This window comes from Alligator mississippiensis, chromosome 3 (genome assembly GCF_030867095.1).
Source record: "Alligator mississippiensis isolate rAllMis1 chromosome 3, rAllMis1, whole genome shotgun sequence".
Classification (NCBI taxonomy): Eukaryota; Metazoa; Chordata; order Crocodylia; family Alligatoridae; genus Alligator; species Alligator mississippiensis.
In genome coordinates, this window is record NC_081826.1 from 171252862 (window position 1) to 171502223 (window position 249362).

At 44.6% G+C, this 249362-nt stretch overlaps 2 protein-coding genes across 4 annotated transcripts; one reads left to right on the forward strand and one right to left on the reverse strand.

The window, feature by feature from the left end:
- Nucleotides 1–18432: 18432 nt before the first annotated feature.
- Nucleotides 18433–199316, forward strand: MOB3B (MOB kinase activator 3B). Of its 3 annotated transcripts, XM_059724643.1 has the most exons (6): nucleotides 18433–18564; nucleotides 71306–71366; nucleotides 71457–71611; nucleotides 93184–93794; nucleotides 168524–168726; nucleotides 192676–199316. In XM_059724643.1, exons 4-6 carry the CDS (start codon nucleotides 93377–93379, stop codon nucleotides 192703–192705), a joined length of 651 nt encoding a protein of 216 aa, XP_059580626.1. In that variant the 5' UTR covers nucleotides 18433–18564; nucleotides 71306–71366; nucleotides 71457–71611; nucleotides 93184–93376; the 3' UTR covers nucleotides 192706–199316. The 3 variants fall into 3 exon arrangements, with proteins under 3 accessions (XP_059580626.1, XP_006271455.2, XP_059580627.1); XM_006271393.4 differs by lacking the exons at nucleotides 71306–71366; nucleotides 71457–71611; XM_059724644.1 differs by lacking the exons at nucleotides 18433–18564; nucleotides 71306–71366; nucleotides 71457–71611 and adding an exon at nucleotides 72903–72996.
- Nucleotides 23600–24359, reverse strand: LOC102570269 (interferon alpha-7-like). The gene has a single exon (XM_006271394.3). It carries the CDS (start codon nucleotides 24304–24306, stop codon nucleotides 23632–23634), a length of 675 nt encoding a protein of 224 aa, XP_006271456.1. The 5' UTR covers nucleotides 24307–24359; the 3' UTR covers nucleotides 23600–23631.
- Nucleotides 199317–249362: the final 50046 nt, after the last annotated feature.

Sequence of the window (249362 nt, forward strand, 5' to 3'; positions counted from 1 at the left end):
ATCCATACATTGGGGCCAAGGCCATGTCATCTGGCTGGGCTCTAGAAATTAGGTGGTGAGGGAGGGTGGCAGTGTTAATTGCTGTGGCTCGCGGCAAACGCTGCCATGACTCTCCTGTCACAGATTTTCGGAGCCATGGGAAGTCCCATGGATGGACAAGCCAGCTCTATATTTATCTTGTATAATGCACACTCAAGTTCCCACTAAGTGGTTTTTGGGCAAAAAGTGCATGCCACATGTGAGAAAATATGATATGTGCTGCCTTTCCTCAGGGCAGCTTACAATAAAAGACTGAAAGAAATTATAGAAACAGAATAAACTATTATCCTAAGGTTTAACAAAACACCCCTCCAAAAACCTCCATCTTCAAAAATCAATCCACCCCACTACTTCTTCCTGCTTCCCTGCCACTGACCAAGAAGAGCATCCCTTCCAGCACACACACAACAAACCCAACCTCACTTCCCAGCCTTCATTCAGTGCCTCTGCAGAAGAAAACACATAGATTCCCTCCCATCCCTACCTCATATACAGGGGAGTCCTCCCCCTTACTGTTCCTTCCAAGCCTGTGTCTCCCTTACTCAAATATCCATCCATTGTTCATTTTCCACCAAGGAAACACTGTGTTCATTTAAAAGAAAAAAACAAAACAGCTCGCTCGCGCTCTCTCGCTCTTAGCTGAAGGGCAACATGAAAGGTAATGCTCAACCTTTGAGCATTACCCTTCAGCAGCATCCTTATCAAGGTCATTTGCATTCCCTTTTAAAGCCCACAGGATCTGTGAGCCCTTCCAGCTCAGGGGGTCATTTTGTTTGCTGATTCATTGCCCCTAGAATGAGGTTGTGTTGATTGTTAACAGCTGCTGCCAAGCAGAATCAAGCCCTTTCTTTGATTTTTCTTTGCAGAGCTTCCAGGTTCTGAGCTGTTACTTTGTAAGGGAGATAGATGGTGCTGCTCTGTGTGTTCCTACCAGTGTACTTTGTGAAATGGGGATGGCTTGCCAGAAGGGCTTCCTGCCTTGATTTCTGATTTAATGGGTCTTAGGGAGCACTTGTCAAAACCTGGAACATCTGAGCTCCTGCTGCTTGAGACTGTGGGCTCAATTTTATGTGCATCAGAGAATTACCAAGAGAGGACACCAAGTTGTGCGGAGTAGTAGATATGCTGGAGGGTAGGGCTAGAGTTCAGAGTAACCTAGACGAATTGGAGGATTGGGCCAAAAGGAATTTCATGAGGTTCAGCAAGGACAAGTGCAAAGTCCTTCACTTAGGTCGGAGCAATCCCATACACCAGTACAGGCTGGGGGCTGACTGGCTGGGCAGCAGCTCTGCAGCAAAGGACCTGGCAGGGGCAGTGGACAATAAACTAAATATGAGTCAGCAGTGTGCCCTAGTTGCCAAGAAGGCTAATGGCATACTGGGCTGCATTGGTATGTGTGTTGCCAGTAGGTCAAGGGAAGTTCTTATTCCCCCATATCCAGGACTGGTGAGGCCACATCTGGAGTACTCTGTTCAGTTTTGGGCCCGCCATTACAAAAGGATGTGGACAAATTGGAGAGAGTCCAGTGGAAGGTGACAAAAATGTTGAGGGAGCTGGGGGACATGACTTATGAGGAAAAACTGGGGGAATTGGGCTTATTTAGTCTAGAGAAGAGACGGAGAGGAGACTTAATAGCAGTCTTCAACTACCTGAAGGAGGGTTTGAAAAAGGATGGAGCTAGGCTATTCTCAGTGGTGGCAGATGACAGAACAAAGAGCAATGGTCTCAAGTTGCCTTAAGAAAAGTTTAGATTAGATATTAGGAAGAAATTTCTTACTAGGAGGGTAGTAAAACACTGGAACAGGTTACCCAGAGAGATTGTGGAAGCTCCATCCTTGGGACTTTTAAAAAACTCAGCTAGACAAAACTTTGGCTGGGATGATATAGTTGGGGCTGGTCCTGATTTGAGCAGGGGGTTGGACTAGATGACCTCCTGAGGTCCCTTCCGACCCTAACTTTATATGATTCTGTCTCCAGTAATGCACTAAGTACATTCAGTTTTCAACAGAGTAGGTAAGAATCCATAGCTCTTTGAAGAACTCTGTCTTGGTTTAAAACATCAGTTTGCCTATGGCTGCAAAGTGCTCAGGGAAGCATGGGCACCTCCTACTACTGCTCCCATGCAGCATTTTCAGTTTAGTTTCCCACACGTGTTATAAGAGAGTTGTTGCTCTGGGACGAAAGTGCATTTAGTTAAACATTTTCTTCTAAATGAGAGGAAAAAAGGCAGAGCAACCACTGGTGCTCAGTTCTGTGTTCTGCCATGTGTGAGCTAGGCCACTTTAAAGATTTTACACGGGTTTTTTCTGGATTTCTTCAGCTATAGAAACAACAGAGAAAAATATAATTACTTAGTTATCCTCTGTGTATTTTAGTTTCCCAGACTATAAATAATAGAGATGTAATTTCCAAGGTCTGACTACCTTCTTCCAAGAGCTGAAGCTCACAACAGTCATTTTAAAAACTGTTACAAATGCGCCACTTAAATCTGCTACCAGCTGCCCAGACAATCATAATCTGTTCTAATGCACTACATAGACTCTATCCTTTGGCCTGTTTTTCTCCCAAAATCAGTTTTAAGAGCAACTTAAAAAAAAAAAAAAAACTTAGGGGGAAATGCATTTCAGACTCAAGGACCCCTGCCAGCAGCATCTGTTTTTCTGCTGAGACTTTCCTAACTCAAGTATCATTGCTGGTGATAAAATAACCCAGATTTCTAGATCCAAATCACTTAGGGCTTTAAAAGCCTTAAATTCTGCCCAGAACCCCATAGGCACTGGCAGTCAATGCAGGTGTCTGAGCATCAAAGTGATGGTAATGTACTTTCTATGTAAACTTATACTTAATGAGTAGGCTGCTTGAGTCCACGTTAGCTTCAAGTTCTGAATGCTCTCAAGATGTAGCCCCAAGCATATCAAATGATAGCCATCTAGTTTTGCTGCGACTTTACTTGATTAAGCATAGCTTAGCCTGCATCTGAAACAATGGGAATACATAGTTATATCCGTATTATAAAATTGCATGCAGGCTGTTTGTATTAACAGGCTACTAAGACACAGACGTACAATACAAAAGGATCTGGGTCTCCAAGAGCTTCTCTTTTTGCATGTGCAAAAATAATCTTCATGAGAAAAAAAATCATTAAATATAGTTGAAATATTTTTGAGTGCAGGAATTCATACTAAAAATCTGGATCCCGCTCCCTCCCTCACTAAAACCAGAATATATTTTGTAGAGCTTGAAACAGGCTGCCAGGATAATAAGTCAGAGATTTTGGGGTTTTCAGGTCTTCCACTTTATGAAAACCTACTCTTAATGTTTTCTTGATCATCACTAAGGTTGGGAAGTTGTTAGTAATGATCTTTATTCAAGACAGCTTTTATTAGCAATTGTTACCAAGTATATGGGGTGGTGAGAGGACGGTGGGGAGCAGGGAGGCAAAGGGGTGTTTTTAAGACCTTGCAAAAAAATTCAAGGCTCTTCTGCTGCTGGATGCAAGTAGCAAGTAAACTTTGCATAGGGTGCAGAATAATTAATGCTAACTCAGGATGGTGAGAGCATCTTGTTTCCTTCAAACAGGACTTGGGGAGACACTGGAGTATAAATATGAAGCAATATGTACATGTATGTTAGTTTCAGATGAGCATAGAAAAATAGCAAAGGCTTGTTTTGGGCAGCATGTGCGAGACACAAAAGCTAGTTGTCATCAACCAGGGTTCTTCGGTGAGCCTTAAACTGAAAAGAGTAAGTCTACCAATGTGAGTATGGTTTGCTGGAGTAAACAGGATTCTAGTGCAGTTTTTCAAAAGTGGATGGGAACTTTTCCCTTGTATAGTTGTCATTTATAGAGACTTGTTAGCAGTTTGTGCCTACATTAAGAGTATGGACATGCATTTTTAGCACTTCAAACAACTTTAAAGCACTATAAAAATTGAGTGGTGGGGTGACACACAGTGATCTAACACTACAAATCCACACCAACCATATAAAAACCCTAGATAAAAGGGACAGCCCTCAAGCACTTCACAGTGTCCCTTCAGCAGGAAGGCAGTTGTATGCTTGTAGGCTACGGAAGCTGTTCAAGGAAGAAAAAAAGGCAGAATTTGTAGTTTCATATGTATGTTTCTCCTTAGCCTTAAAATAATCATTTGGGATTTATAGCAGGAGCTATATATTTCTCCTTTCCTCCCCTCTGAACCAGATCAGAAAAAAATGGTTGTGGGACAGGATCAGGTGAATTCAATACTTGTAGTAATAACCATGCTAACATGCAAGAGTCACTCATGCTTGGTTTAAAATGGTGGGTAGCATGGGTCACTCATTCAGCTTACATGGTCTGGATAATGGAGGACAGTACCTGCTGAGGCATAGCAGGCAGGCAGCATGGATTGACACCTGTTCTACATGAAAAATGTGAAGCCATAGCATTGACTGTCCTGGCTGGGCACTTCACATTCTCCATGATGTGGCTCAAATTGATTAAAAAAAATAAATGCCAAAATATTATATAAAACTGCTTTTAAATGAGCAATAGACTGGCTCTATGTGCACTCTGCAGGCCTGCCAAACCGTTCTACATGTTGGATTAATTTATTTGCAAGCCTGAAGAATGAGGCATGAAGAGTGAAGAATTTTTCCACTTGTTCCGAAAAGGTTGATTAAATCCCACTGTCAATTGATTGTGCATAATCTCACTCATTTAAACTATCACATGGCTGAAGAACCCCAGTTGCTGACAACTAGCTTTTGTGTCTTGCACATGCTGCCCAAAACAAGCCTTTGCTATTTGTCTATGCTCATCTGAAGCTAAATTGGCTCTTGAGGTAGCACAAAAACAAGGAAGGGAGGCTCTGCTCTATTTAACAGAAATGCAATAAAGGTCTGATGCCTTTTGGCCCACACATTGGTGGGAAATTGCTTTAGAGATATCTATGGTTAGGAGAGAAGGCATAGGCTTAGTGTTACAAAAGGCAATTTGAATGCGAGCATTGCTGTGGCTTGAGAGAGGCAACCTTGAAGTGCTTGATTTACAGGAAATGTAGTGATTTCACTGTTTGCTTTTTTCACTCGGTTGGGAAACTACACTGTATTGTAAACCCAAATTGACAAAGGGCACTGACACATGCTCTCATTTGCTCTGATAACAATCTGTTGTCACCCCACTGATAGTGGGTGAGTCTACATTTGTATTAGTATAACAGGGAAGCAAAATTTGACCCAGTGTGTTTGACTGGGATTTTGGTACCCCTTTATATTATCTAGGGTTGCCAACCCTCCAGGATTGCCCTGGAGTCTCCAGAAATTAGAGATAAATCTCCAAGAGACTGCTGAGAGTCACCTGGAAGATAAATGATAGGGCATTTAGAGCAGAGATCTGCACCGGGATCTCCTCCCCACCACTGTCCGCCCTGTGCAGGCCCAGATCTCTGCTCCTTGTGGAGCCAGGTCATGCAGCAGGGACCAGCACTGCTCTTCTGCATGACCTGGCTATGCAAAGAGCAGAGATCCATGCCAGGGTCTTCTCGCAACCACTTCCTGTCCTGAATCTCTGCTCCCCGTGGAGCCAGGTCACACAGCAGGGACCAGCACTGCCCTGCCACGTGACCTGGCTCCACAGGGAGCAGAGATCCTTGCCAGGGTCTCCTCACCACCACTGCCTACCCTGTGCAGCCCTGCATCTCCAGGGAAGTAGGGGGGCGGGCAGCAGTGGCAAGGAAACGCCCAGTGCGGATCTCTGCTCCCTGCAGAGCCAAATCGCGCATCAGTGTGGTAGCGTACATCTGTTTCCCTGCAAGCCCGGCTCTGAAACGCCAAAATTTTCCAAAACTTCTCCGAAACATTTCTGAAACATTTTGGATGCTTCGTTTCATTTTGGAAATGTTTCTGAGCCTTCTGTTTTGATTCAGATTTGGTGTTTCAGGCACTGAAATGGCCTGACACCTCCAAAATGAAACAGCTTCCAAAATTTCGCACAGCCCTACTGCTTACTCCCTGGTAGCCACTATGTGCTTTCCACAATGTCCACAATATATAATTTTCTGTCATAATCCCTTAACGCCCCACAGGGTCCTGTTCTGGTAGGCATCACATACTGCTGTCCTTGCCCCAAAGAGCTTCCAGCAGAAAACCATGACAGGACACAACAGGTAGTTAGGACAAGCAGATGTTGAGGAAGGTAAGGTACATGAGGTGATTGGATTTGTTATGGTCCATGGTTAGGGGTTTTTTCAACTTCTTTTTTGTGAATTCATTTTTATAGAAGATCTGTGAAAAAAGAAGCCCTTAGATGATAACAGATACATTCAGTATGCGGCTTTGTGTCTGTGATGGGTTTTGACTTCAGTGGAGGTGCTTGTGATTTAGAATAGGGTAAGAGCGGAGGTAGTCTGCTCAAATTCAGTTGCTTCCTTACCTGACACAGTACACAGGCCAGAAAGCTTGGCTCTTGCTGCTGCTATATAAACCAGAAGTTGACCAGAGTAGCTGAACAGCAAATTGGCATTGACATTTAATAACAAATACATTTGGGTTATTTCTCTCACTTACCTAGTTTGCAGCCCAAGCACTGTTGAATTGCGACAATCATTAGAACATTAGCATAAAGACAGGCTATTTTGTGACAAGAGTGAAGTAAAACACTCTCAGATCTCATTGCACCCCATGCAAGGGCCACTAAATGCTCTTGCTAAATACTGCTTAGCTGATAGAAATGAAGTGCTCTGCAGGCAACTGTAATTATCTGGAGAATCAATGGAGAGGAAAACTGTCTTTCTGACTCACTGAACCAGAAAATAGGATCATCATAATCTCTGGCCAAAAACAACAAAAAAGACTTCAGCTCTAATGAAGCTACAGCAAGGTAGCTCAATTATGAATAAGCTTTTTCATAATTCTTTTATCCTCCTTTCCCTTCTTCTCTCCTGCCTCCCACCAGATCTGTCTGGTGAGCAGTGACTGGAGAGGCCGCCAGGGTGGGAGAGCAGGTCAAGGTTTTACCGCTCCATCTTGTGTCCCCTGGGAAGCTGTGATTAGAATGGCAATGTCAGTAATATGAACTATGCTCCCTATCAGCATCAGCAGTACTTGGGTTGCCACTGCAGCACACACAATGGAGCTGTTTCAAATTTCATTTAAATTAAAAACTTTAATCAAGATACAAATGACAGAGCCAGATTCTGTTTATGGTCACAGTTCCGGACATATGGATCCGTAGTGCCATCTTTGACTGGTGAGACATGATTGATTTTTAGGGAGTGACATTTAATTTTCACCAGGATGAAGGAAGAATCAGGCGCACACATTAATTTCTTGAGTATAATTGGGGGAAAATTTTACAGCTACAATGTTTCTGGCTAATGCCAGCAGTTGAAAAGTTTGGTCTATAAAGAATACAATAAAAAGAGTTATGCCTTTTTTTAGAGGATTGAAGCAGTCTAGTAATAATTTTTTGCAGCACTGAAAACCATGCCAGTCACTTTTCAATGCAAAATTAAAAATAGAGGGTTAACTTCATGCCAGCAGAGAAGTCTTTTTTATTTTTAATCCAAAAGGTAATTCAGGTCCCAATTAGACATCCAGAAGAGAGGAGAGAGGTTTTATTTTGTTTTTGTAAAGCACAGCTAGATAGTAGATAGCTAGATTCCTTTTTAGAGGTTTATTTGTGATATCAAATATGTTAATATGACTCTCTGTTAAATCAAAGTATGGAAGAAATCCTTTGTTTGATAATATTTGTGCCTTAAAGAACATAACGTGCATTATTTGTTTAATCTGCAAGCCTACGCTGCTTTAGGAATGCTGGAAGTTATAGTGTTTACCAAAGGTAAAATAGATCTACTTGTGGCTACAAGAATTTAAGTGACTGTCAGACTCATAAAATCATAGAAAAGCAGGGATCAAGGGCACCTCAGGAAGTCATCCAGTCCAACACCCTTCCTCCCAAGGCTCATCTCATCATCCCATCTAAGTGTTCATCTGACCTGCTCTTGACAACATCCAGGGATGGAGATTCCAAAACCTCTCTAGGTAAATCTGTCAGTGCTATTGTGTTACAAACTGCTTTGTGCCCCTATTTAAATTCAGTGCAAAGGAAAAAAAAGACAGCTCTCACTGGAATGTTTTACAGGCATCATGAGAACTTGAGATCACCATAATTTCTGACTTCTTGGAGGCTATTACTTTTCCCATAGTTCTAGAGGTGTTCTAATGGCTTTCTGTTGGAGATGGGATTATCATTTTACCTTAAATTAAATGTTGTAACAGTTTCATTGTGTGTGCTGCAGTAGTAGTAATTTATCATGCAAGATCCCAACTTCGCATCAGAATCTGCTATGATGTACTACTGTGTTGATTACATTGTCTTTAGTAGCACTCATTGCATAAGTGCAGAGCTCTACTTAAGAAGTCTCCAAAAAACCTTGGGATCTAAATAAGACCAAACACAGCAAAGGTTAAAAATCATAGGCAGTCCCTTGCAGTTGAGGATGATTGTCTTCCATGATTGCTTTATCTGAGGACCTGAAGATGGCTGATGAGGTTGACCTGGGATTGACAGGTTCTATTACAACTCAGTCACATGTTTCTGTGCAGGGTGGGTGGCTCTGAATTCTTGATTTGTTCCATGACACTGTTTCTGCTACTCCTGCTTTTCCATCTCCTCTTGTCCTTCATTTGGGGCGGTCATGGGTAATAGTTTCCATGAGTTGATGTGGATGATACATTTTTTAAAGTTGACCTCGAGGACATCCTTGAAGTGCTTTCTCTGCCCTCCTCTTGAGCAAACACCTTGACTGAGCTGGGAGAATAAAACTTGCTTTGGAAGTCTGGAGTCAGACATCCAGATGGCATGGCCAGCCCAGCAAAGTTGATGTCAAATGATCATTGCCTTGATGCTTGTAGTGTTTGCTTGTGAGAGGACACTAATGTTGGTGCACCTCTTGTCCCACTGGATTCAAAGGATCTTCCTCAGGCAGCATTGATGTTATTTCTGCAGTGACTTGAGGTGTCTCATGTATGTTGTCCACATCACAGCTCTGTACAGTAAGGTGGGGATCACAACTGCTTGATGAACCATGAGCTTGATTTCAGATCTGATGTCACAAACTTCAAACACCCATTTCCTCAGACATCCAAAGGCCGCAGTGAACATTTGAGGCAATGCTGGGTTTCTTCTTCTATGTCAGCCTTCTGCAAGAGATGGCTTCTGAGGTATGGGAAATACTCAACATTTTCCAGAGTCTCACTTCAATTCTGAATTACCGGAACTGGGGATTACTCATTAAGAGCTTGTTGATAAAGAACCTTAGTCTTCTGAATGTTTTCCTGTATGCCTCAGTAAAGACACTGAGGATTACCTGAAGGTCTATTTCCAAATAAGCACACACTACAGCATCATCAGTGTACTGGAGCTTGATCATTGAGGTTGGGGTGGTCTTGGTTTTGGCTCAGAGTCAGCTGAGATTAAACAGTTTACCAGATGACCTCAGTTATAGCAGAGAGAATAGGCAGGTCATCAGACCTGGAGGAGAAACACCTGTGGAATCACATGGCCAGATGGGGCATGGTTTAGGAGACTCTTAAAGCTAGTGCCGGAAAACAGGCAGTCAGCCTGACCCTGCTAGCTACAGTGAAGAGTTCTGACCCTGAAAAGCTGCAGAGGGAGGCTCTGCTGATTTCTGAAATACCTGACAATGCCAGCAAGACACTGAATGCTTGCTGCAAGAGGGATAGAACACAGGACAGGGGGAAGCTTGTCAGATTTTTTGTTGGCTTGGAGTTTGGTTAGAACCTGAGTGCTTATGAATTTTGTTTGAATTCTAACCAGTGGTTTGGGTTTGAGATTGTAGCTGTAGTTAGGAGGTCCCATTATGGCCCAAGGGGCACATGACTGCCTTGAGCTCTGCCAGGGGTCAGTCTCAAGGCACTGACCAGGCCAGAGGGCTAAGAGCTTTAGCAGGGTAGAGATAGAGACCAGGTAGCCCAGGGCCAAGGGCCTGAAGACCATGAGGGGCAGAGACAGGGCTGGACAGCCCATAGTCCAAAGCAGGGCTGAGACTAGGGCCAGTGGCCCATAGCCCAAGAGGGGAAGGGATACCTGTGAGAGGTGAAGCAAAAAGTGGGACCCACAGCCCAAGAGAGGCAGAAATAGGGCTAGAGAGTCCACATCCCAGAGAAGGGCTGAGATAAGGGCCCAAAGCTCAGGAGGGACACAGCTCATAATCCAGTGGTTTTCAACCTCTTTTCATTTGCAAACCCCTTTGGAAATTTTGCATGGAAGTGTGGACCCCTTTGAATTGTAATTTCATAGTCATCTTTTGCGGATCCCTTAGACATAGTCTGCAGACCCCAGGGGTCTGAAGACCACAGGTTTGAAACCATTGCTATAATCTGTTGTTTGGTCCAGTCATGATGTTCTCTATGTTGATGAGGGGGCACAGCTGGCATTTAAATCTATTGCAAGGCCTGGTGCCCTGATGAGAATAGTTGGGTAGACATCATTTGATGATCATTTGAGAGACATCATTTGAGGTTGAGGGGCTGCCTGTAAGGAAGCACAGACTTGTTTCCCCAAAGTTTATCCTTTACAGTGGGGTAAAAGAGAAATGTGTGCATTACCCAAAGCAAAGATGAAGCAAATAGTGGCTCTGGGCAGGAATTTACTTCCACTGGCAAAGCAGCACCTGTTGATTTATATTGAACTGGCTGGCATGAGAACAGATTCTGGCTCACAGCAATTAGTTCCAGGATCAGAAGCCTAGCTGGTGGCATAAGGTTGTTAGGCCAACAGCTGTGAAGTGCAATTCTAAAACAGATCAAACCAAGTGAGATTATTTGCACATCCTGTTTAATATCTTGGCCTACCTTGTTTGAGGTGGGTGCTGTTTTGTTTTTTTTAAACAGACTGTTTTTAATTAATAGTATTAGGAGATAATTGAAGAAGAAACCCCGCCTCTGATGTGACTTCTGCATTATTTTTTTTTAATTTTGTGAAAAGCATTTGAGTATGGGTGAATACACCACAGGACTTTTCCATAGGTCTGGAAAATTAAGCCATCTCATGGGGGTTATGAAGGTGAAAACTGTTTTTAAAAAAATCTGCTAACCACTTTTTATGCTATATCAGTTTGATGAGTACAAAGAGTTCTCTTTCTTCTTTTAAGAAACTCCACCCCACAAAAGCATACAAATCAGTGAGCCAAAAATGATGAAAGGCTAGGTATTTTTATTCTGTTATGCTATATCGCTCTCTGATCTCTCACCCCACCAAAAAGGACTCTTTGTACCCTTGGATAAAATTATATTTAATGCTTGCAAAACCAGACCTTCTCTTAAAAATGAAATTTTCATTGGAGTTATCTCATCAGACAACATTCAAACCCATGTCATCTGATACCAGTTTGGTTGTTCTGAATGGGCCAGATTCTCAACTCATGCTAGTTGGCCTAGCTCCATTGGTTTCAATGGTGAGTTACACTGGCTGAGAACACTCCCAATATATTCAAACATGAAAGCCTAGAGTTAGGGCTGTGCTAAACTGAAGTTGCCTTGATTTAACTAAAATTGGCTTTTAAATTACTTAAGTTAAACCAATCCAAGCTCCTATGGGCGTGTTCAAACAAGTGTGCATGTGCAGTTTGCGGCGCCACAAACACAGGTGTTTCTCACGGTGCTAATTTGCAGCACAGAAGGTTTTTTTGACACCAGGAGATCCTGGTGCCAAAAAAACTTACACTAAAAAAAAGCGGCTTGGTGCAGGTGGCAGCAACGTGTGCTGCCAAAAACCGGAGCCTGGCTAGCCAGAGCTATGCTCAAGCTGCCAATGAGACCCTGCACACTTGGATCACTGTTGCTGGAGCCCTGGGAGCCCCTGAGGACCACAGGTAAGGCTGCTGGGGCCAGCTCAGGTAGCTGGCCCCAGCCTCCCTACCCTATCTGGAGCATTTTTCCCCATGCTAACTCCACATGCAGGGTGTGTGCTGGGGCAAAAAGCAGCAACACAAATGCTTTTTTCCCCATGACAACTGCATACCCCTGCCCATGGGGATGTGGTCAATGTGTGCACTTAATTCAGTTTTAAGATGTCATTTTATCCTGCTTTTCCACTGATCTAATCTAATGTTAAGTTGATATGTCAAATTCACACAAAATTAAGGGTGTTCCCTTAAGTGTAGCTTTCGGGAGAAAAGGCCTAAATGCATACTTAGACACCTACAGAAAGGGTCTGAGCTTTTAAGAACACATAAGCATGACTGTGTAGGATCCTAAGTTTTGAAATGATGACTGTTGCTTATGTAAGCTTTAAACTCCTTTATGGTAAAAGCAAGATGTTAGTGCTAGGGGCATGAGAACAATGTTTATAAGCTTCACCCTAACCCTAAGTCCCTGTTGTCTTAACATGGTTGGGTCCTGTCCACAAAACTGGACAAACCCCATTAGAATGCAAATTACCTACAGCTGAACTTAAAATGTGCATGAACCTGGTTTCTCAGCTCTGTATTTCAGCCTGTTGTTGATTGTCATGTTGTCACCAGCTTAAGTCAACTACTGGTAAAAGACCATTCCTTTCACAGCATAATTATTTAATTGCTCACCATGCCCAGGATGTTGAATTATATTTTTTGTTCTTCAGATGTTTCCTTATAGTCACCGTACTTAATGAAACATGAATATATATAACAATATCACACAATGAAGCTGAGTTGCAAATGCTATCATGAAATGTCCTTTTGCTTAATATAGTAGGTAGACTGTCTAACCTAAGTGCTGTCATTAAAATAAAACAAATGTCAATGATTTTTTTCTACCATGTAACTAGACTTTGTTCTGTTAACATAATTTCATTCTGAAAATTTTATTATATTTCTGTGGAAACACTGTATCTTCCCTGCCCCAAACTTTTACTAGTAAGCACAGTATCAAACAAAACTATGTTAGGACCTGATCCAAAGTGTACAGAAGTCAATAGGAACTTTTCTGCTGACTTCAATGGCTTTGGAGTAATGCCCATGGTGTGATCAGATTTCCTCTTGAAACTGTCTCTCAGAATAGTCTCATCAGAGGTTTGGTTTCTTGGCTTTCCCAGGGCTGTTGAGTACAGTAAACAGGTTTTCTTTACTGCTCCAGTATGGGCATAAATGAAGATCCAGACTTTAAAAGAATGTACTGTTTTAGCAGAAATACTCTGGACCCTGAAGTTGGGTGCTAGATAGGCAGTTAACCTGTATGTGACTGCTCTTGTAAATGGTGATGCTGACTTTACAGATCCGTATGTGAGCAAATGTCATCAGCTTTTAATCATTATTGACAAAACATGAATGTGAAGTTCTGATCAAACATGACTTGTGTTCTGCTTTTTTACAGTGCAGTTTTAAGATGGAGAGAAACTGACCTTTGACTCCAGGCATCACTTCTAATACTACCCTCCCCCCCCCCCCTTATAAATCCACATATGCACCTAGTGCTTCATAAATTCATAGAAAATTAGGGTTGGAAGTGAACTCAGGAGGCCATCTAGTCCAACCCTTTGCTCAAAGCAGGACCATCCCCAAGTAGTTCATCCCAGTCAAAGCTTTATCTAGCTGGATTTTGAAAACTTCCAAGAATGGCACTTCCAACACCTCTCTGGGTAACCTGTTCCAGTGTTTTACTACCCTCCAAGTGAGAAAATTCTTCCTAATATCTAACCTAAACTTCTCTTGCTGCAACTTGAGACCATTGCTCCTTGCTCTGTCATCTGCCACCACTGCGAACAGTTTAGCTCCATCCTCTTTTGAACCGCTCTTCAGGTAGTCGAAGGCTGCTATTAAGTCCCCTCTCAGTCTTCTCTTCTCTAAACTAAATAAGCCCAGTTCCCTCAGTCTTTCCTCATAAGTGACATGACTTATGAGGAAAGACTGAGGGAACTGCTGTGGTAAAGGATATGATTTCCAACCCTCCCCCCGCCCCAGCACTGAAATACTTAAAGGAGTATAACCCAATTATATTGGTGAAAAGGGGACTTGTATCAGTATATCAATTTAGTCCTGAAAATTTAGGGGAATAAACTAAACCAGTATAAGCACCTTTAACGAACAGAACTCTCCCTGTGGGATAATTATTTGTATTAGTGCATCTGTCACCTACAAGTGTGGGATTATACTCCTTTGTCTATCGGGGTATACTTAAAATAGTACAATTTCTGCACATAAATCAACTCAAAATTTTATCTTCGGCCCCTGTTAAAAGTTTTCATGGTTAAAGATTTTCTGCTGCTTGTTTCATTGCTAATTACAGCTTCAAAGAAGTCAGATGCTTGTGACTTAAGTTGGTTTATATAGATAAGTTTTTCATTAAGATTTGTTAATGATTGTAGAGGTATATGAGGTGGGGTTTGATAAACTTTCCTGTTATCAAACTTGCTGCAACTCTTCAGAGATGAGATTCTGCAATTGGCAGAGTTTGTCCTGTTGTCACTTAGTGAGGCCTAGAAAGCCTATATCCAGATTGGGAGCAGGACTTGTCTTTCTCCAGCAATACAAGTCCTTTTCTTTCACCAGCATACACTTTTCCATGTGCTATCCAGAAGGAAAGTAAAAAAAATCACTATCTTTAAAAGAAAGGCTATAGGAGATGCCACTTCCCAGTAGAAATTAATGGCATTGGATTTTGGGAAGGAAAGAGGTGTATTTGGCTAAAACTTGAGGATTGGTAGTGTTGGACTGATGTTATAGCTGTGGTAGTCCAGGAAATATGCAACAGGCAAGGTGGGTGATATAGTTCATTGTACCAACTACATGGTTGGGATAGGCTTAAACAAGCTTTTGAATGAAGAGCAGTGCATTGTATTTGAAAGCTTGTCTGTCCCAGCCTCTCCAATACTACTAATTATCACGTGTCAGCCAACAGCACAAAATTCCCCTGCCACATGAGAACTGAAAGCATGCAAAGAATTTGAGAGCAGTAGCCCTTTTGTATTAGTCCCACTAAGTCTCCCAACCAGCCTCATCAGGCCCTTTTGAATATCCCACCCTAGAAGCCCCACTCCAGTCAATCATAACAACTGAAATCTGTATTGCCAGTGCATCCTTTTTGTTACCACACTCCTTTCTGAGGTGACCTGTCAAATCCAGTCTTTACTGTATTTATAATATACACATCACCCTGGTATCTAAATATCATCTGAATAGTACTTATGTAGTACTTAGTACACCAGTTCTGTTCTCTTATGTTTTAATGTGGGTTTTCGGGCTGAATTTCAAAAGGGAGATTAGCACTTCACAAAGTGGTTTGATGCTTATGTGTACGTGGTTTCACAGACCTTTTTTGTTCTTGGAGTACCATCTTACAGTGCTTAGCATCTCTGCAAGAGAAATAAAAATAGCAAATATTAGGTAACCATTCTTCATTTTCTACACTTGAGTTAAATTATGTACATGTTTGTATTGTAAATTAATCTTGCTTATACAAGATTTTTTAGCCACAGGATTTTATTTCTGGTTATTCCCTTTCAAGGCAAAAGGTATTTTCACCAATACCTAGCTGCTGTCTAGCAGAAGGTACAGGCGTTTATAGCCTGTCTAGGCAGGAGAATCTGGCTGGATTATGAGATGAAAGGCAGCCAGGAAGACTCTTCAATGAAATGTTATTCTGATTTCAAAGCTGGCTTTTTTGTGGGGCCACTCTTACATTCAGTGACCAGCACAGCTAAGGCTTTGGATAAACACCCTGTGGTAATTCACACTCACTTTTTACACTGATGTAAACTATACTAGGCTCAGGAATAGACATATGTTCAGTTATCCCAGGGGTAACATAATAGGCAGCTAATACTGTGCCTTGCTACTTGACAGCAGTGAGAGGGTAATAAACTTTTGGCCTTTAGCAAATGGCCACCTCAACATGGATGTGGACAATTAAAACCTAAACTGGTATGAATTAATGCCAGCAGTTTTTTAACCCTTATTCTTCACAAGACTGGGCAACTTTACCCTAGTGAAGATGAACTGTGTTGTCTGCCATCCACTTCTTTACAGTGCTGCAATGCTGATAGCTTTGATGATGGACACATTTGTTTTGTAGCTTTCTGGGCACAAAACTAACAATTTGGTCTTTGTTCTTCTACTTTGTGTTACCAGTGACCTGAGAGAATCATCCACATTTATACTGTACCCAGTCCAAATTTATTTTCTAAGGTAGTAACAAAAACCTAGTAGGACAATGCAGCTTTGTAAAATTTCTTCTATAGGTTTTTGACATTCAATGTTTCATTAATCAAAATGACTAAGTGTTGTCAGAGAGAACCTGTTAATGTAGAAGCAGGCTTGCTACTAATTCTTGAAGGAAAGGTGCATCCATAGCTATTGAATTTGGGAGTGGAGTGAGGGGCACAGCCTCTGAATCGGATCTTCCTAGATCTTATGTACTAGTGATTGCAAGTGGGAGAAGAACAGGAGAAAACCCTGTTCATTCTTCCTTTCAGCATCCACTTTCTGCCACTGTGCGACAGGATATGGAGTAACATGGACTGACCCAGTAAATGGCAGTTCTTATGTATTTCTAGGCTGCGTCCACATGAGCGTGGATGTTTGGTTCCCCAGGGACAACTAGCACCTTGTGCCACCGCTAGTTGTCCCTGGGGGATGCATGTGCCCTCTGGCATGTGACAAGTTACCGGGTGGGGTAGGGGAGGCTGAGGCCAGCACTGGGCTGGCCCCAGCAGCCTTACCTGGGGTTCTGGGGGCCTCCTGGGGCTGCAGTAGTGGTGATCCTGCCACTCGGAGCCTGGCTGGCAGCTGGAGCATGACTCCAGCCAGCCATGCTCTAGTTTTGAGTGGCACGTGCTGCCCCCGGTGCACCTCTCTGCTTTTTTTTTGCGTGGGTTTTTTTGATCACTGGATATCCAAGGGTAAACCCCCACCCCCAGCGCTGCTCCTTTGCAGCATGGAGAACACCTGAATGTGCAATACATGGCACAACAGATGTGTCTGTGGCACCACATAGCACATGGCTGCATTCAGCTGGACGTGGCCCTAGAGGCCTTGTGGGGGAAGTTCTTATGAAGGGCAGGACAAGCAAGTTTGTTGCTGGAAAAAATTGCTATGCTTTTCATTCTGCAGACATACACACCCACCTTAATAAGGATCCTAGGCAGTGTATGCACATCTTGACGTAAGGAGTATGATAAATATAGACTGAGAGCTTCTAAAACACTAAGAGCTGAGGTTAGCCCAAGTTTATGCTTAAGGAAGTCTGAGGTAACTCAGTTGTGTCCCTGCACTGTTCACATCACTTGGTCTAAGACCTGAGGTTTGGCCGGGATGCATATAGGAAGGCACTAAGAGGGTTCAGTCCTCAGAGGTTGGGTTGAGGGATAGTTGCAAGTCAGATTTCAGATGTGAATTTTGACAACATAAGGGCTGTTTGGATTTATAGCACGCAGGGTAGATGTGCACCTTATAGACTAACTAGAGGAGATAATATATAATTATATATGTAATTATATATTACATATATAATTGTGTGTGCGTGCGTGTATAAATCTCCTTTGGGTTGTCTATAAAGTGCACATCTACCCTGCCTTTTACAAATCTATGTAATCTATATAGCTATATAAATGTGTGTATGTGTATATATATAAAATCTGCTTTGTGTATTTATGTGATTATAGATTAGATATACACACATAGTAGATTATATATACAAAGTAGATTATATATACACACTCATATATATAATCTATATAATAATAGTAATATATACATAAATAATCTATCATGTATATAGATTAAGTAATACATATTTATATATATGTATAACTATGTTGAAGAAAGTGTATGTGTATGCATATACAGCTGCATAACATGCATAGCCAAGCGTAGGTGGGTTGGAGTGTGTGTGTATGTGTGCATGCATGTGTGTGTGTGAACATGTTTGTGTGCATGTCAGTGTGCAAATGTGTGAACATGTGCACCCGTATGTGTTAATGTGTGCATGAATCTGTGAATGTATGTGTGAACGTGTGCATGAGAGTGTGAATGTGTGCATGTGTGTGCACAGGGGTGTGTCTATGTATGTGTATATCACAGTGTGTAAATGTGTGTTTGCGCGCGCATGTGCGTGTGTGTAATGTGTGAACGTGTGCATGAATGTGCGCACGTGTGTGTGTGTGTGTGTAGGTGTGCGCCTAGCCAAGCTTTGGCGGGCTGAAGTTCACTTCACGCCGTGCTGCGTCCCCTCCCTGCTCCACTTGGGAGGAGCGCAGGCGGGGCGGGGCGGGGCGGCCCGTACTCCCCGCTTGCGGACGTGCGGGGCTGGGGCGCCGCCTCCCCCCCAGTCCAGGCAGTCCCGCGGCCCCGGGCCGGCCGGTGGGGGCGGGGCGGGGCGGGGCGGGGCAGGGCTGCAGGTCTGGGCCTTGCCCGGCAGGGGGCGGCGCAGCGGGTGGCGGAGGAGCGGCGGTCGCATGCAACAGTGCCAGGCACCGGCGGGGGGAGCCGCGGCTGGGGCTAGAGACTCCCCCCGGCGCGCAGGAGGGAGCCCTCGGCGGGAGAGGTGAGTGCCCCGCTCTGCGGCCGCTGCGCGTCCCCAACTCCATCCCGGGGGCTCCAGCTGCGCTCCAACAGCTGTCAAACATGTGGAACAACCCCCGCGACCCCTCCGCGCAGAACAGACGCCCCCCCTCGCCTCGCTCTTCCCCTCTCCCCCTGCACTGGGGGCCTGCCCCGGCCAGTGGGTTTGTGCTCCCCTTTCCTTCCCCTCGGGCTGAGCAGGGGCTGGGAGCGGGGCGCGGGGGTTGCTGCTGGCTGTCCCCTGCCACGGGACAGTCCCAAGGAGCATCGGGGTCTCAGCGGTGGCAGGTGACAGAACAAGGAGCGATGGGTTCAAGCTGCAGCAAAGGAAGCATAGATTGGACCTTAGGAAAAGAATGTCTCACTAGGAGGCTGGTGAAGCACTGGGGCAGGTTACTCAGAGGTTGGGGAATCTCCATCCTTGGAGGCTTTAAAGACAAATGGCTGGGGTCCTGGTTTGAGCAGGGGGTTGAAGTCCGTACCTCCTGAGGTCCCTTCCAACCCTCATTTTCTATGATCCTATGTGCCTGCCCTGGAATATACTGCCACAGCCATGGGCAAGTGCCAAGGATGGGATGGATGGCTGGTTCCCTGCTGGGCTGGGGGAAGGCTATGAGGCAGCCATGGATGAGGGGAGCCATAAGGAAGGGCTGAGGGATCAGGTAGTGCCTCCCCCCTGCTACCGCTGCTGCCACCTTGGCAGTGTTCTGAGCAATGGGAAGTGCTGAAGTAGTTCTTGGAAGTACATTGAAATTCTGGGATGGAAAGGGTAATAGAAATGGGAAGTATTTTTGTTTCCTTCTAATTTTGTCCCAGATTCAGATTTTTTGACTGTCATAGAAAGAACTGAGTCTTGATAGCTTTGTCCATATCAGAAGTTTAGAGATGCGTGGTGGCATAAAGGGGACCACAATTAAATGCAGAGCAACAGGACTGTAGGAGGTAATATTACAGTTTTCTGACATTAACTGCCATACAATTGATGATGTTTCCAGGGAAATCATTTCATATTTAGGGTTAAAAGCTTTGTTTCTTGTATGGATAAGGAGTTCATCATTAGACTGAACAAACTAAACATTGCTAATCATTCCTGTAACTCTATTTTGGAAGTCTCAGAAAACTGCCTTGCATTAAGCACATCTAAGAGAAGGTTAAAGATTGACTTGATCAGTCTACAAAAAACTATGGGGAGAAAAAGACCTCTGATAGCAGAGGGCTTTTAACAAGGCAGAGGCATAACAGGATACAGGAGTTGGTTGCTGAGGCTATGCAAATTCAGATTTCAAAGTAGAGCACACATTTTTAACTGTACAGGTAACTGCCCATTAAAACAATCTGCCTCTACATGTAGTAGCTTGTCTGTCTTCTGGAGTTTTAAATAAAGACTGAGTACTCTTCTAAAAGAGATGCTATAGTTTAGCCACGAATTCTTGGTTTTGATACAGGAATCACATGTTGCAATTTTATGTCCATCGTTGTCCAAGGAGTCAGACTAGCCAGTCACTTTTGGGGCTTAAAATCTACTGATCTTTGTCCACAATGGTGGGTTTAAAAAAAATAATAAATATATTGATTATTTTGCATTTACAAATGAGTGACATACTTATAGTCATGATATCTTTGAACTAGCAGAAAATACAAGCAAATATAAAGATTGCAAAAACTCAGAATCTTGAGAAAGTTACAGTTTCTGTTCCAGCTCACATAATCCTGACTCACTTTGAAATAATAAAATAATTAAATGAACAGCTATCAGAACTGACCTAAGCCAGCATGGTACAAAAGCTAACAGTGAATACTTCACATATATAACTTCCTTTCAAAAAATAGGAAGGCAATTATTTTGCCTGATAGCCCAACAAAATATGAAAGAAAGAAAGACTGTTATCTGGAAATATAGTTAGTTTTTATAAAGTTAGTTATGTGTGACCTTGATTTCCCCCTGCCAATTTTTGTGGTTTACAATTTATAATTGCATTTTCCTGTGGTTTTAAAATGTCTTTGTTGCTGAGTGGAAAAACCCACACAAGTGATAAGGGAAAATGATTGATAGGGGAATCATTGAAATAATCTACACGTACTATCAAATCAAGGCAGCAAAAATATTTTTGTTTTTCTGATTCCTCAGTTACTTAGGCGTTACTTGTAACAACAGGTCTTAAATATTTTTCATAGAAAATGTGTTTTGTAAGTTGAAAGTAGTCTTTTTTTAAATGAAAATTAAGAGTTAATATTATGTACTCTGAAATGACCACAAGTCAGATTTTTCAGGCAATAAAATTCTCTCCATGGAAATGGGAAGTATCCATGTATCCCTCACTGAGGATGAACACTGAATTCCAAACAGGAAATGCAAACATAGGTCTTGTCTATACTATCTATTTTTTTTGCTTATTATTAATTGTGACTCAAGATAACCAGAGTGTTTGTAGAAGTTCATGTGAATATTTCTCTAAATGCCAGTTAAAGGGTGCATTAGCCTTTACAAATCCTTAGCTACCTTGAGACGATCGATAAGTCATTAACTCAACATTAACTTTGCCAGAACTAGTAGGCAAAAATACTTTACTTTTCATAGAAGTATTTCTCCAATGTAGCAAATCAGGAAAGGTGAAACTTCCCTAGTGTCCTCTTACCCCAGTGGTGCAGCTCAGACACCAAAAGACTTCTGGATAAGGGAAGGTCTGCTTCATTAATGTATGCAGGATTATACCTTGTTATTTTTGCCAAACCTTTGGCAGACACTGCTTTTTGGAGTTAAAAGTACAGCTGCAGTTCTGCATAGTTTAAGCAGAAGTCTAGTCCAGTGAAGATATAAGGACCACATCCTACTCTGCCTACTGGGTGCCTAAGTGGACTTAAGTACCCAGATGTGATCCTGTTCCACCCTGCTTGAATCCCTGAACAAGCAGTAATTCAAAAGGAAGGCGAGTCCTCCTCCTCTTTGCTGTTTATTTGAGACTCTAGCTTTTAGACTAAGATGACTATGTGGTAGAAAAGTAGATATGTTAATAGATTTCCAGGGACTTGAACAGGGTGGAATTCAGTTGTACATAAGCGTCTAATGGGTGGAGTACACTCTGGCCCTAGCTGGAGTCTAGCTAGAACCAGCATGTATATTGCCTGATGCATTATACATGAGGAAACATCAACATCATAAGCTGCATTTCAGCAAGGTACTTAAACATCTGCCTTATATTAAGAACAGGAATAGTTGAAATAATGAGACCACCCATGTGCCTGAAGTTAGTTTAGGTACTTTGCTAAACTGAGGCTAGACACCTACTTAACATTTTTTAAAACTTTAAATTGCTTTACTTAGGAAGAAATATTTGTCTAGGAAAATATTAATCTGAAGCATATTTACACATTTACTTCTGAATTTCCATTTTGTTGTTGTTGCTTTTCATATGTGGTCCTGGTTATTGCAGCCTCGTGCCTGGGTAGGTATTAGGATTAGGAAAAGCAGCATGCTTCTTAATGGATATTCTCCACGAAGAGTTAAGGTACTTTTCACCATTTTACTTTAAATGAATGGGAGCTGTGAGAGTGGAGTCCTTGTCTGCTTAGAGGATCTTAACCAAAATATCTAGGTACTGCACAGGTCTGAAATGACCAAAAAATCTTTTAAATCTGACTTCAAGGCTGCTTTGTCATATTTTTCCTCCAGATTCTGTTTGTGGTAAAGTTTAACTCTCTCCTGATTTTTTTTTTTCTGACAAAAAGGATAGAATCTGTTTGTCACAGATGCAATTTCCTTCAGAACCATGCACGTTTAGAGATCTGGATACCTTTTGTTAAGAAAGCAAAGATGGGGGGAATGAAAAGCAGAATCAAATATCACGTGGTTGTTCCTTGAGTGCAACAAATGGGCTCTGAGATCCAACATCCAAGGTGCTTGAGGTCTCTGAAATAGAAAATAACAGGTATTTGGGAAACTGATTTGTCTTACCTACTTAAGAGGAGGGGGGAAAGGAGGTAAGGAGGATAGGAAAGATTTTGTTACATTAGATATTACCTGTTTAAGACTCTTTTTCTGTTCATATAAAACATGACCACAAACATAAACACACTGTAAAAAAGGGGAAAAAACCAAAACAACCATACTTTCTACTGATTAGGTGGTTATAAACCAGTGCCTCCAAAAATCTTTACCTGTTGTTGAATAAATATGTCCAAAGGAAGAATGGACATTGCAACAATAGATGCATTTGTTAAGTAGATTATCAGAGTTGAAGACTAGGTCAGAAACTATAAACCATGATTCTTCAGGATATTTGTTGTCTGTGCACATGTTTGTGTAATGCCCTTGCATTATTTAATCAAGCAATTTAAGGAGATTCTGGTTGTTTGTTAAATCGTAGGTGATATAACTATGATCTTTTTAATCCATGCAAGAACCGTAGAAGGGTGTGATATCCACCTGACTTGGACATCTGTCAGTTCTTATTAAAGAAGTAATCTCCAGCTCTCTAAAAGAATACAATCAATGTCCAGATAAAATGCAACAAGAAATACCTTAGAGCCAGAAAACAACTGACAGACTAGCTTTAAGAACAGCAGGACAATGCAGCAAGTTGCTTGGGAAATTAGTGAAATCTCCCCATTGGAGATTTCCATGAAGGGCTCAGATAGGCACCTGCCTGGAATGGTCCTGTTTCTGGGCAGGGGGTTGATCTAACTGACCCCTCAAAGTCTCTTTCAATCTTATGATTCTATGACCTTATGAAATGACCTGAAATACTTTTATAGCACAATGTGAGACTATACAAGTATAAATATGCAGGACCACTATTTTTAAGAACTGTTGACCTGTTTTTAGGATAATGTATAAAAGCAGCCAAACTTTCCAGAGATCTGATCTCTTTGAAAGTAGTGGGAACAGTGAGATGTTGAGTACTTTTTAAAGTCATTCTACTTCAGTTAGCTGCCCAAAGCATAGATGAATGCTTTGGAGAAGCTGGCATTAGTGGTAGAGACAGAACTTTTTTGATACTTTAAGAGAGAAACTGCCAGTTTCTAGCTACAGAAAAAAATCTATTTACCTTTTTTAGTTTCGAAGGTTTTTTAAGAGATGGTCAAGAAACAGAAAGCATCTTCTCATTTCCATGCGAGCTGTTTCCCAGGAACAGCGGCTGTAGTTTTTCTCATTGAGGAAGTGGCTGATTCTTTGGAAATATTTCTTCGCTTTCAGGATGTTGTTCTGTAAAAGCCCATTTTTCCAGTTCCTTGTTGCCTGCTGCATCTCCCCACCAAAACATTTCTCCAGCTGCTCAATTTGCCAGTGCAATCCATTTTGGAATTTCTCAATGCAACTTGGGTTCCAGGCACCTTGCGGAAGATTCTTGCTAAAAAGCTGGAAGATGTGGTGGAGGAGCTCATGGATTATCATCAGGGCATTCTCCTTCTTTCTGATTATGAAAATCTCTCTGGGGATCCTGAAGTCTGTCCTGTCATTTAGACATGATAAAGGAAATTGTCCACCCATCCTGCACAGGAGGTATAGGCTGTGGTTCACTTTGATTCGCTGCAGTCTGGAGCAGTCTGGAGATGAGATTTTGGTGGAGGAGAAGGATTTGATGGAGAACACCAGCACAAGGCAAACATGCAGGAAACTTCTTTGAGATAAGGTGTTCATAATGATCAAGTAGGTAGTCCTGATGTCTTTGTCTTTGGGAAGAAGCTGAAAACCCAGAGCTTGTGCGTCTTTTGTGGGCTCTTCCATTGCTCTGAATTTATTTCTTCAGTGTGAGCCATGTCCATTAGTCATGAATCCCTTTGAGGCTTTGTTTGTTTCACTTTCTGCTTAATGAATGAATAGTATGATACTTCTTTGTTTTAAAGATAATGATCAGCAGAAATATATTTGATAGAGAATGGTCTCTTCCTTATTGGAGTCTGGCCACAAACATGTCCCATCTTCTCCTTCACATGTCCCATCCTCTCTTATAAAACTTTAAGGCTTAGTTTATACTTAAAGGTTTTGCTGGCATCACTATGTAGATTAGGAGAGTGAAAAATGGTAGAAACCGAATTGGGAGTTGTTCTGGCAAAAACCTTAATGTAGATGAAGTTTACTAGTAAAACTGTAAAAGTTTTACTAGTAAAAGCTTGTTCCATTTGTAAACTTGTTTAAGCTACACCAGCCAAAGGATATGAGCTGTATCTCTAGTAGGTGGATTTGCTGGAATGGCAATATTGGCAGACTGATAAAAACAGACAAGCCTGAAGAGGAAAGGTTTTTGCCTTTTGTGTTGTGTTCCAGCCTTCAGAGGCTCTCTCTTCTGTTTTGCCCTCCCAACATATACTTAGCCCTGCTTCCAAACAGTAGTTAAATGTATTGTTGCTTTCTTCTCCTCTCCCTCTTCCCCCTCCCTCGCCCCGCCTGCACTGTACTTGCTTTCCTTTTGTCAGGCTAGGCAAAACTCCATTGACTTATACTGGAGCAGGACCAACCTATTGACATCTTTTAGACTGCTTAGGGAGGGATTTTAAATTGGTAGTTGAGAGCCGCTGTCCCAGTTTCCTTGAGTCTCACAATCTGGCTTCAATGACTGTTTGGGTTGGGATCCAGTTCCTCAGGGACTTAAAACACCTGAGGCTTTGGGGCATTCAGGAATGGTTGGACTGGATCCATAGATCTCACATTGTTTTACTCATGCTTTTTGAGAGTGGAAAGCTTTCACTTCCAGATGTGGCTGGTATTTTATATATATAGCGTCAGGCTGAACTCTGTTTTTTCCCAAGTATGTTTAAATGTCTTGGATGAAATTAGGCAGACAAGGTTCCTTGAGTGAATCTGATATCTTTTATTAGACCAACCCAAATAGTTGGAGAATAGTTATTAAGCAAGCTTTCGGGTTCAAAAACCCTTCATCAGGCTAAGGACATTTCAGCAGTTGCTGTGTGCTCTTCCTGGATGGAATTAGTATTTATTGATACAGAAATTCACTGGCCAGGTAGGTGAAACTTCAGTAGAATGTGAATAGTTAACCAGGTATGATCTTACAGCTTTTACTCTTCATGAGAAACAACTTTCATGAGAGATGCATTAAAAATTGAATTCAGTGGACAATGTGCTTCAGCCTGAGCTGCTATCATGATGATTTTATATGATGCTAGAAAGAAAACACGAAACGATATTGGAGTGAGACAATCTATCCTATTGTCATCTCATTATAAACTTGTGGTATCAGTTCAAACCAGCTGAGAGTCTGTCCTTTTCTTAGTTTGGGATGAATGGGTCAGTCTTTCAGGCTTGTTCCAGTGTGGAATGTAGTGGCACAGGTCACCTAGTAATTTGGCTTGAGACATTGTCCCAACTTTTAGTCAAGCACATTGAAAATACCACCAGTGGCAAGAGAGCTGCTTGGTTGGTTGGTTGGTGTGGGAGTTCTGTTCTGAAGCCAGGAGATGCTTTTGGTTGTCCTTGGGCCTCACAGCAGACCAGGTTGTGGTTGAACTTCCATCTCTGAAGCCTGTGGCCCCAGTAGCTTGTAAGACCTGAGACACCTGTTTGCAGCTTCATTTGCACTCTTTGTAGCACCTGTTTAAACACTTGGAATCTTAGGAGAAAGATGAGGGAAACCAATTGTCTTGGCTGCTCAAGATGCTCTTAACAAATAAAGCTCAAAGTTATGCCCTTTCTTTGGTACTTTCAGAGATGCTGACTACCAAGGCTGAATATGGCTGAGGAGAGTTGGTATCTTGGCTTGTCATTTCCAATGTGGCTCTGCAATGCTTACTCAGGAAAAAGTCCGAAAAATCTGAGCAAAACTTTCCTCTGAGTAAGGAGTGCAGGCCTGGACCCTAAGGATCTGATTTTCTTTAAAAATATTTTAGTCAGCATGCTGTTGATTGAATGACAAATGTTTCCTTGAACCATTTATTTCAAGGAATGTCTAAGCGTCTAGCATCGTTCTTAATTTTGTTTCTTAAAACTAATTTGCAACTGTAGCTATCTCTTAACACACTTTAATAAATATTCAAATATAGAAATTTGAGCATATTGTTTTTAAAAGGAAACAACTAAATTTGAAAAACTACAGACTTTTGTAATAGCAGATTTTCAATAAAGAATGCAAAAGCACGACAAAATCAGAATAGCTAGCTGGTATTAACATTGCTGACTTCTTTCAACGTCTCTACATTTATTCAGAAGTGTATATGCATGTGTAACTTATTGTGGTATCATTTAGCTTTCTATATGGGATCCAAGCAAGTCTTCCCAGTTATTGAACACAGTGGTGGGACAAAAACAGCTGCCTCCAGTTTCACCAGAATTGCTTTCACATTGCAGACCTAGCTCTAGGAAATGAGTTATGCAGCATCCAGCTTTCTGAAAGTCTTTTGCAGTTACTTTTTTAAAGTCTAGATTGTTGTATACATTTAATGAACCAAAATGTACCCATTAATACTTTTCATTTAATAGGTTTTCACTTACTTGTTTTAAAAACTTTTCTTTTTTTGTATATAGACTGTAAATGCAAAATTGGATTTTAGTCATGAGTGAAATCATCTCTTTTCCTCAAGATGACTCTGTTAATCATATCTCATAGTTTTGCAAGACACAAGACATTCTCAGCGAGCAAAGAATAAGATACAGATGGGACAGCTACACAAAACAATGCAGTGTTGACTCAGTAATTTGCTTGTAGAATTGTGGAGTAAAAAAAAGATTACTGTCTAAAGAAGACAGAATTTCCCATTAGATTAATAGTAAGATGGCTATCATCTGTATTACTCAGGACAGACAGCCTTCTCCTCATTACTCTGAACAGACAGGGCTGCATGTTTTCTCATACTGTCCTGCCATTGTACATCACACAGCTTCTGCCAAGACCACTTCCAGGAGCAAGGGCATACTTAACTCTGAGACTATCCAATGCTTAGCTAGTTCTCCAGAACTTCCAAAAAGTGAGTCACACAGCTGGGTACCAATTTCAAGATGTTGGTGTTTGTCTGCTAGGATGTGAGATGAAATTGCCACTCGCTCACTCCATGATAATTGTTGAGCAGTCATCAGCAAGGTGTCATACAGATGTTATAGTAACTTTCAGTTGCTGTGCTGGGTCAAATTTGAGCTGACAGCTTAGTGGTTAATGGAAGCTCTGTAGCCCATTACCAATCCCTTTTCCCATCTGTTTCCTCCAGTAATGGATATCGTAACTAGAGCTAGTTGGTGTTCTTAGAACAGCAGGAGAAGATTTGCACAAAGATGCTTTTTTTAAAGTAATTGTTATGGGTCACCTCACAGGCAGACAGTCCCTAAAGGCATTTTTAGCCATGTGCTAAATCTGTTCTCAAACTGAATGGCACGACTGAACTAAAATAACACTTTGGCACTGGAGGGTTCCTTACATAGGATGTAACGTTATTTTCACTGCTGTGTGTGATTTAAATTCTGTGATGAATCAAGTCATGAAACAAAGCTAAAGCCCTCTTATTGTTGCACTGGAAAAGGTACTTGCAATAACCATAAAAAGTGAATATCTTGGCAGTGATGACAGAATAGAGAAGTAAGGTGTGTATACAGTGTGGAGATGCAAAGTGCTGCCACTGTGCATGTGGTGCGAGTCCTGGAAGCTCCTAGTCATGCATTAGCATGAAGGCGGCAGTTACAAGAAGGTTGTCTAGCACTTGGACGAGGCAGGAGTGAGATTTGACAGCTGTAACTGTGACTGAGCAGCCCTCTTCAGGATCTACTGTGCTCACCTCACATAGGGAGAAGGTTAGAAAAGGTGCCCTAAACATAGTCTGTCTACCTTTTTCCTGACTGGATAACTGCGTCCAATGGGGTCACCTTTACTGTGGTCAGAATCCACAAAGACATAGTTGTGGGGCCTGAAACATCAGAGCCATCATGGACAATCTTAATAGTGAACACCCAGAGCACCACGCTGCAGTCATGGCTCAAGAATTCAGGTGACACAGCATTGACATCGCTGCACTTAGTGGGACCCAGTGAGCAGGAGATGGGCAGCTCAAAGAACAAGGAGATGGCTATATCCTTTTCTGGAAGGATAAACAGGAAGGAGAAAACTGACTTCACAGAGTTGGCTTTGTCATTAAGAATGAACTTATAAACCAAATTAATGAGTTCCTTATTGGAATTAATGAGTGCTTCATGACTCTGTCTCAAATTGGCACAGCTAATATGATTCTGTTATCAGCAAAGATGCTTGACTCTTGATACCTCTGATGAAACCAGGGAGGAATTCTATGCTAACCTTGACCAAGTCGTTTCTGACGTTCTAGAGGGAGACGGGCTTATTTTGCTTGTTTATTTCAATGCCTGATGGAAGAGACATGAACCTCTCGAACAGAACCCTCAGCAACGAAGGACTGGGAAAGGTTTACTCCAGTGGCATCCTCCTCTTGACCAGATGCACAGAACATGGACTCATAGATTCATAGATTGTAAGACTGGAAGGGACCTTGAAAGATCATTGGGTCCAGTCCCCACCATCACCAACACCCTGTTCTGCCAGAAGAACAAGCAACGCCCACGATCTAAGCATTGGCACTTGATTGACTATGTCATGGTTCATGATAGGGATTGGAACAATGTCTGCATTACTTGAGCTATGGTAAGATCTGATGATTGCTGGACTGATCCACTTGGTTATGTCACTCAAACTGGCTCCCAAACAACAACTGCAGTAGATGTTATGCCAATGGAAGGTCCACAGACTCAAGGAACCAATCAAGTGAGACCTCATCCACCAGCAACTTAACAATAACTGGTGAATTGCAATCAACGACAATGGGAGATTGTCAGCAGTTCTCGGGGAGCCTTCAAGTCTACCGTCATCAGTGCCTGTGTATAAACACTTGGAGTCTCTGCTAGGAAACACTAAAACTATTTTGATGGGAATGACTGGGAGATCCTGGTGCTTGCAGCTGATCAACTCTTGGACTTTCATGCATGGCAGAATGACACTAACTCCAAGCAAAATGAATTGAATCGCTTAGGAAGACAAGTCAATGAGATGCTGAATCTCCTATGTCATTGACGATATGCATAATTTTTTCAATGCCATCGGAGCCATCTACAATCTGAGCACTTGGGGACCAAGTGGCTTGGAGGAGACCTGATCAAGGGAATGGGAGTAATGTATGGCTTTGGCCCCTTCTTGGTTGGCACCTTCCTTCCTAGCGACGTCAGGATGAGACCACAGTCTAGGGCCACCTAGATGGTTCTGAGCGCTGCCTCTACTTGCCTGCCACAACTTTGATGTTGATAGCTGGGGGAGGCAATTCCCTGTTGATGGTCCTAGTGCGGTCGCAGCCCTGGGTCCTTCTTTGTGGGGCTCCAAACCTCCCCTTTCCCCCACCCTTACCACATCCATGGCCTGGGAGAGCTCAGCCTCCTTGTACCTTTCCCCGGGGTGATCTCTCCTCACCCATGAGGCCCACCCTGAGCGGGGTAGGGTGTCCAACTGTCAATCTCCATGGGACTGATCCTTAATCTTCAGGCCAGCCCATGGACAAACTAAACATGCCCCAACCTGGGGTAACGATAACTCAAAAAGTCCTTCAGTCCCTGTGAAGGCATTAGTCATCTACTGACAGAGTACAGGGGACTCCAGTTCCCCGGACCCTTTTGCCTCCCTGGGGCGAGAAAGAGACTCAACATTGATCCCTCCTCTTACTTTTTCCAGGGGGGCCCGCAGGTTGGGAGCTAATCACTCCTGTTCCCACCAACAGGTGGGAGTCCCCACTGGGGTACCTGGCTGCTCCCGCAGAGCCCACTCTTTGCCCACCACTGTGGGGACCACCTTTCTCTCCCTGCCATGACTCTCTGGCCAACTCCGGCTCCTTGAGCTCCACCCCGGGGTTTTTCCTACCGGGCAGCCCTGTCGGCCGCTGGGGCTTCTTGCCCTGAGCTCTGCCCCCTGGGATTGCCGATCCACAGGCTCAGGCAGCTGCGGAGCCGCCAAACCTGCGTCGGCATCTTCCCCCAGCTGCTGCTCGTTCTGGCACCTGTGGTAAGTATTGGGGCTTGTCGGGCTGGGTCCCAAGACATGCTGGGAGGGGGGCTTCTGTTTCCCCTCCCACATAAGTTTTATTCTCCCAGCTCAGTCAAAGCTTATGCTCAAGAGGAGAGCAGAGAGAGTGCTTCAAGGATGTCCTCAAAGGCAACTTGAAAACATGCAATATCGATATCTACTCATGGGAGCCTACTGCCCCAAATGGAGGAAGAGTCTGCTGCAAGGCTGTCAGTACTTTGAAACCTTATGATGACTGCAGGAGATGGAAAACTGAGACCAGCAGAAACAATGTGTCGTGGACTGAACCAAGAACTCAGCACCACCCACCCCCCATGAACACATGTACCTGGGTTGCAGTAGAACCTGTCAATCCCCTACTGGCTTTGTCAGCCATCTTCAGACCCACTGATAAGGCAACCGTGGAAGACAATCATATCCTCAACTGTGAGGGATTGCTGCTGATGATGGTGGAAGAATGGGCTTGTGGGATTGGAGTGTATTTTTGAAAGGAATCTCAAGATCTGTGTTAACAAACCATTTGCATAATGTGGGAACAAGGAGGAAAAACATCTAGGTCAATTTCAGAGAGGGCCTTGTCCCTCCCCTTTTCTTGTTAAGACTTGGAAGGAAAGCAAGATCAGCAGTTTTAGGGCAATAACATGATGTTGTGATGCTAACGCAGTAAAGCTCCCATGGTCAGTTTACCTTAGCATTCTTGCTGCTTGGTTTTGGTAATGACAGTGGTACAGCAGCATCAAGCTTTCAGAAAGACTGGGGTTTGGACAAGACTTTGAGGAAGTAAATGGGGCATCTTCCATTGTGAGCTGGTACATATAACAGCATACAACCAATGTCTTGTAGTTGGGGACGGTCTTTGTCATTAGTTCACCTCAGTCGCTCTCTTTTTTAGACCTCCTGTTGTGAGCTATGGGGTCATGTAAAACTGGAATAATCAAAATGCCATCAGGAATTTGGAGGGAAAAGAAAAATGAAAACTTTTGTTTCGGCAGCGAATCAAATAACCAGGAAAATAACCAGAACAATTGTAGCTTATTACAGCAGCTAATCCTAACCAGTAGGTCAGGGATGACTGAGGGCTACAAAGCTCTTGTGTTGATGGGGTTTGTACAAGAGTTGGCCCTCTTGTCTAAAGAGAATCTAAAGGTAGTAACCACCATTTAAAACCGGCTTACTAATCAAATATTGTCCTTTAGCATCTGTGAAGTCAGTCATACTTGTTGCAAAGTTTCCTTCCCTCTTATAGACGTGAATCATACATAGGCATTAACATACCACACAGTGTCAATGTTGTGTGGCACCCTGCAGCACACTTTAAAGGATCTGACAGCATCCCAGGGATCACTGAGATCACAGGGATACAGCAGCTAGTAAACAGATTTCTTTCAGTGTGCATTATTAGATCCCTTTGGATTGACATGCACTAGAGTGTCTGCAAATCTAGAACACTAGACTTTCTTAAAGAACAGATATATATTTCTCTGTCTGGTATTGTAAAGGTCCTCTGTGCCTGCTTGATGGTAGCAAAGGCCACAAAATTATTTATGTTTATTCTGTATTTTACTATTATGAGGAGTAGTAGCATTTGTATGGGTATAATGTCTTGGGGTCCCACTCCTGGCCCGGAACCCCACTGAGCTCAGAAGAAACCCAGGTCTCATGGAAATCTCATCATATCCACAGATCTTCAAAAATGGAAATTTATAAATGGAAGTATAAGGTGGGGGGATGTTGTTGTTGAGGCACTGAGCTGAGACTCAGAATGTCTGAGGTCAGTGTTGGGATTTGCCAAGAAGTCCTGTGTGAGTTTGGCCAAGGGACTGAATTGCTCTAGGCCTCAATTTCCCATCTATAAACAAGGAAAAATAATAACTCTTCAGCTGCCTTTGTTTGGCCTATATAAACTCTCAGAGTACAGATTTTATAGTCCCAACACATTAGGCCTGAGTATGTATTGGAGCATTTGTGAGCAGCTCCTCTAATACAAATAATCTCGCTACTAACTGTATTATGATTTGATTTCTTTTTTTTATTTGTGCCTGTTTCCCAATTGCTTCATACTGAGAGAGAACTTCAAACGATAGCAGTACATACTAACTAGGATGGGAATGTCTGCCTGAAAGTCTGTCTCTTGAAAAGTAACTGGAGTTTTGCTAGGACAACATGTAACTTCATTAACGTACTGTATTTACTTAAATATAAGATGATCCCCCAACAATTAGATTCTATATATGGAAAATATATATAAATTTGTTACAGTTTTCCAGCTATAGAATCTAATTATTGGAGTGTTGTCTTGAATTTGTCCCCCTCCCACTGCAACAGCAGGGAAAATGGTGTGGGTGGGGATGGGGTGGGGGTGTCAGGTGGCTCTCTTGCCCTCTTTCCTGCCCACTTCTTCCCCCTGCAGCCTTCCTATTTCCACCCTCCCCTTCCACTGGCAACCCTCACTCCCCATAATCTCTGCCCCCTCCCTCCCCCAGCTTTCTGCAATATCTGCCTCTTTCCCCCCACTCCTTTACCGTCAGACCCTGCTTAGCTTCTGAGACAGTAGAGCTGGGGAGGAGCCAGGGGATGCAGGGAGAAGCTGCAGGGGAAGTAAAGAGATTCAGAGTCAGAATTGCAGCAACTTCATGCCCCCTCCTACCCAACCCTTCCCACTGCTTTATATAGGAAACCTTGTTAATTTGAAACACAGACCAAAAAATGCTATTTTTCAAATACACATACCCATATCAATTTGCATATCTACAAATTACCACAGGTGCCTACTGATTTAATTGATCCAGAATTAGTAATTTGAACTTGTTGCAAATTGCTGCAAGTTTTAGTATAGGTACTCCATAAAACACACTTGAGCAACACCGTTGTATCATTGTATAAACCGTGCATGATATTAGTTCAGAACCAAGAATCTGTGTCATTCAAACCATGTTGACCCCTCAGTATGCCTGTATGAAGCAGCAAGTATTTGATTCGGATTTGGATTGGGGCAATTTGGAGGGACAGTGATTTGACTGGGTGATTTGAGTCACTGTCCCGATTTGATTTGGCTGAATCGGATTCGGAGATTTAGCCGCCAAATAAGCCGATTCTGTGATTCGGCCATAGAGTATAATGGAGAATCACTAAAATACCTATAACTTTGTCATTTTTTTGTTGATTTGGATGAAAGCAGCAGGGATGGTAGCACCTGGAGAGGTACCTGGTGAGTCAGATGTCAGGCAGGTGTCATAAATCCAATGTCTATATTGAGTCCATGAGTTTTTATATCAAGGAGGTTGATGAAGGGAGGTTCATAGGCTCGTCTGTGAAAAGTGTTTTGTAAATTCCCTTTGAGGATCAGGACTGAGAGATTGGAGAGAGAATGGTTTTCTTGTGAGAAATGTGCCCCCACTGGTAATTGATTCTTCTTGTCTTTAATCAATGTCCAGTGTGCATTCATTCTGGTGCACAGTTGTTTTTTGGTCTCTCCTGCATATTTTCCATCAGGGCATTTGGTGCACTGGATAAGTTGTATAACATTTCTGGAGGTGCATTTGTAAGATCCAGGAATGATGATGGCTCCATACCTTCCCTACACTATGGCCCATGCCTTGCACATTGAATCCTTTGTCCCTTTAGCTGTGGTTCCCTGTCTGGGACCTTTGGCTCCCCCTTAGGCCCTGGCCCTGCCTTCAGGCCAGTTGGAATCCTGAGCCTCTTGCTCTGGGCATTCCTCATAGTAGGCCCCTGGTCCTTCAACCTCTCTATGGGTTCTGTCTGCAGCACAGATCAGTCAAGGGTACTTCGGGTCAGATTTGAGCCGCCTGCCTATTCTCACCCTCACAACTCCACTTCAAACACTAAGCCTCAGGCCTCTCAAAGATCTTACAGGTCTGGGCTTTCCCTAGCCAGGACTGTGTGTGCGTGCAGTGGCTGGAGATTATCAGGTGCCCCTACCTGCTTTTCACCAGGGAGGTTAGTGGTCCTGGCATTTCCTAGGGCTTTTGTGCAATTGGCAGTCCCACCAGGCCTCCCAACCCTGGCAGGGTGTAGTTTTAGGTCATGCCGAGGACCTGGGGCCTCCTCCTTCGCCACAGACCCAGCCCATACCTCCAGGTTTGTCCTGGTACAGGAGCTCAGCAGGGAGATGTTCTTCCCCTGCTGGCTGGTGAAAAACTAAACTGCTGCCTCCAGCTCTGAAACCGGGGCATTAAATGGTTGTGAAAGCAACTAAAGAAAGGAAATAGATGCGAAGTGAGGAGGGTGGCAGTCACTCTATCTGCATGTGGAGCTTGGGGAACTCTATGAGCGGGAGGTTCACTTTCAGGAACACCAGTTGCTCCACCAAACCAGGATCCAAGGAGGTGTGGTGGGGTGTCGCAACATCCACAGTAATGCTGAAGACTCTCTTGCTTGGAACACTGGTTGGTGGACAGGACAGGTGTTCCTGGGCAACATCTGGCTGCAGGTTACCCAATAGGCCAAGGCGTTGCATTGCAGCAGCTCCACATCCTCAGCGAGATAGCCTCCATGCTACCTGCTGGATGGTGGGGCCTGGTGCCTCTGGACCCCAACATTGAAGCCATGCCCTTGGCCTGCATTGGCAGCGGTGTGGTGGAGGAGATTGGCTTGTGGCTGGAGTGCTGGTACAGGAAAGTGGATCCCCCTTTTCCACATCCCCCTGCCTCTCCCCTTCTGCCTCCCTGACTCTTCACCAGCACCTCCATCCAGTGATCGAGCGTTTTGCTGCTACGGATGCTGCCCTTCACCCTTGGGTCACACCTGCCCATCAGCATGTGGACTGTACTGGACTACAATGGATCCAGCCATTTTTTTGATGCCCTCCTTCAGCCACTTCACCAGTGCCTGCACCTCTGGTGAAAGCGGCTTGCCCCAGCCAGGCACATGGATCCCCTGGAACTTGTCCAATTGATTCTCAAGCTCCTTCAGTATGGGGATCACCTAGTGAAGGGGGGGCATTGCCAGTGCTGAGGCTCTCGGTGGCCTCGAGGAACAGCTTGAGGACCACCAAGATCTGGGAGATGGTATCCCACTCAGCTCTGTTAAGGGGATCCCAATCTCCCTGAGCAAGGCTATCTCATGGATGGCCTTCTGTTGCTCCACCAGCCTTTCCAGCATCAGGTATGTGGAGTTCCACCGAGTCTCCACATCCTGCATGATTTTGTGCTGTGGGATGCTTGGCTCTTCCTGTTTGTCCCATAGCATCTTGTCCCCCTTGATGCTCCAGTAGAAGTAACCCACCACCTTCCTGCATTCTGAAATGAGCTGGCTGGTAGTGGTAGTAATGACGCCATCACTGGGAGCCCTGTCCCCCTCCAAGGCATCCCAAACTGTGAAGTGGAACTTGTGTTCCACATAGCGGATGCCAACAAAGTTGGCATCACTCACTGCCTTGACCATATTGACCCTGTTGTCGGTGACCATGAACTCATGGGTGACCTCACCCAGCCCAACGAACCACCTCTGCAACATGTGGATCTTGGCTACCATGATCTCCCTTGCTGTGTGGGACTCATCCATCACCTCCACTTGAAGGAGAGCCCACTGATGCCATGACCGATCGCATCAGTGCCCTGTGAGCAAGAGGTAGGCATGATCTCCACTCCAGCTGCTCCAGACATCTGAGGTGAAGTATAAAGCTGCCTGCGGCCCTGCTTTCCACAGCTCCTTCCTCAAGTACTCTCTGTATGCCTCATGCAGGGAGGGCACCACTGTCCTGCTAAAGGTGATGCATGCAGGCACTTACTAGGATGGGGCCATAAGCACCATGAACCGCCTGAACCCTGGCTGCTCAACAAAGGAGAAGGGCTGGTCATCTAGAGCAACCATCTCCCTAATGCTCTGGGTGACCTTGCTCACCTTGGGAACACTTCCCCCCTTTGTCCCTGCCTTTCCCCCACTGGTCCAGGGTGGCCTGCTTCTGCTTCTTGGGGACAGGGGCTTTGGAGTGAGAGGGGGACTTATTTTTGGGCATGCTCCCACTGGTGTCAGGCTGAGGAGGAACAAGGGTAAGGTGGTGATGCCTCCTGAGATGCAGCAGCATTGCTGTGGTGCTGAAATGTTTCTTGTCCTTGCTGATCTGCTTTCGGTAGTGCTGGCAGGTAGCATACCTGGGATCATCTGCCGCCTCAAAATTATCCCACGCTACGCTACCCACCCACTTCTTGGTTGCAGTTAGGGATCTTGCCTTATCCCCTTCCTCACCAGGCAGAGGCACAACAACAGGAGGAGCTGAGCCACCTGCCCCCACAACCTCCTCTGAGGACCCTTCTGGAGAAGGAGACCTGCCTCTAGGGGGACTTTGAGGGGTGTGGAGCACAAACTCCTTCCCCAGAATTTCCTTGGCTATAAGACTCGGGTCCCCTGCTTCCAGATCTAGCTCCTCCTCTGGCACTGGAAGGCTCACACTGGGAACTGAAATTGGAGTGGAGAATGTCATGCTGCTGCTAGTTGTAGTTACTGGTGTTGCTGGTGGTGCTGCAGGTGCAGACACAGCTCTCTCCTCCTTGCTCCCACTAGCAGCAGAAAACTCCTCACTGCCAGGAAAGAGTCTGTTTGCGGGGTGCGGGGGGACGACTTGCAGTTTTCCTTCTGCCCCTTTCCTCCTGCTGCCAGAATAACTGGCACCTGCCTTTCCAGCACACTTCATGTTGTTTGGTATGCTGCAACATGTGTATCTGTGTGTAATGTATGTAATATATGTTGTGCTTTCCTGCACAGTAATAACACACTGTCAGGAAAACACAGATTTCTTTTTGTGGAAGGAAAAAAAAGGCTAACAAGAACAAATAAGAGGATTTTTGGGGAAGGATAAGTTGAAAGGAATGGATAACAATAGGGATTGTAGGCAAAAGTAAATAGGAAAGGATTGGCTAGAACTTGATGGCAAGAGACTACATACTACCAAACCAGAGCCCTTCAGATGCTGCTGCTGCAGCAGAGAGACAGGCAGACAGCTCACAAAAAGCACACAGATGAGTTCACACACAGCCTTATATGTTGTTTTTACATCCCTCCCCCAGAGCACTGTGATTGGAAGGGAACTCAGAGAAAGATCACAGTCACTGGGCAGCTACAGATGTCAGTATCAGAGTAGTCTTTCCACCTCCTCCTCCCCCTCCCTCTTCTCAGTTTCAGTTTCTTGCATGTCTACCTTCCAAGTTGCCAAATCTTTTCCGAATCAATTCAGAGGCTTTGATTCTATTTGGAGCTGTTAATGGGTCTCTTAATTCCATTTGGATTTGGAGATTTGGCTGCCTAACCTCCTCCAAATCGAATTGGCTACCGAAGCTTTGCACAGCCCTACCCCACAGTTCAGCACTACTCAGTATGTGTGTGTACTCCAGATACCACCCCCGCTCCTCCAAAGGATCCACGTGCTAATTAGCCCCCCATTTGTAATTGGAACTGGCCTGTTCCAGTCCTGGGATAAGTTCCAAGACCCTCCAAAAATATATATGCAGATGAGGGATGGGACTGCCTGCTCTGGCTCCTGCATAGAGGGTAGGGCCACACTGATCATGTGATGGGCTGAGAGAGGGGGCAACAGAAGTCTCTTGTCTCCATAGAAGTTTGGTGATGTTTGCCAGACATTTAAGGCTGCTGAAGAAACGGGTAAGAAAGGCGTTGCTCAGCTGGGGGAGTGAAGAGGAAATCAAGATGTATTCAGTGCAATGGTTCACTGTGACCTGAAAAAGAGTTGGAGCCGAGAGAGACTGAGAAGCAACAGGTACTATATCTTCTTCAGATGGGCTGCACTAACCTGTCCTTGTGGTAGGTTGCCATCAGTATCTCTCCATTTTGGCTAAGATCAAGCATTTTTGGCACCAAGGAGAGGGTGTCAAGGATGGCTCTGGTCCTCCTCATGGCAGCCTGGTATTTCAGTACCTCCAGGCCCAATGCCAGTCCCTCCAGACGGATCACCTGCCTGTTTTTTTGGGACACAGACACACAAACCGTCTCTCTCTCTCTCTCTCTCTCTCTCTCTCTCTCTCTCTCTCTCTCTCTCTCTCTCTCTCTCTCCCCCCATCAGCATTTTTGGTACGGGAGAGGGTATTGGAACTTCCTGAAGCTGGCCTCCAGGCCAGCACTTGTTCTCTCTTCGAGAAGCAACCGCCCATTTTTTTAAAGGGCCACACATAAAAAGAAGAAAAAAGGTTCCTATCAATCTGTTTGCTTAATCTAGGCTATGTGTTTTATGGGCATGCTCAGTGTGGGCTGCATTCGGTTAATTTTTGTTTCCATACTTCAGCAATACTGCTTCTGGTAGCAGGTCAGTGATAGTCAGTGTATTTAATGGGGTTTTCTGGTATGTGAACGTAAGATAAGGAGCATTTTTTCCGTTGCTGATGGGGTGGGGAAACCCTCAGATCATATTCAAGTAAATACAGTGTCACCTCTCGCAAAAGAGTCACAGAGCACATTGTGATTAAACATTGAACATTCATCAGTGGTTAGACAGAAGTCAGAAAAGCAGTAAGCATACATTTCTTTAACTTCATTTTTAAATATCAACATAAAGTGAGTAGTCTGAGTGGCAGAAGGGAATTTTTAGTATGACTGAGAGGGTGTGGTGGCACAAAATTCTGTTTTTTGTTGATCCAGAAATATAAAAGTGACAAATTAAGTAACCAACTGATTCAGATCTTAATGCATGACTAGGAGCATATGTTGAGACAGATTAGTAAAGAAAATTAGGCTGAATCTGTTTGTTCAAGGCATCAAAAGTAAGTAAAATAGGTCAGCTTTGGATCTGGTTTACTTCCTTTGTATAGGAAGGGGAAATAGGGTGGCTTTTCACCAGTGCAGTAGAGATCAGAATCTGACACAAGAGCTTTAGCACCCAGGGGCAACAAACGCAGTATAAGTACCAGTCACAGTATATAAAGCCGCGGTTCAGCCCTGGCATAAATAGTTGGAGCACAGTTCAGTGAAGTGCCTACTAATATATAGATTTGGTCCAGTCACTGTAATAGTATTCTTTGGGCTCAACCTCCACTTGGGCTAAGGATAGACATTACACATAAACCGGTTTAAGTGATCAGAAACTGGTTTAAACCTGTAACAGAACAGATGTTCAGTGCACATAAACCAGTTTGAAAATGGCTGAAACGAACCTGGTTGAATGTAGTATCAGACTTGATTGATTTGGGTCTGTTGCAGGGCACCTTAGTGCCCGCTCCTAGAGAGGAGAAACTGCCAGGGAGAGAGCCCTGGCAGAGCCAATTGAGCACAGCTGCTGGTTGCTGGAGCAACTAAGGGGAGCCAGCTGCCTGTAGGGGGCAGGGCCTGGCCCTTATAAAGCCCAGGGCTGAAGCCAGGCTATCAGTTCTCTGCCAGCAGCCAGAGAGGCAGGAGCTCCCGAGGCTAACAGCAAGTACCGCTCGAGCGAAGGTTAAGCCATGATGTTAAGTTATAGCCAGGCGGCTTTGGGTTGTGTTTGGAGTTATAGCCGGGAGGCTTGAAGTTGTGTTTGTGTTATTACACCCGGAGGCTTGGGTGAGGCTGTAGGGGTTGGAGGAGGCCTCAATCATAGGTGCCTCATAGGTGCCTCATAGGGACCCCATAGGGGTGGGGTGCTCTAGCGCCAGGAGGGCGCAGTGTCCTCATCGGGGGCTCACAAGGGAGTGTGAGGCCCCAGCATCAGCGAGGGCGCGCTAGGCCCTGAGAGTTGCAGGGCAGAGTCGTGGGCTCAGTTGAACTCAGAGAGGAGCGGCTGAACCTCATATAGGGACCCCAGAGAGTGTGGGGAGCCCTAGAGCAGGAGGGCGCATTGCCCTCATAAGAGGGTGCAGTGTCATATAGGGACCCCAGAGAGTGTGGGGAGCCCTAGCGCCAGTGAGGGTGCAGACTAGCGCCAAGAGGGCGCATTATTTTCACAGCGCCAGTGAAGGCGCAGCTTGCACGCCAGTGCGGGAGCAGCTGGTGGCGAGCGCGGCCAGTGGGTCGCGGGTGCAACCAGTAGGTTGCAGACGGGGGACATAGGCCCCGGATCACGTGCGGGGTACATAGACCACAGCCCCAGAGCGAGGGGCGATTTCATTGAGAAGCCCCGTGGGGGCACGGTGAGCCCCAAAGAGGGGGAGCGCCACATCATATTATTGAGAAGCCCTGTGTGGGCACGATGAGCCCCAAAGAGGGGGAGCGCCATATTAGGGAGCCCAGGACAGGCGCAGCAGATGCCAGCAAGGGCATCACTTGCGGGGTGCATAGACCCCAGCCCTAGAGCGGGGCCGTGTTGAGGAGCCCTAGAGCGGGGCCGTGTTGAGGAGCCCGAGACGGGCATAGTGAGCCCGGCCGCAGGCTAGTGCAGCAACACTCCTCAGACAGAGGCAAGGTTGCCCCCGAGATGACAGGGAGTAGCAGCGCGGTGAGCCCGTATCAGAGAGGGTACCCGTGCGGTTGGCCTGGAGGACCGGACGCCCGCTAGAGAGTTCCTGAGCAGGACCACACCGTCAGGGAAGGCCCAGAGTGGGCTGGACGAGAGTCCCAGTGAGAGGCTGGGCACTAGAGAGAGCCCAGAGCGGGCTAGACTATAGAGGAGGCCCGGGAAGCGGGCGTGCAGACATACCAACGTCTATTACATCTGCGAGGCTTGGGGCGTGGTATTAGGGGCTGGTAGGAGCCACGCATAGCCCATAAGGCTGGGGTGCCTAGGAAGCACCCATTGTATCGGGAGACCCCAAGGGGTCTGGGAGAACCGCGGGGACAGAGGTCCCGAGTAGCCGTGCCCAGGGAGTCATAGGCAGCCTCCCAACCTTATATTTACCAACAAGATGTGGCGGGCGAGAACAAGAGGGTACCTTGGGCTGGCCTGACACGGAGCAAGGGACCTCGAGGAGATCACGGCCCTCCTGAAGGACCCCGCCGTGACAGGGTCAAACCAGTTTATGCAATGTCTGTCCCAGACCCCCTTCTCGTTCAAGTTAAATCAGAGTCCTCCAGCATCCAAGGTGCTTTGAAATCATGGGCTGGGCTCTGCTCCAGCCCAGCAGAGACTGCAGACACACTGAGGTCTGCCTGGCTTCCTCCTGCTCCTTCCCTCCCTTTACCACTCCATACTTAAGCAGCGCTCCCTCTCATCTCTGCCTTGCACAGACACCTCTCAGCATTAGCTAGCATACCACATGCTGACTATGGTCCGTGCTGTGGGAGACAGGATAAAGGCAGGCAGGACAGTGTTGGCTCAGGGATTTTTGGAGCTAATCAACTGGTAGCTTGTAATGTCCCTCCGTTCCTTCCTTGGAAAAAGTTGTTTAAGAGCTTGAAGGCTGTTGTTTCATTTGATGAGCCGATAAATACTAACAACTCCCTTCTGTGTAACTCAGTGCTCTATTATGAACAGCAAGGGGGGGAGAGGAACCCCTCCCTAATCAAAGGATCCTGCCTGGGCCTGGCCACACCTCCTCCCCCCTCCCCTGCTCAGTACTGTGATAGAGGATGGAGGCCTGCTCTAGCACCCGCTGACTTCTAGCCTGAGCCACTGCAGGCACGTGCCGGTATTTCCTCAGTCCAGAGGTGATATCTTAGTTTCATGGTTGGTAGGGTCAGAAGGGACCTGAGCAGATCATCAAGTACGACCCCCTGCCGTGGCAGGAAATAGTACTGGGGTCAAATGACCCCGGCCAGGCATTCATCCAGCCTCCTTTTAAAGACCCCAGGGTAGGAGCCAGCACCACTTGTCTTGGAAGTTGGTTGCAGATCCTAGCCGCCCTGACAGTGAAGTAGTGCCTCCTGATATTTAGCCTGAATCTACCCTCTGCTAGCTTGTGACCGTTATTTCTTGTCTCTCCTGGGAGTGCTTGGGGGAACAGGGACTCTCCCAATTCCTGCTGGTCCCCCCTGAGTAGTTTGTAAATGGCCACTAGATCCCCCCTCAGCCTTCTTTTGTGGAGGCTGAACAGGTTCAGGTCCCTTAGCTTCTCCCAGTAGGGCCTGCCCTGCTGACCCCTGATCATGCGGGTGGCCCTCCTGTGGACCCTTTCGATGCTGACCACATCCCTCCTGAAGTGCAGTGCCCAGAACTGGACACAGTACTCCAACTGCGGCCTGACTATGTTGCATAGAAGGGGAGGATCACCTCCTTGGAACTGCTCGTGATGGATCTGTGGATGCATGACAAGGTACAGTTAACCTTCCTGACCGTGTCCTCACAATGGCGGCCCATGTTCATCTTGGAATCAGTAGTGATTCCAAGATCCTTCTCTGCCTCTGCACTGACGAGAAGGTAGTTCCCCAGCCTGTAGGAATGCTGCTGGTTCTTCCTTCCCAGGTGCAGTACCCTGCACTTTTCAGTGTTGAAACCCATCCTGTTCTCGTCCACCCACCCCTGTAACCTGTCTAGGTCTGATTCCAACCTGTTCCTCCCTTCTAGCATGCCCACTTCTCCCCACATCTTAGTGTCATCTGCAAATTTGAACAGGGTGCATTTTACCCCTTTGTCCAAATCACTGATGAAGATGTTGAACAGTGCAGGCCCAAGGACCGGGCCCTGCGGAACCCCACTGCCCACATCCTTCCAGGTCAAATAAGACCCGTCCACTACCACTCTCTGGGTGTGACCCATCTGACTGTGTAGGCATTGACACCACAGTCTCCTAGTTTTTTAATGAGAATGGGGTGAGAGACCATGTCAAAGGCCTTCCTAAAGTCCAGAAAGACTATATCCACCGCGACACCTGCATCCAGGGTTTTGGTGACCTGGTCATAGAAGGCCACCAGGTTGGTCTGACAGGACCTGCCTCTAATGAACCCATGTTGGTTGCCCCTAAGCATAGTTTCCCCTGCTGGCCCCTTGGGGACATGCGCCAGGATAATTTTCTCAAAATGCTTCCCCAGGACCAAGGTAAGGCTAACAGGCCTATAGTTTCCTGGGTCCTCCTTCCTCCCTTTTTTGAAAATGGGAACCACATTGGCCCTTTTCCAGTCCTCCGGCACATCGCCAGAGCACCAGGAGTGCTCATAAAGCTGTGCCAGAGGTCCCACAATAACCTCTGCTAATTCCCTCAGCACTCTGGGGTGGAGATTGTCAGGACCTGCAGATTTAAATATGTCCAGTCCCTCCAGAAGTTCCTTGAGTAGGTGCTCGCTGACCCTAGGCCTGGGTGTACCTCCGGTGGGGCCTACGGGGGTCCCAGTGGGGGGGATGGCCAGGTCCCTACTCAGAAAAATGGAGGCAAAATAATTGTTAAATAGTTTAGCTTTACTGTCTGGTGCGATGACCAGATTTCCTAGCACGTCCTGCAGAGGCCCCACGTTACCCAGTACCTTCTTTTTACCCCCTATGTATTAAAAAAAGGACTTCTTGTTGTCCTTGTTCCGGGTAGCTAGTCCCAGTTCCATCTCTGCCTTGGCCTTCCTGACCGCCCCCCTACAGTCCCGAGCAACGGAGGTATAGTCCTCTCTGGTGATGGCCCCTCCCTTCCAATGGGTGCACACCTCCTTTTTTCGCTTGGAGACGTTTCCAGAAGCTTTTGCTTGAGCCATGGGGGCCTTTGCGTCCTCTTGCCCCCTTTGATCTGTGTATTGATTACCTCCCTTTGGGCTTGGAGGATCGTCCCCTCAAGGAACAACCACTCCTCTTGGACACCCAACTCCCCCCGCTCCGGGACCTCAGTGTCTCCCCCAATAATCTTACCTCAATAAACCAATTTAACCTAAATCAGTTCAGTTTGATACTACATCCATCCAGGTTTCAGCCATTTTTAAAGTGCTTTATGTACACTGAACTTCTTTTGTGTTACAGATTTGAACCAGTTTCCTATCACTTGCATCGGCTTATGTATAATGTCTTTCGCTAGCCCTGGAGTGAGAGCCCTGTTGTGCCAATTGCTGGAGCTAGCCACAGAGAAGTAACAACCATTGCAGGAGAGAAGAATTGTCTGTAAAGAAAACATTTTCCAGGGGGGTGATGTACTCTCTCTGGTTTGCTTTGTTATATTTAACAATCTAATTCACCTTGGAGATTTCTGAATTGTCTTTGAATTGAAGTTGCCCATCCTGTGAAAAAACAGAAACGGAAGAGAATTTCCAGTGGTGCCCTGTGGTCTAGATGAGTGGCACAGGGCCACTCTGGGTGCCTAGATTGACCGTGCAATGCCAGGCTCCATATGCCCTATATGCCCCCTGCCTGCTCAATCTAATGTGCAAGGTTGAGCTGTCTGGCTTGTTGGGCTCCCCACGGGTCCAGTAATTTGGCAACAAAGGAGCAGACACTGCTGTCAATTTTTTTGACCCTGTGGGGGCCTTGTGGGCCAGATGACATGGCTCTGGTGGCCAGATCTGGCCTGTGGCCTGGGGCTTGAAGACCCCCTGTGTAAGAGGATTCAGAAGTGTTCTCTTTTCTGAATCAAAGCCTTTACTCGGCCACTCTTGTGCACTCTGACACTTTCATAGCCCTTTCTTAACCTTGGCCGCCCCTTTGCTGTAAGTGCAGTTATGTAATACTTGCATCACGAGACTGAGGGAAATAACTCCACTGAACATGCTAGAAACCGTGAATATGTGATTTTGCCTTATTAGCAACTTTTATAAAACCTAACATTGATTTTTAGTTCTTAAACAGCACTCTCAAATTTGCCAGGTGACCCAGGTCCTGTCTGAGAGCAAGAGACTTTTTTTTTTTTTTTTTTCAAAAGAGAATCTACCTTATATCAGATGTCTCTTTATTCACAAAACACGGGCAGTAGCAGGAGCTTTTGCACCAAAAGTAATGGACTTTTGCACAAAAAGGGGAATGCATGTTCTCCTTCTGGCAATTTTTGCAGTCTGTGCTTCAGTGCAGGATATTTAGGAACTAGTTTTGGACCTACAGTTTCTCTATGAAAACAAGAATCTCTTGCACTTCAAGTGCTCAGCCTCAAGCATTGAGAAACAGAATATCAGGAATAAAAACTGGGGAAAAAGAGGAGTTAATTTAGGGCACTAGGAACCAGGAAGTCTGTGTTCTATTAGGGATGTGCCATTTGCTCTTTCTGCACCTTAGACACAACTCTGTAAAAGGGGTATAATCATACTTTCACAACGTATATGCTTGGTGAGAATGTTATAAAACATAATCAATGGCTCACTTGCAATACCTGCATCTGACAGTATCCACTTTAGTTACATTCGTCAAGGGGCTGAATTTATTTGTAATCAACCCTGGACCAGTGCTTTGGAAAAAAACAATCATTGCTAGTTTGAGGAGCAAGCAAAGATTTTTAAGGCATGAAATGTTGCTAATTCTCAGGATTACAAATAAATGTTTTATGCTGTACCTTTGGGCACATGAGTGCTGCTTCTCACATTACTTTGTAGCACTGACAGATTGTAATATATTGAAACTTAAATTTGCATTGTCATCATTTTGTTCCCTTTCCCCTACTTCTACTGTGATATGAATTTGGTGGCTGCTATCTCAAGAGCACTAGAGCTTGATACACAGGTTTGCCTTTTGAAGCTTGAGATCCTGTTTTCCCAAACACCTACTCCATTGAAGAAAGTGGTGCTTTATTTCTTAAGATAGAGCCTGGTAATCCGAAAGGCATGGTTTTGGATGAAGTATATTGTAGTCTGGTAGATGGCCTAGTATAAATGCTTGCAGACTAGTAAACTTGACCACTAGTTCTTGTCTAGACTGTTCCACAAAAGGAATCTTGTTTCCTGAAATGGGGTGTGCCATTCAGCCTTCAGTCTTATGTCTACTTAAAAGGTGACACTCATAGACTGAATGGAGTTAATTTTCTCAGTAACAGCAGATAATGTTTGCAGACTACAACATTTCTATCCTAATGCAGAGCTCTCCTATCTGGTGGCCTGTGGGCCACATGTGGCCCCTGCACTCCTGGTGTGGATGCATCTACCCCACACCATCCCATCCTGAATGGTGGCTCAGGTAGGGAGTGTAAGTTTCAAAATATTTTCCCATTTGCACTAATTAGTGGTGTCTGCACTTAAGACTAATTTCTTTTATAGGAGGCAGGTAGGTAGCCTTGTTGACATGTGCCTGTTTGATAAAATTATGACTTATCAGGTTCTGCAAGAGAAAAATAATTCTTTGTAACTGCTTTATATATATATAACAAGTAATGTTTCCTTGCCATAAGTAACCAGCATCCTAGTATGTATTTCTTCTTTCACAGGTAAATGACCCTTGGGCTTGAATCACAGAATTAAATAAGCTAGAGAAAGAAAGCTCAATTTAGTAAGTTATCTGTCTATCCCTCACCAGTGTAGATGTGTTTTTTGAAAGTATACCATATTTTCTTGGATACAACACATCCTGGAATATTACACTCATCTTGTTTTTGAAAACCATAATGAAGAAGTAACATTTTTTTCACAGTTATGGCTGCAATGAGCAGGGACAGAGCCCAGTGTTCAGCTGACTTACTCTCCCTTTCCTGCTTAAATAAAGGGGAAAACCCTAACAGCTGCTGAAGTCTAGTCTCTATTGGTGGACCTCTGTGATTCTGAAAAGAGCTAAAGAGTCTCCAGAATTGTGTAACAGAGGTGAGAAGCCAGGAGTAGCTAGCAGACAGCAAAATTGCCCTCAGAAAGGTTTGCTTGATTAGTGGAACACCAAGACCATTAAAAAGAGAGATGATTGTTAATACCTGTGAAGAACAATGAGTCATTAACTCAGCTGCTTGAATAGTAATGCTACACCTGCTGCATTGTGGAGGAGGAATCAAAGCAGGGTGCTTCTATTCTGGAAGAACATCAGCTTACCTGCTTAATACATGCATGCCAGTTTTGGGGGTCTGATTTTGAGGGACAAAGGTACATCTTGTATGTGAGAAAATACAGTGCGTTTTACATTTGCCCAGTAAAATAACTTGAAGAATAATGATTCCATTGCTTCCCTTGGAAAAACAGTCTAGTCATTAACAGCACATCTGTAACTTATGTAGATTAGGTGTTGGAAGTGTAATAGTCCAGGTTTCAAACCCTGATCAGGTCCTATAAATAGGAGGAGAATGTGAGCTACTGATTAGAGCTAGGAGTTGAGACTCCTGTGGGTTCTTTTCTTGGTTCCTTCAGTGTTTCTGAGATCTTAGACAACACCCTGCCCTTTTTCCTTTGTTAAAGGGAGCCACCAAAGTTGAAGTTGGAGGCCAGACTAAATGGTTGTAATGGTCCCATCTGGTCTTCAAGGATGGGATGAAGTGATTTTAAGGAGCTTTGCTAGCAGTATTGAAGTGGTAAAGGTTCATTCTGTTCTGCAGTGCTTAATTCCCAGAAAGTTGTGCTTCGAGAATGTAGCAGCAAGCACAACTGTTTAAAACCAATACAATAACAAAGCGAAAAATGCTTCTCATCAGTTTTGTAAAGGGTGATTGTTCCTAACACTGGGCCTGAGGTTAAACCTGCTGAAAGCCTGTTAAACTTGTTCTCTCTTACAGAGCTGTGAGCCCATTAAGCACAAACAGAACAATATTTTCTGTTGTATATTAATATTTTAAGGATATAATAATATTGGACTGAGCAATATTGTTATTTAATGTAACAGAAATGAAGTATGTATATTCTCTGTGATAAATGAGACTATTAGTATTTTAGTTCTCAATAATTAAGCACAAACAGAACAGTATTTTCTGTCCTATATTAATATTTGAAGGATATAATAATATTGGACTGAGTAGTATGGTTATTTAATGTAACAGAAATGAAGTATGTATATTCTCTGTGATAAATGAGACTATTAGTATTTTAGTTCTCAATAATTAAGCACAAACAGAACAGTATTTTCTGTCCTATATTAATATTTGAAGGATATAATAATATTGGACTGAGTAGTATGGTTATTTAATGTAACAGAAATGAAGTATGTATATTCTCTATGATAAATGAGACTATTAATATTATAGTTCTCAATAATCATAACATTTGTATGTATGTATTACATGTATTTTCATATGCTGAAAAGCATCCAGTGGCCACACAGAATAGTAGGGTTATCTAATCTAGTAAAAACTCTGAGCAGCTGACAGTTTGTTTTTATTTTAATAAGGCATTCTGTCCATGTTCAAAACGAGTTGGACACCAGCTTGGCTGAGGAAAGAGAGGGCTGCTAACAATTTAGTGATGAACTTACCCAGCCAAAATAGCTTTAATTCTAAATGAGCCAACCAAATTAATATAAAAAAGTTGCAATGAATCACATCTTTAACTGGGACGTAACTGACATGTTCTACTGCTTGTGTTTCTGACTGATGGGATTCTGACTGATAGTACTGCTGTCCAGTATTGCTGTCAGTGAGGTGTGCATGGGTCATATATATAGTAAGGGGAGATAGAGTTCTCTTTTATGAGGGAGGGGTCCCAACATCAAATTGTTGCCAGGTGGACTTATGCTTATTTGCAACAACTGGCACTCTAGCACTGGCTGCAATGTTCAGGCTACTTCTTCCTAGGCAGGTGTCCCACATCACGTAAAAAAAAAAAATACTACTACCAGGAGTGCTAATTAGGCACCTTTGTCTATTAGTCTTGGTCAAGGGGACAAACACTGAATGGAGGTGAGAATATTGTTTCCCTTCTCACTTGACAGTACCACAAACTGAAGGTTGATCTATATTGGTGGAATGCTACAGGGCAGTCTGCTTCCCAGCCTGAGAGTTAGATTTTTACCTGGAGCGAATCATTTTACTTGTGTGTTAACATCATTATTCCACTTCACACCAGATTAAAATCTGGTCCCTATTTGCTCTATGGATAAAGAATTTGACTCTAAGTCAGGGGTAGGCAATTATTTGGGCCCATGGGCCTCATAGGAAATTCTTTTGAGCTGCCGTGGGCTGAGTCAGCATGTTTCCCTCCCCTCTCCATCCCCCCATGCAACAGCTCGCCACATAGGGATGGGGCTGCGTGTGGGTGGGGAGTGGTGTTCAGGAGCGAAATGGGTGGGTGAGGCCAAGATCACAGGGTGGGGTCATGTGGCAGTGACAGCACAGGGCTGGGGCTGGGGAAGAGCCACAATCTGCTGCCTGCGTGCCCCTGTGAAGGGCACTGGTTCTGCAGGCAGAGATGTGCAGGGAGTGGACAGTGACTCTGCCTGGGCTCTGGAATTGCACTGTCACCGCTCACAGCACTGTCCCCAGGTACAGATTTCTGCCAGGCTGTGACCCCATCCCTTCTGCCCGGCTGCATGCCCTGCCTGTATGGTTCCTGGCCGATCTCCATGGAGATCCTGGGATCACAGGGCAATGACAACATGTGGCCAGGGCAGAGCTACAATATGCTCCCTGCATATCCTTAACTGCAGAACTGGGACTCTGCCCTGGGCTCACTCTGTCAGCTCCCTTAATTCATCCCCCTCTCTGCTGCAGGGGGGCAGGCTGTAGGTGGCAGGTGGTGTGAAGGGGTTGAGGAGCTTGCCTCCTGCTTGTGCCTGCCACATCTGCCCTCTGCCTGCCCCCCCCACCTCTCCTTCTCCTTCTGCCTCTGATCCTCATCATGCCACTCCCCACCCCAGCCTCTGCTCCCCATGTCCCCCACCCTTTCCCTCTGTGCTTGTAGTCTTTCCCAGTTCTAGCCTGGGGCAGTGAGCATGGCCCCAGCCCAGCCCTGTAGCAGCCATGGGAGCTGCATGCTGCTGCTGCAGGACTGGTGTGTGGCCATGCTCACTGCCCCAGGCTGCAGCATGGATGGAGCCTTCCGGTGCAGAGCAAAGAATAAGGTGGGGGGAGACATAGGGGAGTAGAGGCTGTATGGGGGGCAGACAGGGGAAGATGATGCAGGGGGGAAATGGCACAGTGCAGATGCAAAGGGGGCTGGGGATTAGGGGGACATCAGGCTGCAGCAGCTATAGCTATTGGTATTGCCCTGACTCCAGGTAGAGGCTAAAGCCCAAGCCACAGCCATCAGCTGCCACCCCCCATACTTGAATCTAAGATGAGGGGATTTCCTGCTATGTTAAATGTGGGGGTGGGGAATCATCTTAGGGTAAATACTGCAATTCTAACACCACTGTTTGGTTCCTATTGTGTTTGATTTGCAAAAGGATGAGTCAGGGATCCCGTGAGAAGACTTGGCTAGTACAAGCTCTGCTAGGCTGGAATTTGACTTCTGACTTTTCATCTGATTTTGTGAACAGCCTAGAGTTCATCTAGAGACACAAGCCATTTGCCCCCTTATGATTTTCTGAGCCCTCTTTAGATCTCGTGGTTTGTGAGGAGCTGCTTGGTTGGAATTAATGGCAGGAGGCTGCCGCTAAAACAGAGATGCTAAGTCTTTTCATACCGTTGAGTTAGCAAGCAGCCCAGCCTTTTGGCTTCCAGGACTTGTTTTGAAATGGCTTGGCTCAACTTTAATATGAGGCAGCAGAGGCCTGCATCGGCAGGGCTGCATTTTGAACTGTGTGAGAACAAATAAACTGTGGATGTGCCAAAACTGGGCCACACACCAGGTCTGCACAGGGTTTATTTCAAAATGTATAGGGCTGCCAGCCTGAAACCCACAGTAGAAAAAGAATGATAACTTGCCCTATTTGAGCTGGACACCTGTATGCTAGGCAAGCAAGCAAGTGATCCTGTGTCATTGGTAAGCAGCCAAGACAGGCTTCATTGCTTGAATTTTTTCCTTGTGCTGTTTAGTGCACAATGCTGACCACAATGGGGCATGTGGTTAGCCATGTTAATGGACATTTTGTCACTGACCTTAGTGAGGCCTGGATCAGGACCCACTCTGTTTGGCCCATGAGTAGAATTTATTTTGCTTGCAGGTGTCTTTGGAATAACTTGAAGCATCACAACGTAAGGAAATCCTTTTCCAGCAATTCAGTAGCAAGCTGTTGAAGTAATTGCCAACCCTAACAATGCCCCTCACTTTCCCTGAATGTCTGCTCCAAAATATATCACTAACACTTCATTACAAACTTGCAAGAGAACTTTATTGATGTAGGGATCCTGGTTTTCTCTGTTTAGAAATGCCAAATTCTCTGATTAAAAAACCCATAATTCACATTTTTCCATGATTAAAATGAAACACCGCTATATATATATGTTTCAATTGGACATGATGTTTTATTGATATATTTACACTTTTAAAGCAGTTTGGAAGTCTACTAGTTCCTCAATCATTATAATAAAATAAATTCTAAATACTTATATATTTTGGTGTTTGATTTTTGTTTTTTTATCATGGAAAATCAGAGCTCCCCTGCCTTCACTTACCAGGATGTGGGTCCAGCTGCAGCTGTCCCACCTTAGCTGCTTTGTGGCTGCTTTATGTCTGTGCGTTGCCCCTGCCCGTGCTATTGCCCCTCACTCCCAATCCACAGCCGCTGCCCCCTCCCCCCCCATCTCTGCTAGTGCCCCTCACTTCCAACCCACAGCCCCACACCCCTTCAGCACTGCTGGTGCCCCTCACTCTTGACCTGGAGCCTCCTGGCCCTGCCAGGGCCTCTCACTTCCAGATCACCCCTACCCCCTCCGCCCTACTGGGGCCCCTCCTGACCTGCAACCCCTGCCCCCCCAAGCCCTGCCAGAGGGGGCCCCCACTTGCTAGGGCTGTGGGACCCAGAGGCTGAATCATGCCTGTTTCCGGGTCTGCAGGCACCAGCCACAATTGGCCAGCAGCACCTGAGCCCCAAATGCTATGTGGGGGAGGCAGTGGCTTCAGTGGTTGGAGTGGAGTGTGGAGCTTGGTCCCCTCCTGCAGGTGGCACAGCCAGAGCGGAGCTGAGTGGAGTCCGTAGGGGTTGGGGGAGGATGTGGGCTGCAGGACTTGCGACTCCCCTTCTGCTGCCCTTCCTCCAGGGGCCTCTGTGGCCCAGCAGGAGGCACCCGGTGTGGGAGGATGGAGCAGGGTGATGAGACTCAGTACTGCCACCGGGACCCCTGTGCCCGCCGTGCCACCACAGTGAGGTGGCCGCTGCCCACCCAGCAGTAGTTTGGTTGGGGGCAGTAGCATAGATTTGTGCCCCTCCCAGGAAGAGCTGGGCTGTAGAGGCCACGGGGGCAGGGGCAAGCACATGTGTATGCAGGTATACGTGCATGTGGCACCCCCTGTGTCCTGCTCCTCCCAGCCCCAAGCAGTGCCTTGCAGATTGGCACTCTGCCAGCCTGCAAGGGGATACCCATGGTTTCCTGCATTTTTCTTCTTTAGAGAAGAAAATCAGCATTCTCCCACAGCAAATGGAAAACCCATATCCCTGTTGATTAGCACTTAGATGGGAGAGTCTATGCAGATTGCATAGTTTCTTTTTAATCAGCAGGTTTTAAACTTTTTTCTTTCTTCTTGCACGCATGCACACACCTGCGTACAGATGCTACATAACAGTCTGAGGGTTTTGGGGGGGTTTTTTGTTTTACATATTTTAAAAGAAGTGTACATTATTTCTGAGTAGGGTGGGTTAGTAAATGTATCATAGCACAGTTTCTAAAAATATCAAAATCTTGGGAGAAAATGAGTCTACGCTGCTGATGCATTTGTTTGTTACATCTTTGCTGCAAGTTTTTGGCTGTGCTGTATGTGAGAACTGAAAACGCTACTTCCGAGTCTAAAGGTATGAGCCTTTTCCACTTGAGCTGAAGGGTTAGGTCTGTCAGCCTGGAAGCAATAGCAGACCCATAAGCACTTGTACACAGTTTAGGCACTAAGGGGGAGGGCAAAACATTTGTTTCTCTGAGTTATGTGAAGTGGGGTGTGACTAGCATGTTTGTGTATGTGAAAAGTATGAAATAGAAATTTAAGCCCAATAAATATATAGTGTTGCACAGTGAGAACAGACCTGTTTCACAGGGCTGTGAGAAGCTTTGGTTGCTGATTTGATTCGGCAGAGATTTGGCTGAATCAATTCAGAGATTCGGAAAGATTTGGTATTTGAGACATAGACACAGCTTTAAATGTTTTTTGCTACATACCCCAAGGTGCCAGGCGGGTTGTGAATGCTGAGATGGTGGGACGGATGGAGCATCCCACAGGAGCACGGGCGCATGGGGGGATCCCCCGCACGATTGGCAGCAGACCCAGAAGTGGACCAGAAGCACTTCCGGTTCACTTCTGGGTCCACCGGGGAGCATGCTGGGGAGCCTACTCCCCAGCTCAGAGACTGGTGCTTCCTGGGTGTGAGGGGGCACTCGGGGTCTCACCATGGCCAGTCACCAAGCCGGGTGCGGGGTGGGGGAGAGGTCCCCTGCACACTTGTCGGACACTTGTCGGTGGACCCAGAAGTACTTCCGGTCCACGTCTAGGTTCGCCACCAAGCACACAGGAAGGGCCCGCCACGCTCCTGTGGGACACTCCATCCGCCCCACCATCTCAGTGTTCATGAGCTGCTTCCGGTACCTCAAGGTATGTAGAAAAAACATATAAAGTTGTGTTTGTGGCTGAAATGCTGATTCTCTGAATCAGCAGCGAACCTTCGGGACAGTGATCCAAATCAATGAATCAAATCACTGTCCTTGATTCGGGCCAAATCTGAATTGAATACAGCCCATTTTGCACACCCCTCTCTGTTTTGATACTGACTCCTCACAGCTTTCTTACTTTCCATTGTTGCTGTTAAAACCACAGTCTAGCCTTGTTCCATGTGGTGAACTCTGACTGTTACTGTTGCAGATTTGCACAAACCTGGTTGCCTTGCAGGTTTGATTACCCTCCCATCCCCAACCCTTGATCTGTGCCAGCAAAGTTATCTCCATGAAATGCAGTAGAGTTACTTCTGGTCAGGGCATAGCTAACCCCAGAGCCTGGGGGTTCCCTATGGAGGGTTCGGCATTATGTTTTTCCCTCTCTCTCTCCCCGACACACACATACATACTCGTTCTTTTACCTTTATTAGTGAATTCCCTCTCAGAGCTCCCTCTCTCCAAGCTTGCTGTTTGGAGTGTAAGAAGTTAAACTCTTATTCACAGGGCTAATTCATGAGAGTTTCTTTTCCTCTTCAATCCAGCACTGCGGCACTTAAAAGTGGGGTGCATAGACCCATTGTGAGAGAGGGCAAGGAAGGACTAAGTAATATTTTTTTTTTCTCTGCATCTCCCTTTGCATCATTCCCCATTGTCTCTCTCTTATATTATTATAGACTAGAGTGTCAACCTGCTCCTCTTCACACACAAGCTTCTTGTTCCCCAGGGAGCCAGGGCAAGCTATGGACAGGGCCAACCAGTTTTAGAATTGCTATCAGCTGTAACTTCTTCTGAGCCAATCCTCCACTGCTGAATAAAGAGAAGTAGTTGCAAACTTGTTGATGCCTGAAAATCAAACTTTCAGGCTTTGTTCCCTCTTGTTCTCAGTCTGTAAGGCACCCCCTTCTCCCCCCGGGAATATATGTGGCTTTTGCAGTTGAGTTATATTTAAACTTTTGTTATATTCAAAAGACAAATAAAGCAGTTAACAGGTGAGGTGTGTGTCTGGAGTGATCCACATGTGGCTTGTCTTCCTGTTGCCATATCCTTATAATTACAAAATCATTTGTGTTTTAACTAGAATAAAAACACCATTGAAGGCTTCTCTGCTCTTGTCTCTCTTCATTTTTGTCTGCATTATTCTCTAACTCTCCATCGATGGCCAAGAGAGTCCCACTCAGTCACTTGGTAAAATCTTTTGGCTATAGCCTAGGCAGCCTCTTAATTTCATGTGTTTGTGGGGGGCCTACTGAATAAATAACAATTATCTGACTCACCAGTTTTGTCTCAGCATTGGATGGGAGCGGAAGAGGCATTGCTCCCATCTTCCACACCTGAGCAGCTCATGCCTGGTGTTCTTATTATAATATGTCAGGAGCATAGACTTGATTTTTTTTCTCTCTCTAAAGCATGGAGATGGACTTTGTATATAGTCCACAGCTCTTGAACAGGCATTTTTCTTTGCAAAATAAAATTCCTTCCAGGCACCATTGCCATGAGTAAACATGAGAGTGCCATTAAGAAGGGACTTGTAAGAACTGTTGTAATCTGGGGAACTTTGCTTTCTTCTCATTTTACTTGTTCTGTTCAGTTGACTTATTTGTTCCAAAATCAAAGGGACCACTGTCCCGTGTATGCTTTTAGCAAGCTGGCAGGTCTAATTCCTGTGCTTTCAGAAGTCTCAGATGCATATTCTGTGCAGACCCAGAGATTCTGGCTTCAAATAATATCTTCTTAGACCAGAGCACAATTCCACAATGCAGAATAATATGAAATATGGATAAACAGTTTTCTTCGTTGTACCTTACTGGGGAGCTGGTGGAGAGAGAGCAACAATGGATGTGGAAAGCAGTGAGATTTGTATGCGTTTCAGTAGTTGCTCACCATGAATGGTGCAAATAGTAAGTACAGGAGTCTTTACTCTCCATCCCCATAGGCAAGTTAAAGTATTGCACTACATTCTGCCTTAATCACATATCTGCTGATGGATGCCACTGTGTAGTGGAGGGCTGTGGCTGTCAGGGGTAGAAGGAGGATGAGGGACTAGAACAGGGGTAGGCAAAATGTGGCCCAGGGGCCAGATGTGGCCCTCCAGGCCATTCTGTTCAGCCTGTGGGGCCCCTAAAATAATTAGAAAATTAATATTTATCTGCCCAGGGCTGCCTGTCACGTGGCCCTCGATGGCTTGCCAAAACTCAGTAAGGGCCCTCTGCCCAAAATAATTGCCCGACCCTGAACTAGAACCAATGCAAAGTTTTGACTTGGTTCTAATTGCTTATCTTCCTTCTACCCCCGACAGCCACAGCCCTCCACTATACTGTTCATATCCTTTGTCTTCATCCTTAAACCAAACGTCTCTTCCACAGCTGATTCCTATAGAATGCTGTTGGAGAGCTTATGTGCATAGGTACACACATTTTTATATTTCTTTGCATTGATACTGCTACAGAGGAGAAGGAAATTGAAAATGGAGGTGTTGAGCAAAGAATCGGATGAAATATGTACAAAGGATTAGAAGCAAATTTGCAAAGCAAATTAAATTCATCCCCTATCTTCTTATGTATCTTTAAAAAAACCCCACACACATCAGGCATCTCATCTCTAACTTTCTAAACAGCTCATCTTGGCATTTCTCTATCCTTCTGTTTTCTTCTGTGCTATCTGGTTGACTATAGCACATGCTGGTTTAATAATACCCAGGCTCAGAGTGATGAGCAATTTATTAGCAACTTGTGAGTGAGACATTGTGAGGGATAACCAGAAGACAGGATTGTTTAGAATCCTTTTTATAATAACTCAGACTGGGGTAATTTCATCCTTAGTGTAACACTATTGAGTTCAGTGGAGTTAAATCAGGACTAAATTAGGCTAAATTTGATCTTTACTTTGGCATTGACTCGCTGTGTCATCTTGGGCAAATGACCTGATCAGTACTGGAGGTGCAAAGAGATGAAGTGATGAGCCTCACCTCCTCCTTCAGCTCTGACAACACTTACCAAAAAGAGAACCATTATGTGAGATAGCAAGTAGTAGTTTTGGTAGGAATCTGTATTTATGTTTGTACAGGGGCATTTGGGTGCACAAACTGGGTATGGAAGTATTCCTCTTGCATTTGTACTTGCAAACTTATGTGGGTGTATGAATGAATGCAGAGATTTTTGCAGATGCAAGTAAAGCAGGCACAATATCAGAGACCCATTAAAGCTTGAATATTTATGCAATCAGAACAGTATAGACAGTAAAGCGTATGATTCAAAAACTGTTCCAAGCTAGTTATTTTTTGTGTGTTTGGTGTTGGTAATATATTGGCCACATCAGGGTCATTAAATGCAATTTGTTATAAAGGCAACAAGCTTCTTTCTTTCCAGAAAGAAAATGGTAGTGGCTTCTTAAAAAAATGTAATCTGATGCCAGTGGAATATTTATGATGTTTTGTCATAATTTGTGACTCATAGTTTTATGATCTGATGCTGGTGATTAGACTGAACTTGTTTCAGTGATGAAAAAAGAAATCCTTTAGGCTCTGAAGTTTTTTACTGAGATGTGTTACCTCTGGAGAGTTGGAAGAGAAGTATGAGGGGAGCCAGTGGAAAGTGTAGCAGATAAAGACTATGGACTACATAAGGTTTCATAGTTTCATAGTAGGTAGGGTCGGAAGGGACCTGAGCAGAACATCAGGTCTGACCCCCTGCCATGGCAGGAAAGAGTACTGGGGTCAAACGACCCCAGCAAGGTGTTCATCTAGCCTCCTCTTAAAGACCCCCGGGGAGGAGCCAGCATCACCTCTCTTGGAAGTTGGTTCCAGATCCTAGCCGCCCTGACTGAAGTAGTGCCTCCTGATGTCTAGTCAGAATCTACCCTCTGTTAGCTTGTGGCCATTATTTCTAGTCACTCCTAGTAGTGTTTGGGGGAACAGGGACTCTCCCAATGCCTTCTGGTCCCACGACCAGTTTGTAAACGGCCTCTAGATCTCCCCTCAGCCTTCTCTTGTGGAGGCTGAACAGGTTCAGGTCCCTTAGCTTCTCCTTGTAGGGCCTGCCCTGCTGCCCCCTGATCATGTGGGTGGCCCTCCTCTGAACCCTCTCAATGCTGTCCACATCCCTCCTGAAGAGCAGCACCCAGAATTGGACGCAGTACTCCAACTGCAGCCTGACCAGTGTCACATAGAGGGGGAGGATTACCTCTTTGGACCTGCTTGAGATGCATCTGTGGATGCATGACAAGGTATGGTTGGCCATCCTGACCGTGTCCCCACACTGTCGGCCCATGTTCATTTTGGCATCAGTGATGACAGCAAGATCCTTTTCTGCCTCTGCACTGACGAGAAGGGAGTTCCCCAGCTTGTAGGTTTGCTGCTGGTTCTTCCTCCCCAGGTGCAGTACCCTGCACTTATCAGTGTTGAAACCCATCCTGTTCTCATCCGCCCACCCCTATAACCTGTCTAGGTCCGATTCCAGCCTATTCCTCCCTTCTAACGTGCCCACTTCCCCCCACAACTTAGTGTCATCTGCGAATTTGAACAGAGTGCTTTTTACCCCCTCGTCCAAGTTGCTGATGAACATGTTGAACAGTACAGGCCCGAGGACCAAGCCCTGCAGAACCCCACTGCCCACATCCCTCCAGGTCGAATAAGACCCATCCACTACCACTCTCTGGGTGCAGCCTTCCAGCCAGTTAGTGACCCATTTGACTGTAGGTGTTGATGACTGTCTACTTTCTGAAGGCAGAAGGGGTTAATGAAAAGAACCTTTCACAACTACAGGTTCATGGGATTTCTGCTGTTCCTTCCCAGCCATGTAACTGAGAAAGCAGCTCCCTATTCCAAGGAGGTGTTTTTGCTGCATATCCTCCTTACTGGTTTTTAAACTTAATTTGCCTAGTGCAAGTGCAAGGCATGATTCAGGTTCAGTTACCAAGCCAAACCTGGGACTTTGACTAAGGATGTAGCTCAGACCAGATCAAATGGAATGTGGGAGGTGGGGAACCCATGAACATGGGCTTCCCTTTCCTGAACAGATACACTAATTACAGAGGCAGCATCCAGGTTTTGCACAGCTGGAAAGACCATGGATGTTTTCCACTGTGTAATGCCCAAAGGTTACAAAATCTGCAGTGAGCTACAGATGAGATTACTTGGCAAAGAGTATATCCCAGTAACATGGCCGTCTAACAAGATAATCTTCTGAACAGATCATCACTTGATGCAGCAAGTGCACTTGGCAACAAAACCAACACTGCCACATTGCAATTGCCTGGAGAGACAGCAGTGCCAGTCATCAGAGATGGAGCTTCAGTTTTCCTTAGTCAAGCAGAATACCGTCATCATGTGCCAGTTGGGTTAAGAGAAGTGATGGTGACATTTGAATTTGGTGAATTTGCAGATTGCCTAAAGGTCTGGTATGAAATGTGTGTTAAGTACTTCTCAAGGGAAAAGGTTCTGTACAGAAATTCAGAAATATGTTACCAGTTTTTGTGGCTCACCTATGAATTCTTAAATTTTACAGCTCAGGTGAAGATTTCTTCTGCTGCCCAATGAAAACCGTATTCAGGGGCCTTTTAATGTCAGGTAGGATTTATAAGTGCAACCTAGAGCCAGGAGCAGAAAATGAAATGAAAAGAAAGTACTAATAGAGGCACTGGAGAAAACTGAGCACACAACTCTGACAGCTGTGTTTATAGTGGCATAGATGAGCAATGGAGTATTGCAGTGGTTTTCAAACTGTGTTCAATGAAACCCTGGGGTTCCACAATAGGTCATTGGGGCAAGGGACAGAAGCTACACACCAGATGACTTAAACCAGTTTAAGTCATCTGAAACTGGTTTAAACCTGTAACAGAACAGAAGTTCAGTGCACATAAATCAGTTTCAGAAAGTTTCAAAATGGATGAAACTGGTTTAAGATAAACCTGGTTGAATCTTAAAAAGGCTTTCACCCAGCAAGGACACTCCTCCAGAGAGGTAGATCGCACGTTTGAAAGAGCCACCTGGATACCACGTGAAGAACTGCTGCAGTACAGAAGAAAAACACCCACAAATCGCACACCGCTGGTTATGACCTATCACCCATCCCTTGAACCTATACGGAAAATCCTTAAAAAATTGCAACCCATATTAGAAAAAGACCCTATTCTTAAAAAAATCTTTCCAGAGCCACCCATCCTAGCCTTCAGACAAGCACCGAACCTCGCCAACCTCATCACCAGAAGCAAACTTCCTCAACCCCAGAACACACCAAAAGGATCCAGACCGTGCCATGACAAGAAATGCAAAACCTGCCCCCACATCACCACCTCCACTATTACTACACCCCACAACAGAGCCATCAGCATCCCAGGATCTTACAGCTGCACCTCCAGGAATGTAGTATACCTCATCCAATGCACCAAATGCCCTGATGGAAGATATGTAGGAGAGACCAGACAACAACTGCGCACTAGAATGAACGCACACCGGAAATCCATCAAAGACAGAAACACCCAATTACCGGTGGAGGCACGTTTCTCAGAGGAGGGCCACTTTCTCTCCAATCTCTCAGTCCTGATCCTCAAGGGAAATTTACACAACACATCCCAGAGACGAGCCTATGAGCTCCATTTCATCTACCTGCTGGATACTAGAGATCAGGGACTAAACATAGACATTGGATTTTTGATACATTATAATCTGCCTGGCAACTGACTTCCCAGCCCAGCCCAGCCCCTGGCTTGTTTACTTTTCATTCCATCCAGGAAGAGCACGCAGCAACTGCTGCAGCGTCCTTAGCCTGACGAAGGGTTTTTGAACCCGAAAGCTTGCTTAATAACAAGAGGAATTATGTGTTGCTGATGACAACTCTGTATTCCTCTTCTCCATAGCAGCAGTAGAACAAAGTGGGGACCAACCATTTGGGTTGGTCTAATAAAAGATATCAAATTCACCCAAGGAACCTTGTCTGCCTGTATCAAACTTAAGTGATTTGGGTCAAACTGGTTGATGGAACTTCTGTTCCAGACCTCTTCCTGGTTCAAGTTAAATCACAGTCCCTCAGCATCCTAGCATGCTTTCCAGCCCTGGGCTGGGTTATGATGTCTGCTCCAGCAGAGCAGGCTTGGGACGTGGGGAGGCAGGGACTGTCACCCATACCCCAGGCAAACCCCAGCTGGGGGCTAGGGCCAGAGAGGAGGTTAAACTTCCTTTCCCCTGAGTACAGAACTGCCCTGCCCTGCTAAAAACTTACTGCTGGCTGCAACTGTGGACTACAAATCCCAGAGGCATCTGGAAGCAGGAAGAGGAAGTGATGAGCAACCCTGCAGAGTCTGGCTACTGTGATTCTGGACTGCAAATCCCAGAGACCTCGGGAGCAGCAGGAAGAGGAAGCGAACACACAGTCTGTGCTGGCTACATGCCAGAGAACCATGCTCTAGTGCCCCCCACCTTCTGGCCTGAGCCATTGCAGTTATATGGCTGCATTTCCTGAATCAAGAGTGAATGTCTGTCCAGTTGCTTCTCAGCTTAATCTCTGCAAAGACTAACCTGCAAAGAATGAATCAGTTCAGCCTTGGGTTTTTCTGTCTATCTGTACTTAGCCTGGGGGTTTTGCAGACAGACTGGGTAATGGCAGAGTGGGTTGAGAGTTGGTGTGCTGCTGTTGCCGCACCAAGTTCTCTGGCTCCATGTCAGTGTTTAGGATAGGGGTAGAGGTCCCATGGCAGATGAAGTGATATGAAAAGGTTCTGTGACTTTAGGAAATTTGAAAACCACTGGAGTATTGTATGCTTAAGATCAACCCCCAGGTTTCCATACCTTATGCACTGTTTCTGATAGGAGTTTGCCTGAGTAAGGACTGCAAGAATGTGAGTACCATACTGACAGCTAGCATGGGGAAACGCAAGAAAGATTTATCCAGTTATCCAGTACTGTAGTTACCCAATGAGCTAAAATTTTGTGGCATGTAGGCTAAGTACAGACTGTCAGAATGACCCAGGCTGAATTGATTCAATCTTCGCAGTTTGGTCTGGGATGTGTAGATTGAACCAATAAGCAAGTGAACAGACATCTACTTTTGATTCCAGAAATGCAGCCACGTGCCTGCAGTAGCCCATGCCAGAAGCTGGGGGCCTCTAGAGCACGCCTCCCTACTTGACTGAAGCAAACAGCTTGGGCCAACGCTAACCCAACCACCCTGTGAGGAGGGGCTTGTGGGGGAGGTGCAAAGCATCCTGTGATGCTGGGGGACTGTGAGTTAATTTTTTAATCTGGAGGGGATCTGGGACAGAAGTTCAGTAAACCGATTTAACCTAAGTCAGTTAAGTTTGATACTACATCCATCCAGGCTTATCCAAATTTTGGCCGTTTTGAAAGCCATTTATGTGCACTGAACTTCTGTTGTGTTACAGATTTGAACTGGCTTCTGATCGCTTATACCGGTTTATGTGTAATTTCTGTCTCTAGCCCTCAGTCTAGTAGGGAATCCTGTAACATGGGATTCCTAGAGCAGTGTTTCCCAAACTTTTTCCAGTCCAAGGCACACTTACATTAATAACATTTTCTGCAGGACGCAACCCCTCCCCCTGTCCTGCCCACAATTCTTTTTTGACCACATACAAAGTCATTAGAGAGTACTGTGATGTACCATCTCATGTTTGTATACCGGAACAGCAACATGACAATACACTTTGGTTCCATCCACAAAACTAATTTATATAAATGTTTCATATTTATATGTTCATATATGTGTGTGTGTGTATATATATATATATATATATATGTGTGTGTGTGTGTGTTCCATTTATTTATTTTTCTAATGTATGACTTTTTTCCCAAAATTGTGTGGCACGCCTGTTCATTTCTGACGGCACTGTGCCACAGCACACTAGTTGGGAAACGCTGGTCTAAAGCAGTCATATAAATATGTATCAAAATCTGTATGTTTTTATAGTGATTTCTACACAAGGGCATTAAGATTCAGAGGAAAATACATCCCTTGTCCATGGAGTATTAACCTTATAAATATTAAATTGTAAAAGAATCTCAAACCACCTTATATAGATAGATTAATTTAGCCTTTAGTGCAAATTTTATGCTTTATTTCTAGCTTGGTAAACTTGAAATTTAAGATGAGAGGCTTTGCTCAGTCTTGCTGCAAGTCAGTGGCACTGACTGGAATAGACCCCAGCACTGTCAGCCCTCTGTCTTTAATCCACCCTTCATCCCAGTGATAGAAAGAGATAATGAAAGAGATATCTGTGTGAACTTGGCTAGTGATAAGGTGAAATGACTGGGGGGCTGGTACTTGACAGTTATGAAGATCAGTCCCTTTGTGGGCCACCATAGGGGAGAGTTTAAGTGTAACACTGGAGACTAGTGACAGGCGTCCAATCATAGGATATGGCTGACTCCTGGACAGAGGTGCTACTCATGTTACAGGCTATTCCTTGTTCAGAGCTTGGTGGTGGGGGGAGAAGAGAATGATCTTTGCTCCTTCTTCAGAAGAACTACAGTATGAGTCAGAATACATGATCCCACTGGGTGAACAGTTGATTTTTGTTGAGTTTTCTCATTCACCTGTGATTTTGTACATCTGATTATTATAGGGTGCTATAGATTCTTGCCTTTCATCTAGAAGTGCTCAGATCCTGAGGTTTTTATTTGTTTGGATGCAATGCTTGAATGTATAAAATAATGCCATTAGTTGCTGTTGGTGTGGGATCATATAATTTGATAGGGTAGTAAACTTAGTTGATAGGCATTGTAATCCACTGTGTTAATTGTAGTGCTCTTGTCACTCATAAATTTCTGGATATAACTGTGATGTTCGCTGTGCAGTAGCCATAAGTATTAAAGCCAGTGACAATCTGTACTGTTTTTAACAATCCGAGTTAAGCTTCTACTTAGGCAGGTCAGCATTATTTGATTAGATTAGTGCAACTAACTGAAGAAGTAGGCAATAGTTTCAGGTTTTTATCCAGTATGAAAGCTGCTTTTCATAAATGTCCAGAGCTCTAGGACTGACAAGCTTGTTTGTTTTAACTATGCTTTACAGAAAGCAGAGCAAATGGTCTTTTAGAAGTAAGCTTTCACCACTGGCCTTTAAAATTTCAGCTCAGGCCATGTCCAGGGCTTCTCTCTGCCACTTTGTTCTACTGCTGCTATGGAGAAGAGGAATACAGAGTTGTCATCAGCAACACATAATTCCTCTTGTGGGCATAGCTAGAGCACCTGGAGGGCCAATAATCCAGAACTGCAGAATGGTCCATGGAGGGATACTTGCAGCTACAGTAGGTCAGAGCAGTCCTGATTTCCTCTTATTATACTGTGACTCAAACTAGTCGCTACCTGTCTGGAAGATTAGGGGAGAAAAAAAAAGTGCCTATAAGCTATTTTTTATCCCTGTCCTCATACCAACTGGTTTCTGATGAAGTTTGAAGGTTTTTATGCCTCCAGAGCCCTACAGTTGTGTGTACAAATAACAGTTGCACATATATACTGGGCACTTGGATGCCTAATGCAATTCTGAATTTAACTCTTAAAAAAACTTAAACCTAGAAAATGACATTTATAAAAACTTAGGACTGTAGAATTGAACCTGGTTTCTGAAGCCCAGAAGCCCTTTTAAAGATTTATCTCTCATAGTGCACCTAGAGGAGAATTCATTAATATTGTACTGTTTTTCATGGATGGAAGAGCCATCCCACAGCAGCCATGGACTCCAGCTCTGTGAACCTGAGAGAGTATGGTGGTGGTAGCGTGTACAGTTATGAAAGTGGAAGGGGGTTGACTGCCAGTTATCCTGCAGAAAGGACTGTTACATTGGTTTTTAAAATGGAAAGTACTGGCTTGGCCACAGTGAAGATTTAAGTCCCCAGTGGATAATTTCTTTCACTTGTGCTACTGTATATTTTACACCCAGCAATAGGGGGAAGGCAAAGCATGAATCAGTTCTTGGATTCTGCTGAGAATTATGGTGTGTGAATGTGAAAGCTCACATGTACTCTGGATGTATGAAGAATTATTCCTAAAGAAGAATGTGGGTCAGGGAATGTGCGTGGGTGATTGAGAGAAAAAGAGTTCATAGCTTGTGTAACAGAAATATCAGGCTTGGTATTCATAGGTGCTAAGAACCATGGTTCTTGTTGACTTGATTTCATTGAGTTCCACTGTAGATGTTTCCACTTCTCACTCCTCCTCAATTCTGTCTTAGCCTCAGGGGAGGTAAAACTGAACCAGTACAGTAGCTAAACAAGCTTCTTGTCCCGTAGAACATAAAGTCTAAATTGGAGGAGCATTTCTTTGTTAACAGCTGGGGACTCTGAGCCCAGTTAAACATTGTGTCCTGGGTTCCCGTATTTGTGAGATGTTATCTTGCTTTAGTTTGGTCCTCAGGATCTCAGATGATGATGGGTGCCTCAGGGGTCTGCCACGTGGCAATAATCACTTTTGCTTGAGGTGCCAGTAGAGAAGGTGGGAAATACAAATGATTGGAGAGCGTGTCTTAGCATCAGGACAAGCATAGCCAAGCCAGTACGGTAGACAGATAAAGTCTCTGCCCCAAGAACTGAACATCAGTATCAGTAAAGCCTGCTGTTTCTTATGAGATCCTTGTGAACATTATCTGGAGTGAATAATGCTGTCTTTCAGGCCACCCAGTTGTTATCTGAAACCAAGCCTTTGTGGAATTACAAGTGAAATGTTTAAAACATAGCTCTGTGTCCCCTGGTTGGAGCAGTTCAACATCTACCTATTATTGAAAAAATTAAGTTCATGGTGCAGTGATGCTAATCCTTTTATTAACAAAGAGACATATCAAAAGCAACCAGGATGATAAAATCTCTCCTGTGTTGCGCTGGGTACGGTTTCAGAACTTGGAGGGGTAGGAAGCAGCGTCCCTGCTATACAGATGATGATTAAGTCGATGTATCAATAGAGTGTATAAGCAAATAAGGTTGTCCTTTCAGCCTAGCAAAGATGTTAACCATTCTGCAGATCGGTATAGATAATATTATTTCATTTAGTATAAAGGAGATTGAATTGGGATTTTATTGATTAAAAACAAAGGGCTATAGTTTGCCCTTTTAAAAATAATGTAAATGTTGCACAGGTATATGAACCTTAAGGAGAAATCCTATAGAATGTAATTGAAGCATTACTTATTCTGTTGGCTCTTTGGGCCAGCTCATACAATTAACTAGCACGGAAATAATTCTATGGCCTGTCTTTTAAAAAAAAATAAACTACAGAAACGCTCTCACTCTTTATTAAGTTCTACACGGGTTTTTTTCTAACGATTTCAATAGAAACTGTTAAATTTCTTTAGAACCCTAAAGGTAGTTAGTCAAGGTTAGTCTGAAATCTATAAACCAATGATTCCCAACCAGGGTACCATTTCAAGGATGCCTTGAAAACCATTTAGGGGTGTTTTGGCGTGCAAACATGATTCAAAAGATGAACCCAGTGATTTCATATAAGAATCCATAGTGTTAAAATGTATTCTGTCCTGTTGTGGTCTTTTTTGGGTTCGTTGCTACAGAAAAATAGCTGTACTATTTTTCCATGGTCAAACAATGAGTGAAAACTAAGAGCTTGCATTTTCTGAGGGATGTCTTGAGCCTAAGAAGGGGAATGCCTTAGGTGTAACCAGGGGTGCTTTGAGTCTAAAAAGGTTGGGACTTACTGCTTTAAACCCTATAGAACCCTATAAATCCAGTCCTATTACATTCTATAGGAATCAGTAGCCTGGGCCTGATCCAAAGCCCTTTGAAGGAAACATTTTGTAGTAGGTGCTTATGAGGGAATGAACACAATTTGGCCTCCAAAGATCGGTGTTTTAGCTGCTGTTGGTTAGTTGGTGTTGTTTCTTCTAATGGACTTTAAAATGAGCTTTTCTTGTTGTCCTGTGGTTTAATTCCTTTTAGATGAACTCCAGTGACAAACAAGGATTCCGATACATTCAGATTCAAATATATGTGTGTGTGTGTACACAGACTCACACAGATCTAGAATCCTTCCTTGTCTTGTGCTAGGCTGCTTATTTTCCATCTGCAGAGTGCAGACATTTCACTGCTGATTCTCAGAACTGTCAGTTTGATTCATTTCTGCTCTCAGAGAAGGCAGCTCCAGAGGAAAGAGTGGTTAATTTTCACATTTGTAGAATGCTGAAAGAAATGGAGCAGTATTGATATTTACTGAATTTTGGAAAATCCTGATTCCCTGGGTGTAGCAGGTGATTCCGTCATAGCTAGTTATGGTAGAGATGTTCTCTGCTCAGTGATTTTTACCTTAGATCAGGGCTGTCAAACATTTGGGCTAGGGACAGACATTACACATAAACTGGTTTAAGTGGTTTAAACCTGTAACAGAACAGATGTGCCATGCACATAAACCGGTTTGAAAATGGCTGAAACCGGTTTGAGATAAACCTGGTTAAATGTAGATCAGACTTACCTGATTTGGCTTAAACCAGTTTATACAATGTCTGTCCCAGACCCCTGGCTGGTTTAAGTTAAATCAGAGTCCTCTAGCATCCCGGCATGTTCTCTGGGCTGGGTGTGCTTAGCTTCCCCCAGCCCTACACCCCCCTCGCTGCTCAAGCAGGAAATCTCCCCTTCCCTTCCTCCTGTCTCCCACATCATGGGAGACCCTAGGCATGTGGTATGTTAGCTAATGATGAGAGGTGCCTCTGTGTGTGTCTCTCTCCAGTTTCACTGGGGTAGGAAGACAGAACAATGACTACTTAGGGCTGTTTGGAGCTAATCAACAGGTCAGCTGGTTGTCGGGACCCAGGGCAGCCGGCCAGCAGCTCTCCCTGACTCCCACCCGGGCAGATAAGGGTCCGGGGCCTTAGAAGGCCGTCAGGCGGGTACTTGTGACGCTTGGAGTGGAATTAATTAGGTGGATGCTTATCGGTTGCAAAGCAAGATTATTTACTCACGCCGTCAAGGTGGTGAATAGCGGAGGTCAGAGATACTTGGTTAGTTACAGCTTAAGGTTCGAAGGTCATATGTCGGTCTGCATAAGAGTTCATTGATCGGGCAGATAAACGGAGAAAAAAGTCGGGCCGGCAGGTCGTTGATTTACGTCTGATAAGGTCGAGACAGGGGAGACTGACAAGCGATCAATTTGTCAGTTATTCTCACGCATACGTTCAGAGGTTTTTCAGGTGTGTGCGTGGAGGTCTCCCGTTCTTCACGGAAGTGAAGACAGGTTTTATTTGTGTAATAGCCAATTGCTTTTCGCCACATCATAAATTTAATTAGAATCGCCAATTATCGAGCGGTCTTCACTAGGGTGTTATCATAGGGTTACTCCCTGTTTCTTCTGACCAGTTATAATGATTTATGTACAGCACAGAAGGCTAAGTTCTATCTCTGTTAGTGGCGCAGCAATAAATTTCTTTTTGACATGCGCAGCAAAAAAGCGGTTACTATCATTATTGTTAACCCTTAGTTAACCTAGTACAGAAAAAAACTGTTTTGAATGGTTTTACTTGCTTGTGACATGGGCACTACTTAATTTGGTTGTGACACTGGTAAGCTGTCTAAGAAGTTTGAAGTAATGGAGAGAGACCATTGTTTTGCTAATTGGGTGATAAGACTGTTATCACTATCAGCCCTCAGATGGCTTGCTTGCCTGTCAGTTTGCTGCAGACAGTATGACAAAGCAGGGAGGGAGACTGAAAAGCTACATTTCAACAGATGAATGCACTGCACCCCCCACCCCACTTGCCTCAGGGTGCTAGCCTGGAGCTGGGGGATGGCAACACTCCTGCCCCTTGAGCAGCCAGCAGGGAAAAGCCTGGGACCCTGCAGGTAGACCTCCCTAATGAGAGAGACCTGCTGGGGGCTGGCCATGATCCCCTCAGCTCAGCTCAGCTCAGCTCAGCTTCCTGCAAAAGGGAAGGGAGGGCTGCTCTGGCACCACCCCCCCGGCTTCTAGCCTGAGCCACTGCAGGCATGTGCTTGAATTTCTTCAGTCCAGAGAGCATGTCTGTCCGGTTTCAAACCAGTTCAGCCTAGCCAGGTTAGACTAACCTGCAAAGTTTGAATCACTTTAGGCTCAGGCTTTTTGAATGTCTGTCCCTAGCCGTGGTCTTCAGGCCAGATATGGCTTGTGATGCTGTTCTGTTTGACTCACCAGACTACTAGTAAGCCAGTGAATTTGGGGTGCGGCTAGTGACGGATGAGGCCTGCCATGGAATCTGAGGATCTGGGGCACTTGTGGACATGGCAATCAGTTGCAGGCTGAGTGAGGGTTGTGGCGACACAGCCCTTTCTTGTTCTATAGCCACCTGGCTAGCCACTGCTTGTGCCACTTCTGCTATGGCCTGGCCTGTGGCTGCTTGTCCCACTTGGTGTCACTGCCATGGTGGCCGCTGCTGCCATGCTGTTTGCTGCCACTGCTGCATCCACTCTTGCTGTCACCTTGTGCCTCAGGCTGCATTTAGCCTATGAGAAGCCCTATGATCTGGATCTGACCCAGGGCAAAAGGTGAATTTGACACCCATGTCTTCAACTTAGTACTTCTGCCCTTCTTTTGATTCTTATCCTCAGACGCCTTCAAAATGGAGATATCTTATATCCCATTCTTATCTTCGTTTCAATGGGACAACTGAAAAACAAATTACTGATCAGCGCACTTAAATCTGATCTTGAAGCAGTTTCCTGTCAGCATGACTCGGACTTCAGTGGAATTGATCTGGATTTGACCTGGAGTAAGGGAGATTAGAATCAGACCCTAAGTATGTCTGGCAGTAGAATCTGGCATTCAAGGCATGTATAAGGTATATGACAATGTTATTCGATTATCACAACCAGAAATGTTCCCTGAGAAAGCGCCTCTCACACGCACCCATTCTCAAAAACTGAATCTATTTGCACATGCTAAAAAGAAAGGGGCATAGTTGGCTGTTTTCCAAATATAATCCAGAATTCTATTACTTAGGAGCTTTCTGCTGTTTTAACAACATTTGGCAAGCTGAACTTCAAACAAAGGCTCACACCAGCACCTGGGCTTTGATTATCAAGTGCAAAGAAAGAGGGTAAGAGAGGAGCAGTACTTACATATTTACATGTATACATGAACAAGGAAATGCTTCAAAATGAAGAAAAGGAACAGAACAAAAGCCAGTTTTACTCTAGAAAGGAAAGATGGCAGGACTATTGGAAAGCCAAAAGGAGCCTCCAGAATTGCCTTGAACTGCAGCTTTGCTAGGAAATGCAATTCACATCCTCAGACAGGTGGTTTATCCGAGGGTGAGAACAGCTATTTAATCATGGTGCTTGCAAATGTAATCTTGAGGACTTCCTTAGTCCACACTCAGATGTTATTGTTGGGGCTCACAAGGACTAATAGCCTGAAAGAGTTTTGTGGCTGCATAGAGCACCAGACTGAGCTGTCAGGCTTTACACAATAGTTCCATCACAACTGCTGACTCCGAACTTGGTTTGCCAGCCTGCGTTCTTGCAAAGCTTTCCAAAGGATCCTTGTGTTTTGCTTACAGCTGTGACAGGACAGAGGTTGACTCCTGTCAGGTAGTCGCCTGTGTGGCATGTACTCATGGAACCTATGAGTGTTGTTGCATAGGGGTTACCGTTTGGAGCTGTGTTGATTGCTATTGTAGGGCATGTGTAGATGAAACAGAGGCCCTAAATTGAAGTGGTGCGTTTTCAAAAACACAACTTCAATTTAGGACCCTTTAAACCCCTGTGTCATTCACACGCACGAACTTACCTGCCTCTCCAGTGCCAGGGAGGGGAGGGCGAGCTGCTGGCGGGTGGAGTGGCCCCAGGGCTGCACGGAGCCTCATGCTTCACTCTGCTGTGGGGCAGCAAACTAAAACTCCTTGGAGGAGTTTTAGTTTGCTACGCCCCAAGTCATTTAAGGTGCATTACGCCAGCAAATTTGCTACAGCAGCTGGAATTACTGTGCAATACGCCTCCAATGTGTGCAAACACCAGCACCATTAAAGTAGTACAAAAGCATTTAACCTGATTTAAAGTGTCATGCACACATGCCCCTCATTTCGTCTACATATGGCCTTAAAAGCTATCCTCACTTCTTCCTGCCTAATGCTGGATAAGGTAGAAGGGGTAGAAAGGAAAAAGGGTTTATGCCTCACTGGAAAATGGTCTGTCACTGGCAATAGCTGTCAGCTCTACACTTCTCCTTCACTTGCATATTCCTCTTCACTGGGAGCCAAAACACTTTCAGTGCTGTTACAAGAAGTAAATAGTAGCTGCTGTAGTTGTTAGACTGTATTTAGCACCAATTGAGTGGGATCCCCAGGACTGACAGTTCATCTTGGCTATATTTTCTATAATGCAGACAAACTGATGAAACTGTCATCTCTCTCCCAGTCATCTTTTGTAGACTGAATGGAGCTTCTGCTTTTATTTCTAGACCAGAAACATCAGTCAGTTTCAAATAGCATCTTATTAGGGATCTGAGGAAGAACATACAGGTGAGTTGAAGCAGATATAAGTATATCATCCTTTGCAGCATAAATATCCTTTGCAGCAGATACGTGAATGATAGAAGTCTATTTATTCAGTGTAGGACCGATTTGTGAGCAGAATACATCAATGGTGAAAGTTGTGACCAAGACTAAGGATAAGTAGCCATCAATGTGGCCGCCTAAGCACTTATGAACTTGACAGTCTGGAAGGTGAATGTGCACAAAAGATGAAAGGACTTCTTATGTAAGAGGTAAATTTAAAAATCAATTTTGTGCTAAAACTTGCCTGAATTTTCTTTTTCTTTTTTTCAACAATAGCATGAAAAACACTGAAATGCCAAATAAGTAAAATGAAAATGTACAAACTGCATGTGAAAGAGCAGCAGCAAAAAAAGCTGTAAAAATGTCATGTTGCCAGTGCAGAGATAGCTCAAATTGGTATTGGAAGTTGCAAGGTTTGTTTTGGTGGTTGGTGGAAAAAGGCAGAAAATTTCCAAGTGTATATTTGGAACTGGAACCCCAAGGATCAACATTTGACCCATTAAGTAAGAAGTCCATTGGCCATCCAGTGAGCTTATCACTGTGGTTTCTGCCTTTGGGCAGGGAAGTAATGGATGCAAAAGTAACTTTATGCCACTTTCTGGACTTCTTCTAGTGGTGAGTCACAACAGTAGTGCTCATCCCGGAAAGATTAAGCCTCAATGTTGTTTAAAAATACTGTGCATTTAGATAGCATTTCTTATCCAGGGCTCTCGGAACTGCTCACAATTAATCGAAGTCTGAAGCCTCCCTGTGATGCTGGCAAGAGATACTTGGATATTAGGGCTAAGTACATACAGTCAAAAATCTCAGGCCTGAATCGATTTATTCTTTGCAGAGAAGCCTAAACTGCAGAGATTAAACTGAGAAACAACTGGACAGACATTCATTTTTGATTCAAGAAATGCAGCCACATACCTGCAGTGGCTCAGGCTCAAAGCTAGGGGGGGAATAGAGCATGGCTTTCTGGCACGTAGCCAGCATGGGCTGTGTGTTTGCTTTCTCTTCCTGCTGCCACCGAGGTCTCTGGAATTTGCAGTCCAGAATCATGACAGCAGGACTCTGCAGGGTTGCTCATCACTTCCTCTTCCTGCTTCCAGGTGCCTCTGGGATTTGTCCACAGTTGCAGCCAGCAGTAAGTTTTTAGCAGGGCAGGGCAGCTCTGTACTCAGGGGAAGGAAAGTTTTAACCTCCCTCCCTGGCCCCAGCCCCCAGCTGGGGTTTGCCCAGGGGGTGGGTGGCAGTCCCTGCCTCCCCACGTCCCAACCCTTTTCTGTTGGAGCAGACAGCATAGCCCAGCCCAGGGCTGGAAAGCATGCTGGGGGACTCTGGTTTAACTTAAAGTAGGAAGGGGTCTGAGACAAGTTCCATAAAACTTGGGCTTGACCCAAATCACTTAAGTTTGATACTACATTCAATCAGGTTTATCTTAAACCAGTTTCAGCCATTTTAAAACTGACTTATGTGCACTGAACTTCTGTTCTGTTACAGGTTTAAACCAGTTTCTGATGACTTAAACCAGTTTGTGTAACTTCTGTCCCTAAAGTATTTCACCAGCTGCAGAAAACGAGAGGGAGTTTCAGTAGCTGGAACACAGGTAGATGGAATCCAGGCTAACAAAAAGCTCTATCAATTCCTTAATGACCACAACTTCTGTGGACCTAGTTTGATGTGTCTTTTAAAGGACAGTACCTCTATCTGCCCAGAGTGCACCAGCCTCACCCTACCTTAGACTAGTAGGGAACTAAGCCAGGTTTTAAAATGCCTGCACAGCTTCCAGGTGCAGGCGGTGTTCCTGTGGATTCTGCTGCCTGGTTTAATTCCTCTTGGTTTGTGACCATGGAGAGGGGCACAATATGAAGCTTTTGTTCTGTGAAAAGGGATCCTAGAGTTTTGAGAAATTGTGTTGAACCACAATTAAAGATTTCACAAGGCAGACATTAGTTTGCAAGACTAAATGTAAAGGCTAATACATTATGAAATATGGTGAAATTTAATGAATATGGGCACAGAAATGCCTATTGAGAAATGTCTTAACACAAAAACGTTTAACCTGTACACACTTGTGCTCATGAAGCAAGTATTTAGTCCCAGTAAATAAATTCAGTAGAGCTACAAGTACCTATGATACTGATCACATGCTCAGCTGCTTGGAGTATTGAGGCCCACAAGCCTTCATGAATCTGTCAGGTTCTCTCTGCCCTAATGTACAATATAAAGCCATCCTGATATCCCTACAGAAAGTCTCTTAATTCATTGAAATTGCTTTCCAGGCTGACTGACTGTACTTTCTGATTTTCAAATATTGTAACTTGAGTGTTTTATGTAAATATGCTGAAAGGAGACAGTTTGTTTATATTAAAGACTATTAGGCTCTTAAATTGTGTTTGGAGAATAAAGCTGTTTGTTTAGATAAGTCCTGAAGAAGCCTTTGTGACCCACACTCTTTATTAATGTTTTGGATTCCTATGAAGGAAGTAACCAATAAATTTAGATGGTATATTTATTTATTTATTTATTTATTAGTCCTACCATAATGCTTAGGAAACCTTGGTGTAGATCAGGATTCAATGTGCTAAAATAAAATAAAATTAAATGAAATTCTTGTGTAGATACCCTCAGTTTCAAGTTTCAGCCCAGAGGGACATTAAATGTCTGAAAGAACTCCTTCCTGACCAATAAGATTTTGAATAGACATGCACACAGGGCTCTTTTTTTTTTCTTTTCTTTTTTTGCAGGCTGGAGGAGGTCAGGTCCCCTAATGTAAGAATGCAAATAGTTTGTTTGGCTTTGTAGCCAATGGGACTCCCCAGAGGTTAAACATTACCCATTTGATTTCTGATTTATATAGTTTCATAAGAAACTGTCCCCTGAACTCAATTTTCGTCTGAGATGCTCCAAATAATTTCATAGACTCGTAGACTTGTAGACATTAGGGCTGGAAGGGACCTCGGAAGATCATCGAGTCCAGCCCCCCGCCCCAGGGGCAGGAAGTCAGCTGGGATCAGAGGATCCCAGCAAGATAAATGTCCTAATGACTTTTAAAGGAGTCCTTGCACCACCTCTGGTGGCAGTTTGTTGCAGACCTTTGGGGATAGTAAAGAAGTTCGTCCTTATGTCCAGCCTGAAGTGGTCTTGGAGAAGTTTGTGACCATTTGACCTTGTTATCTCGTGGTGCGCCATGACCAGTGGGGTCCCCCAAGGCTCTGTCCTTGGGCCTATCCTTTTCAACATGTTCATTAATGATGCGGACATGTTTTCCTCATCATTATTGGTACCAGTTTTTCCCTCATAGTCTGTCTCTGTTGCTCTGACACAAATTGAGAACTGCTTATTGTGTTGTATGCAACACTCTAACTTGCTTACTCAAAAGTATAAGAGTTTCTTTTCTTGATCAGAAACTGTATGGGAGTGGCTGACATTACGACATGGAACATTTTCAGCACAAACTAGTTGTGGAGGAGAGAACATAGCCACCTAGAAAATTCTCACTTCTAAACTGTGCTGGGTTTGCTGTCGATGATTTTAATTAAAACAAGCAATTGCTAATGCAAGAGCTAAATTCATTTTTGCCAGCAGGAGGGAGCAGATTCTAGTTCAAATGAGCTTGAGCAAAATGGCACCATCCAAAGTTCCTACATGCTCTCCTTTCCCTGGAGGCTGCCTGCTCTGACCATATATACCACGAAATGTAATCTGGTATCATACTGTGTGGCATAAACAGTTTTCCACAAAGGCCAGGAAAGAACACACCTAGCCCTTCTACCCCATCATTTTAGTAGAGTAAAGGACTTTGGATCTTTTTCTTCTGCAGCATTAAGTATAGAGAAGCAGTCCCTGATTTCTCCTGTAGACCAGATCTTCAGCTCAAAGTCAGTGGAACTGTGCTAGTTTACGCTTGTTGAGGGTCTGGCTTTGTAGACCGGGGCAGGCAATTATTTCAGCTGCAGGGTCACTTAACGAGTATTGGTGAGCTGTCAAGGGCTGCAAAGGTAGCTCTGCCCCTTGACAGGTGCCCTGCCCCACTGGTTGCCATCTTGAGACAGGAAGTCCTGGCCCCTAACCCCTGACCATTGCCACCAGAAGTCCCTCCCCTTGCCCCCAGAAGCACTCCTTTCAGGAAGGAGGTCTGCCATCTTGGAACTAGAAAAAAATAACAAATTGTGTACTAAAAATCAAACATTGACAATAACATTTTAATTTTATTTAAAAAAAATATTTTTGTCCTGATTTGTGTGCATTTGCATGGTGTATATAGAGGTGATTGCATAATTGCTCAAAATGAGGTCTTACTCTTGTATATTGTAGGGGGGGGGTGGAGGGGTGGGAGGATATGGGGGGTGAGTATGGGGTTTGTAGGGGATGTACATGTGTGTATGTAGGGTGCGTGGGGGGATGTTTGTGGGGATGTGTGGATGGGTATGGAGTTTGTGAGGAGCTATGGAGTGTATGGATGGAGGTGTGTGGGGGTATACGTATGTGTGGTGGAGTGTGTACACATAGTGAGCAGGGCTTCTCCCAGAGTCACGTAGGTGTGTGTGTGTGTGTAGGGAAGGGTGTGGCTAGGTACAGTGTTTGTGGGGTATGTGATTGTGTGGGGGAAGGTGTTGTTATGATGATGTATGGGTGTCCCCCCCCCCGCGTGTGGCCCCCCCCGAGCACCTGCCTCTGCCCTGCAACAGCCCAGAGCCTGTGCGCCCTGCAGCACCTCCCTGCCACCACCAACACTGCATGGCCCCAGCACACCCCTCGCCCACTCTGGACTCACCCCCGCCAGAACAGATCAGACAGAATGCGGAATCAGCCCTGACCCGGCCTGCCTTACACCTGCTGTGCGCTGCCTGCCTATGTTGTATCCTGCTGTCCCCTGGGCACGCAGGAGGACTAGGGTGGCTCCACAGCTAGACTGCCTTTCTAGGAAGTCCAGGTGGCAGCAGTTCCTTCCAGCTGCCACTGCTACTGGACCCAACCCTGTGGTACTGGTGTTGACCCACGTTACACAGTCCCAACCCTGCGTGCGCCATGCCTTATTCAGGCTCTCCTATCCAGCCTCAGCAGCGGGTATGTTGGACAGCTCACCACTGCCAGCCGTTCCTGCTGCAGCTGCCTGTAGCCTGTGCCGGGCTACCCTGTGTCTGCTCTGCACTGCCCCTGCTGCCCCACTGGGCAGTCTAGAGACAGTGGTGACAGTGGCAGCCCGGCATGGGCTCTGGGTGGCTGCAGCAAGAACGGCCGGCAGTGGCAAGGCGGAGGGACTGCTTTATCCCACACTAAACAATAGTTTCTATCCCGCACTGCTGCTGTTGAGTCTGGATGGGCATAGGGCGCGCGGTGTCGGGGCTGCACAGAGCGCGTCCCCACCAATACTATAGGTCTGGGACCAGAAGCAGAGGCAGGTGGAAGGAGCCGCTGCCACCTGGGCTGCCTAGAAAGGCAATCCAGATGCAGAGCTGCCCCAGCCCCGCTGCGTGCCCAGGGGGCAGCAGGACTCACCACGTCTGGATGGTACCTGGGCCAGGTAGGATCAAGGGACCTGTGGGCTGTATTTTGCCCACCCCTATTCTATGGTAAAATCCTCTGCCTCAAGTGCTTAGAAAGGCTTTTATCCTGCCTGAGCTAATTAAATAATATGGCATGGTTGAGAAGACGCTTTGGAAGCTTTTTAAGCAGCTGTAGATTATTCAGCACCAACATAAAATAGAATAATAAATGTCAGAGTTCCCCATGGATCTGGCGGAGGGAAAAGTGTAAATGTTTAATTGGACCCAACAGCATAATTTCTAGCTCTTGTGTCCTGAAACAGTGATTTGTGGAGCCCCTCTCTAGTGCATCATGCAGAACCGGCTGGTCATATGGCACTAACGTCTTCATGTTCTGTTAACTCGTTTCATAAGAAGACAGATGATTGTATTTTTCTGGTATAACTTTTCCATATGAGCAATCATTGCAATGTCCCTGGAGCTCCTGAATGGAAGGGGAGGTGGGATCCTGGGTGAGAGGGGAGAGAGCAACTGCTTAGTCTTTTTTTTTTTGCGTTAGTAGTGTTTGCTCTGACTGGCTTGGAATGTAAGCATAATTTTTTGTACCACTAAGTGCAGAAAGTTGATCACAGGTTTTGGATGGTGGGGAGAAGGGTTGTTGGAGTGCATATGTTTGGGCAGAGGCCATTGTGCATGTTTAATCTCTGATCAGATTCAGGTATAGCTAATGTTAAAGAGATCTCTGTTTTAAATAGGTGTGGTCCTACTAATGATACCTGTGAAATGCAGAGTGTTGATTTTACTGGTTTTAAAATAGAGGTGACTACCCAATTTCAGGTACCCTCTGTTTGTATCCTGGTTTAACAGGATGAATATATTTAGCTGATTCTCTGTCTTCCCTGTGCATAATACTAGGTCACTTCAATGAAATGATAAGGTTGAACATGGTGAAATTACAGGGTGTTGGTCAGACTGGCTTTCTGGAGAAAACCTCTTCACTGCTAGAGTTAAAATGCTTAGCCCTGCCTATATTGCGAAGTGAGTTCTTTCCACATACACTGCATTAGCTTTATTTCATGTATCCGGCCAATCAATTATTGTGACTTCACTACTAACTTTGCAGGGTCATTGGATGCCAAGCATAAGAACTGTAAGTCAGTGTAAGTAAACTGTAAGTCAGTGAAGTGCAGTATTACCATGGATACTTACTCCAGGGAACTGACACATTATTATCTTGTATTACAGCAATTTGACCCCAACAAACAAAAAAGCATGTTCCCATTTTGCTGGCACTGTACATAGAATTAAGCAAAACAGTTTTTGCTGTGAAATGTTTCTAATGTAAATAGATGAGGCAAACAAAACAAGCCTTATCTTCATTTTACAGATGGGCCAAGTATAGACAGTCAGAAAGCCCAAAGCTGAATGATTCAATCTTCTCAGGTTAGTCTAAGCTGCATATATTGAACCAATAAACAAGTCAATAGACATTCATGTTTGATTCCATAAATGCAGCCACATGCCTGCAGTGACCCAGGCCAAAAGCTAGGCAGTGCTGGATCACGCCTCCGTGCTTAGCTGGAGCAGAGATCTTGGGCTAACACTACTGCACCCACCCTGAGAGGGAGGTTTGCAAGGAAGGTGCAAAGTATCTAGGGATGCTTGGGGACTGTGACTTAAGTTAAATCTGGAGGGATCTGGGACAGAAGTTCAGTAAACCGATTTAGCCTAAATCAGTTGAGTCTGATACTACATCCATGCAGGTTTATCTTAAACTTCTTTTGGCCATTTTGAAAGCGGTTTATGCACACTGAACTTCTGTTGTGTTACAGATTTGAACTGGTTTCCGATCACCTATATTGGTTTATCTGTAATTTCCGTTCCTAACATTGGAACAGGGAGAGAAGGTGGCATAGGGTCACACTAGGGAACTGCAGCAGCCCCAGCTGGTGCGTTAACCACAAACTCCTCTTTCTTAATCTTTAAGAAAGCAGTCTTTCCCTTCGAATTCATATATGAGAACTTGAGCCTCTTGATGTAGTTTCCCTTTCACCCAAATTTGACAGCCCCTGTGATAGAATAGAATTACAACAGCTCAGGAGGGTGCTGCCCCAAATCATGTTGAGGGATTCTGTCCAATCCCTTGAGAACACAATTATTGCCATTGTTGAGAAATCCTTGGCTTTCATGGCCTAACACAATTAAAATCCCTTGTTTCGCATGTTCTGTTTAAGGACTGGCAAAGATCAGAGCGTTTGCTTTTGGGTGGACATTGGATAACAGTCATTATAGAGCCTTTCATCTGTGGTATCTTATGAAGCAGGTTAAATATTACCACATCTGCTGCACTGATGTGGAAGCTTCAGTAGACAGGTTAATTGTTAAGATTTTAAAATGAAAGTTAGAGAAGACAGTGCGGTTATAGATTAATTTTGTTATTATTGCTGTTATACATGGGCAATCAATCCTTTTATTTTATATTTAATTCTATCCAATAATCCTTGTATGGGATCCAAAATGTAATATTAGGTTTGGCAAACTCTGCTGCAGTCTGAAATCATCCCCCTCCTGTGCGAGTAGAACCCGTGTTTTCAGTCTATGATCTAGACTGAGTCTCTATTTCTGATCATGATGTTTAATTCCTAAGCAGAGAGCATCTGTCAGTGAGTGCATCTACTTGAGCATTGAAATTTGGAGACCGGGGCCCCATTCTCTTCCCTACTACAGACTCGCTGGATGAGTGTAGGCAAGTCTGTGCTTCAGCTTGTCCATCAGTAATAGAATTAAAGATACTTACTGCTCTACAAATGAAAAAAAATACTGTATGAGTTCTAAAGATTATTACTGCATTTTTTATTTTAAGGTGTGGTGCAGGGCCAATTAGTAGATTGCAGCTACCATGCTGGCATGTGGTTTGCCAGCAATCCCAGAAGGCAGCCCAGTCTAGGAAGCCAGAGTGCCCCTTGGATCAGCTGCTGGCCAGGGTGCTACCATACCCCACCCTTCTCAATGCAGGCTTTGGCAGAACATGTTGGTGGCCTCTGAGGTGATCTCTAGCACCCTTTTTGGCTATGGACAGACATTCAAAAAGCCTGAGCCTGAATTGATTCAATCTTTGAAGATTAGTCTAACCTGGGTAGGCTGAACCAGTTTGTAACTGGACAGACATGCTCTCTGGACTGAGGAAATTCAGGTACATGCAGGCAGTTGGTCTGTCTAGAAGCCAGATGGCACTAGAGCAGCCCTCCCTTCCCTTCTAGTGCTGAGCTGAGGTGGGCATGGCCAGGCCCAGCAGGATGCTTTGATTAGGGAGGTCTGCCTGTATCATCCCAGGCTTTTCCCTGCTGGCTGCTCAAGGGGTGGGAGTGTTGCCAGCCCCCTGCTAGCACTCTGAGGCAAGGAGGGATGTGCAGTGCATGCATCTGTTGATGATATGGAGCCTTTCGATCTCCCTCTCTCTGCTTCTTTATATGGTCTGAAGTAAACTGACAGGCAAGCAAGCCAGCATGGGGCTGATAACAGTGTTTATCATCTCATCAGCAAAACAGTAGCCTGTCTCCATTAGTTCAAACTCTTCTTAAACAGTTTACCAGCTGACCTCTTGATTAGCTCAAAAAATCCCTAAGCGGTTTGCCTGTCCCAGTGAAATTGGAGACACACACAGACATTTCTCAGCATTAGCTAGCATACCACATGCCTAGAGTCTGTGGGGCTGGGGTCTATGTTGTGGGAAAAGGGAGGGAGGGGGGGATCAGGGGAGAGGGGAGGGCAGGGGGAAGTCAGGCAGACCCTGCTGGACCTGCAGTCTCTGCCGGAGATCCAGCCATTGAGCAAAGAGGAAGAGCCAGCTGTGCTGTGGAGCAGAGAGCCCTGCCCAGGGGCAGTCTGGTTTATCTTAAACTAGCAAGGGACCTGGGACAGATATTGAATAAACCAGTTTGAGCCAAATCAGCTAAGTCTGATACTACATGCAACCAGGTTTATCTCAAACTGGTTTCAGCCATTTTCAAACTGGTTTATGTACATTGAACATCTGTTCTGTTACAGGTTTAAGCCAGTTTCTGATCACTTAAACCAGTTTATGTGTAATGTCTGTCCTTAGCCTTCATGACTGCTTTCTGGCTGGTACACTTGGAGAAGACACTGATATGTCTGGGAGCAAGTGGTGTATAAATGCAACAGGTCATAATGGCTTTTTGCTGTTCTGTCCTCATGTACTTTTCTAGGGCAAGGCAGAGAGAGGTTTTAATTGCAGTGACACTGCAGTACAGCATATTGAGGAAGATAATTGCTTCCTAAAGTAGCCAGTGCATGTGGTGTCTCAAAGCCAAGGCTGAGACCAAAAATAAAACTCAGCTCCACCACAGGATACAAAGTACGGTACTTGGAATTTCAAAGGCCAAAACCAATGCCTCGGATTGGGTTAATTATTACACTGACCTGAGAAAGCAAAACTGCTGACTTGGATAGGGTCTTTGTAACCTCAACTGTTGCTGCTGTTCCTAATGCTCCAGTTATACAGTGCCTCCCCAAGTGAGCAGGATGCTGCCCAACCCAGACCCTGTAACATTGTATCCCCATGCCAGGGCTTTGCTGCTGTTTTGACCACTAGAGGAAGGATGGGTGAGGAAAGACCTTTAGCAGCATTAGTGGAAGAGATATGTGACATACAGGGCACATATAAGCAAAATAATTTGGGAAGCGGTAGAGAGGGAGCATGCCTTATACCTGCTTTTGAGAGAAGCATCTCCTCTTACCAGAGCCTGCTGCCTGAAGCCTACAGGCGCATCTGGAAAAGGTTGAGGTCCTGGTTACCAGCCTGAGCACCATTGTGTGTGTATGCCCCATGACCTGTTACTGCTCAGAGGGCCTGACAGACTTTCTGTTGATTTCAGTGCGCTTTGGATCAAACCCAGGGAGTGCTATAGGAAGGATTGCGTCTGGGAATTGGATGGGAATCCTAGGGAAATAGAAGCCTTCATGCCCTCTTCCTATGCACAGTAAAAACATCTTGCTAAAGCTTGCCCTGTAGAGGCCAGACTGTGATTTCCACACAGGCCATGCTGGCTGGAGCATGGAGATTTGGGAGAGTCTTTAAGACCCTGGACTCTAACTCGCCACTTACTCAGTGGGGCCAGGATTCCAGCATTGATCTAAAGCTAGCATTGTGTTTCTGTCTAAAAAGGACAAAGTAAAACCTAGGAGAAATGCACATATTATGTAACATTAAATAGAGCACTAGCTGTTTGATTATTGTGCTATTTCCTTTTTATTTGTAAATTTCCTTTCTCTTCTTTCATCTGCCTTCCACGATCTTTAAAGGCATGTTTCCTACATTTAAGCTAAGTAAAGACAGTCAAAAAGCCCAAGGCTGAATCAGTCAATCAAGGCTAGTTCAGTCTTTGAAGATTAGTTGAAACTGTATAGATTAAACTGAGAAAGAACTGGACAGACATTCACTTTTGATTCAGGAACTGCAGCCACATACTTGCAGTGGCTCAGGCCAGAGGCCAGGGTGTGCTAAAGCATGGCTGTCTGGCACATAGCCATCATGGGCTGTGTGTTCACTTCCTCTTCCTGCTGCCCAAAAGGTCTCTGGTATTTGCAGTCCAGAATCACAGCAGCAGGACACTGCAGGGTTGCTCATCACTTCTTCCTGCTTTTAGGTGGCTCTGGGGCTTATCATCTACAGTCGCAGCCAGCAGTAAGTTTTTTGCAGGGCAGGGCAGCTCTGTATTTGGGGGAAGAGAAGTTTAACCTCCCTCCCTGGTCCCAGACCCCAGCTGGGATTTGCTTGGGGTGGCAGTCCTTGCCTCCCCACCCCTCCAACCCTTCTCTGCTGGAGCAGACAGCCCAGCCCAGGGCTGGAGAGCATGCTGGGATGCTGGAGACTTTGATTTACCTTGAACCAGGAAGGGGTGTGGGACAGAAGTTTCAACAACCAGTTTGACCCAAATCAGTTTACTGTGATACTACATTCAACCAGGTTTATCTTAAACCAGTTTCATCCATTTTGAAACTGGTTTATGTGCACTGAACTTCTATTGTTACGGGTTTAAACCAGTTTCTGATGACTTAAGTTGGTTTATGTATAACGTCTGTCCCTAGCCTTAAACAGCCACTGCAGATTCCAGTCTGTACAATGCAAAAGCCTCAGAGCCAAAAGATGAGTGCAGCAACCATTGAGACAAAAGGGCTCATTGCCAGAATTCTGGGAGAGCAAGTTGGTTCTATTTCTGTGCTTACCACAGCAAACAAGCCCAAGAATCATATCCACTATAAATATATTAACAAGTTATAAAAGTGGTGATCATAAAAACAGCTGCCCAAACCATGCATGCACTTTCATAAAAGCCACACGTTATTAGTGGTGGAAGGAGGTGCCAGGTCACAAGGGCTTGAAAGCATATACTGTTTTTGCCCTCAGAGAACATGTGCTGGTATCTGTGGCTGGTAGTGTATTTCTTATAACTCAGGTCATGAAATCCCAAAAGAGGGTGTTAGGTAAGAGATGAAGTGCCACAATATACAGAAAACTAATATTGTTTAAAGGGACAGTCCTCGTGGTTAGTTAGGTCCATGTGATTTGTAATGATGGTTACTAAAGTTTCACTGTTTGTTGAGTTGCTATGTATTTTAGCATGTCAGTTATTCTACTGAATTTAAAGAGGGCATAACCTCATGCATTCAGTTTAACCATGTGAGAGTCCATGAACGATGCATGCCCCCAGAGGCTGGCAGCGGCTGTGTTGGCAGAGGGGGTGTGGCGGCAACAAGTGGGAACCACATGCAGGAGGCTGTGGTGATGTCAGTGGCGAGGACAAGCTGAGCGAGGACACCCAGTGTCTGCAGCAGGGGAGGTGTGGGGGTGTGGCGAATGGTGAGCAGGGACTGCTTGCAGCCACCATCCACACTGTTAGCAGCAGTGATCGGGGACTGTCTGCAGCTGCCGGCAGCCATGTTGATGGCAACAGTGGGTAGCGACTGCCCGCAAAAGCCAGCGGCAGCTTTGATGGCGGCCAGTCTTGGGGAGGCATGTGCCCCCCTGTGCCCCTCCTATGCGTTGCCTATGTGAGAGTCGTTGCAGATGGGGCATTAGTTTATAAAAATCTATAGGGTAAGGGACTGTGCTTATAGTTTATCTAATCTAATACATCAATTTATGAGGCTTCCACTGTTGTGAATCTCTCTTTCTTTACAGCAGGGTCCTGATACCATTCATGAGCCTCTGGGTGCTGTTTTCAAATATTAAATAATAATTTCATTATTTAAATTAAATTAAATTAAATAGAGAGGCAGGCACAGCTGAAGGAGCCACGGGAGAAGCTTCCATGGCTGTCCAACCCAGCCCCAGCTTCCTGGAACTTAAAAAAAATAAAAATAAAGCCCCACACTCTCTGGCTGCAGCAGCCTATGGGGGCTCATGGCAGAGCCTCCACATGCAGCAAAGAGCACTGGGGGATAGCGGGACTTGCCCCCTCCACCTGGCACCCGCATGGCAGCTGTTGCCTCACACGGCTGCAGTGCAGCTTGACAGGATGCTGCGCGTTGTCTGGGAGCTGAGGCGGCTCCACCTGTCAGCCAAAGTCTAGCACTGCGCAGCCCCAGCTCCCAAACAGTGCACAGCGCCCTGCGGAGCTGCGCTGCACCTGTGCCATGGGGCAGCTGCCACATGGGTGCCAGGCGGGGGGGGGGGCCGATCCCCATGGCCCTCTGGTGCCCCATGCTGCGCAGGGGGGATCTGCCATGATCCCTCAGAGGCACTGATCGCAGCTGCTGGTATGTGTGGGGCTTTTTTTGTTTTAAAGTGCCCGGGGGGCTGGGGCTGGGTGGGGGCTGGGGCTGGGCAGAGCAGCCATGGGGGCTTCTCCCATGGCTTCCCCCCGCCCAAGACAACCTGCAGCTGCCTGGCTGTGCCTGCCTCTCCCTGGCCGATCCGAATCTCTGAATGAGCACTGAATCAGCGCCTAATTTCCAATTCTGATTCAGTTGAATCAAATGAGGACAGTGATTGGAATCACCGAATCGAATCACTGTCCTCTGAATCGGCTGAATCCAAATCTGAATTGAATACTTCCCTATTTGCACAGTCCTAGTTTACACCGTTAGAACTCTGTTGTTAGTCTCTCTTGATATATATACCACAGAGAGAGGAGACTTTGTAACATGCTTTGGGATCCTTTCAGAGTACACTTACGAATGCAAGTGGTCATTCTTGTTATTCCCTGTTACTATCCAAGCAAATTCCTTTGCTTACAGGAGCTACCTTAATTTTTTAAGAACTTTGTATCGCTAAGTTTTCAATTGTTTACCACCAGAATATGCATTTCAGAAAGGGTTCAGGGCCGGAATTTGATTCTCCTTTGTTACTTTGATGTAAATCAGGAATATTGAATTTGATGGAAATGCATTGCTGTGAATTAAGCACTCAGTACTTTCATCAGGCAGTATAAACAGATCTGTCTATTTACCCTCCCCCTCTTCCCACCCCTCCCCCAGAACTTGTTGCTGTTGAATATTGTGATACTTACCTGCAAAGAATTACAATATCAGTCAGTGAATTTACTGTCTCTTCTTTCTTTTCCATACATCTTTCTTTTTTTAGTTACACTGTAGTTGCATATTACTTCTTGCTGTGTTTGTATTTACTTTTATGTGATTTTTCTTCCACAAGAAATTTGGGCTAATTATGCTCCTTTTACAGGGCTTTATAAATGGCTTTGAACCCTCTTCCATCAAATTATGTGTGGGTTACTCCTGCATGGATCTGCTGGGCTTTAATCATATGATTATGCCTATTAGTTAGTCAATGAGGTTTCTTCAGTAAGTGAAGCAACTAAGCTGGGTACCTGAAAAATTAGGTCCATAGTAGTTAATATTAATTGAATGGATCTCAGTGCTTTCTTATAAGTAAATATAAAGGGGCTGATACTGTTGTGATTTATACTGGTATAAATAAGAATATTGCCTATATCATTTGTGTGTAAATTACTCTCTTTATCTTTAGAAATTTTTAAGTTAAAAAATCTGCGCTCTCTTAAATTACAAGCCTAAAATCTGTATTTACAATGTTAGTCTTGTAGTCAATTGTGCCACTCCTGCACGTTTTATTGTTCTTTTTCTTTTTTTCTTGTACAAATGAAATTGGGTGCAAGTGTCTGCTAACCAGATTTTGTCTTGCATGACAAATGCTCCTAAGTATTTGGAAAAGCTTTTGTCCAGCCAGCACCATTTCATCCAAGTGCTGGAATGCAGCATTGAGGCTTTTCTGTTGTTGTTGATTTTATCACATAAGGATTAGTTAAAGCTAGCGTTCAAATGGCTGCCCAGCAAAAGGGAAAAATGCAGCACAACTTCTATAATCCTTAATGAAAGGAACTAGGAGCCAAATTTCAAGCTCTGTCAAAGTCAGTGAGCAGTGTACATTTCTATAGAATCTTGTCCTGAAGCACAAAACAACTTCCTTTCACCAGGCGTAGTCATCTCTCATTATGGGCAATTTACATATTAATTGGCATTTTTCAGCAGCCAGCCAAATATCATGGAAACCACAGACAAAGGAAGTGACGTAATAAAAAAAAGTTTTTGTTTTTGGTTGGGTTTTTTTTTTGCCTTCTCCAAAAAATCTTTCACTATAGGAGGTGTGGAGGGGCCTTGTATGTAGTCCACATGTAGGGGCCCTCAGCATACGGTCCATGCACTGAAGTGTAATTCTCTCAGTCTGGCAATGACAATTGTACACCTTAGACAGTTCTAGCTTAGTGCACAATCTGTGAGGATCATGTATGTCTACAGTGTATGAGACAATGAAAATTAGGGTTACTATACATCTGGGTTTTCCCAGACGCATCCTCTTTTTTGGCCCCCTATGCTGCATACAAGCAGGTTTTATAAATGCAAGCCAGATGTCCGGGTTTTTGTTTAATCATTCAAAGGATCCCCACTGTATATATTAGAATAGGCTTATTCAGAATTCACTAATGTGCTTTGCTTTTTTTAGCTGGTGATTTGGCTGTACAACAACGTTTTACATAGAGAATTTGTATTAAGTTGTGTAACACTTTAGTGCACAAACGGCACTGTGGTGATGATATAAATGTGCACCTACACACACTCTTCACCCAGATTTTTTTTCCGGTATGATTCCTAGCATATCCCCAGGACATAATGTGGACCCTTGGATGAACGGTGAGGTGTGAGGAAAAATTTGAGAAGTATATAAAAAGTTTGATCCAAAGCCCATTAATGTCACTGTGTATTTTTTCCATTGGCTTTAATGGGCTTTGAGTGACGCCAGGTGCATGTTTAAGATGGACCAGTATTTTGGAATGACAGGCAAGAGAGAAAACACGTGATATGGAGTCAGTGCTTCTTCAGGGTGCCATCAACAATATGACCATCACAACCTCACTGATTCTGGACAAGTCATTTCTTTGCTCCAGCTTTTTCCTCAATAAAATGGGGATAATACTACCTTAATTTTGAGAGGCATCATAAACCTGAATTAACATTTGTAAGGGGTTGTGACTTTAGGAGTTGTGACAGTAACTGGAAGTTGTGTGCCTAAGCACAGCACAACATTTTTTTTTATTTACTGCAATTCAGGCAACAGGCATAATTTCACTTAAAGTATGTATTTACAACTGGCATAAGTTGGTCATATACATGTTGTCATGTATTTCTTTGTGGTAACCATGTGGTTTCTGTCCCTTTGTGAACTCTTTTTAGTTGTATGATAATCACATTAAGATCCTTGCTACAAAATTGGTCCAAATTCCACATTTTAAAGTCACCATGTACACTGAGAGCAGCCTCATATAATGCTGGCAATAGAGAAGCTGGTGTGTCTTCTCCTCTTCCTCTGAGAAGAACTCAGCAGCTGTTCATCCAGTGTTAACAGGGTTACCATCATCACTCATAATTCTATCAATTCAGAAGAGTTCACTTCTAAACCGGGTCCTTGGGAAGCTGAGGGTAATTATGGCACACCTCTTTCATGGGATGCTTCTGAGGTAAAAAGCAATGGGCCTGATTCTGCTACTACGGTTACCATTGTAAAAGAGGGAGGGATTTCACTGAAGTCTGGTATGGGTGAGAGGAGAAACAGACCCAACTAACTTAAGAGATCTGGCTGCATTGTTAGCAATAACATAGGCTACTAAACAGGGGCAGATTTTCAGCAGGCAAAAATCAGCACAATTCTGTTGAAAGTACATGGAACCAGGCTGATATATTGCTGATCTGCAGCCAAGAATATGTTAGGAATCTCAACTTCACTCCCTTTTTTGAGAGGCAGTTGTAATTAAACTGCAATGTTTCCTTTTCATTTAAAGTGCCAGGTTCTGAATTGGTAGAAGGTTCCTGGGGGTGGTTATTACCAATATGGTTGAGGAATGTTTAAATGACAACATCAGAAAGATGCGATGGTGTACTAACTACCTGGTTTAAATGCAGTTCAGGTGTAGCTGAGATGCATTCATAGCTATAATGGTTTAACATCAAAGGCCTGTTGGGCCCATGTGAAATGACTTTGTGGTCTCACTCCAGTTCCACAGTGGACTGGTGTCTTATTTAATTGCATCCTGCCCTAGGTCACCATGACCCCAAGCAGCCTGAGAAGTAAAGTAGATTTTGCAGGCTTGTTCTGAGCCTATGGGATGAGATAGGGGATTTTAAATAAGCCTAAACCAGCTAAATCCCTTTAAGTAGCTCTAGGAGTTGGGTCCCGAGCACACGATCCTTTAAAACTCCTAGCCTAAACTCTTCTCCTAAGAGAGACAATGGCTGAAGCGGAGTGAAGTGCCTGCATGTTGGCAGGCAGTGTGGAGAAGCTCATCTCTCCTGTCAAATGATGTGGGAACTTGATTCTCCAGGACAGTTAAAGTAGTGGCTTTCATGAGCACTTAGTTTAGCAGAGAGAAATTTTTGAAACCAAACTGAGCTAGTTGCTTTAGTGAGAGTTGGAGAGGTTATTTAACAGAAAAAGAAAAGCCAGCTATCTCAGAAAATGAAATATCTCTTCTTTCTGTAGTACATTTTGGGCTAAGAGGGTTTTAAATGAGCTGGCAGATACCCACAGCAGGCAGAGCTCACAGAGATAGGTCACTTCACTAAAGGAACCCATGAAAGTCTGATGATACCCTTCCTCTTTTCTTTTCTCCTTTCCTTCCCATTTTGTTTTCTTTTGAGGGGAAAAAGAGAAAGAAGATAAGTCTGTCTGAAAGATTTTCTTTTAGCCTTTGTTTAAGCCATATTCAACAGATATCATAAGTCCTTGTAGCTGAATAACAACCCTGAGACTGGCATGAATATTCTGACATTGCAAAAGCAGTAAATAGTTATGAATAAAGGGATGGGAAAATATGTGAGAGAAGACCTGGTTTTATGTCACAAAATACTAAGTCCCAAATTCTGTGTGTGGGATATCTAAGGTGTATCTCCCCATTTCTTCATAGTCTGCCTGAAGGAATCGCAGCACATTTCTCTTGAGCTTTGTGCATATCTGAAGGCAAAATGAGATCTTGTTTAGGGATCTCTGTTTTATCTTGGTGTTCTAGTTCCCTTGTAAGCTGCTTTGGTCCTCTTATCCATCTTTTTTAATTTTTCTGTTTTCTTGTTATAAGCTGCCCTAAGCCTTTATTGGGAAATGCAGGATATAAATTGCATGCATGCATGCATGCATAATACATCTCAAGCAAAACCAAAGAAATGATTCTTCTGCTTTATTCAGCATGGGTGACTCTGCAGCTGGAGTACTGTGTCTAGTTCTGGGCTCCGCACTTCCACAAGGATTTGGAAAAGCTTGAGAGAGTCCGGAGAAGAGCCACCCATACAATGAGAGACGTGAAAGGCAAGCCATACGAGGAAGGGGTGAGGGACTTGGGTCTCTTCAGTATAAAAAAGAGAAGGCTGAGAGGAGACTTGGTAGCAGCTTACCGCTACATCAGGGGAATACATCAAGGGCTCAGCGAACAACTCTTCACCAAGGAACCCTTGGGGAAAACCAGGAGTAATGGCCACAAACTCCTGGAAGATTGTTTCAGGCTTAACACTAGGAAAAACTTCTTCAAAGTCAGGGTGTCCAGACTGTGGAATAAATTCCCTCCAGAGGTGGTGCAATCACCTATCCTGGAAATCTTCAAAAGGAGACTGGATGGTTACCTCACTGGAGTCACCTGACCCCAGTTGTCTTTCCTGCCTAGTGCAGGGGGCTGGACCCAATGATCTTGCAAGGTCCCTTCTAGACCTTGCAATCTATGAATCTATAAATAAAATAAATTTAAAAATGTGCTTTAGTGAGTTCAAAAGCAGTTGTGTACCTTGGAGTAGAATTTTGTCTAGTTAGAGGTACATGGGCATATGCAGCTGCAGACTTAAACTGTAAATCTTGGCCTGTGTATGACTAGAGAAGATGAGAAATAACCAAGTCAAGTTGGCATTTGATTTGTTTTGCATCTGTTTCTTCATTCCACTACATCAGCTTTATATTGGTGTGTTGATCTGTGCATGTTGATCATCTATGATCTGAGATCTTCAATGTTGATCTAAGTCAACGGTACTTGTATTTTTGCATACAGAATAGTTATAAAAGATAACCCACCCATTTCTCCAAAAGACATACAGACCTTTGTGAGAACTGTCTCAAATTGTGTCCCTAGAACTTTTTTTTCAGCCTGTATTTTAATGGAGGCCCATCCTGCCCTTATCGAACATGATGGCAAACTCATTTTGTTCTCAGTAATAGCACCTTTGGCTGCCTATACACATACCTGGGCGGGGGGCATTTTAATTAGAGTGGTTCCCAGACAGTCTCTCTAATTAAAACTGCTCACTATCACATGTATTAAGTCCACACACATTTAGCAGGATGCTCTATCTAAACCTCATTCAATGAGGTTTAGATATAGCAAACCCACAGATATTTAAAAATGCACAGGGGTTAAATACACGTGATGGTGAGGTGACTCTGGAGTGTCCTAGTTAGAATGCGAACAAGCACATATATAAGCAGCCATTGGGTCTAAAGTTTGTAAAGCATTTGGAGTATGAGCAGCTGTTTAATTGCATGTATTAACAGGTGAAAACAGGATAGTAAATGTCCAACCAGAAATGACAGGTGTGTTTATGTGGGGAGAACCTAATTGCCTGAGCTGTGATTAGTTAGAACACTGGAACAAGCATTCTTACACCTTTAAAAAGCAAAATGGGATCTGGAAGTAATTACAGTGTCATTTTGCATTGTATACTGAAAATGGCACCTCCAGCACCACAGCACTTGCTTAGACCATTGGGTCAGTGGCTCAGTGCCTTCTCAGAGGGAAAGTATTCACTTGCTGAATCATTAATACCACTTCCTGCAGCACATAGCTGTACCTTGAGGGATTCCCCAGTCAAGTGATGACAGCCCAGTGCTGCTTAGCCTGTGTGAGCTGAAAGTGGAATGACTTGGCCTCGGTGAACTGTCATGTGACACTATTGACTAAATTACCTTAGCTTAATGCTTGTCCTGCCCTGCCCTGAATTCCCAGTCCCTCTACCAGCCACATCTGGCCCATAGACTGCAAGTTTGATACCCTTGAACTCAGAGTTCCAAAGCCAGCTGTGTTTCTTTCCTTTCCTTACCCTATTTTCTAGGTTGTGTGATACCAGTTCACTTAGGTTCTGGTTTACAATTATTTTGAGAGGCTTGTTGGGCATGATGGTCATCTCCTTGGAGGGTTTTATCCATCTCTGGGCTTCTTACTACTTTGCTACCATGGATGTCACAGGGAAAATGTGTCTATGAACCCATCATCAATGTGTCCATACACTGTGGTCTAATTAATGCATCAGTGTTCTATTATCAAGAAGAGAATGAGAATGTTTGTGCCAGTGTTGCGTAACTACCACCTCAACATCGCTGTATCAGCATGATGCTAATCTCTTTCTAACTTTTAGTTTCTCTGATGGCTATAACCATCAATTATATGGACAGGATGCCTAGTACACCAGGTTCCTGTCTGCTGAGGCCTATGTTGGCTTTTTTACATTCTTCAGGAACAAACAGCACCTTTTTTTTTTCTCCTCCATTTCCCCTTGGAAAAGCTCTGGGCAATAATCTTCAGAAGAATTTAGATTTAGTGCTTTGCATATGCAGCCTAGGAGAATTTGTGTGTGTGGTTTTCAAAGGGAAACAATGGAGCAGCATAATCCCATAAAAAGAACTCATTAGAAGTTAATAGGATAGTATTTTGGTGGTTCTGTGCATATTTAGAAGCTGTTTTTCAATTTGAATAATTCACAGCATGAAAAGGCCTCCTGGGATTTAAGTCAAAAAGCCTTTTGTTAGTCAAGCAAAACTCCCATTGAACTAGCCACTACATCAGCTATTAACAGACTTCATTTACATATGATAATTTTTCCCTATACACGTACACATCAGAACAGAGTCACTGTTCTGAAGGAATAATTTCTCTTCCAGGTAGTCTACTTATGAAAACCATATATTGTGGCCTGTTTAGAAAATACACCACAAACCCAGTGCTATCCTTCTTGGGGACCACCTACCAAATGTTTTTTATGGAAAAATTCCTTAGAAATTGATAGAAATTCCTTAGAAATTGATAGAAAGTGCCAGTTTTTCCATAGCTCTTTAAACTACTCTATAAGATTCAACAGCGTTCTCAGCTGTGGAACTCCACTCCCTGCAGTTACTGGGACCCAGACACCACAGCTGTGGGGCTGAGAGTCCCCAGCAGTTACAGGATTTGCAGCCCCATCTGAGGAAGGTGCACTCCTGTGCCTGGGAGCCCTGCCAGCTGACAGGACTCCCAGGTACAGGAGAGACCCTGTTACATGTGCAAATGAAAGCTGGATAGCAACCAGCTGCAAAATTAGTATGCATTTTCAAGGTCTAACTTCATAGCTGGTTGGAGCTTCTTATTGTTCAATCAGTTCTTTGCATGTATACTGGTCTCAAAATAACTGTACAATTCACCAGTTAATTGTGCAATATGTTAATATGTAGAGGAGGCCTATATGTATCCAACTTGAGATATTTTAAAGTAGGCAGGTTCTGATGACCTGAAGCAGATCAAGCTCTATTCACCCGTCTCCAGTTGAACCCTAAATAGAGAAACATCCAAGTAAATAATCTTTTTTTTTTTTTAATTTTGCCTGTGTGTAAAGTTTTGTATATGTAAATTTTACCTTTCAGCTTACAAAAAATGTGATACATATCCATTTGAGAGTGGTGATAAAGCTAGCAAATTGTCGGGCACAGCGTCTATCTTAATGCTAACCTTTTTCTCTCCATGTACCTTCAGGAACATGACATCTCCTGGGAAGGCTTTCAAGAGAAGGAGCTAGTGGACTGTATAAGCATCAGCAACAGCTTTTGGGATAACAACCAGTCCTAAGGACCTGTGACAGGAAGCACCTTCACTTCACTTTGGCTCCACCCATTAGATCTTTTTGGTGCCTCTCTACCAGCTGCTGGAGGTCAGAAAATCACCAGACATGTCCATAGCACTCAAGCAAGTCTTTAATAAGGACAAGACCTTCCGTCCCAAAAGGAAATTTGAACCTGGGACTCAGAGGTTTGAGCTCCATAAACGAGCACAGGCCTCTCTGAACTCAGGGGTGGACCTGAAAGCAGCTGTACAGCTGCCGAATGGAGAAGACCAAAATGACTGGGTAGCAGTACATGTGGTTGACTTCTTTAACAGGATCAACCTCATCTATGGAACGATCTGTGAGTTCTGCACAGAGAGGACCTGCCCTGTGATGTCTGGGGGCCCTAAGTATGAGTACAGGTGGCAGGATGACCTGAGGTACAAGAAGCCCACAGCGTTACCAGCACCTCAATATATGAACCTTCTCATGGACTGGATTGAGGTGCAAATCAACAATGAGGACATATTCCCTACTAGTGTGGGTAAGTCCAAACAAGGCCTAGAGGAGCCATAAATTGCAGTTAGCTCTGCGTACCTGGACTGTTCCTTCTTTCTTCCTAACTCTAAAGGAACCTTGAATTCAGTTTACTAGACTATGGAGTGCTGCTAGGGAGGCGCCAGGTATTGAAGAAGAATAGGACATGGAATGATTAGGTTTAATCCTCCCAGCTGCTCCTTCTCCCTCGTAAGACTTACAGTTAATCATTAAGGGTTAGCAATACCAATGCACTGTGAGTCTACCAAAGCTGGTCAGCTCTGAATCTACTTCTTTCCTTGTCAGGTAGCTATTTACTTTAATACAGTGTATCAATGGTACTTGACCCTCTGGCCCCACAGACTAGATGAATGACATGTGGCTGGTCCACAGGCCAGATCCCACAGGCAGAGTTGGTCCACGGGCCAGATCCAACATGGGATTGGCACGTAAGGGTAGTCCACAAGTACAGTCTCACTGCAAAGTGACCCTGTTTGCCCATGGAGCCATGTCATCCAGCCTACAGGGCTTCCCATGTGTCTGGAAATTTGGTGGCGGGGGAGCAGTGGCAGCATTAATTAGTGTTTCCATAACTTGCTTGGGGAGCCTCACAGGCCTGGAGGGCCAGATGACTTGTCCCTGCAGGCATCTCTATGCTCCACAGCTATGTGCTCAGTTAGGATGCTTGTCTAATCAGAATGGGAGTGGTTTATATCCCTGGCTAAGGCGTAATTGCTTTTACACATTACAAGGCAGTGCCGTGTCAGGAGTGCAATATAGACAATTGTGCACAATCCCTCGTCCCTCTTCTGTTTCTCCATCCCAAACAGAGGTAGGAGAAATGGGTGAGTAGAGGAAATTAACCTAAATCTTGTTTTATCCTAAGGCTTTGTCTATATCCCAGGCTTCTGCTGGTCTTACTGTGGTGGGTAAGGATTGGAAGAGGTTTAATTCTTGACCAGCATAGCTGTGCTGGCAGAAGTCCCTAGAGGAGATGCCACTAAATAATGGCAGAACTGTGCTTTTACCAGTAGAGTTTGTTTCCTTTGGTGGTTGGGGAAGCGGAATGTTTTTTCCAAGCACATTTAGCTGGTACAGCTGCATCTACACCAGGAGCACTTAAGCAGAACAGTATACCGACCTTCCAATGCAGGCAAATACTCCTGCTATAGACAGAGCTGAAGTCTTATCACTGTTACCATTAATAAGTCTTACCATTGTTGCCGTTAACTAAGGGTCTGATATTTTTTACTTTGTCACTTTTTAGGATACAGTTGTCCTTCATGGGAAACGTTGCTTTATGATTTTTTTGAGTCTAATTAACTTGTTACAGGCAGCAAACCTGTGTGCCTGTCAGATTCACAGAGACCTGATCTACCACTGTTCCAGTACTTGGCTAGCATGGAGTAAAGTGTAGAAAGGGTAGAGGGGAGGAGTGATGTTGAAGTCAGTTGGTTAGAATATTATTCAGGCTGCATCAGTTTAATTCATAGGTTTGTCAGGAGGAGATTGTGCTCATGGAAACTGCATGTATGTGTAAACTCTGACCTTTAAATTACCCACTAAGCTGCTTTGTACATTATTTGGGTGGGCAGACTTGTGGTTTGTGTTCCAGCCCTTGTCTCTTTTCCCATTCTTCTCATTTCATCTCAACATGAAAAGTGGTGGTTACATGTTATAACCTAACCTCCTTTAGTTCACTGCACAGCAGGAAGAAAGCAGGTTTCAGAGGAAGCTCTGCCTTGTTTTATAAGCTGTGAGTAGTGGTTTCAATTTCTCCAGGTCTATGCTTTTTGTGCTTTCACTGAAATTTATGTGGGCTTTGTTGTTGTATGGTGGTTCTGTGTTGGCATATTCCAACATGTTGCTTCCTGTTGGTAATATTACTGACTTTGTTTATGTGTCCAGAAAATATTTGTGGTCAGTCCTCTAGCATGGGATATAGTAGATAACAGGCTGATACCTTACACTAAACCAACAAATAATTTGTAGTAAGGTTTCTGCTCCAGGAGCTCCCTTTTGACGGAGACAAGTCTGAAGGAGCTTTTTTATCCTCAGAGCTTATATATTATAAATCATTTGTTGGTACAATAAGAGGTTTCATGTTTTCTTCTTTTCCTGCTTTGTTGTTAAATTCCAAAAGATACAGACTTCTCAGTAACAGTATCAATTAACTTGCCTCTAGAGGACAGATTCACACCTGTGTTAACAGCTCAGAGCCCTTCAGGAGACCACAAAATCCTATTGCTTTTAATTCATTCCAGTATGGAAAGTTAAATGTAACAGATGTATCAATAAATAATTTCATCCCAGTAACCCATTCTTGTTGTACTTTGCATCAAATAAGAAGTCAAGGGAAGGGAACAGGGACAGTGTCTTTCAAATGTCAGAGATACTAAGAACATGCGAGTCAGAAATAAGGGAGAACTGCCAGTGTCAAACATCTCTGAAACTCAAGCCTGGGGCTCCCACCAACCAAGTGAGCTGAGAAGGCAACATCCGCTGCCTGGGATGGGCTCTAAAATTAAGGAAGATGACCTAGGGTCTGAGATTTCAGGTATCCTCACTGGTTACCCTGGGGGGGTGGGATATATATTAAATCTTAAAGGAGCAAGATCATGGAGAGGAGAGAAGTTTCAAGAGGAAGAGAAAAAGAGGAGAGAGAAATGGAAACCTGTAAGGGGGAGTCCCAGGGGAGAGGTGGTGTGGATTTCTCTTTGTCTCTCCCTTTCTCTCTGGAAAGGGCTAGACAGACACCCAGCAGAGTCTGTGGGGGGAGTTCTTCAACGGGGGTCCTGGAACAAGATCAGCAAGATAGGCCTAAGTGGGAAAGAGGTGTTGTGAAACAAGAGCAGAGATAAGGGAGAGAATACAGCTAAGGGAAAGAAGTCCAGAAGAGAGCAGAAGTGAGCGTGTAAATTATGAGCACCCATGCACCTGAGTGGGTATTGCAGGCATTTCCCCACTGTAAAATGGAAATAAAAGTACCAGACCACTCCATGCTTAATATATTGCTTATAAAGGTTTTGCATATGTCACAACCCAAGGGTGTGATTTTTTTGTGTGCGCGCTTCGGCACTGCTAAATTATTTCCCGCCACAAGGAGCTTTCTTTGCAGGGTGCATTTCTCAGTTGCAAAGAGAAAACCCCGGTGCAAAGGAGTTCCCGCCACCCGCATGCAAATTTGTGTCCCACTATTGGCCAGTTCTAAATTATTCCCATGTGGTGGCTAGTGATTGGCTTGCTAGCCGTATAAGAGGCTTGAGCGGTTTCCGCCCAAGTTGGAAAACTCCAAGGAGAACCCCGCAAGGGAGGACTCCACAACCATCTGGAGGAAGAGGACTTCACGTCTCGTGAAGAACTCTAAGCGCTGCGGAGCCTAACGGACCCAGCGCGCACCTTAAGAAGGCTATAGGGGTCTGATCAACCTCTGGCCTCTCCCCGTCGCTGAACGATCCCTCGACGAACCCCTTCCCTGCGCGCAAGTTCCACGGAGCCTAGCAAACTTTGTGTGAGCGTATCCAGAGCTCTTCTCCGAGTTGTTTTCTTCGGTTGACACGACGGGCTCGCGGTTTTAGAGCCTTCAGCCGGATTGGGCTAGAGTTCACGAGTTTAGAACTCTTGTCCACTCTTCTTTCCTATCTGTAACTGCAACGCAAGCAAGTTTTTCCTGCCTGCACAGCGACCATCTACGGTGTAAGTAAAATAATCTTTAATCAACCACTATGCGTCCGTGCCTAATTCTAGTCCGCCAGCCTGCATTCCCCGACCCGCGTGCCAGGGCTGCTGGCCACAGCCCGCCGCGCGCCCCCGAGGGCCTCGGACCGCTCCCGGCCCGCACAGCATATAGTACATTAAGTAAGTGCATCTGCTATTCTGTATTTGGCTTTTCACTATCCACTGAAAAATGGTTTTGTGCTCTTCCTGTTGTTGCCTGAGTCAGGTACACACCATAGACCCTGCCATCTCTTCTCCTTATTTTTTCAATTGACTTATTTCAATTACCTTTATTTTAATTATGAAAAATGAATCAAGGTGAAAATTCCAATCACTCATTTCATTTCTTAAGTAAATGAAACTGATCTTGAAAGTGTATCAAGTAGGATCTCAAAGCCAAAAAAAAAAAAGGGAGGGGTTACATATGCCATTGTTAGCACGCTGACTTCAACGCATAGTGCAGCTTTACCTCGTGAGGCAGCTTTTATATTACAGATACCTTTATGATCATAAAAATTTAAAAAGGAGTTCCACAAAAAAGAAATTCAGCATTATTAAATATTTGGTTGTTAATGGAGGGATTCATTTTCTCCTTTGCATCTCTGCAGTGCACAGTTCCCAGAGGATTCCTTTGAAAAAAAGTGTGTCCCCTATGTACAGGATTTGGTCTGCCATTTCCATTAGTAAATGAGTTTACTTAAGGGAGTCTAGGGTGGGATTTGAATTGGCAGTCCATAGGAGCTATACACATTTTCCTTGCCTAATCTAATTAAATTTGCCCTTTTAAATTTTGTTTGCAGCAGTCCTTAGAGTAGGATTTCCAGAATTACAATTAGGCATAGCCTTATTGAAGAACTTCTTCAAGGGAATAGAAAATAATTTCAAGAGGGCCAGTCCTTTTATTTCTCTTTATTTATTTTTATTTGCTTTCCCATTGTGGTTCAAAAGAATTGTAGCCAGGAACTGAATGAGTTAAAACAAGATGAACAAGTTATAACACAGACACTTATGTATAGTTACACTGTAATCTAGACCACTGGCCACTTAGCAGGTCATAGTCTGTGTGTACTGCCTGTGGTCTATGGTTATTTAATTCTGTGCCTTCCTTAGCCCTTCTGGTCCATTTATTTGCTGATCTCAGACTCTCTGCCTCCTGCTAGCAGCTGCTGCTGATGATGCACATGAGAGTGACTTGGAGGATGAGTGCAGTAGCTGGAATAGTAATGGAGAAGGTGATTACAGAGTGGTGAGAGGTGAAGGAAAATGCTTGCTGTAGATTGGGACACTTCAGATGGTCTGTAAGCTTTAAAGGGTCTCTTGGGTGATTATTTCATGCCCTGAAGGAGTTCCCTTGTCTTTCTCCATTTGTGCTCAGTTTCTTTGCATAAATATTTTAGTGAAGTTAAGGCATATCTCAGGCTTGCAATTCTAGAAACTGAAGTTCTTTATTTAGACAAAGATTTCAGGCTCCTTACAATCTAGCAATGGTGTGCACTGATTCTGGATGGATAGTTCAGTGTCTATGCCTGTTGAAGATTATCTTATGGAAGCTGTAGACATCAGTTCCAAATTCACATCAGTTTTGGTACTGGTATTTGATGTGGAAGCTTCTCCAGTAGAGACCACCGACTCCTTATGTGAACCAGCAAACAGCTATCAGGCAGCAATGCTTTTCACTGATACCTAGGGAGGCTGCTTTCAGACTGAAGATTTAGCAGAGCTGTTTATTCAGTTGCTCTCTTCCTTTTTACCCTTTTTCACCCCATATGATATATGCAGCCAAGAGAAAGCCTTAGGCACATTTTTACATCTGAAGAATAGTAGATCCTGGGAACAGCTGAAGTATTTGGTGACTATATTTGTCATCTGTGATTGTGATTAGATCCAATGTGCTGCAGATCTGAATAGTGCCTCTCTGCTCACCTCTATGCACATACACTCAAAGAAATTTTTATTTCGTTTGCTAATAACACCTATTGTAAGAAGGGCTGGCATGGTGCAGGCACTAAGGCCCAGAGGTCGCAAGTTCCAGGCCATAGGAGAAGTGCTTATGGCACAGCCCTGTCAGATTCCAACAAATCTGCAAATTGTGCCAAATAACTTATCACAAGAACATGAAAAAGGAAAGGACCTATTGTTGTTATGAAAGCACATATCCTATATCCCTAATCTTATTGTGTAAAACAGGGTTATAACCACTCACCTCTGGTGCTGAAAACAGTAGCCATGGCAGCCTGCAGTTCAGCATGGGTTGCAAAACTGCTCAGGATCTTGGATAAATGCTCTGATAGCTAGTCAAATAAAATATTTTTGCTATGTTTTGGAGTATCACAGTGATTAATTAGAGAACGGTATCCCTGCTGAATCCTTACAGGATGCTTAAAACAAATAAACACAAGCAAGGACTTGAGTCTCTTATTATATTTGACAGGTTAAATTCAGCTGTTAAATGCTGTTTACATTGTATGGATATAATCCCCTTCGCATTCCATTGGAACTCCCACTAAGGAAAAAATAGCTTCTTTAAGTTAAACTAATCGATTTTAACAATTTTCATTCTGCCTCTACCACCTGGGTAAACATCATGATACACTAAAGTCAGAGGCATATAGCATATCTGGTGACTTGATTAAACTATTACTCTAAAGCATTTCCACCCTGTCTTGCCACTGTCTTCAATTTACAGAACTGAGTATGCAGGTGTGCCCTGACTATCACCTGGTCCATAGTGCTTGGGGCAGCTAGAGAGCATCTGGATTCTGATCCTGGAGAGCATGGCTTTCTCCTTCCCTACTTGTAAGTGGGAAAGCAGGAAAGGAGGGAGGTATTTGATTCTTCAAATCAAACCTTCAAATCAATTCCTTTATTGTCCTGCTTTGCCATTCTTTTAAGGGTGTTGCAGGGTGCCATGCAGAGTTAGCACTGTTAGCTGTGGAAACATGATTCACAAGATGAACCCAGAGATTTCAAGGAGGAATCCATAGTGTTAAAAACAGTCTGCCCTATTGTGGTCTTTCTGAGTTCTTTGCAACAGAAGAATTCCTTCACTGTTTTTCTGAAGTCAGAAAATGAAAACAAAAGCTAGCGTATTCCAAGGGGTGCCTTGAGTCTAAAGAGGTTGGAATCCACTGGTCTAGACAATCTCCAAAGTCAGTCGCTCTTAATTACCATATTTCTTTACATGTCACATGCCCCTAAATAAGACATGCATCTTGTCTGGGAAAGGCAGAATGAAGATAAACACATTTTTCCTTTTAACCAAAGGTTCAGAAACAGTTTTGTAGGCAGACAAGGTTCTTTGGGTAGATGCGACTTTTATTAGATCAACGGTCCCAGAATCAGTTTCCTTATTTAAAGCATTCAGCCCCATTTTAATCACTGATTTTAGGGAAACGGATTATCATGGTCTGTCAATAAATAAGGTTAGGTAGCAGTAGAGAGTTTTGCAGATCACTGTCATTCATCCCCAGTCAGGCCATTTTAATGAAGTGCCACTGCCATGGCTCTTTCAGTTAGAAAACTAAGTCCAAGACTGGAGACATTGGCTGATGTGAATTTATGAGTGTTTAATATGGAAACGTTATACTTCATAACAAATGTGATGCTATTTAGGGATTGGATATTGTTTGGTTTAAGTGACTAGTAATTTCACTGTACAGCTATTAATTTTGAGAAGTAGGACACCTTTGTTCAAATTCTGCTTTCTTTTACACCAGGATAACTAAATTGGTTTTGATCAAGCTGCTCTGGAGTGACTGGGACCAAAAATTGGCCCCCTGATCCTTCCAGTAGAATGTGCCTTTTAAAGCATTCTTCAGTTCCGCAGTGCTATAAGGTATTATTGGCATCAGAACAAGAGATATATAAAAATGGCATTGTGAGGTCCCAAATGTATCGTCTCTTAATGACTTTCCTATCAGCTTTGTCAAAATGAATGTTGTAGAACTGCCAGCCTTGCAAACTCAACCTGAAATTTGAAAATCACACTGTTCTTTCCACTTAAACCACTAACAATACATCACCACTGCTTACTACCCTCTCCAGCCAGGTAGTAATCTTCTGAAGGCTAGTAACAAGTTACTGTGCCATGGAAAAAGTTGAGGCAAAGAATCAGGTCTGTGTACAGTACAGTTCATTCCCTATGCCAAGAGTAGGCAATGTTTTTGGCCAGTGCCAAAAAAAATGCAATGTCTACTTTGTAAGGTGCCAGAAAAACAAAACCAGGGTGGGGGTACATGGCAGGATGCACTGCATGTTAATATAGTCAATAATCATTGTAGCAGGGCACTAAGGTGCCTGCTACTTGGAGAGCTGGGATAACCCCTCAGGTGCCGGTTGCTGAGGCAACTAAGGAGAACTAGTGACCCATACCTGCCTAGTCAGCTGACCAGAAGGGGCAGTGCCTGGCTCCTATATAATCACAGGCTGGAGGCCAGGAGGCAGTTCCCTGCTGGCAGACAAGGAGGAAGGAGCTCTGTCTGAGCAAGCAGAGGGAAGAACCCTGAATGCATCATTTGTGAGACTGGTAAAGGATGGAGCACCCTAGGGGTGGCTGGATTAATGTTATAGCCGGACAGCTGGAGTTTGTGTTGTAGCCCGGGGGCTTATGTTTGGTTTGCTGTTTGTGACCGGCGGTTTGGGTGAGGCTAAGAGGGGATGGAGGAGGCCTCATAGGGGACCCGCAGTAGCGTGGGAACCCTAGCCCCAGAGAGAGAGGGGGGGCAGTGATTGCTGAGTGCTGGAGGGGCACAGAGAGAGACGGGGCCGCAGAGAACCCGAGTGCCGGAGAGGGCGCAGAGAGAGACGGGGCCGCGGAGAACCCGAGTGCTGGAGAGGGCACAGAGAGAGACCGAACAACGTCAGTTACATTTGCGAGGCTTGGGGGGTGGTACAGGGGTGGTTGGAGCAAATAAGGCTGGGGCGTACAGAACACCCAATACAGGAAAAGAACTAGTGATAACAGGAGAACCGTGGACAAGAGGACGAAAGGCAGCCTCCCTATAAAATATATATATGAGATCAAAGTCAAGGCGGGCGAGAATTGGAGGGTGCTAGTCAGCAGCTTGGCATGGTAAAGGAGGCGGCAGGGGAGAGCACGGTGACCCTGACTACTGCCCTCCTGTTACAATCATAAATGTTGCTTTTTTTTTTTTCCAGTAAATACCAGGTTTTCTACATTCTAAACCTAAATACATGCACACACAGAGAGCCACACGCACGCAAACAGAGAACCAGACAAACACATGTGAGCACACATACAGAACAGACACACACCCCAAACTAGACACGTGTGCACTTGTGTACATGCAGACGCACAGAACCAGGCACACACATTCAGACAGAAATAGAGAACCAGATGCACAGGTGCACATGTACACACATGCGTGCGCGCACGCACGCGCACACACACACACACACACACACAAAACTACAGACACACACAGATGCATGCAGTACCAGACACGCATGTGCGCACACAACCAGACAAACAGACACACGTGCACACGGCTGGGCTGCTGGGCTCCAGGACAAAGACCAATCCAACAATGCCCCAGGCCCGCTGCAGCCCCTGTGCTTCCTTGGGGAGCTGGTTCCTGGGCTTCAGCATGGCCTGCCAAGGCCCTGGCCCAGAGCCCATACATCAGCCAGTTGCCTCCTCCATGGGGTGGATGCCTTGCTGGGCCAGTTGGGCCCCTCTGCCCCAGGGCTGTGGCCTTGCTAGGAGGCAGTGCAACAGGCTGAGAGGGGAAGGGAATGGAATGGGGGCAGTGCAGTCCTGGCTCCACTGCTCCAACCTTGGGCCTTCCTCAGCCAAGTGGCTCAGATGCAACTGCACCCAAATGAATGACATTTTGGGTCTTGTTTGAGATGCATTGGTAGATGCAACCCAGGATTTTATTTGCTTTGCCAGCTGCGGCATCGCATTGGTGGCTTATGTTTATCCTGTGGTCAGTCATGACCCCAAGTCTTTTTCGGACATAGTGCTAGTGAGTGAAGCACTGCCGAGTCTATAGGCATGGTGTGGTTTCTTTCTCCCGAGGTGGAGCACCTTGCATTTTTGTGTGTTGAAGGTTGTGAGGTTTTTGTCTGCCCACTTTCCGAGTCTGTCTAAATTGGCTTGAATCCTCAGCCTATCCTCCAGTGTAACCGCACTTCCCCAGTTTGGTGTCATCTGCAAACTTAGCCAAAGATGACACCAAACACATGGAACTGTGTTCCATGAACACAGTTACTGTGGTAGGTCATGATCAAACAGGGTGAAGCATCCTTTGGATTATGTAGGCTCACAGTCATATTCCCAACCCTAGTGCCAGACATGTTTGGACTATGATCTCTTTGTGTCAGATATCTGCGCAGCAGTGGTGATATCTATGGAGTAATGTTTGTACATTGATACTGTAGTCCACGTGCTGCTTTTGAGTGTGGAAAGTTGAACTGGAACGTGCTCTGAGGAGTTACCATCGCACGTTAGGCTGTTAGCTTTTGAGGACAGCATGTAGATCTTCATGTCTGTTTGTACAGAACCTACTCATGATGCTCCAATCATAAATGGGGCCTTTAGAAGTTAAACCACGCAAAGTAGTAAGCATAATATTTGATTATTAAAGTGTGAAAGTAAAGGAATTTTAGTTCAGTTTCGGGTACAAATTTCAGTATGGCTTTTGTTATGGGACTGTTGCTGAACCATGATGATATAGCACTATGGCTCATGGTCAGGGAGACTCTAAAGCACATGTAAGTTCACTGATTGGTCAGCTGCACCCACTTACACCAGGTCTGAATTCAGGCCTTTATTTTTCCTTATGAAATAGCTGAATAAGACGACATGAGAGTTCCAGTTGTTTATTTTAAATGCAATCTTCATGCCTTTATAGATGTATCTGGATATAACTCAGGTATGTGCTTAAAAAGCAAATAGTTAAACACCACTTACGATGATAAACTCCATGTGCGATCCCTTGTTCTTTAAATTCAAAGCAAGGATGACATAAGTCGATAATTTGAAACATTAATAAACATTATCTTTTGAATTCCTCTGTGCTGCCCAGAGTTATTAACATTACCAGTTTTATCAGTGCTCTTTGTTATTACTGTGATTGTACCAGAGGTGAACATATCTTTAAAGATGCATGCATAAAAGTAGATCTCTGTCCTGAGGAGTTTACAGACTGTCACAGGGAGGTCAGCAGGGGATTATGGGAAGAACAGTCTCAGTGGCTTTGCTGTTGCTAAAACCAACTAGCATCTGACAACGTAGACTGTTGTCTATAAAAGCTGATGCATTCCTGAATAGATTAATCTCTAACATACCACCCTTCCCTGCCTTATTTTAGGGACAGATCCAGAGGGGGTGCAGCAATGCAGTCACATCCCCCTTTGGCTCTGCTGCACAGGAGCTCTCAGCATGGAGTCTGGCCAGTATGTATCTGATGGTTCATTTAATCAGAATAAATTTTGTATCCATGCACCTATTCTGAGCTTGGTCAGTGTTACTGATTGTCTGCTGGACGAAGGTCATGGTTTGTTCTAGATATAGGTTTCTGTTCCAGGAGCTTGTATTTTCTGTGTTGGGTTTGTGTCAGCCAATTATTGAAGTGGAGAGCACTGGGTTGAATGGCTTAGGCCACTGTAGTTTCACATTCAGAGAAACTTAAGAGGTACCCTGCCCTTAAAGAGCAGATCCACACCCTGATTTATTCACAGATGAAAATTGAGCAGGTTGGTGTCAGCTGCATATGTTACAGGACCATTGCAAAACCTAACGCTAGGCCTCACATTTGGCAGAAGCCTTACTGTGGAATGGCAGAAGATGTTGTGGGTTAAAGCATTTAAGACACTCTTCACTGGCTCAGGTTTCTGCTTGTTATCCTTTGAAAAATAGGAGAGGTCTTGAGTAATGTGGAACACCTGTTGACTCCATTAGGACCTGATGGCTGTCTTTGAAGGATCTCACACAACTCATGTAAGTGCATGGTTTGTTTTGCTTCATTTTTGTTTTTAACCTTCATCAGCTGCAGAAATTCTGGGTTCAGATGTGACTTAATGATAGATAAGTTATTCCTTAAAATTACCCCCAAGTTGCATAATGATGCTCTTACAATTAGGCTAGGAACAGATGTTACATATGTCCCAGGATTGGCATGTACATGGATTACCCTTCCAGTCAGGGTACAGTGCATGACTGAACAGTGCTACTTTTCTGCCATTGGTTCAATGGTCCAATCTCATGTGATCGTTCAGATGCACTTTTGATGTCCCAGGACAAACTGTTACCAATTTCTATTGCATGAACCCTTTTAGGGTTTGTCTTGGGCCAACAGACATGGATGTCTGAACAACTGCAGTTTGTCCCAGGAGAAAATGGTACCTCCTGGGACGAATGCAATGTCTGTGTATAGCATTAATTAATCAAATTCTGCTCTGTTACACAGGTGCAAATCTAAAGTAGCTCTGCTGCCAGCTGCTGGATTAACTCTGTATTTATTTTAGTGTAACTGGGAGTAGAATTTGGCCCATTATCCTTACTAATATTGATGTACAAATCCCTGTTGTTTAGCTACGTTATGATGTATTGAGCTGGGTATTGTTCATTGGAAATCAACATTAAAACACAGTTCAGAAGCAAAAGGATTAATTGCAAAGATGAGGAACAGCCTTGCATTGGGAGAGAGGGAAAGAATATAGAGAGATAAATATCATACGTGAGGTAGGAGGAAGAAGGCATCTGATGTGTGGCACTAAACATGATTGCCTACTGTCCCCTGGTGAATTGGGGTCACTTTTACCTGTGCCTATGTAATATTAATAGGCACTTGTCTCGAGTGACAAGTTGCTGTATCTCAGTACTACCTGGAAGGGGGAACCAGATATTGTAGGTTTAGCAAGAGCCAGAGGTTAAAACAAAAGCAATACAACTCTGCAACAGATGAGTTATTTTTCAGCAGCAGCCTTTTACTCAGCTTCTACCAGTAGCTGGGGTTTTTTTTCCTCCCCCAACACATACAGAAAGCACAGATCCATCTGGCTAAGGCCAAAATAAGGAGGAAAGTCTTCCCAGCCCTTCTTAGTCTCAGCCCTTTTCATTAAGAACTGTGACGTGTACACACACGCACACACACACACACACACACACACACGGATGGACAGACGGACGGACGGACAGATGGAGCTGAAAATTGCCTGGAACTTAGAGCTATCCAAAATGTCTTTAGAGACAAATGGGGCCCTAAAAAGAACCTTGGAGCCACAGTCAGCAAAACAAGTCAGACACTTCCCTTCTAGCTCACATCTGGCCTGTGCGTCTCCAAATGCCTGTTACTAACTACAGTGCAAATTACCTTCAGCATTTTCATTCCTAAAGCTTAAGGCCAGAGGGACCATTAGATCATGTAGTCTGACCTCCTGTGTATCACAGGTCATTACATTTCACCCAGTTAACCCCAGCTTTTGTTGCTAGTGAAGCCAAACAGCAAGCAGTTTGTATTCCCCAGCTGTGCATTCAAGAGAGCAACCTTAGAGTGAGGAGCACTCCATCAAACTATGTGGGGCATATAGGCAAATATTTTTCTGCTCTACTCCTGTTTCCTGTGGGTTTTACTCTCACCGAGGTCGCAGAATGAAAACACTTTGTCTATTTAAAAGTATATCTGTTTGTTTGTTTTTTTTAATGGATTATTTTTCAAAGGTATAATTATGTTGGACTTTTATAATGTCCTGGAATGCATCATTCCTGATGTCAATGCTAGTAATAACTCCATTCATCAAGAAACATGGAAATCACTTTTTTTTAAGAGACTTTAAAAATATATTTTATTGAAAAATCTCATAGTAAAAATGGATATGTATCTGGTTGGACTCTGTGCTTTTTTGGTATTCATTATTGATATTGACAGTAGTGTCACTGGTTGGTACAGGCTGGGAGTGCCAGGAGACCTGAAACAGTAATTAAAGATTTGAGTAACAGGTACACCAAATGCCCTTGTTGGCCTATCCAGTGATTGTTTGGAACATGCAGGTGCAAATAAAGATGGCATAGAGAGGATTTGACCCCTTATTCACAGTTCACTTTAGCAAGGTCAGTGGTAATACTTAATAGTGATATTTTAGGGTGTGAAAAATTATTGCATGATGCCAAAATCATTCTGATTTTTCACTGTATCAGTAGAATTTTATGTCCAGATTCATGTGATCTGATTAAGAGTGATAGTTTCAGATCTGATCGACATTTATGTGTGTTTGCATGTGTGTCACTTCTTTATGTAATATCTGTTTTTCCCTAATATACGCCCTGTCTCTGGATAAAATTTATGTGTTCCTACATTAGTACAAACAATAGAAAACATCTGCTGGCATTTAGAAAAGAAAGAAAGGAGCAATTTAAATCAACCATGCTTATTCATAGTCTCACGCCCCAAACACTTTCTGTTCTGTGTTTCCTGTCCCATGTAGCTCTCCTGTCTAATCACTGTTATCAGTCATCAGTCTCCATAATCTAGATACCTGGTCTTTTAAATTTCAGTACTTCCCAGCCAAGTCATTGGACACTCCCAGGAAGTACACTGTGACTAGGTTTTCTAAGCCATAGCTTTTTTCTGGAAGAGGATGTGGCTTTTTTGCTGTCTTAAAGAAATATCTTTGTATAATAATTCAGTAGACCACTGAAAATGCAAAGGAAAGTTAAAGGTTCAACAAAATATAGTCCCTGTGGAAAATGAAGAACAATAGCTATCGGTTTGGTTCCTAGCACAAAGAGGTCCCATCCTCTTAGTGGGACGCCTAAGAATAAAAATACTAATGAAAATCTAGTTTTACCTACAAGAAATTCTAAAGCATGCAACTTTTCTCACTTGGCCCCTAGGCCTCACAGCCATATTTTTCTTTCTTTCTTCTAAAACCCCCCCCACAAACACACTGAGATGCCAATAGTAGGGCAGGGGGAAACTTCAGAAAAGGTGTAAACAAATTGGAAAGAGTCCATCAGAGCACAACAACAAATGTTGGAATTTTGAGACATGACTTGCATGGAAAGGTTGGAAGGACTTGTGTGTTCTTTGTCTGGAAAAGAGAAGGGGAGATTTGATAACAGTCTTCAAATACATGAGGGGTGATCTGTGGCCACAGAGGACATGACAAGACATCATGGTCTCAAACTGCAACAAGGGAAATATAAGTTGGACGTTAGGAAGAAGTTTCTAACTTTGAGAAGTTTCTAACTTTGAAAGTGTTAAACTCCTGGATCAGATTGTGTATAGAAGTTATAGAATCTCTATCATAGGAAGCATGCAGGACAACCACTTGGCTGGGATAATTTAGCCTGGGATGTTCCTGCCTTGAGCAAAGGTTTTGGACTAGGTCCCTTCCAGCTGTATTTGTTACGATGCCATGATAAATTTATGACTTGTAGCACAGTAGTGCCCAGAAAGCCCAACTTGGGTAAGAACCCAGTTGGACCAGGTGGTTTACACACTTTTTGCAGGAATCTCTCCCCTGAAGAGCTAAAATTCCAAATAGGAGAAAGGAAATATCAATATTCCCACTTTACATATGGAGAATCAAGACACAGAGAGACTAAGCAGCTTTCCCAAGGTCACATAATGAGTCTATGGTGTAGTAAGCAATTATCTCCTTATCAACAGAATTGTTTTTTGGTATTAGTTATTTTTGGCCTAACAGAAATCCATCATATGTGAATGAGATGCCTGTGTTTTGGGCTGTTGTTTTCTCCTCTGTTTAGGTTATTGTACAGTGTCCATTATTCATGGGGTATCTCTGTGCCTGAGATGGCGTGATACATAATGAACAGTACTGTGGATTAACATTGAACATAGTTTTTTATGGTCTCTTTCCCCTCCTTATTTCTTCATTTTTCTTTTTGTTGCTATTTGTATAATTTCATGGGAATTTGTTGGCTGCTTTGACCTTTTGTAGGGGATTACTACTTTTTTCAAGATATTTGTACTTATTGCAGAAAAATGTACCCGCTGCTCATCTCCCTGGAGCAAACACAGTGGATGCGAGGCTCAGATGCATTACATTCCTGACTTTTCCTAAGGCAGTGTTATAAGCACTGAGTTTACTGACAGTTTTTGATGTTAACCAGAAGAGTTAAACCAGTATTAAGGATTGCTACTACCTTTTGACCAGTTCTCCTTATTAGCTCATAGGAATGCCATCTCATAGCTTGGTTGGATTGCTTGTAACAGGCATCAGCCATGCTGCCCTAGTCCACTTGCCTTTCAAGGCTGCTGAGGTTGCGCTGCTCAGATTTGAAATCCGAGGGCATTTATACACATGCTCCAGGATGTGGTGAGGGGGCACTTTAATTAGAGGGGTTCTGAGAGGTGCTCGTTGAGTGGTTCTGAGAGGAGCTCGTTGAGTGAGCTTTAGTTAAAGTGCCCCCACCACCATTTTTCAGTGTGGGGATGCTGATGCATGTGATGCTGGAGTACGGTAATTACCACTCTCCAGCAGATTGAGTCTGCTCCAACGCGCTATAATTACAGCGCATTGGAACTGCCTCAGTGCATGTGTATAGGCACCACAAGATTATTCTCTTCTAGACGGACCTGCTTAAAAATGCTGTGCCAGTTCTGTCTGCTCTTGTTTCAGAGCAGCATTATCATTCTCCAAGACAGGCTGTCCTGGAAAAGACCAAGTGAGCTTTCTGCCCTAATTTGAATGAGAGATATAGTTGCTTTATGATAGCTTATTCCATACTATTTGGTATTCCTTCTAGGTTTCCCTAAGATGGGACACTTTCATCTACCACCTGAAACACCATTGTGGGACACTTTCATCTACCTCCACACTATTGTGGTATCTCAACATGAAGAATTTCTTGCCAGTTCTTGGTGGCTGCACTATTGTCATCTGTGATTGAATTATAACTCAGGAGATGGGACAGGATAGCTGTTTGATGGCTATAAACACTAGTTGTTTGTGGTCCATCCAAGTGCGATGAAATTAAACTAAGTAAAATGCAAATTATGAGTCGTACCTGGTTCTGGAGTAGATTCCTCAGGCTAGAATTGAGGTGTAGGTTCTTTTTGGAAAGGTGTTTAAGAGTCATACTGGCAACTAGATTGGCAGCCTATGTTTTCATGGAGGATTAAAGATCCCATTGCTGGTTTTGTCAGACTCTCACCTCCATTGATCTGACCCAGTGGAGAGAAGCAAACCTAGCTACTTAGGAGCTGAAGGAAATGCCAGTACATATCAACTGAAGCTTACCGCTTTAGGCCTGATTCTTCACACCAGTGTGCCTTTACTGATTTCAAATCTCCCTGACAGTGGAAACTTGACTTTTTGTTCCTGTACCACAGACTCCTCTAACTCTGCTGCCCTTTCTCTTCTGTTCCATAGTACCAGCAAATCATTAGTTCCCGTGTCCCATGTTCTGTCCTTTTAGGCTAGGGACAGACAGTACACATATACTGGCTTAAGTGATCAGAAACTGGTTTAAACCTTTAACAGAACAGATGTTCAGTGCACATAAACCAGTTTGAAAATGGCTGAAACAGGTTTGAGATAAACCTCGTTGAATGTAGTATCAGACTTAACTGATTTGGCTCAAACCATTTTATGCAAGGTCTGTCCCAGACCCCTTGTTGGTTTAAGATAAACCAGATATCCTCAGCATCCCAGCATGCTCTCTGGGTTGGGCGTGGCTCTCTGCTCCACAGCACAGGTGGCCCCTCCCCTCTGCTCCCTGGTTGTCTATCTGTTGGTTTCTTAATGGGGTGCACTGTTATCAACTTGCCTAACTTGCAAAAATTGAATCAATTCAGGCTCAGGCTTTTTGAATGTCTGTCCCTAGCTAAACTCTGTTGCTGTTGATTGTTACCCAGGAGGTGCTTAGACACTAGAGTGATGGGGAGCAATAAATAAAACTGAATTGGATGGTTATATAGATGGGTTATTTTCATTTTGTTCAGATTCATTTCCTATTAGTTCTTTCTTTGGCCACATGGTCCCATGGTTCCATTACTTTCTCATGATGATTAAATCAGCACTGGGCTGCACCTACTGCTGACTAGAAAAGCCTAATCTCTAGGGAAAGGTTCTCTCATATGTCTTCATTAATGTGCTGTACTTCACCATACTTCAAATGGTAGCCTCTGAACCACAACTGACCATTAGCTTTTGAAAACTGCTATGGAAATTCTTCTTTAAAATGTCTATTATATGGGTCAGATCTGAGACAACCTGTTGGTAATGAGTGAAAGAGTTACTTTTCCTTTGATACTGTTATCCAATATTTCTTGGGTTCCGTGCTTGAATAAAGGCCTTTTATGAATTTTACTGAATGGGCCTTGGAAAATATGGCCACTGCTAACACAGATGGGTTATTGTACCTTGTCTCATATTTATGATGCTTAGTGCACCTTAGCAAGAGCAGTAATGTATTGTATCCTTTTCTTGTTTACCTCCTTTGTGCAAGTGGGGTTAAATACCCACAGAAACTAATAGACTGCAGTGGGGTTAAACATCTGCAGCTGAGGCTGGAAATCAACCACCTGTCCTCATGCATCCTGTTCAAGTGCTGTCATGTTTGTGGGTTTCTCTGCATTTACACATAGCTTCTGGCACTGTTTTTGTGCTCAGGCTGCTCTGATTGAAATCCAGCAGCCAATACAATGAAGAAGTACAAGCAACAAACCAAACAACAAGCAGAATCCATGTGCCCTTTATGCCACTTGTCATTTTAAGCCAATGGATGAAACAGTATTTTGGCGGAGTTGCTATGGCAAAGCAAGTTCATTTTATTGCACACAAAGAAGAGAGCTGAGTCATCGAAATAATGTTTTGCTGTTACTTGGTCAAAATGAAGTAATGCTTTTTCATTTCTGAAATGACAGAAGATTTTGCCCATGCATTAGAATTATCCGTATATTTGTTCCATCCTGTGGCAGTGTGGGTGAATCTTTTTTGGGTGTATCACTAACTGGACAAAGCAGATTCCATAGGCTCTAGGAGTGCAGTGTTAGAAATAAGCCAGCTTGCTAGTAGACTAACCAACGTGACTAACTACTTTTGTTTGCTCATGTTTCTGTCTCACTTCACAGATAAAGATTGACTGGGGGTGAAGTTAAACATAGAGCATACTAAATCTGTTAAATGTTAAAAAGCGTTAAAGTTGGAATGTTCTGTGAACAGTTACATATTAAGGGTTAGTGCCATTTCTTGTCTCCAGCCTTAGTCACTAGTCTGTAGTCTGACTTGTGACTAGGGCTAGGGACAGACATTCAAAAAGTCTGAGCCTGAATTGATTCAATCTTTACAAGTTAATCTAACCTCCCTATGATGAACTGATTTGCAAGTGTAGAGACTTTCCCTCTGGACTGAGAAAATGCAGGCACATGCCTGCAGTGGCTCAGGCTTGAAGCCGGGGGGCACTAAAGCAGCCCTTTCTTCCCTTCCACAGTGCTGAGCTGAGGAGGGGTGTGGCCCAGCCCCAGCAGGATGTTCTGATTAGGAAGGGGTGTAAACCCCCACCCTGCCTGCACCATCCCAAGCTTTTCCCTGCGCGCTGCTCAAGGGGCGGAAGTGTTGCCAGACCCCAGCACTAGGGTAGCACTCTGAGGCAAAGGGGGATGGGGGTGGTGAATGTTTCTGTTGGTGATCCTGAGCTTTTCAATATCCCCTCTCCCTGCTTCTTCATACTGTCTGCAGAAAACCTGACAGGTGAGAGGCCCAGCAGGGAGCTGATAACACAGCTTTAGCAGCCCATCAAGAAATCAAAAGCCTCTCTCATTAGTTCAAGTTCTTAAATGGCTTTTTTCATGGAAGGAATGGAGGGACATTACCAGCTGACCTGTTGATTACCTCCAAAAAGTCTTCAGTGGACACTGTCCTGTCTGCCTTTGTCCTGTCTCATTGAAATTGGAGACACACACACACAGACACCTCTCAGCATTAGGTAGCATACCACATGCCTTGAGTCCGTGTGGCTGTGCTGTGGGAGATGGGAGGGGGGGCGGGAATCCCTGCTTGAGTGGCAAGGGGATGGGGAAGGGGAAACCAGGCAGACCCTGCTGAACCTGCAGTCTCCACTGGAGCTCTGGCTAGGGAGCGGGGGAGGGGGGCGCAGCCCTGCTTTCTGCAGCAGACAGCCCAACCCAGCCCAGGGCTGCAAAGCATCTGAGATGCTGGGGGACTCTGGTTTAATTTAAATGAGGAAGGGGTCTGGGACAGACATTGCATGAACTGGTTTGACCTAAATCGGTTAAGTCTAATACTACATTCAACCAGGTTTAACTTAAACCAGTTTCAGCCATTTTGAAACTGGTTTATGTGCACTGAACTTATGTTCTGTTGCAGGCTTAAACCAGTTTCTGATCGCTTAAACTGGTTTATGTGTAATGTCTGTCCCTAGCCTAGTCTTGCAGAAAGGAGCATCTTTAGGAGCTAGGATATCTGGGCTTTATCCCTGCATGGTGGGGAGGGGGGTAGGAGGGAGGGGGGGCTCCTGGGAGCAGTGCATACTGGGATGCTGTAGGACTGAAAATTGCTCATTGTATCTCCATGGAGCAGATTGAAATTACACTAATATGAGTAGGTAGTACAGCTCAGCATTAATACTCACCTGAAGTAGCATAACTTTGAGGAGCTCAGAAGGTACATAGCATGACTTAATGAGCTTTAATGTGTATATGCTCATGTTTTAAGTGCCTTTAGTATGGTTTATGTGTAACTTCACCTTGATGTGTAGTCCCTTTTGAACTGTCAACCCTGTGCCACCAAGAGGAACTTAAGTGGGCATCACTCACAGCAACAAACACACAGACCCATTTATTGTGGGCTTCTGTGCCACCACAGAACTTACATATGGAGCAAGAATATGGAAATACTAAATTGTTTTCAACATTTTAAATGCTCTTGGTCTGCGATCTAGAGCTTTGTGGTTATGAATGTAACCTCAGAAAATTCCTTTTAGGTAAGGGAAACCATGCAGCCTAGTGTTGGTTCCCAAAAGACTGACAGAAAACACTTTTCTAACCTCAAGAGTTATTTACTCCACAGGCAAGCAGCAATAGGAGTTTCTTGTAAAACAGAACTTCATAATGATCAGGGTGCTTTTCTTTTAAAAGAGTGGCTTCATTTGGCTGATTCTCTAGCCACATCTAAAGTTGGAATGATGGATAAACAAGTGGTTATGTTGTCTGATGGATAGGGATTGTGTGTGATTTGTAGTGAGCCCACTTTTAGGAATGACGAGTGGGGAGTGGAGAGAAGGAAGGGCCAGCAAATAGGTAAGGCATCACAGATAGGTGAAGTGAATCGCGTTTACCCCACAGCTGACACACAGCTTGTCGTCTTCCTGCTTCACAGTCAGCCGTGTGCCTGAAGAACACTGACTTGAGTTGTACCCATGCATACACTTGAAAAAGCTGCTGTGGAAATTTTCACACTCTTCTTCCAGTAATCTGAATCAGGGCAAGGGAAGCAGACAAACATTTGGAATCCCAAGACGGGGGAAATTGAAAGTTTGGCCATAGTTAGAAGATGAATGTTAGGGACAGCTTTTTTTTTTTTCTATAGATGCCAAAATGCTTGTGGATATGGAAAAAATGTTCTTTCTTTTAATATGCAGATGACTGATTAAACCTAAATACTTTATAATTTGCCATAAAACATGTCAATTCAACCTTAACTTAGTGCAATAATGGTGTAAAAATAGTGTGATTCAAACAGTATCAACTCAAATTAGCTTTAATCTGCCTAATAATAGAGAAATCCATAAAACTTGGAACTATAATACATAGGAATTGAGGAGCTTCCAAACCACATGCATGGATGAGATCAGGCCTTTTAAAAAGTGCCAATGAATATTTGGGCATTAGAACAATAAGGCAGCTTAGAAGTTATATAGGCTTTAAAATTAGTTACATACCAGTGTTGTCTTCCAATATAAGTTGCAGTTACATAGTTTGGTTTTTTTAAAGCAGTCGTTCTCAAAGTGTTCTGCAAAGTGAGATGCATATAATTTTATCCATATTTTGCAAATTGTAAAACTTGACACAGATGATTCATACGGCCAAAATACTTGTCTATCTGTACTTGGAAATACAGGCCGAGTGATTTTTTTTTTTTTTTTTCCAGGTCCCAAAATAAATAAGTAGCAGAGTCAGTGTTATCAACTTTTGCCATGTTTAGTTTTTATTTGTAAAACCCTGGATTTATCACTATGTGGTAACTTCAGCTTTCATTAAAAACGAATAATAAAAGCATACAAAAGCATCAGGTCTTCATGAGTGCTGAGAGCTCTGAAGGGCTAACCAGGAAGGTTTTAAAACTAAAAACTAAAAGCTATTGATTTTTTTTTTAAGATAATTTGTGAATTGCAAGTACCTCATCCATAATTTTTTAACACTTAGAAACATTGCCTAGAGCTCCAGTTTCATGAGTTGTAATCTCACATTTTGCTTTTAGAGCAGTCTGCCTCTGTTCTACTAAAACCTTTAGGAATCTCAGATTATTATTGATTTGAAAAAATCTTTTCATTCTTTGCAAAGAGAATCTCTGCTGAGACCCTTGCCTGTAAATAGTGCTAGTGAGGAAGATGGCTATATTGGAGGGAGTAAAGCAAACTACACCAGGCAGGGACAGATTAGACACTGACAACTTGCTGCAGATTCAGAGGAACTTTCTGGGTATGAGAGTAGTCAGGATTTGGAACAGGCTACCTAGAGAAGTTGTGGAGTCTCATGTGTGGACTTTCAAAAGTAGATTAGACTTGGATGGGATGTTTTAGTCAGGGATGATTCAGCCTTAAGTAGAGGACTGACTAGATGATCTCCTGAGGTCCCTTCCAGACTTACTTTCCTATGATTGTGTGAACTTTATATTCAGGACAGGTCAATTTTTCTATTCCAGGAGTTGACAATGTTTTTCTGGCAGTGGGATGGAATGATCCAGCTTGAATTTGAGGCAAACTGGCACTGGGACCCAGCCACCTCTGCATGCTTCTTCATGCATGTAGAACCCCCCCTTCACCAAAGTCTGTGTTGCTTGTTTGCATGGTATGAACAGAACCCCCTACCTCCAGATGCTGCTAAAGCCACTGTTCCATAGGCTGGATCCAAACAGGTCATAGGTTGCTGACTAGGGGTACATAGATAAAGATTTTCTTGGCTGATACAGATGACCATTTATTAACCAGCTATACCAATCTGATAGCTGATTTACAGGAGTGCAGCCCAGGAGCTTGGAGAGCAGCATCCTGACGGTAAGTCGGGGGGGGGGAAGGAGTGCGGGGGAGGGAAGGGGTATGGGGGAGGCAGATTGAGGCCTCCAAGGAGCTGCCCAGCCAGGGCAGTGAATGTGACCCTGGAAGCAGGACACAGCCATGGGAGGTTCTGCCAGGGGATGTGGGGGTCTACGGGGGGGGGAGCGGCCAGCTCCCCACTGCTGTGCGCATCCCCGGGGCAGGCATGGGGGGCATGTGCTGCCTGGGTTTGTGCACAGGGTGAGGACAGGATGCCCACCGTGGGCTTCGGGCCAGGGGCTGTATCTGTCTCTTCCTGGCAGGGGGCCTGGGCTGGGGCTGTACTCAGGGTGGGCGGTGGCATTGCTGGGAGGAGTGGCTATGGGGGAATTTTGGGGTGGCTATAGCCCACCCCATAGCCACCCTTCTTGCTCTGCCGCTGCCTACTCTGCCCCCACCCTCCCTGAGCACAGTCCCAGCCCAGCTTCCCTACTAGGAGGAGGCAGGCACAGTCCCTGGCCCTGAGCCTGCAGCATATAGCCCACCCTTGCCCCATGCACAAATCTGGGGGTCACATGCTCCCCAGGCCTCTCCCAGGGGTGCGCACAGTGGCAGGGAGCCACCCCCTCCCCATCTCCCTGTGCCCTCCAGATGAGTAGCCTGCAGCTCTGTCCTGATCCTGGGGTCGCATTCACTGCCCTGGCTGGACAGCATCTGCCTCTGCCACTGCCCCGCTCCCTCCTTCACTTTGGGAACTTTGATCTGCCTCCCCCAATTCCCTTCCCCCCCACAGACTTACCAGCTAGATGTTGCTCTCCAAGCTGTCAAGCTGCATTTCTGACCTCGTGCATGGAGGCTGAGCGCGAGTGTCATTTATTGGTGATGTTATCGGCTACACCAGCCAAAAAAAGCCAATTGCCGATAGTGTTAATTTTCCTTTTATCGGTGCCAATCCGATATGCCATTGATATCGGTGCACCTCTATTGCTCTGACCCCTGTTCTATTCTGCTTGAACTGGGAAGAAGAGTTCTGAAGGCTTTGGACCTGATTCTGCTCTCATTTACACCACAGTAAATTGAAAACACCTCCATTAATTTAAAAAGGTGTAAAATGAGTGTAAAATCAACACGATGAAAAGGGATGTAGGGCGTTAATATTCTTTACAGCTGGAGAAAGGATGTTTAAGAGCTCTAGCAGTGACTTTGACTATCATTTCCAAGCAGAGACGGGCAGGGTTTGGAATGAAAGATGCTGCCTAGCATTCAAGTTTTTGGTCGTCTTGTAACTTGAGCTATTTGATTGTCAATTCATCTACATTAACTACTGAGCTAGCACAGATACTCACAAACATTTTTCCTGTTCCAAGTTATGGCATGACCAATAGCTCTGGAGCAGACAAGAGAACAGGGCAGTCAGTTGAATTGTTTTTGGAAAGGTCAACAAAGAAAACAGATCATACCTTGTTCATACCAGAGAATCAGTTGCTGGTATGAAACAAAGTATTTGTGAGCAGCATTGCGATACGTTTTACCTTGGACACAATTGGATCACAGAGCACTTGGGACTTTCCTTTGAAGCAGCAGCTGCCTAACATGAGTTAGGAAGCTTGGCAGTGAAACAAGTGATGACATAAATGTTCAAGCTGAAAAAATCTTACTGCGGAATGTAGCCTTCAGCTGAAATTAAGGTTTTGCTGGTAATCTTCTTATCATCTGCCTGTGCTGATCCTAGCATGCCTCCTATTATGAGATTTCAGCTGTTAACACAAACACACACAACTTCTTTTCATTCCACTTTTTTTTAATTAGATATTTTTACAGTTCCATTTACAAAAAAAAAAGGTGTTCTTCCACTATCAATGCTTCCACAAATCAGTACTGAGAGTGGGATGTATTTGGTAGCTGTGTTGGTCTGAGACAAAAAGAAGTGCAAAACTCCAGAAGTCTTGGTTCAGACATTATGCCTTTTATTAGACCAGCTGAGAAATCACAAAAAAATTAACTTTTTTTGCAAGCTTTTGGGCACACACACCCTTCCTCAGGCTCAGGGAAAATTAAAGATGATATAAAGTCCCCATAGGTAGAACATAAACTTCATTTTTGCACAGAGGAAGCTGAAGGTGGAAATCTGTTCCTCTGGGTTATGAGAGTGTCTTTGTGAGTTGCTCTTTGATGTGCCTTTATCTCCTGACTCATCTCCTGCTTTATCTGCACATCAAAGAGCAACTCACAAAGACACTCTCATGGACTCAGAGATCATTCTTTGTTAGCATGTTCTTTGCATTTATTCTCATTCCTGTATAATCATTTCTTTTACCATTTTTTACTGTTAATAATGCAAGATATAATGACACAATGGGGGAATTTAAAGGTATTTAGAAGCTCAGATGTTATTGATTGTGCAATTGGATTTAGGCACAAAATGTCTTAAAGGCCTATAAAAAATCAACCCCTAAGAACAAATAATTCCATACCATAATTGGAAGGTTAATCTAATGGTTTCTGTTCTTGCAGAATATGGTAGATAAACTGTCAGGTATTATTAGGAAAACATCAGTGAAGGCGAGGAAGGGGTCCCAGGTCTACCCATTGGTCTCTATTTGCCGACCCTTTAATGAACTGCAGGAGGGTGAGAAGGATTTGCCCAGCCTACAAGTCACCTCAGGCTCCTATAGATGGGCAGCAAGGCTGCTCTGACGTGCTGTAAATCCAAATTAATCAAGTCTGCTAGAGTGCAGAAATTAGCGTGCTCCAGCAGCCTCCAGTGTCGCATGTATCAGAGTCCCCACACTGAAAAATGGTAGTGGGGCGCTTTAAACTAAAGCTCATTTGATGAGTTTTAGTTCAAAGCACCCCACTGCCATTTCTTAGCACAGGGACGCTGATACATGTGATGTTCAGGAGCTTTTAATTATGTCTATAAACATCCCTACAGCTTATCTAAGTGGCAGAGCACTGCTGAAAGCACTGGTGTAGAGGATGGGACAGGGAAATGGGATTAGCTGTATCACTCCACTGAGTATTTTTAGTCAGAGGCAGCTCTGGGGGGGCCCTACCATTATTTAAAGCAGCTCTTGCAGGCCCTGTCAGTCTGCTGCAGCAGCCTGGAATCAGCAGTTCAAAATCTGATCTGAAACCTTTGCAGTGTCTTCCTTTCCCTGTCACAGGGAAGTGCTGCTGTGGAAGGGGTTAATGCAGTTAAGGATTTAGACTTAGATCTGGTGGAGATTGCACTATGACTCTCTTTCCCTGGGATCAAGGTTCCCCAGCAGGGTCTGTGATGTATGCTTTCAGAATGGTGTGTTAGCTTGACAGATCCTCTTGCAACACCCCTCATCACCTGCGCTGTAATATGGACATTTATCTAGTAGTTCTTAGCTGCATACTGTGGTTTTCACCTGTCCAATTTCTAAGCCCGCAGGGGACACACCAGAGAAGCATACATTCTGCATGGGTTGCATCAGGTGCTCCCACTCTGCTTACTGTCGTGCACCCTCGTACAGTGCTGATTTCTCCCCCTCCCCAACCCTGGGTCTGACCATGGACTCACCCTTATCTTCCTGTGTTGCTGCCCTGTCCCTGTCCCAATAAGGCAAAGGCAGGAAGCAGCAGTCAGAGTGGGGAGTGGGAGCCTGGAGACTCCAGCTGCTCTTACTGTTGCAGCCAGAGTGATGGAGGGGGCAGAGAGAGGATGGGACAGTGGCCAGGTAAGAGCCCAGGGGCCGCACATTGCTCTCAGGGCGCTAGTTGGACAGCCATGGCATAGGTGGACTGAAAGTGTTTTGCTTTCAAAGCTCTGTTTTGTATGACTTCCATTTTCCTTTAAGGTCACTCCAGAAATTCAAAAATTAGCAGTACTGTCTATGAGTCAAATTCTACCTCTGCAGAGGCATGTAGGGCTCTCACTCAGCTCATGGTGAGGTCTGTGGTTTCAAACAGTGTGTCCCTTTTGAGGTTGTATTTTATTCTGGTAAAATAAAGGTGTTACCCGCATAGCATTACTTACGTAGGAGTCCTCTGATTTCCGTTAGGTCTGCTTCTTACCCTGTCCAGTTGGCAGTCGTGGGTGAGTGGACACATCTCTCAAACTGTTCTTGCTCAAGGAAAGACCTTACTCCTTCTTTTAACCAGCTTATATGTTCTTAGTTCCCACTGTTGCTCCACAGATTGGCCAGCTACTTAAGCCCTGGCTAGCCTCCTTTGAATTTGCTCTGCTCCTTGCTGGGTCTCTGCAGTATAAACATGCTGCATAAATCCATGTGTGACCAGACCTAGTTTGGCTGAGGTTCAGTGCCTAGGATTGGTTCCTGTGGTTCCTGTGAAGAAAAGAAGCCCATTTCTTTGAAAATTGTAAGTAGACAGGATCAACCTCCCAACCCCCTAAAACAGGGATGTCCAGCCCACAGAGCTGTTTCACTGGGGTACTATGGGAAGCGGGGAGTGTGGCCTGCTGCAGATTCGGGGGCCTATGTTTATAGTCACTTCTTGAGGTTGTGGCCTGACCTTCGTTCAGTCTGTGTCCATGGAGAGGCAAGAATGGCTGTCTTTCCATGTGGCTTTCCAAGATACTGTGCTAAGAAAAATAGGCACTGCTCTGATTTCCCATTGGGATTCCTAGTGACTGAAAACTAAGTGGCTTGCAAAAACTAAGAAATGGTTGCAAATACCAGCTATTGCAGAATCTGAGGCCCCTTGGCCCTGGTGGTCATGGCTATCTGTGAATGGAGGGCAAGCAAGGGTTTTGCTGACATGGCCCTTGTTTGCCCTGCAGCTGCTGTCCCTATCACCATTGCTGGTGCCAGTCCAGTCTCACTCCACACCCCAGACCAGATTCAAAGTATACATGGGGTCTGTGGTCTGTCCAGATTTATGGGGTGAGTTTGATACCTCTGCTCTAAAAAGATACTGAGCACATTCACCATCATCTAGCAAAGCAATTAAGTCCTTGTGTTTAAAGGTAAACACAGGCATAAGTGTTGTGTCCAAGATGCAGTCTTTTACAGCTTGGGCTATGGTCACTGTTCAGATTATTTTTTTCTTTGGCACGTAATGCTATAATCTTCCTTGGCAAACTAGACTGCTAATTATCTAGTAGTGTTACATTTTACAGCCAATATCTTGGAAACAAAGGTAGAAATAGAAAGGATGAAAACAAATGAAAATCCATCTCAGTGTAACTGCCCTTCCAATCAATCAATACTCAATAACCCATCTGATGCAAGAAGCACAGAGAATCACAAATCCTGGTAGCCAATAATTTTTCATCATTGCTGCTGTTTGAAAGCAACGGTAACTCACACCTTCATATAATTTAGCAGTGTTGGAGCAGTCAGGGACTCCTTCCCTGTAACATGTTAAACTTCAGTGCAGTAAAAACATATAATTAATTATTCTATAAATAATAAAATTGATAAAAGAGAGATTAAAAGGATACTTCACATGAATACATATATTAGAATTATTATTTGAAATGATCATTTTAAGTCCTATGTGTAATATAATTCCACAAGCTTTTTCCATATTCTCTGCCCTCTTTCATAAAGAATTTTGCTGTTTCCCTTCTACCAAGAATGGGTAACATTCTCTGCTTTCACTGTACTAGTAAAAAAAAATTAATATATTGCCAAGATTACAATTTAAACCCACTTTCTATTGGTGAAAATTCGTACAAAAAGTATAGGGTAGTGGGGATCAGTTGTAGAAGTGATAAATAAAGGTATTATTTTTTTCATATTGGTGGATTTAAGAAAAAGTTAATTTACAGCATTTTTCTACTAGAGTGGTATTTTATGCTTAAAAGCAAAGATAGAAAATGTGTCTAGTGTTTTGTTATGGAGTCATCCCTTCTCTTTCTCAGAACTGAGTTTTGTTCCAGGGCTATTTAATTACCCACGTTATTTTTAAAGTATTCAAATTCCTCTGGACCAGAATTAAACCAGCTAATCAGAAGGAAAATCCTCCCTATTCCATCACTCATTCTGATACTTTTGGCTGAAATCCTGTGTGTTACACTGGGTCATGCACAGTTAGGTCGAGGGGCATCTCTCAGGGCTCAAGGGACCAACTGGAGTTGGGAACAGAGAACAAAATCCAGGTATGGGCTGGATAAGGAGCCAGGAAATCAGTCTGAGAACTGGGAATGAGCAGAAGCTGAGTCAGGAAGCTGAAGGGTCAGACTGCAGTCAGTGGGCAAGTTGGGTCAAGTAGCCAGGAGATCAAGCAGAGAGCAGAGTTCAGGGAGGAGCCGTGTTAGGAAGCTGAAGGATCAGACAGCGCCTGAAGTCAAAGGGCACCTGGGTTGGGTACCCAGGAAAGCAGACGGGTACAAACTGTAATAAATAATAAGGTGGTCAGTGTAGGGGTTGACCCCTGAACATTTCCTCTTCCAAATCAGGTTTATATGGGAGGGAGTGAAGGGTTAGCTGACTCTAGCCAGGCAGTCTGGTGGCAGGGAGTGGGTGGGTGGCTACACCTAGATGGATGTTTCTGGCCCCCTTTTCTTAGTTCAGGTGGAGAGGTGGTTGCCTGGGTGAATAGCTGATCTGGCCAGGGCAAGGCCCTGGGTTTGAGGTTGTGACCTGACCTTTGTCAGTGTGTGTCCATGGAGAGGGAAAAAGAGCTGTCTTTCCACATGGCTTTCCAAGATACTGTGGTAAGAAAAATAGGCACTGCTCTGACTTCCCATTGTGATTCCCAGTGACTGAAAACTAAGTGGCTTACAAAAACTAAGACATGGTTACAGATTCCAGCTATTGCACTCAAGAGACAGGCTTCTCTTGGTCTCTGCAGATGTCAGTTCTTTTTAGTACTTAGTCATCCCCACCAAGGTCTGGGACAGAAGTTTCATAAACTGGTTTGACCCAAATCAGTTAAGTCTGATACTACATTTAACCAAGTTTATCTTAAACCAGTTTCAGCCATTTTGAAACTGGCTTATGGACACTGAGCTTCTGCTCTGTTACAGGTTTAAACCCATTTCTGATCACTTAAACCGGTTTGTGTGTAACTTCTCTCCCTAGCCCATGAGAAAAACATCAACTTTAATGTCACCGAAAGGTAGCTAAAGATGCCAGTAAAAATTGCCATTTGCTTCCCACACTGGAGCTCATGCTAGCAGGACTGTTACCTCATGAGACTCCAGAAAAAAAGACTCAAATTTAACATGTCAGTGACCTTCTTATTTGGAACATAGTATACATTTTTTAAAAAATCAAAGCATTATGAAATTGGCGTCAGTTTTGATGATCTCAGAGAAAATCAGTGGCTTAAATGAAGTTTTGGAGCAGCTTTAAGCATCTCAGTACTGTATTTACTTTGGACATGAGTTTTAAAGGTGGTCAGTGATTTGAGGGCTGCAATTTCTGGGTGTCCAGCTTGACACACCCTGATTTTTATGCATTTTGCACAGGTAGAGTTGGCTACAACTAGGACAGTACAGTGGAGAATCAGTCCCACCCTTTCCCTTTGCCTGCACTTCCAGCTACAAAAGCACTCTAAGCCTAAACATAACTTTCAGACAGGAGTGGTGAAGACAGCAACCTACCTAGTTTTAAGATAGAACTTGATGAGGGAGCTATGTGATCTAGTTGTATTTTATAGCAGCAGACTGGCTTCAGTGACCCAGGAAGCCCCTTCTGGTCCAGTGCTTTACATTCCAAGTTTTTCTTCTTTCATACTCTACATCCAACTCTCTGTCTGTCCCCACACTTGTGTTTTCTCATTGAGTTCTTTCTCAGTTATCCAATTGCCCTTTGACCACCTTCAAGGTAATTTGTCCTGGCCACACAGTTATTTTTATGGCTAACCAAAAGAGTTTGGAAAGATGAAAAATATCCAGATTATGTCTGTTTTCTTCAGTCCCCTTTTCTGCAGCCCCCATCTCATGAGTTTATTTTCCTCCTGCTCACACTGGTCATTCATTCTTGAGAGTGGTGATTCTCAATTCGGGTGCTGTGGCATCCTGAGATCTTTTAAGGGTACCCTGGAGTGCTGCACAGTTAAAACACCATTAGCTGTGCAAACATGATTCACAAGATAAACCCAGAGATTTCACGTAGGAATTTATAATGTAAAAAACATTCTGACCAGTTGTGCTCTGAGTTTTTGGCAACAGTAGAATTGCTCTGCTATTTTTCTGTAGTTAAAAAATGAATGAAAAGAGCTGGCGTTTTCTGAGGAGTGGCTTTATTCTAAAGAGGGGTGAATAAAGTCTGAGGAGCTTGAGAACCACTGTTCTAGGGGATTTGTATGGGGGACATCTGTTACATCTACCTCACTTTCCTAGCCATAGATTTACAGGGCTACAGATGTTTTCTAAATCATCTTGCTTTTAAAAAATAAGGGAAAGGACTTTGTGGGAGAAGGACCAATCTGACATGAGGTAGATTGGCAGAACAGGTCAAGGAGCGAGTTCCAGATTCAGGGATTTTATGAAGCAAGATGTGGAGATGAGAGAGAGAGAGAGGATATGAAATGAAAGCAAAAGCACTGAGGGAGAAAGTGGAAAGAAGTGAAAGCGGAGGTATAGGCAGGAGCTACAGCCCTGATTCAGCAAAGCACCAAAGTATATGCGCTTAGAGTTAAAATATGTTTGCTCGCATCCCTCTGAGTTCAGCAAAATACGTAAAAACTGAATCCAAACACATGAAGTCTTACTATTGGTTTCAGTAATATTTGGATCAGGCTTTCAAGCATCTGTTTAAGTCCCACTGATTTCAATAGGACTTAAGTATGTGTTTAAGTGCTTTGCTGGATTGGAGCCTAAATTGGGCAGTTCCTTGTGGATAAAGGCAAGAAAGGATGATGTGGCCAGAGCAACTATAGGTTTGTAGCTCAGAATGACAGAAACTCTTTTAAGGTAAGTTAATAAATGCATCCCACAGTGCAGTTTTTTTGTCAGTGAAATTAAGGAAGAACTTTTAAGCATGTGACAAACTGGCAACAAATACATTAGGCGGTGAGAAATCCTTGGAGCTGTGCTGAAGAGCAACTGGTTTGAAAAGGTTGTTTTTTGGGTACATGTTTTTTCAGAGATTTACTTATTGACTAACTAGGTTGTATATTTGCCCTTTGTTTTCTTTATCATTTTGAAACTGCCATCTGTACTCATTTCTATACCGTGGTGCTCACTATGCAGCTCATGGGGCTGCTAGCTGGAGTGTTGGCTTAGCCAACCAGCCTGAAAACATCTGTGCTGTAGGCAGGTCAGTACAATTGGCAAGCTGCCATGGATATCTCATGGTTCAGGGATTGGTGCAGCTTTCATTTTAATCCAAAATTTCCTGCTAGGAAGGAAGTGAAAGTGTTGCAAACTATACACATGATTCCATCAACTCCATACAGCAAGGGCTTTTTTTTGTCTCTCTCTCTTTCACTGCTCTCCACGTCTGTGGGTGTGGAAAGACATCCTCAGTAATTACAGCCATGCTTCTGAGGTCAGAATGCTGTGAATACTTAGTAGGGATTAATGTTTGCCTGAAAGGGCCTCTGAATAGAACTGTAGCAAAGCTTTTGAAAAGAACAATTCCTGACATACCATAGATGAATAAACACAAGGTGGGGTGGGGGTAGGGGCAGTGATTAGATATTACTGTACAGTCACTTGGCATTTTGTGTGCGTTAATATAGAGCGCACCTTCTAGCACCCAAGAGTATGTGATAACAATGATAGCCCACATTTAAAGAATTGAATTCTGTTTTTTCTTTTGATTTTTGAGTTATCAGTGTTCATGTTTTCAAGCTTGTCTCTGCAATCAAGATGGCTAGAGCTTAATTTTTTTTTAAATAAAACTGAATATTTCACATTATCACATGACTCCAGGAGCTTGGGATTTAAAAAAACTCAATATTACAAAATGCGTGATAATATTGTGTTACCCTGGTTAGACACTATGTCAGCATAGTCTAATAAGCACAGTACTGGGAACGGAACCTCCCCGTGACCCCTCTATTTCTAAAAGAGGGCCTCTTCGTTCAGTTGGGTTTTTAGGCAGGTCATTTCATCTCTCCATCCCAGCTTTCTCATTTTAAAAATAACACCTGTTCAAGTACATCAGAATGACTGGGAGGAATTGGTCATTATTTTATATATGTGCAGACCACACACTAATGGAGCCAAACTTGGATGACCCTTACAATGGAGATAATATCTATACATAAGTAGTTCCATAGACTGCTACAAAGCTTTTGTGTGAGCAGATGCTCAGTGTCAGGACTAAGTGTTGCAGAATCTTACCATCATTATTTATTTAAAGAGAAACAGGGTGGTCATTGAGCCTCAGGTAATTGACCACAAGTCCACTGAAGATAATGGAGTAGCATCCTTTAGGCTGAATTTGACTCTCTTCCCTTACCTAGAGAACAGAGAGGACATTTCCCTGTTGGTGAGACTCTGTTGTCCCTATGAGCATAGGATTGCTACTGTATAGTTTTCATATTGGCAATAATGTAGTCATTTTGATCAATGAGTGGCTATGGGGCTGCTCTATAACCAGAAATTATGGGCTCAAAGGATGAATTAATGGGAGAAGTTTTATGACTTGCATTGTGCAAGGGACATGACTGCATTCTCTTTGTGTTCCCTTTTGGCCTTAAAGTGTTGGAATATAGCAATTGCCTCTTATTCCAGATCAAGTGAAATTTATACTTTCACTTACGGTATGGCTTGGCTGCCCCAGAGTTCTTGGAATATGATCCACATCTTTACTTTGACTGCTAATTAATGTTCCTCTGTCAGATGGATGCTAAATCTAAGAATACTGGACCACAAGGATTTCCCTGCTATTTAAGGTCAAATAGTCTTACGTGGGTGGAGTGGGTGAAGTGAACCCACAAAAATTCAGTGTTTTCCTACTGCATGCACAGAACCCTTCATTGCCATGCACAAACCAACTATTGCCTGCAAAAGATGACTGGTTAGGTTAGTTCGTACTTGCAGATGTCAGATTGTGAGGGAACAATGAGCCTTTTTAGATAATTTCAGATTAAAACACTATATTAAAAAACTGGAGAATACATGGTTAAATTGAAGGCTGTGTTAAAAGGTATTCTTTCTTTCCATGCTAATAATTCATATATGGTATGGAAATGAAATAGTCTATGATGCAAGGAAAAGCCATTTTCAATTAAATCAGTCATTTAAAAGTTGTGTCTCAATTGTCAGGAGAGTGGTTGTTGTGTTTAAGTATAAACTGTGGACTCTGAAGAGAGACATGAGTGTTCAGTCCTTGCAGGGCATCAGTTTTTACTTCATTCCAGTTCCTGGCAGCAGCCTTCTAGCTGTGAAAATCTGAAAGAGTTATTGACACTGTTCTTTGAACAGCCCCACTCTGTCTCCTGCAAAGCTCGTTTGCTATCAGCTGAACCACAGATGCTGCTGCTTATGGCTCCAAGTCGGGAAGAAAGGAGGCAGGCAGCATGCCTTGAGCATGTGTGCTTTGGGGTCTCTCTGTGTATCTAGCATCAGAGGTGGATTTCTCCTTTGAAAATACATTTGTAGCACATTACATATCACTGGATATTACTTCCATGATGTTGAACTTCACAGAGTGTAAGTTTGCCTAGGGGAAATGGGGGGCAGGTTGATTTCTTTATTGTTAGGGTGACCTCATGTTTTCTGGCAGATACAACTGAGAATGTTTGGAAGGCAAAGGATTGGAGAGTTTTTAGTTCTTAACCATCCTGCAATAAAAATGTCAGTGGTTGTGCTTGGATAGCAGGGGATTTTTTTTTTTTTTTGTTCTGGTTTCTGCTGAAAGATGTTGTGGTAAAGCAGCAGAAAAAAAATAGCTTGTTTCTTTTAAGGACTTCTACTCTTGTTCTGGGGAGCAAAGGACTAAGTTTTCAACAGAGTTCAATATTACCAATGCTTTTGAAGAGTAGGAGCTGAACTTTTGATGAGGTGGTCTCCTTATGGACACTGAAGTCTATCAGAACTCTACATTTATACTGGTGTGGCATTTTTCTTGTAGACCTGATTGTGGTCACTTGAGTCTTTCCCTCTGCATTGTCTAATTGTTGTCTTCCTTCTGGAGGCTCCTTAGTCTGCAGAGTTTGTCTGTATTCCAGGACTTGCGCCATGCACTGATGTCCATGCCGCCTTGTCACCACGACTTATGCCCCATTAATGCATACCTATTGACAGGTTAAATTGCCTCCTATGCTCTTCTGTGAGATGGGTCATTGTGCATAGTGAGCTATAACCTGCTCCCTAGCCACTCACTTGATATGGCTAGGGACAGACATTACACATATACCGGCTTAAGTGATCAGAAACTGGGTTAAACCTGTAACAGAACCAATGTTCAGTGCACATAAACCAGTTTGAGAATGGCTGAAACTGGTTTGAGATAAACCTGGTTGAATGTAGTATCAGACTTAACTGATTTGGCTCAAACCGGTTTTTGTAATGTCTGTCTCAGACCCCCTGCTGGTTTAAGATAAGCCAGACACCCCCAGCATCCCACGTGCTCTCTGGGCTGGGCGGAGCTCTCTGCTCCACAGCGCTCCCCTGACTGAAGTTACCCCCTCCTTGCTAAGCTGGAATTCCCCCCCTCCTTTCTGCCTTGCTGAGGAGGTGTCTGTGTATTAGCTAGCAGACCACATGCTGAATCCATGCTGAATCAACAGGTAGAATCAACAAGTACCTGGTAATGTCCCTTTGTTGTTTTCTAAACTGAGTGATAAACACTGTTATCAATTCCTTTCTGGGCTAATCACAGTGTCCTGCCAGAACCTGGCCACACCCTCCTCAGCTCCATGCTGTGGAAGGAAGAGAGGGCTGCTCTGGTACCCCCCAGCTTCAAGCCTGAGCCACTGCAGGCTCAGGCTTTTTGAATGTCTGTCCCTAGCCTGTAGGATGGAGGTTGCAGGGTCGATTGCCTGACCAGTTTTTAGTTCTTTTTGATCCATACGGTACTGCTCTATTTCTGTCTGTTTTCACAACAGGATGGATTAATTTTTGTTGTAGAAAACCCCAAATAAGCCACAGACACTTGGCTGATTTTAGGACACTTTTTTTTATCTTGAGATGACTGAGAATGAGGCAGTTTTAATGGTCTCAGACTAGACCCCAGTGAAGATATGTTCAAATTCAAGATTATTTATCTTGTGATTTGGCATATTTGGCTGTCTCTATACAGGAGAGACTCAGGATTGCAATAGTGAAAGCACAGGGCAAGACTGGGAAGGATATGAACAGTGAATTGGGCAAGCTGTATGCTGTGTGCTAACTTACATTTTGCTTATTTATAATCACTTCATTCAAACAGATATATTTAGTACTAAGTATTCCTACAAGGCCAAGGGCAGAAAGATCATCACTTCTAGTATGAGCCCTCACACAGTGAAACATATAAGCATGTGCTTAGCTTTAAACCAAAGCTTAAATTAAACCCTGTTCCACAAAGAACATGTATTTAAGTCCACTGCTGAGTTGGAACAGGGCTCATTGCTAATACAGTGAGTGCAGTTGGCTGTATTGTGGGTGTCTACTAGTGAGTTATTAACTGTTGCTATCTGAACCTATAATTTTCCGTAGATAAAATGACTTGTAATGATATGACCCACAATTTGATGTTGCTGGGTGCATATTGTGATCCTCCTCTGGTTAGTACAGGTTAAGGTATTTTTACATGAAAGCAGTTGTCAAGACTTCCAAGGCACCCCAAGCAATTATACGGTATTTACATTGTTGTCAATGTTTGATGTTAACATCCTTATTGCTGTAGAGGAATTTCCAATGTAGATTTGTTACTGGATGGCCTTTCCACACTGTACATGGATCATATACTGTACATTTAGTTAATCTATAAAGTGCATCTCTACCTTGCCTTCAGATATCTTTCTGCCTTTGTCAGATGGTCCAGGTGACTCTTCAACAGGTGTTTATTTCTTGACTGGAGGTGATCTGGGGGAGGGATAAAGGAAAGGACTCCTGTTATCAAACATAATATTAAGAGAACTATAAGGGTAAAGAATTAAGAATATTAATATTTCATAATATTCAGAAATCTAAAGGCATCCTGGTAGTAATGGGACAACCACATTACTTTTTCATTAAGGCTGAAAATCCCACGTTAGTTTGCAATAAAGCAAAATAGGATCTTGGATTGAATTAACAATTTAAATCTGTTTGCCTCTGTATGTCGTTTGGCTTCTTCTGTTTTCTGTTTGTGGCAAAGGCTTACTAGAGTGAAAGGGAGACTTCATTGTGCTTTAGGTTAGGCTCTTAGTTCTTCAGGTTCAGACATCTGCACTATGAGACTGCCGTATATTTCAGTAGTGTTTTCTGAGTAAATCTCAGCATTGTTGCTGTTTTGAGACAGCCACAGAGTTCACAGTTCCCTCTCTCCAGCTAGGTGAAATTTACTGTGGCTTTGAATCTCAATCTCTGTCTCAAAGAGGAGCATGTAAAATAACACCTCAGCTGATTGAAAATGGTTGAGGATGCACTGCAGCAAAGAAAAGATCTCGAAATATTACTAGCATAGCAGTTCCTCCAAATATATTTTAGAGAGAGTTGTTTGATATTTGAGGACCTTTGTTATATCTTCAGCTGGAAGATTCATTCAGTTTTATGGCATCTTCAACTGCTATAAAAGCAAAGCAGTAAAAAGCCTCCAAACATTTATTGCAGTACAACCAATCCAGATGCCATTATTGGGATACAATAAAAAGACTGATAGTTAAACAGGTAATTTAAGTTTTAAAAACTTCTGTTGCCCTCATACATCGACCTTGAAATGAGCTGGGAATGCTAATGGTAGAATGTTGTAAATACACAGAGGTCTGGTTCTATTGTCACTCCCCAAAAGTCAGGGGGAGCAAATTTTAATCTCATTTTAATTCATGTAAATGTGCCTTAATTCCACTTCTTGTGCTGCACACTTCCTGTGCTCCTCTTCAGTTAAGTGGCTATATTACATGGGAGAGCAAAATGATTCCTCTCTAATTTGCAAAGGGCCTTGTGATTTTTCCAGAGAAAGTCCCCATGTAAGTTTAAAATAGTCTCCTGCATATATATAAGCCAGCATAGGAACTAAAAGACAGATGGAAGTATTGGAGCTGAACTCAATGTACAAGGCACAGACAGAAGTGCCGCTCCCTACTGTAACTCATAGTGCTTCCTGAGAAGTGCTATCAGATGCAGTGATTTCCCCCAGACGCAATAGATGTTTGCTTTTGAGTCCCGGGGGTTGGGGCATTAAGCTGCAATTTGGAACAGCTGCAAGTCTGCGGCTGCTCTCCCCTACCCCATCCTGTCCCCCCTCCCAGTCCCAGCTCTGTTTTCAGAATGGGAAGGGGCAAGGGAGTGGAGGGGGTTTGGTCTGAGGTTTTTATAGCCAGTGCTGGAGAGTGCTTTCAAGGGCCAGATCGAATGAAAATTGTCACCTGTCTGTGTCTACAGGCAGGATTTATGATGCTGAATCTCTTTGCTGAAACAGTCAGAAGATTTTTCAGAACTTTCCCGGAAAAGCATCCTAAATGGAGAATGTCCCTGGTGAACAAAAATCAAATGTAAAAAATTATTCTGTTTTCCTGTCCTGCCATTTATGCAGAATATATTTTTAATTATTTTTGTAAAATTAAGATTTCAAATACATATGCACATATTTAGTATGATTAATTGGTTTTGGTAGGTAAAGGAATCTAGGTCCTTATGGCTAATCACAAGAAATTGTTAAGTGCATATCAGAGACGGCAGAATGTTTTGCCTGGTTTTGAGCACATCTGCTGTCATTTACTGCTGTATGTACCTACTTGGATCGTGAAATGTTCATGTTTCTCTTCAGATAGACCCAAGAGACACTGATACTGTGAAGTCTTCTAATGCCAGCTGTTATTCTGAGTTATAATTTGGGAAGGGGTGAAGTTACTTCATCCCTGTGGGTAACAGATTTCTGGTAAAGTATTGTGAAAACACGTGTTTTTGCAGCGTGCATATAGGGTCGAGCCAAATTCTGCCAATGGCAGTGGAGGATGTTTTCCTCACTGGGGTGGTTTGGAAGTCTACACTTTTTCTTTCCTTTCATTTTGCTTTGCTGAAATGATGTTCAGCTACTGTTCAAACAAAGAGATTGCCATTCTTAATATCTGATTAACCTCCACATTCCAGGTGCCTCTGTCTCCACATGAGTGGGGATCTGAGACTCTAGTAAACTATTTCCCTATTTAAATAAGTTCCTCAGAACCAGGGATCCTGATGGTGCCTGTTTATAAAAAAAAATAATAATAAACAGAAAATAATCCCAAATTCTCTGATTAAAAACTCCCAAATCCATGTTTTTTAGCAATTAAAATGAAATGCCACTCTATATATAGGTATCACTTGAACACAATGTTGTATTGATATATTTACAATTTTAAAGCAATTTGGAAGCTTGCCAGTACCTCATTCATTATAATAAAATACATTCTAAATACCTATATATTTTGGCATTTGAGGTGGGGTTTTTTTAATCATAGGAAATCAGAGCTCCCTCTGTCCTCTTCGCTTACCAGGATGCCGGTCCAGCTGTGGCTGTTCTTCCCCTCCCCCCACTTTGTGGCACTGAGCAGCCCTAAAATTCTGGTGCCTTGCCTCTGCCCATGACATTGTCCCTCACTCCCAGCCCACAACCCCCCAGCCCTGCTGGTGCCCCTCACTCTCACCCCACGCCCCTTTAGCCCTACTGGTGCTTCTCATTCCCGACCCACAGTTCCCCAGCCATGCTGCCCCTTAATTCCTAATCTGCTGCTCCCTGCCCCCCAGTGTGTGGGGAATGGGGTGGGTGTGTGGGGAAGGCCAGGTGTAGGCACAGGCAACGTGACAGGAGTTATGTGGGGGCACTGGCAATGCATTGGGGAGGTAGGAGGGCATGTGCCCCCCCCCCCCAATTTCTGCATTCTCAATGGGGCACAGAGATGCAGCTGGGCTGGACCAGATCCAGGCAGGAACCACCTCTACAGCCTGGTGTAGAAAGGAGCACTGCAGTACCGTGGCCACCAAGCTGAAGCACCCCCTGCCCGCCCGGCAGCAATAGGAGAAGAACTCGGCACTGCCATTGCTGCTGCACCTCATCTTGGTGGCCCTGGCAGTGTGGCGCTTCCTCCCACCTGCTGAGCTGCAGAAGTTGCTCCTTCTCAGAGCTGGTCCAGCCTGGCTGCAGACCCACGTCCCGCACCCTGCTGTGGGTGCAGAAGTTTTGGGAGATGTGCCCCCTTCCCCCCCCGCATATTACCTCAGCTCCCCTGATCCCACCTCCACCATGTCACCTATGCTACCCTGCCCCCCACCGCTGCATTGCAGTGTGCCTCCCCCACAATGCATCGTTTGTGCCTCTTTCCCCCCTACCCCTATAGACTTACCTGGAGGGAGCTACGGGAGCTGCTCTCCACTGCTGCTTGGCTGCTACATGCATGTGTGTGCGCACGTGCATGTGGCACCCCCTGCCTCCAACTGCCTTCCCCCCGCTCCTCCCAGCCCCAAGCAGCCCCTTGCAGGTTGGAACTCTGCCAGCCTGCAAGGGGAAACACAAATTTTCCCACATTTTTCTCCTTTAAGGGAGCAATCCATGATTTTCTCTTTTGAAAAGACAAAATCCATCTTTTTCTGCAGTGAACGGAAAACCTGGATCCCTGCTTATAACCAAGCAAGAGAGCATTGGATGTCTATTAAACTGTACAACTGTTAGATTTTACTCTTTGTCTCTGAGCATATTAAGAGCCAGTGCAGCATTCAGCTTTGGTGACCTATGTCGCTGCCTATGAGATTAAATGGTCCTCAAATATCAGACATTATCTTCGACTGGAGACGCGTATAGGTGGTGACTGTGTTGGTCCATAAACTTATCTTTGATAAACTAATAAGCTTATGCTCTTTCTGTCTTTCTTTAAAGGGCAAGCTTTCCAGACTTAAGATAATTTTTGTAGTTATTCACCAATCAGCAAGCTTGTACTGTTTGCATTTGTATATATAAATGTACACAGCCACAAGTTATAATATGTCATTCTATAAGTTAACATTTGCAAGATGAATATTTCTTGCAAGATGAGTGTTGTATTTCTTTTGAAATCTCACTAGTAAGGACTTATTTCCAGGATTTTTTTTTAATCTTTTCATTTTAAAACAGAGACCCAAAACACATCTCAGTGGAAAACTTGCATCTAACTTGAGAATAACATAGCAGAACATAAAATTTGCAATGAATTAAGATGCCATGTGCAGGAATAATTGAATGCATGCATTTTGGGGGAAAGCTCAGCAAGCATCCAACTAATTTTTATTTACTACAGCAGCCTAGCTTAGTTCATTTTTTTCCCCCCAACTGATGTCAGGCTTTGGGGTACATGTCACCATGAGAGAGTACAGAGTTCATGCTATGCAGTTCATTTTTTCATAATGCATTTTTCAGTACACCATCAGATTGTGGAAGATTCAGCTTTAGTTGGGTTCAGCCTGGGTAGGTGATAAAGAAAGCACCGTCTGAAAATAAATTAAACATGCTGCCATATGAATTCTGTATGTAACATAGAGCATCATAGAAGATAGATTAATCCACTATTACAGCATGGCCATAAATAAAATGATCATCCTGCAGCTGCTTTGGCAGCAGATAGTAGCAGACAAGTTGTATAAAGAGGGTTTCTTATTGCAGCCATAAAACATGATAAAGATAATTCATATGAAAGTGGCAGAATATCTTCCATTTGTATGGCACATATCTAAAAGCATCTCCATTACCCTTGTATGAAATGCATTCACTGGGGAGTATTACAGGAAGAGAATCTGTGTAGAGCAAATGCTACAAGGTAAATTAAATTCAAGTAGCTTTCTTTTTGCACATGCTATAATTTTTTTCTGTGGTTTAGGTAGAGGTGAAAATTTGGTAATATAAGTCTTCTTTTTTATGCCCTTTTTCATGTTGTCTAGAAGCATTTTCTGCAAATGCAGTCAGGTAGTGAGTATCTAATTGATGGCAGTTGATTTTACGTACAATAAATTGCGGTTAGGGTACAAAATTAGACTATTTAAATGAAAAAATATCCCTAAACATAGTCATCCTTTTTTTTTCAACTTCTTTCCTTCAAGTAGGCCGGAGGGATGTACTTAATGGCTTGATAGACCCAGCTTATAACTGGGTCAGTTTCAAACCAGCCGTGATTTCATTGATTTTACTGGGCTTGTGGCCACTTAAATAGCCAAACTGAGCTGTTAGCCTTAATCTCTGTTGGCCTTAATAGCACTACAGTGGTGAGTGACCATTCTGGAAGTTCCTGTAGACTAACCTGCTTGACAGCTTTTTAAGACTTTGCTAGGGACCACAAAGAGGTAATAAAAGATGTCAGGAAGTGTCGGGTAGGCTGCAAAAACATTTCCAAATGTCACTGTCACCCTTTAGGCCTGGTATGGCTTTAGAAAAACAAATAAAGCACAACATGCTCAGTGCCAAGTCTGTACCTGCTATGAAACTATATTGAGAAGTAATGCCAGTAATATATTGTTTTTGCAGGAAACACAGGGTAAGGGAGAAGTCTTTTATGAATCATTAACTTTTATATGCAGTAGTTAACTTGCAGTTTGCTTTGCTTGATCTCTCCCTGAATCAAGTTGCATACGGACAAGAGATTTCCCAGATCAAACCACTGGTCTACCAAAGCTAATATCCTGCTTCAAGGAGTATCTTATGGCTGATGCATGATACTGCTACAATACACTGAGCCAATTGTGTAATCCTGCAAATGGAGAGTGGACTATTCCTTCCTGATTACTGAAGACCTCATTGTATATCAGAAATAAAATATGATCACCCCTTTCTTAGGGTCCAGCCCTTCTCCTGTTAAAAACAGTTGTAAAACTTCTGTTGATTTCAATGGGAATGGGATAACATAACTTCACTTTTTATTATTGCTCATAAAATTCCCCAGTTATTTAAATGATGTCTGTAATCTCCAGTTACTGCACCTGATCCTGAGTTCACTTAGGACCTGATCTAGAGACAATTGAAGTCAATAGACGTCTTTCCATAAACGTTGGATCAAGTCATTATGCCAGACCTGACAGTGGTAGAACTCCTATAGGTCAGATCTCATTGCAGCAATGTAAATCCTGACTAATTGGATCAACTGAAGTGAAGTCACCTTGGATCTACACTGGTGTAACTAGGAGCATATTCTGTCAAACTGACTTAATATTAAAATAGTCCAGATGATGGAAAATTATTATTTTTATCCTGCAAGACTCACGGCCCCCAGAATTACAGAACTGCTAGAAAAGTGCTAAAGTGGCAGGGTCTTGTCCTGGAGCAAATGGTAGAGGTACACCGATACATTGGTCCATATCATATTGGGACCAATAAAAGGAAAATTTACGTTATCGGCAATCAGCTTTTTCTGTCCAATGTGGCCCATAATGTTGCCGATAAATGCCACATGCATGCTGCTGCTTTGCCCATGCATGTGGCCAGCCCAGCAGCATGGAGAGCAGTGTCCAGCTAGTAAGTCTGTTGTCAGGCAAGGGGTGTGGGAAGGAGCATAATGAGGCTCCTGTGGGAGGGAGAGAGTGGGGCAGGGGCAGGTGCTGCCCACCTGGGCTGCGGTGGGGTGTGGGGCAGAGCCCCGTCAGCTCATCTGGGGAGGTGTGGGGAGAGGGGGCAGCTCTCACTTCTGCGTGCAACCCTGGGGGATGCATGGGGGCACATGCCCCCCAGACCTGTGTGTGGGGTGAGGGCAGGCTCCTGCTGAGGGCTGGGGCCAGTGGCAGTGCCAGGATCTTCCTGGTGAGAAGGTTGGGCTGGGGCTGTGCTTGGGGCGGGCGGCGGTGGAACTGGGAGAGGGGACTATGGCGAATTTTGGGGTGGCTGTGGCAAACCCCGTAGCCCCTGCTCCCAGCACCACCACCACCCGCCCAACACTGCCCTGGCCCAGCCCACTGGTAAGAGCCAGCCTCAGCCCACAAAGGTAGCCTGCCCTCACCCTACTCACAGATCAGAGGGGCATGTGCCCCCCATGCCTCCCCTGGGGGTTTGCAGAACAGCGGGAGCCACTCCCCCCCCCCTTCAGATGAGCTGCTCAGGATTTGTCTTACACCCCACCCCAGCTGGGCAATGCGTGCCCCAGCCCCTGCCCCACTCCCTCCCTGACTGCAGGGGCCTTGATATGCTCCCCCCCCCCTCCCCCAGAGCACCATGGCCCTTCCCCCCAACAGACGAGCTGGACACTGCTCTCCGGGCTGTCCGGCGGGGGGCGTAAATCAAGGCGACTGCCCCAGGCCCTGCATCTTGCGGGGCCCCACAAAGGTGGGCAGAGTGGCTGCGTGCTGGCTTCATGTCCAGCTGCTTGCTACCCTGCTGCCACCGCTGCTGGCAGTGGTGGCAGCATCTTCTTCGGGTCCCGGGCACATGGGATCGGAGCAGAGATGGGGCCCTGCATGGGCTGATTTGCCCCAGGCCCCTTACCCTGCTCGGGTCAGTTCTGAGCCCAGTAAGTCTTTATTGGTACACCCCTAGCAAGTGGGGAGCTAATAGTTCTCTTTTTGCCCAGCTACTGCTGTCTTTGTTTTCTTTCCTCAGCCAATATATTTCTTCTGTTCCTCTGTTCATTTGCTAAAGGTGACGCTTTCAGGTATTTTTTCCTGCAGAACCAACTTCAGGCTGCTGTTGGGGATCATTGGCATAGAACTAAGTTCATTTATCTGTGCCCAACCTGATCCAAGCACCCAAGGAGAGGTTGAAGTATCGAGGGTGGTGCCTGGCTTCTTCCAAAGCTTTGAATTTCCTGTGTAGGTTACCACTAATGCCTTATAGCTCAGAGGCTCCTTCCCATTCCCTCAGTGCTCAGCCAAGGGAATTGCTTAACAGGGGAAGCAATCTATGGTCTCCATATTGTGATAGGATCATTGTGATGTTGTGTTCTCATGTTTTAACAGTGTCATTGTGTTGTGACAAGCATGAGAATGTTCTTCATATCTTTCTGCAAAGCGTTTTGAGTACTGATAGTTAACTCCCTTAACAGTTCTGGAGATGGCATATCCTACCACAATACTGTTAATGTCAAGCAGAAGGAAGGAGTTAAATATCAGTACTCAAAATGCTTTGCAGTATTGGCTGACAAAGATCTATCCTGCACTGACCTGAAATTATTTCTGCCTCCCTGCTTGGGACACTGCACAGGTGCCACGTGTCCTAGGCCTAAGGGTTGATGTCCTATATCAGTTATCAAAGGCTGGTACCTTGCTGGCAGATGGTCTTTCACAATGTAATTGAGCTGGTTATGTTCATTGCTTTACTGCCCTTCTTGGATGATCTCTGAGCCTAAGAGCTACAGTGTCAGTTTCAGCATTAATAAAAATTTCACCCAGTTTGTGATTTCGGTAAAGCAGAAGACACAGTCCGTTAGTTTTGCATCAGAGTTTTAACTGACAGACAGTGACTATCGCTGGTCCTGCATCACTCCTGTAGTACAGAGGCTTATCCTGACTAGAGTGAAAAAACAAGGAGAGTTTGCAGGTAAGAACCTGGAAATCCTACATTTTCCTATGTTGCTAGAGCAGGAAGGGAGTTGGGTCACACTACCTTTCTTCAAAGGCCTACCTCTTAGAAGCAGGCGTTCGCCCAAAAGATTTGCCAACCAAATTTGGCTGTTAATTGCATTTAAACTTTGAGCAAAGTGTTTTTGTGTGCGTATGTGTGTGTTTTGTTACTGTATCAGACTCATCTGTTTGAAAACTGAAAATGCTTTCCAGATTCAGAAGCCAGTTGGACCCAAGTTTAATCATTTGTATTGTATCAGCATGCTATTTCTCTTTTTCCTCCCCCACTTTCTAGTCCTGCCTTAGAAATCCTATTTTAAACCTAGTACAACATCTGGTGACTGCCCTATTGTATTACCCCCATATTTACCCTAGTCCTCCATTGCAGTGCCTGCACTGTTCATTTTACTGTTGTATTATAATTGGAACACATATAGTAAGCAGTTAAGTTTCAGAAGGATGCCTTTGAAGCATAGTTGTTGTTATCATTGTAAGCCTGGACAGGCTGTAAAATACTTTCTGCAGTTTCAATGAGATGTGGTATTTAGGCAAGCAGAATGTAATATTCTGAAGTTAGAATTTTGTCAGGACATTACACTGACTATCTTATTGCAAAAAGTACCATGAATTGTTTGATGATCATAAGTGGTCCAAGTGTTAGTAGCCCAATATTAGACTTCACTAGTGATGGCCTAGTATCATCCTGGAGCATTCATTCAATTCTGACCCACAAGGCACTGGTACCTTTTCCTGTACTGGTCTCTTAACTGACAAAATAGCTGTGAAAAAAACATAATTATGGCATAAGCTAGCACAACTCCCTTTGAAGTTTTAATGGCATACTGGGCTGAATTGGTAGGAGTGTTGCCAGCAGATCAAGGGAAGCAATTCTTCCCTTCTATTCAGCACTGGTGAGGCCACATCTGGAGTACTGTGTTCAGTTTTGGGCCCCTCACTACAGAAAAGATGTGGACAGATTGAAGAGAGTCCAGCAGAGAGCAACAAAAATGGTTCAGGGGTTGGTGCACATGACTTATGAGGAGAGGCTGAGGAAACTGGATTTATTTAGTTTGGAGGAGAGACAGAGGGGATTTGATAGCAGCCTTTGACTGCCTGAAGTGTGGTTCCAAAGAGGTTGGAGCTAGACTGTTCTTAGTGGTGACATATGATAGAACAAGGAACAATGTTCTCAAGTTGGGGAAAGGGAAGTTTAGATTAGTTATAAGGAAAAACTTTCTTACTAGGAGGATAGTAAAGCACTAGAACAGATTACCTAGAGAGGCTGTGAAATCTTCATCCTTGGAGATTTTTAAGACCCGACTAGACAAAGCCTTGGCTGAGATGATCTAGTTGGGGGTGGTCCTGCTTTGAGCAGAGACTTGGTCTACATGCTAGGGACCTTAGGTCCCTTCCAGCCTTCATTTTGTATGATTCTGTGATACTAAATCAATGAGAGTAGTGCCTGAATTGTAGCAGTGTTGAATTCAACCGCATAATTCAGTATCATCTATTTCCTTAATTTAGGTCCATCCAAAGAAAACCTTTGGAAACTTCATGAAATTGCAGGAGCCTGTGAGATTTTGGCCTTTTTTTTTCTTAGAAGGTCAGTCTTCATCTTTTGTAAGTTAGATCCCATAAAGAAGTCCTATTTACTTTACATCCATTTTATGACAGTGTGGCAGAAAGCCCCCTGTTCCTCTTGCCTGCAGTTGCTCTCCCCTCCTTGGATATGTTTTTCCTCTTCTACCTTTTCTTCCTTCCTCTTTCTTTCACTTTAAGATAAGAAATTGTGTTTTAAAATTTGTGTGTGTTCATTTTGTATCTCCCCTTGTATTTTGGTATTTTTATCTATTTGTGTGCCATGGCATTACTTTTGTAGCTTATATTTTATACTCTTCACCTTTCAACTAAATGTGTTTAGTTTCAGATGTAAGTTATACATTGTAACAATGTTAACAAGTGCAGGAGTCAAACTGTTGCTTCCCTGTATCAGGCAGGCCCCTGAAAGAGCGAGTGAATCAGTGATTGAATGCATAACACAGTAGCAGGCAGCAGTTAACACCTAGGAAAACCACAGATCAACCAACGGAAGAAATCAATAGAAGACAATGTAGCAACTGGGAAATCTCTAAACGTCACTGTTCAAGGGCTAGAAGCCCTGGTCTGAGTTAATCAACACCGGGGACCAACTTTTGGGCTGAATATCTCCAGATCGACCGCTCCCAGAGCCCTATTCAAAATTCATCAACGGATTCCCAAACCTGCACATACATGCGGATGACCCCTGGGGCTGACAGATGCCATCCAGTAGCCACCAAGGGGAAGTCCCACGAGGGTCAACGACCCCTGGATTGGGCAAACCTGAAAACTGGGGAGTCACCAAAGTCTGCCAAGGACAGATAAAAAGCAGTGAAAAGTGACCCACAGCGGCGCCCTCTTGATCTCCAACTTGACCAGCACCCGACCTGTCCAGCCAGAAAGACCAGCCGGCGACCCCCTTCTGGAGGATAACACCACGCTGCAAGAAGCCCCGACAGCAGACTCCAGCGCCTGTGGGATAGGTATACCTGACTGTTGTAGCTTGCTACTGTGTGTGTGTGTGTGTGTGTGTGTGTGTGTGTGTGTGTGTGTGTGTGTGGACCAGCCCCAAGGTTTATGATTTAACTTCATTATAGTGTTTCAATCTGCCTAATAAACCAAAATTTTAAGGCTCCCGAGTTGGACATTTGTAGCCAACAACAGCCATAGTAAGCTAGCGAGGTTAGATCTTGTTCCAAGTGTTTGCTGAAATCATTGATTTACTGTGCACATTAGAAACAGTAATAAATGACATTCATTTTAAAAAATGTATATATATTTACCTTAGTAGTGGAAACTTTCTAAACTGACGCTTGTTTTTATTAATCCACCATCGTTGCATATGCCAATATATGTGGTGATTTTGCTGTTCTAATAATTTTTTCTAAGTCTTATAATTTTTTGGTTATTTTGACATTTAGAACATCATTTCCACCATCAGTGTGTGGTGGGAGTGTCTCTCAATGTCTTCAGACAAAGAATCTTTTTTAGGGTCTGCCCTTTAAAAGCAGGGCACACTGGTGTCCCTGGAGAATGGACCAGACTTTAATATTTAGTGAGTTATTTTTGTTATCGTAAGCTTCTTTACCACATCAGAGATAGGCAGTAGAGTCCCATGACATACCGTTGCAATTAGAGACAGAGTCATGTGTCATCTGGGGCCAGGAGAAATATTTCTGTGGACAGTGAATTTGAAAATACACTATGAGTTAATTCAGCATGGGCAAAAGGGATCAGCTTGATGGCCTTGAAGGCTAAAATGCTCTGTATACATATTAACTGTTGCAGCATTGACCCTACTAGTTAAACCTTTCCTATACTGACCTAGCTCAAACCCCAGTTTGAGAGGACTGCTAGGAAAGCTGGGGAAGACTGGTGCCCAAGCCCATTCGGTTTTTGGCATCTGTCTAGATTGCCACATATGACCACTTCTCCACTGGCAGACAGAACAAGGTTAAGCTTTCAGTTTGGCTCAGCTTTTACAGATGCATGCAGAATATACTAGGAAACTAGGCTACACTCACCATTTTTAAGGAATGGTTTGCATTTTCCAAGGACAGATGATGGGTAGCCAGTATATAACTGAGTAAAATTAACCTATAGGAAGAACTTATTTGAGCCTATTCCCAGACAAAAAGTGGGCAGCCCATGTGTGTTACTGATATCACTTTCTAAAAGTCATTATTTCAAGACGGCAGCAGTGCTGATGCAGCATGGTGTGATGAGAGCAACACTGCAGCTGCCTGTTCATCTACACATCTGGTGCTTGAATGACTAATAAATAAATGTTGACTCTATTAGTTGTTGCATTTGTCTTATGTTAGTATTTATGATTTAGGTTTAATATCCCTTTGATGGGTGGCAGATTTACATACAGAACATTCATCAACATTAAATGGAGCTTTCTTTGTATATTTGCCTTCCCCCTTCCCTACTGGCAGTAACATAACTAAAAGCGGGTGAGTGGGCCAACAGCCTTGGGCACTGATTTAGACCAGTCCGGGGTGAGAAGACTGAATTGCAGCAGCAGGAGCTGGTGTCTTTTAGTCTCCAAGGCAGGTAAGGCTGATAATCCTTCCTGCTCTCCCCTGGTCAGCACCCTCGCCATAGGACAATGTGGGGGGGTATAATCTCTGCCCCTGGTGGAAATTTACTTGTTACACTTTTGCATAGTGGTAACATTGTATTACTGCATTGCAGTGGTCACTAACCCAGGGATCCCAATAGATAGGTAGTTCCTGGAGCCTCCTTGGGGCAATCCTGGGCTGGGGGAACAGCTGGGTGTGTATGCATGCGCACACCTCCCAGCCCCAGCAGGTCAATCTGTGGGGGAGGGAAGGGGCAGGGGCCTCTGCAGTGAACGACTGTGTGGCCCAGCCAGGAACAGGGGAAGGCAAGTAGGGCCTCAGCTCGACTGGGTGGTGGGAGGATTAGAGCATGGGGTGCTCCAGGGGTGCGGGGATACTTCCTCCCCATCTCTGCGGGGGCAGAGGCAGCAGAGGCTGCTGCACCTCAAGTCCCACTGCAGCTGGCCATGTGCAGGCGCGATTCAGCTCGGCAGTGGGGACTCACATGGGGGTGGCTCCGGCCCAGCCGGGTCTGTGGCAATCTGGTTGTCCAGCAGTGTATGACGGGGGGCTCCTGCCAATGGGTGCAGCCCAATGGAGGCCCCAGGGCCCCGTGCCCCCCCCCACCTCTGCTTGGGGGCGCAGCAGGCGTCCTGAAGGAGCAGCCACCTCATCCTGGGAGTGGTATATCCTAAGGTGCCCTTTACTTCAGTATAAAAAGGTTGGAGACCACTGCTTTATTGTAAAGAAAAGTACATAGAACAAGCAAATCCGGTTGTCACAGGGACACAGGATCAGGCCAAGGGGGAAGCCTCGGTCAGAGGCAGACCCCAGATCAAAGAAAAAGAAGAAAAAAAAAAACCTGCTGCAGGGGCCCAGTACAACGAGGAGACACGTGGAAAACCGCCTAAGCAGTTAATCAGTCACTCCCATCTCCAGCTGGAGCCAGGTGACGCAACGAGGAGGCGCCACCCGGTGAAGATAAAAATCAGCCCGGAAAGCGTGGGAGCGGGGACGCCGAGGGCCAGAGGACAAGCAGGGAACTGCCAGACGGAGCGCGTCCAGCCGCTGCAGTCTCTGTAAAGGATCCCCGAGCCGGGGAAGACCAGCGGGGATTGAAGATGCCGGCAGGGAAGCCAGCAACAGCCATGGCAGCAGGAGCTGCTGGGAATCCCCATGCCAGAGAAGCCCGGCGGGGATCAAAAGAGCCAGCAGGGAGAGCCGGCGTGGGAGCGCTTAAGAGAGGCAACCGGGGCTGCAGCCACAGGGCAAAGGCGGGTTCCAGAGAGGAAGAAGGAGACCCCGGCTGGGGTGGAGGCGTGGACCCCGATCCTGAGGGTGCGTTTGCTTAGGGGCGTTAGGGGACTAAGGGAGTACGGGATGCTTCCCATGATTCCCCTCGTCTGTTTTGTCCTTCCCTGCCTCATTGTTCTTGTAGTCAGGGTATCAGTTGTATTTTTCATGTCGGGTTGCTTCTGGGGCCTGGGGCTTTATGTTGGTGAAGGTATTCAATTATGTTTTCCTTTTCCAGACTGTTCTATTTTACTTTCCTGTCTAGTGCAGGTTAGCATAGCCCTCTGCCCCAGGCTGGGGTAGCAGTGACCCCGGTCAAAGGCGGGAAAGAGACCACAAGAGAGCACGAAGAGGAACAGCGGCATCTGCTGTAGATGGTGAGGGGCTTCAGAAGGGACATCTACAAAGGCTGCGTGTCACCAGACTGTCTGGGTCCAGTCAGAGCCCGAGGTGCTTGTCGGAGAGGAAGGACGTGGGGACCAGGAAGATATCAATGGGGAATAGCCGCTAAAGATCTTGAGGCTCGTCTAGAAGGTTAGCATATGGCCGGGGTGTAGGGGAGGTTGGAGCCCTGGAGACATCCGCTGGGACGCGTGACCACTCTGGAGGCACCCTCAAAGGGGACCCCCTTCAGTGAAAGACCATCCAAAGTCGTGGCAGGTGAGTTTGGGGGACACCCCAAAGGTAATCAAGGTACCCTCTGGGGTCTATGCAAGGTTCCCTGGCGAACAAGGTCAGCTGCCTGGGCAAAGGCAGCTCGGGAGCAAGCCTTCGAGTGGAGACGGGCACACTGGTATTCAATTCAGCCATAGACATCAAATATGACTGAAAGAATGACAAAGACCTCTGTTAACAGAGATAGAAAATGAAATGCACTGAAAAAATCTGTTAATGTTTGGGATTTCAAGAGGAATATTGCAGAAAATAAGAAGAAAGATGCCTATTTCTGTTTGTTAGGAACTGTGTAATGTAGGGGCGGGCAATTATTTTGGGCGGAGGGCTGCTTACTGAGTTTTAGCAAGCCATTGAGGGTCACATGACAGGCAGCCCAGGGCAGATTAATACTAATTTTCTAAATTTTTTAGGGGTCCTGCAGGCTGGATAGAATGGCTTGGAGGACCGCATCTGGCCCGCAGGCCACATTTTGCCCACCCCTGGACTGTAATGGTATACATGTAGTCTGCCATCTCCCAGTGAATTTATCAGGGATGAAAACAAAATGAATGGATCAGACAGGGGAAAATTGCCCAGTGACACAGTAAAAAGTGTTATAATTGTCTTTAAAATATATGCGTGGAACAAAAAGATCTCTGCGCATGGAAAACTGTTCCAAAGTAGTGATTCATAATAAATACGAGGAGATCTCAACATTGCCTGCTGCTTGGATATGGATCTTGATTTATGCCCACTTATTAATCTTAAACTAGATCCATATGGTATATTATTTATGTTGTTTTAATAAGCAATGCCTAAGACATTTACATGTAATGATGTAACATGCTTAATGTTATAATTGGTTCAATGATGTAATGTCTTGTGGTGAAGCCCAAAATGAAAATCCTGGAGGGGAAAGACTGAGCAGTGTTTTACACAGAAGGTCTTGTAGGTAGATGAGAATGGATCCAAATGTGTCAGTTTTCACAGAGAAATCCCAAACCCTTTCACCATGATGAAGACTGAAGATCTGGAACCATGGATGAAAGCAAGAAACAGTATATGATCCTAGATCGTGTAGACTGGCCTTAGAGACAGCCGTAGATTGCCTATGTAGCTGTACCCTGGGATTTGTGAAATGTCCATGGTTAGAATCTCAAGTTTTGTGCTTGACACAAGTTATGGGCTGAAATTCTATGGCCTGTACTGTAGGGGAAGACTTGATCATAATGGTCTTTTTCTAGGCTTGAACTGTACTGATGTAGGAGAGGAAGGAACTGCTCATGATCAGTGCAGGACACTTTCATGTATGGCAATTTATGGTTTTGGCTCATCCAGCCTCAGTATTTGGATCCTTGGCTGGCATGAACTGACAAAATTCCACTGACATCATTAAGCAGTGGAGTGTGCACCAGCTGGAGATCTGGCTCCGTCATGCACAAAAAGTAATTTGATAAATGAAATCATAATGTTAAAAAAAAAAAAAAAAGTGTAATTATTCCCTTCTCCTAGTGACCCATCAACATTGTTTTCTGCCTTTTTCACATTATAAGTGACTTGGGGAATAGGGTGTCTAGTCTGTGTATCTGGTAAATTAGCAGGCACATTGTCTTCATGTAAAAGATATTATTAATGAGAGTCTTAATGCTTGTATTGGGGACCTAGATATGATGACAATGATGGCTGTGTAAGGAATACTTAGAGCAGGCAGATTATGCAGACACTTTAAAAAGCCTCCCTTTGATTCTCCCAGTTTCACAATGCAATTCGTGCTTGGGCACTGGGCCCCAACTACCCTGTGAAGGAAGATTATAAATTCACTTTATTGTATGAATTGCCTGGCCACATTTCATATACACCAGCTGTATTTGACAGAGCATATGAGAGTGATAACATCTTCTGGCAGATGTAAATGACAGGAAGGAAGCAGCTTCCCAAAAGATACCTCCTTCTACCTACCGTTTTGAATAATATGGTGCCTGTGGGCTCTATCAGAGGGCCATCCCGAAGTCCTTAGCACAATCAGGTTTTACAGCAATGGCTAATATAATAATGTCTGTCTCCCTCCCTCTGGACACCTAATTCTGAGATTAACTCCTGTTGCTCCCTAGCCTAGAAGCATCACATTCACACAGATAGTTGTGCACAAATTCCAGTGTGGTAGCTGGGAAGAAATGTGTTTTATGAAATAAATATCTGTCTTTTATGATAATACTTTTCATTTTTCTTTCTATATGTGTAAGAAGAGGGAAACTAGGATGTTTGTTTCTAAAAATGTTAAATGTTAATAATGGTAAAGACTCTTGCTGCCCAAAGATACAACCGCAGGCTAAAAAGAGACTTTGGGTTTGATTCAGGGCTATCCTAGACTTTCGCTAGCATCAAAACAGTCACAGGACCCACACCACTTGAATGGCAGTTGAATTAACTGCTATTGTCCCTGGACAAAGTGGTAATTCAGTTACTTCACAGGTATTTAATGGACAGGTTTGTCCATGTGTAGGATCCCAGGACAAAAAGCTTTGTCTGGGGGGGAGGAAATGCAACCTGAGGCAAGATTATTGCTCGCAGCCTGCCATAACACGCATTTTGTAGACTAAGTATTAATGAACCTGTCACAGTTTGGGAAGCAAATTGAAAAATTGAAACCAAACTCTGGAGTGGGATAATTACATTCCACACTCCTAAATTCCCTATAAGGTTAAATTCTCCAAAATGTCATTTTTTAATCTGTTCCTGCCATAACCTGTTAACTGAGTGCTGCTAAATGCTGCTGCAATCTGCCCCGGAAGTGGCTGTTCTTCAGAATCCTGCAATACAGTCATCCCTGCATGTGCAATCAATCATTACATGATTTAAGACCCATTAAGAAGGATCTGATGGTTAGGGTATAAAAGGGTTTCTGAGTGCGGACAACCATGTCATTCCAGTTTGTCACCCTGTGTAGCTCATGTGCAGTTGATGCTAGGGAGACAGTGCTGCATTGTCATGGAACTGTCTCCAAGAACATATGTCATATGTCACAAAACATGGCGTTCTTGTCCTGCCTTTTGTGACATCTACCTGCTTCACTGCTTTGAGGCCCAGGACACGCAGAACCAGACCAGCCGTTCCCTAGCTACTGGGAAAGGCAGGGAAACCTGTCTTTGCAGTCACTGCCAGGTGTTTTCTCTGCATCCATGGCAGCTACAGGCTCATCTGGACCACCCTGCTGCACAGCTTTTGGAGGCAAATTTCAAGCTTTTGAAGCTTCTTCCCTGGATATGCGTAGCAGACCTTGTAGGGTTGCAATGTGCAGTCTGCCACCTGAGCAGCCTGGTGCACCACTGTGGTTAGACCTTCCTACCAGCTCTTTCCTGGCCTCCCCTCCCCTCCAGTCTCTTTCCTGCCATGACTTTGATGTTATCTTTTGGTTTGTTGGGGAGGCAGTTCCTGGGGTAGGGGGTAGCCTCACTGGTTCCCTGGATAGTCAGTTCTGCCTTCATGACTAGGTCTGCCCCACCTAGGGTCTGTGCTTTCCCCCTCTCCCAAGCACTTCCCCTTTAATGGAGTGCTCCCTCCAGCATTCCAAGCACCTACCAAGGCTTCACAGCTCTCACACTCTTGCCCCCCTTTTTCTCTGGTTGCACCCTCAGCCTTGGTTAACTATTTAGGACTTTGGCTCCCTGGCATCAACTCTGACTTAGCAGCAGCCCCTCCTGGGATCCTGTCACACCCCATCAGCCTCAGCCTATCTAGCTTGTGGTTAGCTTCTGTTGCTGATAGTAGGGTGTGCCACACAGGCATCCCTACCTGTGGGCCTCCTCCTCCCCTGTAGCCATAGCACAGTCCTCCAGTAGAAAAATTCTAACACAAAACAGAGACCTCACTACTCCTAACTTAACCATAAGCCCCTCTGGGGCTCAAGCCCTACTTCCCAGCAGGGCTGGGCCCGGACATTGGCATGGGTGAACTGGGCAGCCACCCATGCCAGAAAAGAAAGGGGGCTCGAGAATGGTAATTTTTTTTTATTATCATTGTTATCTGTGGGGAAGTGGGGCCTGATACTAAAAAATTGCCCAGGGCCGCCAGGAGTCTAGGTGCAGTGCTGCTTTCCAGGCTGGCTTGCTTCCGTCCCTCTAGCCCCCAAGTGTCTCTGTCATGCTGGCTTGGCTCCTTGCTGCAGCCAGCTCTCTCCTGGGTACTCCCTGTCCTTGTGCAGCCAGGGCCAAACTGCCCCTCATGGCTAGGGACAGACGTTACACTTAAAATGGTTTAAGTAATCAAAAACTGGTTTGAACCTGTAACAGAACAGATGTTCAGTGCACATAAACCAGTTTGACATGGCTGAAACCTGTTTGAAATAAATGTGGTTGAATGTAGTATCAGACTTAACTGATCTGGCTCAAACCAGTTTATGCAATGTCTGTCCCAGGCCCCTTGCTGGTTTAAGATAATCAGACTCCCCCAGCATCCTGGCATGTTCTCTGGGGCCCGGTGGGGCTCTTTGCTCCACAGCAGAGCTGGCTCCTCCTCTCTGCTCCCTGGCTGCAGCTCCAGAGACTTGCAGGCTGCTCTCCCCCTCACCACTCCTTGCTAAGCAGGAATCCTCCTTCCCACCTTCCCAAGGAGGTGTCTGTGTATTAGCTAGCAGACCACATGCTGGCTATGGTCCTTGCTGAATCAACAGGTGACTGGTAATGTCCCTCTGTTGTTTTCTTAATGGGGTGATAAACACTTATCAATTCCCTGCCAGGCTAATCAGAGTGTTCTGCCAGGGCCTGGCCACACCCCCCTCAGCTCAATGCTGTGGAAGGAAGTGGGGGCTGCTCTAGCACCCCCAGCTTCTGGTTGAGCCACTGCAGACATGTGCCTGCATTTCTGGGATTTTTGTCTGGTTATAAAACTGATTTAGCCTAGCCAGGTTAGACTACCTGCAAAAATTGAATCAATTCAGGCTCAGGCTTTTTGAATGTCTGTCCCTAGCCCCTGTGGTCAGAGAATAGTTTAATATGCCCAAGTCCATTCTTCCAGTTGTGTGACCAGTTCTTCTGCACCCAGGGGCCAGGTGCAGCTAACTGCACCATTAATCATCTGGCCTTTGTAGTCCTTGGCTCTGTCTACCTGTGCAGCCACTACTTTGCTGCCCTTTCAAGCCTCAAGTATCCTGCCCTCCCCCTTCCTAGTAACAGAAGTAGGGGTTCCCTATTACAATACATAACAATACCACTGAAATGTAGCCAGCTTTCAGGGGAGATGGTAGCACCCAGTCAGTGCATGACAGGAGTGGGGAGAAAAAGAAATCTCACCTGTGGACACCAGGGTAAATTTACTTATGAAAAGATTCAGGGAATCCTCTGAGTCCAAACACCAGTTGTTTGTCCTTTGCTAGTGAAAATGACCGCATCTGGGAGGAGTGGGGAGAAGAGAGAAAGGAAGCGGGAAAGACAAAAGGAGGGAGAAAAGAGAAAGGGAGAAAGAGAGGAAAGAGAGAGGAGGGGAGTGGAGGGTAGGTTGCGTGGGTATGCAGGTGACTAATAAGCCCAATCTTTGCCCTGAACAATTTGCTGCAGCAGGGACAAGAGAATGACGAGGACTGGACACGAGAGGTTCTCATTTTCCTGGCCACACACTTCCTCACTGCCTCTGCCATGCAGCACTCCTTGAAGGTCAGTGCTCTGGTCTGAACCGATGACTTCCAGGATGTATAGTCACAAGTGATTTGCTCCGAGTTGATGCCGAAACTCTTTACAGCAGGGGTGGGCAAAATGCGGCCCATGGGCCAGATGCAGCCTATCAGGCCCGCAGGGCCCTAAAAAATTTAGAAAATTAATATACATCTGTCCCTGGCTGCCTGTCATGTGGCCCTGTAGCTTGCCAAAACTCAGTAAGCGGCCCTCCGCCTGAAATAATTGCCTGTCCCTGCTTTACAGACATCTTTAGAGTGTTCTTGTAACGCTTCTTTGGTGCACCGCGAAAATGTACTCCATTTGACAGTTCACCATATCACATTTTCTTCAGCAGGCAAATGTCGGGCATTCTTGAAAGATAGCCAACCCATCTTAGCTGCACCAGTTTCAGTAGGGTGCGGATACTAGGGAGAGCTGACCTTCTGAGCACCTCAGTGTCCAGAATCTTGTCCTGCCACTTTTTAGTATATTTCTCAGGCAGCACAGGTAGAAGTGGTTTCGTTTCTTGGCATGACACTGGTAGGTGGTCCAGATTTCACAGGCATAAAGGAGGGTCACGAGAATTATGGCTTTGTAAACCTTCAGTTTTGTCAACATCCCGATGCCTCTGTGGTCCCAGACTGACCGATGGAGTCTGCCGAAGGCCATACTGACTTTTGTTAGCCTTGCATTGACTTCACTGTCAATGTGGACAGCACAGGAAAGCGGGCTGCTGAGATAGGCAAACTTGTTGACCATCAACAGTTATTGGACTTTAACTGAGATGTGCGGTTCCTGGGGTGTTTTGCCAAGTGCAGGTTAAAACATCACTTCAGTCTTCTTCATATTGATACTGAGTTCAAAGTTGCCTCAGGCTGATGAGAATAGGTCCATGGACCGTTGCATGTCAGCCAGTGAGCCTGTGCATAACACAGTCATCAGCAAAGAGGAAATCATGAAGCATGGCTGTCTGGACTTTGGAGCTCACTCAGAGCCTGCACAGGTTGAAGATGCCTCTGTCAAAATGGTACCTGATCCCCACACCAAGGTCATCATCTTGGAAGGCATCCGACAGCATGACAAAGAATACCATGCTGAAGAGGGTAGGTGTGAACACACAGCCCTGCTTCATGCCATTTGTGGCCAGAAAGTGGTCAGAGCATTTGCCATTCATAAGGACGCATGCCATCGTGGAACTGTCTAACCATATTGATGAATTTTCCGGGATATCTGTCCTTCTTCATGATTTTCCAGAGGCCTTCATGGTTCACTGTGTTGAAGGCTTTGGTTAGGTCAACAAATGTGAGGAGAAGGTCGATGCTCTATTCCTGGCACTTTTCTTGAAGCTGCCAGGCCACAAACACCATGTCAGTGGTTCCACGTCCTTTTCTGAAGCCGGATTGGCTCTCAGGCAGTATGTCGTTTAGATGGTTGATCAGCCAGTTGAAGACGACTCCTGCAAAAATCTTGCTGGCAGTTGAAAGGAGGGAGAAGCCCCTGTGGTTGTCACAGAGTTGGTGATTTCCATTTCTCTTCTACAGGTGGATGATGGAGGCATCCTTGAATTCTTGAGGAACTATCTCCTGCACCCACATACTGCAGATCTCAGTTAGTTTCTCTGTGAGGCTGTGACCACGTAATTTGTAGAACTCTGTTGGAATTGCATCGGCTCCAGGAGCTTTGCCACTAGACATTTGTTGTATGGCCTTTTGGACTTATGCAACTGGAGGCGGAGCTTCAAGCAAGGTGTTGATGGCAATTTGAGACAGCTTGCGTATGACGTCCATGTTGATGGAGGAGGTCTTATTGAGGACGCCTTGTCAAGAAGCCTAAAGGAGTAAATGACTGACTGATGGTGCTCAACACCCCCTTTCTGCTTGGCAAAAAGTGTGCCACTGTCATCAGTGCATATGCCTCTACCATGACCAACTCCAATGAAGTCAAAAACCAGTTCTACAATGACCTCCACTCTGTGATCGCTGCTGTACCGAAGTCTGACCGTGTCATCATCCTTGGCAGTTTCAATACCAGCATTGGCTCTGGCTGCCAAATACGAGATGGCATCATCAGGAAGCACGGGATTGGAAGCTGCAATAGCAATGGTCTTCTACTCAGACTATGTGCTGAACACGAGCTCCTAGTTACCAATACTGTGTTCTGTCTCCCTAACCGGAAGAAGACATCATGAATGCACCCTCGCTCCGAGCACTGGCATCTCATTGACTATGCCATTGTCCAAAGGAGGGACAGACGTGCTGTCCATGTAACCAAATCAATGTGTGGTGCCATATGCTGGACTGATTATCAACTTATCATCTCCTCACTAAAGATCATGATGCAAACGAGATAGCATCCACAAAGATAAAGTGGACTGAAGCGGCTTAACACTGCAAGGCTGATAAATTGACAGCATCAGGCTGTCTTTTATGAACCATATGAAAGATCAGCTTCACACTACACCGCTCCATTCCAGCTCCATTAAAGCCAACTGGAAGTGGCTCTGTGAAGCTATACACTCTGCAGCTGTTGAGACCCTAGGACCAAGCATCCACAGATGCCAAGACTGGTTTGATGAAAATGATGAGGAGATACAACGGCTGCTGGAAGAGAAACAACATCTCCACAGAGCCTACCTCTATGATAAGTCCGCATCAGCACAACATGCCTACAGCGCAATACAGAAGACCATTCAATGCAAGCTGCAAGCTGGTTGAAGAACAAAGCAGATGAGATCCAGCATTATGCTGACCACAACAACGCAAAGAAGTTCTTTGATGCCCTAAAGGCTGTCTACTGTCCGCAGGTCCTCAGAGCCTGCCCTCTGCTGTCCACCAATGGAACCACACTAATTGACGAGTCCAGGACTTACATACTCTGTGGTGTTTGATGTGCCTATTAGGTGTGATGCTATTGCACCCTGCTTAAGTGCATGAAAAATTATTAATACAGAACATCGGCGAGTCCTTCTCAGGATTTATTTTTTTTTTTTTTTTTTTTTGGCGGCGGGTCACTTTGTTATATGGTCATCTTTGTTAGGAAACTGGGATGTGTGCAGTCTTGCCTAGTAGTTACACACCCAAAGCACAGGTGCTATCCAGTTCAGCTCCCCAGGGACTTGCAGGGGTGGGGAGGAGTCTGGAGAGATTTGGTTAGAACTGAATTTGGGAGCTGAAACCAAAGTCAGGACAGGTGAGTCAGAAGCCAAAGCCAGACAGGGTAAGCTAATGGTTAATCAGGATCAGAAGCCAAAAGGCTGAGCAGAAGGTCAAACTAGAAGCTAGGGCAGAGAACCAGAATCACAGAATACCGAGTCTTACCAGAATCAGAACTAGGAGGTCAAAACCAGCAAAGATGTACACAAAAGGTCAGGAGCAAGAACTTTCAGCTTTGCCCAGACAAGTATGCTGCGGACTAGGTCTGGGTTTAATTTACAATTGCATATGCCAAAGTAGATGCATTACTGGGTGTTTCAAGAACTTGAGAATGGTGGAATGGGGTTGCACTTAGGCACTTAAGTCCACTGGTTGAGTAGGATCTGGCTTGATATCTTCAGATTTCAGGGGCCAGGCTAGGCACTCTGAACTTTTAAGTGTCTCCCAGTAGACAATGTGGACAGCACGGGAGAGCCATATAGTAGCCACCTTCTCTGGCTAGATTGTTACTAAGCTAGTGGAGCAAGGGAAAGAGCTTCTTGGCTGGTGGCAACAGAACTACTTTCAGGCAAGAGCAAATGAAGTAGCTACAGAAAGTTGTTGCTTGTTGACTGGATCATACAAATGTTGGGCTATAGATTAAGCCAGGTCTTTGCTAGAATTTGTTTAGCGATATTCCTACCTTTTGCATTTTTCTCTGCAATGTCAAAAAGAAACCATCAAGCAAATCTATTTGTGTTCCTTAAGTGATGTACCTGAGTACCCACAGGGCCCAGGAGGCATGCAGTTAATCGCTGAGAGCATACAAGGTGTAATTTAAGAGCAACAGTATTTTATCAGTGTATCTAATAGTGTTCTTATAAAAAAAAATCAACTATCTGTTTAGAAAGTGTAATCATCAGTTAATCTGTTTGTCTTTCTCCTGGCCCAGTTGGTGTACACACAGGAGGGCAGCATGGTGAAGGAGAAGAATAGTAGTAGCCCAGTTTATCTCCTGTTTGCAGCTGTCAGCTTATTTTGGGGAGGAACAAAGTCCCACAAAAGGGAGATTGTTTTCCTTGGCACTTGGGGCAGACGCTTCCTTAAGGAACAAACTGGGATAACATGAAATATCTGCTTGGAAGGTTTGATGCTTTGCAGCACAGCTTCCAGAAGCAACAACTCAGGGTATCACTCACAAGATTCTTGTGTGGAGCTGGAGGTGAAAGGAGAGGGGGAGAAAGAGAAAGGTAGGGAAAGGTGAAGGTCTTTGCTCAATTATGTATGTCCAAAGTTCCTGGGGAGGATGTGGTGGTGAGGGGGAGTTTATAGTATATTCCTTGCTGCTCATTATAAAACGGGGTTTTGTTTGAAGCTGTCTTAAATGGTATGTTCTTAGTCCCTTTGCCAAAGGGTGTCTGTTTTCTTTTCCCATATGTATCTTTTAAGTGAAACATTGAGAATGAATGATTACTGATGTGTAGAACAGTTTTCACATGTGCAGTGCTATTTCAGTGCACAATCAGCAAGGGACTTGCCAAAACTCTCTCAGATAGAACTAACATTAAACCACAACCACAAAGTCCGGAACGTGGACCATTTTGCTCAGTGTGAGTGCAGCTTTGGCATCATAGAACACTTGCTGTAACAGGGATTCATTTTTGTTGCGTGTCATGGAGCAGATATAAGTCATTCAAAAATCTTGCACAGATATACAGTCCATGTTATGAGTCTGAAATGTGCCACCTGATTCGTAAAAGCTAACATTTTCAAACCATCTCTTGACCGACTGTTTTGCCTGCAAAGATGTAGGGAAAGAGACAGCCAGGAGACAAATTGTGTATTGGTACTTTTATACTGTTTTCCCTGTAAACCATGGAAAAGATGTGCTTCAAGCCCTTTTGGAATTCTGCATCTGCTGTCAGGGAGAGGAACTAGAGGGCCTGGTTTGAATGTTTTTAAAATGGAGCCCAATTCCTGTTCTGCTTAGGGCCTCTACACACCTCTCACATCACATGCTTTTGGTGAGCAGATGAAATACAACCCTCACATGACACCAGCCACATTTGAACAGAGGAACTTCATCATCACAGCCCATGTTCTTCTACTGCTTGAAGTAGAAGACTGTTAGCTGGATGAACCTCTCAAGTTGACTAGTTCCTTATGAAAGATATACAGTAGGGCTGTGCGAAGCTTCAGTAGCCAGTTCAATTCAGTGGAGATTCGGCCTGATTTGGTGGCCAAATCTCCAAATCCAAATCGAATCAGGAGACCCATTAAAAGGTCGGAATCAATTTGGAAGCCTTCAAATCAATTCAGAGATATTCGGCGCCAATTCGAAGATGTGGCCATAGACTATACAGGCAGTAGTCCTTGACCACACTGGACACAGCTGCCTCCAGCTGGGAAGTCTGTTGTGGTGGGTGGAGGGGGGAGGGAAGCGGTGTGAGAGCTGGCAGATCAATGCCCCCATGGCGAGGGAAGGATTGGGGCTGGAGCTGGGACAAGCTACCCAGCCAGGGCAGGAGGGTGTGGGACTTGGGGAAGAGAGCTCCTGCCACTGTGCACCACCGCACACCACTGGTCTGGGAGCTGCTCTTCTGGTGGCTCCTCCAGCAGCTCTCACTGCCAGTCCAGGAGGGCTTGGAAGCAGACGTGTGCCCACGGATCTGTGCAGGGTGGATTGGGCCGGGCTGCACTCCGGATGGGTGGCAGAAGGCACTGGGAATGGGGGCTATGCCCTCCTGCTGCTCGCCCAACCTCCCCGTGCCTCCTGGACAAGCTGTGGCTTGTGGAATTTTAGGGTGGCTGCAGCCCCCACATAGACCCCACTCCACTGCGCTCTGCAGGGCAGGTGGAGCCAGGGCTGTGCTCTGGACTGTGACTGGGTCTAGCTGCCTGGAGTGCAGCCTGGGTTCCACCCGCCCCATGGAGTGCAGCCCAGCAGCGGGCAGCTGGGGCTAACATCCTGAAGCCCAGCCCAGCCCACCCCACACAGATCTGGCAGCATATACCTGCATCCATGCCCTCCTGAACCAGTGGTGAGAGCCTTTGAAGGAGCCACCGGAAGAGCAGCTCCCGAATCAGCAGCACACAGCGGTGGGAGCCCCTTGCCCAAGTCCCGGACCCCCCCTGCCCTGGCTGGGTAACTTGTCCCAGCCCCAGTCCCTCCCTCACTGTGGGGGCATTCATCTGCCCTCCCTCATGCCCCTTTCCTCCCCCTCTGCCCACCACAACAGACTTACCAGCTGGAGGCAGCTGTGTCCAGTGTCGTCAAGGACTGCTGCCTGTATAGTCTATGGCCGAATCTTCAAATTGGCGCTGAATCACCGGATCCAAATCGGGCCAGTGATTCGAATCATTGAATCAAATCACTGTCCCTCCGAATTGGCTGAATCTGAAGCAAATACTAGCTGCTTCGCACAGGCCTAATATGCAACATACTTTTCCACTGTAATATGACCTGAGCTACTATTTAAAGGGTGCATCTGCACAAGATGCTAAATGCACAGTAGCCTAATACTACTATGCAATAGTGTGTCATGTCAAAAACAGTGTTAATATGCTACTGAGCAGTAGTATTAGACTACTGTGCAGTAGCGTCACTAAAAAGGAGTGCACTGGCAGTAATGCACAGTAGCACCAGTTACTGTGCATTGATTTAGTACTTGGTAATACAAGTACTAAATTTAATGTGCAGTAAGTACAGTGCATTAATGAATGTGTAGACACACGCAAACTAAAGGATGGTTTCATTAGCTGGTATGCTGTTGTCCTCCAATGTATGATTTCCTGATCTTTCAGAAATGAAGTATCTTTTAGATGGATGTGTAGACTGAATTGGTGACAGAGACTTCTCAATTTTTTCTTTGTTGTCACATGGAGTCACAGTTTGGAAAAGGCTGAGGGACACTGAAGTAGTGAAAGGGTCATGACAAGATGTCACTTGCTTGATCATTGTATTATGTAATTATGTAATATTATGTTATGGTCAGAATCAGGTATGGATGCAGACCCAGGCACAGGAGTAAAATAACGCTGCAAAATGGTGTTAGTGTCTAGTTTAGGACTGAATCTACAGAACACTGGAAAGAAGAAAATAACTTTTACAAATTTGAGAGCAAAAAAAATATCACTTCTTTTTGTATCTTGACAACTCCAGTTTTGGAGTTCTTAAAATGCCTCTTGGGACAACCTGTTTTAGGTCATTGAAGTTAGCAGTAGCCTTTTGGATTGGGTCCTTTTCAGAGCAAGCAAAAATCCACAAGCAACAGGAGAGCACAGAGAGATGAAAGAAGATACTATTTACTTATCTTCCATGTTTATTTAATGTGTCTTCTGTTACTTGGGCATCTGAGTACCTACACTGTACTTCACCTTTCTTTCCTCTAGTGAATTGTTTTTGGAAGCCCAAGATGGCACCAAAGGAGCCCAGTCTGAGTAACTGAAATGTTTGAGAGCTGTTTATATAAACTGGTACATTATTGGGGCAAAATCAGGACCTCTGGGCCTCTGAAATCCACATTAACAGAAATAATCTTTCTGTCGCTCCCCTTCTCACACAGCATTGAGTGCACAGCATTGAGCCCTGGCTGGGCTCACCGCTGAATCAAGGCCAATTCACTCATCCACAAGTACTATTTTTCAGCAAGTAGCAGCTAGCTCAAAAATTCCACTGCTCTCTTTTGTTTTTCTGCCTTTTAATAACCATAGCTCAACAATCTAATCTAGTGTCTTTGTGCTTCCGCTGCCCTCAGTATCTCCATTTATATTTAGATAATGATCTCCTCCTGTGGAATTTATTGGTTTTCAAAAAGTTCCAATGGTTTAAATAAATATTTTCTCTACTGCAAAGTGCCAGGAAAGGAAGTATTAAACTTGAGCTCTTTGCCTCCCTTCCCTCCATAATCCTAAATCTGACAAATACTATTGTCACAAAACCAAGTTAGTGAGAAAAAGTAATTTGCTGAGTCAAAGACCTAAGTCTAATCAATATGAGTGATTGGGGAGAATTGACTACATTCCACAGTTGAGTTACTCCCAGCGGTCTGTAGTAGGATCAAAATATTATGCCAAATTTCCATCCCACTTTTGTTAATACCTGGAGTAACCCCAGGAACTGGTTTTGATGTCCATGGAAGTACTCCAGATTTACCGCACTGTAATTGAAATTAGAATCTTCTTCACTGCATTTAGACAAATGCTGGAACTCAAGTGTTAAATTTCCCTCCCCTGACTTGGCTGAAACAGCAGTTGGTTAATGTTTGCTTACATTAAAGCTGTGAGCTCAGCTGCTCAGTTGTACCTATGCAGTGGGACTGGCCAAATCCTGACTCCCTACTCAATACTGACGTGGTCAGGCAAACTCCCACAGAGTAAGAAATGCAGGATAATAACTAATAACTATCTCATATGGTAGGAAAAGATGCATTTAACACTCCAGTGATAGAAGTCAAAATGATCTATTTGGTAGGAGGGAGTAGGGCTACTTCGTGCAGTTGGAAAATGGAATTCAGATTATTTCAATTGTCCTAGCATACAGTTCTGTGAATACATTGTTGGCACAGAAACAGATGGAGGAATATCAGTGTGTTAAAACTGTGATGAACTTGACATGGCCATAGTCCTTTTAATAACCATCAAAAGCAAATTGAATTTGTAAAGGCGTCAGGCATCCACAATCGCAAGCAAAATTCAGATTACTTATGAAAATCCAACAGTTATGCGTAACACAGCATTTGCACATTCGTGTGGCCTGATTCTTCACTGTCTAACCCATTTTACAGTATAATGTATTTATACCTCCCACCAACTTATATAAAATCACCTTGCACCAGTGGTAGTGTTTTGCACCCATTTTGCACTTATCACTGGGCATGCAGAGTGCAAGACAACTGAGAGTCCAGGTCCTTTGCCTTTGTTGATTTGATTTATTAAGCTTAGGTTAGGCAATTAATAATGGAACGTGTATTCCTTCATTTGTCTGGAGTTTACAGTTACAATTGTATGTCACTCAGTCCCTGGGGAGCTGGAACTAATTACTCTTTGTTATGGAACACGCCTGATCCAGACCGTGGAATACAGTGCCCTTAAGAACTCCCCTTTATGCAGAGAAGCAAATCTATGATGACAAGACTCAGTACTATTGTGTATCTTAACAAGTTTGTACAGATATTTTTAAAGCACATTCCTTTGAATTTTTAAGCATGATGTTAGCATCATCCTTCTTGCACTTAGGTAATGCTCCAAAGACTGAAAGGTGATCCCCCTTATTAACAAGTGGCTAATTGATGTTCCTGTCATCTTCTGATATATTACATTCACTTGTTGCCTGGGGAGATAATTAATTTGGATTATTTGAAATAACCAAGGCTGTCCTCAAAGGCTGTTGGATGGTTGCGTCAGTTTTTATCCATTTATTATTAAGGCAGTTTTGTACAGTGTCATTTGCTCTGGATCTTAGCATTGTGATGTCAGAAATCATGTGCCTTTAAATTAATAATTGAATCAGCAGGAAAACAAAACACTTGTTTCTAGAAAGAGAGCACTAGTGATTTGACAGAGATGGTGTAACCAGTTCTGTGCTGCCTACTTTAGCATGTAAGACATGGGGGGGATCATATCAGAAATGGCAGCTGCAGTCACAAGCTATGGGCAGCAGACCTTAGACCAGCCTGCTTTAAGTTATATTAGTGTTTTGGCCTCCACCAAATCTGGGATTGGGGAAGCAAACAGGTGATGTGTGGCCACTTTCCCTCCTCCACCTCATCCTCAGTGGAGCTGAGCATAAACACAGTGAGGATTGAGCAACAGAAACAGGTACAAGATAGGTAGGCACAAGGAGAATTTACCACCTAAAAGGAATCAAAGGAGCTTTGTCCTGTAAATCTGACAAGATCCACCTCATTCCCAAACCCACATCCAATTACTTGAGTTTGCAATTGTTTTGTGAACAGCAGGGTAAACAATTTTGGCTTGATAAATTTAGTGACAAGTCAGCAAAGGTGCAAAACAAAATATCCTGCATCACATTGGTGGCTCTGTTTCTCCATGATTTAGTGCAGTCAGATTTTGTTAATCTCTACAGATTTGGTTAATATGTACAGACTTTTTTTACCCACAGTCTGGGTTTCACTGTGTATTGCTGAGTCATTAATCTGAAATATTGTATTGTTTTCATTTGAAAAGCAGTAGACTTTGGCAAATGTTTTGTATTAACCCAGTAGTCTAACTGAGGGTGATAAGCGGGGCACCAGCTCCCGGTGCCAGTTTAGAGAGGGCACCAAAATGGCCACCTCCCGCCAGGAGTCTTTCCCATGACATATACAGCTCTGCACTGGCAGGTCATAGGAGTTGGGCTGGTGTAGCCTCACACCCAGCAGTGTATCGGTGGGGAGGGGACTGGGGAAAGGCTGGCAGGGATGATGCCCCCCCTTCCCAGGAGGCTTTGCCATCAGAGGCACAGTCCTGTATCTTGTGGGGAGCACAAAACGGGGCTTCAGAAGGGGCCCCAAGGAGCCTGCATCACTGCCTGTTTCTCAGCTGCAGGAGCCTGAGCCCACACTGCAGTGGGAACAGTTGCAGCAGTAGCATCTGCTGGCCAAGGACAGCCCCCTCGGTTTAACTCCGCCCTCTACTCCCCACTCTTCAATACCAGGGGTGGGCAAAATATGGCCCGTGTGCTACCAGGCTTTTTCTTCCAGCCTGTGGGCAGATGCCTACCAATTCACTGTATCCAGCCCAGCCCCCAGGCTGCCCCTTCTGTGCTTGCATGGGGGTGAGCCCTGCTCACTCCCGCAGGGCCAGCATGCACTGTGCTCCCACCCTCGCCTGTGGGACGGCCCTGAGCTCAGCTTTGCAGGTAGGGAAGTGGTGGGAGTGGGTGGGGGAAAGGCAGTGGGGGGTAGTGGCAGTGGGTGTGCAAGGAGCAGCAGCAGGTGGGGGCAGGGGAAGGGTGGCCGTGGTGGTGGGTGGGCGAAGAGGGGGTAGCAGGGGGCAGTGGGTGGGAATGCAGCAGCAGCTGGGCAAGAGTGTGGGCCTGTGCTGGTGTGCTGGGGCCAGGGCTGGCCCAGGGTGGGGCAGCAGGAGTGTGGAGCCTGGGCTGGTGAGGGTACAGGGTCCTCCTGGCTCCATTGCACAGGGCTCCCTGTGCTCATGTGCAGTTCCCAGGTTCATCGGTCAACCCACGCACCTCTGCGGGAAGCCCTGCATGATGCAGCCTGTGTCCTGGCCCTACACATGTGCTCTCCCATGCAGAGACAGGGGAGCACAAGTCCAGGGCTGCCTACTCCCCTGTCTTGAGGCACAATGTGCCCCACTTCATGGCTGGCTGAGGGGCAGTGTACCTCAGCTTGGGAGCTCCACTGTCTCCATGTGCCTCAGTGAGGAGGCACTCCTCAGCAAAATCCCTGCACTGAGGCACACAAATATAGGGGAGCACCAGCCCTGTGCTGCTTGCTTCCCCATCTCTACATGCTGCTCCCTGGCTGGTTGAGATGCAGATGCCACAACGCAGGGGCTGCCTGCCAGCTATCCCAATGTTGAAGCACCTTGTGCCCCAGCCAGCTCCCCACCCCAGCACATAGAGTGGCTGGGAGCCAGGAGGAACTGGGCACAGCCCGCAACAGAGCACACGCAGGGATGTGTGCTGCAGGACAAAGTACACGCCCCTGCTCATCTGGATGCAGCCTGTGAGTCGAGATGGATCGTGCAGCATCCTGTACAGCGTGAATCAAATGTAAATGCTTCTATCTTTCCTGGAAACTCCACAGGTCTTATCCTCCTGATGACTTGCTACTGAATGAGGCATGTCAATATGACCTCAGTCCGGGGGGAGCTAGCCTGCTCCTCTCTGTCCGTTTCTCCGCAGTATGAAATGTGCCTTCACAGATTTCCTGTGGAGCATCTATATTTTCCCCTTCTGTTCAGTGGAACAATTTAACTGTCTCCCTTCCACAAGCCTGAAACGTGCTTTTAGGAACCCAAGACTAAAAAGTACTTTTCAAGCCACTGAGCGTTTGCAGGTGAACATTTATCCCGAGTCTTAAGAACAGTCCACTCTGACCCCTCATGCACCACAGCCACAAAGTGCATAAAGGAAACTAAACTAAAACGCCCTATAATAGGGGTTCTCAATCCACGGTCTGCAGCCCAGTGACACACCGCAACAGATCAGCTGCTGGTCCAAAGCATGGTCGGCTTCCGGACTGGAAGTGGCTGCAGACTGGCAAACCGCAGCCCCCCAGAGCTGGGCAGAGAGGCTGTGGGTCCTTCTGCAGGGCCCACGACAGCACAGGGTTTGGCCCACCCCCCTGCCTGTGGTGTGGGGGTGTCCTTACCTGTCTTCTGGCTGGAAATTGGCTGTGATGCGGTTTGCCAGGCCACAGCATAAAAACTGTGGGAACCGCTGCCTTATAATATGCCACGGAGAAAAAGCAAGGGTGCTAAGGACATCACCAATGCTCTGCCATTGCAGTGGCAGAAAAGTTAGGTTCATATATGCTCAGAGGATCCTAGGAAGATGATCATTCTTGTGGGGCTGACTTCAGCTTTCTGGGTTTGTATTTATTTGCGTGCTTCTCTGTTTCTTTGTAGTGGGACATGTATCCCTTAGCCTCAGAGTATGTGTATACTATCTTCAGGACAGAAAGAAAAAGTATTTCTTCCGTATCTTGGCAAATCCAGTCTTGGAGTTCCTAAAACACCTCTTGGGACAACCTGCCTTGGGTCATTGACGTTAACAGTAGCCTTTTGGATTAGGTCCTTTTCAGAGTAAGCAAAAAGCCACAGGCAACAGGAGAGCAGAGAGGAGGAAAAAGTACTTTAGAGAGGTACTTTAGCTAGCTGAGCACTGATAGCAGTAAAGATGCGGTGGCAAGTAGATTGGGTGTACCTATACATGCTGCAGTCACCCCTTTATCTGCAGAGACCCTCAGAATGGCTCACTTTACACATCTCTAACCTGGAATAATGTGCTGGATGATAACAGGTTTGAGCATTATTTTTAAAAGGTGACAAATCTTTCAAATGAATTTAGCCATAAGCTGATATAACAATTTCTATTTTTTGTCTCTTCTGATAAATATTTTCGGGGTGGGGAAAAAGTGAATTTTTCAGGGTATGTTTTGGTTTAGCTGGGGTCACCAAAGCCACTGTTGTCAACTCAACACAGTGAGACAGGCCTCTAGAAATCATGAACCTGCTTTAAAACAGCAATGTTCTAAAAACAAACAATATAGTTAGGTTCTGTTTTCCTTGCTGCCTGCTTTTTGAGCCTTAGGTACCCTGGGGTCATATTTTGAGGTGTTTCTATGCAACTGTAAGAACTATGAACTTTCTTTTTTTATTTTTGAATGCAAGCTGAGATTCTCAATTAGTGACATGATTTTAGGATCTGGAGTTTAAAGGGAAACACCCAATGTTGTGAGATTTGCAATTAAAATAGAGAGATGGCAACACTATCTCATGTACATGGATCCGGGTTTTCCATTTCCTATGGAAAAATGGGAGAAAATCGTGGATTTTCCCTTTTAGACATAGACATAGACATTAGGGCTGGAAGGGACCTCGGAAGGGACCTGGGAGGCTTGGACAGTAAAGAAGTTCTTCCTTACGTCCAGCCTGAAATGGTCATGGAGGAGGATCGAGGAAAAAACCACATGTGCCCCCAACCTCTTTAGCCCCGCTCCCAAATCCCTGTAGCTCTTCATGACCTGGCTGGGATTGCTCCGAGCCACGTCATTTGTGCCCACATGGATAAGGAGCATAGGGTAGTGGTCAGTGGGCTGGAGGAGCTAAGGGATCTTCTCCGCGATCTTCTCTCTTTACCTGAAAAAAACCATGAATTTTTCATTTTAATAGAGAAACACATGTATTTTGTTCTTTTGCAAGGAGCTCTCTGCATGCTGGCAGAGTTCCAGCCTTCAAGGGGCTGGGGGCAACAGGAGGAGGGCAGTCAGCCAGGGGGTACAGGCAGTCCAGAGAGCAGCTCCCACAGGTAAGTCTAGGGCAGGGGGGAATTGAGGCCCCCCTAAGGAGGGAGGGAGTTGGGCAGGGCTGGAGCTGGGGATGCTGCCCAGCTGGGGAGTGCATGGGGCTGGGGCTGGAATGTATGGCTGCAGGGCCCTAGTGGGGAGTGGGGCAGCGCCACGGTCGGCTCGTCCAGGCAGCGGGGGATGGGAGTGGTTCCTTGCCACTGTGTGCACTCCCGAGGACCAAGGTAACCCATGCCCCCAAAATCTCCCATGGAAATGCAAACAGTTATGGGGAACCAGCCCCATCCCCCCCCCGCCCCCAAGCCTGCAGCAGGCAGCCTGCACCCCTCCCCCCCATGGGCTCTGCTCTGGCCATACTGCCTATGGGGGAGGGGGAGCCTATCTCCATGCTCCACTCCGCTGCAGCAGCTGGCCCAGCAGGGCCCAGGTGGCTGTGGCTTGGGAGTGAGAGGCCTGGACCAGCATCCTGGTGAGTGAAGGGGGCATGAGGAGGTCTGATTTTCCACGATAACCCCAAAATCAAGTACCAAAATTTTTAGGTATTTATAATTCATTTTATTCTAGTGATTGAGGCATTGGTAGGTTTCTAAATTGCTTTAAAATAGTACATATATCAATAAAACATTGTGTTCAGTTGATACCTATATACATAGTGGTGTTTCATTTTAATCGCAGATTTTGGGTTTTTATCAGAGCATTTGCTATTTTTAATCAGAGAAAACCAGGATCCATGCTCATGTAATACATAGCTCTCTCTCTAAAGTTTCAGGGCTAGATTCTCTGGTTCTATCAAACTTCAGAGGTGACAACAAAGAGAATTTATGTAAGCTTGCTACTCAGGCAAAAAGACATGGCAGTGTGGCAGGATTCCAGCTGTAGGAGAGGACAGCAGTGCCTGGTTACCGCCAATACTGCCTCCTTGTCAATCCAGGGAATGTTTCTTCACTGGCTCCTACTGTATGCACCACATCCCAGAAATTAGGCAGTATAGCACAGTGGTGAGCTCACCCCCTGCAAAAGCATCAGGCTCACTGTCTCAGGTACACTTTTTGGCACTTGCTTGGGCTGCTCTAAGGCAACTAAGTAACCAGATTTCTGGGCTTTGGTACACAAAACAGGAACATGCTGACAGAGCTCTTGGGCTTGGCACAAAGGCAATGAAAGGCAAGCCCTTAGAAACAGAGAGGGAGGATTTTGCATTTGTGCTTTGCTGTTTTCAGCCTCTTGTTTGAGTTGTTTATCAAGAAGACATATTTTGTACCATGAAATATTTTAAAAGGAATACATTTTCTTGTATAAATGCCTTTGTATTTTTTCCTGTCTCAGTGAATTTTTTGGTAAAAAAAATGTTTAAAAACTCTTTAAAAGTAAAAAAGCAAGAAAGAAAAATTAAACAAGAAAACACTTCTCTTCTTGGGAATAATTTATATTATACAGTGCTGATTTCTTCTTGCCAGTTCCTGCGTGATGCAAGTATTATGGCAGCTGTAAACTGCTTTATAAAGGGGTGGGCAGTCAGGAAGACTTTAGTGTAGCTCAATTTTAGGATATGGGATTGCCATAAAGGCTCTAATTAGCACTGTGCAGAAACATTGATGACAAAAATTCAAGTACAGGTGAGTAGTCTCCTGGTGCTGAGTTTCATTCCAAACCTAAAGCTTGGGCCAGGTGTGTTTGAACATAGATCAAGTTTCAGGTGAGCCTTGGGCTAAGTTTCAAGTGAACCTGATTAGCCTTTACAAACCAGGAGGCAGGGAGGCGGGTTAACTTACCTTTTTGAATCTGATGAAACCCAGGAATCTTAAAAAATTTAAGGAAGGCGCACAATAGTGAATACAAGAGGGAGTTCACACCAACACCTTTTTCAGTGGTGGTACTCAGTTTATTTTAGATGGCAGAGACCATAGCTTGGTATAGCTTCTCATATGCTCATTTAAGGATGCAGACAGAAGTGACAATTTTCACCTGACTGGCTACAGAAAATGGTCTATAGCTGTGACCAAACACAAGTGCACAATTGCACACCACTTAAAAATGACTCATCAGGCAAAAATATGACCTCTCATTGCATGAAGGGTCAAATGAAGACATTTTAAAACACAGCATGAACGCCGTATGCCCTCAGAGGCTGTGGGGTGGTGCTGTTGGTGGCAGGAGCATGGTGGCAGCAAGCAGAGAGCTCCTGCAGGCAGCCGCAGCGCTGTCGGTGGCGGGGGTGGTGAGCGCCAACCAGCAATTGGCAACCACCCGCAGACGCCGCGGCAGTGTAAGTGGTGGGGGTGGCAAGTACTGACCGCCCGCAGGCATCGTTGGCCTCTTTCTCAGGGGGTGTACCGCCACACTCATGGGGTGCACGCGCGCCCACATGCACCCCTTACACGGTGCCAATGAAACAGAGCATCTTCTGTCTGCATTGCCTGCCAGCCTCGAGTTGCTTTCAGAATGGGAGGGGGAAAAAGGAGTAGAGACAGTTTTGTCTGGGCTTTTTTCAGCCCCTGCTGGAGGGTAGGGTGGATATATTAGGGCCCCTTGGAGGTGGCAGTGGGGGGGTCTCTAATTCACCCACCCTACCCTCCAGCTCCAGACTCCTAGAATGAGCTACCTGTGCTCCTTTTCCCCCCTCCCATTCTGAAACAGGGACAGGCTGGGAGAGAGGAGAGACCATTGCTAGGGGAAACCGGCTGTCGGTTGGCAGACAGCAGCTAGATTCCCCTCCCCCTGGAACAAACAGTGAATTTCTGTTTGGTGGGGGGGTGGGTGTTGTAACTCAGAACACTTTCTGCAAAGCGCTCTCAGCTACAGGGGGGATCTGCACTTCTGTCTGCATCCTTTTTAGGGCCTGACAAGTAACTGGAAGTCCTCTGTTTTTGTTGAATACTAAGGGCAGCTAAAGAAACATTGCACCTCACAAGATCAAGTTTATATGCAGGGGATTTTGAAGTATCTGTCAGTGCTGTGTACTGGCAGTGCATCTTGCTGTTCCCGTAAACATTGCTACTGCTGCAGCTCTGGAGTCTCCTACCAAAAAGCATTCCTATTCATTATACTCCTGGAGACTCTGGAACTGTTAACCACATGGCTCTACCAGCTGTACTAGGTCTTTCTGTAAAATAATAGCTTTAAAACGTGCCTAGAATTCAGATGAAGGTAAAAAGTGAATGAAAGAGTCTTTGTTTCTGTTGTCTCTGTTCCTCCTCTGATTCTTCCATCTTTATGGAGGGTGGCACTGTGAAGAAGGTCAGTGGAAAACTATCCAATTATGTGTGAAGGGCTTAATCTCAAATAGCATGTGGAACAGCAGTGCCACTGCTGGAAAACATTTGTATTCACGAGGTGGTACACTTTGCAATCAGACTCAAAAAGCAGTGATCTAAGCTAAAGCCATTATTCTGGGAAGGTAAAAAGATTAATATGACAGCCCTGCCTTTCTCTGTTCACAGGTGTTCCCTTTCCAAAGAACTTCCTTCAGATCTGCAAGAAGATCCTGTGCAGGCTTTTCCGGGTATTCGTTCACGTCTACATTCATCATTTTGACCGCATCATCATCATGGGTGCTGAGGCCCATGTCAATACTTGTTACAAGCACTTTTATTACTTTGTAACAGAGCTCAACCTCATAGACCGCAAGGAGCTTGAACCTTTGGTAAGTAGCTGCAATAACAGTACAATCCAGTGCGGGGGGAAGTTCCCACTCTCCTTTCTAACAACCTTTTCCAAACTTGTCACAGTGGATTCTACTAGGGAAGAAGAGGCCATGTTTGAGGGTAGAGCATTTAAAGAGATTAACTGTCTCGGTAAATAGGCCAGTTCCCTCTGTTGTATGGTTCAAAAGAAGAAAGTAGAAAGAATAGAATTCAAAGCATTTTAGATGGAAAAATACAGGGTGGGAAACACTGACGCTAAAAATAGCAGCCTATTTTTCTTCTGCTCATTTCTGTGATATGTATATATTACTAAATAATCAGTATTTTTACTAGTTTGTTTTTTCTACTGCTGATTAGCAGCAGCATTGTACCCAGAGGAAGAAGCATTCTGTCTAATTGGAGTGACTTAAATCCAAGCCTACCATCATCTTCTTTTTAATAATTAAATACTGAGTGTCCTAGATCCAGACTTCTCTTTCACTGAGACAGAAGTTCAGACAGCTCACAGCACAATACCAGATATTTCCCCTGGCCGAGGTTCCTGGGTACTACAGAGATCAAAGCTTCAAAAATGGAAACATTTTGCCATTGCCTGCAAATGCAACTAAAAAAAGATTTTATAAAAGCAATCAAGTTTTGGCAGGGAAAAGACAGTTCAGAAAGTGGTTCTCCATGCAAACTTTAGCAGTGGGCACCTTGCCAGTTTGAGAATGGATCAGGGCTACATGTTATGCACAAGTTAGAACTTGGAAAACTCTGTATCCAGTAAGTTTCTGATGAACTGTTAGTTAGCATTATTCAGACCTTTTTTCTTTAAGTTGCACTATAGAATGGTTAAATATACATTACATGAAGTGAACTGTACAAATAACTTGAAATGAAATATGTCTGTGCATAAATAAATAGTAGATGCTTGCATTTGTGTGTGTGCATGTGCAGAAATTAGAAGCCACTGGGGGTGAACAAGACTTGTGGGCGGGTGAGAGCAGGAAATGCTTTTGGAGCAGGAAATGCAGAAGGAAGGAAAGCAGAAAGTGTTTTGCAGGAGATCAAAGGAAGAAACAACCATGTAAGAAAGTCCTTTTAGAGGTATTAATTAATAATCTATAGCATCCCTGCAATTTTACAGATAGGTAAACGGAACTGGCAGGACAAAGTGGCCTTAAGAGGTAGGAAATAGTCCTTAGGCAATGCCTCCACAGAACAGCCCTTCCCTGCCACTCACAAGAACTTAAAGCAGCTCTCCCCCTACCCCTATCCCAGTACCCAGCATTGCAGATGTGTTAGAGCCAAGATGTGTGGGAGGTAAGACCAGAGGCAGGGAAGGAAAATGCTTGGATCACTCATTGCTCTGCAGAGCATAAGTTCGAGCATCACTGAGGCCCTTGCTGATCTCAGCATTACTGAGAGAGCAGAAATGGCCTAAAGCCATTTTCAGCTGTTAACTCCTTGACCCCTGCACTCTGCCTACAGGCAGAGCAGTTCAGGGCCACAGTGATGCAGGCGTGAGCCCAGGTACACAGAGTGAGTCTGGTATAAAGCCAGGAACATAATCCAGCTGGTGGCATGAAGTCCTCTGGAGACTCAGTTTAGAAGCCTGATGAGACTCAGTAGCACAGAGGGAGTTATTCTATCCCTAACTTGCATTGGGAAAAGCTGTGACAGCAGGCTGATGGAGCCCCACCTGCTTTCACCGCCCAGAACCCAATTCGCAGCTGTCACCCAAGACCAGGAACATGGAAATGCATAAAAACACGCATCTTCTTTTTTATCTTGTGCTGGTCAGAGAGGAGGGAACTGATCGCCATGTGAACAGAGATGTGGCAAATCATCTCAAATGTTAATGCAACAGCCAAGGGTGACCTGTGCCCAACCAAGTTCACCACTGCAGGAAATGAGCCCAAATTATCTCACTAATTAAAAACTGGGCTAAGCTCTGATTAAATAAAGATTCCCTGCACTTCCTGAACCGGAAGTCTATTGATGGATCAAAGTATATTTGAATAAGGGAAATCATTCAGAATGCTGGTATTGGATTTATAATAATACTCTTGATACATACCAGCCTGGAGGCAGGACTTAGGTAATTTAAGGTGAAGTTTATCATTTTAAAATCTGGTGCAGCAATTACAAAAATGAAAGAGCAAATTAGGGTAAGGCAGAGAGTCTTTCCTTTAGGGAGTCACAGGATTTCCTCTTTGAATCCAAGTCTGGGGCTGCATTTATAAACCCTGATTGTCCTGCCACGTTTCCCAGGCCTGATTATTTTGACAAGAGTCCTTTGTGGAGCAGGTTTATAAGGCAGAAGAGAAAGCTGGCTCACTTGTTCAAGCCGTGGGCCAATCCAAGAAGAAATATAAGGACCTGCAGTTAAATTGTAAGGGAAGTTTTTGGAAACTTGTTTTGCAGGTAATATGTAGACAATATAACACTCAGAAGGCTCTTAGGACACATTTGAATGGGGAAGCTCATGAAATAAGTGAAGGTATGAATTGTAAATTCAATTCTGTTTTGTAGCTATTCTGTCCTCACTCCCTCTGGGGATACTCCAACTCCCCACTGAGTGTGCTTTAGCTTAATCTAGGGATGTCAAACACATTTGGCCCAGTGGGCTGAATGAGTGACATGTGTGCTGGTTCCATTGAGCAGGGCTGGTCCAGTGTGGGCACCATAAATGCCCCAGACCAGCTGTACACACCAGAACCAGCTCCCTGCACTGTGTGCAGTGCGCCTCAGCCCTGGCCCTGTACCACATACAGCACGTAGGTCCAGTCTGAGACCCACAGGCAACAGCATAGCAGGCCACATGATAGTGCTGTATCTTTGATACCTTTGCCTTAATCCAATTGCAAACTAAGCTTTAAAAGCCCTAGGACAAGAAATGAATGTGGGATAACTATTCCAGGCTATCTGCAGACAAGCTCTTAGTTATGGTACTGTAAATACTTTAGAATTTTAATTTGATTCTGGGTGGAAATGTTAACAGAGCTCCAGAGAGATTGTAATTTATTGACAAAATGCTGTTATGTAAGGCTTAATCCTTGTCTTCAGTGTAACTAATACTGTTAGTAGTAGATATTGCCCAATAACAATTTAGCACTTTACATCTCTAAAGCAACATAAAAATGCTAATCGATTCATTTACAGCCTCCTGGTTAAAGCCTGGTCTTGGAGCTGGATGACCTGCATTCTACTACTAGTTCTGCTACAGATAGCTTTTTATGGCATGGAGCAAGCCCATTAAAGAGCACTGGGCATGGTTTTTCCCATCTAGAAAGGGGATGTGATCATACTTACTAGCTTTACAGAGGGGTTATGAAGCTAAATACTAAGCATTAATGTTTATAAAACATGTGGGGATCCTCAAATAGTAGGTATTACAAAAGTGCAAGTATCTTTTATCATTTTTGTTGTTGTAGCCCCTCCTTTTCTATAGTGATCTAGAAAATGACACTGCATTTAGAGCAGCCTTCAGTCTCAGGTTAGATCTGTCAGTAGTGTAAAATTGATGTTGTAGCTGTGATGGTCCAGAAATTATGCAAAAGGCAAGGATTTTTTAGGCTGATATATTTTATTTGTAGTTGGGATAAGACAAACTTTCAAATACAATACCTTTTAGATTTGTCAACATTCAAACAATACAGAAGTACACACACAAAAAACAACAACCTTGTGGCCCTTTTTGATGAGGCCTTTGCTTGTAGCTAGTTTGGGTGCACATCAGTATCAAATGGAAACATACATATATAATATAACAGCTCACAACATTATTGAAGGCCACTTTAAATTACCATTTGAGGACCAATATCTTTTTGAGGGCCAAAGCTGCAGACCTCCAGTTTTTTGACCCCTATAGACGTTGGGTATGTTCAGATCCAGTTTTGAGCCTTGTGTTGCATTGTGAATTCATCGTCTTCATGTTAGACCATTTGCAAACCATGCATCCCATCTCCATTTGTAAAAGGTCTGTCATGAAAAGTTGCTGTGTCACTTGGCAACTGTTTTTTAGTTTTATCTGGGCACCTCATCCATCTACCTTGCTTAAGGCCTACAAGCTGTTTCATGTGAGGCCATATAAACCTGGCCAAATAGTTTGTTACAACTTCGGTTAGCATATTTGTCACAAATCTGATTTTCCCACAGCATGTGTGTGAAATGACTCTCTTCTCTTTTGAGGAAATGTTCTCAAATCTTCCCCTTGGCTGCAGCCATTAGAGAGGGTTCACCAGCATGGACTAATTTTCAGCTTTTGCAATGTGTTCTGTAAAAGGGCAGACTTTTTGAAAGCAGCCTAAGGATACAGTTATAAGCAGTCCTTTGGGCCACAGCATTAGCTAAGTACCTGAGCCTTGGGGGAATCCAGATCAGCAGTCAAGGCTACACCAAAGGGATCAAAACCAATAGTCAGAGTTACATTCCTAATTCAAAATTATGTCCACTTTTCTAGTCCAAGCCAAGCCAAAGGTACAAGGAGTCCAGATATACCACAGGAGTCCAGATATACCACAAGATAATCAGGGGTGAGGTACTGGGATCGAGGGCTGGAGTAACATAGGAGCAGGGGTGAGGCAAGCTAAGCTGCTATAGGGTGCGAGTCATTACACAGCCAGAGCATGTCCAGACTAGCGCGGATGTGTGGTATGCGGCACCTCAGACCCATCTTTAGCAACACCCACTGCACATGCAGGTGTTGCCCATGCTGCTACCTTGCAGCACGGGGGAATGGGGGGAGGGGAAGGGTTTAATCCCAGGATCAAAAAACCCCCTGCCAAAAAAAGCGGGGCAGCACATGTAGCGGTAGCATGCGCCACCTAAAACTGGAGCCTGGCCAGCTGGAGCCACACTCCAGCTGCCAGCTAGGCCCCCTGCTGCAGGAGCACCTTGACTGCAGCTCTCTGAGACCCCCACAACCCCAGGTAAGGCTGCTGGGGACAGCATAGTTAATGGTCCCAGCTTCCTCTACTCCACCTGGGGTAACCTGCCACACAGCCAGAGCATACACGGCATGGGCGTTCCCCAGGGATAAGTAGCAGCAGCACAAGATGTTCCTGCTCATCTGGATGTGTTCCCAGAGTCCAAGTGAAAGGCCTGGGCTTACATACTCAGCCTAGCTGGCTTTGTGGCCAGTCAGGTCAGTGCTTGCAGCTGGTTCTGGTCTGGGGCCAGGTACTCCTGCTGAGAAAGAAGATTGCACTCAAGTTAGTTAGTCCCCAAGTTAGTTTGTCTAGGCAGGCTACCAGCAGCAGCTAACCCAGAAGAAATTGGGGTGCTTTTGAGGGACAGATTTTTTTCTTCACATCCTTAAATATTTCTTATCTTCTGGCAGGAAATGACCAGATTAGAACCATCTGGAATAGGGGAAAGGGCTGCAGGGGCAAAATCCCATGCAGACTATCCTGTTTGGGGATCAGTGTATCTGTACCAGTTTCCAAAAAACAAAAAAAAAAAAAAAATGCAGGCCTGTAGCTTGCATCATAGTTTTTTAGCCTTTATGGGGTAAGGGCAAAGTGGACCTCAAAATGGTGAACAAAGATGGCACTGCTTTAGTTCAAAGTATTCCACCACCATTTTTCAACATGGGAACACTGATACACATGACACTCTGGACGCTTTTAATTAATGCAAATCTTGGAGCTGCGCTAATTAAAGTACCCCTCATCACCTGAACCATGTTTATAAGCACCCTGTAATGCTACCCATGACTTGCACTAGTGTAAATGGTAGTGGATTTTAGCCCTCTGTTCCCTTTTTCCTCCATATGGCTCCTCTTTTCTTTCTTGTCCCATAGGCAATTTGCTACTTCATCCAAAAAAGCAAGGTTTGTTTGGCAGTATCTTTTATTGAACTTATTGTATAATTAGGAAAGATATTAGACAAGCTTTCAGACACAAAGTGTCCTTTCTCAGATAGCACTGTAACTCTGTTCCTTCATTCCAAAACCAATTCATTAACACCATTTTGGCTTATGATAACAAGCTATAATAAAGTAGGTGTGTGCAAAGAAAATGAAAGGAAGGCATTTAAATGTCCAGGTACCACTTTTAGTGCAAATACTCTCTAATTTAATAATACAGGGCCAGATGCAGCCCTGGTAATAAATGGATGCTACTGTAATGAAGTCAGTGGAATTAAATGGGTGGAAGGAATTTGCCAAATGTTGGGAACTGCCTAGACTGTGGCTAAATTTATTCCATGGTGATCAAATATAAAGGGTTTTGCTTTTTTCCTCCTTATTCTCAAGCAGGATTGGGCTCCAATAACTTTTCATTTGATTTCCGGATCAGTTTTAAAATATGTATCCAAAATTGCCAGAATAAGATGAGGCTTTTTAGGGTGTTTTTTCTCCCTGTAGAAAACTCTTTCCCAAGTAGAATTACAAATCCAAATACATCTTTTAAATTAACCTAATCAGGATATCTGTGTGGTCCGTTTGTTGGTTTGTAGCAAATATTACAATATATTGCATAAAAAATCTAGGGTGCACTGGGCAGGGTTAGGCATTCACAGTTAAACACTTTTAAGACAGAAACTGCCACAGGTAAAGGTTGCGTGGCTCAATCTGTCCTCCTGGGTGTTATGATACAGGGACAGAATCTAGTCACAGTTATGTTAATGTGGCTTCAGAGTGTTTCTTATGGCGTCAGTAGAATTGCATTGAATTTACACTGATAATACTGGGCACATCTACATGTTTTTGCTAATGCACATTAAGTGTAGTACCTCCTTTGTGAGGTACTAGAAAAAGGAGCATTAGTCTATTTTAATGTACATTAATAAAAGCACATGGATTTTTTGTGACATTTTAATGCACATTTAAATAGGCTAATGTGCATTAAAGTGCATATGTAGATGTGCCTACTAAGAGTAAAATCTAGCCTTGCAGTATAAAATTGCATTTTGTTTGCATATTATTTCTCAAAGAAAATGAATGTAATATCCCTGCACTATTTCTATGCCTTTGTAAGATGCCGTTTATCACTAACTGGTGGGATTTTTTTGCCAGAACAACCAAAGATTTGAATGGACAGGGAGAATGAAGAGGCGTTCCCTCTACCTGCAGGTGTGGGGGGCATGGGAAGGATAGTTTAGGCTTAGGAAGCAGGAATTGCTGCTAGTTGTGCCACACCTTGTTACATGCATGGACAGAGTATTTTGATCTCCATGTCGATTGGGCAGCTGCTTTCCATACACAAAAATACCCAGCTTCAAAAAAAGTACACTTCTTCCCTCAAACTTTGTGGAAATGGATGTCCATGTGTACAGTGATGTCTGTGTTTGCTTATGCTATTCAAGCTGCCTTGAGGGAACCAAAAGCTACATGCCACCGTGATCCAGACTGACAGTATTAAGTTTAGATTCATCCATTTCTTTTCTGTTTGTTCAGTTGCACTCTTTATGCCACTCCAGTGTTGTTAGGGCATATTAATTAATGTATATTAATTAATTTTAAGCAAACAACACCCCTGAGATACTAAGGGCTTCTCTGCTCCGATTGCTCACTTACCCATGGTGTGATCAGTGTAATCCCTAGACTACAGTAGTGCATACCACATATTGGTTTGCTTTCATATCACACAACAGTACCATGCCTGTGCCTGAGTCACAAGTAACTGCTGCTGTTATCCCAGTTTACTGCAAACAGTGCATCCTTTTGCAAAATAACTAGGAGCTTTGCTGTATATTTATCTGTGCTACATAAATCGTTTATTAATCAGGCCCTTTATTGACCAGCTGTTGTTCAGAAATCCCATAAACATATTTCATTTGCTGAGCCCTGTCCAAAATCCATACCATTACCATTACAAAAAACTCAGAAAGACCACAACTGGGCAGAATGGTTTTTACACTGTGGATTCCTATGAAATCTTTGGGTTTATGTTGTAAATCATGTGTAGGTGTAGATGCTCACCTAACAGTGTTGAAAATCACTGGTTTAGACTATAAGTTGTTTTTAGCAAAGACAGCACATGATTTAGTTTTGTGTGGCCAAATATATTCCTCAGGTACCTAGGCTATAGCCGTTTTACTACTACTAAATTATAATAACAACTTCTAACGCTAAAATCTAATAACGTTTGAAAGTGGACCTTTTATTTCCTTTTCTGAACCCCCTTCTTTCAGATAAATAAAATAAAAAAGGAACATAATTTGAAACACCCCAGTTTTAAATAAACAAAATCTGAACCTAGTTAGTTGGTTTTTGAAAGTCTGAAATCTAACTTCCTTGGCTCATCTCCAGCACACCTTTGCCTATTCTTCTACCAAATTATGTGTGACTACGCTCTGGTGGATGCAGTGCATCAACTTCTGGTGTACACACCAAATTGACCCACTAAACACTTGTTTTCCTCTTCATTTGCATGTGCCAGATATGCACAATTACACACCTAGTTTCTATCCATAGTTGTGGCACACGTGCATGGGACCTCATAAAAATTTTGTGTTCTCTGACTATACTTGGGCATACAAAGTAGTTATACACTTGCACTAAGTTGTTAAAAAATCAGGTGCATCTGTTTTAATATTACTGCACATGCCTACTGTATACTTGCAAGGGTTTTCCCTGAAGACTGTTGTCTACAGCTGTCATAAGTTGTAATACTAGTACACAAGTGGAATAATGCATTACTGCTAGTTTGAAATAAAAGCCAAAAGAATATAAGTGACTGACTAGCTTAGAAAGGTTTTATCTATATCTAATCCTTTTCTTTTAATTCATCTTCATTCCAGTACAAGAGCCCCCTTATGTGAAAAGTAAGGGGATGGTGAACAAAGGATTTTTTAAACAAGAAATTTCAGCAGGGAAGTCCACTGTTAGGCTTCATCTTTTATGAGAAACAGTGATACTGTGGTGGTTTTTTATACTTTGTCCAATTGACCAAAATTTAGTCATAATTTTAGAAACAAATTCATCTATAAGTAGAAAAATACATGGTCATGAATTTTCTTTATAACACACAACAAAATAATGTACTATGACTTGTGTGGCTGAAAATTTTTACGCTCAACATTGATCCTCGGAGAGGACAAGACCATCGGAGAAACCATGAAAGGTTTTCACATGCATTGGTTTTGGCATACATCTTTGCTGATGACTATTTTGCTTGCTCAGTATACAAATGTGGAATTGGAAGGAAGTGAAGTATATTGCATATAATGCATTAATGCATTATAATGCATATAATGATTTTATGCATGTAATGATTCTGTTCAGTTTAAGGTGGTTCTGTTTTGTAGCATTTAGTTTATGATTTTGGCTTCACTGGCTGTGTCTACATGTGTATTTACGCGTTCCTAAACTTAATGCTCTTTTGCTTAAGGCAACTTAGGCACGCAATTACATGTGGAGGCGCTAATGCGCATTAAGGTGCATTAAATTTAGGTGCGAATAACTTAGTTGCACTAACGCACATGCAGATGCACTAATGCACATTGACAGGGTGTCTATCCATTGACACACACTGTGTTAATACACATTAGCGCATCTACATGTTCGCTAATGTGACTTAGCTATTCGTGCATAAATTTGATACCCTGCTTCCTGCAGGGTATCAAATTTAGGCTCAAATAACCTAAAATCGCCATCGTAAAGGTGCATTAAGGACATGTGTAGATGCATGACTTTAATGCATCTTAAAGTGGGCTAATGCGCATTAAGGCTAGGGACAGACATTACACATAGACCAGTTTAAGCGATCAGAAACTGGTTTAAACCTGTAACAAAACAGATGTTCAGTGCACGTAAACCAGTTTGAAAATGGTTGAAACCAGTTTGAGATAAACCTGGTTGAATGTAGTATCAGACTTAACTGATTTGGCTCAAACCGGTTTATGCAATGTCTGTCCCAGATCCCTTGCAGGTTTAAGATAAACCAGACAACCCCCAGCATCCTGGCATGCTCTCTGGGCTGGATGGGGCTCTGCTCCACAGCAGGGCTGGCCCCTCCCCTCTGCTCCCTGGCTGGAGCTCCAGAGACTGCGGGCTGCTTACCCCCTCCCCTCACCACTCCCTGCTAAGCAGGAATTCCCCCCTCCCCTCTGCCTTGCTAAGGAGATGCCTGTGTATCAGCTAGCAGACCATATGGTGGCTACCCTCCATGCTGAATCAACAGGTAGAATCAATAGCCAGAATCAATGAGTAGCTGGTAATGTCCCTCTGTTGTTTTCTTAATTGGGTGGTAAACACTGTTATCAATTCCCTGCTGAGCTAATCAGAGCTCCTGACAGGGCCTGGCCACACCCCACTCAGCTCCATGCTGTGGAAGGGAAGGGAGGGCTGCTCTAGCGCCCCTCCCCCCAGCTTCTACCCAGAGCCACTGCAGACATGTGCCTGAAGTTCTGGAATGCCTGTCCAGTTACAAAACTTATTTACCTCAGCCAGGTTAGACTTAACCTGCAAAGATTGGATCAGTTCAGGCTCAGGCTTTTTTAATGTCTGTCCCTAGCCTAAATGTGCATGTGTAGACATACCCACTGTAACACTGACTTGTGTTGAGCTGTGACACAGTTCTCTCAGTTGTGGATGCATAGGTATATGTTTCTGTTGCTGTTGGGTTGCTGGGCAATTTTTCCTCCTTATAATTAGTCCACATTTCACAAATTGTTAAAAAGTAAATTTGCTACCACTTGAAAAATAATCATGAAGGCAGTGATTCTCAACCAGACTGCTACAGCTATCGCAGTGACATCAGATCCTTTTACGGATTCCATATAGCACCACTCACTATTAGCTCTGTTAGATATGCAAACACCTACACATGGTTCACAAGATAAATCCAGAGATTTCAAATAGGAATCCATAGTGTCAAAGACATTCTGCCCTGTTGTGGCCTTTCTGAGCTCATTGCAACAGAAGAATTGTTCTATTACTTTTCTGTAGTCAAAAAATGAGTGAAAGCCAGGAGCTGGCATTTTCTAAGAGATGCTTTGTGTCTAATGAGGGGTGCTTTGAATCTGTGATAGAGAATCACTGTGTTAAAGAATGCTAAAAACAGGAGTTATAATTTCCCAGTTTACTAAAGAAAAACTAGACCATAGGAATCAGTCAGAAATTTTAGAGCAGGGTTTTATTCCTCCAAATGGTGTTATAATTCTGCAGAACATTGAAGAGGCACAGTCTTCCAAAACCAACTCTTCTGTTTTAAACTTTTTTAAAACTCTAATTGTTACAAAGAATCTAATATTGCTATAGGAGTAAAAGACTGCAGAATAAAAATATATTTTAAAATCTTTATTTAGTTTAGTTTGAGCATCTGATAGTCCTGTGTTAACCCTGTATAGTCAGGTACCTTCTGAGTTATGCAAGTGGGCCTTTGATTTGGCAACTGGAGGAAAGAAAACACTATAGAAAAACGGAAATTATGATTGTAAAACTACAAAAACTGATGGGTAGGATCTTACTTTTTAATGGACTGAATTTAAAGCTGACAAGAGTCTTTATATATATACTTCCTAACTTTACATCAATGGACTTAAGCACAAGTTTAAGTGCTTAACTGAATCAAGGCCAAAAGTGTTCCTTAATAGCTACAGCTTGGTGCTTTATTCTAGATATTATGGCTTCAAATACCCAATGTAAATTAAGCTTTGCAGTTCATACTCCATTAAGGAAAAGCCCTTGAGAATGTACTGTTGGGAATGATCTTGCAATAGAAAGCTAATAGACAAGATAACCAAAAGCTCTTTCCATTTCTGATTTCTATGGTTCCTCAAAATAATCTCTGAATGAGGGCATTCCATATTTCTGTGTCTATTACTGTGTGTGTTCTGCAGCCATGTAAGCTGAAACAAGATGGCAGCAAATTAATATATATAGTATAATGCTTTAGAAACCGAAGATCAGGACTTTGCTTTAACAAGAAGGTTTTTTTTTTCTTTTCTAGAACACAAGTCAGCCTAAAAGCACATACTGATTATCTCCCCAAGAATTATTTGTAGCCATTGGAGCCTGCAGCTGAATTATCTTAAAAGCTAGAACTGGACAAATAATATTTGTTGAATATTTTAAGTTAATTCCATTGAATTGTTCATATAAATTATTCAACAAATATATTTTCCTCCCTCTTTATCTGGCTTAAAGAACTTGGCAAATGATGTGCAAATAGTTATGTCAAATAATTTATTGCATAAACTGTTTAATTTTTTTTCCACAAAATACTTTTTTTTATATTATTCTCCAAGCACTGAACAATATACTCTAATACTCTGATTGGCATAAAACGGGAATTGTGAACATGATGTCATTAGTTTCAAGATTCAGGAAAGAGATTCTAAGCACAGAAAAGGAAATGAAAGTTCATAGTTTGATCACTAGTCCAGTACTTATTGAAAACAATGAGCATCTTTTTATTTGGCTTTGGATCTGCCCCCTGCTGCAAATGCATTACTTCATATTAATCCAAATTCAGAAGACAGAGAAATGGATGGAGAAATTTTCCTATCTGCCAAGAAAAAAGTAAAATGCCACAGGAACTTGACAATTTTACAGGAGGTTGGCAAAGTTGGGGAAAATAGTCTTTCAAGTTTTCTTCTCTTTTAGATTTACTGGTATGTAAGAATAGATTTTACTGGTGTATATAATGTACAGCATCTACCTCACCATGGTCCAGTGGAGACCAGGCTTTGTCCTTTGATAACATTCACTACCCTGTGCAGCAAAAGCAACAGTGCCTCATGGAAGCACGAATAGCAGCAGCACATGGCTGGCATGAGGGGTGGGATTCGTTGCTTAGGGTGTGGCTTGCACCTTATCTGCCACTGTTCTGCCTGCCCCTTACCTGATCTGTGGCATGCCAAACACAGGCTGCTCATACCATTTGTGACACACGTGCCTCAGGTTGGCCACTCCTGGTCTTTTATACCTGAAGGGCTAATTGTGTATATCTAACTGGACTAGAATGTTGCCACCCAAGTACCTGGCATGTACCCACCCTATTATGAATCAGCGTCACACTGCTCCAAAATATTTTCCTCTGTTCCTTTTGCCAGTAGAAGTCAGTGGCTAAACTCTTATTGCCATCAGTAAGAGCTGACTTAGATGATTGGCTGTTCATAGGATTGCCTGTGTTTTTTATCTTTTTTTTTTCCTGGCAAGCACACTGTCCACCAAAGTTTGGCTATCTGTGATATTACACATTAGGGCATGAGTACAGTTTATCTCTGGCAAACATTCCCATACATATTCAGGGTATTCAGTTATGATTATTGTAGTATCCTGAGTGTTGGGCCATGTTGATCCATGATTTAATAGTATTAAAGCAGACAAGATTTCAGAATAAATTGAATTTTCCCCATTCATCAAGACAGTGAAGCTCATTTTAGCAAAACAGTACCAGAAGCTTGCCAAAGAAACAATAAAATGAGCATCAGTCTATTGCAGGGGTTGTCAACTGGGGGTACATGAGAAGGCCCTAGAGGGTACGCACGAGCGGGTGGGGATGGAGCACCGCCACACACCATCCTGCGCAGGCACTGCCTACCCAGCTGGACATGGGGAGTGGGGGAAGCTCACACGTGGTGGCTGCTGCCGCTCCACATTCAGCCCCCCTCCCCAGTCTGCATCTGTCTGTGTGCCACCTCTCCCTTCCTCCCCCCCACCGCTCCACATCTGACTACCGGAGGTACACTGATCCAAAAAGTTTGAAAATCCCTGATCTATTGGTTAGTGATCAGTCTGACTGTAGCTTGTTGGGAGAGAGATAATCCTGAGAGGTCATGGGAAAGGGTTTAAGTATCTTTATTTTCATGCAAGGTCCTTGTAAGTATAACATTAGGGTGTGGCTCTCATCAGCTAAAACAGTGTATCGCCATTTGTGCTGAAAAGGAAAGAGGGAGCTTTTGCAAATGATTCTATTGTTCCAAATTTGGTTTTAGTATTGGCATCATGGTTAATTAGAGGTCTAAATAGAGGCTGTAGTTGTGCAATGCTGGAATTTGACATTCTTGATTTATTTAATTTCCTAGTAAACAGCTTGTTTTTGTGACTAAGACACTAAAGGCTTTGTTCACTTGATGGTTTCTTGCCCTTTATGAACATAGAAGTATTCAAACAGAGAACAGCAACAAAACAACTTAGTCCATTTTTGCTTTGAAACCTTTCTCATTTACAAATCTGTGTACTGCAAATGTAAACCATTTCTTTGTAGCATGAACATGTAGCATCTGATATCATGTCCCCCCTGCAGTTGATAACAGTGCTCCTCACTGACTTAAGGGGCACATGGCTGAGCCCTCAGTTTCATATTTGGCCCTTGCTGGACCTGTGGGCCTTCCCTTTAAAATTAGTTTTTCCAAAAGTACACTGACAGAGCATGCTGAAGAGAATGTGTGCCTTTATAATCTCTGTACACAGTCCTGCAGAGCACTTCAATAGTTCCTACTGCTGTCAGCTCCATGAGAAAACTCTTCTGGAGCCATGGGGTAGAATGGGCCCTTCCTGAGGAGCAGTGGGTGGTGACATCATACTAGGATGGTTGACCGTTAATGACATTTTGTAATTTTTTTAAGTCATTAAATCATTCTGTAGGTGGGAGCAAGTATTGTTGCATCTTGTAAAAAGTCTCTTCTGGGTTTCAGCCAGTGCTGGTATTAACATACTGTATGGTACAGATGCCAGCAGTGGCTCTTATCTTCCCACCTCGCCATCTTCATGGACCCTTGCATAGACTCTGGAGGAAAAACATAATTTCTTGTGCCTACTCCTTCCTATTCCTAATAGCATACATATGCTGAGCAGCTTTTGTTGCTTCTTAATATCCTTTCTGGAGCTGAGCCAGGGTATCTAGTGAAGGGCAGTAATTTGCTGTTCAGTTTTTCTAGGGATTATGGTTTTCTAGGGATTAGGGAAAGCATGGCAATCAATCTCTCTGTTGGTGCTAGCGGATCCAAAATAGATATTTTGGATTTATTGTGGTTGTGAAGCTGAAGTGGGCTGAACAAGTATTAGAATATGTGGGTGCTGACAGACATGCAGCTCCCCAGTCTAAGTCATGACACTTTACAGAAAGTGCTATAAATTAGACTGACACTCCCAATCCAACAGAGTTCACTGCTTGGATCGTGGGGTGTGTGAGCCAGCAACCCTTTGAAACTGGTCAGGAAGAGAGGCTGCATGTCAATAGCAACCAGCCCCAACTGCCCTCCAAGCCCCCATTCTCTCAGGGTGGGAGGAGGGAAGGCAGGAGAGTGGGATTGGTCTGAGGTTTTCCCAGCTATGCTGGTGTGTGTGATGATGGGGTGGATGGGAGCCCCCAGCCTGCATTCATTTCCCTTCCTTCCCCCCTCCCATCCTGAAGACAGCAGGTAGAGCAATGTTAGACTGCATCAGCTGAGCCCTGCTTCTGGCCGCGCTGACAGACGTTAATTAGAACCCTCATGCATGCAATGAGGGTTCAGATTATTGCACAATCAGGCATTTTTAAAGCATTCTGCAGCCATGTGCTTCTGTCAGTGCACAGAAGTAGAGCACTTTCAGTGGTCAATCACGCGACAGACTGTCACGTCTGTCAGCACTGTATGTGGCATTCCCAGTGTTCCTGAAGGAGGTTTTTCTTCTTTGTTTTGTTTTTTATTTTTTTCCTGTGACATTATAAAATGTCACCATCTTCCTGAATTATTCCTGGTATTTTGCCCAGTTTCCCATCCGCTCCCTCATAGGACAAAATGAAGGTGCACGCCTCCATCAAATATGTGGGCTGAGTGAAGCTCTTAGCAAGTTATACCCCAGAGAATTATGCACAGGAAAATTCAATATTAGGCACAGAAAAAATCAAAATTATGCTAAATTAATTACATTTATTTTTCAAATTAAACTAAATATAACACTATTTGAACCTAATTTAGAAATACATTCAGATATTTGTGTGTGTGGTGTGGTTGGATGGTGGGTGTCAGGTGTGAGGGGGCTGTCAAGGCATGGGGGGCATGGGTGTGTGTGGGAGGTTTCTGGGTGGGTGTGCGTATGGAAGTGTGCAGGGTTTGTGGGGGAGTGTGTGGGATTTGTGGATGGGTGTGGGCTTCCCTGCCACATGCCCCCTCCTGCACACAGCCCCTGCCACCAGCAGGCCCTCAGGGTGCTCCTGGCCACATCAGGCAGAGTACCTGGTAGCACGCAGCTCCGACAAATCCTGGGGGCTGAATGTGGTGGCATGGAGCCGGTCCAGTTCAGTCTGCTGGCAGGCGCCTTTGGGCCAGACCAGGCTGGCTCTGTGCCAGCACATGGGGCTCGTGGCTGTGCACCACCAGGGGCTCTGCCTGCCCCAGCCAGGAGCACCCTGAGGACAAGCCACCAGTGGCTGCTGCCGCTGGTGGGAGCTGTGCACAATGGGGTGGGGTGTGTGGTGGGGGTGCCCACACCCACCCACAAACCCCACACACACACCCATCCACCTCTCCTGCAGGCAGGAGTTTCCCTTTCCACTCACCAGCTACACCCCAGGGAATTACATGAGATTTTATGCAATTATGCGCAGTCATATGTTTTATGCAGAAAATTACATGGGCACATAAATATATAATTCCCTGGTGTGTAGCAAGTCATTCCTGATGTTTTGCCTGCCCCTTGTGTGATTTACCCAGCAACAGAAACTGTGTTCCTAAAGAACAAAGCTTTTAACCAGGGCACCACAACAGTAATGCCAGACCCTAGCTTCCCCCAATGAGCTGTTTTTCTGGAGAGTTCAGGACTTCAGAGAAATTTTCCCAAAAATAATTTTGTCCCTTTAGAAATACTGAAACTCTTGATCTCCTCACAAACTCAGAAAGCTGTTAGGTTTCTTTATTTCTTTTCTTGCTTTATTTGAAATAGAATGTGAACAGGGAGGCAAAAAATGACAAATGAGTTGAGTTATATGCTGAGTGTATTTACCACACAGATGTGGAAAGGGGAGGAGAAAGCATTAATCAAAGAAATGAAATAAAGATTGATTAACTTCTTTTTTAAAAGTGTGTATGCATGTGGGGGGGGGCAGGGATGGAGAGGAGGAGGTCTCGTCTGTGGAGTTATTTTGGCACTTCCCAAAAAATCTCCAAGAATGCATCCTTCTGTGACATCATAAATACCATTGGCTGTGCTGTGACTTCTGGGGTTAGAGGAATTGTCTTCTAGAATATCTCCAGCAAACTAGAAAGTGTCAGAATAATTTGACAGAGAAGAAGAAAGGATTTGTTAATAGTTACAAATTAGTTCTATGTTAAATACCACTCCCAGCCTGATGCATAGGCAGTCAAACTGGTCTAGACTTGGTTTCCGTTTCTGCTCTATGCTGCTGCTTTAAAGGAGAGGTCTTTTCTGCCATCAGTTTTTGAGTTAATTCTTTCATTTAGCACCAACTGAAGTAATGGCTCTTGATGCATTGGGCATATACTGATAAGTGGTTAATACTCTGTAGTTGCATGTAGTTGCTTTTTCAAAGGGGATTGCAAAGCCACAACAAATGGAGTTAAACCTAGGCTTCAGGACTGAATAGCTCCACTAACTAACCTTGGGGGGTGGGGGATTAAGCAAAGGAATAAGCTTTAATACATTTAAAAAATCAATTTTCTCTCTCTCTTTTCTCCCTCTCGTGTGTGTGTGTGTGTAGTGTGTGTGTATGTCTAGTCTCTTTGTGCAGCTGTTATATCTTTTCATTCCCAGCTGGGGCTCAAGACCATAGTACCACAGACCAGAGTCAACAGTTCCTGCATTCCCTCCTCTCCATTAGAAGAGGTAGTCAGTAAATTGATTTTCTGCATGTCGTTAGGCTTCAACTTCCTTATACCCCCTTTTCCTGTAACAGGTGCTACTGGTCAAGAATGTTCCCACAACCCTTTGCACTTCAGTTAAAACAGCTTTCTAGATAACCACATTGTTAGAAAGACTAAAGAGTTTATTCTGCCACCAAACTTGAGAAGAGGTAGGCTCTAATTTGTTTTAATGGCAGTTACATACAAGTTTTCATTGTATTGTTGGAATAAGAGGGGCCAAAATCTCCTTTGGGCCAGTGAGATTTTCCAGTGATTTAGAGTGAGATTTGGCTTTAGATTGTCTGATGCCTAGCGCTGTGTTACATGTGTTCAGATGACCTGGGAGAATTCTTCTTCTCCCCAGACTGATCAGGGTCAGCTGGTGACTCCCTGCAGCATAATGTGGGATTATAAAGGGGGGGGTTGTTGTGCTTCCTGCTCAGCTGGAGTAGTAGAGTCCATCCCAAGCAACACAATCTCAGGGGCAGGGGCAAAACGCCCTGGGATGCTGGAGGACCGTGCTGTGATTTCTCTCAGCAGGGTAAATTGTACAGACATTTGCTGTCTCAGGAGAAACTCCTGGGAGTGAATTAACCCTGGTTGTTCCCAGGTTATTTTCCTCTTGGAACAGTCATTTTTGCTTTGGGAGAGAAATCCTGAACATCTGTACACTTGTGGTTTTTTCTCCTGGGAGAGCAGCCACTGAATGTTTGTATGTGGCCAGAAGTTTGTTAGAACCCTTAAGGATGGATCATTCTGTTGCTTTTTGAAAACCATTATCTAAGAGATTATTTGGTGAGGAGAAAAATAGTCTGCTCTTTAAAGTGCCAGAGACTGGGCTTTAATGATTTCCAAACAGAATATCCTCTCTGAGTCCTGCAACAAGTTGTCGCTAGTCAGATTCCTGTTGCACAACCCCTTGCTTATTCCCTAAAAGCCCCATCAGAATCTTGACTGAAGCTAATGCATTTTGCCTGGTTCATAATCATTTGGATTTCTGTTTTAGAAACCATTTCCTGTTTATTTTGATTCCCTGTTGTAAATTCCTGTAAGAAAAAACAAATACAACAAAATAAGTCTGTATCTGTGCATATCTCTCTCTTCTTGGAACACAGACTAGTTTACTTCAACTTCTCTAAGGAAATATCTCAGTTAACTAATAGTTGTTATCACCAGGGTCAGTGGAAGTTTATGAAACCTATGCCTTTGCATACACGGACTGAATGTAGCCCTGATTGTTTCTCTCTCTGTTGTTCACTGGTGATAACACTGTGTGTCCATTTAGAAATGACTTCTCTGTTTCAGTGATAATGATGTTATCAGACCCAGAATTGTTTTCTGGATGTCTGACTCCTGCAAACATTTCTAACACCAATGCCAAACAGGACTTAGAACAGACAGACATTTAAATAGGGGTGAAATGGCAAGGAGAGATCTGCAAAACCAGTTGCAGGACTGCTAGGAGTGGGGTAGGGAAGAGGTAGAAAATGGATAGGGCCACCAAAAGAAGCAGGTAAAACACTATGTACTTTATGATGCCACAACATTTTTTTTTATTAATATAAGGGGTAAATTTAGCCTCAGAAAACATTTAAGAGGTGGAAAATGCAGGCTCAGAGTGAATATTTTGGCAATGAACCGTTCACAGATGCACTCTGTGGAGGCATTAATGTGGCAAGTAGCTTAAAAACTTTTATCAGATGTAGTGTGTATAAAATCAGGCTCTTCTAGACCCCCCCCCCTTGTCTACCTCGTGTTTCTTATGATCCCATCCCTATTGTATCTTGAGTTTCTCAAGTAGGAGGCAGAAAACTGAGTACCAGGTTGTGGCTTTGCCTGCTCATTATTGTACTTGGGAGGGTGGAGTTTGCCTCCCTCTAATCCCAGAGACGCAGAATGGGCAGATCTGTGACACCCATTGACATTCTCCGCTTCTGCACAACAACCTGACAGCCTCCTAAAGAAGATAAATGATGGCTAGCTGACTTCCCTAATAGTTGTGCAGTAGCGGCTGTAGAGAGGAGAGGTAACGTTTTATCTGTCTCATCTATTTTGATTCTAAGGAAACCACCACTGTGGTGTATAAGCTCCAAATACCTGCATTAAGAGCCTGTAGAGGTTAACACAGCTCAACTGCACATTAACACCCAGTGTTTCCATTGAGAAAACACCACTTGCCAGGATTAGAAAGAAAGCAGCGACATTGCAGCAATAAACTACAAAGAAGTTGTTTACTAGTCTTTTTTCTCTAAGAGCGTGTGGGTGCATGTCTATACGTGGAAGATTGTTAGAGGAGGATGCTGTACAAATGGAAAAATGAAGTTCTTGAATCTACTCTCCACATTTATTCTCAATAAGTTTGGTGCCACACAGTGGAGATGATTCAGAATGCAGATGGGCCTGGAAAGGTCAGTAAAAGTGTGTAAGCCCTTTGACCAAACCATTTATTCCTGACCTGAAAAAGAGCATTTTGTACTTGAAAGTTTGTCTAACATTTCTCTCAACTATACAGTTGGTTTAATAAGAGATATCACAAGCTCCCCCCCCCCTTCCCCCCAAAAATCTTGCTTCTTGCATTCATCCATCAACACTTTTGTCTGGAAAAGCAGATTTTGTAAATTCTGACCACTTTTTGCTAGTGAAATTCAAAGTCAGCTGAACACCTCTGTACTTCAGATACCTTCTGGTTTTCCCCACAAGTAACTGGTACTGTATGATGGTTTTAAGGTAAAAGTTCAAGTTGCTACTTTCCCCTCAAATCCTAAAAGTTTCTTCCAGTAAGCAGTATGGAGCAAAGGGCATTATTCTAATATTATAAAAATTGTAGTCTGTCTGTCTGTCCATACCACTGTATTCACACTCTGATTGGCTGATGGAAACAACCATTCAGAGTGTGAATACAGTATTTGGACAGGAGGTGGTGGAGCACCGACATGGTGGGGACATGGGACAGAGTGGGGCCTGCCCCCCTCCCCGCTCTCTGGAGGTGGCGGCAGCAGAGTGGACAGAACAGGGGACGGGGCGGGGGGGGCAAGCCCAGCTCTGCTGGCCCCATCCAGCCCCCCTCCCCCTTCCTCCTTGGAGGTGGAGGTGGAAGCGGAGGCAGCCATGTGGGGGGGAGCGGGGTTGGGATGCTGCAGGTGGGGGGTTAGGGGTAGAATCGTGCACTACAGTGAGGTCCTCCTACATACAGGTCTCATCAAGGAGTCTGGAAATGAGCAGGTGCTTCATGGTTCGTTGTTCACCACACTCGCATGTATTTGTGTCATTTAGAGCAGCTCCATTTGATCATGTTTGTTTTTTGATCTTACACTTTGCTTGCTCGGGCAGTTCGGGCATTGCCATGTTGACCAATCTGTATCAGCCCCTCTGGGAAGGTCCTTCTGGGGTTCCAGGTCCATTTCAGAGCATCTGATTGATAATACTTCCTTCCATAACTTCAGTCATGCCCTGTCAGCCGTCTTGCCCAAAGGCACAACACTGGTCACAAATCTCTTTCATGCTTTAAGTTATTTAGTGCCTTCTGTGTGACCACAGAATGCATGTCTGGGATCTTCCATCTGCCATGATCTTTATTTTTCGCTTGCTTCCTTTCTTCTGATATCAGGTGATACAATTGCAGCCAGTAAGTACAGGTTATTGTTTGGGTACCATGAGATCCTTTAAAGGGTACTGCAAAATATTAGCAGTGCTAAAATATTAGCACTGTAAGGTGCGTAACATCTGCACATAATTCACAAGACAAACTCAGAAATTTCAAATAGGAATCAAATTCATTTGTGCCCTGTTGTGGTCTTTCTGAATTATTTGCATAGTCACAAAATGAATGAAAGCTAAGAGCTAGCATGTTTTGAGGGGGTGCCTGGAGTCTAACAAAGTTGAGAACCACTGGTCTACAGGTATATCTGAACTATCCTCATCTGGCACTAAAGAGCACCATGCTGAGATGCAGCCTGACCACTCCAGATGCCCCTAGCTTCTGACCCAGAAGTACTGTGCTCAGCTTAGTGCTGTGCTGGGTACATGCCAATAAGTTCTGCCTTTTGGGAGAGCTTGCTGCTGCATGCCCAGCCCGCACAAAGCTGGCGACACTTTTTCTGGTTTGGGAGGTCATTCACGTGGTTTATATCAGTATAGCAACCCTTGGGTTGTCCAAATGCTACATGGAATCTGCATGAATATCTCTTGCCTCAACTCTTCTGTTCCCCACAACTCCCAGTGCTGACCTACCCCTTGTAGATGCTTTCCACAAAACAGTAAGGGAAGCAATACAAATTAATGTGATAGTAGGCTGTGTTCACTTGCAGTTAGTTCCATGCAGGTTCTGAGGAAGATCTGGAGGGCCCCTGCTAATTTTATGGAGCTCCCATTTTTGGACGGTGAAACTTGCTGATATGAAAGGAAACAAATGTTAGATTCTTAAAAATATGTTTTCAAAAAAAGAACCAACAAAAGCCATAAGTACAAGGCTGGGGTTGCTGCAGCTGCCATCCTGACCCGGACAGACAGTTGCCTGTGTAGCAAGTTCGCTGTTGTTCCAGGTTTATTAAGTAAATCAATATATGATGTGAAATAGTGTTCTCCTTATTCACAGATTATTTGCAACAGGCAGTGAAAATGTCCATGTGCCTGAGCCCTGACCTACAGCTCTTCATATTTTGTCAATCTTAATCCTTGGCCTCCTTGCTTAAACTGCTAGGTATGATATGATTGCCTGGTAAAACTGCTTCAGCACTTCCTGGATGCTTCCTTGTTGGAGCAGTCAGTAAGCACCACAAGCCACAGACCTACAAATGAGATGCCCTAGCTTGTTCCCAAACCCTAAGTCCTCCATTTTCCAACATGGCTCATAATTACATTGGTTGTAGTTGATGTGGTAGATTTAAATTTCAGGAATATTATTTAATTCTGTATACAATTAATCTGTATTTTTAAATATGTAACTGTGCTCTCTACAGTATCCCTTGCCACATGACAACTTAAATGCCTTGTTCCATGTGTATAATCAAGAGTACCATTAAAATGTCCAGGCCTGAGAGGATAATGAATGAGCAGAGCTCCCTCTGTGGAATAACAAAAGCCCCCTGAACTCCATGAGTTAGTGTGAAAGGTGTTAGCTCAACCCTTCATATATCACAGGGAGATTAACTGACATTTAATGTGTGTATTTTGGCTCCCCACTAAAATGGCCTGTTTTCAGGGATGGCATGAAGGTTTGAATGAAAACTGAAAACTGAGACCCTAAGTACACTCTGCACAGACACTGATGGTCCCATGGCAATTTGAATGAGTCCCTTTAATGATTAATAGGCTCATCATTTTGCTTGTCTTCTCACTGTAGTCTGTTTTGTGTCAGTTGGAAACCACCTTCCACCTACCAGTATTTTTTTGGTGTTAATGTCCAGCCTGCTCTTGCAAATGTGATCTACAGCTTACTCTTATGAGCAGTAGCTCCCCTCAGGTCAGTGTCCATGCACAGCACTGCAGAGATGTCAGTGTCTTGATGTCAATGGGACTGTTTGTAATAGCATATACACTGCAGGGTAGGAACTGTTTGCAGAATGGTACCATTATATTGTAAAGCATTTAAAGAGGAAAGGTGCTCTGTAAAGTCAAAAATATTTTCATACCAAACTACAGAATCAGAGCTGGCCACATACCTTCCATTCCAGATCCAAACTTCATAGCTTAGATACAGCCATATAATGGACTAAACCAAATTCCAGATAGAAAATTGCAGTTGGGAAAGTTTCCAAATTGAATTTTGGATCCAAACTGCAATTCAAGTCCAACTTTAGAGAAGATTTACCACTTTTAGGGGTGTATAACTGCATTTCATAATTGGAACTTCTTCCTCTAGTCTTACATTCAGTGACAAAGATGGAATCCCATTTTTTACGTTAACTTAAAAGTCCTTTTTGCTTCACAACCAGAGGGATACTTGCAAGTAATTTATCTTTTTTATGGGGGATGAAGCAACATTTAGCAGGCACAGTTTTGGAATTAATACAGTATTAAAGTTGTCAGAAATTATAAAAGATTTTATGTTAATTGCCAATTATGTGCATTGTCCTTGAAGATAAGAGAGAATAGTGCAGATATGTGACATACAAAGCCACATGGCAATGGCTAGCATGTGAGATGTGGAAATCATAAATGTGCAGGCACTGTGTGCATATTGTAACTTCAGTGACCTTTGATTTTTAATTCCCTCTTTTGTTTTACAGAAGGAGATGACAACCAGGATGTGTCACTAAAGAGCCACCCATTGAACATGAGAGAAATCCAATTTCCTCCTTCCTGCAGAGCTAGAGGATGTGATCACCTTCGCAGACTGAACCTGCCTGTTAAATCCCACTAGCAGGAAAGTTGAGGACAGAAGGTTACTTTCACAGATGCTTCCCACCATTATCTATGCTCTTAACCCTATAATGCTGCTAGAAACTTCCTATGAGTGACATGGATTACCAAGAGAGAGCATTAACTTCGTTTTTTAAATTGCTGAATTATTGAGGAGGAACTCTTAAGTCACAAACGATGATAGTCCATGTTCCTACTGTTCAAGCTTTACTGGAAATCAGGTTTCTAGGTTGACCTGTGCATTTTTAATTTGGACAAGAACATGGTAATTAGTTAAAAATGTTTTTCTGTATGTACTTTGCTTTCCAGGTATGGCATAATATTAAGAAGAATCCCAGCAAGGTTTTCTAATTGAACTTTGTGTCCCTTCACACCACCCAAAATGTGTTGGTAAAGCTTCCCCAATACCAGATGCCTCAGCATCTGTAGGAATGAAACTGTTTTCTCCAGATCAGGCAGGATGGAATTTGATTGGAGTTTTTTTGATTGGGTTTTTTTGCCTTTTTTTTTCCATTTTGACTCTTGATCAGATAACAGCAGGGCAGATTCACACCTCTGTAGAAATCCAAAGTAACCTCAGTGGACTCACTCTAGGATTTACAGTCCCCTTCATTTTTCCCTGCCCTATTTTTATTCCTCCCTACCCCCACCACCACCACCCCCCTCCACACACATGCACACGCTTCTGTCTTTCAAGGTGAGGATGTCCCTCATATGGTGTAAATTTAAGATGATCATTGGTATGAAGGTTACATCAGGGCCACAGGGTATGACATTACTAGAAAAGTCCAGTATGTCATTTTCAGTGTACAGTCTGATTTTAAACCACTGATAACAACATCTCATTCACTTAGGTAACACGTGACTGCTGCCACAGGGCTCTTTCTAAATATTTGAAATAGTTTCTACTGAAGGAGGGTCTCCAGGGACAGAGTTGAACAAATGGAAAACAAGTAGTATAGTCCCATGTATTCTGTGCCTTCTAAGGAATTTCGCATAGCCCTTTTATTGTATAATAAAGATAATACTTTCCTGGACAGTTCTTGAACCTGTTCCCTGATATCCATCTATTCCCAATCCACCTGAATGATTTTAACAGTCTTTACTTCTGAGATCATATTGGGAATGAATTTCACAGTGATGGGGTACCAGCAATGAGTTGTGCTAAACTGAAATGTAGCTGTCAGTAAAGAAGAACAGCAAGTATATGTGAGCTTACTGTATTTTCTCACATACACCATGCCCCAAAATAAAGCATGCACCTTGTATTTGACAGAAAGAATGTAGGGGAAAAAAAGATTTTTCCGGAGTCATGGCCAACGGCATGACATAGAGTTAAAAGTCTTCCCAGGTAACATGGCTTCAGGACCTTCCAGATGTGGTACAGTTTCCTGCAGTGCCACACTTCCTGGATACTGTGGCTAGGGACAGACATTCAAAATACCTGAGCCTGAATTGATTCAGTCTTCGCAGGTTAGTCTAACCTGGCTAAGCTGAACTGGTTTGTAAACATCTCAGACATGCAGGCACATGCCTGCAGTGGCACAGGCTAGAAGCTAGGGGGCATTACAGCAGCCCTCCCATCCCTTCCACAGCACTGAGTGATGGGGGGGTGTGGCCAAACCCTGGCAGGATGCTCTGATTAGCCTAGCAGGGAATTGATAACAGTGTCTATTACCCCTAACTCAGTGTTTATCACCCCATTAAGAAAACAACAGAGGAATATTACCAGCTACCTCTAGATTCTGCCTGTTGATTCTACCTGTGGATTCAGCAAGGACCATAGCCAGCATGTGGTCTGCTAGCTAATAACCAGACAGCTCCTCAGCAAGGCAAAGGGGAGGGAGGAATTCCTGCTTAGCAGGGAGTGGTGGGGGGAAAGGAGAGCAGCCTGCAATCTGTGCTGGAGCTACAGCCAGGGAGCAGAGGGGAGGGGCCAGCTCTGCTGTGGACCAGACACCCCCGCCCAGCCCAAAGAGCATGTCCGGATGCTGGGGAGTCGTATTTATCGTAAACCAGCAAGGGTCTGGGGCAGACATCGCATAAATCGGTTTGACCCAAATCAGTTAAGTCTGATACTTCATTCAACCAGGTTTATCGCAAACTTGGGTTTTTTGCCATTTTCAAACTGGTTTATGTGCACTGAACATCTGTTCTGTTACAGATTTAAACCAGTTTCTGATCACTTAAACTGTTTTATGTGTAATGGCTGTCCCTAGCCTGTGTGTTCCCAGGAGGATTTACTCTGTGTCATACAAGGTTAGGTCCCACACTCTTGAATAGGGCTATAGCTCTGAGAGGGGTAACTTAGGACTCTACCCCTTGTGCCTGCTTGTTAGGCAGGCACAAGCAGCAGTCATCTTGGTAGCTGTGTGGTATGCATGGTGCTCCCTGCCCAGTGAAGACAGCAACTTCCCCACTTAAAGCATTCACCTCAATTGTGGGGGGAAAATGTGTGTTCTGTATGTGATAAAATGCAGTACATAGTGTCTTGCTTAATTGAACAAGCATGCAGCAGAGGTGCAGAAAGCAATGATTTGCCTCCCTCCAGGGACTAAGGGCTTGATTTATGAAGTGTTCAGCGTTACTGGATTGGAAACTTTTCTGTGGCTTTAGAATTATGGAAATAGCATTAACCTTTGCCTTCAAGGGAGGTTCAACTTGCAGGTTAATGTACAGGACTAAAGAAGTGCTCCTACCTCTTTCACTGCTCTTTGCAATCAGGTTTGCTCTTTGGAAAGCACACAAAATCCTGAACATTCATTTGGTTGAGGGCTGCACAGTGCTGAATTGACTAGTAGAACTCATTAACATAAGACAGAGGTGTCAAACATCTGGCCCACAGTGCTTCTGGCCAGAGGTGCCAGCAGCAAAGAAGTTAAAAATGCCACCACTAAACCCCATCACCTGTACTCAACCGTGGTGCAGCAGCACTATATCAGCACAGCTAGTCCCTAGGGGGTGAAGGCTGACAGTGAATTTACTGGTGTTGATAGCTCCTGTTGACTAAAATTAGTGGTAGTTAGCAATGGGGGTTGAGCAGTAGTGGTTTGAATTTCTTGGCTGGGGGCCATGGTGAGAACCCATGAAGATTAGATCCAGAGTTGTCTGGTTCATGAGAAATCCTATGGTCCAGGACCAGCCCACCAACTCATTTGCGTTTGACACCTCTACCAAAAGGTATCAATAAAGCCAACAGTTTTAATGAGCTTGTAACAGAAGTGGGTGTTCATAAGGTTAGGCAGAAGGTTAAACAGACACAGTATAGATGCTAATTACCTGGAGTTAAGGAAGAGCTTCTTTTATAGTCAGATTATTCCTTAATTGCCCATTAGAGGGGATTTCCTACATTTATTAGAACTCTGGTTCTGGCCTCTATGGCTAGGGACAGACATTCAAAAAGCCTGAGCCAGAATTGATTAAGTCTTTGCAGGTTAGTCTAACTGCTAAATCAGTTTGTAACTGCATGGGCATCCTAAACATGCAGGCACATGCCTGCAGTAGCTCAGGGTAGAAGCCGGGTGGTACTAGAGCAGCCTTCCCTTCCCTTCAGCAGTGCTGAGCTGAGGAGGCGTGGCCAGGCCCAGCAGGACGCTCTGATTATGGATTAGGGAGGGGTCCCCCCCACCACCAGCCCAGCAGGGAATTGATGACACAGTGTTTATCACCCCTAACTCAGTGTTTATCACCCCATTAAGAAAACAACAAAGAGACATTCCCAGCTGCCTGCTGATTCTGCCTTTGTCCTGTCTGCCATTGCACAGACTGTAGCCAGCATGTGGTCTGCTAGTCAATACACAGACTGGTAAGGGGCAAGGCAGAGGGGAAGGGAGGGGGGAATTCCTGCTTAGCAGGGAGTGGTGAGGAGGTTGGGGGGAGCAGCCTGCAGTCTGTGCTGGAGCTGAAGAGGAGGGGCCAGCCCTGCTGTGAAGCAGACCCCACCCAGCCCAGGATGCTGGAGGAGTCTGGTTTAACTTAAACCAGCAAGGGACAGACATTGCCTAAACCGATTTGACCCAAATCAGTTAAGTCTGATACAGCATTCAAGCAGATTTATCTCAAACTGGTTTCATTCATTTTCAAAGTGGTTTATGTGCATTGAACATCTGTTCTGTTACAGGTTTAAACCAGTTTCTGATCACTTAAACCACTTTGTGTAATGTCTGTCCATAGCAGATCAGAGATAGTGTCTGTCTCATGTGGCAAGTTCTAGGCTCTTAAAATTCCCCATTTGTAAGGGTTAAGATAAGTAGCAACTCACAACCAGTAATTTCCACAGCTGTGAAGTATTGCAATACAAGTGCAGTATAAGTCTATTATAAAGTAGATGGAATGTTTATGCAGAAAATCAAACTATTGCTAGATAAAATCAAAGAGCCTAATATTTAATATACAAAATCATTTTTGTTCTAGGTTTCACGAAAGCCACTTACTCTATATACTGTTTGGGTCTAATGAACATTGTGCAATTCTAAAATGTGCAGGAATTAATTCCCAGTTATTCTGAATACTGTTTTTGTGTAACTTTATTATGATTGTAATAATTTCACTGTATTTGCAAAACTGTTTGGAGGGCAGGATGTGTGTGCAGGCATGCATGTGTAGTTTTAAACTGTGTTTCAGTTCAGTTTTAATAATTTTTGAGCTCCCTAATGGGCTCTTTGTTACAGTGCATAAGATGGAGCAAAGGAGGGGCTATGTGTTGCAGTGAGAGAACCTCAAAACATTAGAGGTAGCTCAGTCAAAATTCCCCTGGAATGGCATTTGGAGAGCTCGTTCTAGAACAAAAGCAGCCACGGGTATTGAAAGGTGTTATATGTGCTTGCTTTTTGCATTGGCATTTAAGGACATTGGATGGAGTCCTGCCCTTGACCCATTCTGCTTGGCACGTAAGCCCTGATACTAACATTGTTTTTTCCTGTGAGCTGAGGAACATAAGGATAGGTATTGTGCCTGGCCTCTGTGCATAGGCACATGAAGTAGGGAAAGGGTCCAAGTGTTTCCTTCCCTATTGCATTCATGTGTCAAAACCTATCAGGCAATAACACCATCTATAACATAGGCATCTCATCTTTGCATCACCAAGTTTGTGATTACAGAGAGTTCATGCAGAATCCCCAACCCCCCAGAGCTTGCAGTCCTAGGCAATAATGACGTGAATGCTCCTGCATTACTGCACTGAAAGTACCATATGCAAGCGTTGGGCTTTGGCAGATTATTTCCCAACAATGTGTAAAATACTCCTATATCTTACTGCAGCTAAGTGCAGTGGCCTTATACTAAATAGTGTGACATGACTCAGGGCTAGCTTATACTACAGTGTTTTGCTGACAAAACCTTGAATTCATCTACGCTCTGTGGTGGTAGGAATCTCCTCTGGTCCTGACAGGAACATCACATCTGTCACATGGAAGAAAGGTTCTGCCAGCTGCTGCAATGGAGCCACAAGGAGCTGTCAGAAGCACATGGACAGGTACAGGCTGTGGTGGCTGAAGACTGGTGGCTATTGTCTACTACCAGAACTTCTGCTAGCAGAGCCATGTCAATGTAGACAAGGCCTCATTTCACCCAGCTGTGCTCCCAGAGCCAGGCTTTAACCCCTGCCCTCTGACAATTTATCTCCAGTAGCTTGCTTTTTGTTCCTTCCATTCCTTCCATAAAGAAAGAGAAGCAGAGGGTGGGATGGAGGTGCCTTTAAGGATTGCAAAATAGGATCTGATATGCATAAAATAGGAATATTGAGGCTGCCAACTCAGTGCTTTAGGAAGAGGATTATAGCAGGGGATGCACAGCATCAGCAAGCTGTCAGCAGTGGGTCAGTGTGTGGATTGGAAGACTTTGAAAGATTCAAACTAGGTTTCTTCTATCAGTTCTGACAGCAAAAATAAACCAGGAACGGCCCCTACATCAGTAATAACAGGCTTCTGGTGTTGCTCATTTCAACTTGAAGTCATCAAATCTGAACTTTTATTTGCTCTTTATAAACGAGAGGAAGGTAATGCTGTTGAGGGAGCCAAACAATGTTGAAGCTTTCAAAGGGGATAATTTTTATTTTCTATTTAACAGATTTTTGCTTTTTTAATGGCTATATTATAATAATGTCTTACAACAGAATATTCTCCCAAGTCAAATGATGAATTAGTCTTTTGAGCTTTTGTGCATAGTTTATCCCCCTCAAAAATAGAATGAGAGGGGGGTTTTGTTTGTTTTTCCTAATTTTAGAGGAAAAGGTTGTTTTGAACTAAATACAAAAGTTTGAGCCCCCTTTTCTCTTCCATGCATCAGTGCTGTTCATTAGTTTTCAGTGATGTCAGAAAATGTGTTTTTAGACTATTTTAGTTCTGTTTGTGATTCAAAGAAGAGTTCAGTTGAATGAAAAGAGAGACTGTCACTAATTACTAAAGTCATAAAACAAAAGCAGGATAAAATGAATGACTACTTGGGAAATCAATCCTAGATTATGGACTTAAAGAATTCAGATATTACAAATAAAAGATACATAACCTTCCTTAAGTGTCATGAAGTTGTTTTTACATCCAACTTTTCTTGGTAAGAAATGTTCACATCCTTTCCTTACTGCTGGATAAGAACCTGGGGGTGAGAGAGAGGGGAAACCAGTCAGCCCCCTGAGTCAGTCCCAGTGCAAAGGCTGTGCATAATTTTCTAAGAATCAATACAAGACTAGGCACAATGGATAGGATACCTCTGCCTATAAAAGCAATGGCCAACCTCTTACTGAATTTTCATGTGGGCAACCCTTCCTTCTCGAAGTAGCCTATCCTGCTTCTAATGAAAGTAAAAGTGATGCAGGGGCTATTCTGTCACTGTCTACACAGTAGAGGGGATAGCATGCTACTGTGCTTCACCTGGATTAGCCCATAAGGGAGCTTGTAACTTGTAAGGTATGAGCAAACATTGCCAAATGAAGTGACTGGGCTGTGACAGGAGGTCCCCTTTCCCCCCATCCCCCAGATGAACTGCTTCATTGCCTGTTCCCACATCAGGCAGGGGCCCAATCCTATGGGAGAACAAAGAGCATGTTCCCTGCTTACAGAGATGCACCTTGGAGATTCTCCAGGGCACATCTCTGTATATAGGGAAAGTCAGGGTTTCGTGCATGCAGAGACAGGCTATCTTCAAGGTGTTTCTATAAACAGAGAAAGCTGGGATTCCCTGCTTGTAGAGACACACCTGGATATTACATGGGGTACATATCCAAGAGCGGAAAGATGGACAGGCAGGCCTGGTGCTTGAGGGGCCCAACCCTACACAGGATTTACTAGGGTGTGCAGGACTGGACCCCTCAAGCCCTAGAAGCACCTGCCCAGGATGACTGAAGAGTGTAGACAGCTTCAGGTTGCCTGCACTCCACTGCCATAAAGCAAACAGACATCTGCCAGAATAAAGCAGCAGAAACTGTTACCGCTTTTTGTCATGGCCACAAATTTTGGGCATTTGTGGTGCAACAAGAGGTATGGACATCTATTTGCTTGGCTTTTGTACCTCCATAAAAAGAGAGTTGTACTTGGACCTCCTCCTCCCTCTCCATCACCTGCATCTCCCTACTATTCTGGAAAGGACCTCTAGGTCTGGTTTCTACCAGAGCAGGAGTTGGCAACCCTGGAATAAAATTGAAGGGTGATTTCAGTAATGCATAGAACGTGTATGGGCCTTCTACATCTGAGTAAATCTTGTTCTTAGGACCATCTCATGGTAGGTTCTCACCACCTGATGGGTACATGCTATTAAAATGGTTGAATATTGTGCACAATATGTGTGACTCCATTCTAATAGTTGGGAGTGGGACTATTGGAATGCATGTTGTGTGCTGAAGAATAAATCTTATCTACCTGGTCAGCACAATGCTGCATTTGTGAAATGTGCTAAGAACTTGATCCTTATGAGCAATTCAATACAAGTAACTTCATATTCGTACTCGAGTAACAGCTACAGAATAGGATCTATATATTCTACTGCTATCTGAATGACCATAGTATTTTAAACTAATCATCTCCTTTGGTTACATTATATGGCCTTTGTTAGAAAATATGATTGGGTCTGAAGAAGCAAATTATTTTTATTAGTTGGTTAACTCTTCTTAAATAAATTGTTCTGACAAAATCCTAGCTAATGAATGAATTGTTTTTATCCTTCACAATCCATGATAAATCAGACCAAAGTTCTAAGCCTTGTAATAACGGAGGATAGACAAGCAAAGCTGGTCTTGTTAATAAGCAGCTTGCTCTTAAAAGAGATTATCCTTCTACAAGGTACAAGCATGGGGTTTTAGGGCATCAAAATCTTATCAGTGCAGAAGCTAATAATATTCCTGGCAACAAATGTGAAGTGTTTGTCACCCTGTTTGGACTTTGGATGACACCATTTAATCAGGCTGTTTTTTTGATTGCACTGAACTAATTAGTCAGGCTGGGAAAACCGGCATTTCTCTGGAAAGTTTAATGACAAATTATCTGATTTGTCATTATCTGATTTGTCACACCCCCTAACAATATTGGAAGAAGTGTAGTCAAGAAGATAGGTAGATGATTTAAGAGCTGTAAGAGCCCCAAGTTCTATTTTTAGTCCTACCACTTTACCAATATGCATGACTATGGACAAGTCACGACACCAGCCTGCCTCAGTTTCCCTTGCATCATTTCTCTGTAAATTATTGGGCCAGAAGCTGTCTCTGTAATATAGGCCTTGATTCTGTTTGCACTTGAGCAAGTGCTGAATCTTTCTTATTTGGCCAGTCTTTGGCGAGTAATGTTTGTCATGTGCATATATACAAGGTTGGTTTGGGGCCGTGCACCTCTTTGAAAACTTAACAGCAAAGAAAGGGGGAAAAGTTCCATCACAAGGGCAGGGTAAAAACTCAAAACTTGAGGTTTTCTTGTGTGTGTGTTGAATCCCACTTCCACCAGGACCTACTCCCACTGAAGTCAATGGGAAGAGTCCCTGTGATATCAAGAATAGAGCTGAGCACTTTGGCTGCAGCACATTTATTGCATGCCAAGACAAAATTTAATCTATTGCAGGTTTGATTTTGCATTGTTCAACTCATCTCCAACAGTTGCACCTGTAATAGAGACATCTGAACAATTAGAGCAGTTAGGAAAGAAGGCTGGAATATTCTAGAGACTTGTTTGCCCAAATACCACAGGTTCCTGAGCTACTATGAGCAGAAGGGTAAGTACAGTGCACTAGGAGAACAACACATTTACAAGGCCAGAAATTGCAGCGGATTCCAAAGTAAGTATCTCATGTTGAGAACCTTTCATATAAATTCTTCTCTCATTAAGGTACTGCTACCCTGCTTTGCTTTCTGCCTGACTTGAGCTTACCTCTATCTGCTCATTAAGGTATTGGTTATGTATAGCCAAGATCATGTAAAAACCTGTTCCACATCTCACAGGGATTCTTCACATCTGATTTGATTAACCTTTCTTCAGTCAATGCTGAAATGGAGCTAACAGCAATTAAAGAAAAAAATGACCTGCATGTAACAGGATTCAATTCTAATCTGCCTCCCCATATTAAACTGATTAATGGTGCACTCCTTCAGATTGAAAATGGTATGAGAACATGATGGTGATTAACAGGGACAAGACAAAATATAGCAGTACAGGGGATGTAGTATGGATTAATTATCCAAAGATGTGATAGAACTGTTTATATTAAACTTACATTGAGAGGAAAATAATTTGAAGAATCCTAACTTCCTTCTCCAAAAGAACCCTTTGATATTTCAGTGTCTACAATCTGTGAGGTAAACTTGTACAGTGACATAATATGCTGTATATTATGTCATACACTGCTATTACAGACTTTCTGCACCATTTCCATTAGAAGTTTCTGTGCCCTTCTTAAATTTGCATGAGAAAGATACATACATGTGTTTTGCAAGGATTTTATTTAGCTTTTTTTTCTTTCTTTGGATTTGATGATCAGAAAAATAATGCCCTAATATAGAAGCTCTGAGCTCCCCATCAAGTAATTAGACTTACACTCAGCTGCATTAAAACTAATATACAAGTAAATAAGCTGCTCCGGCTAGCCACCCTTAATGAATAGTGGGAAGTAGCCAGCCACTTGAGCTGACCACATGTATTTACTTTTTCCCTGTGAGATCAAAGAAAGTTACTATTCTGCCTGGTAATTGGCTTAGGAATAGTGAATCCTATATCTGTGTAGCGGACTGGAGTAGATAACTTCTGAGATCCCATCCTAGGACTCTGAAAGTCATTTTTTTAAATTTTGAAAGAATTAACAAATAATAAAAGAAAAAAAGGATCATAGATTCATAGATGTTAGGGTGGAAGGGACCTCAATAGATCATCAAGTCCGACCCCCTGCATAAGCAGGAAAGAGTGCTGGGTCTAGATGACCCCAGCTAGATACTCGTCTAACCTCCTCTTGAAGACCCCCAGGGTAGGGGAGAGCACCACCTCCCTTGGGAGCCCGTTCCAGACCTTGGCCACTCGAACTGTGAAGAAGTTCTTCCTAATGTCCAGTCTAAATCTGCTCTCTGCTAGCTTGTGGCCATTGTTTCTTGTAACCCCCGGGGGCTCCTTGGTGAATAAATCCTCACCAATTCCCTTCTGTGCCCCCGTGATGAACTTTATAGGCAGCCACAAGGTCGCCTCTCAACCTTCTCTTGCGGAGGCTGAAAAGGTCCAGTTTCTCTAGTCTCTCCTCGTAGGGCTTGGTCTGCAGGCCCTTGACCATACGAGTTGCCCTTCTCTGGACCCTCTCCAGGTTATCCGCATCCTTCTTGAAGTGTGGCACCCAGAATTGCACGCAGTACTCCAACTGCGGTCTGACCAACGCCCTATAGAGGGGAAGTATCACCTCCCTGGACCTATTCGTCATGCATCTGCTGATGCACGATAAAGTGCCATTGGCTTTTCTGATGGCTTCGTCACACTGCCGGCTCATGTTCATCTTGGAGTCCACTAGGACTCCAAGATCCCTTTCCACCTCTGTGCCACCCAGCAGGTCATTCCCTAGGCTGTAGGTGTGCTGGACATTTTTCCTCCCTAGGTGCAGCACTTTGCATTTCTCCTTGTTGAACTGCATCCTGTTGTTTTCTGCCCACTTGTGCAACCTATCCAGGTCTGCCTGCAGCTGTTCCCTGCCCTCCGGCGTGTCCACTTCTCCCCATAGCTTTGTGTCATCTGCAAACTTGGACAGAGTACATTTGACTCCCTTGTCTAAGTCGCTGATGAAGACATTAAAGAGTATCGGTCCAAGGACCGAGCCCTGCGGGACCCCACTGCCCACACCCTTCCAGGTCGAGACCGACCCATCTACCACGACTCTTTGGGTGCGACCCTCTAGCCAATTCGCCACCCACCGGACTGTGCAGTCATCCACATCACAGCCTCTTAACTTGTTCACCAGTATGGGGTGGTATACCGTATCGAAGGCCTTTCTGAAGTCTAAGTATACGACATCCACCCCTCCTCCTGTGTCCAGGCATTTCGTAACCTGGTCATAGAAAGAGACTAGGTTGGTCAGGCACGATCTGCCCGCCACAAACCCATGCTGGTTTCCCCTCAGCATAATTTGCCCTGCCAGGCTCTCACAAATGTGAGCCTTGATAATTTTTTCAAAGACTTTACCAAGGATGGAGGTGAGACTGACTGGCCTATAGTTGCCCGGGTCCTCCTTCCTCCCCTTTTTGAAAATGGGGACCACGTTAGCCCTTTTCCAGTCTTCTGGGACTTGGCCCGTGCGCCACAAGCGTTCGAATATTCCCGCCAGTGGCTCTGCAATGATGTCAGCCAGTGCCTTCAGCACCCTCGGATGGAGCCCAACCGGGCCTGCCGATTTAAAGGCATCCAGTTCTTCCAAATGACTCTGCACCACCTCCGGATCTACGTATGGAAGTCTGGCGCCTTGCTGCTGCCTCTCTACAACCCCAGTGAGAGACTTGTCGTGCCCCTCACTTAGGAACACTGAGGCAAAGAACTCGTTGAGGAGCTCAGCCTTGTCCCCCCTGTCTGTCACCAATTGTCTCTGCCCATTTAGCAGGGGTCCTATTCCTTCCTGGGCCTTCCTTTTACTCCCAATATATCTAAAAATCAATTTCTTGTTGTCTTTTACTTGGGTTGCCATCCTCAGCTCCATGGTAGCTTTGGCCCACCTAACTGCCTCCCTACAAGCACGAGCAGAGGAGGTATATTCATCTTTAGTGATCTCACCCTGTTTCCACTTTTTATGTGCTCCCCTTTTGGCCCTTAGGCTGCCCTGGATTTCTCTGGTCAGCCATGGAAGCCTCCTGGCCCCTTTCCCTTTTTTGCCTCGCTCGGGGATCGTCTTGCTTTGTGCCCGAAGGATCGTTTCCTTTAGGCACAGCCACCCTTCTTGGGCTCCCATTCCATCAAAACTCCTACTCTGCAGTGCTTCCTTGACTAATCGCCTGAGTGCATTGAGATCAGCTTTCCTAAAGTCTAGCACTTTCACCCTACTAGTTACCTTACCCACTCGCCGTCTTATGTTGAATTCTATTATAAGGTGATCACTGTCTCCCAAATGGCTACCGATCTGGAGGTCCCCTATCATGTCATCTCCCGTTGCCAATACCAGATCCAGTATGGCATTCCCCCTAGTGGGACCATGCACCTCCTGTGTCAGGTGGAGGTCCTGTACTCAGGTTAGAAACCTGCGTGAGCGATGGGACCTTGCTGTCTGCGTCTCCCAGCAGATGTCCGGGTAGTTTAGGTCCCCCATGACTACCGCCTCTTTAGCTTTTATGGTCTCCGAGAGTTGCCTCAGGAGCCCCGCATCTATTTCTTCCCCTTGGTGTGGGGGTCTGTAGCAGACCCCTACCACCAAATCCCTTTCTTCTTGCCCCCCATGTAGCCTAACCCACAATCCTTCTACTTCCTCAACCTCAGATTCTGTCTTGATGAGGGTTGATGTATATTGCTCGCTGACATAAAGTGCAACCCCCCCCCCCCTTTCTTCCCCGACCTGTCCTTTCTATACAATCTATAGCCCTCAATATGTACCGCCCAGTCATGGGATGAATCCCACCAGGTCTCTGTTAGCCCCACTAAGTCATAGGTGTTTAGTGCAAGCAGGAGCGCTAATTCATCCTGCTGGTTCCCCATGCTCCTAGCATTAGTATATAGGCACTTGAGCCCTGCGACTGGTGCCTTTGCTGCCCCCCCACTCCGAGTCCCAAGGGTCCCATTGTTTCTTACCTTCTTGTTTCTTACCTGTTCTGTAGTGCTGGCCTCCCCATGGCTTTCAGGTTCCCAATGTTCTCCTTCTTCAGGCTGGGCTGTCCTTGTGGGTGTCACATGGTTTGGTGGTCCACAGCTTCCCCTGCCCTCGTACTCCCCTCCCCCCGACGAGCCTAGTTTAAAGCCCGCCAGAGGATATCCGCCAACCTAGTAGAAAACACACGCTTACCTTTGGGGGACAGGTGAAGCCCATCCCAGCTGAGCATGTCCCTCGTCGTGATGTGCGGGTCATTGTCCAGGAAGCCGAAGCCTGCCTCAAGACACCACTGCTGAAGCCGCCAGTTGGTCTCTCTGATGCAGTTCTCCTGCCGTCTTCCTCGTCCGGTCACTGGTAGGATGGAAGAGAAAACCACCTGGGCACCGAACTCCTTCAGCACGCCACCCAGAGCACAGTAGTCCACCATCAGGTGATCGGGGGTTCTCCTGGCCGCATCATTAGTACCCACATGGACTAGGACCATGGGGTAATAATCAGTGGGCTTGGTCCTGGCCTGGATTACCTCCGTCACATCCCGAATCTTTGCTCCAGGGAGGCAGCATACCTCTCGTGCCGAGGGGTCCTGGCGACAGATGGGTCCTTCTGTACCTCTCAGGATGGAGTCGCCTATGACGAGCACTCGTCGCCTCCTCCTCTGGGTCCTCGTGGATCTCTTGATCTGTTTGGAGTGTGAAGAACGTGGTGTTTCTTCTTGCCCAAGGGTTTCTTTGGGATCAATTATTCTGTCACTATAGCAAGAATGTAAAGGCCAAACCAGTGAAGCACACTTGTTTCTGGAGGATCGCTGGAACTCATCATACAAGTTTCTCACCCCTCTTAGCAGGTCTCTTGAGACCTTATCATATGAAATTGTTACCAAGTGACCTATAGTCCTTGTGGAGGAACAATCAGATAAGGAAGGGTCGTTTTCCTTTGAATAAGTCCCCTGGGACCAGTCCACAAATCTAGAACACAGGTGTCAAACATATTTAGCTCTCTGGGCCAGATGAGAGTGGTGTAGGGCCAGGCTGGACTGGTCCACAATCAGCCCTGAATGCTGGATTCTGTGTGTATCCTGGAGAGCAGGTGCCCATTTTATCCCAAATCCCCACCCAGCTTGCTGCTTCTGCTTTAGTTGGCTTGCATTCACTTAATGGAAAATAGTGATTACAAATCCATTCCACCTTAGTCTCTTTAGTTGTGTGCTATCATAGCTAGAAAGAGGTGCAGACCACAATAGCATGTATTCAATTCACACAGCATCTTTCTTTTTTTACTTTAGATTTCTCTAGACAGAGAAGTATATCAACTGTATTTTGGTACCTCTGGGTATATACATCTGGTTATAGCAGATGTGAGTTGTAGAAGAGAAGAGATCCACTTTAAGGTTTCAGCTGTATTCCAACTTTCTTTTTGAGACCAATTAAATTGTCTCATCATTATAAAAACTTTTGTGTACAGATTGTGGTCCTCATTCCCATGGCCTCATTTGGCCTTTGCTTCATTCTGATGGGGCTGTCCTTTGAGACTTTCCATTAGTGGTGCATCCTTAGAGATTCTTGCTTTGGGGCTGCTGCCTTCACCTCGTTTCATATCAACACTACCTTTGTGGTACCCAAAGGGGCAACCTCTGAACTTGGCCCACAGGAAAAACAGGGGAAAACAGTAGCACAAGCTGTAAGATACTTTGTTTATAGATCGTCTCCACACAGGACATCTCACCCTAGTGGAGAAGACGCATGAGCCAGCTAATCTAGAAATTCTGGCTTTTATTTCTGCAAACACAATAATCCATATTCTTTTAAGCATATCTCTGAAATGAAACTGAAAAACTGAACTCAGTTGAGTGGTTCCCATCATGCTGTCCTAAATCCTTGACTAAGGAAGGAATGGCAGAGCTTAGGTAATGGCACTTGGTGAAATAATGGGTGAGAGTGAGTTTGGAAAAAAATTACAAACCTTTTTACCTTGATTCTCTGTCTTGCTTCTTTCATCAGCCTCTACAATTCTGCAAATGGGTTTTGAAACTACTTTTCAGATTTGTTAGCATTTTATACTGGAGAATCAGGCCTTTATTTTTTCATCTGTGGCAAATATGTAGTATGGATTGTACAGACCATCTCCCCTTTTCTGGGCCTCAAGTTAGTGATAGCAGATTTCTTTTTAGATATTTTTCATCTAAGAAATGATACAACTGATGCCAATGTTTATGGGGGAAAAGAAAGATGAAAAAAAGAACAGTATAAAGCGTTACTGCTGAACAGTCACAGTCATCACTTAAATGCTAGAGCAATAACATTCACAAACAGCAAGCAGAAGTCTTGTGCAGAATGTGATGCTTCCAAGTTCAATAAACACAGGCATATATGAATGAGAAAAACTGAAATGCAAGTTTTATTTGTACAGTAGTTGGCAAACCACTGCAGCCCTTTAGTCTCTAGAACCAACTAACTGGCTGCCTGGCTTATGGCCCTCTGAGGGATCATCTCCCAGTTCCCAAGTTTTTCATTCTCCTGTTAGGGAACATTTCTAAACTATAACTTTTGTCCTTGCAAGGACAGGTTCATCAAGGTAGTAAACATGCTTGTTAGGCCAGGTACAGACATTACACTTTTACCAGTATAAGTGATCAGAAATCAGTCTATGCCCCTAGCAGAACATAAGTATATCACGGTTTTTGTGTCTTGCTGCTGAATGAACAGGATGCTAAAACGGTGGCTTTTGCCTTGGATATTGGAAGCAAGCAGCACGTAATGGAGCCAACAGGCCCCTCCGCCAATCAGCAGCAGGAGGGGGGTCGGTGGGAAGGCATGCAGGGGGAATTCCAAGATTAAAGGAGCTGCTACACCATGAGCTGCACCACAATTTAAACCAGGCCTTACCCATAATAGAACAGAAGTTCAGCACATACAGACTGGTTTAAAAATATCAGAACCTGGTCTAAGATTTCCCTGCCTGCACCAAAGAGCAAATGTGTGTTCTGTTCATTCCTATGGGGACTTTCAGGCACCAGGTCTACCCCGTGCATTCCTATGGGGACTTTCAGGGAGCAAATGTGTGTTTCCTGGCCAGAGTTCTGTCACAGCTGCATATTCAGTAAGGTAGATTGGGAGATAGTATAAAATTAGCTGCTGCGATGCTGCTTGCAGTAACCACTTTATTTTACAGACTACATGTTGAGGCAGCTCCACCTGTGGTCAGGATCACGTCCAAGCATGAAACTTGTCCTTTTTGGCTGCAGTCTTTCCCAAAGAAGCCAGTTGTATAGAAGTCATTTGTCATAAAATGGCTTCATTACAGATCAACCTATGAGCCCAGACCAAGCAATTAGGCTGTGAAAAGAGATCTCTCCTGCAGATGAATGCATCTGCAGGCAACAGAATGGCAGCTCTGGATATCATTTCATGAATGTAATAGTAATAAAGAGAATCGCCATTTCACTGTAAAGTTGCTGTTGCTGTGTTGTGCTAACACATCCGCTAATAAAAAAGATGCATGAAATGAAAGCACATGCTGCAGACCATTTGCAGTAAAAAGAAATGTTGTGCTATAAACTCCTGATCACTGCTATGCACATCCAAATGTAAGGCAAACTAAGCAGAAGTTTGAAAAATAAATATATTGGCCAGGATCACCTCCCTTCCACACTGAAATGCATGGGAAAGAGCTGAGGGAGGAGGATTCTACAAGGAGGAGTGGGACTGGGAGGGGAACAGGGCTGAGGAGGGGAGAGGATGGCTGCATTTTGGCTGAAAATGTTTTCAAGGATATACACCTCACCTCTTTTCTAGTCTTGCTTAAGATTTCGGTTCACATGCTTAAATAGTACTGTGCTGTTTGCTGGGTGTTGCTTTGGTGGTGCAGGGCCTCAGCACAAGATGCCAAAGTAACCCATAACTCCACACCTGAGGATCCTCTAGATTAGGGGTGTCAAAGATCTGGCCTTCAGGCTGGAACTGGCCCAAGGAGCCCTATAATCCAGCACCCAGCGCTGCCCCAAGTCTCAAGCAGACACACAGGCAGCATGCAGGATGTGCTGGATGGCCCTGTGTGTCTAGCTGCTCTAGGACTCCACCACACCCGCTCCAGCACTGCTCGCAGAGGACTCATTCCAAAGGAAAGCAACCTCCTGTTTGCCTGATTGTTCCACCTTAGTATATCTCCATAAGGATTATCGGTCACGTGGTAGCAATTTCATGTGATAAAGTCCCAAAAGACCAGATAAGAGAGGTGGGAAAACTGTACAATGAGTTCCAGCAACCTTCCAGAAATAAATGTGCTTCATTGGTTTGGCCTTTACATTCTTGCTATGGTGACAGAATAAATTATTTTTTTCTTTTTCAAATTAAAAAAAATAGAATCCTAAAATGGGATCTCAGGAGTTGTCTACTCCAGTCCCCAGCACAGATGTAGGATTCACTATTCCAAAACCAATTAGCAGGCAAAACAGTTACTTTCACTGATGTTGCAGGAAGAAAGTAAGTGGTTAGCGCTGGAGCTTAGGTGATGAAGGAACTGTATATAGATACCCTATTCTGAAAAAATGGACTCTTGTGATAACAAATTTCTTAATATGCCAATAACAAGGCATGAAATGTTGAAATTTCAATTTAAGCAAGTTGATCATAACTTTAATTCATGCATTAATATGTTCGTTCAGAAGCATATCATCCTGACTCAGCACAATACTGCTAGGATCATGAAGGAGGTTCAATAAGCTGAATGTAATGACACAATTACTGCCCGGCTGTTTTCAAATTATGTACTTATGTGAATGTGGTCCGTCTTTTGTTGAAGTCAGTGGCAAAATGCTGAACTAGTCAGTTTTCCATAATACTGTATATTCAATATAGATATTTCATTTAAATTAATTTTGGGTTAATCTGATTGCCCACTGCAGCTTCTAATCTAAAATAATGTTCTTATATGCCTGTTTCTTTTCTCCCCAGTTTGCCAGAGGAGTTACGAGGGAGTAGCTATGCCATAGTTGCTATCTCATACTTACAATACAGCCGCCTGCTGGTACATGAAGGCTGAGCCACAAGCTTCAGGCCAGAACAGGTGAAAAATGCAGGGAAGGGGATTACAAACAAAAAAATTGAAATTGTGATTTTGCAGGAATCAAATAGATCTATTTTTAAAACATATTTGATTAAAATCTTTTAAATCTTTATAGTGCTACCCAGTCCTATTGAATTATCTGCACAAGCTGGAAAGTAATCAGGGGTTTTCTTACTAGTTTGGGAATGCCTCAGTGAAGAGGGCCCTAAGGCTGAGTTTTGCTTCTTTGTCCAACTGTGGAGCTTAGGAAAAAGGGAATGCACAGTGAAAGGTTCCAGCAGCCTGAGCTGGTGAGAGGGAAAAGATTTGTTTTGTGTTTTTGTCATGTTCTGCTTGAATGCATCAGTTTTGTCCTAAGAAAAGGGCCTAAGAGATCTGGTTGCTGGATTTAACCTAATACATCCTGGGCTGGGAAAGTAGCCTGGCAGTGCTAGAGACTGAAATTTTATGTCTGATTTAAAGAAAAGTGAACAGGTAACTTTGACAAAAAATGAGAGACTCCGAAGTGGAAACAACTTCAAAATATTTTGCTAACTCACTTTTCCACTCTCAGTGGAAATACCAACATGACTGACATTGTACTTCTACTAACTACTATAAGAAGCAACTTTAACTACTCTGTTGTTCTGGTTGTGCATAGGCCATGGTAGCTGTCTAAGTCTGCTGCTGCGGTCTTTGAATCTCCACTCAAATGCATGTGCTCCCCATTTTAGGGTAATACGACTGTGGTGGACTTACTGATACAGGCCGGCAGCCCAGGCCTGGAGAATCGTCATTGTGATTAGTGGAGCCCATCCACCAATGAGGTAACACTGGGAAGGGGCTTGCTCCACTCCTGTCCGAGGAAGAGAGGAGAACCCTGGACCTGGTTGTAGCCTGCTCTTTGCAGGTCTGACAACACTCTGGGGCGGAGCCAGAGTGAATAAAAGGAGAGAGGTGTCGAGGGATGGAGAAGAGGATGGGCTAAGAAGAGTTGGTGTGAGCTGGCCAGCGGGCAGAACCAGTGCCCTGAAGATGCCTCTTCGCGAGCGAGGGTGGCAAGCAACTGTGTCCCCAGCTCCACTGCGGGGAACGCGGTGTCAGTGCACAGCTTGGTGCGTGGAGCCCAGACCCTGGGAGCTGTGCAAGGCAGCTTGGGTCTGCAACCCCTGGTGAGTGGCTGGGACCTTGATGCCTGCGGTGGTGCGCAAAGCTCGAGACCCTGGGAGCAGCCTGAGGCGGCTCAGATCTGTGATCCCTGGTAAGCTACCAAGGTGCAGGCAATGCTGCATGGAAGGTCCAGGAGACGGACTGAGCCCTGGCGCCGCACGAGCCTCCAACCCTCAGCAGAAGGCAGAGCCCTCTGTGCATGTAACAGTGAACAGGGCCACCTGTGAGCAGCAGCCCAAGGGAGCCAGTGGCTTGGGAGGCCACATCCATGAGGAGAAACTCAGCCCAGGGGACGAGGACCACCCATCCAGGCCCTGGAGTCATGAGTTATTGGAGAAGGGATTTCCACGGGGGAGGGGAGCTACCCTGGCTGTGGAGCAGTTTATCCCCAGGAAAGCTTGAGCTAATTGGTTGTTGAGGCACCTTATGTTTTGTGGGAGAGTGCCTCCTAGTCTGTGATATTGCGCCCTATATTTTGTGGACATTTTAACTTTGTATATTAATAGTTTAAAAGGCTGTTAAGTTTAAACTCCTTATGGGACACTGCTGGGACCCCTTCCCTAATGGTTTTACACACACACACACACACACGCACACCCTACCTATGTATATTTGTGTTTTAACTGCTGTTTAATTGTATTTATACATGCTCACCTTCAGTTTTCCTGTTGTTTGTCTATTCCAAATCCACTGTTAATCAACACATTGTTTGGGGCTACCTGGAGGGGTATAATCTTTCAGCCTTTATATGTTGACATAGTATCATGTGATAATAGTGTATGGGGGGGGTGTATGTTTATTAATAGCAATTCTCTTAATTCTTGTATATATATTAATAAATCTGTACATAGTTAAGTGTCTCTTATCCTGACCTGACTCTATAGCAGGGGCAGGCAATTATTTTGAGCAGAGGGCTGCTTACCCAGTTTTGGCAGGCTGTCAAGGGCTGCATGGGTAGCCCACCCCTTGACAGGTGCCCCGCCCCCTGGTAACCATCTTGGGACCAATGTTCCAGGTCCAGCACCAGTGGGGCCCAAAGCAGGGCACAGGCTGGCAGGGGTCTGTGGAGCCAGGCTGGGCTGCACCAGCAGGGAGCGGGGGGAGCTGGCTTGGCTCCATAGAGCCCCTGCCAGCCGGGACCCCGCGCTCCTGCCACCCTGCTCTGGGCCCCACTGGCACTGGCCCCAGTACACTGGTGCAGGCCCCATGCTCCCTCTGGCTCCCTGCCCACTCACTCCCAGTGCCCCCCAGCCCTGCAGTACAGGCGGGGGGCAGTGCACAGCCTCGACCCCCTGCTCGCCAGCAGGGAAGAAGCTGGTGCTGAGTGCGGGGAAGAGTGGCCCCTCCCCCACCCCATGGCCGGCACTCCTTGCTGCAGGTGCTCGCAGCCCACACAGGGCTGTCTGGAGCAGGCACAGGCAGCCCCATACGGGCTGCAAGTGGCTACAGTGCAGGGTGCCAGCCACAGGGTGAGTGAGGGGCCGCTTTTCCCCGCACTCAGCACCAGCTTGTAACCCACCCTGCTGCCAGCCTGGGCCCTGCACCAGCTCTGGGCTCGCCCATCAGCAGCAGCAGCAGCTGAGGCCTCCCCGCTCGCCATGCCAGGCAGTGTTGGCTGCTGCTGCCCACCCGGAGCTCGCACGCTGGGCAGCCCACAGGCAGTGGTGGGAAATACTGCCTGGCGCAGCAAGCAGGGGAGCTACAGCTGCTATCGCCATGCACACCCCCGATGGGTGAGCCTGGAATTGGCGCGGGGCCCAGGCTGGCAGTGGGACCAAGTTACAAGATGGTGCTGAGCGCAGGGGAGGAAAAGCGGCCCCTCCCTGCCCCATGCCTGGTGCCCCATGCTGCAGCCGCTCGCAGCCCACCGGGGGCTTCCTGTGCCTGCTCCGGACAGCCCCGTGTGGTCTGTGAGCGGCTGCAACAGGGAGCGCCAGCCATGGGGTGGGGGAGGGGCTGCTTTCCTTCGTGCCAGGAAGGAGCCCAGGGAAAAGCTGAGCCGGGGGGGGGAAGCAGCCCCTCACCCACCCTGTGGCCAATGTTCCCTGCTGTAGCCTCTCACAGCCCATGCAGGGCTGTTCAGAGCAGGCATAGGCAGCCCCACATGGGTTGTGAGGGACTACAACATGAGGCACCTTTCCTGCCCGGGGTCCCCCCTCCCCCCAATACCTGAGGTTCTGGCGCAGGGCAGCCATGTGGTCCCAGGCCAGAAGTCCTGGCTGGAGCTTCCAGCTGGTGGGGTGGGGCCAAGCAGACCCTGCTGTTATGGGAGCCCGCCAGGCTTCCCCTGGGTCCTACTGCCCTTGCTTCCTGTCATTTTTGACAGGAACCAAGGGCAGATAAATATTAATTTTCTACATTTTTAGGGGCCCCATGGGCCGGAGAGAATGGCCTTGTGGGCTGGATTCAGCCCATGGGCTGTATTTTACCCACCCCTGTATATAGGAAGTAGAGGGATCTGGCCTGCATACTGCAGATCCCTCTCGCAGCACTCTTGCCTGCCACCCATCCCTTCTATCTAGAGAGAGGAACACAGTACTTTGGTGCACCCAGGTCACACTACAATAAGGTATCAGCTCACTATACCCTGTATCAGAGTTGGTGATACTAGGTTTTCTATGTAACTGCTATATAGCCTTTTTAGTTTCACAGCAAAATACGGTATTGGCTTTCAGAGTTTCAGGCTTACTCCTGCTAACATTGATTAAATGTAGCAAGTGAAAGTCAACAGTCAAATTGCAGATGTTTATGGTTTCAAATGGTTTAAAGGGAGCATCTTACTGCTCCCTTTAAGCCATTTGTTTTGTATTTATGCTCTTTGATTTTATGTATATTAAACTTCTAACTTCTAACAAATTAAGGCCTCCTCTACACATAACAGGTATTAAACAATTAGCTAGTTAATTGTTCAATTACCCTGAGCCCAGCCACAGGTGGAAAGTAGCTATCATACAATAAAAAGTTCCAAACGGCTATACAAGTTAGAACTTGAAAAATGTACACTAATGTTCTAGCTAGTCACTACCCAGCTTTAATTTTGAATCTGTAACAGGGTTTCCCCTGTAGCTGGAAGCCTAGTCAGCCAAGGGGACTCCTAGCCACAGGGATGTAACCTGCCCAGCTGGAGCTGGGAATTCAGCAAGTGAGGAGACTCAACCCCAGCAGCTGTGGACTCTGGGTCCCACAGCACCCCACATCTGCCAGGCCCCAACATCTAGCAGCTGCGGACATTGGGTCTCTGCAGCATTACTCCTGGTGTACTAAGACCCAGCTGGATCCCTGGCTGCAGCCATGAGATATGGCTACAATCTCTCAGCCCTAGGGGTGCATGAAAACCCTAGGGCTGAGAGATCATGAGGGGGCTCCCAGCCACAGGAGTTTGCTTCTTGGCAGTGAAGGGGGAGCCCAGGATCAGACTCCACCTGCATGAGCAATAAGGCACAGTGGAATCTAATGTGTAATCCCACAAACACACCTCCTGCCATGCATGTGTGGCAGGGCAGGAAGTGTGATTGTATGGCTCATGCTCTAGATCCCATTGGGTCTTTACCTGTACATGCAGAGGGGGCCCAACAGTCTTTGGCACCCTTACTCAGGCACTAGCCCGGAGTGCCTTTTGGAGCTTTCATTGAAGCTTTGATTTCACTGGCAGAACTGAGCTGCTTTTTATTGTTTTACTGTCCCACTCCCAGCTGCACTGGTATTTTCTGGGAGTTAAGACTGATTTAGGTCACCTTCTTGACTAGTATTTGGGTTTTTTCTATGAATACTTTCCTACTGATGTGAACTTTGAGGGGAGTTGCTCAGTATGATCAATCTTTGTTGAGGGTAGATCATGCCTAACAAACCTTGTGTCCTTCTATGACCAGGTAACTAGCCATCTGGATGAGGGACACAAGATTGACATGATTTACTTAGATTTCAGTAAAGCCTTTGATTTGGTTCCCCACAGAATATTCTCAAACAAACTGGAGGTTGCTGGACTGGACCAGTCTACAGTGAGGTGGACAACTGGCTTAGAGGCTACTCCCAGAGGGTGGTAATTGATGGGATGGCCTCATCCTGGAGGGCCATCTCCAATGGTGTCCCCCAGGACCCATGCTTGGACCCGTGCTCTTCAATATATTCATTAATAACTTGGATGAGGGGGTGGAGAGCTCAGTTTGCAGATTATATCAAGCTATGGGGTAATGCAGGCACATTGGAGGATAGGGCCAGGATCCAGGATGACCTTGACAGACTGGACTCATGGGCGGAATGTAATCGGATGAAGTTTAATAGAGATAAGTGCGCAAGGTCCTTTACCTGGGTAGGAAGAACTCTTACCACAACTACTTGATGGGTGGTGGTCCACTGGCTGATACAGCATCTGAACAAGACCTGGGGGTCACCTTCACCCAGAAGATGAATATGAGCCAGTAGTGTGATGAGGTTGACAGGAAGACAAATAGAACTGTGGTGTGCATCAGCCAATGTGTGACCAGTAGATCCAGGGAGGTGCTTCTCCTTCTCTATTCAGCACTGGTAAAGCCTTAGCTGGAGTACTGTGTCCAGTTTTGGGCACTGCACTTCAAGAAGGACATGGATAAGTTTGAGAGGGTACAAAGAAGTGCCACGCATATGGTAAAGGGCATGGAGGGTAGGCCCTATAAAGAGAGACTCCAGGAACTGGGCCTCTTCAGCCTGAGTAAGAGCAGGCTGAGAGGTGACTTGATAGCCCCTACAAATATGTCAGAGGTGAACACCAGGACCTAGGGGAGCAACTCTTCAGGAAGGCACCCTAAGGGAGGACGAGGACCAATGGGCATAAGCTAATAGAGGGTAAATTCAGGCTTAACACAAGGAAGAACTTTTTCTCCATAAGGGTCACCAGAATCTGGAACACACTCCTGGCAGAGGTGGTGCAGTCACCCTCCTTGGAGGAGATTAAGATGAAGCTGGATAGGCACCTTGTTGAACTCATCTGAGCCCAATAACTTCCGGCCCACAGTGGGGGACCAGACTTGATCTTACAGGTCCCTTCCGGTTCTATGATTCTATGAATCTCAACTGCTCAAAACTCATGAAGTATTCTTTTTCCCCCAAAATCAGATTGGTTAAAAAATAAACATATTGTCAAAAAGTAAAACATTTTATAGTCTTAATCTTTACATTTGACTTTTTTTTTTTGGATAGGTAACCACTACTCATGAACAAGTTTTTCCCAGCAGAAAACACAGGAGACAGAGATCCTCAAGTAAGTAAACTTTAAAAAGTAATCAAAAGGCTTTATGAAAAATACCAAGATATCACATAATTATGGTTAAATCATATATATTGGCAATATGCTTTTAAGATGTTGATAAATATTCTTCTGCAATCAACATGTTTCCTATAGCAGTTAAGTTGCTTCTAGTAGGTTAAATCTGTATGTGTGATTGCTACATGACAGGACAGCCAACCTAACCACAGGGGTTTTCCAAGGAGAAGTGAGTCTGTCTGGTGCAGGAGATTCCTCAATTTATTTCGTTCTTTTGGTTTGGTTTTCATTTACCACCTACTCACACAATTACTCCTGTTATAAAACTTGCTCACTGGGGCTTCATCTTCAACAGAATAGAAGAGTGTTTTGGAGAAGGCCACAGCAAAAATGTGGTGGTGTGGGTAGATCCACCAGTGAAGAGAGCTTATCTAAGAACCTGTTCCTTATAAGGGGACATGTAATGCAGGGATAGGCAACTCCCAGCACTGGTGCCAGAGTGTGGCACACAAAGGTATTTTGCTTGGCACATGTGCCTCTGGGTAGACAGCAGGGAAGGGGCCAGGTCTGCACTGCCATGACAAGGATCAGAGACCTCACAGCTCCCATGCCATCCACCCCAGCACAGCGTCATCTTATGAGTCGAGGTTGCAAGCATTTTTGGCACTCTGCCCAAAACCATTGCCTATCCTATAGTGTATGTGGTGTGTAGTGTGGCAGTAAGTCTGAGATTCTGAATGGTCTGAATTGGTAGAAATCTCTCTTCCCTATGCATTTTCAAATCCATTTATGTAGCCTTGATTGAGGGGAGAGGAGTGGACCCTAAATAAACTCAATAATAAAGATAATATGCAGACAGACATGTATTTCTAAATACCACAATAGAAAAAAATGAACATAAATCTCATTAGCTTTGATCTTTCAGCATGGACTACTCATTAGAAAGGCAGATAGAATAATTATTTCCTAAAGAAGGAGAGAGAAAGAAAGAGAAGTGATTTATGCCAAAGAAAGATGGGGAATTAACAAGAAAATTAACAGGACCACTGCAGATACAGTTCAGGATAGTTAATAATTAATAACTAAGTTATTAAGCACAGTAGGGAGAGGGAAGGAAAAACCCCCACCACAAAACAGAAATGCGAGAGAATTATATCCAATTCACATGCAATTTCAACTGCTCAAAATCAGTCCTGTTCAGATCTGAGGGTTGGCTTCGGCCACTAAATGAGTTAGGGGCATTAAGTTTTAGACTATCAAAAAGCCAAAATTAGTTTCAGATCATATGTGGCAGAAGGCCAGGGCTAATAGGGCTCAACCCCCCAAACGCAGGGCAGTGGGTAGGGCCACAAGGCAGCCTGGCCATGGGCTCTGGGCAGCTGCAGCAGGGGTGGGAGGGGCGTGCACGCAGCCAGGACCACGGCCCAGCATGTGGATCACTGGCTTCCCAGCACTGCAGGCAAGTACCAGTCAATTCCTTGAAGGGGAAGAGGCTGGGAGGTGGGGGGAGGGGTGCCTCAGGGAGCAGATTGAGGCCCCAGCAGTGAGGGAAGGAGTGGGGCAGGGGCTGGGCTTGGGGCAAATGGGACCCTGGCTGGGCTGGGTGGTGAGATAATCAGAGCCTGGGCTGCTCATCCAGGGGTACTGAGGAGCACCTGCTGCTGTGCACAGCCCAGTGGAAGCCCCCTGAATCTGTGTGCAGGTCGGAGGTGGCTGCCACGGCATGCTGGGCTCTCTGCACTATGGCAGCTGCCCTGGGAGCAGCGCAGCACCACATGCCTGCCACTGCTGGGCTACACTGTGCCCCCTGCCCGCCCAGCAGCGGGATGCACATGGCATTGCACAGCTCTCGAAGCAGCAGGGCACAAAGCCCAGCATGCTGCTTCCACCCCATGCACAGATCAGGGGGGTACGTGCTCCCTGGGCCTCCACCAGGCTGCACACAGCAGCAGGAGCCCCTCCACACTCTTGGGCGAGCCACCTGGGCTCTGATTGTCCCACCACCCAGCCTGGTCGGGACCTCATTCACCCCTGCCCCACTCCTTCCCTTACCACTGGGGCCTCGATTTGCCCCTGCCCCTTCCCCCATAGACTTACCTGCTGGGGAGGGAGGGGTGTGCATGCGCGCATGCACTCAGCCCCCACAAATAATTTTTTCTCCCTCCGTCTGTGGTTGAGACAAAGATTTCAGATACCTCTTAGGGCAGACTAAGACAGCTCTGCTACTCGTGGACATGGTAAGGGAAAAAAAAGTATAACCTAGGCCCCCTCTACACATGCAAGTAAAAGCACAATTGGATCTAATGTGTGATCCACATAAGCGTACATCCTGCCATGCTACATGAGCATGGCACATGCATGTTGGAAAGGCTGTACCAGGTAGTACTGACACACATGGCCTTTCCAGTTCCAAGTCATGGGTACTTAACCCCCTGGCCTGCAAGCTAGATCTGGCGGGGGAGGGATCTCCAAAGGTCCAGAAATTTGGCAGTAGCAGGCATGAAACTGTCACGATTCTCCCACTATCAAATTTCCAAGCTCCACATAGCTGGATTGCACATTAGCTACACAGGCCTCATGGGGCTTAAAGGCCAGGCAGCACTGTTCTAGGCAATTCAGCCTCTGGGGCTAGGGACAGACATTCAAGAAGCCTGAGCCTGAATTGATTCAATCTTCGCATATTAGTCTAACCTGGCTAGGCTGACCCAGTTGGAAAGTGGACAGACATTCTCTCTGGACATAGGAAATTCAGGCACATCCTGCAGTGGCTCAGGCTAAAAGCCAGGGGGTGCTAGAGCAGCTCTACCTTCCCTTCTGCAGGGAGCTGAGCTAAGTGGAGAGTGGCCAGGCTCTGGCAGGACTTTCTCATTAGGGATGTCTGCTGGTCCCAGGCTTTTCCTCCCTGGTTGCTCAAGGGCCAGGAGCACTGTCAGCCCCCAGCCCTGGGCTAGCACTCTGAGGCAAGCGGGGGGTGTGCAGTGAATACACCGGTTGATGATACGGAGCTTTTCAATCTCTGTCCATGTTTTGTCATACTGTCTGCAGCAAACTGAAAGGCAAGCAAGCCAGCTGGGAACTTATAGGAGTCTCTATGACTCAATTAGAAAAACAATAGCCTCACTCCATTAGTTTAAACTTCTTAAACAGCTTAACCGCTGATCTGTTGATTACCTCCAAAAACCCTGTTCTGTCTGCCTGCCTGTCCCACTGAAATTGGAGAGACACACACAGGCACCCCTCTGCATTAGCTAGCATACCACATGCCTAGGGTCCCTGGGGCTGGGGTCAGTGCTGTGGGAGATGGGAAGGAAAGAGAGGGGGGATTTCCTGCTTGAGCAGTGAGTGGGGGGTAGGGCACAAGGAAGCCAGCAGACCCTGCTGGGCCTGCAAATCTCTGCTGGAGCTGCAAATCTCAGCCAGGGAGCAGAGGGGAGGGACCAGCCCTGCTATGGAGCAGAGAGCCCCAACCCAGCCCAGAGAGCATGTTGGGATGCTGGGGGAGTCTGATTTAACTTCAACCAGCAAAGGATCTGGGACAGCCATTGCATAAACCAGTTTGACCCAAATCAGTTTAATTTGATACTACATTCAACCAGGTTTATCTTGAACTGGTTTCAGTCAGTTTCAGCTGGTTTACACGCACTGAACATCCATTCTGTTACAGGTTTAAACCACTTTCTGATCACCTAAAGTGGTTTATGTGTAATGTCTGTTCTTAGCCTGGAGGGCATGACATGCTGCTGGTAGTTTTTTTGGGGATGCTGAAAGTTCTCATTGGTGACAATAGCCCTTTGCAAAGGCAGCTGGAGAGTGTGTTCTCTGCCAGCAAGGTGTCATGGTCCATCAGGCCAACTGGCTTACAAGGAGCTGAGGGTCGTAGACATAAAGGTCAGAAGCCACAGGTCAGGAGCTAAATTGCCAAGCCAGGGTCAGGAGCCATGAATCAGAAACCTAGTTACCAAGTCCAAAGGATAATCCACAAGGCAAAGTCCAAGAGTAAGCCAAACGAGGGTCAGGAAACAGGTCTGTAGGGAGAATCCAAAGGCCAAAATCCAGGAGCAAGCCAAAGACAGAGTCAGGAACTAGGAAAGCCATAGATGTTGCTGGGCAGAGACAACCCCAGCATGGTGTGGGGCCCCACCCCCACTCTGATCCCATGCACCCCAGACCCAAAGAATCGGGGCGGCGTCGGGTGAGGGGAATAGTGAGCTGCTGGACACAAAGCTGCCAACTCTGCAGCCACTCCACCCAGCTAGGTGGGGCCCCCCAAAGTGCAGGGCCCAGGGTGGTCACCCTGATTTGCTGCCCCTAGGGACAGCCCTGTTGCTGGGATAGGAGCTACTCTGAGGCTGAAGACCAATGTGTTATGCAGCAAGGCTTAGGTGCTGAAGGAGTTCCTTAAATGCAGCTCCAGAACCAATCAGTGGATTGTGGCTGAGGGTCAGCTAGCCTTGATTGGTAGTAACAGGTCAGTGCACTTAGCAAGGGCTGCAGGGCAGGAGCCTGCCTGAGCCTTATAGAGCTGACCCAGACTGCAGTGCAGGAGCCTTACATGTGGTGTCTGAGATAAATGGTGAGTGGGACTTCCTTGGAACTAGACATGGCATGGGGCAAAAATTCCTAGTACAATCTTACTTAATGGTTTTCCCTCAATTTCAACACAGAGTGAAACAATATCTTGATTAAGATTCTATTGCAACTTCTAATGACAATGATCAGAATTTCATATATGTGGTTGCCAGTGTCATTAAAACCGTATAGCCTTATAGTGCAAAATAATACTGTACAGTGTCAGTTTTCTTACTCATTTTCCTTTGTACAGATCTAGCTATGAGTGCCATGACTGATCATATACATGTATGATAAATCATCAGAATTTTTTTGGGTGAGGGGGGAGAGTGGGGTAGAGATGCAGGAAAAGACAGGATGGTGCTTTGCTGCTCTTAGCAAGTAAGTTCATTTACACAGATTTACAGACCTCAACATCAATATAACAATAAGCTACTCCACCAAATGTGTATTAATCTTGCAATGTCAGTTCAAGGTGTCCATTAACAGACCAATAACCTACAACAGAAGGTATAGGGCCTTCAAGTGCACTGAATCTTATGTTTTCATAAGCCAACCAATATGAAATGGGTATTGGAATAAAGTTTATTAATTTTACATATTTTCCAAAAATCTTTTTTAAAAAGTGGTTTTCATTTAATATATCCTTCCACTATGAAAAGTACTCTGTAGGACAGTATGAAGCTAGTAATATGAGTGAAGGTATAAATACATTCCTTCTAATTTGAAAATAATAAGTGTACATACTTTTTTCCTAACCCACCTTTATTCTCTAGGTTTCCTGAACTTACTGAATCTCTTGTTTCACCATCCTGTTCTTAGAAGCTCAGCTGCCCTTATGGCAGCAATTTGAGGGTCAACAGTCAGTGCTGATTCAGTTTCTTGTATGAAAGTTATCTGTATGTTTGAACAGTTCACTGAAATGGAGATTAAAATGACTGCAGGAGCCACTTGTTGCTGCTGCAAGGACTGTTTGTGACTTTGTGAGGCAGGGGGCAATGTAAAATATTTTTTGACTCTTTCATTTCTCCCCTTCCTCACTTTGTTAGTCAAGTCAGTTTCTAGATATTCTGACTCATGCTCTTTTCTGATTGGTCAATGTTGTACCTATCACTTCACTCCCCAAACTTACATAATGGGAGTTAGTGGGGGATGTGATTCAGTGAAAGGGAGCCCTGATGAGAGACTACTGGGAGCTGGTGCATGGCTGAGATGCGGGTTGTCCTTCAATGCGTAATATTCCCATTAGAGATGTACAAACTTATCCTTCCTGTCCATTGCTTTAATATGTGACTCTCTTCCTCATAACAGCTGCCAGTTCCCAGTGTGCTGTTTCAAAATTTAGCTTTGTATTATGGATGTGAATGGTTAAACTCATTTAACTGATAAGCCCAGTCATAACCAGTTATAGGCCAGACTGCTCCGGGCAGGCAGCAGAGAGGCTGCAAGCAGCTGCACTAGGGTTCACAAAGCCTATATATTTTTGGTACTAGTCCCCTCTCCCCCCTCCCACCTACACTGCTGTCCACTGTGCGGCCTGGGCCCCGATCCCACCTTCATCGCCACGTACAGCGGTGATTCCGATCCTATTCTCGCCGCCATGTGCGAGCCAGGGGCGAACCGGGGCAAACCGGACCCGTCTTCGTTGCACACGGGCTGTGGCCAGCAGCCCGGGCACACGGGGCTGGAGAGAACCGCAGGGCGGTTTAGCACACGCGAGTTAGAATTAGTTACGGAGGCATAATGGTTGATTGAAAAGATTGTTTACTTACACCCAAAGATGGTATTGGTGTAGGCTGGACAGGTTTCCAGGCACAGCTCCTGCTTGAATCCCCGTTGGAGGATTATGACAAACTCAGTTGCTCCCGCGGAGTTACTGAAGCTCCGTGGGTTTTGTTATTCGGTTCCCAGGCCCCCGGAGCTGTTAAGACTCCGTGGGTTCGAAAATTGGGCTCGGTCTGGTTTCTATTCCCCGGAGTTGCTGAAGCTCCGCGGGTCCGGTTCAGTTAGGTTCGAAAAGTTTCCCCGGAGTTACTTAGGCTCCGCGGGTCCGAAGTTACAGGAAAGGGATACGTCTAGGATTGCGCTCGGCGACGGGGAGAGGCAAGAAGCGAAAGCTCCGTAGTCTCGGTTCTATTGCCTCTATTGCCTGCTTAGGGGAGGCGCGTCAGGTCCGCGAGGGTCCGCAGCGCTTGGAGATCTTCACACAGAAGCTCTCTCGTCCTCCCTCCTCCGACTTGGGCGGAAACTACCCAAGCCTTTTATACGGCTAGCAAGCCAATTGCTAGCCGCCACGTGTGCCTACATTAGGAATGGGCCAATAATGTGGCGTAAATCTTAATACAAATGGCGGGAACTTCTTTACAACGTGTATCACTACGATGCAAAAGAGATGCACCCTGCAAAGAAGCTGTAATCTGGCGGGAAATCCCCCATTGCACCAGAGTTCTCTCTTGCAGCAGAGAACTCTACCGTGCAAAGAAAGCGACAAATTGGCGGGAAATAATTTAGCAGTGCCGAAGCGCACACACAAACAAAAAATCACAACTTTGGGTTGTGACATCCACAAGGAACGCAGCTGAACTGCCCCTCTGGGGAGTGTGGAAGTAAGAGGCACCCTGCAGGCCAGGTTGGAGCAGCCCCACATGGGCTAGGCCAAGGGTTGCCATACTGGTTGCCATTAATCATTTAGCCGTTGTAATTACAACAGGTTAAATGGATATTTTTTAATCGGTATTTACATCCCTACTTTATATCACTGCATTCAAAGCCCTTATATACAGCCCACTCTTGATTATTTCATTGCTGAGGTTTACATTTTTCCTCACCTCTGCACTGCCAATGTTTCCATCCACCTTCTTTTGCTTTGCTGACTACCCTGAATCTAGATTACTTGGATAAAATTCACATATTTGTTGTTCCCCTTCTCATAGCCTCTGTTTGGGTTTTTTATCTTTCAAATGTCATCTTCTTGAGATAGGACTTCTTGAAGCTATATAAAATCCTTAGCTCATCTTGGCTAATACAATAAGCAGTAATCATCAGAAAGACTCAAGTAGCCAATCAAAATAGTTTGAAGAATTGGTGTGCACAGCCAAACATTAATATCTCTTAGAACAGTAATTAACATCCGCATTATAGTTACAGAGACTTTGCTTTTCGAGACCATTCAACTATCAATACCTCCCACTATGGGTCACATCAGATAACACTTTCGTTCTCAACTTTTTATTTCCCAGGTTCCTTTTCTGAAAATTTTAAGACCTAGCCCTGCAGCTCTTGCCCACATGTGTATAACTTTAGTATTCTCTTCCGTGGGAGCATTCATCTGAATTGTGATTATTCATCTGAGTAAATGTTTGAATGATCTTGCCATGAATTTTCCCCAACCTACTACCTAGGATGCCTAGGGGAATATTCCTCTCTCTGCTTATACTTCTCCATTTACCTCATATGTATTTCCCAACTTGCTTTCCTTACAGCACACACTTAAAATTTTATTCTAACTGAAGGCAGACTCTCCATTTCCCATTATATCCAGCAGAGGGAGCGCTTTCATCACTTTATTTCTAATGTAAGTCTGAGCTGTATATGCTGTGAAAAAGAGCATTATGATAAAATGGAGCAGGGTTTGTTAAATTGTTTAGTACATAGCAAAGGACTAGAATTCAGTATGGTACCTATTTGCATTACCTACAATCCATATGCTTCAGTAAAACACATTTCCTCTGCCTAATATAATTCTTTTGGCCTCTGTTCTGCTTGCACACACTGGGTATGTGCTGACGAGTATGCACATGCAGTTTGAGACACCTCAAAACTGTCTGAGGCACCGCAAACTGCATGCAGTGCACATGCCCCCATTTGCCAGAAACAGAGCCTGGCTGTCCAGAGCCATGCTCTGGCTACCCAGCAGGTGCTGTGTGGCTGGATCAGTGCCACTGCTGCCCCGGGAGGCTCCCAGGACCCCAGGTGAGGCCTACTCCATCCAGGTCAATTTGGCATGTTCAGGGACACGTCCTGGGGCATAAAGCAGCAGCACAAATAGGTGCCATGGCAAACATACACCCCTGCACGTAGGCACTTGGTTGGATACGCCCACTATGCTGTCCTTATTTCTTAAAAGGATATTAAGAGGATCTTCAATGATGACACTTAAACAGGTGCTTTTGGCTGTGGTTATCACAGATCAGTAGCTGAAGTGACAGACTTTCTCCTTTGCTTGAAACACTGCAGATTTGTGGAAATAGTTGTTCAATGTGTTTTTTAACATACCTCAGTCAGAATTTTTTCTTTAAATGTAAGGATCTTACATGTGGTTAGTTATCCATGGTATGTTTCTAGATATTCTGACTCATGTTTTTCTTGTATTGGTCAGTGTTGCATCTAAAAACAAGTGGGCTGTCACAATGATCTGCTTCAGAATGTGACCTGATGACTCCAAGGAAACTGAGAGACAGAGCCAGGATATTGACTGGAAAATGAGGATAGCTTTCCACTATAAATCTCATCATAATAATCCTGTTAGCTTTGTTATTTCTGTAGGAACTATCTAAAAGTATCTCTCCAACCTGTTTATGGTGGGAATGGTTAGGGGAATCTAAAAGTTAGATACAGCTACAGATTGAAGGCATTTTCCCCTCATTTCCCCCCAGTAATTCCAAAGAATCCATCCCCTAATGAGCCCAACCAGTTCAATCCATTCCCCAAGCATTTCCACCAAACACTGATCACTATGCCATAAAACCATTGGGTCATGCTGAAGTGACAGAAGACAGGCCAGGGCTTAGCAACATATGGACAATGGAGCCACTAGATTGGGAGTCTTTGCCAGTGTTTTGGTGGCAGCAGCTTTGGTGGCATTCTGGCAGCAGGGAGCTGCACCTCTGCTGAAGCCAGAGGACTGGAAGAAGCAGCCGCAGGGAAAATCAGCAGTGGTCACCAGTTTGAAGCACCAGTCCACCTCAGATCCAAGCTTGGTTGCTCTGGCCTGGAGGTTCAAAACCTTATGGACCAATGATATAGGCATTTTAAAAATATAAAAACTTAAAATTTGGCTGTCCTAGCTGTTCTTTAGTTTATTTCCACAATTTCTACCATTTTAATGTAGCAAAGAGATGTACAGTGTCCTTCAGAATCACAGATTTTGGATGAAAATCTGGATCCTATTTTTTAATGTAGAAAAAAGGAAGCAAAAGGGAATTATATTCCATTAGTCATTTTTCACCTGCAAAATGCTGACATGTCTGTGATGTAAGGTTTCATTACAACTATCATTCCTAAAATGATATAATAAAAACTACATGGCCTTTTAATTGCAGGTCTAAGCTGATTTTCTAGTTTTTATTGAAATCAATAATGGACCTGCTGTTGTTAACAAGGCTGGTCTGGGAAGTTATTAGTCTTTTAAATCAAACTACCCATGCTAAATCCAAGATGTATTTTAAAATTTTAATTATTTTTTAAATGAATCTATAGGCCAAGTCTGCATTAACTTAAGGTTCTCCTTTTACCTGCTGAAGATCCATCTCTTGAGGAGGTTTCTGGAGCAAACCCTGGTTGGCTTCTGGAACAGTGCTGCCCACGAAAGAAAACCATTGCCTCTTCCACAGCACAAGACCCCGCTCCGGAGCAGAATTCCATGGGAAAAACACACACCGAAACTCACAGGTTTTGCTTTCCCTGTATAGGTTGTTGTTCATACATCTGAGGAAACTGGACCCTAAATTTTTATTAAGGTTGTCAAAGAATGAATTACTTCTGGGCAAAATATCTTTTGTTCACATCTCGGGCTCTATAGTGCTCCCATGTTAAAACAATGAAAAGCGGAATAGTCTGCCATGGGAAGCTGTGGAACCTCCATCACTGAAAGTGTGCAAGGAAAGGCCAGATAAGCACTGATCAGAGATAATCTATGCACTTCAGTAACTATAACTAGAGTGCTCTGTAAAAAGCAAGAGTTAGAAGCCCAGGAGCTTCCCCTCATGCTGCTAAATGGATTGCTGGGCTGAAAGCAGGTAGATATTCAAGAGTACCATACCCAGCAGCAGGAGAATGAAGCAGAACTCCACAATCAGTCTTAGTTATGAAAGAAAATTAAAGGAGCAGGGATGAGATTTACAGAGGGGCTACAAAACAGAGTTCTGGTTGTCCAGTTAGAGCAGGGCTGGGTAAAATGGCAGATCCAGGCAGCAGCTGGACTTCATTTCCCAGCAGCCCCTGCCCACATGGCTGGGGCCAGTCTCCATGGGGACCCCAGCCGCAGCTACTCTGAGATAGCACAAGGCTGGGGTTACAGTGGAGACTGGCCCCAGCCACATTGGCAAGGCACGTGCAGGGCAGGACAGGGGCTGCTCTGGAGCCCTGGGATCTTATGGCGGGGGGCAGCTTGGTTTGGGGCCAGGACAGAGCTGTGATCTACAGTCTGTACACTTGGAGCAGGGTGCACAGGCAGCGGATTGTGGCTCTGCCCCAGCTCCTTGCAGCAGTGACAGTGTGGTCCCAAGCCAGGGCAGGGCTGCGATCTGCTGCCTGCACACCCCTGCTCTGAGCATGCAGGCTGCAGATTGCAACTCTGCCCTGGCCCCAGACCAAGCTGCCCCTGCTGAGGGATCCCAGGGCTCCGAAGCAGCCCCCTGCCCTGACTTATGCCCTGCCAGCACGTCTGGGGCCAGTCTCCGTGGCAACCTCAGCCTTGCACTTCACTGCAGCTATGGTCTCCATGGAGACTGGCCCCAGCCAGGTGGGCAGCGGTTGCTGGGAAATGGAGACCACTGCCAGCTGGATCTGGCCCATGGGCCAGATTTTGCCTACCTCTAAGTTAGAGGGTGTGATGTGGTAAGTTATATTTGCTGCCCCTGGGTTACAGAGCAATGGAAGGTGCTCAGTATTTTCCATACTTCTGGGCTTTGCTGGTTGGGACTGGGAAGAATTCCCACCCCCCTCCTGTAGCTACAGGTATATATATATTTTGTCTTTCTCAGAAGCATAGGTTGGTAGCTGCAGCCAAGGCTGGGGATTTTAACTGGGTTGTGCCAGTGCTTCTGCTGAGACTAAAGACTGAAGTTTCCCTGCCTGAGGGTCTTGTCTCTCCACTCAGGGTCAGACTGATCACCACATTTGGAGTCAGAAAGAAATCTTACCCCCAGTTAAACTGGTAAACCGTGAGGGTTTTTGCCTTCCTTTGTAGTGGGAGAGGTAACCCTTTTCCTTGGATCTCAAGAGTATTTTAATAACTCTCGCAGCATCAGGACACTGTCCCCCTGCTGTGGCAGATTAGAGTGCTATGCTTTGCAATTTTGTGGAAGAGTTACCTTTGTAGTTTTAGTAATAGTTTAGATAAGGATTTGCTTGCGAGTGTTTGAACAGGGATGATCCTGCTTCTGGCAGGGGTTGGAATAGATGACCTACGGAGGTCCCTTCCAGCATCTGTGATTCAATGATTCTGTGGCTCCTGGTTTATTCCCACAGAACAAGACTTCTAGAGTCGCATTAAGCACCAACTTAATTTTCTTCCTTTTCTGTATCTGTTTTATCCCTAGCTCCAGAACACTGGCAGAAGGTAGTTTCTCCTTCATTCTATTTCTACTGAACACCTTGGCAAGGAACAGAAATTACAAATAAACCAATATAAGTGATTGGTTCAGATCTGTAACACAGTAGAAGTTTCAGTGCACATAAACCACTTTCAAAATGGCCAAAACTGGTTTAAGATAAGCCTGGATGGATGTAGTATCAGATTTAACTGATTTAGGTTAAAATGATATATTCAACTTCTATCCCACATCCACTCAAGATTCAAGTTAACTCTCAGTCCTTCGGCACCCCAGGGTATTTTGCATCTCCCCCACAAGCCCTCCCTCCTCGCAGGGTGGGCAGGCTAGCATTGGCCCAAGTTGTCTGCTCCAACTGAGCACCCCCTGACTTCTGGCTCAGGCTACTACAGACATGCGGCTGCATTTCCTCAATCAAAAATGAACTTCTGTTCACTTGCTTATTGGTTCAAGCTAAACAGCTTAGATTAACCTTAGAAGATTGAATAGATTCAGCCTCAGGCTTTTTGATTGTCTGTACTTAGCCCTTTATATACTGCAGTTTGTGCTATGACAGTATTCCTAGTTCTCTAAGGTCCTTATTCTATATAACTGCCATCAAAAAAGTAGTTTTAACTTTTTAATAGCAGGTTGTTACATGGAAGTGCTGTAGTAGAGGACTCTATCTGGAAAACAGATTAGGTATCTGATTAAAGGACGTGAACCACTTTACAAGTAGTATATGGCAAACTTAGATATGAATAAGGTCCAAATTCTTGCCTAATTAAGAGAATCAGGTCCTTATTTTCTAACCTCAGGCTGCCGAGAATGGTTTTTGGTGGACTTTTCTCCAGGGACCAGCTATTTATTCTTTTCCACACATAACTCAAATCTTCTTTTCAAAACTGAAATTAAAAAATATCTATCCATTCCCCATGTTACTTATCTTGGCACTCTAAAACTGTTTCCTCCACATGGCTATTCACAGTTAGTTTGTAGTTCCACTTGTGCTAAGGCTTGTTAGGAACTTTTTCACTCCCAGTGAGTCTTCTCCTTCATTCAAATCTCAAAATCTTCAAGTCTGAAAAGTGTGAGTTGCATAAGTGAAAAGTTAACTGCATTCAGTCATACCTCAAACTGCTTAGTGAAAATGTATTGTTTTAAATAGATGAGGTATGGTTATTGGATGTAAAAGTCTGAATTTTTGGAGAATAAATTGATTCCATAACTAAAAGTTGTGCAAATGTTGATGATAATTTTTAAAAAAAGGGGGATTTAGGGAATGATTTTGTGGCTGACTCTTGTCCCCATTCCTGACAGCTAGATTGTAATAAAAAGGCTACAAAATATATCACCATTTTTGTTATTAGAAACACTTTACATATTGAGTGCCTACCCAGAAAGCATGACCCCTTGATGTATTCCCCCTTTCCTTGAGTTTGTTTAAAATGATACAAGGAGAAGGACATCTACTGAAATAAAGAATTTCAGTCCTGTTACCAAAAGAACTCAGTTCAAAAGCAAATAGGCCCCAGGCCATAGAATGTCAAGTCTGCAAAGGGACACATTAGTTACAGAGTTTTAGTCAGAATTGCATCCTTCTTTTTATTTCAGTGACACAGGAACAAGTGGAAATGGTACCTGAATTAAAGGATTAAAATCAGTTCCAGACATTAAATACTCAGAGGTTCAGCCAGTTACTATAAGAGGTCTAGAAGACACTCTGGCAGGCCTCATCCTAGATGTTCTTTACATAAGTATTTCCCTTTATTACTGTGGTGTTTGGTCTCTATTTACAGATAATATTAATCTGTGCTCAGTTTTATCACTTTTATATTTGTATGAATCATGGTTTTGCGTACAAATGTCATGTTACCATTTTACAAGGTTTGACATGCATTAGACCATAAAATGTTAGATTAAATGTACTTTTTACTCATCCAAGAAGGTGCAATTCTGAGAGTGCATTTGAGTTGTTCTGCATATCAGCAAGCCAGGGAGGTGGGCCTGTATATGTGAGCAAAGGCCTATTGCTCAACAATTGTTTAAACGTCAAAGGGAAAAGAAGAATCCATTTCCAGCAGACAAACACCTGGAAGGAGTCTCGTGCGCATCTTGATATCTTCCACTTCTCAAACAGAAGTGAAACTGAGGAAATACAACTAAAAGTCTGGGAGGATAGGACGGGTATAAAAGATGTATATCTCTGACCACTCTGGATATGATACTGAATCAGGAATAACACCTGGCCTGTCAGACAGATGTGTAACTGGGAAGAGTAAGTCATCCATACGTATACTGTGGAATCAGAAAAAATATATGCCTTAAACTTTGATTATTTTAGTTATAAGATGACATAACCACTTTGTGTAGAATTGCTGGCTCGGTACAGTAGAACAGATAAGGGCAAGTGTTTGTTCTTTGTAACTCTTCTGCAAATGCTTCGCTCACCGCAGCCTTGAAGGTAGAAAAAAAAAAGTATGTACAAAGTAGATTTCCAGGTGCAAGAAGGAGGTTTGTGAACTAACCCTATCTCCCCCATAATTCCCATCCTGATAACAGCAAAGAAATAATGAAGTAATATTATAGCCGCTTTTCATGCTAATTTCACTATATGATCACGTGAGTTGTAAGCGACTGTTAAAAAGTATATAAGCCTCCTGATTTTGCTCTTGGGGGGGGACCCCTTCCAAGTGCTTGGGAAATCCATGTCACTTTGGAACTCCCCCTACAGCTGTAGTTTCTTTTGAATAAAAGCTTCTGCTGACCTGACCCAAAAGTACTCTGTGTGTGTTTCCACGACAATTCCTGGTGCCGTGACTCGGATCCAGAACACAGGCTGAGGAAGGAGGACCGCAGGCTACCCCCCCCCCCCGAACCCTGAGGCGCCAAACTTGAGAGGTAAGAGACCTAATTCAAAATCTCTATTGGGGTTTCGGAGGAGGACTGCCTGTAGGCTCCCAACTTGGCCATGGTAACTGGATCTGAACCTTGTTAAAACAGGTCAGTCTGAACCTTACTGCCGGCTAAAATTTTCTGTCTGGTAAAGGATCCCATTTTGTGTCTGGTAACGTACGTTTTAGGGAGAAACTGTTTGAGGCACTTTCATCCAACAGCACATCGGGCTTGTAGTTAATTAACTAAGGCGGTGTGGGGTAGGAGGTCTGGCTGACTGAATAAATGTGCATGTGTGTGTGTATTTAGAAATATGAGCCACTGACCAGGACTGAGACTACGGTTGGGCTCAGCCGCCCCAATTCTGCCTGACAGGGCAGTTTTGAAAGCAAGGGGGCCCAACTGGAACCTCGTGACCCAGTGGACAGGGCTTATTGAATGAATGTGTGTGTGTATTTAGAAATATGAGCCACTGACCAGGACTGAGACTACGGTTGGGTTCAGCCGCCCCAATTCTGCCTGACAGGGCAGTTTTGAAAGCAAGGGGACCCAACTGGAACCTCGTGACCCAGTGGACAGGGCGTCTGAGAGATTTTGTCTTTTCCAAACCCCTCGTCCCAGTAGCTTCTGCCGAAAGCAGGAGTGAAAGGATCCCTCTAGTGTTTCCCTCCCCATTTCCATTTTATGAGCCGGTGTCGGGTCAGAAGCCTTTTGTCTGGGCAGTGAAAAACTGCGGGGCAAGGCACTGAGCGGCCCGGACATCCTAAATAAGCCTCTCCTACGTCTCCCTGTGTGACTGAAAATGGGAACAAGTCAGTCTAAACAGGTTCCTGTCCCCCCTAAGGGGACTCCGGCATACTTTATGTACACACGCTATTCTCCCGAGACTTGCAAGTACCTGGATAAGTGGAACTGGTATACTAGGGATGATCCTGTGAAACATTTTCCACAGGAAGGAACATTTGATCAGGATAAAATAGTGCACTTGAGAGGGGCGTTAGAGTCCCGTGGATCCAAAACACCACAAAACCAGTGGGACGCGTTCTTTTATTGGTATGATGAAATGTCCAAAAGGCGGACAGAATCTCAAACTAGGAGCCTAAAAGACTCTCAAGAAAAATTAAAACAGCAGTTAAAAGCTGTTCGGGAGAAATTGGCTGCTCCCCCAAATTACACGCTGGCCACCGCTCCGATGTATCCAGCATTGCCCGGGGCGCCCCCACCACCGGAGCCAGCAGAGGATATCCTTGACCTTTGTTCGAACCCTGCTCTCCTGGGACTCCCACATCAGCAACAACCGGTTCAACATCAGGCTGCAGCCCAGGCTAGTGACCCATTAGCTGAAGCTCCTTCAGTAAATCCATCCACGGAGCTTAATAGTCCGGACTCATCCACCATATCTGCCACTCAATCATCACCAGTGTGGCAATTTACTCCTGGGTCACAACCCACCACAGGTGTATTTAGAAGAATGGGAATAGGCATGGATAGATCTCCCATCAATCTGAGATCCCGAACTGCACAAGTTTACCCCCTAAGACAAATGCCAGGCATTGGCACCGATGGACAAAATATAGTAACTGTGCATGCACCCTGGACTCCAGGTGATCTCTACAATTTAACTCAAAAGTTCCCAAAAATCAGGGAAGACCCAGAAAAATTTCAGGAAGAATTGCAGACTGTTATAAATTGTTATAATCCAACATGGGCTGACATTAATCAGCTCATGCGATCCATTTTGCCCAAGGAGACTATGCTACATCTGTACGCTGCCTGTACTTGGCCAGATCAAAAACCCAGGGATTGGCCAAGACTTTATTGACAAGAGAAATGCTTTGGTTCAGGCAGTTCTCACAATTTGCCCAAAAAAGGCAGACTGGACCAAAATAAATACCTGTAAACAAAACAAAAATGAACACCCCAGTGACTATTTAGAACGCCTCAAACAGGCATTTGAACGATACTCAGGAATGGATAACCCAGTCGGAAATGCTAAACAAGCAATAGTGGCAGCATTCGTCCAGGGACTTAACCCTAAAATTGCTGAGAAAATTCAAACAGTAATTATTGGCTGGGAAACTAAAGATTTGACTGAAGTCCTTGCTGCGGCTAACCATTTTCATAACAAATTGGAACGGTCTAAAGACAGTGCCGAGTTTAAGTTAATGGCCTTACAGATTTCTCAGTTGCAGGGTCCAGGTAGAGGAAGGGGACGAGGTCGGGGAAGGGGAGGCCCGGGTAGATTCAGGGGAAGAGATAGATCCTTGAGCCCACAAAACCCAGGCTATGGGAACCAATGTCATTATTGCAAGCAAGAAGGACATTGGAAATCAGAATGCCCCAACCGCCCTGGCCAAGGACCCAGACCCCAGCCCCCACCTCCACTTCCTGTCAATTTTCCCAGTGTTGAATAGGACAGCCTGAGGGACAGTGACATCATTGCTCCTTTGCTTGCTACTGACCAATCTGGTCCGTTTGTTGAATGCCTTATTTCTGGTAAACCTGTCTCCTGTCTTGTCGACACCGGAGCGTCCCACTCCACGCTAAAGGCTGCTGAGTTTCCTTTTCTACCTTATTCTCCTGAAACTGTAAATGCTGTCGGTATAGGCGGACAACCTATCCCACATCCCGTCTCTGAACCTGTCTCCATCTCTATTGGCCCTTTGTCTGAAAATCATGCCTTTCTTCTTAGCCCCTGTGCACCTGTCAACCTTCTTGGTAAGGACTTGCTGTGTAAACTGGGATGCGTGATTTATTGTAGCCCAGATGGTGTTTACCTTGAGGTACCGGAACATAGGGAAACCAAGCTTGTGGCTTTGCTAACCCAGGAGTACTCTGATCCTGACACTTCCTTCTTGCAAGAGGAACTGTTGGCACGAGTACCTCCACAGCTGTGGTCCACCCATGCGAATGAAATGGGGCACATGCTGAGTGCTGAACCAGTGTGTATCATCCTGAACCCTGCCAAGCCACTTCCTCGTGTCCCACAGTACCCCATCTCAAAGGAAGCTGAGGAAGGGATCAAGCCTGTCGTTTCCTCACTCCTTGAGCAAGGGATTATTGTCCCAATACGCTCCCCTTGCAACACACCTATCCTACCTGTCAAAAAACCTGGTAAAGATACGTATCGCTTTGTGCAAGATCTTCGAGCTGTAAATGCCGCTGTGTTACCCGCTTTCCCCGTGGTCCCTAACCCTGCCACTATTCTTTCCTGTATCCCTTCAGATGCTACATATTTCACAGTAGTGGATCTTTGTTCTGCTTTTTTCTCTATCCCCGTTCATAAGGATAGCCAGTATCTGTTTGCATTTACTTATCAGGGATTTCAATATACCTGGACAAGACTCCCTCAGGGATATACAGAGTCCCCAACCCTGTTTTCCCAGATCCTAAAAAAAGATTTGGATCCTATCACGTTCAAAGGGGGGTCCACCCTTGTTCAGTACGTTGATGATCTATTGTTAGCCTCACCCACTTTAGAGGCCTGTGAGCAAGATACTTTGACACTCCTCACAGCTTTAGCTCAGAAAGGCCACAAGGCCTCAAAATCTAAATTGCAGCTCTGCAAGTCTAAGGTACATTATTTAGGGCATGATATCTCAGCAGGAGAACGACACCTTTCCCCTAGTAGAGTTGAAGCTATCCTCAACATTCCCAAACCTATGACTAGAAAACAGATGAGGGGATTCTTAGGTGCAACGGGTTATTGTAGACAGTGGATCCTGGGTTATGCTGCTTTCGCAAAACCCTTGCAAGCATTCACTCATGATACCACCCCGGAACCCCTCCCTTGGACTCCTGAAGCCGAACAAGCATTTGTGGTCTTTAAGCAAGCCCTCACTCTTGCTCCTGCTCTTGGACTTCCTAATTATAAGAAACCCTTTACCTTGTTTTGTCATGAACGGGAAGGAATCACTTTAGGAGTACTCACTCAGCTGCATGGTGAAAAGCATCGCCCAATTGCATATTACAGCTCTGCCCTTGATCCCGTAGCTGCGGGACTTCCTCCTTGCCTCCGTTCAGTTGCAGCTGCTGCCTTGTTGGTTGAAAAGGCAGATTCTCTAGTTTTGGGACACTCTTTAACCGTTGCAGTTCCACATGCTGTGATGGCCCTTCTGCTCAAGGGCAAAACTCAGCACATTTCCAATTCCCGTCTTACTAAATATGAGAAACTTCTACTGTCAGCTGCAAATGTAACCTTAAATCGCTGTTCAATTCTGAATCCTGCGTCACTTCTGCCTATTGCCTCTGATGGTGAGCCTCATGATTGCCTGTCTATCACAACTCAATTGTTAACCCCTCGAACTGACCTCAAGGACATTCCTATCCCGAACTCTGACCTTGTTTTGTTTGTTGATGGTTCCTGTCTTAGAAATGATGCAGGCAAATTAGTTGCGGGATATGCAGTATGCACTCAGTATGCTGTTTTGGAAGCCTATTCTTTACCCCAAGCTCGTTCTGCTCAAGTTGCTGAACTCATTGCTTTAACACGTGCTTGCATTCTTGCAAAAAATCAAACCACAACCATTTATACTGACTCTAAGTATGCTTTTGGTGTTGTTCATGATTTTGGACAAATCTGGAAACAAAGAGGGTTCCTCACTTCATCAGGGACCCAAATCAGTCATGGTTGTTATGTAAAAGCGCTCTTAGAAGCTGTTCAATTGCCTCTTGCTATTGCTATTGTCAAATGTAAAGCTCTTGAGAAACCCTTTGATGATGTCACACGAGGAAATGATCTGGCAGACCGTTCTGCCAGAAATGCGGCCCTTTCTGGCCCACAGGCTCCTAACTCTGTTTTTGTTTGTTTTTCAGCAGACCAGTCTCCTTTGGCTAGCCTTTCAAGTCTGGCCCTTCTTCAAAATCAGGCCCCAAAAAAGGAAATAAATGACTGGCTGCGTGCAGGATGTTCACTGCACCCCGACTCTCTCTGGCGCTCCCCAGACGGCCGCCTGGTGGCGCCTAGAGAGCTTTTGCCACATCTTGCTCGTTTAACCCACTCTGTGGCCCATACGAGCAAAGGAGGAATGATTGCTACAGTACAAAGAAATTGGTTTGCCCCAAATTTTCCTTCCATGGCACAACAGTACTGTAGCTCCTGTCCCATCTGCTTAGCTCACAACATTGGGCAACGGGTAAAAACGACACCCGCAGCCCATCCCCCTCCATGGGGACCGTTTGTAAATCTGCAAATTGATTTTGTGCAGCTACCTAAGTGCTGTTCTTATGAATACATTCTTGTTATTATTGATGTGTTCTCTGGATGGGTGGAAGCCTACCCATGCGTACGTGCTGATTCCATCACTGTAGCAAAGAAATTGCTCAAAGAATTCATCCCTAGATTTGGATTGCCCCTCACAATAGATAGTGACCGTGGCACCCATTTCACAGGACAGATAGTAAAAAACATCTGCCAAGCACTCAACATACAGCAACACCTACACTGTAGTTATCATCCACAGTCAAGTGGTGCTGTAGAACGTAAAAACTCTGATTTAAAAACGCGCCTTTCGAAGATTTGTGCTGAAACAGGCCTCAAATGGCCTGATGCACTGCCCATTGCTCTTATGCACATTAGAAACACTGTTAACAGAAAACATGGCCTAACCCCTTATGAAATACTCATGGCACGACCCATGAGGATGCCAGCTACACCACCTGTTGCCCCTCACCAAACAGACCTACAATTAACTGATGAAACTGTACTAAATTATTGCAAGGCATTAATGAAGTATGCCAGGTCTGTTCATTCACAGGTCCAAGAAGCCTTACCTCAACCACCGGATGTTCCCTGTCACAACCTCGAACCAGGGGATTGGATCTACGTAAAGGTCTATCAACGGAAAAACGCACTTCAACCCAGATGGAAAGGACCTTTCCAGGTACTTCTAACCACTAATTCTGCTGTTCGTTGCCAAGGTCACCAAACGTGGACTCACGCCTCGCACTGCAAGAAGGTATCACCTCCATTGGACCCCGAAGCAGCTGTATTCCAACCAAGGTTGGGATCTTTCCCTGAGGCCAAGGACAAAGACCCTCAGGACCTCACTCAGGCAAGTGAGGAGCATCAGGGTGCAAGTGCTAGTAACCTCTCCCCTGCACCCAACACCTCAGCCCAGCCGGATTCATCAGTTGAAGAACGAAGATATCATCTTCGGCCTCGAAGAAAGTGAATGCTCCCATTCGGAAGATCACCACCTCGATCGAGACCAAGAGCCGACATTATCAGTCCTTTAGGTAACTTGAGCCCAGAGGACGAAGAAAGACTTTGGCTGCCATCCTGGGTTTGGCTGGTAGTGTTCTTTTTCTTACTGGTGCTGGTTATGTTTGTTGTTAAGATTCTTTGTCCCTCCTGTATCTAAAAATGGCACTGATATCCTTATATATCACACTTGGGTATCTCAGTATCACCCAAGGGGGGTGGGAGAAAAATTTGTATTTGCAGATCTCCCATGCGGTGGCTCAAGCTGGAAATAAAAGTGACTGCTGGATATGCTCTCACAGCCCAGCACACCTACACCAAGGAATCCCAATGATCGGAGTACCAATATCCCTCCAGCAATGGGGAACAATAAACGGCGGCTTCGTTAGACACTACTCGTTAGCTGCCCATCGATCCGCTCCTAAAGAATGGAGGGCCGCCCCTGCTAACTGGATAATCTCCCCAAGAGTAGAGGCGCTTTTCTGTTACAGATCCAACAACACCGGAGCTTATAATAAAGCCACACCTGTAGGACACTACCCTCATTGCCTAACTACTCTAGATTATAGCCCTAGTAGCACCAGTGGAATCCTGTTGGGTAACATACCCTCTCTCAATTGTACAGGATTCATGGTCTACAACTTTTCTAAGGAACCTCATGTTGCTCTCATTGCAAACAGATCAGAATTTTACATTCACTCCAATTTTACTTCTTGTAATATATCTCGGTCCAGCAGGATAACAGCTGAACGTGGACCGTCCTATACGATGCATATCAATCGAAAGTGCCGGATAGGGCACAACAACTGTCGAGATTTGAGTACCCTTTCTGCCCCAGGCCTTTACTGGCTCTGCGGAAACAGGGCTCATAAAATCTTGCCCTGGAATTGGGTGGGGGCATGCACTCTTGGACGTGTTATCCCTGGTTTCGAAATGCATAGTGCAATATATCTGGAACAAGTAAAAAATTTCAACCATCACATGAAAAGGGCGGTTAACCCGTTAGCTACCAGAAACACAGGGTTCCATCGATTTGTGAGAACCTTCATACCGTGGCTTGGAGTAAGAGAATTGGAACTAGCCATAATTAACATTTCAGCCACAATGGAAGCTATGGGAAATGCCACTGCGGATGCAATTCAGGCTCTGCAAAAAGAGATCTCCCAGATCTCACAAGTAACTATACAACACCACATAGCCCTAGATTACCTATTGGTATCCCAGGGAGGAGTATGTGCCTTAGTAAACTCCACCTGTTGTGTCTATGTCAATCAGGACATGCGAATCGAAACTGACATTCGCAAAATCCGAAATCAGTTAAGGGTCCTACATCAAGTGGCCTCAGAAAATACTGACTGGGGTCTAGAAGAAATGTGGTCTTGGCTAACCTCCTGGCTCCCAGATTTCGGGGCCCTTGGCAAGAAAATCCTGTATGGAATATTGTTTGTCTTGATAGTTCTGATAATGTTCTATGTCTTAATGCAACTGATCCTCTGCTGCGTGAAAGCCAGCAGGGGAAGCTTTAGCAAGGCAAGAAAACCCACAGCAGAGTCTAGAATAATGGTGTTACAAAAGTATGAGCAGATTGAAAGAAAACATGAAAGGCTGCATGATGAAATAGAGAGGCTCATGAGAATGGAAATTTAAGGCTAAAGTGAGACTAAATAGTCTCAAAGGGGGAGGCTGTGGAATCAGAAAAAATATATGCCTTAAACTTTGATTATTTTAGTTATAAGATGACATAACCGCTTTGTGTAGAATTGCTGGCTCAGTACAGTAGAACAGATAAGGGCAAGTGTTTGTTCTTTGTAACTCTTCTGCAAATGCTTCGCTCACCGCAGCCTTGAAGGTAGAAAAAAAAAAGTATGTACAAAGTAGATTTCCAAGTGCAAGAAGGAGGTTTGTGAACTAACCCTATCTCCCCCATAATTCCCATCCTGATAACAGCAAAGAAATAATGAAGTAATATTATAGCCGCTTTTCATGCTAATTTCACTATATGATCACGTGAGTTGTAAGCGACTGTTAAAAAGTATATAAGCCTCCTGATTTTGCTCTTGGGGGGGGGGACCCCTTCCAAGTGCTTGGGAAATCCATGTCACTTTGGAACTCCCCCTACAGCTGTAGTTTCTTTTGAATAAAAGCTTCTGCTGACCTGACCCAAAAGTACTCTGTGTGTGTTTCCACGACAATACGTACTCCCTGAGGATATAACAGGAAAGCAAAGTATTTAAGAGTTGCCTTGAAGAAGACTCTTTTTCCTAGAAGTCCCCAAGTCTTAGGTAGTAGCTTAGACTCCCAGTCAGGCAAAGACTGGGTCAGTAATTTGACAGCTAGGGATGCTGTCTGGGAGATGCATCTGAAGACACCCTCTAAGGAGTCCTGTCTAGTTAAAAAGTTTTTAAAAAGGTGAGGGGAAGTTTGCTTTCATTTTGTCTATTTGTTTCTTGTATTATGCTTCCCCACCTGTCACAGGAGGTGGCTGGGGAGCCTTGCTTAGAACCCTGTGCAGCCTTGGCTAGTCTATGACCCCCTGAAGCCAGCCCAGGTCTGGGTTCGATAAACTGTGGCTTGTTCCCACTCTGAAAGCCCAGCCCTAACGCTCCCTGGCCTCCTATTGCCTTCCCCAGAGATATGGGGCAAGGATCCCAGAGAGTAGTCTGTACCTCCCACTGCCTCAAGTGCCCCCAGGGTTCCCTTCCTGCATGCCCACTCTGAGACTCAGAGGGACAAGGCAATCGCATCGCCATTCTCCCTGCCATACAGTCCCAACCCCAAGCACAGGGAAAGTCCCTAGCCCAGCCCTGCTCTGAACCAGATAAAGGCTGAAAGAGAATGCATGCTCAATTGGCTGCTGGGGGTGTTGCTCAGCCTCATACAGCCAATCAAAGGAGAAGGAGAGAGAGTCTGGAAATACATCTCCAGGTGTACCCTAGGACCAACATGGCTGGTGGGGGGTAGGAATGCTGCTGATGCCCTGTGACAGGTTTGGGCTTTGGTCCCCACCTCTTCCTGTCCATATTCCCCAGCCTACTCTGCCCCCTGCTTGTTGCCTGCCATAACTTGCTGGTAATCAGTATGGATTCAGAGGGAAGCTGCCCTTGAGATTACGGTAATCCTTTTCTTGGTGCCTTAGGGTTCTTATCATGGCCTCCTTGCCATCCCCACTCCCCCATAGCTTTGCCCACACCTTGCTGATGACTCTCCGTCTGCACCGTTGTAGGGACTCTCCCTCTGGCTCTCTCTCTCCCTCTACATGATTGGCACTGGGCCCCTCAGGTCCCAAACCTTGTTCAGGCTTTTTCAGCATTGGCCCTTTTTTCCTCTAGCTGAGACCCCTTAGCTCATGTCGTGGAAACACACACAGAGTACTTTTAGGTCAGGTCAGCAGAAGCTTTTATTCAAAAGAAACTACAGCTGTAGGGGGAGTTCCAAAGTGACATGGATTTCCCAAGCACTTGGAAGGGGTCCCCCCCCAAGAGCAAAATCAGGAGGCTTATATACTTTTTAACAGTCGCTTACAACTCACGTGATCATATAGTGAAATTAGCATGAAAAGCGGCTATAATATTACTTCATTATTTCTTTGCTGTAATCAGGATGGGAATTATGAGGGAGGTGAGGTTAGTTCACAAACCTCCTTCTTGCACCTGGAAATCTACTTTGTACATACTTTTTTTTTCTACCTTCAAGGCTGCGGTGAGCGAAGCATTTGCAGAAGAGTTACAAAGAACAAACACTTGCCCTTATCTGTTCTACTGTACCGAGCCAGCAATTCTACACAAAGCGGTTATGTCATCTTATAACTAAAATAATCAAAGTTTAAGGCATATATTTTTTTCTGATTCCACACTCAGGTCCACTATTTTGGGTCCTGGCTCTCCAGATCTCAGCCCTGAGGCAAAAGGTGCCTGCCAGGTACTCTGCTCATGGTCTCCTCCACCCCTACAGCCACTGCCAGTCCTCTGGACCTTAAGCAGTAACTCCAAAACAACAAATCAGAACAGAAAGGGTTAATCACCATGTTACCAGCTACTCCAGCCCTCCAGGGTCACAGCAAAGGTTGCCTTCCTCTGGAGCTGCTGAGGTTTTCTTCTCCAGCTCCAGGGATTTCCTCTTACACCCACACCCTCTGCCTGCAGGCTAGAACCTTTCTCCCTCCCATCTCAGGGCCTAAGACTGCCTTCATTTGTCACTGGCCGCTGCCTTGGGGAAGAGAGGGCTGTCCAGGTGTCCCTACTTAACTTAATAGGCTGCCTGGCCACCCCTGCTCTGCAGCCTTTCCCAGCTCCTTAGTCACTCTAGCCTCAAGTCTCTTAGCTTTGTGGAGTGCTGGACTCTTAATTGGGGATGTATTTGGTAGCTGTGTTAGTCTGAGACAAAAAGAAATTCAAAAGTCTAAAACTCTTGGTTCAGAGAGGATACCTTTTATTAGACTTTAATTAAGGACTCTTCATTAAGCAAATGGGGGCATTACTCCTCTCAGAATCCAGCCCAGGGAATCGATTTGTAAGACAGTGGGCGACTAAGCAGGGTGTTCGCTTGCAGCCCAGTGCTACCCTGCCACAAAAACAAAGGAGCAGACTCCTCAATTAAACTGTAAACTACAGGACGGTATTAATGATAACAGACAACGACAATATTTGCAACGATTACAAGATTATATACAAGCATAAGAAACCAGTGAGAGAGACCAAAACAGCAGAGTGCAGACCCTCCCTACGAGAGCTGCAAACAATGTTGGAAGTGACACTAGTACAGATGAGAGCCTGGCTGTTACGGGCGTGCAGGCCCCGTGCTGACAATGAGACCTGCAGATTTCCCACCTGCCCAGGAGATCTTCCTCTCTGGGGTACTCTCTCTCCTTCAGTCCAGAGAATGGGCGACACGTTACCATGAGTGTTGGCCACGGGCCGGCTTATCCATGGTTGAGCTTCCAGAGGGATCACCAGAGGGTCTTGCTCTACTTGGGATACACACTCACCTCCAGTTGCTCCAGAGACACTAGACACTCACCAAACACCCTTAATCTCATCCAGTCTCAGACTCCCTAGACCAGCGGTTCCCAACCCTAGGTTGCAACTCAAATGAGATTTGCGGGGGCAATGCCGGCAGGGCCACACAGAAAAAAGGAGCAGCGCTGTGTGCCGGTAGCTCCCCTGCCCCCAGGCTACCACCACCGTCGCAGTCCACTCCGAGCAGCTGGGTGCAGAAAAAAAAGGTTGGGAACCACTGCCCTAGACCTAAGCAGTCTCTCTTCAGATGCAAGGCCTCAAACTCGAGTCTCTCTCCTCAGACACACAAATTCTCAGCACGTGCATCAAACTCACACTTCCCACCCGGAGCGGAGCACAGGTCCTTATTAACCCTCAAAATTACCCCACATTCACAATCCAGTCACATCTGTAACATACGTCTCACTCAAACACTCTTCCAATTGGCACATCCATCAATCAACATGTGGAAACAAACATTACTTTTCACACTTCTGATCAATCATCATCCACTCTGCCTCAAGGAATAGTGGTCACCACTTTTGGCACCAAGATCCCTGTTGCCGGGTCTCTACTGTGCATGCTAATGTGTGTATTTAGGTCAGCCCCTCCTCCGAGGTGAAAAGTTCACTGCAGAAAATTGTCCTACTGCACATGTGCTGGGCTTGAGTTTTTAACATCATCACCTTCAGATTAGCCAGGCCAGGGAATTGGAGGATCCTGGTAAAAAAAAATACCTCTTGAATCTAAGATGTATGAACATCCAGGCTCAATGAACATTTCTCTAAGTTATGACTAGCTTAGTAGTAAAGGAAATGGTTCTGTATCTAGGCCCCTGTTGCAAGTACAGCTTCACTAGACTCAGTGGGCTCTATACTTGTGTCAACACATTTTGGAATCCTCCAAATAAAACATTTTTTGTTAATACCCATTTTTTAAATCAGGAAAGCTAAGTACACAGTGCAGTTTGTCAGATCTTTTCACAGAGTTGGTTCCTGCTGCACCTCCTTTCCCCTGTGAGTCCCAAAACCTTTGTTTCCAGGAGGGGGTCTGCTCCCATCCCCTCCCCTCCCTCCATTGCACACAGGTAACAGGGTTTGGGTTCCCTGTTATGTGCCTCCTCTAAGTTAGGTTCACACCCTGCTTATCCTACCCTACTTGCACTACTTGGCCCTGCCTGAGAGAGCTACTTTCCAGTTTAGCTCCTAAAGAGGGACTTTACCCCTTGATCAGGAGAAGGGCAACCCAAATTTCCAAGCAGCCAAGCAAACTGTTTCTCTTTAGTAAAGGCAGATTTGGGGGCAAAGACCATTTTCAAAAAGGGGAAGCAGTCCCTGTGTCCCCAGTCCTTTCCACACAGCTCTGGGTGCCCCAAAGTTAGCTCAGCTGTTTTCTCTCTATCCAGGCAGCTCCAGGTACCCCAAAGGCTGTTTCCTTGCTTCTGATTCTTCCCTTATCCTACTTTTCTCACTCTTTCCTAGGCCCTCCCAAATGTCACCTGAAATCCCAACTTTAATGAAGTACCAACAAAGCTATTGAAGTTGCTGTTGATGCTGAAGGTCTGGGACCTATTAGGGACTTTATTAACCCTTCATTCCCTGGGTACAGTTTAGTCAGGGAAACTGAGGCACACAACATTATTACATATGAGCACATTTGAAACAGAAATACTACACTAAAACCCATAATCTGCCACAACAACTACAGTTATTTCTGTTTGTATGATCTGTCTTGCTTGTGTAACCTTACTGATTGTCTGTGGTAAATGTGATCTCAAAGCAATTGGTACCTCTGTAAACCCTAAACTGAGACAAGTAGAACTAAGGTTTCCTGGACTAGCCCAGAGGAAAATATTAATTTGTTCTCAGTAGGCAAGCAGTAGAAAAGTGGAGAGAGGTGTCGAGCTGAAAGACACCCTAAAAATAAAACACATTGTCACAGCTGGAGACAGCAGTTTATGGGAACTAAAAACAGCATCGGAGATATGGAGCACTTGAACACTCAAAAACAAAACCAGAATCTACTATAAGGTCTGTAGGTCTACCTAAAGTCTCAGACAGACTAAAGTGAAATGTAAACCAGTCAGGAAAGAGCAAGGTTATGTACAGAAGTTGCTTTTTTGCCATTTAAAGTGCTTTATTGCCATGACTTAACAAAAGTGCATGGCTTTACGGCACTTAAAAAATGGGTACAGTACTTTAAATTAACCCGTGTTAAATGAGGTATTAAATTTGAAGCACTGAATTTTACAGCACTTAAACAACCTGCAGCACTTTAAATAACTTCTGTACACTGGTCAAATTTCTGGCGATTCTGGCAGTATCCCATGGGTTTTGCGAGCTTGGTTAGTGCTCCCTGGCACCATCAAAGGCAGCTGGGAGCACTAGCCAAGCCTGCAAAAGCCGGCAACCCACCCTGTTCCCACCAGCCAGCTGAGACGGTGGTGATTGGGCTAGATGGGACTGGGGGGGACTTGGCCCCCAGGAGCACAGCTCACTCTGCAGCCGGAAGGGCTGGGTCGGTGCCTGGGGGGCTTGCAGCTGGAGCAGGCTCTGGGTTGCGCAGCACTGGGGGAAGAGGGGGTGGGTTCAGCTCTGTGCAGCCCAAGCAGGAGAAGAGTAGTGGCACTGGCTCCATGCTGTCCTGCCCAGCTGGGGACCCACTCCCTCCTGGCATGCTACAGTTGGGAAGGACCTCTGTGATCCTGGGTGAGTCAGGGAAGTGTGGGGGCTTGGCATGTTTTGGTGGGGAGGGGGACACACATTCATTAAACACCCACAGACCACAGAGCCCCAGAGCAACCACAGCAGGGAGCCTGGCACAGCGCTTGGCGCCTGGGCACTACCTGCAGGGGGAGGGGGGGGATCCAGGGCTGGAATGGCACCTCTTGCCCCCCAATCCCCTACTCCACTTCTATCAGCCCTCCTTTCCCTCTTTGTGCCCCTACAGTTCCCCTACTCTGTGCCCAGCTTCACCTTCTCCATTGGTCTGCTGTTGTCCACGGTCTCTTGCAGCCCCAGGAGGCTGCAGAGCACCCCCTGCCCCTAGCCTGGAACATGCAGAGAGGATCAGAGCTCCCCGCTCCCCCCCCCACAATAAACACTGCACTTCTGTCATGTTTAAGAGCACTGTAACTTTATAGTGCTATAAAAAGGTGTTCTGAATTACAGCTCTAAAAAACATGCATGGAACACTTCTGTACACACCCCATAATCTGACGGGAGCTTGAACCCCTATGCTGCTAGAATAAAAATTCTTCAGCTATTTTCATCAAAATAACATGCATTTGCTATCTATTATTTTTACAACTTGCAATTTCATGGAACAAGCTTTAAATTCCAACATGAAAAAGACTTGAAACCAAATCTGATTCATAAATATTTACAGGCACATATTACCTGCTTCCTAATCAAAGGTGAACGGAACTAAATGTTATACACATTGCTTTACAGAAGTAAAAGTTAGATCTAGGAAGCCTTTCTCCAGAACTTTTGTTCATTAGGGTGACATTGGAACTGCAATCTGATTTTTAGGGTTATACACTGTAAAACATTGTAGTGATGTAATCTTTTAGAAATAAAGAATCTTTCAGAAAAAATGTTTCAAAGAATAGTTGCTCAGTTAAAGTTGTTGATCTAACATAATTTCTGAGATTTTGGAGAATCTGGTAAAATACCTCTTGAATCTAAGACATAAGAACATCCAGGTTCAATTAACATTTCTCTAAGTTATGACTGTAGCTCAGTAGTAAAGGAAGGGTTTTTGTATCTAGGCCCCTGTTGCAGGTACAGCTTCACTAGACTCAGTGGGTTCTATACTTCTGTCAACACATTTTGGGATCCTCCAAATAAAACATTTTCTCTTAATACCCATTTTTTAAATCAGGAAAGCTAAGTACACAGTGCAGTTTGTCAGATCTTCTGACAGAGTGTGTGTGTGCATGTGTATGTATGTACATGCTTTCACTCACACACCAAATTAACTCAGATTTTCAAATGTTGAACTATAAAAGGGCTAAAGGTTCTCTCTCCAGAGCCCTCTTAAAAATATTAAGAAGCATGTTCTGAAAAGGATGTAAATTAGACTTCAAATGCCTCTTTATACACAATGATAAATCTTTAATACGCATTACTCTTCAAGGAGAAAGAGAGAAAAAACCTACTACATTAATAAGACTTATAAAGAGAATGACAGATTTTACCACAAATCATTTTTGGTCCCCAAATTAACAGGCATTGCCACTGAGCCAATTTCCCTTTCCTTGAATCAGTCTGTTCTTGCCTCTCTTCCACATCTGTGAACATCATTTTACTTGCCCCTTGTTCCCATATTGCTGAGCCAGCCACTGATGAGTGGAAGCGAATTAGAAGTAACAAGCAGTGTTTCCTGCAGCTGCTATTACTGACACTGCTGTGAAGAGGGGCTGAGAAATGCCATGGGCAACTGCAGGTACATAGGCATGCTCTGCTTTGTGTAGGCTGTCTCATACAGAATTTTTGAGGAAGAGGCATAAAAGGCTCAGCATTTCACCAACCCCACATGGAAGTTAACCCTTGAAGGCAAAACAACAAGTTTTTAAAACAAATAGTTTGACAACAGCACATCCGGCCTGATCAAAAGTCTAATTTAGTCTATCAAAATCTTTTCAGTTCAGTAAGCCTTGAATCATCTCCTAGAGCATAAAGCCACCCAGATTAATTTAAATATTACATGAATGTAATATTAAAATATTAAATGTTTAAACAGTATTGAAATAATATTTAAAATAGTAAATGTAATATTTAAACATTATTTATAAAAATGAATAAATATTAAATGGGATGTAAAATATTTTGCATCACAAAGTTTAAACTTTCAGAAAGTGATGTTTCTTTGCCTTTCCTTCTTTTCCATTTTGAACACTCATGCCTGTGGTTAACTTGTGTGGACTGACAGACCGGATGGACTGTTCTCTACAAGGCTTACTGCTAGCAAACATGCAAAATTAAGACAATACCCACATATTCCTTGTTCTTCTTTCAACTCCCAATTTTTAATTCAGTACTTATCTAGAAGACATCCAAAAATCAAGACCTAACATTTGAGGAAAAGAATGTATTTCACATTCACTGTTAATTGAGGACCAAACTCTACAGTACTTCCTCCCTGGAGCTAGCACCTTACTGCTAAATCAGAGAATCACAGAATAGTAGGGTTGGAAGAGACTTCAGGAGGTCATCTGGTCCAATCCCCTGCTCAAAGCAGGACCATCCCAGCCAAGACTTAGTCTATCCAAGTCTTAACAACCTTTAAAAACTAGTCCTGTTTTTTACAGTGCAGCCCTGAATGCTGAGAGTATTACAAAACAACTGCGAACTCTCCCTCTGCCTGAAAAAGAGTGTTTGTACCCAATAGCTTGCAAAGAAGTTTTTCTAGCTATTTAGCTAGTGTAATAAAAGATATCAGATTGACCCAAAGAACTTTGTCTGCCTATGTCCTTAGACCAACACGGCTACAACCAACACCCCCTAGAGTACTACTTAGTGAAAATTAGTGACAATAACCCTTGGTCCTGAGATACCGTGCCCCCACAACACAAACATTGTGCAGCCCATCTTTCTCCCAGCTAGTGGCCTGTAGGCAGCAAATATCTAAACTGCCATAACAAGCACTTTCCTCAGGCCCCATTAGGGCCAACCTAATT

What these genes read in the sequence shown, in the direction of transcription:
- MOB3B (XM_059724643.1), top strand. Translation starts at nt 93,377, where the DNA reads ATGTCCATAGCACTCAAGCAAGTCTTTAATAAGGACAAGACCTTCCGT. An exon ending in CATATTCCCTACTAGTGTGG is followed by an intron (nt 93,795 to 168,523) that starts GTAAGTCCAAAC and finishes CTCTGTTCACAG; the next exon opens with GTGTTCCCTTTCCAAAGAAC. An exon ending in GCAAGGAGCTTGAACCTTTG is followed by an intron (nt 168,727 to 192,675) that starts GTAAGTAGCTGC and finishes TTTGTTTTACAG; the next exon opens with AAGGAGATGACAACCAGGAT.
- LOC102570269 (XM_006271394.3), bottom strand. Translation starts at nt 24,306, where the DNA reads ATGGAAGAGCCCACAAAAGACGCACAAGCTCTGGGTTTTCAGCTTCTT.